Source organism: Pelmatolapia mariae, linkage group LG15 (assembly GCF_036321145.2).
Source record: "Pelmatolapia mariae isolate MD_Pm_ZW linkage group LG15, Pm_UMD_F_2, whole genome shotgun sequence".
NCBI classification, from domain to species: domain Eukaryota; kingdom Metazoa; phylum Chordata; class Actinopteri; order Cichliformes; family Cichlidae; genus Pelmatolapia; species Pelmatolapia mariae.
Genome location: NC_086240.1, coordinates 24,782,071 through 25,010,892, shown reverse-complemented (window position 1 = coordinate 25,010,892; position 228,822 = coordinate 24,782,071). Strand labels below are relative to the sequence as shown.

At 40.6% G+C, this 228,822-nt stretch overlaps 4 protein-coding genes across 9 annotated transcripts; 2 read left to right on the top strand and 2 right to left on the bottom strand.

Moving 5' to 3' along the window:
* Positions 1–32,733: 32,733 nt before the first annotated feature.
* hivep2a (HIVEP zinc finger 2a) lies at positions 32,734–154,159 on the bottom strand. Of its 5 annotated transcripts, XR_010096321.1 has the most exons (19): positions 153,736–154,159; positions 139,430–139,481; positions 124,991–125,110; positions 96,223–96,292; positions 56,991–57,065; positions 55,573–56,880; positions 53,389–55,268; positions 53,014–53,274; positions 52,223–52,388; positions 51,926–52,019; positions 49,752–51,474; positions 49,456–49,613; positions 43,313–43,488; positions 42,318–42,419; positions 38,579–39,461; positions 38,224–38,332; positions 36,680–36,787; positions 33,712–35,831; positions 32,734–33,422 (listed from the first exon to the last, which is right to left on the bottom strand). XR_010096321.1 is itself a non-coding variant. In XM_063494579.1 (18 exons), exons 6-18 carry the CDS (start codon positions 56,528–56,530, stop codon positions 35,112–35,114), a joined length of 7,338 nt encoding a protein of 2,445 aa, XP_063350649.1. In that variant the 5' UTR covers positions 56,531–56,880; positions 56,991–57,065; positions 96,223–96,292; positions 124,991–125,110; positions 139,430–139,481; positions 153,736–154,159; the 3' UTR covers positions 32,734–35,111. The 5 variants fall into 5 exon arrangements, 4 of the variants coding, with proteins under 4 accessions (XP_063350649.1, XP_063350651.1, XP_063350650.1 ...); XM_063494579.1 differs by having other exon boundaries at positions 32,734–35,831; XM_063494581.1 differs by lacking the exon at positions 124,991–125,110 and having other exon boundaries at positions 32,734–35,831.
* An 18,223-nt stretch (positions 154,160–172,382) lies between these two features.
* aig1 (androgen-induced 1 (H. sapiens)) lies at positions 172,383–201,085 on the top strand. The gene is made up of 6 exons (XM_063495321.1): positions 172,383–172,681; positions 180,589–180,744; positions 184,743–184,844; positions 196,995–197,110; positions 197,413–197,579; positions 200,502–201,085. The coding sequence occupies exons 1-6, from the start codon at positions 172,541–172,543 to the stop codon at positions 200,519–200,521; spliced, it is 702 nt and encodes a 233-aa protein (XP_063351391.1). The 5' UTR covers positions 172,383–172,540; the 3' UTR covers positions 200,522–201,085.
* Positions 201,086–207,158: 6,073 nt separating this feature from the next.
* Positions 207,159–210,930, bottom strand: adat2 (adenosine deaminase tRNA specific 2). 2 transcript variants are annotated; one of them, XM_063495658.1, is made up of 6 exons: positions 210,705–210,929; positions 209,338–209,442; positions 207,974–208,124; positions 207,781–207,887; positions 207,511–207,583; positions 207,159–207,338 (listed from the first exon to the last, which is right to left on the bottom strand). In XM_063495658.1, exons 1-6 carry the CDS (start codon positions 210,798–210,800, stop codon positions 207,310–207,312), a joined length of 561 nt encoding a protein of 186 aa, XP_063351728.1. In that variant the 5' UTR covers positions 210,801–210,929; the 3' UTR covers positions 207,159–207,309. The 2 variants fall into 2 exon arrangements, with proteins under 2 accessions (XP_063351728.1, XP_063351731.1); XM_063495661.1 differs by lacking the exon at positions 207,159–207,338 and having other exon boundaries at positions 207,690–207,887; positions 210,705–210,930.
* A 547-nt stretch (positions 210,931–211,477) lies between these two features.
* On the top strand, positions 211,478–223,285 carry pex3 (peroxisomal biogenesis factor 3). The gene is made up of 12 exons (XM_063496131.1): positions 211,478–211,668; positions 215,993–216,124; positions 216,219–216,300; positions 216,521–216,564; positions 216,710–216,831; positions 217,781–217,847; positions 217,949–218,003; positions 218,195–218,333; positions 218,421–218,491; positions 218,585–218,707; positions 219,724–219,820; positions 220,479–223,285. The coding sequence occupies exons 1-12, from the start codon at positions 211,596–211,598 to the stop codon at positions 220,560–220,562; spliced, it is 1,089 nt and encodes a 362-aa protein (XP_063352201.1). The 5' UTR covers positions 211,478–211,595; the 3' UTR covers positions 220,563–223,285.
* The last annotated feature ends 5,537 nt before the right edge of the window (positions 223,286–228,822 follow it).

Here is a 228,822-nt window from a genome sequence, read left to right as displayed (position 1 = left end):
TTTACAGCAAATAAAACAAAGCACAAATTAAGTTTTTTTTTTAATTAAAATTTTTATTTTATTTTGTTTTGTGGTTTGGTGCTGTTTCTGAACTCCAAATGTCCTGTTGTAATTGGACATTTTGATTTAAGAAACGGCACCAAATCCCAACACTTCCCTCATGGTGCTTTATATTGTAAGGTCAAGACCCTACAATAATGCACAAAAACTCCAACCCCCTAGAGCAAGCACTTTGGCGACAGTGGGAAGGAAAAACTCACTTTTAAAAGAGAAAAACCTCCGGCAGACCCAGGCTCTGGGATGGGGTGGCCATCTGCCTCGGCCAGTTGGTGATGAGGGAAGGAAGTTGGGACAAGAGTGTTTCTTTTTAACCACTCTGGTTTGAAAATTTAATTTAGATGCCCAATTTAAGAGTTTTGTCACATGCACGTGTCAGTTCAATTTTAGCGTGCACATGAGAAAGCCCTGAAGATGATGTTTCGTCTCCTCAGTTTGGCATGTTTTTTGAAGGTTGCCATGATTAGTTTGTCAACCAGTGAGTTGCTTGACCTCAGTATTGAAGGAGGCCACGTTTCTTGGAGTTCAGTGTATATTGTCAGGCTGAGTTGTTCAATGTTCTCCAAGGACATTTTGTAGTTTTTGGAGACAATTTTGTTCCACATCTTACCGTTAAGCCTCTGTATAGTAAACTCAACTATATCTGGATCTGCTGACTTATTTCTTTGGTTCATAGTGTGCATTACCACATCTTCAATGACATTTTTCACCACTTCCTTGTACTCTTCCCTGTTTTTAGAGACACTGAGTACTCTTCTTGGTAATGCAAACAGGTGTTTGGTGAAGGTTGGGACAGTAAAGTTATCAAGCTGTTCCCTCAGATTAAAAATCAAATACTTTTCCTTGCAGTTGTGTGCTATGCAAAGATCTTTGAGAATGGCCTTGTCTAGATTTTTCAGCCGTTTTGGGGACAGATCCAAATGTTTCATTGTTTCAATTTCAGGCCAGATTTTCTGAATCAGGCGATCACTGATGCAGTCAGGAGTGAGGCGCTCTGTGAAGAGCTTGTATTTAGAGGAGACTTTTTCTGTGGCCTGTGAAACCACCAACTGGATCAGTCTGTTCACACACAACTTATCCTCCATTTTCAGTGCTTTCTCCCATGGTGATATTTCAGCCTTTGTCTCCTGTATTTGGTTGATCTCATCTGCACTCAGATACATCTGGAGGATGTATCTCTCTGGGGTTACCGTTTCTACTGTCTCTGTCTTTGCCTCCACTAAATCTTTTGTCTGCTCGTCTGTTTTTTTCTGCATTTCTTTTGTGTCCGTCACCACTTTCTGCTCTTCCAGGACTTTCTTCTCCTGCTCCAGATTCTCTCTGTGTGTTTTCTCATTACACAAAGTTTCTTTCAGAGAGGCCTCATGTTTCTGAAGCTGTGCGAGCTCAGCAGACAGACTTTCCTTCTCCTGTTTGAGGATCAGGATTTCGCTGTCCCTCTGCTGAAGCTGCTGTTTCAGACGGTTCATCTCAAGGTCAAAGGTAATGATCTTTTCCTGATCTGAACAAGTCTGTTCCTCTTTTTCTTCTCCAGCTTGGATCTTATATTGTTCCAGCTTGGCACGCATCATTGAAATTTGGGCCATCAGCTGTTTGATTTGCTCTCTGGTTGTCTTTAAATCCTCTTTTAAAGGTTGATTTTCAGACAGAGCTTTTAGGAAGGCTTTTCTAACCTGAATAAGGTCGTCCAGTGTACTCTTTGGCAGAGTGCACACGAATGTTGGTTTCTCGCGTGTCTGAAGCTGTGCAAGTTCGGCAGACAGACTGTCCTTCTTCTGTTTGAGGATCAGGATTTCGCTGTCCCTCTGCTGAAGCTGCTGTTTCAGACAATTCATCTCAAGGTCAAAGGTAATGGTCTTTTCCTGACCTGAGATGAAAACACAAGTCTGAGCCCCTTTTTCGTTGGTGATGCTGCTCATTTTCACTTTGCATGACACTGATTCATCAGTGAGTTCTCCAGCTTGGCATGCATCAGTGAAATTTTGGCCATCAGCTGTTTGATTTGCTGTCTGGCTCTCTTTGTATCCTCTCTTAAAAGTTAATTTTAAGAGAGGATACAGAGAGCGTGTTTTGGAAGGCTTTCCTAACCTGAATAAGGTTGTCCAGTGCACTTTTTGGTAGAGTGCACACAAATGAATCAAATGTTGAGATAAGACTGAGGGTAGCAGAACAAAAGTTCATCCAATGAATCGCTCGTGACTGTAAGTAAGAAACGTGCTTGTCTAGTGTACGTTTCACCTGGCTATTTAAGGATTTGAGTTGACTGTGATGTCACGGCCTGATTCTCTTGCCTTTCGTCTTTGAAACTAACCCCGCCCACAACAACGCTCCCTATTGGGTGATTGAAAATAGGTAACGCCCACAAAGAACAGGCTGTCAGAGTTTCTGACGTCACGGCCCGATTCTCTTGCCTTTCATGTTTGAAACGGTGGGCGTTTATCAATATGCGTACTTGTGCGTACTTGCGTTCTCGTGTACTCGTGATACGTCATCAGTCGGAGACCAAGTACTGTTCCAATTCGAAGTACGATCGGGTTTCCGGTACGGATCGGGTAGCGACCATTGACTGTAGAAAACATGGACGACGCCACAGCTCCCCAAAAATGAAGCCAAAACGTCTCTATCGCCCCCTGGTGTCTGGCTCCAGTATAGGTCATAAACCCCGCCTCCTCCATGTTAGCGGATGGGACTGGGGTCAGACTAAAATAAATTTATTCTCCTTAGATAATTTTTTTCCAAAGATTCTTTCTTTTGTTATCAATAGTTCTCATCATGCTGATTGATGTCCAAGGGGTCTCCTTTCCCATAAGTTTGATTCTAATTCCTACCGCGGTGATGTTAAATTGGGGTGTAACGTCATCATAGCAGCTTTGACTGACAGCTGCAGTCACGGAGAAACTTGCGTATCTCTGTTCGGGAATAGCAGATAGAGCGTAGGCTCTGAGAGGCGGGCCAGCGTTTACGCTACGAAAACACGACCGAGTGTTTTAACCTGACAGTCTGAGGTGTTCTTCAGTAAACTGGACTACCCGACAGAAGGACCCGAGGCCCCGCTGCACTTTTTCGGTAAGTTAATCGTGTTTGTAAGCTAATCCGTAACTACCGTCCTTAGCTAGCTCCTGAGACCTAGCTAGCTAAGACGAGCACTCGGCTGTCAGGGTTCGTTTAGCTAATCTGTGCAGGTGAATGAATTTACTAAAGAAATCAAGAGAAACGTTCCGGGCTAATCAGTCACTAATTACTGTTACTGTACTTTTATTACAAGTATTATACTGTAAAAGCAACAGGCTGCACTCTGCTTCAGCTCCTGTGCAGAGCTGAATATTAAATATATGCAAACAACAGCATGTTTTCAGTCTCTTGCCACATCTGTAAAGACAGTAACATCTTTTTTAAAAGCTTGTACTTCAGTAACTCCTCATTAATCAGGAACTATGGATTAAAGTACTGTAGTGTACTGTAATACTGAAAAAATGTAAGAGAACTTCAGATCCTGAGTGTGTGAGGACAGAAGAATCAGCTTTATTTCAATTTTGAGGGATAAAATTTATATTTGAGTTTGTGATGGTTCTGTTCTCTTTGTGATTACAGGAGCTGCCCTCAGATTCAGACCTCAGCACCACCCAGTGACAGCAGACAGATCATCCAACATGTTCACATGTTAACTGCAAAATGAACTGATGAAAACAGTACAAAGGTTAAAGTACCACACGTGCTGTAGTGAAAGCTGCAGCTTTATTGATAAAGTTAAAGACAAAAAAACAAAAGGATTAATCACTCATGTAACTGTGTCACTATATATCAGCATTAACAGGACCTCAGTTTGGTGTTTCACAAAGCTGCTGATCTCAGACCTGCACACCTTCTGTTTTAAACACTTGATGTACTCAGCTGCATGAAGAGCACATGAGATTTTCTCTGACACAATTAAATAAAACCTGATGAAGGTCAAAGGTCGTCACTTGTATGTTGAACTACAAACTTGTCATCTGGAATTCTTTCACAGTTTTTTGCAGATAGTGTGTTATTTACCATAAAGTGATTCAGAGTTATTCATACCAGAGTAACCAGAGAGGATCATATATTTTTAAATATATAACTTTCTACAGGACTGAATATAATATCTTTATGTAAAAATCCAGAGCCTCTGGGGAGTACCCGAGTATTTATAACATTACACAAACCAAAGGTCTCCATCACAGTGTTCATGAAATGCTGGGTTTATCCATCTCCTGGATCGGGCCTACAGAGGAGTGCTGAAGATTTCCCTGTGAGGGAGCTGCTGGTGAAGATCGTGAGTCCTGCTTGATCAATGCGATGAGCTTCAGTCTTCCTGGTGTTTCTTAAATGAAGTCTCTCTCAGTCGGTCAACAGAACATCTGGCACAGGACAGCTGTGATGAAAGAAAAGGAAGAAGTTTCTCCAAACCTCTGCACCCAGGAAACCCAGCTTGGTCCTGATGGTCTCCCTCACTAGTTTCTCTCCAGGGTGAATGTAGCTGTTGATATAATATGGACTCTATTATTAAATGAAAAGAACAAATTAGACCACACTACTGAAACGTTCTGCTGATGTTTTTAAAATTTCCATGTTACCAGGCTGTAGAGGGCTCTGAAGATTTAAACAGTTTTAGATCCATTACACTCAGTCTTATGTTAAAATCTCAAAGGACAGCATTATATTTTTGATATTAACAGTAACTCTGGGCTTCTGTAGAGTGTGCAGCTGATCTCATCGCTGTCTAAAAATGGATAAAAACAAACATAAGAAGTGCTGAATCCTTCAATAACACAGACTATTAGAGTAGCAGGTGTGTAGCATCGCTAACTAGCTAGCAACAAGCCTCCAACACAGCGCGTATGCTAGCGGCTAATCTAACTAACGAATTAACAACAAAGTGATTTTAGAACTATAAGATGATGAGCTGTGTGTCTTTTTTTTTATAACAGTGACATGGTTGTATTTACCTTAATTAAACGAGTCGTCAGTCGCGGTAAACCAGCAAAAAACTCGAGCAGCCGGGCTACGTAAAAAGTGTAGGGGGGCGTGTTTGCGGTCACGTCCAGCGGGTGTGTGGGCGGGAGCGTTACACAGTCGCTCCACCTCAAGTCACTACTGCGCAGACTCTGGCTCCAAATTTGCAAGATGGCAGCCTCCACAAGCGGGGTATTTTGGCTTCATTTTTGCACAATGGGAGGAGGCGGAGTCGCGTCGTCCATGTTTTCTACAGTCAATGGTAGCGACAGTGACACGCATCAAGCCGAGAACGCGAAAAAGTCCCGGATGTGTTCTCGATCCGCCCGTTTTATCGAGCATGCATCGGTGTGGACTTGGGACAGCTATATATCCCAGAATGCATTTCGTCCAAAACTCAACAGCGGACTCCCGGCACATCGTTTTCAACACCCCCCCGCTCGCGGACTTCTCACTACTCAGGTTAAAGAAACCCCAGCAGCTGTCTATAGTATTGAGTGTCCACTAGAATAGAAATAAAAGCGTTCTAACATCTCACCTGCTTGTTTTTATTAAGGTATGTACACGTATGTACATGTACACTATTTTTATTAATAGAGGTTTCACTACTGAGGTTAAAAATGATATATAAGTCACTTAGATCACTTCTAAATGTTAATGTTTGGTTTATTTCAGTGTTTTATTTGTTCCTGAGTAAACCGGTTTGGCTGTGATTAAAGTTAAGCTTCATAACATATTATTCACAGTTAAATTAAGAGGGGACGGCAGTAAAAACTCCGGACCTGTGACATCATCACGTACGCAGGTGTTCCAATTGTACATATCGCGAGTCCGTGCTCGCGTTCTCGGCGGGTACGTACTCCCGTCCGCGTACTTGGGCATTGATAAACGGCCGGTGTTCTGGGAATCCATCCTACCTGAAAAAACATCCTACCCAATGTTTCTGTGCAGACGCGGCGCATGCGCGAATTAACTTATTTTTCTCTCGCCCATCCCGAATACTTCTTAAGGCTATGTTTATGGTTATGGTTAGGGGTAGGGTTAGGTTTAGTCGCAAGTCACCGTCAAATTATAATACGAGTAGGACGTTTTGTCAGAGTAGGATGGTTTCTCTGAAACGGGCTTTAATTTGCTTAAGCATTTGGGTCACTTCATTGAAAACAAACAAAAAAACAGTGTGATAAATTTTACTTAGGTACTAGAAACTTAGTGTTGCCTTTTGAGAGGATCTTCTCTAGGTGTAAGCCTCACAGCTTAAGTTTCTAGTTAATTTAACAGGCATCCAGTTCACTTTCTTCGTTCCCTTCTTCCCTTATGGCAGACTTGTATGGCGTTATTTTTGTGCCACTATTCTGAGCGCACGTAAAACATTTTTTTGCAAATGCAAGTGTTGCATTTTGAGAAGAAATTTACTTTGAGCGAAGAAAAGCTAAATTTGAGTGAACAAAATTCATTGCTGCGTGCAAAAAATGTATTTCAGTGTTTGCTATTATCCATATACACACACAATAGCAGCCCCTCTCGCTCAGTTTTTGCATTTGCGCTTGCTCGCAATGTGTTGCCTGCCCTCTCAACATTTCTGCCCATGTGCGTTCAACTCCTTCTGTACACCGTGCCACAAAACCAGCCAATCACAGACTTGGATGCAAAAAAATCGGATTGGCTGTTTTGGTCTCCAATCAGCTCGAAATGACGAAATGCAATTTTGAACAGGAAGGGAGCCACAGTGGAGTTTACCACGAAGGGAGAAGAAATAAACATCACAGATAAAAAATAAATAAATAAATAAATGTGAAAAGCACAGAAAATGGCTGCAGTTGTTTTAATACTCTGTTTCACATCATTGACAAAAAAAAAAATGTGGCAGAGGAGTTAAACTAAAAAACAGGCTAAACAAAGAGTCCACTTTTTTACACCTCTCTCTGGTGTCAGTACACAACTGCAAGTGCAAATTAACAACAAATGTCTGCAAAGCTCTGTTGGAACAACCATGCCGGTCAATGAAGACATCATGTATGCCCGACACACCCACGTAGTTATTGGATCTTATGTTGTAGTTAGAATATTTAAGTGAGAGGTGTGAGGCAGTTTGGGAAGTGTAGTGTGTGTGTGTGTGTGTGTGTGTGTGTGTGTGTGTGTGTTTTAATGCATCAGTATTTAGGATGTCTTGGAAAGAGTGATTTTATAAGATATGTCCATAATCAAGTACACGCATAAGACGTGATATTTTTAGAAACTGGAAGTGAAACAAAACGTCACTGATGAGAAAGTATTCTCATTATCTTCAGGCTAGGTGATTGTAACCTGTCAGAGAAAGGTTGTGAGCTCCCAGTCTTCTTTCTTCAGAGAGCTGGACCTGAATGATAATGATTTATAGGGGTCAGGAGCAATGTTCCCTCTAAGCCGCGCACTGCTGGCACGGTCTCTGCGCACAGAAAATCTGAAAAAATAAAAATCTAACCTGAATTGAAATTAAATTTAAAACTTCAACAATTCTGTTTTGCAGTGTTAGTCAGTAAGTGACTGGCTGCTCCCGTATGGGATTAGAACGATGCCACCTTATCCCATAGTCCAGCCAATGATGCGATTCACATTCGTATATACGCAGCTAATCAACGTCGTCGGCAGGCTATGACAGCGTCCTTATGTGCCGACACCGGTGTTTTAGCTAGCAAAGCGGCGTGGCTGATGTGGAGTGAAGCCACGTTAATGACAACGTGTACAGCCATTGGAGATGTGAGCAGGACAGACGGAACAATTGACGGAAAAAAGTGTGGACTTTATACCAGTTTTTAAATTGTGTTGATAGGCCACATAAAACCAGAGTTGTGATACAAAATATATGCAGTGTTTAGTTTTCTTCCTGAATACTATCGTTGTTTATATTTACTGCGGGAAGAAACGTTTTATAAGAAAAAAGGCACAAAAGCACTCTCCGCCTGTGAGCAAAACCAAAAACACCCCCGCCCTTTCCTATTGGTCAAAAAAGCGCCATGTCGACCAATCAAAAAATGATATGGCAAGTTGTTAAGAAACGGGGGGAAGTTTTAGGAGTGACGGCGGTGTTTTGAGATGTGAGAGATTTGCGACGTTTAGCGCAAATCTTGTGTACTTAGTGTAGTGTAGTCAATAGTTTTGTTGTGTGTGTCAGAACAATGAGGCGACTGCTGAATGTTACAGATGTTACAGGAGTGATACATCTCCTGCTGTCAGGCCTGCAGGTATCAGGCTGTTGTTCTCCTTTATCTCATAGTCGACAAAATTTTTTTTGAGTGGCACAAATAATTTGTGTGGCATCAAATTTGATGCAGAACACCTGATTGTTCTGTAAATAGTTTGAAATGTTTATTTAAAAAAAACAAACGACTTGGCTGCATTTAAAAAAATAGCTGCAAAAATCTTTGTCGTTTGCATAACTCAGTTACTTTTTTGAAGAAGTAACTATATAATTAATTGCCCAACATTGGTCATTATATACTGTATTTTGCAGACAGAGAGTTACAGGACTCTCTCCCAGACCACAGACTCATACTCATAATACAAGTCAGAGCTTTATAAAAAAAAAAAAAAAGAAGAAGAAGAAAAAGAAAGTTGTGTTTTCAAAATTGGAGTTCAAGTTATTTTTACTTCCAATAGTGTTAACATACTACACAGGTCAATGACTACATTTTTGTTTTACATTTTCATTGTAAGTGGGCTAAAGCAGTTAATTAAAAGTAGTCTAACATAAATGTAAATGCTGTAATTTGATTATCTTAATAAACCATGTAACTTGGATGGATTAGATGCTGGCATGACCACATTGCACACGTCTGATGTCGCTCACAGTGGTCCAAGGGATCGCTCAGAGAGTTTGTGTGTTTGCTCAGACACATGAAAAATTAGAGGGAACATTGGTCAGGAGTGCAGTAACAGTTGCAGTGTATGTGGACCTACAGCTGGCATTAAATCCTTCTGTATAGTCTCTCATACTAAATAGGTTTTACTCTATACCTTCTTCTCCTTGGCATCCCTGGAGCCCTCATTCCCTTATCACTTTATATATGTATATAACTCATCCGGTGTTGTAACTAAATCTCTGTTTGATTGCACAGCTCCGAGTCCTGCCTTATACAACGGGACACACACAAAAAACAGTGTTTATTCATCCGATCTTCTTATGTATGGTAAAGCAATCTAGAGGAGAATGTATTGATTACTTATTGCAAAGAAATAAATTACAAAACACAAAGCTGATCTGAATCCAAGCTCACATTTCTTTCATCCAAATCTTTTCTTCACATCTGTTTAGATGTGAAATATCAGATATTAAGTGATGAATAGGTGGGAAAAAAGCTATGAATGCATATGATTCCAGTATTATAATATTGTTGTTTTAAGCTATTCAAAAGGCCTGAAAGAACCTCCACCACCAGGAAAGGAAACCTTGGCTTCCTTCTGGACCTACTGTGCTAAGAGTGTGTCATGTTTATGGAGAATGTGGTCCTAAAATGGAGACTCTAAGGCAGGTTAAATGAACAAAAATGAACCTTTATGTCCAGGTGGCTGAAGAAAACAGGGTTCAAAAGTTATCCAAAACAGAAAACACATGAGCCAAAAACCTGAACACAATGCACACAGGAGCAGAGGCTATCACAATAAGACAGGACACAAACAATGAAAACGAAGACACAGACAAAAGGTAAACAACCACCAACTAAACATGGGACACCTAACAGAAACGCAGACTAGACACAGGGAGCATAGGACAGGAAAACCTTGAATGACTAAAAATGATAACTATGAATACAGAATATGAACAAACACATAATCTAAGCAAAACTCAAAACAGGTTAAAATCAAACACAGAATATTGAAGAGAAATTTAAAGTCAAAAACTGGAAACACGGAAACACTGGCTCTGAAACCCAGAATGTGCTACGATTCTGTACAAGTGGCAGATAATGACACAGACTGATGACAAAATAAAAGCTTCTGAGAAATGTATGTGCAGCATAAGATTATGCTTACACACAGCCAGTAATGAGGGATTTATTTATTCACTATTAAATTTTACAGTAGAATTAGCTTTATTATTTATTATTATTTATACTTGTTATGATGGAAAGCACAGATTAAATCTGCTGTGAGAAAATGTGTTACAATAAGCAGAGTATGTGGCTTGGCCTGATGGACCAATCTCCTCTTGAGCTGGTTTTACTCTGTACATTCAAGTCAGTGGCGGTCCTAGCCTGTTTGGCGCCCCGGGCGAACACTCCCTCTGGCGCCCCCCCCCCCCCCCCCCCCCCAGAGGGTGTGTGTGTGTGGGCCCACACACACACACATAAAACATATTAAGGATTGTACATTAACATAAAACTGTTGTCGAAATTCACCAGAGAAACACACACATATGAAGGGAGAGAGTATGCATATGCAAACGGCTACCATACAGCCATCATAATTCGTCATACAATAAGAACAGGACAAATCAACAATTGACAATGACTAATTAATATTAAAATCTGTAACATAATGTATTGTTTGGAGTTTAGTCTGTTGCTGTTAGTATTTTTACCATTTCTTCTTGGAGCAACTGTAACCCACATTATTTCCTTAGGGATTAATAAAGTATTCTGATTCTGATTGTTTCAGGATACATGACCTGCCATCATCCAGTGACACATCTGCTTACCTGTATCTTTTGCTCGTTTCTCTTCTTTTCTATTTTTTCTAAACTGAGCACCTGATAGCTTTGAACTTTTCTTGTCCATCTTCCATTGGTTTTAATTTTGGACTCCAGTATGAACACCCATCCCCCAGCTCGAGGATCACCACAACATAACTTAGTTCACAGATTCACTTTGTCTAAGGTGTATTTCTGGGATTTCACACAACCCAGGATTCAAATCATGAATACATATTGGGCTTGGATTTACAACATTATGAACCCCTTTCCACGGGTTGTGTGTGAGACATTAAATCATCAAGATATAAAATATAAATTTTAAATTGTTATTGATCCCTTTACCCCGAGTCCTAAAGTGTATATTTATTTTCTTACTCTTCTTATATTTATTGTTTGTTTACTTGCACTGCTGTAACTGGAGCCTCGTCGTCTCGTCTCTCTATATACGGGTTGATAGATGACAATAAAGTTTACTTTAGCCCGCACCGAGGGCTCTCGCGCTCACTTTTCTCGTATAGAATTTCGAAAAAACATCGGTGCAGATTATAAGTCTGTATTATAATGTCTGGTGTTTTCGTGTTTGTTGTTTTGTTTTTATTTTGTTTTATTTTGCCAGTTGGTTATTAGATGCTGCTCCAGTCAGCCAGAGAATCCCCCGCCGCCCTCTCCTCCCTGTGCCGCAAGCAGCAGGCGCACCTCGCAAACGGAGGGCGCCCTTACTCCCAGTAAAGACGATAGAAAACCGATCGGTACCTATGCCATTCCCAATATGCGCTGGCTGACGTCGGGGCAGCTTGAGTACGAGCAATTTTTATTTTTATTTTTTGCCGATGCCCGTGATGCCGCCCCCCACCACGATGCCGCCCCGGGCAATCGCCCGTGTCGCCCGTATCAAAAACCGCTACTGATTCAAGTCCATGTTCACTGAAACTCCTCCATGTCTCTGTGTAAGCTGTGAGCAAATCTAGTTTTTGATGAAATATGCAGCAGTTGTAAGATGATTGTTTGCCCTGAACATCACCACATACACATGGTGAAGAAGACCTGACTCAGTTATGATTTTTGAATACCCTGAAAACTCGGCTTCAAATATGAACAATTGCTCTGGAGTTAATGATACCAGCTCGTTTCTTATTTTACAACCATCTGATCCCTTTACAACACCACCACCCAGTGGACAGACATCATCACTGCATCATGATCAACAAAACCGTTCCAAGGTCAAATGTAAGCTTGTAATAGCTTTTAATTTCATTTATTTTATCTGTATAAGATAAGATCCAGCATAAACTATTCGTTACGTAGGTATCATGTACATTATATTATTGGATCATAATTATTAATTAACATGTAAATATTAATTAATGAAGACCAGAGTTCAGCATAACTGTTGCAGCTGGAGATGGTTTGAATCACTTATATACTGTCGGCTAGCTTCATCTATACAAATATAGAAGAAACACATCTATTTTCTCAGTTTAGAATAGCTAATTAACCCCACACATCTTTGGACTGTGGGAGAATGTGGAGGACAGGGAGAACATACAGGCACAGAACACAGGACCTTTTTACTGTGAGGCAGTGTGCTAACCACTGCACCACCATGCCACTGTGCTACCCAAGCCTAGCCTCTGTGACCCTGAATAGTTATGATCAGTGGTCCCCAAAAAAAGTTAAGTTAAGAGTTAGTTAGGATACAGCATTTTAGGAGCTTAGTGTAGACTAAAGATCCTACAGTTTAACAAGTTGCTGAAAGACCTTATTATATGACTAATGGGCTGAAGCCCTAAAACATCAGAGTATCGAGACTATTTTGTTTTTGGACTTTGAGCACTGACAGACTTTGTTCTGGGATCTTTCCAGTAAATCTTCTTTACTAACCAAACAGAAAGTACTTAGTGAATGGGTTAAAATAACACTATCAAGCATTGGACAATAACCAACAAAAATATTTTTCTCCCAATTATTATTTTTAATCATTAAATATCCTCAGACTATATAAAAATGGACTTGTAGCAGTTACAGTGTCTTGTTTCTGTATTTGTGTTGGTGACACTGGGAGTTCCTGCAGCCATGCTTCCAAGCATCAGAGGACGCACTGAAAACATGTTGAGACACACTTGGCTCTGAGATATCTGGCACTCAGTTCAGGGAAAATAGCCAATCTCCATGTAAAATGGAGACAGGTGGTTTCCTATTGGTTTTGGCATGACCAGTTTAACCTTTATGGGAGTTTGTTCTAGGACAAGGGAGGAGAGATGATATAACCAATGTTTTTTTGGTTTTTTTGTGGGGTTTTTTTTACACTAATAACTTTTAAATGACTTTTTTCCTACTGTGCTATTTTCCCCTTTTTTGAATGTAGTGTTATTATGTTATGTTGTGAATGTGTCAATAAGACTTTAGACTTGGCACAGAAGTTTGCTTGTTTAGTGCAAAAAAACCCAACAACAGCAAAATTATGACAAGCAAATGATAATAATGATGCATGCATGAATAGAAATTAATGGAAGTGACACTACAAAGGACAAATGAGACAAAAACATCATAACAATTGTATCAAAATGATAAAATTGCATGATTGTCCAAGTACTTATGGAACTCACTGTAACTCTGTGGTGAGTTAGATCTCAGAGGATAGATGGGACAAGGGACTACAGCAAGCAAAACCCGTTTAAGTGTTTCCCTGGGCACCTATAGCTAAGGTTTTAAAGTCAGATATTTGAAAGTCGGTAGGTTTGCTGTTAAACAGAATAAAGCTAAGAGTGTCACGGCTGTGGCAGCAGTTGTGTGGTGTAGTGAAGAAGGACCCAGAATGCAGGCACTTGCTGTGATGCGAGGGAGCTTTTATTGTAGAAGGTGAAAATAACAAAAGCAAGGACAGAATGAAACATATAACCCAAACTGCAGAAACTAATGACAAACAAAACCCAAAACCATAACTCACGGAATAACACTCAGGGAAAAACATATGGAGGTGACACAGGGGATGAAGAGTGGAGAATGGAGAGCAGAGAGATGCGGATATTCACCAAGTTACATAGACAGAGCGACGATGAGCAGAGGCAGACACACAATATAAATACACACCAGGTAATTAGGAAATGATACACAGGGAAGGACACAGCTGAAACTAATGGGCATGACGAGACACAGACCTTCAAAGTAAAACAGGAAATTCACAGACCGTTTACCAACACAAACTCAGGGACACGAACAGAGCACAAGGGGGAGAGCACAGGTAGGAATAGTAAAACACTAAATACAAGAACCAAAACCCTAGGAACTAAGAAAACAAGAATTAACCCGAAACATAAGATGACACCAATATTAAACACAAAACGCTGGGTCTAACGACCCAGGACCATGACAAGGAGGTGATGGGAATATGAGAAACATATTTAAATATCTCAGGAGACTGCATGTTAAAAAAAAGTCATATCTAGCCACATAGTTTTAGATTGTTATCTTAATTATTCCAATGGATTTGTATTGGTGGAAATATCAGGTTTGCAGAACAACACTTTTATTCACAAATTCAATTAGTTGTCTTCCACACACATATGTACAAACACACACATTTCTATCTTTATAAGGAACCTCAGTGACACATTGCATTTGCTAACCTCTTCCCTTAAGCAGACTTTTGAATTTCTTTCATAAAATTAGAACCAACAAAAATATCCTTACAATGTATAAACATCCTCAGTCCCGTGGTCTGAAACTTAAACTTGGTCCTCACAAAGATAGGCTGACACATACACACTGGCTCAGCTCGGTGTGTATTTGGGTGAGAGCCATGACGCTTGCTGCTGGTTGACATGTTGCATCGCAGCGTGACTTTCTGAAGCAGCAGTGGGTTGCTCAGAGCTGATGACGCCAATCAGGACTATGAATAACACACACATGCACACACAGACACACACAAAGACAGAGGGAAAGGAGTACACCTTGTGCGTCACTCGGATTATAAATGCCACCAGCTTTCCTCCCAAACATTTGTCTTTCCTTTTTTCCAGTTCGGTTAGTGCTGCAAAATCATCATATTTTCCCATTTTGTAAAAAGATTACTATAAAAAAACAACAACACACAAAATAAAACTACCAACCGGTTTTATTTTTAACTTTTGAAATGCACATCATCTTTAAGCTTACAGATAACGTCCCAATCATCCCTCAAATTACTGTATGTGGAATAAAACATTTCATGTTCATGTTTTTTTATGCTCAAGCCACAGTTTATTAAGTGCACGGTTTATTATTTGTTCTCGAAACCCAACTCTGTGTGTGTGTTTGCTATGTTTTCCATTTTCCAAACACTACAAGCAGACAGCAAATAATTTGCCTGCTTCAAACGTCACTCTGTTTTCTCAATCCTTTTATTGGTGTAACCTCTGAAACCAATTTCAGTAAAATGACAAATGAGTGAAGAAGATCATGTAAAAACAAGAGCATAAAATCCCCCAAAACAAACAAAAAAAATGTCACATATTATTAAATAACAATGATGAACATTATTTTACATAAAGATCTCACGGTATAAACAATTGTTGGAATTTTAGAGAAGTTTATTTTCAATAAAACAATTTCTTAGCTACAATAACGCCTTCAGATTTTCTCAGTTACGGAACCGGCAAATATGTGAGCCAAATGTGGTCTTACGGTAAGAATGGTCACTGCACACCTGACATCTGGGCCGTATACGTCATCAATGTAGTCAAGGCTAAATATGGCTCACAGAAAACTGCAGGGGTGGGCCACATATGGCCCAAATATTCATTCCAGTGTCAGTGCAATCATTAAAGCAAAACAATTCATTCTTTGATATCCGTGGGCTTCATCTCAAACTGACATATTTTCATTCAACATTGTTGTATTTTGCAGTATTAAACTTTTTGACTTCACTGTCTGTTGACAATAAATCCAAAATGTAAATCACATGATCCAATTTTTCTGTCCTCTCTAAGGAAACACACAGGAAAAACTCACGGGACTCGTAGGAGACTCAAATGTACAACAAGAGGAAGAAAAAAATGACTGAAAAACAATTCACACAGAAACAAGGAGCCAGGAAGAAAATGAAGGAAAAACAGGGCTGCACAACAAGGGAACATAATTAAAACCAAGGGGAACACAGGAGCACAAACACTGTGGACTGATTGGGGATAAGACACCAGTGCAAACAGGAGAAGATAATCAGACAGGGAGGAAGCAAAAAGTAAAAGAAGAAGCATAAGAAAACCAACAATCACAAAAGAGACCAGAAAACTAAACATGATGCAGAGAAAAGGGAAAACTTAGAAATGAAAAAAAAAAAAAAACCTCAACAATATCCCAAAAATCCAAAGTCGGAAATGAAAGTAAGGACCAGAGTTAAGCATAACTAAATTAGTACCCAAAATAACCAAAACAATCCAAAGAATCAAATTCTAACACTGCAGTCAGTATTTATGCTGACTTTACAGTTTTATACTGAATTTTAATTCTGTTAACAATGCCGGTGCACCGTCAAGTGCTGATCCTCCTAAAAGACTGGACCTGACCACACACACACACACACACACACACACACACACACACACACACACACACACACACACACACACACACAATCGGGTCTTGGCAGAGTTATCACTCCTGTCACAGTCTCTCTGGGAGCCTTGGCTCTCGGTATAACACCAGACAGTTTCAAGGTAAAAACGTGCAGGTAAGTATGTAGATGCAGGATGTTCCCATACGTGTGTTGTTTTGTGCTCCATACTTGTATGCGTGTGAATTTATTGGCTTTGTTCCTTCATAATATTGATGAGTGCAATAACTCTTCTGCAGGGCACGCACACACAAACACACAGAGGAGAACTATCAATTCAGCTGATGTCTCTAAGAAGGAAGAGGGTTTGTTGAATCACAAACAGGCTATTTTTATCATTTATGCGTACATGTGTAATTGAAATTGATGCCGTCTTTCCCCTGAATCTTCGATAATAAATTTTTCAGATCTACCCCCCCCACACACACAGACACACATACATGCACACACACAAACAGCTGTATTACAGCAGTTGAGGATCTACCCACAAGTCAGCTGGAGCTGACACAGCCTGCAGTGTGGGTAATGTCACCTAGGTGAAGGTGCAGTCTGCACATGCTCTGCCTGTCTGGCACAGAGGAGGATCAGAGGGCTGTAGTTATAGTCGGGATAATAAATCACAGACATACATCCACTCTGGAAAACACATTCGGCTGAATCAAATATTCAGTTTTTGCTTTAAATTCCCTTTTCCTTATTGCACAATGCGTGACAGCAACTTATTTAAAGCCTAAAATGTAATCACAATTGATGATGCAGTTCTTACAGTAACCATGACTGTAAGTTGCAAATAACTCTTACTTTATCAAGAATTGATAGATTAGTCCTACCTAAGGTTGATCAGCGGTAAACACATTTGTGCTACAGATGCAATTAGACATTTAATAAAGTTTGTCTATTAGGGCCAGGGGCTCTGTTAAAAAGAAAAAGAAGAGTGTTTATAGAAAATGAGGCAGTGATTTAGCTGGGAGACAGTTGGGAGACCAAAACAATCCAACTTTGCAGGGGCTAATTTTACATCAGAAAGAGGAAGTTGACTGACAAGCAGCCCTGAAGAATGTTTCACTTGTAATTTGTTTGAGGAACTTGTTTGCTCACGATATGCTCGGTAAACGTCTGAAAATCCCTTTGCGTGAAAGTCTGAATCAGAGTGGTGCTCCCGGTATTTTCTTAATCTCTCAAGCTGAAAACAGGACAGCGGGCAAGATCTAAGACCCCCTTTCAAGAATCTGTTTTTACTTTTTTCCACTCAACTTTTCCATCATCTTTTCTGTCCAAATATGTGGTGGACCTGAGAGGTCAAACTCAATGCAATTTAAGCAAACAAAAAAATGATGCAAAAGTAGGACCCGCCCTCAAATCTGTCCTGAGACGTCTCAGGGTCACCGCACAATAAAGTGGAGTGAAGCCTGTGTGAAAGTAAGCCCAGTCTCTCCTCATTCCCAGAGTGCTAATCACTGCCACTTTATGAAAGCTGGGGTGTTTGTGAGATCCTGTACATGCAAGGTGTACTAACTGTTATTGTCTTATTTAAACTGGCTAACCCTGAATGTAGTTTTTTACATACAGAGTTATGAAAAAGTGCATCTTTAAACCTCAAATCATTTTTTTACTAAATATATCCAAGTAGTTTTCATATGTAAATGTAACAAATCAGCAAGTGACACAATAACACTGCTCCGCAACCTTATATATTATGTATACATAAATACAAGCTACTTTATGAAAAGAGACATTTATAAGACTATGCAGTAACAAAGTGGATGATATCTCTGTATTTTCACTGCAGATAAAGAAAAAAAAAAAGCACAGGCAAAAATAGGAACGTCTGTTATATGATGATTAGATCAGAAGCCATATGCTACTTACAGCTTTAAATAAGGCAGGACCTTTGAGAGGATGAAGGGTGCATTTGGAAGAGACTTGGGACTGGAACCATCTACATCGGCTGTGAAGAACAGCCTGGATGTCTGAAAGCTGCCAACATGGGCACTTGGAGGACACCCAGATGGAGAGGATCCCAAGAGACTCTCTGGATCAGAAAACAGACTTCGTCATTTGTCCTGTAAACAAAAAACTCAGATCCAGGTAATGTGTGTGATTGTTGTGCAGAGATATTTTGGTTCAATCACTTCAATGACTTGTAGTTTTCACACATTGAGAGCTTTAAGCCATTTCACGTGAAATCAACAAAACAATTTAAACTCACAAAGAATTAAAAAAACAAGGTTAAAAAAAAATCTGAACATAAAGGGTGGAAAACTCTAGAAAAGGAAGTCAATAGAAATTCACAATCACAATGAAAATGTTAATATATTTGTGAAAGTTCAAAATTCAGTGGCTGTAAAGAAAGCCGTTTATTTTAAATCCTATAAATAAACTGTTATCCTTATATTTTATTCCTGAGTGCTGAAACCTTTTTAGTGGCACCAAAAAAAGCTGAATTTCAACATCTGACATTTACAGTTTGGCTGCAAAGTAGTGCTAAATTTACAAGCTGCACTTTCAGCCACAGTTTCACTCTGACTTTCTTTCAATCAAGTTATTACATTGCTTAAGTTTTTAGATTTCACTAGCTGAAACCGACAACACAGACAGCTGCAACTTTATCTGGAATTTCACTTTGACTTTTTTGTGGTAACTACAAAAATCCCTAAAAGCAAACATTCAGGCGTTCCTGCACCATCTGCACAAACCTACACAAACCCCCGAGGTCTACATGATGAAGACTAATGAGACGTGCAGGTCTGCTGGTACCGTCTGTCAACCCTCCACCATCTTCAGGTCTCCCACTCCGCCTTGGTTGACTTCAGCTCCTGATCTGTACTGTTGCTGATGGAGATAAGATTTGTTTTTAAAATCTGTTTTGTGTATTTTCATTAATGTTGCAGATTAGAATTGAACACCTTACAGGTGAGATATTTCAGGTACATCTTACTGGGAGGAGACAGGGGCAGGGGCAGACTCAGGGCATGCTGAGAGATTATGCCTCTCAGCTGGCCTGAGAAAACCTCAGTGTCCCTCGCTCGTGTTGAGCTGCAGGAGTTGATCTAGGTGCAGAAGGTCCGGGCATCTCTCCTTAGACTGTGATCTAAACCCAGATAAGCAACAATAAATGGATGGATGGATGCTACTCAAGCTTAATGCTCTAAATTCTGGTATATATTTGTGGTTTTATGGTGGTTAAAATTGAAAAAAAGAAAAAAAAACAACAACAACAAATAAACAACCCAGACAAACAAGAAAAGTAAAGTTAAAGTAGTTTTTGTTTCACTAGATTTCCACTTTGATTAGCAATCTCTTCTTCCATGAACAGCACCAAATGTAGAGCGTAGGTTAACTGTTAAGAATGTATAGAATGGAACCTGAGGTTTATAATAAACTGAGTTGCAGAGTTGCTTTCTAGGAGGGGGATTTGCACAGTAGCTGGTGAGGAATGGAGGCTGGAGCTGGCACATGGCTCTGGTGGTTGGGCTTTGGAGGGTATAACAAGGTTGTGGGCACATTGATGAGGAGATGACTGCATGAAATGTTGCATGATCTGGTGGAGAAAAGAGAGAAGAGTTGTGGTTTAAATGCTGCAAGCTTAGTGTGAAGATGAGCTTCAAGTGTGCCAGTTGATTTAGCATGATCTGCTATGCCCAGTGTAAACACCTACACCAGAGAGAGGGCTAAACAAACAGGAGACATGAGGAAGGAGAAAACAGAGGGAAACGAAGAGAAGAGGAAAAAAGCAAAGCGTTTTATTTCAAAGACAATAATATGTCCGCGTTTTTAGTTCTTATTTATTTTCTTGGCAAATTTCCTTTGCATTTATTTCGATTTTTTTTACACCATTTTACTTTTCAAGTGCAGCCCTGAGCATCAGTTTGTCATCTACTGCAACCTTATTTTGAGAATGGCCTGCAGTAATGTGGTATAGCCCTTCACGCTTGAGTGTGCAGTAACTATATCTTGCAGAATAGTTCAAAGCTGACAAGGTCCTTCGGTCAGCAAATTAAACCACATGCATAACTGCTGTTTAACCAAAGCGCTTTGGTCTCGTAAAAAGCAGTTTTTAATCAAAGAGACGCAGATAAGTAACAGGCATAATGTCCACAGAGGGGGTCGCTCTGCGGCTCTGCTCCGGCCTCTAACTTGCACCACAAACGAGAAGATGGGATGTTCCAGTAAACAGCCAACAAACAACTTATCTGCATCCACATCTGGCACTGGTTAGATACTCACCCACAAATGGGACAGATTCACCGATTACAGATACGCTGATTCACTAACGGCACCTGTTTTTTATGTAATTCAACTCAGAGCTGGGAGGGAAAAACAAGACAGTCAGCAGTTTTTCAGGCAGGCGGATGCCAGCTGCTACCTGGAAGTCCTTGGCTCGGTTAGAAAGTGAGCAAGATTTGGTCCTTTTGATGGAATAATGTTACTCTCTCTCTCTCCCTTTTTTTTATTAAATAAATCCCAGTATCCCTGTGACTCAGGGTGTTTTATGAGGTCTAGGTTTCTTGATTGACTTCCAGGAAACAGAAGAAAAACAACATTTGTCATTTCTTCCAAATGGCTAAATCTGTGCATGCAGTACCTCAGTGAGCCAAAAGGGGTCAGTGTGTAACTGTGGTTCTGCAAGCAACTCTTAATTTCCCTCCTTTCTTTCTCTTCTTGTCGCTTGTTTTTCTGTCCTGTTTTTGTTTTGTTTTAATCTTTTTTCTTTTCTCTGCTTGCCTTCTCAGATATGAAGATGTTCCATCCTTCCTATCTCATATCGTCTCTCCTCTTTTCCGCCTCTGCTCCTCTTTATAGGAAATTTACTCCTCTGCCCCCTCATCTAAATCTACCTTTGGCCCCCTCATGCATTTCTCTCTCTTCTTCTTTTGTTTTTTTTATCCATCTCAAACTCTCCCATCTGTTTAAATGTCTAGTTTTTCCCATCATCTTCTGGCATAGTTATCATTTCCTTCCCTCCCTTTCACTGCTTGTTCAGAATAACACTCTCCTCTCCCCTCTCGATCATCCTTTTGCAAATTTCCCAACTCCTTTAGTGTCGACTCTCCCCCCTTTTATAACTTCAGTTATTAAAGTTTCAGTTGTATCATTTCTGCACATTTTATCTCTCATGTGTCCTTTCTGTCCTCTGATCCCTAATTTTGTTTTCTTGTTGAAAGAGGGAGGATTTTCCACACCTTTCCTATCCTTCCTCTTCTGTCTGTGCCATTCTCCTCTTTTGTGTCTCCTTATGTATGTCTCCTCTACAGTTTTGTCCTCTCTCCCATCTCTGTTTCTCCCACCATATTAAAATCTTCCATTAACCTGTGTCTCGCTTCCCTTCTTCTTGCTATTTCTCCTTCTACTTCAGCTCGTCTAATCTTCTCATCTCTATATATTTTCTCTTTTTTTAATTGTTTTTGGAGATCATGGGAGAAAGCTTTTGTTGGGTTGCCCATTATATCTCATCCTTTTTCTCCTCTCATCTGACCGCGTTTGCTATTTTCTTCTTCTTCTATTTTTTTTTAACAAATTTTTTGTTAATAAGAGCAGTTGCCCTAATAAGTAAATTTGCATCTGTTTTTGTCCTCCTATCCACTCTCTCGTCTCCTTTGTCCAGTTTATTTAGGAAGCACAGCGAGGCTCCTCTCCCGTATTTCTCTGGGTTAATTTCACCTCCTCTTCTCTCCACTTAAAAGACAAAGGAATTAATTTTAGAATTCTTCATGCTGGCATCTCCCTTAGAGAAAAAAAGAGCTATCACTTCTTTCCATTTGGACACACACACACACACACACACACACACACACACACACACACACACACACACGCACACACACACATATAGTTGGGAAGGATTTTTTGCTAATTCCCTCTCTTTTTCCTGGCAGCTAAATATGGAAAGTTGTTTATTCCAATGAACAGATGCCTCTATGACACACAAACACATACACAGACCATCAAAGACACACATACACATATGCACACAGACCTGTAAAGTAGACATATCACATTCAAACACAGAGACCACCCGTGGCTCCGGGTGTGTGTGTGCGCGCGTGTGTGTGAGACACACGCTGAGATGTGTGTTTCCCACTAAACGAGGCAGTGATCAGCTGAAACATCACACTTTGCCGTTTGATGTGACGCTTCCTCCTCCCGCAGGGAATAAAACTCCAAATATTCTCATTCCTTCTTCTCCTGCGCAGGAGGAAAAATGTGATCTGAGCAGATTTTTTAGGCGGATATGTTGGATCGCTCAGGCGAGGACAGGCTAAAACCACACTCGGGCCAGATTTACCCTTTGTCAAGTCTCGCCTCTCTTCCGCGCTCCTTGGTTACGGTTGCTCGGTAGAACAAACAATAACCAAAGAGAGTCTGTTTCCATTGAAAACACCTGTTGATTTAATTGACCCGTATTTCTATTCAGCCTCATTCAGCCAGTGTGGTTTCTATCAGAGTAGCAGACGATGCAATGACTGTTCATTATGAATAGCCATAAAACCCAATAAAATTCATTATCAGCGCCATCTAGGGTGCTGATAATGTTCAGAATTAGTTCACAAACCTACAACCATATGTAACCAAATTTCACTGCTGACCCTGCAAGGGTTATCGCCAAGTCTTTGCATAGTCCAAAAACATGCGCATTGGGTGAACTGGTGATTGTAAATTGGGTGAGGTGTCAATGTATGTTCGTCTCCATGTGTTTGACCTGCAGCTTGGTGACCTTTTGCCCTATGACAGCTGATGGATGGATGAATGGATGGATGGATAGATAACACATGTCTATGTTAAATTATCCAATTTAATGACATTAAAAAGCATGTTTGCAGTTTGTGACTCACAACAGTTGTCGGCACCTTCACACTCTTTATTCACTGTCAGCTTGGCCTTGTGTGGCTGCAGCTTCAGTGCCACTTTTCAGTCACTTGTCAGTAAAGACAAATTAAACTTCCAATTCCATTTCCTCTCAGCACAAACACATTACAAAAAGAAAATGCCCGTCCCTCAGAGACTCTTGTCATATTACATCAGCGACGGCGAAGGCCAACCCGAGGATAAAGTCTGCTTAAAAGCTCAAACACCCAGAAGTACGACCTGTTAAAACTCAGAGATGAATTCATAAATCATTCACGTTGTGATTGGTATTATGCAGGAATAAACAGTGTAAATGGGAGTAATAGGAGATGTACGAGTCACTAATCTGCTGACTTTATACTCAACAAAATCGAAATCGACTCTCACATGATGAAGTGTCAGTGTGATTTATTTAAATTGGAATTACTTGATAATCTCTCAGAGCCTGACGGTGAAAAAGCCAGGGAATGAAAAGGGGTATTATCACTCTTTAAAACTTTATAAGGGCAGGTTTTCACATGTGAAGTTGGCCTGTAAGATCATATCGAGGTCTAAAACTATTTCCACAACCTTGGGAGCTGGATCATATGGAGTTGTTTGTACTTAACAGGGACCATGAATGGTCCATAGTGACTTTTTCTAATGGTGATAAATAAGAGGGAGGATATCGGATGGTCAAAGCAAAGTTTTAACTGTGGGAAAAAATCTGTGTCCACTTCTTTGCGCATATACAAATAGGAATGTATTTACAATGCAGGAGAGGACACTAAAGGATCATTCCAGGACACGTCACTCTGTTAACCCGAATTATTGTTACTAGTGTGACCTTATGGGTCATGTTAACTTTGTACACTTTAACGGTTTTGTTGAGCTTCGGGGGAAAGTCACACAAAAACAACGTGCAGACTGGTTTATCTGCACGATAGCACAAGATCTCTACACTCAGGTAGGTGATACAAAGATTATACACAGCTGTGGCACAAAAAAGGGCGGGAAACAGAATAGAGGCAGGAAGTAGAATAACTTGGTTATGTCAAAAGTGATTTCCAAATTAAACATGAAGTGACAAAACTGAAACCAAGCATACCTTACATAATAAAATATACTTTATATCATTTTGTGTTAGTTTAAACTTCTTAGCTTTTTTCAGCTTAGGTACAAAAAAGATCTTTTGCTTACTAGAGTTACAGGTTCATGATTCCCTATAAACAAACACCTGGTGATGGTGGGGAGGAACAACTTTTTTTCTCAGGTCTCAGATGAGGGCACTCATTTCCTGCATCTGGTTTAGGGGGTGAGAAGAAAGTCAAGGTGGAAAACAAGAGTACTGAGTGACCATTAAAAACAAACAGGACAAAATGCGACTACAGGAAAGGGGGAGGTAATGGTGAGGGGAGAAGAAATTCTTGGTGCATCATGGAAAGTCCCCCAGCAGCCTGAGCCTATAGAGGCATAAGTAAATGGTTCAGGGTCACCTGATTCAGTCTTATCTATGAGATTTATGAAAAAGGAAAGTTTGAAGGCTAACTGGGTTTGGGTTTTGAAATGTTTGCTCTCTGTTGGGGTAATATGATGCTACAAGGTCTTTAAGGTACAATTAGGCCTGATTGACTCATTCAAATCTCACTGTACGTGGGAAGAAGGATTTAAATTCAGTTCTGAATTCAACAAGCAGCTAATTAATAGAAGTCAGGTATGATCTCGCTCTTTTTTTAATGTCACTGGGGAATTCTGGTCATGGTCACTTGTTTTAAGGCTTGTTAGCATTGGCAGCAGAAATCAGGAGCATGGTTATCCGGGCCACAAATTCATGTTTCAAGCACTGGTCATTGTTTACAGTCAGATTATAAGTATATTTTTAAAAGATACAAAAAGAGAAATAACTGATAATAGGTGATGGGCTGCAAACAGAAACCAGAAGGCTTCCGGCAACCTAATTACTCACGTAGTTTTGTTAGATGGTGAACAATTACAATAATCACCACCTGGGGACTTTAAAATGACTGTAAGATGCCCAGTTCAAACAACAGTTAAATATGGCTGGGCTGTGAAAACGGCGTTGATAAAAATAGCCACATATTCGGTTTTAAATACTATATGTGTTGCTTTATCCGTAAGCTGACATTTTCAGCATGAGCCAGAGAAATCTCCTAAAATTTGGCAGCGGGAGAAAACCCTACTTTATCTTTAGAGTTAATTACAGCTAGGAAAAATGCTGCAGCTAAACGTGGTATTCCCTTTTACACACACACACACGTGGGCGTCCCACCACAGGCTGTTTGCTGCTAACCATTAAGGCATGTAAACAAGGCGATTTGGGTGACATACAACCAGAAATGAGAGCTTTCCCAGGGTGCGCTCACAGATCTATCCTGTGTTCGTTGGCTTGCGGCTCTGACAGAGCGGCGTCGATAGCGTGACTTTGCAAAATAACTCCCAGTTGGGAAATGACATGCTCAGCAACTTGCTTGGTGTAATTGGCTCTTAAGTACTTTCTGACAAATCATAATAGTCAGTGTTTGTGACAAGAAATGTGACTGCAGAGCCAGCAGAGGAGATATTTTTAAGATCGGGTGATCCCCTGAGTAGAAAAATGTTGGTTTTTCATTTTTATTTTTATTTTCTTCATTGCTGCCAACAACAAGGAAGAAAAAAAAATGTGAAACTGCAGCTTTGCTTTCATTATTTTAGATACACTGAATCATGACTGCACTTTGTTTAATGTTAATATGTTTCTCCATAAATATGACTGCAACTTTGGAGACGGGCGACCACTGTTTGGCCAGCCTTCAGGCCTGTCACAAGTGACTCTCTGAACTGGTGCCAGTTATCAGAGACAACCAAACATCCACAGGAATATGGTATCATTACTTCTAGGCAGGATTCAGACTTAGAGGTATTCAGAAATAATCCCATAGATGGTAGCTTAGCACCAATGGCTCATCACCCAAGCACATTCACCAAATCTTGAACTTGGAGTTCTGCGTACTGAACAGAATTCCTATTGCAACAACAGATCATCAGCAGGGTAAAACTAACCTCTCTTATGGAGGTCTAAATCCAGCTCACTTCCTGTGAGAGGAAAAGCGACAGAGAAGCAACGCTGCTATGACTGCTTGTTCGCCACAAATCAGTTATTCCTCTGGTAACTTTTCTGATATCTCCTGCCTAAAACATCAAAAGCCAGAAAAGTCATGAGACCTCACTTTTGGGTGTTGGTTAGCACTTTTGTTGTATTTAGTCCTCTTCTAGACAAAATAATGACAGCACTTTGTGTCAGGGTAGAGCCAACTAATTAGAGTGATGTTGCATGCGGCACCACAGTCAGTCTGGAATTTTATAATATTGTTGTCCACGAGCATGCTTGCAAAGAGCTGAGAATCATTCACTCTTTTAGTGTCCACTTCATTTACATTCTCTGTCACTACTTTGATACACAGAGAGTTTTTTCTCATTCTGCCTCCTTGTGTACAAGTTTCTTTTCCCTGTGTTCTGGGCATGCTTTACATTTAACTGTGAAGTGATTGTTTCTCCCACATTTTTTGTGTTTCTCACCATACACTGGACATCTGAGTTTGGTTTTTTCATGTGATTTCCCACAGTGCCTGCAGTCCACTGTGCTGCTTTGTCTCTGGCTAGCTGTTCCTTGGACAGCAATGAACCTGTCCTGAGATGGCTTTGTTGCTCTCCTGAGAGAACTCTGCTGCCCTGCAAAGCTGTATGCATGTGTCAATTATCAAGCTTTTCTCCCACAGTAGTCTCTCCGTCATGTTGGCATTATTAATCCCACATGCAAGCCGGTCACGAATGAGTGAGTCTCTCAATGTCCAGAAATTGCAAAATTTGTCAGCAACAGCTCAGTGACATAGGTGTTGATAGGTGTCAATCAACTGATTAAAACAGATTATTATTGATTTTTAAAATCTTTTTTGAGTTTCATGTGTACCTATTTTCAGTGATATCAGTAGTGGGAAATTAACAAGGCATATAATTCTCTCTTTTTGCCATGTTTTTCAAATAACCTGTATTTGACAACAGCATAATGAAACTAGTTTTGGTGTGGCGTCTTGACCGTCTCCAGTTAGTCCAGAATGCTGCTGCAAGGCTTTTAACTAAGACACGGAAAAGAGAGCACATTACACCAGTGTTACGTTCATTACACTGGCTTCCAGTACATTTTAGAATTCATTTTAAAATCTTGGTACTGACTTTTAAAGCTTTGAATTGTGATGCCCCTGCCTACATTTCTGATCTTTTAGAACCCCACGCTCCCTCTCGCAGCCTGAGATCATCTAATCAAAGGCTGTTGGTATTCCCACGAACTCGTTTTAAGACCAGAGGAGATAGATCTTTTAGAGCGGTGGTCCCCAGGTTGTGGAATGTTCACCCTCCATCATTACGTTGCCTTGATTGTATTTATTCTTTTAAAAAGCAGCTTAAGACTCATTTATTTAGATTGGCTTTTAATTAGATTTGTGCTGTATGTTTGATTATTGATGTATTTTATGTATTTCTGTTTTTATATTACTGTGAAGCACTTTGTGGTTTTTATCCTGTGAAATGTGCTATATAAATAAATTGATTTGATTTGATCCCTCTACATAGATTTTAACAAATTTTTTCACATAGAGGTGACAGATTCAAGTGCAGCCCGATTCAAATATCAGTCTCCAAGCAAGACAATTATTGTCCCATTTTCAGAATCTGTGCGATCTTTTATGACTCTGAACTCATACTGTACAAGCAACAAAGCCTACTGTCTGTCCGTGGTTCGTTAATTTACAGTTTCCATCTTAAGTTTGTTTATTTTGTGCCTCCATTCCCTCGTTGAGTCTTGGCCTGTCTCTTCCATCGTCAAACGCGAACACCAACACAACATATCCGTCTATATATATTTCCACAGAAGCAGAAGTGGACTGACACTTATAATGCACTGGTATTACTGACCACTTAAAGCACTTTAGACTACAAGCCACATTCACCCATGCATTCATGTCTTTGGACTGTGGGAGGAAACCCACACAGAAAGGCGCCGGCCTCCAAAGCCAAAGCCTTCATGCTGTGAGGCAACACCAGGGGGGCACAGAGCAAATGGCGTGGGGTGGATTTAAACTTGGGCCACCGCAGTAAGGATTTAATCGTACAGTACATGTGGAGCATGCTCTACCAGGAGAGCTGCTCCAGTGCTGCACCTTTGAAAGTCAAATGGTTCATTTTGGAGACCAATAACAAGAAATGCATCGTATCACGTGCCCACTCAGCAATTCACTGAAAGGTTAACCACATCGGGTCAACAGTATCCACCCCCATTACATCACTTAAATGTAAGTGACTGCATATTCATCCTCCAGTGGGCAGAAACAGATTTTAGGATTCAATCAGAAAGCAGTGGAAACCAGTGAGATAAAAGTGTTTATCCAAAAGCAGTCTTGCTAAACATAAGACCCAGGGGCCAGAATCGGCCTGGCAAAGACGCCAGCCTGGCCCACTGGACGGCTTTGGAAAATTTAATGCAGAGTGTAAATTTTAGCGCAAGTTTTACAGCTTTATTGTCCCCCTGATCCATTCATACTTTGCCAAAGTAATTAAGCAGTGGCTAAATACTTAAATGACAGGAAAGTTCCTGCTTTTTCACTGTCTACAATAGAAATTTCAGTTTTTAATAAGTGGATCAACAGTGGAAAAAATTCTGCAATTAAGAAAAACTTTTGCAATTTTGTTTTGCAATTACAAGTGAGTCTGGGCAATGAGCTACCAGAATGTATGTTTTCTGTAATTTTACACATTGATTTCTTATAATTTAGGCCCAAAGAGTCTGACAGATTTCTTTCATTTACTATGACAGCATCTTGTAGAAAAACTGAGCTGTAGTGTAGAAACTGTGCTTCTTTTTTTCTTCTATTAAGATATCCAAGGGATTAAGTATGTAGTTAAACTTCTTTACAATGGATGAGAGGTGAGTTTAACTACTCCAGCCACTTCAAAGATCAAAGTGGGCTGTATCTGGCCTGTGATATGAAACGAGTTTGACATCCTTGTCCTAAAGCCTCAACTACAGCTGGGTAACTGCTGACTCAGTCACTGGCTAATTGGACTTTGCTTGCTCAAAATGTAAAGAAGTCTTCATGCTTTAACATTGTTATTCACATGCATGCAAACAACAAAAACACATTCTTACAAACAAGAGAAACAAAAGCAGTCACACACACACACACACACACACACACACACACACACACACACACAGATGCTATAAAGCAACAACGCGCTGAAGTCTCAGGGGAGATTTCCATATGCTCGCAGCGCTGAACCATGAAAACTACACTCGCGCTCACACCCTACAAACTAGTGATGAAAGTGATTCCTCCAAACGCTAATCATGACTAAAATAACTCGCTTGATCATCCTCTATCAAAGGCCACGGGACTCACCGACATGTGGACAGACTGACAGAATAAATGTAAGTTGACACCAACCCAGTTGTGTCAACAAAAAAGAAAAAAAAAACATACAAAAAAAAGAGATGTAGACAGGTAGACATATGTGGGACATGGCTAACAACAGGGACTGTATTAAAATTAGAAAAATGAGTGAGACAGAAAAGAGGGTGAAGGCAGAATAAAGAAATTAATACTGTTGGAGTCGCATGTGCCAAAGACTTATTAGCTGACTTTGTTCAAAGACTGTTTTCCAATAGTGTTCATGTTAGACGGTTTGAATTAGTGCTCCTGCTTCTGGTGACATTAAAATCGTACCTATTATTATTATTTATTCTTTGTAAGTACTGCTTTTGGCATTACTACAGGTATAATCTATTAATAAGCACTGGGGGAATGAATCCCTTCCACAGTGCTTAATAATCACCATCTTGTGTTCTTTTGTTTGCAACACATGGACAAGACGTTGAACAGGGTACTTCCTAGAAAGTGTCCCTTATTTATTTATTTTTTTGCATTCTTCAAATGAGATGGAAATAAAGCAATGCTGGCTAAAACCGTCTTCAACAATAGTTTGTTTTCGAGGCTGAAAGACATCATCCTGACAACAGCTGGGCATGCTCTTTTGGTCTCTTATTTTTTTGCAGCGCCAACACAACACAAGCATCCATCAAAAATTTAAACATTCATTGTTCTTGCATTCAAGTTTTTATTTGCTGCTGTTGGGCTCAAAAACAATTGAAACATGTCAGAAATAATTTTTCAGCTTCTAAGCTTTTGAGGGAAAAAGGCATTGGACGTGTTTGATTGACGGTTGAGTCAGAGGAGGCACAAAACTGAATGTGAACAAATTTTCAAAGACATGCCAAGCAGCCAAGTGTCAGCTCCGAAGTGTGAAAATACACAAGACGCTGTGAACAATGTGTGTCTTTTACTGTGTATTTTGCTGTGGGTTGTTTTTTTTGTTTGTTTTTTTTATGTTTCTAGTTTTAGGATGACCACACGAGCACAGTGCAGTTCAATTTTATTTTTAAATATTCATATTGTAAGGTAGGGACTCTAAAATAGCAGAGAGAAAACCCCAACAATCAGACAAGCCCCAATGATCAAGCGCTTTGTAACAGTAGGAAAGAAAAACTTCCTTTCAACAGGAAGAAACATCCAGCCGAACCAGGCTCAGGGAGGGCCGGCCATCTGCCGCGACTGGTTGGGCGTGAAGAGAGGGAAACAAGACATAAGACACACTGTGAGGATGATCGTTACTGCTCACCACGAGGCAACAGGAAAGAGGACCATACAGTTAGAAGTCCAACATATATGTGATGATGAAGGTTTAAGTAGAGGTTACAGGATAGCAAGAATATTCTAAATATGAATGATGAACCACATTTGTTGAATGAACGGGGAGAAAAAAAGGCCTGGTACATATATTGAGGAATACTGAGAGAATGGGAAGTAGGTTTGGTAAATCCAGACATCACTGCAGGGAAGGAAAGTGGGAAACTGGATGGGAAAGAAAGTCAGCAGGCATGTGGTAGACGGATGGAAAATGGCAGGGAGGAGTTAATGCGACTGACAGCTGACTCCCAGTCGGCATTGATGTGGGGAGGCTCTGACACATGTGGATTTACAAGCTGCTTCTCCTCACCTGCCGCTGAGGGGATTGTCAGCATGTTCATGCCTTTCCCACACATCCACCCTTCGTGCTCTGCTGTCAGCCATTAGGAATCACCAGGGCAGCGACAAGGACATGATCCCTCACAGGCTTCCCACCTGCCAACACTGCCAACTGTGTTCGAGAGAGCACAGAGCCAAGACAGAAGCACCACTGTTGGGAATTACATATGGGTCTCAGCAGTTGTGGGTAAGTGGTTTTCTCAAACAGTATGGCGCCCCCTGCTGGGTGCCTGAAAAGAACATGATGATTTTTCCATATGGCAGCTTGGTGGGCTTAGTGACAGATGTCCATATTTGTGTTTCATAATACTTCACCAAAGACATAAATATGTCAACAACTAAATGATAAGGAATCCTAATACAATCATAAACCAAAACTAGCTCAAATACAAAGTCAACAATCTCTTAAATGGTTGAAAACAGATTATGTGATGTTATTATGTTGTAGGTTAAAAGCACGATGACACATGCCTGCGAGAAGGTCATTTTTCACATGTGCAGGTATTCACTGTTACACCAAATGACAACACTCTGGGCCTAAATTCAACTACTGCCCTCGTCAATCTACCTAGCACACAAAGCAGCAACCAGGCAGCTCACGCTCGTGCTGGAGGGCATTTACACTCTTGCAGGAAAATCTACTCAAGAGGCTGGATTCTCCTATATATATATATAACCCTGACAGTTTGGAGGGAAACTGAGGGAAAAACTGGCCCTCTTATAAATTATCATCTTTCAAAACAATGGCATGCAGATGACCTCCTTAATTAAAACCTTAAGTTACACCGTTCTTTTATAATACATTTGTTAGCAATTTAGAAAAGGAACTATGAACAGCGGATTTATTTTATGTGCACATTTGCATGTACTGACAGCTGTTACTGGGATATTGATCTTGAAGAAACACTGGAGGATTCTCAAGGACTTCCCGAGGGTCGATTGCTGATTGTACTAGTTGTTGTTGTTTAACTGTGTGCACTGACTTTTTGTACAGCATGCCTAGAAGCTTTTCTACTCAACCACTACCTTATTTCCCCTATGTAAGTGCTTCCTACTGAACATTTACAGTCCTTATCAGATAGCAACTTGGGGTGAAGGATCCAACTACCACCTTTCCGATTAGTGGGTGACCTGCTCTACCTCTTGAAATGACAGTTTCAAGACAACATGTTGTAAACTATTGTGGGTTGCAGCTTTACAACCCACTCTCATTAGCTTGTGTGCATATCTGATATCTGCTTTCTTTGGAGTTTTAGCTGCTCCTCTGCCTGCCCTTGGGTTTTCCATGTGTGCATATGGAAAGGCAAGTGGGTCCCAAACAAGCAAGTGAAAAAAAAGAGGCAAGAGAGGAAAAAGATGCTAAGAGGGAAAATATAAGTCCAGCAATAATTACCTCCTATATTTTTCTATAAGCAACACTTCGCAAAGTAGACACATTTATAAATATTTTATTAAAATTTTTTGTTAAAGACAAACTGAACACACACAAAAAAATTATACTATTCATATTTATTTGAAAACAACAATCCATTTCTTCCACTTCTACTGCGATTCCTTGTTGCAACTGGGGTCATACATGATATTTGTATTAATTCCACAGAACACCATCACAAAAGTTACCCTTTTATATGTATGTTTACCTCTTTTTTTTGTCCTTTTTATGTATTGTTGTCATTTCTATACAATGACTTGTGCTTTGATATCTTCGAAAGAGAGAAAGAGTTTTTAAAGACATCATTGTCATCAGGATAAGTGTACATAACAGAGGATCGAAATAGAAAAAACGTCGTAAGAAGAGGATATACTGGTCGAATACACACTGGTACAGAATACAGAGATACACACTCACATTGCAGCCTGCCCGACTCGGCCCGAAACTGTCAACAAGAGTAAAGAGTTGTTGTCCCAACTGCTCCCTTCTTCTCCTGATTTTAGGATTTTTAAGTATGCTGTTGTTGCCTTGCAACAAATACAATCCCTGCTGGTGAGCAGAGTTTTGGCTAAATATTGCTTAGCTACAAAAGGGATATCCAGGAGATGAAGAGGGACCACAGGCGGGCCAAAAAAGCAGTGCAGAAAGTCACGACTGTTGTATGTATTCTTAATATTCTCCGACAGTTTAGGGTTAAGAGCGCAGAGCAGTTCTCCCCCTAAACACTTCGTTCAAAGTTCGCTGCAAAAGAAAAGGAAAGAAAAACCGATGAATACCGGGACGTCCACAGAAGAAATATAAGGTGCATTTGTCAGAAAGTTTGATGCATGTGTTTGCATGTGTGTCCCCCTCGAAATAAATCCATTCAGTAAGAGTTTCAGTGGGTTGATTGCCATTGCCCAAAAAATGTGCATCAATAACAAAAAATGTGTGTATGTGTGAGTTTAGGGGGAGATGGCTGGGTATTTACATGGACTGGAATGTTTTTCCCGTTTACATATCTGGCATTCATTCAAGAATGTGGAGCTACCTTTGCCTCTGCCTGATGTTAATCTTGGTTGCAGATGGATGCATCGGTTGGGCGGGAGGAGTGCGGGGGTGTATGGAGAGAGGCGCGGCAGAGTTAAAACCAACATTTAAGCACAAAAAAAGAAGGAAAAAAAAAAGCCAAGGTGCAAGAAGGCATTCACTTAATGCTGAGCGCAAATCTGTGCCTTCTAAAAATCAAAAGAAAAACTAGACATAATACCACAAAAGTTAAGATAAAAAAGAGGAAAAATCACAAGCAGGGGGCAGGCAAAGAGCAGCAGAGAAAATGTACAAGCAAACTACCATAAGCTTAATGTGAATGTCATTCTACATGTTAAGTGCAGATAGATAGATAGATAGATAGATGATAGATAGATAGACAGACAGGTTGATAGATTCTATATACTGTATGTATTAATATGCTGGGTAAATATTCTGGTAAATCTTCTATGTGTATATACCTCCAAGTAGAGGGGGCTCACTTAGACGTATATAAATAGGTCTAACATAAAAAGCCATATTACAGTGTGCATATCCTCGCCCTAATGTAAGCGATAGCAAAAAACCCATGCTTTACATAGAAAAAGGCATCCACGACATTTAAGAAAAAATGTACAATTTATGAAACATGGTAACAATAATAATAAATAGTATTATAGGATTGCTGCTGTACACAAAAAAGCAATTTTTTAAATTTCACTCATATAAAAATATGTTTTAGTGCAACCATACGTAATAGTCATATCCATAACTTCACATCGCTTGTCGAGACTTTTAAGTTTAAGGTGTCCAAAAAAAAAGAGAGAGAGAGAAAGAAAAAACAGGGATGAAAGGGGGAGGAGGATGAGGGAGGGGGCTGCATTTATTACAAAGCTGATACGTGATAGTATTGTACTTTATTTACATTTACTTTCCTGCTTTGTTTGCTTATAAGAACATAAGCAAAAAAAAAGAGAGCGAGATAGAGAGATTAAAGAAAAGGCACACACGTAGCTGTCCGATGGTTTTTTGTTTTTCTTCGTCGTACCGTTTAGCTAGAGTCCTTTGTTTTGTTTTTAGCAGATTTTGGTCGGGCTCACGTTGGTGGGAGTTACCGTACATGTGTATGCTCTTAAAAGTCTTTAAATAAGAAAGTCTCTGAGAGCAGGCCCCGTTTAAAACAGGCATGCTGTACACGAACATTAAGAGGTCCGTTTGAGTCTTTTATTTTTCTTTGTATGCATTGTTTTTATGTGTGTAAGAGAGAGAAAATGGGAGAAGAAATTGTGTGTAAAGTGTGCAAAAGTCAGTTTTTCTCTCTCCTGTTGCACTTCATCCCTTCCTATTATCCGAAAACAAACAAACAAAAAAAAAGGAGACATCCATCGTTTCTCCTCCTCCCCTTGGTCCTCCTCTGCAGCACTACGACACGTCTTTGCTTCTCTTTGTGCTTTCTGCCTCTCTGTCTCTCTCCATCTTGAGAGGTTTGGATGCCATTGGAGGCTGCAGGCTGTCAGATCCAGGGCTCGGAGGGTAAGGGGATGAGGAGGAGGAAGAGGGCGAGTGAGGAGAGGCTGGGACTGATGAGTGGGGAGGCCTGAGTTCCAGGCTGCTAAAGTGCTGAATACCAGGACCTTGAGGAGGAGATGGTGATGGGTGGGGAGATGGCGAATGGTGTTGATGGGAGTCTGGGGACAAAGCTGAAGGAGAGGAAGAGGAGGAAGGTGCTCTGCTTCCGTCTTTCCCGTCATCCACTCTGCCTCCACCTCCACCTCCTCCTCTCTCAGCAAACTCCTTGGAGTCAATGCAGAGGGAGGCGATGGCCTTGGTGCACGTCTGGATTCCCTCTTCCTGCTCCTGCTCCTGCCTCACGCCTCCTCCTCCTTCCTTCTCCTGTGAGGAGCGGAGAGGTGATGCTGAATCCCTCACTGTTTCTCCCGCTACTGCTCCGTGCCCACCCCTCTCTGAAAAGGAGGTGAAATGTGCCTCGCTGGTGATGGAGTCCTCCGATATGCTCTTCTGCAGTGACATCCGAGCAGCTTGCAAAGCCCCCTGCTGGGCCAGAGGGGTGTTAACGGACGCAGGAACAGAGTGTACAATCTGGATTCCACCGATGGGGATCATTGGGTAAGGCGAGCGCACCTGAAAGAGAAACGTTTAATTCACTCACGTGTTAAATGTCTGATCCCATTTATACTGAACCAAATACTCCACTGGAGCACTTATGCCACTGAAAACAGTCCTTGTTTACTCTGAAGTGAGTAATGTTTATGCTCTTTTGCAGCTTTGGGGAAAAAAAATCTTTAAAAGAAGAAGAAAAGTTGTTTGTAAATGACAAAAACCTGTTTTCTTAGATAAGTAGATCGATTGTCGTCTTCTTATTTAACCTTTATTTATCACATAACAAAACTCTACTTAATTAGCAAAAGTAGCATTATTACATACAAACTTTTTGTATAAAATGGCTTTATAATTATGGGAATAATAATTTAACAATAGAGCACTTTTACAACATATCCTTTTTTTTCACAAATTAAGTCAAGTAATAAATGAAATATATAAAATATTACTTAACTAAGGACATCCAAAACATGAAAATGTCTTAAACTTTCATTCTTTCAAATCTCCAGCAGGGGGCAATTTTTCTGGTTGCAAACAAGAAAAAATTACCGTACATCTCACCACAGGAAATACTTTCCTGATGAGTTTATAGCCTCAGTAGCTAGTTTCATGTCTTTAATAGATCATGATGTTCATTTTGTAAGCGATCAAATGAACAGTAAAGCATAGTACGATTAATGCGTGGCTACTTTGCTATCCACCTCTTGCTCGTGACAGCTGGCTTTGGAGAAACAAAAAATGCTAAAGGTTCAAGCTGAGGCTTTAAAACAGGACGGGCTGACATCATGGTGGTTAGGTCCATCTTTTACATACAGTTTTTGCAAAACAATCAAAATCTGTATTAAAAGAAAAAAAAATAGAAAAAATACCTGTAGTTGAGAATGTAGGGGAAGGTGACTGAAGAGGACTTGGTGGGGTGGACTAGAATGGTTACCACGGCTACCCTGATCCCCTGATGACGGTGAACCCGGATGCTCCTGGAAGCCAAAGAGAAGATGAAGATGAAAACATGCTGCTGGATATAATCACAAACTGCTGAGTTTACTTGAAAATTTCTTCTACATTTTGACAGGCAGCACATGCCCTCAACATAAATACACATGATTATTGGACAATTATTCTTACAATAAACACACACGGGAGGTTTTTCAATGGAAATCCAAATCTTATGTAACAAAATAAACGAATGAACCCTGATGAAATGCGCGACGGTGCTGGACAACAGGTGTTGGTACGAGAACAAAGAAATCCAAAGAATGAAGGCTCGCTCAGATTTCTTGTGTATGAAAAATGGTTGTTAAAGCATTAATCAGTTATTTGAAGAGCAGTCAGTTATCCAAGCAGAGTCGCTCTCTGCTTCACGCTTTGTTTAAGTGGGACCAGCAGCAGGAGCTGGAGTTTGAAGTAGGGCTCTTAAGAAGAAAAACAGCCGCGCTATTAACCACACCAGCCAGCCAAGATCCCATTACCACCAAAACCCAGCAGCCCTATCTTCAATCATCCGTCTCTCCAACCCTCTCAGTCTATCTGACTCGCTCTTTATTCCCTCATCCTCTCTGAATGTTTCTTCTGTCTGCCAGACGGCTTCGTCTCTGTCAGGTTCTTTCTTTCTTGGCTCCCTCTTTCTGTCCTTTTCTTCTATATTCCTAAGTTGTGCTTCGGGTTTTTCACATCAAAACCACAGTCCGCATACTCAAAAGCTCTACCTCAGCGGTAGACTTTAGACAGGCAAATGTTTTTAACAAAACCACAAGCATGTATTTACTGAAAGTGAGGAGAAGTCCATTTCTGTGAACAAAACTGATCAAATTTTTTCTCCCAGACTAATAAAAATGATACTTTTTCATAAGCAAACTTACAGAGAAATCTGAGCCAAGGAACCTGTGAAACAAGCTAACCTTCTAGTTATGAACATTTATTGTTAAAAAGAGAGAGAAGATATCTTCTGACATGAGCAGCAACAAGAACAGTAGAGTACTACTGTTGACAACTGAGAGGAAAAGGAGGTAGATTTGGGTTGCAAATTGGCTTGCAGCAACACTTTAGAATTTCACATCTCACATCATGTTCATAACCTAGAGGTAATTTTTAATCAAAACTTACAGTATTACTCTCGAGATCCTGTTTGTTGTAATATAAATAAGTTAAATAAAGGATCCAGAATTTCAAAATATGTGCTAGAGATGCTCATGAATTCATCTGATATAATTCTTAACCCTGTTTCCAAAATATGCATTAGGTTCAAGCTCACAGTCTAACTATCAGACTGCTTATGTCCCTTTCCTGGCCAATTTCCCTCATGTGTCCATGTTATTCTTTAAAGTTAAACCATTGTCTGTCCCATACACCAATCAGCGTCAGTGTGAAACTAAAATATTTAAACATTGAAGCATAATCATGAACAAAATCTTACCGTCTCCATTTCTGTGCTGGCTGTGTGACGTCCCAGAGCACTGAACTCTCCCTGACCCAACGCACCAGTCTGATGACTCAGCCTCAGGCCCCGTGCCCCGCTTTGCTGGCTGGTGGTCACAAATACAGACAAATATTACATTATACCTTAATCAAGTGTAAAATGTGCATCTGTTTATCTGTTAATGATACTAAGTAGTTTTAAGTTGAACTGAGGTTTGCTGTTAAGCTATTTAAGTGAATCAGTTAGGGGTACTGGATTAAATGGAAAAGGTTCTTCTTCGGACCTGGAACTTGCTAAAACCATTAACCATTAAGTAACAAAGTGGCTGAAATCATTCAAAATTTGAGCTTACCTTTGGTGGTGAAGGTGTTGGTGAAGTCCTCTGCGAGGAGACACAGGCCGGATCATCCCCCTGTGGCGGCCTCGTGGTGAAAGGTCTCGCTTGTAATCTCTTCCCGATGGTGACGTGGGCCGAGACAAGGGAGAAAGCAGTGACAGGTGTCCCCTTCTTGGGGAAAGGTCTCGCCTGTATCCCCCTGCTGCTCCCAGGTCTCTCTTAGGGGAGATGTGACGCAGAGGAGAAATGTCCCGCCGGGGTGACAGGTGTCCTGCGCGGGGTGAGAGGTCACGACGTGGGGAGAGGTAACGGCGGGCTGAGGGTGAGGAGGATGGGGAAATGGGGGATGGGCAGCCAGAGTTGTCCAAACCGGGTGAGGAAAGTCGTGATGAGGGGGAGGAGAGATCTGGGGAGGGGACGGGAAGGTCTTCATCCATGGAGGAGGAGGGGGGTGGAACCAGCAACCTGCTACCCTGCGGCCGCTGCTGGCCTCTCTGGTACTCTGACTGACTGTGCTCCCGCCTGGCCAGGTCGGAAGGCGGAGCCTGTGGTGTGATCTGGATACTCGGCACGGTGGTGAAATAGCCAAACAGAGGCGGCCTGCTGGTGTTTCCCAGGAGGTCGGACGCTGAATGGTAAGAGAAGTGAGGAACAGGTTGGGAGGCGGCCACAGCTGTGACAGAAAGGGAGGGCAGGCCATAAGGCTGCGGGCTGGTGGAGCGCGAGCGAGTCTTTGGGGTGGAGTCACCATCATAGTCTTCTTCGTCGTCGTCTTCATCATCCACCTCATCACCATCTTCTTCACCACCCTCTGAGTCATCAGCATCTGAAAACTGGTGCTCTGCCATCTCACCTCTGGAATTCTTCTCTGAAGACCTCTGGCCTTCATCTCCGACATCTTGAAGAAGAGGAGAAAGCAGCAAGAGAGAGAAGGAAAAAGAGGAAGTGGAAGAAGATGTGAAAAATATTATAAGCAGGAGATGAAGAGTGAAAAACAGGAATGAAAAAGAGATAAGGAAAAATAATTGAAGGTGAAGTAGTAAGGCAAGAAGAAGAAGAATGGAAGGAAAGAAAAGAGACAGAATACAGACACAGGGATAAGGACGAAAGGACAGGAAGAGGAAGAAAAAAGGGGAAAATGGACGAGAAACAACAACAATAATGTATAAAGGAGATGAGGGAGAAAAAGCAGAAACAAAAAGAGTGGGAAGAAAAATACAGAGGAGGCAGAGGAAGAAGAAAAGAAAGCAGAAGGAGTAGAAAGAAGGAAGGAGAGAAACAGGAAGAAGACAAAGAAAGGAATTAGTAAAAGGAACAGGAGGGGAAAACAAGAAGGTAGAAGGAGACGAAAAGGACAATGAAGAACAGAAGAATGAGTGGAGAGAGAAATGGTTTGTATTAATAGGTGACAGAGTTTAGGTGTAAAACAAAACACCAATGAAACCTCATTCCCACCAGCTCAAAACAATAAAACACAATAAAAAGAAAGTTATTTAAACCCTCAACACTTTGGTTTTTCCCACAGGATGGACTGCAGCCAAATGTTGGCAGGGTCTTATTGTATAGTAGCAGCAAAGTTACTGCTGGCAGGTAACCAACGCTTTAAAATGCAGCCAGACGATTGGCTGAAAAACGTTAATTCTGGGAATTAAAAAGTTTGTTTGCTTTTTGTGACTTTCAAAAGAGTCCAAGTTGAAACAGAGGCATGTTTTTGTTGTTCAGAGCTTCTTATCTGTCCAGAGAGAGATCGAAAAATATGAAATTGATCTAAAAAAAAAAAAAAGAAGAAAAATAAAGAAATTCCATCAGCATTGTATTTTTCCCCCATATGCAGCACAAGGAAGAAGTAAATCGTATTTAAGCAACTATTTCAGTGGAAATCAGTTGCACTAACATTGGACTACTTTTCCAGTTAGTCTTATATACAACAGTTTCTCACAAACCACCAGTGTTTATGTCTCAGTGACTCACTCACTGGATTTCTGTAGCGCTCCCTTTCCCCCAAAACCCCCTGTGTATATGTGGGATCATATCCCAATTAAATGGCACGCCAAAACATAGTTACATTTAATTTGGTGGTCTACATGGTGGGGCATTACCACCAGCTACCAGTCCCATTCTGGTTAAATATGATGGTAAGGGCTCAGTTCATCCGCTTTTACAAAAATTATGCAAAGACAACCTACACTTTTTATTCGTAAAACATTTTTTCATAGAAATCTGAAGTGATTGGTTGAGAGATGCTCTCGCTGAGCACAAGAGTAAAACGTTTATTCAAAGCCGACTTCAGTACAGGCAAATGCTAGCTGGCTAGCAGGAAAAACACAGTGGGGTAGCCCATTCACAGCAGAAGAGATAAATACATGAGTAGATGAAAAAATCTAGATCAGATTCTAACTAACATCTCCATTTGAAAGATTCAAGCAATCAAGTGTTTATCCTGAATTCGTAAGTCATTATGTGGCGACACTAGATCAAAATTTTTAGATACTGAATTATCCGATGATGTATTTTACTTGGTCGTTATGGATTTTGACCAAAATTCCAACTGTGATACTTGGACATAATCATCTTCTGCCAAAGTCAAGGCTTCATTTTGTAATTTTAAAGGAAAAATTAAAAAATTAAACAGGTTCTCTCTCTTCTCTCCAAGAAGGTTTGTGAAATTTGGCTTTGTTATTTGCTGTTTGTGATCTTGCTGATAGACAAATGAATGGCGATGAAATCACATCTCTGACTGATCAAGAAGAAAATTAAGATTGGACCCATTTGTGTGGCACATTTAGGACACTTTAAGAGGATAAGTAATTACATTTGAATCTCCAAGCTTTTAATCAGGTAGCACAAAAATGAATTTACTCATGGTCAATTAAACTATTTGACCACATTTTGTCCAGTTAATTAAAAATTTACATTGAAAGAAAAATGCTGTTACTCCTCCACTAAGATGAGAGCCAACGTGGAGGTATGTCAGTTAGGTATGACAATAAATGCTTTATATTTTATTTTTTATTTGTTGTTTATTTGGTTGCTTAAATAATTAGTTAACGGCAATAGAGAGGTATAGAGAAACAGTGGATCCATTCTTTACAAGAGCAAACTAGATACCAAGATGCTGTCCATTCGGATGTTTAAAGAACAAAGTGTAGCAAAGATCAGCTGAAAGTAATAACTGCGACTGGTGAAAACTCCATAGATTATAAAAATAATCCCACTAATTTCCAGCTTCATTATCAAGTCATCAGGAGATTAACGGGAAATCGAGACCACAGCCCCGAGAGACAGCTGATGAATATTTCATGGAAAATCATATTCATTCGTCAATATCAGCCTACGACAGGTTCGCCAGTAATAATTTTCAGATTATTTCCACATCAGCAGATTAATAGCACGGCGTATTCCTTGGCGTATCCTCATGAACCTTGTCAACGAGGTTGACTGGCTAATATTTGTTTCTTTTTCTAAGCTGTAGCTTTAAATTGTTCCTGGAGTATTTTAAGGCCATAAGAGGTGTTTGTAAAATATTTTTTTTAGTCAGCTTGTGTGTCAGGTGTGGTTGTTTGACATGGATGCTGGCTGTCAGGATAAGCTCTGCTTTCCATTACACTAATTGTCTCTGCACAGCTACACCGAGCCAAGAGCTCTGCAGGCTGCACTCAATAAGACAGCAGGATGTAGTCCAGCTCAAGAAGTGCGTGTGTGTCTGTGTGTGTGTGTGTGTGTGTGTAAATGCATGAGTGTGTTTGTCTCCTACCTCCTTCGTCTGCCTCAGTGTCCTCAACGGAAGACATGGAGACTCCCAACTCCAGACACTTTTTCATATGAGCCTTAGACTTCATGTGCTTCGTCAGGTTTCCTGCAAAATGCGCACACACAAGCACAAACACCATTTAATGACCCTTCGACTAGTCTTACTGGAAACCACAGCTTGTTGGGCTGCATCAACACAAGACTGTAAAAGAAAGAGGATGAAATGGAAATAGAAGCGGATGAAAGAGTGAGACCGCAAGATTGCAATTTACAAATAATATATAATTTATAACAAATTTAATTTAATAACAAAATTACTCAACCTGTCTGGACTCTGCTTCAGTTGGCAGAATGTATAGAATCCAAAGATACGCATGCTTTACATGTGAATTTGAAAATCTATCCCGTGGATAATGGCTTTTTATTAAAGATCACATATCGGGTAGTCAGCATCTTTAACCTCTGATATGATGGAGGTTCCTGCTGACCACAGCTACAGAAAAACAGCCTTTCTGCATGTTTTATTCATTCATTTAACCACTTAGTGCAGCGCCTTAAGAGTTTTCCTACTAAAAGTCTGCCGTAAAAAGCTGCTAACACCTGGAAAAATGTTTACAAGGTTTACTGTGATGGTCAAGGAGAAAGTTTAGAAGATATTTATGGAGATCTACAATATCCAGTGGTTACTGCAGTTATAAAATAAATCAAACCCCGGCCTTAATAAGTCACTGCATTACTTGCATACAGAGATAAACATAGTTCAGTCAGTAGCGCTGTAGTCAAAAGAAGATTCATTTCCTCTCCACTAACTTATATTCGCCAGTATAAATGCAAAAGAAGCAAAACCCGAGCACGGATCGGAGCAGACATCAGCGACCACAGATACGAAAAAGCACCTAGGGCGGAGGCGGGTTGCAAGGAGGGTTGCAGTTGCACAGTGACTGTAGCCAGCCTTGCTCATAGCATGCTGCAAAACACACAATATAAAAGAAGCCCTACCTTTTGTCTTGAATGCAAAGTTGCAGAACTTGCAGACGTAGGGTCGGATGTCGGTGTGCGTTCGGATGTGTTTCTTCAGCATGCTGGGTTTCTTGCAGCGGATGCCACACTCTTCGCAGATGTATTTCCCTCGTCCGCGACCGCGGACGTAGACGTAGTCCTCATTGGATTTATAGCTGGAGGAAAGAAACAGTGCAGCGATTAGGTTTTTTACATTTTTGCAAAACAGGCACTTTGTTAACACAATAGCAGAAACAATTGTTAACAATGAAGCCATGAAAGTGAGTTTCGCTTGTAATATCATAATTTTGTCCTGCCACAGTTGTTATTTATGCTTATGTATACAGTATAAAGATAAATAATGTACTGCTATAATATAACTGCCAGACAGCCCTCTACGGTTGGCTGTGATTCAGTTCACTTCATCACAATTTATTTTTCCCAGCGGGACAATTAAAGGCTGGCGAAGCAGTAAACGGATACACACATACAGCACAATGCTAACACACACACAGAGGAAGACACCAATCCAGTTTTATATTAAAAAAATATATGAAACATGTATTCCAATCTTCATTGGACACTCTATTCATTGTTATTGAAAATCTTTGTCCTTCACCACAAAGAGGTCAGAGGTCAAAGTCAGAGACACAGATGCTTGCTGACACAGAGGTTCTGGTTAAATAAGACTGAAATGAGGTTTCCTCTGCTCAGATGCATCATAGGGCTCAGAGGCTGCAGTAACCATTCATTCATGTTTAAATCCCATCACCCCTGCTGGGATGGTTCATATAGTGCTATATTTTACACCTTGTCATATGTCACTCCGCGAAATTTTTAATTTCCATTTGCAGGCATTTCCAATTGCTTGCCTCAAAGCTGAGGTTAGTCCCATTCATTACCCAACCACTGCATGCCACCAATAACCCCTGGTGACACGATGGACACCAGAAGGACAATACACCCACACCCCTTAAAAAATGCTCAGGAATGACTCAAGGCACTGATTTGGCCTCTACACTCCCACAATCCCACAATCTGAGCATTCGCTCGAATGATTTCAGTGAAAAACACAATCCACAGAGGTCCCAGGGACGTCAAACAGATCTGATGGGTCAGAGGTGTTCTGGCAGCTTAGGGGCACCAACATATTGCCAGGTATTATCAGTTTTACTCTGAGGAATACACCAGGTGTTTGCCTGTGATGTTACATCTCTGATTGTTCATCTGTCTTTTGCACAATCTCAAGTCACACATTTGGCATAAACAAAGTCTTTTATTTTGAAAATAAATCTCATTGCCACGCCTGTCTCTGCTCATCAGCTCTGCACATCTTGACGCAGCTTCTGTCAAAAATGGAGAGCGGAGAGCCGCTTCTGGGATGCTTTCGAAGCACGCTGTGAAGCATCTGGTGGCGTATTCCACGGGGGTTATTGCCACAGCTGATCGTCGTGTGTTTGTAGTAAGCTGCAACAGATTACTTTGGGTCTCACGATGATTACCATGATTAATGTAAGCAGAAAACAAGCCTGCTGTCTTTTATTATCCCTGTGAATTCTGTTGACCTGGTCATAACCTCCATACAGATGCAACCTTTCTTTGTTTTAAACTAAAACGGGAACCACTGGAGCGTTCCACTTCTGGCTTTGTTGTTCATCATCTTTTCTAAAAAAAAGATAACCACAGTCCTTCAGCCAGTCCCACTTATTCTTTTACAAGATTTCTTTTTTTTAAGCGTCGCTGTCAGTCGTGATTTTCTATCCCACATGAGGCTTTGAGTGAAAGAGCGGACACTTGGCAGTGGGATCAGTGCATGTCTGCCTGAGTCTGTCAGTCATGGAGGGAAGTTACCACCAACCACCAGTCAAATTCTGGTAAATTCTGTCTGTTTTTGCTCTGCCGCAGAAGCATCGCATTTAGTTCAGTTTTTTTGTACTAAAGAAAAAAAAAGAATAAATCCTTGTGGAGGAGTAGCAAAAGCTGCTGGAGGATTGTATAGTTTCCTGTTCTGTCTGCAGTGGCTGGAGAAGTGGATAATGTGTAGTTCAGGGCCTCATGTGTTAAAGGAGGTCAAATATCAGGTACATCAAACAATCCATCTGCAGCAGCGAGGGGAAATTTGTCTTTCAACTGCACCGCGGACTGGGAAATACCTCTGAGTGCTCGTCTGAGCCGAGACGTTTGCACAGCTGTGTCCAGTTACCAAAAATGAATTATGATGATTATTTTGTTTTATTCTATTTTATTCAGGGCACACGGTAAGATCATAAAAGCAGATTCACTTTCAAAACTACTGAAACGTTCGACTGACGGCGAAACGTAAAGCCAGTAAAAGATCTGGTTCTTCGGCCAAAATTTGCACTTAATGGATTTCTGTCATAGAGAAAGATTTCACCTCAGGTTTCTTTCTTTTTTTTTAAGGTATAGTCTGTTTGAGTGTCTGTTTGTGTGAGTGTATGTGTGCATATGTTTGTCTTTCCTGTGCACTCTGTTTGTGTGCTTTTATCCACTTATTCCTCTTAAGTGTCCTTTGGGGACACCAGAGAATTACTTCACTGTCTGCTGCATTTAATAACTCCCCTCCCTGTATATATGTGTGTGTGTGTGTGTGTGTGTGCGTGTGTGTGTGTGTGTGTGTGTGTGTGTGTGTGTGTGTGAAAGCGAGCGAGAGAAGGGGTATATTTGAATGTTGTGTGTGTCTGCACCGTCTGTTCCATTCAGTAACCTTGGTCTTACTGGCTCTACTGTAGGCTATAAAACATTATGACACTGTGGGAATGTCTCTCTCTACAGGGGTTAGCTTAAACTCCCTCGTACAGGCTTTATTTGACCATTGAATGTACACTTGAAAAAAAAAAATCCCTTAGTTTTCTATGTGGAAAATAAGCCAGATGTGAGTTTAATGACAACACAATAATAAACAAAACATTTTCTCTGCTTCGTCGCTAGATTTGAGTAACTTTCAGGAATATAAATAGTCTATATAAACTTTGACTGCTCAGCAAAAGATGCCAGCCTTCTCAAATAGACACAGACATGCAAGCCAATTTATGATTTAAAGCCAGAGTAGATTAAAGATTTCATGATTCTGTGCATGCTTTGAGTATAAGTCAGTTAGTGCTATAGATACATTTTCTTTAACCAAAAGTTTCATGTGGCCATATTAACCTATTTAGGAGCCTCAAGGTGCTGTGGGCCCCTTTTCATCCTCTGTAAATAGATTCTACCTCCATACCAGGTTCCTGTAAATAGTGAGAATATATCTGCTGTACTGAAGCATTCTTAATATGTCTCTTTACTCAGCTTTTTCGTGAATCTATCTGGAAATATTCTGCCAACATGAGAACAATATAAAATAAAACAATTAAAAACTTTATGCACCCGACAAGACGGAGTCCTCTCACAGTATCAGATGCTGGAGGTGTCTCACATACATGCACACACACAAGCTAAGTATCCTTAATTGTTGGTGCAGCCATGGTGGTACTGGATGCTAAATGTCCATTTTTTATTCTTTTCCCCTTGAACGCCTGCTCAGGTTAACTCGTTTTTCCTTTCTGAACTGAGCGTTTACCCTTGTATTTCACGTCTGCTTCCTGCACCAAATGACAGGGTGTGCATCAGAAGTTAGTGAGGGTTAGCTTACCAGGGCTACCCTTGGAAAACCCCAGAGCCTATTATAATTCTTGTCAAATCACGTGTTTATTGATATGTAGTGAGGTGTCAAAACATGTCATTAAGAGCACAGGGAGGGTCATCAGATGTCTTTCTGGGGGAAACGGCCCAAAATTCTTACTAGAATAAAAGGAGCGTGACAGTCTTGAGCCAGAACACACCAAAAACTACACATATTGGTTAAAGGTTTAAGATTTGTCTCTTCTTATCATAACCCTGGATGGTGAAAAATGATGATCATCCAGTGTTTTTCATGTGACCCCCAGAGGTCTTTTCCAACCATTCATACGTGACTAGTTTGGAGTGACGGCCCTTAAATGCGGTTCATCACGGCACAATTGCCAACGAGTATGTGTATCTTTGAGCTGCCACTTTGACTGAACAACAGTATCTGACACTCTGAGACTAAGAAGGAGACATATTTTATTCAGTTTTTTAAAACACATTAGTTTGACATGGTTAGATTACCCCAGGCATAAACTTTAGTTAGTTTAGCTGGTGATTAATTTTGCACCTGCAACATCTGTTGTGCTGAAACAATACCTCATACACTCATTTTTTGGGGAACTGATAAATTTATTTGGGGAAATACTGAACACAAGAATGAAAAAGCTAAAGTAGGGTTTTAATAACAGTTAAATATTTATGTTAAAAGGAGGGGCAATGTTTGCTGTAACAATGTGATTAAGCAGTTCATCTGCTTTGAGTCAAAACCAGAAGATAATACTTAAAGTTATGACTTCTGCCAAAGATTTTCTGCTTCTTTCTTTTTTGGCTTCTGCTTTTATTCATCAGCTGACTCGTGTTCACAAAGATGGATGCAAAGTCGCTTAAAAGAGCTTTCTTATCTCATACAGAAAAAAAAACCCTTTTCTAAAGCTCTGGTGAATCTGAACTTCCATTTCCAAAGTGTCCTGCGTTTTGTCATCGCTGTATGATGGAAATCTTTTCAGTTGTGTGAGAGTAAATGAACTTTATGCAGTCAGAAAATGCTGAAACTGTTCTCTAAAAACAGAAATTGGCAAAAATGCACTGCTTTCAAAAAGGTGCTGCACATTGCAGTAATTTATTAGAACTGCAATCGCACATGAAGTCACAGACAAACAATAAACTTTGAAAAAAATCTATAAATAATTTGGAATAAAGGCGAAAAACTCGTAAAAATGTTAAAACTAAAATAAAACGTTGCGCCGAATAAATGAAGTAATCTAATAGGATTTTTAAAAAAGCATTTCTCCTCTCAGCAACTAACAAAAGAAATAAATACTGAAGTTGTTGGTGTCAGAAAAACTGCGTGAAAAAGGCTTTAAAGCACAACTAACGAGGGACAAATCCCACTTCACACCAGTCTATAAAACTCAGAGCAAGAATTATGAAAGTTGACGTCCAATTACAGCAATGCAGCCTGAGTCGTTAGCCCGTGATGGGTTTACCAGGCTCAGGCTCTTGGCCCGACTCTCGCAGGCACAAATTAAGCCCAAAGAATAGGCTGTAAAAGGATAAGTCTTCTTTTTTAATACCTAAGAAGATTTTTCTGACTAATCATGATGAGGCAGATGTCCTTACAGTTCATACAGAGGTCATCAGTGCTCATTTTTATTGAATACTCAGCTGTTAGGATTAAGAAAAAGACAAAAGGCAGCTCAGTATTTTGAATCACGTACTTGTAACAAATCACTTTTCTGTATGCAAGTTTTATGCCTTATTCCTTTCCTTATTCCTGAGTTTCTAAGGGAAAAGCATTAATACAAATAATATCATAAAAGTGGTTATTAGTTAGTATATGTTTACATTTTAAGTAAAGCCTGACCTTTTCCTTTGATGATTTAATTTTGCATATCTTTAGGGTTTTATCTGCTCTTTTCATTCACAGAAAAATGAACTGATTTTGACCATACAAGTTTTAATCTGCTTTTTAAATTTTTTTTTATCCCTCTAGTCTCTGAGGAAGTGTGAAACACGCTACAGAATGATCTCTTTATGTGATCTATGATGCCACAGCAGACAGCAGAAACAGCATTTAAATGCTTTTAAAGGAGCAGTTCACCTGAACATCAAATATTTAAATGTTTGCTACCCTGTACATGATTTCTGTTCATGTTGGAGTGAGAAGCTTCACAAAGGAATTATTTTATTTCTGTACCTCTACACCAGCCAAACATATTGCTGTGATAATGAGAGGCTCCTCCTACTGTGACAGGATGTAAACATTCGAGCATCTTCCTGAGCTGAGCTGTAACGTTAGTTAGCTGCATGCTTTATCCGTTAGAAAGAGGACACTTTCTACATGAAGATTTGTCCTTTTCTAGTCCACAATTTCTCCCAACAAGCTGATGCTGCGTGAATGACATCAACTGGCATGGCTTCAAGTACACAAAAGAAAGAGAGAGTAGTTTTCTGGGGGTTTGACAAGTCATGTTTAGAGGCTGTCCCTGTCCCTTTTAATTGTGTATTTTTATTAGACATACCCGCCTTCGAAGATCTTGATGCGTGTCGGTTCAGCAGCAGGCTGTTTGACTGAGACCTCCTTCTCCACCTGCTCCTCCTTTGAACGATCCCATGAAACCACTCCTTTCATCTTCCTCCCAAAATGACTGACATCCACTGGCATCAGCTCTGGCTTCAGCTAAAAAAAAAAAAAAAGGTAACATACAGGGCAGATTAAGATTCTTGCGGTTGTGTTTCTCTGTAGTTGCGTCCATGCGTGCATAATTCAATATTTCTCTTGGCAATCTTTTATCATTCTGATGACTGCAGCACATACCTGATCAAACCGCAGTTTCCAGGCTACAGAAGAGACCAGTTTTCCAGAGCTGGGTGGAGACATGGCTGCCGTTGTGTACATCAAATCAGTGTTCCTCTTCTGTTTGGACCGCAGCAGAGCCAGTGAAGCCTTGGTACTCAAGTTCAGAGGATTGGGATTGTATGAGCTGACACACCATGAACTGTAGACGGAGCTACGCAAAGCTGCCTGGGTGCTGTTGGGTTTGGTGTAGTTCAGGAAACACCAGCTGACTCTGCTCATCGTGCGTAAGCTAGGGAACTGGAAAAGCTGCTGGACATCCGCCACATCTGTCAGCAGCAGAGCCTGACCCGCTGCTCCGGGTAATCCTGGGCTTTGGTTGGCATCGAGCTGAACCAGCATGCTGACAGGCATTTTATTTGAAGTAGGTTGCTTTGTGCTGTCAGCGTCTTCTGCGTCGTTAGAGGAAACCATGGACTCTGGGCTGGAGCTCGGCTCTTCGGGTGAATCGTCCACGTCAAGCTCCTCTGGGGAGTCGCGGCCACCTGAAGCTGGAGAACGGTCTGTGACAATCTGGAGTGGAGGGGTGAAGCTCTGAGCCCGAGGGACGTCAGAGAGATGGGGGGCAGAGGAACGGACAGGAATGGCAATCTTGGTAGCAACTGGGAAGTCACTTAATGGAGGAGAAGAGGACATCCTTTCAGAATCATCCATGGAGCCTTCGCTCTTCAGACCTCTTCCTTGTCCCTTGTCAGGCTTGCTGCCACCTTCAGTTCCACTTAGCTCCACAGCACTCATCTCCTTGACAATCTGTCCATACATCCTCTCCTCCTTTACTCTTTTCTGTTGCTTAGTCTCGATGAAGAGCTCAAGTGAGCTGGCAGGAGAGAGCATGCGCTTGCCCCCTCCGATAGCAGACCCTGAGGCATCTGTGGTGGATATAGTGCCTGATGTTAGTGATAGGGGGATCCCTGTGTTTAGACGTTGCTCTGGTAGTGAATCTGGACCCTTCCAGAGTGGGTGCCGCAGCACTGCACCATCCGTCTGCCCTAGGAAATGTGCTAAGTTGAAACCTCCTCCAACTCCTCCATGTGGCTTCGTGACACTCACAACACCAACCGGAGGAGACATGCTGCTGTTGTCAGTACTGCCTGGCCTGGCTGAACCCAAACCTTGTGCTCCACTACCATGAGAAGCTATCAGCTGGCTAACACTGGTGTACATAACACTACCAAACGATGGCACATGGGTTTGGATCCGTACAGGAACCAGCAAACCAGGCAAAGAGGCCTGTGAGCCCAGGTTCTGGGTAGCAAATATGGGTTGGATCTGTTGCAGAAGCATGGAGGAGGTGGTGGACAGCGAGGCTGACAGAGGAGAGCTGCGATTTGAAAAAGAAGCAGAGTAAATCTGAGAGGTCGGATTTTCTGATTTTCCATCATATGGCTGTTGATCGTGGACTTGTTGCAGGGAGTGGAGTGGCTGCTGTTTGTGAAGTGGGAGACTGGGTACATTTCCAGGTGACCTGATGTGGAGTTTTTGGAGTTGCAGTTGGGCCTGCTGGGTCTGCTGCTGTCTTGGTGTCTGTTCAGGCTCCTGATTCCAGAAGAGGCCCGGTTGTGGGAAAGAAAGGAAAGGAGGGCCACTCTGGTACTGCTGCATCATATCTTTACTCATGACCTCATGACCTGGATGCTCTCCCTCTGATGACGAGCTTTGGGCCTGCAAGCGATGCTGCTGGGACCTATAGAGGACAAAAACATTATCAATTTTGCTGAAGGCTACAGCAATTTTTGACATAGTACTTGCAGTAATAAATGTGACCCTAAATACAACCATAAAAATGGAATGCAGTGATTTTCAAATAATGTAAAGCCTCTTAAGAGAAGTTACAACCAAAATAATAACATTTCAAATATTTATTTTACAGAAATGTGAGAAAAAACATTTTCTGGTCTAAACAATCAAAATCTTAAATCTCTTTTTAGAATTCTTGGGTGTTCTGTATTCAGGCTTTCTTATCACCACAGATTTAAAGGCCAGCATCCATGATACTACTTTCAACTTTAAATTCTATGCAATTTACTACATTCTGTTCTCACTGCGTTATTTTACACAGTTTCCCAGATGTTTTGGAAGCAGGGCTGTACTATTATTATTTTAGGTTATTTCTCTGTAAGGATATTTTGTCTGACCTGCTATAGAGAGGTTCCTCTGGAAGGCTGTCTTCGCTGACACTCTGTTGGAGAATATGCTGGTGGTGCTGTTGATGTTGGTGAGGTCCTATATCTGTGCATAAAATGCATACATTTGAAAAGATACTCATTTTACAAAAGTAAGCCATAATAGCAGAATGCAATCCATGCACGGTAGGATGTGGGTAGTTTATTGAGTCGAGAATTTTTTCAATAAAAGTTTGGGAAAGTATGATGAATAAAGTATAAGACAAAAAAAATGTATAGATAACATACTAAGATGAATGTAAAGCTTACCAGCACCAGTCCCAGTTCTCTTGGTTCTGCTGACTGCTTCGCTGCTGCTGTGAGGGGATCCTGCTGGGCCAGGCCATCCCCCATGATCCAAACTCTCCTGTTTGATTGACGTTTCTGCGCCCCCTGGCTCCTGGGTAACTGCCTCTGGATAAACACTCAGTGAAGCCTGCCAAATGCAGAGAAGTGTGGAGGGAAAGTGGGTTACCTTTAATAAAATTATATTTGGTTAGCTTGACTAAGGATACCATATAAACCTTAATATAGTGCATGATAACATTGTGATTGCATTGTATTGAGATGATAATGTCGGTATAGCATGGCATCATTAGGATGTCTTTGAATGAGGCTGATGGGGGTGCTAAAATACTAAATTATTTTGTAGTGCCTTCATCCTTAATAAGCTCCTAGTCCTCTTCTTCCATCTAGCTCAGAGTTTTTAAATGTTCAGTTGAAGAAGTTGCAAGGTTGTTTTGAATAACAAAGCAAGCACACTGTGGCCATTAAGTCAAGCTTAGCTACAATCTGGGTAGCCCAGCTAATCACAAGACTAGCTCACATTAGCTCACATTATTCTATGCATCCAATTTGCAATCCCAGAAAGGGTGAGCTATTTAAGTTCTTTTTAGCCAGCCCTCTGTTGCTCTGTATCTGCAAGCTTCTTTGAAACCACCTTTACTCCAGCTCTTTCATTCCATGCATTGTCACTGACAACTTCTGTGTTCTCTTTCTGAGGTATACAAATGACACATGGCCAAATTCATCTAAATATAAGTTAATCGTTTATACGTTACCTGTCTAACAAGATATCCACGCCGACGTTCCTTCATTGCAGAAGCACTGGAGTACAGTTCTCCCTGTCTTGAGGTTGACAAGCTTCCATAGTCAAAGGATTTACTGCGCATTTCAGGCAACTCCATAGGCAGCGTGCATGGTGCCTGTTCTGATGAAGACCTCCTCATTTCCCTCTGCTGGTGGTGGCTAGAATAACCACTGCCTGGCACAGTCAGGAACTCTGATTGCTTTGGTCCACCACCAGATACTGAAGAATCATCCTTTACAGAAACAAAGAGACAAAGTTTCTACTTTGTTCAGGATGCAAACCCCTCAGTGAAGACCTTACTATAAAAGAGACGTAAATGCACTTGAAATTACTAAAAATGGGGTACCTGTTTTGTTGGTGAGACAGACTTGAGGCCTTCATCTCTGTCAAATGACATGGAAAGGGAAGAGGAGTGGGACAAGTTACTCTCTTGACTGGGGCTACGAGAAAGGCTGGTGCAGGTCGATTCAAAGCTTGATTCTCCAGATGAGTGTTCCATGTCTGCTAGGCGGAGCCTCTTCTTCTTGGGTGGGAGCTTTTCTGATGGCATTTGGGATAGTGTGTCACTTCTCTGTGGCAACTGAAACTCCTCGACATGCTGCTGCTTCTCCAGCTCCTTGGTCATTGGAGCTTCTGTGTCCTTATCAGGCTTGTCTGGCTCCTCTGTCACCCTGATTTCAGGAACCTGGATGTTTGGTTGTCTGACTAGTTTGGGTGGGATATGATAAGGCTGTCCAGGTGAGGCTGCAGCTGATGATGATGAAAGGGAGGCCAAGTCACTGTCACTTTGTGGCTGCTGCTCCATGCTCTCTGTCCTTAGAAGGGTGGATTCAGGACTTAGAGCATCTTCAAAGATCTCTGTGTCAGACTGCTCAGAGTACTGAGTACATGGAGCTTTATCTGAAGGCTGATATGCTGGCTGTTCAAAAGACTCTGACTTGTCAAAGGAATTTGGACGGCTGAGAGAGTTGGTGTGCTGGATAACTGATATGACATTCCCAGCTGTTTTTCTGCCCTCAGAGTCAGTAAATAGTGCAATGTCCTCGGAGCACATGCTGGCACAGGTATCAAAGCTGTCAGACTGACTGTGTGCACTATGAAGGGAACCTTTACCTGTTGGGGTGGCTCTGGACCCATCAAAACTACCTTGTTTAAAGTCATAGTCCCCTATCATTTCCACTGAACCACTACAGCTACTGTCGCAGTGTCCAGGGCTGTCCTCATCATCCCCAACACTCTTTTCTTTCCTCCTTTTTCTTGTGGCTATTTCTGACATACTAACTTTAGTACCATAACTAAAGCCAACATGTTCTGGAACTCCTGGGCTGCGTTCACCAATCTTCATACCCAGAGATGAAGTTAAATTCTTAGGTATGTGTCCAAAGCCCTCGGCCTCTCCTACGTGGGCTTCATTGGTTGAATTTTCAAATGCACTCTGTCTTGTGAGCCTACGATGGCCTGGCGGGTAAAACACATCATCTGTCACAACATTGTCAAAGGATTGGCTACCCCGTATCCCTTGGGGAACACTGAGGTTAGGAGGGGTGGAAGTTGGCATGGAGTTACTCCTAATAAGATGCCCAGAATCTGATGGAGGCTCTAGAAGTCCTGTACTGCTTTGACATGGCCCAGTTGGATACTGCTTTGGATCTTCTGAGATTCCTACATCTCCTCTAAAAGAGATATGATCCTCAGCTATCTTCCCTATTTCCAGAATTGCACCAGGTTGCTTCAGGGTAGTCAAGCTAGTGGGGTCTGCCCCTGCCATGCCTACTGTTATAGAGTGTCTTGACCTGGAGCTTGGTCGGTAGTACCAAGTTCGACCGAACATAATCTCCTCGTACGTCTTGACGTTGGTATTTGGAGGGCTGATCTGCTGCTCTGCGCTCTCAGAGCGTGAAAAGTAGCCAGAGTCTGTGCTGCCTTTGCTGTGAGGACTGAGGAGGTTAAGTGACTGGGACATGGCAAGGTCAGTGTCCTGTCCTTTTTTGTCACTTAGCCTCAGGGCCAAACGTTGCTTGATGGTTGGGGAGTCATCCAGTGAACGTGCTCTTCCACCAGCCTTTGATGCTAACATGTGGTGTGACACTTTTATGTCATGAAAGGGGGGGCACTCCATCCCTGTGGAGGGGACTCCCCCAGGCTTGGGAACGATAAGAATAGGCACTTTCATAGATCCAATGGGTAGCTCTTCAGGTGAATCTGCATATGCTGGTTCGGCACCACCTTTATAGTGGGAAAAATGAAGATGATACAGATTACAACCATTCACAATAAACAAAATACATGCAGAGTTTAAATCACTGTAGCTGAACTGCGCAACAGCATTATTGTAAACCAATACATTATTATTTTGGATCATTGTAAACATACCCATAACAAATAGTATTTTAAGCATCAAAAGATGTTCATGTATGAAGTAGAAGATATAAAGAACTAGCTACGTGTTAAGAAGGGGTTTCTATGAACCAAAACTGTTTTGACTCTTTGAGAAAATTATATCTATAAGTGTCTTATAGAAGAAAATAACCTGTATTCTTGTCAGCTTCAAAGGAGATCTGCAGGGTTGGACTGTCTTTGTCTGTTAGCATGGTGGTGGGCTCCACGCCTTCCTCATCCGTATCGGTACTCTGCTCACCATCTGAATGGACCTCAGCCTCACCCACTGGGGATGCCTGGTCCATGTCCCCACTACGGGCCACAGCTAGCTCTGAAAACGGTACGAGTCCAGCTTTGATGGCATGAGCATGGGACTTGCGATGCTTGTAAAGGTTGCTCTTGGTTTTGAAAGAAAAGCCACAGGGTACACAAGGGTATGGCCTCTCTCCAGTATGTGAGCGGATGTGCTTCTTCAAGACGCTGGGCTTGGCGCACGCTCGACCACAGTAGTGGCAGATGTACTTGCCAGGCTTTTTTGGCTTTTGCTCTTTTTTGCCATAGGCCTCCTCTCCGGGCTCCGGGCCTGACTGAGAATACTGTCCAAAGGAGCTGGGTAAACTAGGAGATTTGTGCCGAGGGAACCTCCCTGCACCAGCCCCATGTGGGTGAGTGTGTCCTGGGTGTCCTGGGAATAGGTCATCCGAGGGTAACTGGCCAGCAAATGGCCAGGCATGAGGCTCTAGGCCTGGCTGTGGTTTGGCTCCTGAGAGAAACCGTTCAGATTGAGGATGTTGAGGGTATGGCTGGCCAAGTTGGTAAGGATATCCCCTGGGGAACCCCTGAGCAAAGGGGCCTTGTGGGTCTTGAGATGGCGGGCCTCCTATGGCCCCAACTGCAGATGGTCCAGATAGCAGCTTTCCAGAATTCCCTGTGATTGGGTACTTCTGCTGGGGTGCTGATCCTCCAGGAGCCTCCAGGTCAGCAAAAGTGCTTCGTTTGGTGTTTGCAGAAGGCTCTGACGCCCATTTTCTTTGTAGAGGTACCTTCTCCCTTGGTAGTTCCTTGTTTGGACATTTCTGCCCTGTCGCAGGTGATTCACGAGCCTCCATTTTCTTGAAGCTCTCCGTGGTTTAGAAGAGGGAGAGAAGAGGGGATGGCAGGGAATTTGGGAGGGTAGGTCTTTGAGGGTTACAAGGTCCCGAAACTACCAGGCATGATAGCGGAACCTTTGCTGGCTGCCAACAAGTTCACAGAAACATAAAATATCCATCCATTTCTCAGAAAGACTGATTATAGAGTCAAGCTGGAAACAGGAATTATCAAGTGGAGCAGAAAGAGGAGCTTCAGCGGATAACATCAGAGAGGTTTCTCTCCTTCTGCCATTTTGTAAAAACACGAACGCTGCTCTCTGTCGTTCTTCTGTCCAGTTCATCTAAGAGCAGAAGAAACCTTGAGTGACCTGCAGAGGGACAGAAAAAGAAAAGAAGAAGCACATGGAGAACATTTTAGGCAAATACTGTAGTCAACAATTGTAATAAACTGTGTTTAACAACATACTCAATTACTAACTTTTCTTGAGGGAAAGGTGCTTGTAGATCCTTTTTCTGTAGCTTCAAAAGTCCTTCAGTTTTCTCACCAAAAGACCTAAAGCAAAGCAAAAGAGAGAAAAGGCTAATTAGTGTTGTGTACAAAAATCATCCAATAATACAGTAATCAGATACACAGATGGTAAATAACCTTTCGTCTGACATCACCCTTGTAACATAAGTCGGATTGGTGTTGATGTGACATTTTTTGCTGCTAAATTCAACACGCTACCACATACTTTGTTGTGCAGAGACGACTTACTAAGTTGTCAAGTACATGCCTGATGTGCGAATATAAATGTCATTGATTGCTCAGTTAGTTTCTTCACACTGGATTCCATCTGTGCTTGTTGCCTTTTTTCACTCCTTTCTCCTCCCTCCCGCCCTCCCTCCTCCTTCCACTCAGTGAGTCACCGATGAAAAGCAAACCCACACTGTTCCTAAAGAGACACAAAGGCTTATAAATAGCGCTGTGGAAGTGACGTCGGAGTGTCATAATATGTGTAGGCGTCCAAAAAGGCCAAGTCGAAGAGCAGCAATCAGCACTAGCACCTTTCCTTCCTCTCTGGGTTACATCTAACTTGGTATGCACTTGGTTGAAAAGCAATCACGAGAATGCTCACAGATACGCAGAAACAAAAGAAGACACACACAGATGTAGATGTAGTGCTTGCAGGCACTGTAACTGCACTGCAAAACTGCAGTAGATAGTGTATATGTGTGTGTTTCCGTTGTTTAACGTTTCTTAACCACACCAACACCTGACAGCAGAAGGGGCACAGAGCCACAGAGCACACATAAACATGCATGCTGAAGTTGCATTTTTGCTTTGTATTTCCTCATCTCAGAGTTTAAACAACCTCCCTCGCACTCTGATTGCGACAGAAACACACACACACACACACACACTGTGGCCTCAGTGCTGGTAAGCAGGGCTCAGTGACGTTTGTGTCTGGGGGCCCAACGTGAGAGCTATAAATAGCACTGGAGGAAAACATGTTTTATTCTTAGCAGCAAGAACGTTAAATTTAAGCTAACTTGTGTTTTTCACATGTACTCCCCAAACCCCTACGCCCACTCAGAAAGACAGACAAACAAATACCAGAAACATTATCTCAACCTTGGGTCATATCTTTGTGTTTTCCATGGTGTTAAGAGTGAAAGAATGTGGAAGAAAACTCCAGTTGGGCAACAATGGGGATTCAGTTGAGTTTAGCTAGCATTATAATCCGGTGATGCTGATTGGTTAGCATTATGGTCAGCTGACACAAATGCAGCCAAAGGCATACGATCTTGGTGATTACTACAGGGGACGTATGGTACTAATAATAGTCAAGACAAGGCACAGCTTTTTTTTAGATCTTTCACAGTGTGAATCCAGTAATGTGCATGGCATAATTCCCCTATGGTGAAACACTCCAGTATCAATGAGTCATGGCTCATGTGTCCTTTGACGCCTGTAGCACACATCGGATGTGCCAGTGTGCACAGCAGCAGAGGATGTGCCAAAGAGGAAAGTGGATTAACGTCAGTTCTGGGTTAACCACGAGTCCAGAGTGAGTTGAGATTAAAAGTTTGATTTAGCTGTCAAACAGCTTGGTCACTGAATATACAGAATATAACTCTACACATGAGAATAATGGTCGAGATCCTGTTCAAAGTAACCAGAAAACCTTTGATTACTTAAACATTCATAAAAGCTGACATGACAAGAAATTCCCGGACCAGCTTTTATTTTATATAATTCATACGAGCTGCTGGCTTAACACTTCCTGTTCCATCCTGCGGTAATGTTTTATAAATGCACATACATTTTCAAGAGCAATACGAGGTAATTTCACCCTCAGACCATATCTGGTGATTTTGAGACAGCTTTTCAACAACTGTGATCTCTCTGTTTCTGGACCCATCCACACTTCTTTCCATTTTGGTTAACCAATAGGGCTTTAACTGAAAGCAACTTTGGTTAACAAAAAAGTTGCCCTTGTCTACAGATTCTTTAATATTCATATGCAAATATGTGGTTTGTAATTATCAGAGGTGTTTCCTGCCTTAGGCTTTCCACGTATGAGCAAGGAAGGGCACGGAGGTCACAGAACAGAGCTGCACCATCATTAAATATTGGAGAAAGACCATTTTTGACTGAAGGGATTCTGTGTTCCCTCTTAAGCCCATTGGGAACGATACTGATGTCCTTTATTATTCTTTTGACCTAGCAATATACCTTTACACAATTTCTACTTGGTGTGGCTTTTTGAAGAGATCTTTTAAAAGCACCCAAGATGACTTCAACTCAGTGAATGTTTCACAATCCTATCCTAAATAGCCACATATGGCTTCCTTAAAAATCATCGCCAATAAAAAAAAGAAAAAAATCACTTGACTTCTACTGTACCTCTTTTTGCCGTTTGGAGGTCTCATATGGATGAACCTGCCAGTTGCAGTTGTACTAGCTGCTATCACGCACACGTCAACATCCATCAGAATTCAACTCACACCCCACAAATAAACCAGCGGTGAAACTGACCTTTCAGCTTACATGGTTAACTTGGCTTAACTTCACTTCAACCTTATGCAAGGTGACTGGTTTTGTAATGAAAGTTTTGAATGGTCACAATCTGCTGTGTGAGTGGGAGCCTGTAGTGAATGGCTTACATAAAGCTTTATTCATACATTCACCGACACAACCTGCCCCAGTTCCTGTGCGTAGGAGAGACATAGCTACTGGCGCTGTTTGTGTGTGTATGAGCGTGGGAAGTATACGTGCCAGTTGTGCGTGTGTGTGTGTGTGTGTGTGGGCTGGCAAAGGGCATGACGAGACACCCAAGTTGTAGGTAGGTCAAAACTAGGTGCATTCAGAGGCTACACTCAGAGGTAAAAATAGTAGAAGTGATACACACTCAAACACTTGTAAAAAGTGATCTATCAAAATGCCCCAAATAAACACAGTTACTTAACATAAAGGAGCAGAGATCAGCTCTGCTTTCATAGACATGGAAATAGATCTAGGCAGTGTTTTATACCCACGGCATGCTTTACTTGGAAAAACACACTCGATCTAAGTTTTTACGTTTGTGTGTAGGCAAACTGAATGGTCCTCTTTTCAGTAAGCATGATAATGTGCCCTCAATCGTCCAACCAAAACACATTTCACACAACATTTAACACAACATTTAAGGACAGTTTTAAGAACATTACATGTGCTGTTTGTATGAATGCAGAAATATCTATATGAAGGTTAACACATGTATTGATGAAACCTGTTATATTTTTGCTTGTGTTATATAAGATCTATACAACCCACCTGCTGTTCAAATCTTTTGTTTGTGAAATGCAGCCAATCAGAAGCTATAGTAAAAGGAGAGGAGTTAACATGATAGTGGATGAGCTGAAGGGCTGCACCCAAACCCGGTATGATATAAATAAGGATTAAGTGAACTGCGTCAAATGGCATAACGCTGTACAATGCCATGAATAAGTGCATCCAGCTAAAACAACATAGTTGGATCCTCAGAGACATTTTCAAAGAGCAACATGGAAACATGAAGGGGGAAGGTCATTATTAGGAGGTATGAGGGGGTGTTGTTGGCTAGAGTCAATTTCAGATCATGGTCCGTGTTCAGTTTGTCCTTGTCTCACTTTGCTTCTTACTTTTGCTCTTCTTGATTTAAGGTACCTGGTTAGCTTGTGGTTCTGGAATTAGATTACTCTCCTTTCTCAGTGTCAGCTATGCGTCCTGAAGAATTAGGCTTAAAGGTACTCAGTGTGTTTAAAAGTGATGACAAGCAGTCTATAGAGTGTATGAGGAGCTGAAAGTGAAACTCCTCTCACCATTGCCTTCACCCAGACCTTGTTTGAACTGTCAGTTTTACCCTGGACATGAAACTTGGCAGCTTTTCAGCAGTTTGTTGAATCCATCCTCTAGCTTTGTCCTGCTGGGATCTTTCCAACACACCTGTCCTTTAAAACTTTGAGGAATTCAAAAGGATATTGCAACTACTTCTCAATATCCCAGTTTCCTTGTACAGGAATGCCCTCAGACCTCTTGACAGACTGCTTTACAAAATAGAAGTTCGATGGAAACTAATTAAATAAACATGTTGATATAAATGAAGCAACAAGAGATTCAAGAGAATTCATGTGCTTGCAGGTATGTACAAGTAGACTCATACACACATATGCCCAAACCCTGGAGGTATGAACACTGTGTGGGCATTAACCATGCAGTAAGAACAAAAGGCTGTGTGTGTGTGTGTGCGTGCGTGTCTGTATGTGTGTGTGCTGCTCTGTGAAGTGTGTGGGAGGCTGTTCAATCCTGAGGGCTGAAGGCACTCTCTCTCTCTCTCTCTCCCTTTCTCTTTCACTCGATTTCATCCGACTTCATTGGAATGACAGTTGGGAATAATGTTGCCAAAACGACAAGATAATAGATCAACATTTGTACAAATCCCTTCCCTCCTTGAATCATTATGAGAGTATGCATGCATCACTAACACACCCACACGCACGCTCACCAGTAATCCCTCTCCTACAGTGTCTTGTTCAGATATGCAGTAGATAAGCCTCTCATTTACTTTCAGTGAAAGAAACAGTTGAGGACAGAGCTCTGTGCGCGTGTGTCTGTGTGTTTGCGCGCGTGTACGTGTGGCTAGTTATTCTTAAATTGGCCCGCTAGGGTGCTGCATACCAACTCAAATGGTTGGAATTCCTGTGACAAAAAAACAGAGAGAAAGCATATTTGCGAGCGTTTGTCTTGCCCTGTCTGTCACTCATTGCATAATATATTTGTAAAAAAGACACGAGCAGAATACAAATTAGATCCCCGTTCCATATTTGATACTCTATGATTAAGACTAAAAGGATAAAGAGGAAGAACACATGACAAAGATGCAGGGAGGGATGAAACAGTGCAAGGAAACAGAAAGGGAACAATCATACAGGACACAAATGAGGAAACAGGTATGGATTATAGGATAAAGAAGGAACAAAGCCACTGATGAGGACTCAGATAAGGGAACAATAATACATAAGGAAATAAGAAAGTAGGGATCCAGTTGGAGAATGGATACTTATGGGTATTAACTTACAGGAGAGAGAACAGGAACACAAAAGATGGAACAATTAATGCTCGTTAAGAAAAGAAAGGGGAATTTATAAAGAAAAAAAAGATAAAGACGTGAACAATCACAAGGGATCCAAGGTAGAGGTAAAAGAGAAGGAACAAGGATGTAAAAGGCAGGTGGAGGATTTTGGGAAGAATACACAATGAACAGAAAGAGGACAAAGAAAAGGGAACACGCACCCAAGAATACAGATGGACGGAAAAAGCACATAATGTAGAGAGTAAATGAGGAGAGTTTAGGAGAGAAAAACAGTTTGAGAAGAGGAAAAAAGACCAAAAGAGCAGGAGAAAGGGCACAAATTATAGGAAGGTTAGACAAAGAGTGAGGACAAAGCTCAAGGACATCAAGGAGGGGGAAAAGCACTTGTCAAGAAAACCGAGACCTTGCTGAGATGTGGAAACCAAGAAAAGAGAAAAAGAACAAGGATGCAATGGGAACGGGACAAAGTGGAAAGACTAAGGACTCGCTTGCGGGAATAAAGATGAAGGAGAGGTGAGGAAACAAAAACGACAAGCACTCAGGTAAAGTTAAAGACTAAGAGTGAAGAAGACTAAATGAGGAGTCTACAGTAGAACAAAGGTGAGGAAACAAATCTAAAGAAAGGAGACAAGGCAAAAAAATCAGTAAAAGAGCACACAATCACAAGCCAAAAAAGGGGGATAGAGAAGGTATTTAAGGTTAAGGTTTAAATTGAAAGATTTAGGAGTTTAAGAATAAGTACTCACAAGAGTAATCAAGGAGAGTGCAACAGGACAGAGGTGAGGAAATAAACACTACAGAAAGGTAACAAGCATAGAAACTGGGGAACTAGGCCACAGCAGAGACGATTCAGGTGAGGTAATGGTATGTTTAGAAATGGAACGTAGCTGGTGAGGAAGAGGGTCATGCAAGCTGGTGTCAGATCCCTTTACTCTACTAACACACACACACACACACACAGTTATATGTATACCAAATAGATGCATGCATGGACTGATCACACACAAAGCCTGGGTTCGAGTTTCTGAGCAGCAGCCGAAGTGTTCTGGTGCTTTGGGTGGTCAGACGCTAAGTAAATTATTTAAACATGTTACTAATGGTTTCCATTCAGTGATTAACAACTTTATACAGCCAAAGAGAGAGAGAGAGAGGGGTGGGGTGGGGGGTGGAGGGAGAAGGGCCGGTTGAGGGCAGCTGGCAGTGTGTTTGTTTTTTGGCTCTGCTCTGTTTGGCCCCAACTGGACTGAAACCACACACACCTCCAATAAAACTCTACCTTTGTTTTACCTGGAGGGACACAGAAGTTACTGGAACAATAAGTTGGACTGCTGAGAGAGTGTGTGTACACCCATGCCTGTGTGTGTGTGTGTGTGTGTGTGTGTGTGCTATTAGAGTGCCCCAATAGCTGGTTCATTTACTGGCATAATAACTAGGTGTTTCATCTGCCCTTCAACCATCTGTAGATGTAAATTGTGCCAATAAGGGCTGAAATATCCACAACATCTACTACTACTTAAATCCATTCTAAAGTAAGCTGAATGAATATGATTTGTGCAGTGTGCCTATCTAATCCTAGCCCAGTATCCTAAGACTGTCATTCTCATTGGAAGAAGAAAAGACACACTTCAAGCATGAATGACAACACAGGGCTCTACCTTCGCCAAGCCCAGTGAGCTGTAATATACCTCTTCTTGGAATTAGATTCAGAGATAATGTGGTTGGATTCAGGAAAAGTCATCACTGTCATTGTGTTATAGTCATCAAGTGATAATTGAACCAGGCAGAAACAGGAAATGAACGCCTGCTGACCCATCCATCCACCCATATGACCACAGTGCCCAGGTCAGATTGGTGTAATCACCCACAACTCTCACCTGTCACCTGATTCCAATTCTCTCTTTTGGACTTTTAGGGTTTTTAGTTCCCTAAATGTATATCACCCTAAAAAATTGCCCCCCACAATATTCCCTTTTGCAAAGACATTTCCAAGAAAGCACAGTTTGATGCTAATTATGAGTCAAAAAAATGTGAAATTAAATTTTAAATCAATTCTTTACAAGAATTGAAGACAGCAGTGCAGTCCATAAAGATTAGTATAATCTGGACAAAATGTGAAGAAAGGGAGTTATGTCTGAGAGAAAACATCCTTTTATATTTCTTGGTGAAAACAAAAGTGGCGTATGTGTGAACCACAGCAGCGGGCTGACTGCAGGTTGCTGCAAAGTTAAATTTAAAGCACTTTAAGACTTCTCTGTGCCAGGCCAAATAAAATCTGTGGCCAATTTCACCCCCTGCCAAAAGTTTTATAAATAAAAAATTCACTTTCTCAGCAGTTATATTACAATACCTGCTTTCTTACATTAGGCCAGGTAAAAGTTTACACAACTCCGTGTTGAAAATTAAAAAGCCATGTGTGAATTATGATGTTTGCACAAGGCTTACGTCTTAATGGAAATTAGAAACATCACCTTCCTTCTACACACTTACTGTGCCCTTGAGCAAGGCTTTTGAGCTCAAGCTGGTCCAGTGAAGGCCAACAGCAGGAGTCTGTGGTTTCACCAGGATGTTCCCAGCATGAAATAAGTGAAATGAAGTTTAGCAGAAGAGGAACACATGCAGCTCTACCTACTGACAGAAAAATCCAGGTCTTAGGAAGGGAAATGTAACACTTTCTCCATCCCAACTACCCTTCAAAATGTCTCCTTCACTTCTATTTCTGTTTTTCACTTTCTACATTTCCCAAAGAGCTTTGACAGCCTCAAAAGAGAGTGCCTGAGCTGGTGCTGTCACCTCTGGGTTATACGTGTAGGTGGTCAGAGAGCTTTTCCAGGTAAAATACAGTCAGACTTTTTCATAACCCGTCCTGTCTTTTACTGCAGCTGCACCGAATTCTGGTCTATTTTCTGCTCTTGTGGGAGCAAAATTCAACCTTCCTGCCTCTTTAACAAAACATTTCTTCTTTTGAGAACGTTGAGTGGCACCACAAGAAGGTAACTCGAAAAAGAAGCCCTCGCTGTTCGATTCAGAGGGACTGACGCCAAAATGTGGGCAATAAGCTGCCAAAAGCAGGTCCTCATTCTTTAAAAGAAGGCAGATGGAATAATAAAAGAAGCAATAAAAAACAAGCATTTACATCGTCGCAAATAAAAATGTACAAGCGCATTGAGCGCGAGAAACGTTATAAACAGCAATGAGATTCAGTTTATAAGATCAACCGCAGATATCTAAACTGTATACGAAAGATATACACCACATAAACCTGCAATTCTTCTAATGGACAGCATTTGTTTGAAAAGTCAGACGCTATAAAGGCCTATGAGAAAATGCCCATGACCCCAGTCCCTGGTTTCATAATGTTCATTTAAATTATAGTTACATTTTGAGTGAAATAAATTAGGTTGTGGCTATATTGTGATTTACAGATCACTATGGTAGTGACAATCACAAGGAAGCCGTAGCGCTGACCCCTTTGACTCTAGATGGAGACCAATTAAATGAACCAAAAATTAACAACTGAGGCCATAAATGTATTTGAAAAAACTCGAGAGAGCTGAAAGGTCATTTTCCAAAAGACTTCTGCATAGTAAGTCTTCGTGGCGCGGGTGTGGTCTCTGGCCCGCTGCAGAGGAGGGGTGGCACGGTGAGCTCCTGGGGCGGTGCAGAGGCGGGGTTGAACAGGTGTTTGGGACGAGTGACTGATTGTGACTCTTCTTATGTTTCAGTGACAGTCGAGGAAGGGAGCGGAGTGACTACTGAGCGGGAGTGTCTGTGTCCCGTGCGCTTAAGCCGAAACCACGGCTATAATAAAATAAGTGTGTGTCACTATACCCACGGTGTGTGTGTGCGTGTGTTGGGGTCCGACGTCACAGTCTTCTTTTTGAAACCGTAGCCGTCACCCCCTGCTGGTCATTGAAGATTTAAGAGCATGTCTTTTGTCCTGTCTTCCTTCTCTCCCCCCAACCGGTCAGGGGAGATGGCCGCCCCTCCCTGAGCTTGGTTTTGCCGGAGGTTTCTTCCTGTTAAAAGGGGGGGTTTTACTTCCCACTGTCGCCAAAGTACTTGCTCATAAGGGGTCATATGATTGTTGGGTTTTTCTCTGTATGCATTATTGTAGGGTCTACAATAATATAAAGTGCCTTGAGGCGACTGTTGTAGTGATTTGGTGCTGCATAAATAAATTGAATTAAGGCGCTTCTGCACTGACCTTACTTTTCAGTGTGGACTGGCTGTGTTTAAATACCAAAAACTTGGCAGATACTTAATTTTTCGTAAAATCATTCAAGTTGCTTCATCCATACAGCAAATTACAACAGATACAACACATTTGGGAGCTTTGAAAGTTGGAAAAATGCTGCAATTTTATCTAAATAAAGCGTTGGCATGATAAACACTTGTTCATGTTCACTGTTGTCCAGTAATGCCATCAACGAAATCATCAACGAACACAGTCACTGTACCAACAAGGTTTCTGCGCAATTTCATGTAAAGTGATACAAAACATAATTTCCTTTGTCATTTCCTGGTCTGAATTCACACTTCCACCGAGACTTTTAGCATTACAAAGTAGATTTTTAGGGTTAAGACTGACTTGAAATGACTAAGAATGGGGTATTATGATTGGCCACAGAGGCAGATGAAGACATAGAATCATTTCTGACACAAAAATAATACCACCGAAAACTGATTATTTTATCTCCAGAGTGCAAAACTATCATCATTGTTTTGTCAGCCAAGCACTCATGTTGCCCACCGTTCATGTTGAGGCAGCCGTGTTTGGTTTTAATTTAGTGCTGTCAATCATCAGGTCGGCAGATGCACTGCTGGATTTGAACGAGAAAAACAGAGAGAAGAGGCTCTCCAGAAATGACTGAAATTAAATCTAAAAGAGTGTGAGAGAGATGAATCAAATGAACTCAATTTGAACTGTGATGCACAACAAACACGCACGCATGCACATGCACACACACACTTGAGCAGGCAGCTTGTAGACAGTGATTTACAGCAGGTAGGAAGTCATTATGCTACTGAATATTTCTCTCAGAAAAAAAATGTGAAAATATGTGTGTGTCTGTGTGTACAAGTGTGTGTGTGGGCCCAGAATAGAGTAAATGTGTGGGAGGTGGCAGCACAGGCAGGTTTGCAGAGACAGGATGAGGGTGTATGTGCGTGTGTGTGTGTGTGTGTGTGTGTGTGTGTGTGTGTGTGTGTGTGTGTGTGTGTGTGGGAGGAGGAAGTTTTTGGTGTGCCAAGGTTATAGTTTTGCTGCTGCTGAATTACAGTTATAAAAGCTTCTGTTACACAACGGAAAATACTCCAAACTTATCACTGCTCTGTGACGGAGAAGAAATCTAACTTTATCTTCTAATGCCAGATATAGATATAGATATAGATATATAAGGACTGGAATGAACAAAATGATGCATACATTTTTACGTACCCACATGATCTCTAAGAATATTACAGAAAGTACAGAGGATTTTTCTCATCATTATTATTATTTATGTCAGAAATTAGGACAAATCCTCTGAAAACTTGAATTCTCATTAAGTGAGAAAAACATCAACCTGTAACATCGGTAAAACGCTGCTGACATAATTGATGCATCATTACGGCCTTGATGCACATAATGATGCATCAAGGCTGAATCTGCGTGTTTTACTCTTTAGTCTTGATACCAGTAAGACTGAAGAATGCAAGACATTTACTCATAATGCAGTATTTTCTTACTTTGCTTTATGCTTCTTTAACTAACAAGTCTACAGTACCAGCAGTGTGGAAATGCTGAATGACTCAGGAATCTAAACTCAACCAACAAATGGGTTTAAAAAACAGACACGAGAAACATAAAATTTGGGCGACATGATAGGCGAGCAGTTGGGGTGCCCTGAGCATCTGATCCCTGCTTCCAGCTGGCTGGACAGTGTGCTGAATGTCATTCTCCTTTTCTCTAGCCTGCTTAACTGTCTTCATCGAACTGTTAAGGAACAGCTAAAAAGCCAGTGCAGTATAGAAATGCTGTTTAATTTACAAATTTAAGAAAATACACAAAAATTAAATGATGAAGAAGGAAATATGTTTTTTTAAAGAAAATATTTCTGGCGCTCAAATGAAAAGAAAGCTCCGCAAGCTCATAAAGTCCAAGGGGAAAACAATATGAGGGTATTTGTATGTTTTCCTACACACGGATTCTTCTTCCGGGCTCGCTGGTGGAGTAAATACATGTGAAAACTGTGTGTGAGCCTGCCAGTGTGAAATATGTGAATCAATGATTGCTTTATGGTGTTGTATATGTACACACGAAATTATATGTTTTCAGTCTGAAAGTCCTGAGCGGTGAGGTCACTCTCTGGTCTGCTTCAGCGCTGTCCAATGTCCACATGTGTGTATGTGGTTTCAGCTTTGAAAGACATGCACAGGGAGACCACTACCATATTAGTCCTGGAAAAGAACCTTCAGTGTCAAATCAAATGACATCAAGTTTGGCTTTTCTCTCACAAATTACATTTTCTTACTACTGTATAACCAAAGGCCGATCTACTTGACTTCTCAAATTGTTTTCTAATTTAGTCCCATTTGTTTGCCGTTACCTCTGTTTGCTCTTAACATCCACCATCTGTTTCAAATTAAAATGTTTCTGGCTGCTTACTGGGGATACTCCCCACCCTTCGCTGGGAAGCTTTAATTGTGAAACCCTTAAGGAAGTGTTGGGTTTTATTAAGAAAGCATGCTCAAAAGCATGGCAAACACTAACAGAAAGACAGGAGGTGGAGCTGGAGGTGGCAGAGCTGAAGATGTTAAGATTTTTATTGGGAGTGACGAGGATGGACAAAATTAGAAATGAGTACATCAGAGGGACAGCTCAGATTGAGCAGTGTGTGACAAAGGTAGAGAGGCAAGGCTGAAATGGTTTGGACATGTGGATAGGAGGAATTGTGGACAAAAGGTGTCGAATACAGAGCTACAACACAGGAGGAAAAGAGGAAGACCACAGAGAAGATTCGTGGATGCAGTGAAGAAGGACATATAGGGAATAATGCAAGGACTAGAGTGAGATGGAGGCAGATGATTTGCTTTGGTGACCTCTAAAGGGAGAAGAAGTCTGAAAGCATCAACGATCAGAGTTTATTAAAGTGCATTAATAAACATATGAGGACAGGGTTCTTGTTTAGAATTAAACACTGATTTGCAAGATGACTGTTTACACAGTGGGAGCTATGAAAATGTGTGTCATTGCGAAGACTGGGGTTTGGTAATTGGCAATTTTGGTTTTCCCCCAAATGCTGAACCCATCTGTTAAAATCATAAATTTTAGTCGAAACAGACTGTATATAAAAGATGTTCCAAAAAAAACAGCACCACACAAACACGGCTGACTGATCCAGTTCTGTGACTTGAACTAGCAGAGTTGACCGATATGAGCGCGTGTCAGTCAAATCAGTTAATTCTGCCAAACTTTGAGCCCTAATGAAATTTAAAAAGGGGCCTTACATGCAGTTTAGCAAGCTCAGTTATAACTGAAGGGGGAAATTAGCTATTGGGACCAAAACTGCATATCGGGATGCCAGGGTGTAAACTGTTAATTGCTGCCGTAAAGCAGAACATTTTAACATCGGGGTCTATGGGGACTGACTTGCTTTTGGAGCCAACCTCAAGAAACTTCTTTCTTGAATTGGCTTCATTTTTCAGGCCTGGAGGCTTTTTCTTGAGCGGAACTTTCTCTGTTAAATAATGTTCATTTCGAATTTGGAAACAGTGGGAGCCAAAACCACATGGCCCATTTAGTAACTGTCCTGCAGGTATCAGATGTATTAAGTTCGTTAGCGGATCAAGAATCCGCAGAGCTACATGAGAAGTACTCATGACAACTTGGCGAACTTCGTCTGTTAGGCTAGATTGTGTGATAAAATCAAAAGATCCCGAACAGCTACTAAGCAATGATTAAATTTTGTCAGCTCTTCAGTTTAGTATTTTTCTTTATTTATTCTGTTCTCATGCTGCTCAATATATTGCAGTGTACAATTACTGAGCCACAGCGATTCTGAAGAGGTAACAAGAGTTTATACACACACACACACACACACACACACACACACACACACACACACACACACACACACACACACACACACACCCTGTGGTTAACATGGGAAAGATAATGTGACACAGCACCAATTCAGGCTGTTAAAGAATTCCGTGTTCCATGTTCAGGCTCCTGGCTCACGCTCAAACATACAGTATATGCACTGTACCTACAGAGTTTTCTTTTCCAACACAGCGGTTCTTCCACAGCTGTGGCTGTTTGACCAACATGTTTCCATTTAACAGAGAAAGCAAAAAAGAGAGATGGCGAAAAAGATGGAGGAGAGAGAGGAGGGGGGGGGGGGGGGGGGGGGAGACAGAGGGGAGGGGGGTGAAGAGGTGAGGAGGGGAAAAACAGGCGTCCTGTTGGTGTAAATTGCCAGTGGAAAAGAGAAGGCAGTCATATTTTCCACAGGGCTGCTGGGCCAGCCTTGAAACTATTACTGAGTTAGCCACATGCATGTGTGTATGTGCGTGCACGTGTGCATGCATGTGTGTAGCTTCATTACATTTTCCACAACAGTTTGCAAAATGCACCAGGAAGCGAGATGGACAGAGGAAGAGGTAGTTGAGATTTTTTCAGGGATGGACATCTTCTCATGGTTTGTTAAAGGTTCTTCTGTAACCCGGCAACAGCCAATAAGGAGCGTAAAGTTACACAGAGAAATTATACCATGTTTGAGGTTGGTGGAAGCACTGCCATATTTCTTGAACATGACAGAAAATCCAGGGTTGTCATCTGGCCCCTGAGTTACCCGTCAGATGGGCAATGCTACCCGGTTTGTCTGAACCACTTTAAATCTCCTCCTGGAGAAATGCTTTAAGTGCACAGTCCACAGTCAAAAAGTTGTTGAGGATGACGGCACGTCTCTTCTTGCTCAACCACAAGTCCAGAAAGTGAGATTTTGGTGAGTCCAAGCTTGGCCAAAGCAGCATTAAAAATAAGTATGTCACATTAGCTTGATACTTGATTCTATTGTTTTGATGTTTAAATACAGCAAATCCTGTTTTCTCCTTTTGAACCAGCGCCTCTGCTTGAAAAACAAAACTGCATGGTCATCAAGTGACAAAAGTCTGACTCAGTCAGGAGGCTCCATCTGGGGCTGAAAAATGAACCCAATGTGGAAGTGCCCCAAACTGCAGTTCCTCAAGTAGCTGACACTGGCCACAGAAACACTCCTGTGTTAAAATGCGTATCAAACATGTTAAGAAAAAAAAAGCTCTGTTCTTGTTACAGCTTAAGGCCAGAGATATGGCCACTTTGACTGACTACGCAGAAAGCTGTGGCCGCTCGCTGTCTGCTATGCTAAAACCCTGTGAACTGGACCTCTTGACAGTGACTGTGGTGTTGGTGCCATTTGGGGCAATGGAGGAAATTATTTGATGTATATCATTATTATAAAAAGTAATACATCTATGCAGTTATTTATACTAACAGCCCGTTAGTATAAATCACTTTTGGGGAATTTGGTTTAATTTGATACTTTATACTTATTCTATACTTTACTTTCTATATAAAAGGACACCATACCCAATTAAATGGGAGCACTGAGGCAATGCTTAACCCTGCTGTTGCAGCAGTACAAAAAACCCCAAAAAACATAAGACTTCTGCACAGTCGCTATCGGTCTGAATCATGTGTGAGTTTGTGGCATGTTTCGAGGTTTAAGAGTCGCAGAATGCACAAAGAAGACACAAACTACAAACCACCAAAGCTACTGCAGGAGATGCAGGAAATGAAAATGTAACCCAAGTAACCAAAGAGCAAGAGCACTAGTGTATCTGAAGAAATGCAATCAGAGTTGAAATTAATGACTAATTGTTTAAAGTCTAAACAGTTCAAATGTTTAATGAGATGGATCATTCAAACAATTAGCTATCCTAAAGCCCGTTTTAACCAAAAGCTTGGCCTAAGTTCTTCTCCATGAGATGTAGTCTAATAGGATTTTTAAGCCTATTTTCCAGTTTAACCAAATTTACTTTTGGCTCACTTCGGTAACGTAGGTACAAGTAGGGATGGGTTCAATTCACGGTTTTGAGTTCAAATTCCAGTTTCAGATTTGGGTCAGTGTTTTTGTTTACAGGTTTCAGTTTCACACCCTTGTAGACCTCTATTGGAGACCAGGGCAGTGTGTCAGAGTAGCTAACACTCTGATCTCCTTGATCTGGAATTTCATTTATACTTGAATCATCTCCGAGCTGACCTGAAGCCATACCAAAACAATCGCTCCTCTTTCCTGGTTGATGTATATTTAGCCGCGATGCCTGCAGCTGCGGCCGCATAGACGTTTGTGACGCAAACTGCAGAACCACCGCACACTAGCAGCTATTGTAGGAGCCCTTCTTCATGCATTCATGTTGAATTAGCAGCGTGCAAAGTGGCAGCCGTTGTAGAAGTCGGTGTGTTTTATGTAACTTGCCTTTAGAGATTCGTGAGTCTTTGAATGAAAAGATGCATCGATGCTCTGCTGCTTCCAGAGTGGGAGCTTCCAGCCCACAACAACTCTGTAAATGTTTGACTCAAGACTATTCCTGGTGTGTGTTTGCGCATATGGGCATGATGCTCACACTTATGTAAGTGTCTTTCATCTGCATCCCTCTTCCCCACTCCACTCTCCTCCCCTTGTTGTTTTCAGTCCCCTCTTCTCTCCCAACTCAACGCTTCCTTCGATTTTCTGCTGCCTTGTTTACGCATCTCTCTCCTCTTTCAGCCTTCTTTTCCTTTTCATTCACCCCCCTCCTCTGCTCTCCTCTCGTTAAAAAAAGCCTGCAGGCAGGTTTTAGCAGCACCTATAATGCTGAGTTAGTTTTACTCTCAGGAACCAAGTGTCATCCTGGAGGCCATTTTTCACTGTGTTACATCAGAATCTGCAATCCAAAGCTTGCAACATCACCAATAATAGAACTCCTACTATGTAGGGCAGATAATTACCAAAACTTTCAGTCACACACTTCAGAAACCAAGCGGGATGCACTCAGGACTTTTGTTACCCTCATTTATGTCAGGAAGGCAGACAAAGAGTATTCCAGCGCAACTACTTTTCTGGCTCCGGGCATTGGGAGTTGCCCATTGTGGTGGGCAATAAAATATGTATATTATGGAAACAACACCTTGTACTTGAATGAAGGAACATGCAGTCCTGTAAGAACTGTTGTACTCTACAAAAAGAAGACTAGTATTACTCAGAATTGCAGCCTAGACTTAGAGTAAGTGCTTTTTGATAATCACAGTCTTTTTCTCAGGCATTCACTGTAAATGTTAACCTTTCATGCATTCATCTCAGTGCCCCTGCGGCATCAAAAGTGTCTTTGGACTATCTACTGGAGAATGTAATTTTAAAAAGAATGGGGTTAATTTCCTAAACTTGTGAGTTGCCAGTGATTTAGCAACAGATTATTTTAACAACCTCCAATTACAGGAGGTTCATGTGAAGGTTCAAGTTTTGTTTCTTAAAAAAAAAGAAGATATCTTGTAGGAGCTACAAAACAAGCACATTTTAACCTTTTACCACCCACCAGGGTCAACAGTGAACCACTTAGGGCTAAGGTTTGAGTTAGGCTGAATTTTTCATGAATGCCATAACAAACATACTTTCAGAAAGTTGAGGATGTCACCTTTCAAATTTGGACCCCAAAGATCTTCTGTAGCCAATAAGATTCCTTCATGGGTATCCCAAAAACGTGAAAATTCCATATGCTCCAGGCACAGATTTGAAGGTAACACTAACCTACCCGTTCTAATTGCAATACAGTAATGATAATAATATATCAATATTAGCTTGGGGACACATCTCTAGGCTTGATCAACACATTGGATGAGAGTGTCCAATGATAATGGAAGAAACTCAGAAAACTGATCTAATCTGCTAAACATCAAAGATACCAGTTGTTTCAACATTTCAGTATAAGCACATTTACATCATTTAACTTGCAATACGAACTTAAATACATTCCCTTGTTCTTCAAATGGCTTTTCCACTTTGCTTTGTGGTGATCTGAATGGTTAATCCTCAATCCTAACCACTTGGTTTTCTAACCCTAACTTCCTCTGCCATGCACTGCTTTTTGCATTTACACTTCAGCCTTCTGTCTACCATAACCCTAACCTCTCATCACCTCTGTGCCTAACCGTAAACTTGGGGATGTAACCCATGTGCCTGATGTAGATCTTTAATCGAGTTATAGGTTCCGCTAAACATGACAAATACTCATCCACTACAGAGGCCTTTGCTTGTGCAGCTACGGCACATTACTTCTGTCAAAAGAATGTTGGGTATGGAGCAAAACCCGCATCTTCAGTCCAACATTATATATTTACACGGTTCAGGTGTTTGTCACAAGGATCTCTGCATCCTCCAAAAACACTCAGGCGAAGTGAACCGTGAACACATCGAGCTGTGTTTGTTTGACTGCCAGAGCTGCTCAGCATCATCTGAATCATAGCTGGTGTTTCTGATATGAGCTTCCAGCACTTTCAGTAATGTGTCACAATGACATCATGGCATAAAATAAATCTTCAAGTGTTTACACAGCAGCGGTATCAACATGAGAAATTCTCTCCGCTCCCAACGCTTTCTTTTCACCTTAAAGGTGAGAGAATCATCATGGCTTCAGGGCTCGATGTGAGTTTTTCGTTTCTTGCTGTGTTTCCATATGAAACTACTTTTAAACTACTGTTAAAAGGAAACCTATTAAAAGGCATAGTTGGGGTACAAATCTACAGATTAAATCCGTAATTCCACTGTATGAACATGTCGGGATGGATCTGTGAAGACGTAAGTGCGACGAAAAGGGAGTAAAAACTGCTTCTAACATGATAGGTATTCCAAGAAAGCAGCAGCCATCACTGTCGCTCAAGCGGCCAATTCCCCCCTCTGCCAGTAACTTGATGTTTACAGAAGAATACAACTCCAGAAGGACCAAATGATGGTTGGTTAGCTGCAAAATTGGCCGACAGAGTAGAAAAACCCAGACTCTGCCAGAATGTATCCCAACATTTGGATGATAGCTGCCGGCAATTTCTGAGTCTGTTTGTAGCATCTTATCCTGTCCTGGCTGGTTATTTATAAGCAGCAAAATGTATGTGCTGTGCATGCTGTAGGTGTGTGTGAGTGCACTGCAGTTTATTCTTGACACAATGGGGGCGGGTGGTTGAATGACTACTGTCCCCAACGCCCGTTACTTGCACGCACGCGCGCACGTACGTACACACACACACACACACACACACACACACACACACACACTAGTGCTGACTGTCCACCCACGCACAGAGCTAATCTCTGTCCCTTCACATCCGCAGAGCAGCAGGTAGGTAGGAGGTGTGTGGTCTGAGTGTGTGTGTGTGTGTGTGTCTGTTCACCAGTATGACTAACATCTTACAGAATTAAAAACCCTCAGTAGCACAGATGGCTCGGTGAGCAAACTAGACGGACAAGAGTTGGCTAATTTCAACTGATTAATGCATGAAATTCTTCCTAGATGTTACCGCATTTCCAGGCCAGAAGCAGACACATCAGGTTGTTTGTGTGCACGCCACACCTGCATGTGAAACTCTTCCTGTTACATTTGCTGCTGCAGTTTTTGCTGCTGATTTGCATCTCTCTTCCTTCTTGCCCTCACACTTTTCAGCATGTAAGACAGAGAATGGCCAGAACTATGCGGACACCTAAACATGACATTGTAATTCCCAAGAAGGTCAACACTGACATTACAGCATGACCTTTTCTGTATTCTCGCGCTTCTTTTTTTAAGTCTGCCTGATATTTTTCACAAGGTGGTTGTTTAAGGGTTCCCTACATGTGATGAACTATCTTATTCTCTACATTGTGGACACAGGAAACATTTGACAAAATGGTAATAAATTGTGCTCCTATTGTGTTCAGGCACCTCAACAATGGTCAAAAATTGAAATAATAAAATTGTTCAGAGTTTTAACCTTTGCAGACCGAATGCTCTTGTAAGTAGGAAGTAGGTGATGCTGTGCCAGAAACCTATACATGTTGCTCTCTGACGCACCAGAAGGAAAATGTGTTGTAAGAGAACTTCCAGTTTAGAGTCTACATTTTTTTTGCACAACAGGATGAAAACATGTCTCTCACTTTAGGTGTCACTTTGTTCCATAAAAGACACCTTAACTTATTGCTATAGTATGATATACGGTGCTGTGCAAAAGTCTTGAGCCAACCCCATTTCTTTATATTTTTCTGGAAAATGTTAAATAGGTGTAGTGATGTATTGAGACATCTGACAATATAAAATATACACATAAAAGGCAAAAAAGAATTCTGTAAAAGTATGTGTGAGTGTTTGCATTTGGTATGACCACTCTTTGAAGGACATTTAAAACTTTTCTTTGGCTGCCTTTTCTCACACTGCCACAGTGATATTGAGGTCCAAGTTCTGGGGAGGACAATCCATGATTAATAGTTAATTATACTATAATAATAGTAGTCTATTCAGGCATGCTTTTACTGCAATGGCAGTGTGTCTGGCATCATTGTCAGGCTAAAAAATGGTGTTGCCAATCAAATACTTTCCATATCCCAACACCACTGCCAGAAATGCAACCATGTTTTCCAGACAACTGTAGAAACCCACTGTTGATCCTCTCTCTTGACCCCCTCTATACATATTGACAAATATTTTAACCAAAAATATCTAAATTGCATTCATCACATCATCAGACCTGTTACCACTGATTGTCAGTCCAGTTCTTCTGTAGTTTAGCGTACCTCACCCTTTTCATCCTGCTTCCTTTCCTTATGAATGGCTTCCTGACAACCATCTACTGAGACTTCCTGATGAAGCTCCAGTGAACAGTAGATGGATCAACAGGAGAGCCAAATGCATGGCTCAGGTCCTGTGTCCGGATACTGTTAAAAAATATTGTTTTATGCCTGTCAAACTGCGTTATCATTAAGATTTTTCATTGATTTTTCTTTCAACATTCAGTTCAGTGTTTTTGCAACAGACGGCTAGTAACAAAGTGTCAACATACAATTTAAAATTGGTTCTTTGCTAAGTTGTCTGCTATGTGTAAACACAACACTGGATCAACCCTCGAGGTAGGTGTCTTTTCTATGGTTGAATGATTCATAGGTCAGTGGCTTAACAAACAAACAAAGAAAAAAACATTCCTTTGAAATGGTAAGGTACAAGGACTGGACTGAAAATGAGTGAAAAAGCAGGACTGGAGAACTGTTGCTCAACAAAACAAAGTCTGGCTCCTTGGAAGCAAAATACAAAGAAATAAGGAGCGGCTCAACAAATATGCAGGAGAAATATCGAGATGTTTGCATGTGGATTAATATTTTAATCCAATCATAAATTTTACCGTTGTGACCCTATCACATGACTCCTACCATATGATTGATGATGGTGTTTTTTAATACATGATTGTCTGATGAGGAAGAGTAGTGCTCTAAACATCACTCTGTTTGAGATATTTCAGTACTGGCTTTTTAGGGTGTAGCAGCTGCCTGCTTTAGCTTGGATGTGCCTCTCTTCCTTTTAGTGTTGTATACACTTAATCATTACTTTCTACCTGAGCTTCAAACTCCATTGCTGGGATTTTCCTTTCATCGAGACACAACAAGACAGAACTTTGACATGCAGTCTGCTATGCTGACCGGGTCGTCTACATACCTTTGGTCACATCATATAAATCGACATCAAAGCATCAGTGAGAAAGTTATCAGATTTTCTAGATCTACACGGCTGCATTATACATGCCTGGGTGAGTATACTGTATGTGTACAGTGCTGTACTGTAGACAAATCCCCAAGTGTTGTAAAAATATCCCGCATGAAGGGCGCTGACATCCCGTCTCTGTGGAAACCAGATGGATGTTTACTGTCCAAACAGCACACCTGATAGAAGCACACTGCCACTTTCAGCTGTGGTGGGGGGGTTTTTCAGCAAGTGAATGAGAAAAAGAGACATCCAGAGGGACAGAAAGAGAAGCAGAGGGTTGAGTTAATTGGATGGAGGACAAGAAGCAGGGAGAGGAAACGTAGGAGAGAGATCGCACAAAGCCGGAAAGAACAAAAGGCTTTACAGCGGATGAAACAAAGACAGAGAGAGAGAATCATGTGCAGAGGTCAGGTGAATTTCAGCTTCCAGGAAACAGAAACTTCAGACTGATTAAAGATTCTTGCTTCCTGCTACTGTTCCTGCCTGCAAAGATAGAGGTTTCCATTCGCTCAGAGTCCTTAGAGGCAGAGCTCAACACAGAGTAGCCATCTTGGTCACACCTCCACTCCAGTATGTTAGTGCAGGCTAACTAAACTAGTCCTGACCATCATGAAAAGTGCTAGTAAATTTTCTAAAGTGTTCCCAAAATATCCTTTTAAATCAACTTCCTTCCCCACAGGACGGTACAACCACCATTGTGGTGGTGCATTATTTTTCTGTAAATTTCTATTCAGATTTGTCTTTAATTTAACACCTCCAACTCATATAGTACACAGTATAAATATACTCTTATTTACAATTCACATTAAAAAATATTTTCTAAAAAATGAAATACAAAATGTGAAGAAGAAAATGTGTGCTACTGGAACAAACAGAAGTAGTAGTTCACTTTTAAATTAGCACAAACCTGCAGCGACTGATCGGTAAACATGGCTTCGTTTAACTAGGACTTAAACCCTTCCCTAAATTTAACCAAGTAGCTTCTGTGCCTAGACTCTACCACATCTTAACCACAGTGCTGAAGGATCATGAGACACTCATATGCTCATTTTTGGAACAATCACATGGATGAGTTTTGAGATGCTGATAAACAAGTAAGTGTGGGAAATTTAAAACAGATGCAGAGACAGACTCTGTCTCTTTACACGGTATTGATTATTAGTGTTTGTGCTTAACTCTTAGTGAAATGTGCAATCCTTAGCTTTTTCCTGGGGTTTATCAGCAAAAAATATTACAAAAGTATCTGGTGAAGGCTCACTCACCTCAATAAAAAACAAACTAAGAATTAATTAAGGAGAAAAATGTAAAAAATAAATCAGATGACTGTCACTAAGAAAGACTAGTGTAAGCATTTTATGTCTAAGGAAGCTCTACCTAATCAAATATTTCCAGAAGTCCATCGATCCATCCATTTTCTTCCGCTTATCCGGGGCTGGGTCGCAGGGGCAGCAGCCCAAGCAGAGAAGCCCAGACCTCCCTCTCCCCAGCCACCTCCTCCAGCTTATCCAGGGGAACACCAAGGCGTTCCCAGGCCAGTCGAGAGATATAATCTCTCCAGCGTGGGGTCTGCCCCGGGGCCTCCTCCCAGTGGGACATGTCCGGAAAACCTCGCCCAGGAGGCGCCCAGGGGGCATCCTTGTCAGATGCCCGAACCACCTCAACTGGCTCCTTTCGATGCGGAGGAGCAGCGGCTCTACTCTGAGCGCCTCCCGAATGGCCGAACTTCTCACCCTATCTCTAAGGGAGAGGCCAGCCACCCTTCGGAGGAAGCCCATTTCTGCCACTTGTATTCATGATCTCGTTCTTTCGGTCACTACCCACAGCTCGTGACCATAGGTGAGGGTAGGGGGGTAGATCGACCGGTAAATTGAGAGCTTCGCTTTTACGCTCAGCTCTCTCTTCACCACAACAGACCGGTACAGCGTCCGCATCACTGCAGCCGCTGCACCAATCCGACTTTCGATCTCCCGCTCCCTTCTCCCATCACTCGTGAACAAGACCCCGAGATACTTAAAGTCCTCCACTTGGTACTCCACCCTTTTCTGGCTGAAAAGGGTGGAGTGCCTCATGGTGGAGTGCCTCTCATTTCCAGAAGTGAGAAACTATTTGGATTTTCTTTTGGATTTTGCCCTCACACTGAGGAGCTTATAAGGTCATTGTAGGCCACGCTGTGGGATATGGATCTCATAAACGTTGACTGCACACTGAATTGGCAGCAACTTTTTATTTTGCATGTTTTACTTCTGTCTTTTCCTTTTTTTCTTTAAACAGTGACTGTGTCACCGATCCACTTTTTTTTTTTCCATGTAAGACCATTACACCATCTGACATCACGACTCACATTATCACTATGACTCTTTTATTTGAGTTTCCTGGGATTTTGGTCACCTGGAATAGCGTCATTGGTAAATGCCCATTTTATGCTACTTAAACACATGAGGGCAAAACCACATGTGTGATCAATACCAGCCACACATGGGCTTGACACAGTTCTTGTTTTCTCCTGCAGTCTTTACTACTGTCTTGTCTCACACATGCACACACAGAAGGTGAGGAAACCAAAGGAACAGGTGAAGCTGCTGTCAGCAGCACCTGCTCCTCCTCCACAGCTCACAGTCCTCCCCTGATCCCTCTTGTTTCTCCCCCCTTTTTTTCTTCATATCTTTATCGCTGTTCTCCCTTCTCTGTTTTCTTTTTTAGTCTCCTCTCGACTCTCTTTCCAACTTCCTCCTCACTTCACCCAACCACCTCCCTCAACAGTCTTATTTCTTTACCGCCGCAGCCTCTTTAACCTCAACGCGGGGTTACAAAACATTAACAAAATCACACGAGGTGAACCATATAATTTGCTGGAAAAAAAGATTGGAAAAAAAAGCTGTTTTCATTCTACAACTACTTTTGCTTTTCCTTGCAATAACTTTTATGTTCTCTTACAATACTTTTGGTTTACCTCGCAATAAACTTTGCACTGCCTTGCATAAAACTTTGCATTTCTTCCCTGAGCCATACGAACAGCTGATATGTCACTTTAGTCCAGTTGCAACACACCACCAGTTCAGGGAAAGGCATGACCGATGATGTGACGCTCTACATAAAGCATTTGCTGCTCATTACTCTGTTAAACATGTGGATCCCTGACGCTACGCAGCCACTGGCTGTGAGGACAGCTGCGGCTGCTCAGCCTTTTTTGCACAGCAGCCACAACTTTGCATGGGGATGGATGGTTATACTGCTCAGACTGCAAATGTGCTTGAATTATTATATTAATTAGACCATGGTAGCTGTACTGTGGCTACATTTACTATTTTTTAATAATTTTGGCTGTTAGCATCAATCAGCAAAGGATTTGAATCAGCAGTGCTTCAATTCACCAAAAACACTACAGTACTACAGCCACGCATACAACTCCTTTATGTAATTGGTGCCGATTCCATAAATTAATGTTTCGCAACCCTGCCATTACTTTATAACACAGTATAGGAAGCTAGGAAACACATTAACATTTGACCTGTACACTTAGAGAGAGGGGTCAAGAGGCAACTGAAAATTATGTGAATTAACTAGTAGAACATTTGCAGGCACCACACATCAGACTACTTGAACATCTCAGAAGATTTTAAATGCATTAGTACACTATTAGTGTACGCAACTCAGACTATGATTGGATGGGCTACCCAGGTGTATAAATAACAAATGAAACATTTTTTTTGATATATATTTCAAGATTTTCATCCATGTTATTTTGTGGTTCTTGATATGAACACCTGTCTCAATAAACACTACGGAACAGACTCCAGCTCTACTATCTTGGATGGCAGATATTGAAAGAATAGTGCTCAGGTTGAGTCTTTTGGAGGCAAAGTTAGGGAGGCAAGAGTGAGATGGTTTGGACATGTGCAGAGGAAAGACAGTGGGTAAGTTGGGTAAAGGATGCTGAATATGGAGCAGCCATGCAGGAGGAAAATAAGGCGAAGGTGACAGAGGTATAGGGTGAGATGGAAGTACACAATTTACTGTAAGCGGTGTAGCCCGAAGAATAAGGAGACTTGGAGAAGCAATGCCAAGAAGTACTGAAGCTGTTGAGTGTCCCATCACATTTCCCATGACAGGTGCTTCATGTTCTTTTGGCTCATTGGATTTGGCACTGATCTGAAGCTCTATTCGTTATACATCTATTTGCACTGGCACAGACTTTCTGCTAAAGAGTGACACAGAAGAATGTTAAAAAAATAATATAATAATACAGTTTAGAGGAAGGATGGTGGAGATGGCTTGAATCAACCGGCCAACTGAGGTCTTTCTGTGTGGAGTGTGCATGTTCTTCCAATGCTAGGATGAAAAAAATCGATAGACATGATACGGTTTATTTTTCCTCTATGTGTGGAACTTAATTCAAAAAGAATTACAACCACAAACAAATTAAATTGAGTTGTTAGTCAATTTCTCAGTCATGAGGAATAAGAACAGGAAAACACAAAATAATCAGAGCATTATTTTGAAAGGAGAAAGAAGTATTTCTTTCTTCTCTTCCAGCGTGCTAAACATTTTGATCCCTTAGCTCTCGAGGTCAAATTGTTCGACCTCAGATGTCCAGCGAGGGGAGCCGTCACACGACTGGGTCTCGACTCGGCCAAACACAAAGAGGAGAGATTCAGGAATCTGCATTTGTGCGATTGTGTGTATTTATGAAAGAGAAAGAGAGGGAGTGAGAGCGTGAGAGGCTGTTGTATTAAGCCTTTGTTTTTCTCTCCACAGTCTTTCTTTGTTTTAATGTCTTGATGTCTTTTGACCTCCGCCACCCTCCCTCTTTCTCTCTTTCTCAATGACTTTCAGTCATTTCTGGTTGACAAAAGCAGGAACAGTTTCCATCTTTCCCTTTTGCGTCTCTCTCTCTCTATCTTTAAGTTGGAGAGAACCATGGGGGGAGACTTTCTCTCAGCTTTTCATCCTTCTCAGTCCTTCACTTTCTCACTCCTCTGCTCTCTTTTAATCTTTCTTCATTTTTCCATTTTCACATCTTTCCTTTTCCCACTCTTTCAATTTCTTCCTCGTACTCTATTTCTCTGTTTCATACTTCACTCCCTCCCTCTCCTCCATCATCTATCTCCTGTTTCTATTCATTCCTCTCTTCTTTTCCCCCTCCTTCCGTTGGTAGTAATCATCCCTCACCTTTTTCCCCATTTAAAGTTACACTTTCTGTCGTCTGTAGTTTTAATTAATCACGCGACTCGTTAGCGAACTCTCCCCCTCGACTGTTAATTAATCAGGTTTCTGGCTTAATGAACAGTCTAAACTCGTTAAACCTGTTTCGCTCTTAATTAGACCGTTAGCTCGGGGGTCTAACACTCCGACAAGACTATTATCCACTACTACGCCTTAATGGCAGCCGCCGTGAGTGTGTGCGTGAGCGTGTGTGTTAAGATTACCTCACTCTCTAATGGGGCTACTCAAATATTTATAGGGCAGGAAGCTGAATGGGAAGAATGATAGCGCTCAGGGAGACAGCAGACACTGAGGGAGTACATGAGAAGACTGATGCTGCCTTCAAGTGCTACACGTAAGTTCCAACTTCCGGCCTCGGAAGTTGTAAAGATATGAAAAGCCCGAAGGGTCACAACACACCTCTCCTCCTTCAAATGTAATGTGGACATCAGGTTGGACTGGTGAGTGTTTCGAAATTAACGATGGCGGTTATTAAGACCAACATCACCCCACTGTTGGCTCACAGAAATATATTTGCATGGCCGTTATCTGCCCACATATATCAATAAAAGATGGCAAACATGCGTGGCACAATTCTGCTACAGCAATAAAAAAAAATCAACAAGGGTAATGCTTTACTCTGTTGGACTGATGCTCATGTTCACGAGGTTATCTGCTGACCACAAAGGTGTTAATATAGCTGTGTACTGTGTGAACAGAGTGTCCAGTTATTTGTCCCATGATGTCTAATAGAAACTCATAAAGGCCTTTTGTATGTTATACCAAAGGGTAAACTGATAAATTAAGGTAGCAGGCAGTATTTACGTGCAAGGGAGATTGCAATTAAGGAATTATCTTAATTATCTGAGGTTGCTGGAGCAGTTTATATGAGAAAGTGTATAGAAAAGATGGATAATGCGACATCACTCAGTAGTTTGTGAAGTCCCATCTTGAAGCCTCAAGCACACTCCCTTTAATTTTACACACACACAAACTAAAATAAAGTATCAAAAAACATAAAACACCATTTTGAAACCTCACGCGATGACAGAGCTGGAAGTTACCCCAAAGTCCATGAGAGAGTGGAGTGCTAAGTTAGCAGCTAATGCCAAATGTTAAACGCTGGCCTAGTTAGTAAGCTTCACTCACCAAAACTGGAATGCCGACTTATTTAATGGGCTTTTAGTCCAATTAAACACGCAGCAAGCCATATTATTGGTCAGATAATTGCATTAAATATGCTCCAAAAGGTAGAAATAACCACAAGCAGTCACACTCCTAATAATACACAACTTTAAGTCTTAGTAATCAAACATGGTTTAAACTATAAGCCATAAAAAATACACCCAAGTAAACTCACGAAGAGACTGAAAAACGTTTTTCATGCAAGCCTGTTAACATGTTTATCTCTGCTATAAATTTCAGCACTTTAACATCAGAGTCTGCGAGGGCTGACTCACTTTTGAAGCCAGCATCACATGCAATTAATAAGAACGCCCTAACACCCTCCGTCTATTTTAATAAAATCATTACCTGAAAACTCTTTAAATGTAATAGTTTTCACCAGACTAGCATGCTTTAACTAGCAAGCTTGGGCAAGGAGAGGATGTTATCCATGAGTTTTCTACTGGGGATGTTTGGATAGCAGATTCAGTCTCAGTCTGAGAACTAGTCTTAATTCTAAAAGTCTTTGTTTCAAGTTTACAATGGGAAAAAATGTTTTCAGGAGTCTGAGTGTAACAGAAGCATTTTGCTAACACACCTATCAGGACATTGTGTGCATGTAGCCTTAAGGTCTGAGCTGCTGAAAGTTCTCACATTCCCTCTGTAATTTTAGACAAACACAGTAATATAAAGTGTCAAAACTTGTAAAAGACAACACAGAGTATGCTAAAGTATCACAGCAATAAGCACTGGAACATTCTGCTGAGGACCATTGGATGTTTTTCCGCTTGTTTGGCACGGGAAAGGTTGGGAAATTTACAAAAACACAAATCTCAGTGATTTAGAGCTGTAATTTAGATCAGATCTGAGTCCTGAATGGTTGCTTCGTCCTTCAGGCGAATCAAAACAGCTCTGCCAAGGGAATGAGGTAATTCCACTTGTTTCCAATTCAGTTCACTTGTTTCAAGAATTTTCTGGCAGCAAGTGTAAGGATCTTAATGGAAGAGGAAGACAAAGGCAGATTGCTACATGTAATTAAAGAGCCGAAATGTGTGTAAACTGGCACGTGATTGAAAGTAAGTCATGACACAAGTGGCACAACATTGGAGTGACCTCACCCCCATTCAGAGATTTCCCCCTTCGTGTAGAACAAATGGGACTTTAAGACCCTTAATTATGTTAAATGACTGGTTGACGGTTATCTTTAGCGACACAGGAGGCAGAATGACAGGCAGCAAATGAGAGAGATGGGAGATGACGGCATCTCTGTGGTATCTGGCTGGGGAAAGTTGGAGCGATGACATCACACTGTCAAACACTCACACACACACACAACACAAATCCACAACGGAGAAAAAGCATGAGGTCAAGGTGTTGTGTTACACTGATGAAAAGCAAGGGAAGACGAGGATAGGAAATGAGAGTTAGGGGAGAGGGAGAAATAACGTGAGGGAAAGCCGGCGAGAGAGAGAAAGAGAGAGAGGGAGAGATGTGCTCTGGCTGCTAAAGAAAGAACAAAACAATAAAACAAGAGAAAGAAGAAAGATGAGGGAAAAGAGGTCAGCATTAAGTCAGTGTTGAGGGACTGGGTGGAACCAGATGGGAAACACATGCTGTGAAGCACACAGAATTAGTGTGGGTGGAGCCTAATGATGATGACCTATTGACACCAGACACATGAATGACACCCTTCCTCTTTACTTCCTCTCCTCCTGTCATTCGCTCTTGAAAGAAATATCCATCTGAACTTTATCACTATCAAGCCTGTGGAATTCTGGGTATCTGAGTCCCTCAAGAATTTTGCAGCAAGCCCCTTCAATCAGTGCTGTAACTCCACAAGAATGCTGCATTCAAGTCACATGGGAGAGGGGGTAAATAAGAGCTACCTGTAAGAAAACAGTGATTGCCTAACTTTCAACCTGAGAATAAGATAAGGAAAGACTTCCCAGCCTATTTTTAAATTCTAAATTTCAATACTATTAAAATAATACCATAAAAACACATATTCCAACCAGAAATACTACTCAAATACGTCTATATAACTGCTCTGAATTATAAATAGTAAAGAAAGCACATAGTTTTAAGTCACGTGACTGGAGCTGAGGCCTGTTTGGAAGAAGTGACTGTTCAGAGCTGCTGGACACTTGCTACAAAGTGACAGAGACAAAGTGCTTAGGTATTGTAAAAAAAGCACTTGTATGAATGTGTGTGTGACTGAGTTGTAGTGAATAACAGTTACGAAAAACCTTGTTCAATTTTTGTTTTTGTTTCAAGCTACGAATGTTTAAAACATAAACCAAAGGTAAAAATGAAATCAAACTGCACGTTGTGGTCACTGAATAGCACATGCTGCAGCAATTTCAATTACTAACAACAGCAAAATTCCTGCCAGAGCTTAATTTTAGCAATGTTGGAAAACCCTTTCCTTTGTTACTGCTGTCTAGATGATCACATATGAAAATAAAGAGCATAATATATTTCAATCTGGAGTTGTAGATCGTTCTGCTGTTTGGGGTTTGCAGGGTAAAAGGGCCAGGGTCTGCTGTGAAGAAGGACAAATCGGTATGATTTAGTCCTGATGTTTGCACTGCAGGTATAAAGAAATGTTTTCACATTCAGGGCTCTACTCTTTGTAACAGTTGTGAACTAAGTAAATGGCTACTTACTGCACCCGATTGAAAAATTATTCAGCACTAGAAAAATCACCCATGAGTAGAGGAAAGCTCATCCTTTCCTGAACTTTCCTGTAATGATGTGATGTCACCTAAAACTCTACCTATCATGTCACTCCATGTTACGTTACTGGATAACAGAAACATTACAACTGCAGCTGACTTAGGACTTAGATCTTAATTTATTTCTATTATTTATTTAGACTGTTTATGTCAGTGTTGAATACCCAAAGGTAAAGAGATAACACTTCTATTTCACCAGTTTATTACCGTCATATCAATAAACTACACAGTTATAATTTTCAGCCTACTGGCTACAATAACTAGTATTAATTGTTAGTAATTGTTCATATGGCTGAAACCTGCTTATTTTTCAATTCATTGAACACTGAAACGACATGATTTGGTTTACCATTATTAAAAGTGTTCTATGAATTTAAACTTGAGAAACTCGGAGCTGCTGTTCTGGTCTCAGAGGTGAACTGACAAAGAAGAGGCCACAATAATAAACACCCTTTTACAGTTAGAGAAATCTAAATGGTTATGTCGGCTGGTGTGGTCTAGCTTAAAGCCACATTAAATATAAATTAAAAATATCAATGTATTTACCAAATATCTGGAAAACTGTTTACATGACATTAACATTTAACCCTATTTCGTAAAGAGGGTGCTCTGTGGAGATCTGATCAGGTCATTTCTGGATGTGTCAAAGACAAAACATCTGTAGAAAAGTTTTGCACGTCACAGTCAAAAAAATTAACTCACACCTGCTATTGAATGAACACCTTGTGGAATTCAGGTGTCCTGTCAGTGTTGGCGTTCACACATGGGAATGTGTGCGGGGTCTGTCTTTGTGGCGTGCTACTGGGCGTATGCATGTTTGTTTTCTTAATCTTTGCATGTTGTTACCAGTGTGCGTAAGTATGTCTGGGTGAGGATGAAAAAGCATGACACCTATGTTTTATTGTCTTTCGGAGCCGCTGAAGCGTGAATACCTGATTGTCTCCATCGTGTAAAGAAGCCAGCCCTCGACACCTGTGGCCGTCACACTGCGGTGAAGGTGCCAACGTGTGTGTACGTGCATTAAACAATACACACTCTCACACACCCACATAGATAGTATGTGAAGATGGGCACACATGGCAATTAAGGTACAGTTCATCCACAGCCTGTGCGATTAGTACTTTTTATAATAATATAACGTATTAGCATAAAATATCCAACCTTTGCAAGCGACTGCTGGGTTTACATTTCAAAGCCCGCAGCTTTTCACATTGATGACATATTGGTGCAAGATCCAAGAAATGAAACATATTACAGTACAAACTCCTGACCAACACTGAAACCTGAGTCTCACTAACAGTATGCACCAACGGTTCTTCATCCAGATGGTGTTAGCAGTTTGATAAAATAGACAAAGAGTAAATTTATCGATGCGCCTTGATTATTTTAAACTGACTGCATCTTTTCTAGCCTAGCTGACCATTCAAAGTATTACTACAAGCAGATTAACAGAAGCATTAGTTTCAGTTAGTTTTCATTTTAGCTTACGTTAAGGTTCACATGGACATTAATTACAACTTAACCTGAAATATACGCTTTACCCTGCATGATTTGGCAGGGTGACGTTTTGTCGTAGCTTACATAGCAGTGAAGAAAACAAAAATAGCCCTACTGATTTATGCTCACATGGCAATGACAGGGCTGACACTACTAATGTATAAATACATTTACTCCTTTTCAGCAAGAAAGCAAAGTAAATCAATCCTACTGACAGCTCAGTTTGTACAGAGACACTTGATTCCCGTCAAAGACAGAAAGAGCACCCTTCTCCTCACATATAAGGGCTTGAACAACCAGACCCCATCTTATCTTAAAGACCTCACAGTACTGCATCACCCCATTAGAGCTCTTTGCTCTCACACTGCAGGACTACTTGTGGTTTCTAGAGTATTTGTTGGAGGCAGAGCCTTCAGCTTTCAGGCCCCTCTTCTGTGGAACCAGCTTCCAGTTTGGATTCTCTACTTTTAATTAGGCATAAAACGTTCTATTTGAAGCTTATAGTTAGGGCTGGATCCTGAACCGTCTTTTAGTTACACTGTAAAAGACCACTCTGCATTTAATCATTTGTTGTTATTAATCTCTTGCTTGCCTTTTGTCTTGACCTGGTGCTCTGACCTGAGCCTGCTATATACATAAAATTGAATTGAAATGGAAGAAAGTACCAAATGAAGCAAAAATTAAAAATTAAACAAGCTTAAGTGTCCTCAGGTGATAGACAGTGATTTTTAAACTGCATTTTGAGCCTGCTCGAATACAAATATAAATATCACATCCTAATTTCGTAGTTTATCATATTTTCTTCCACGTGTAATGAAGTAGATCAGGTTTCAGAAGTGGAAAACTGTACTTGTGTAAAACTTGAGTAACTGTGATTTTTGTGATGCAAACAGCAGATTTCCAGCCAGCTTTCCCATTGTTTCCTGTCACCACACATCACAGCGAGCTATCGCCTGTTACATCACAAATCCGGATCCTTGTAGACATGTTTCCTTACAGCTCAAACATGTTATCAGGTACCACAAAATAACACATTAATTCAAGTTCCGTCTGATTCTGCTTGTCATGCCGAATCACAAACTCAGGACCACGATCCCATTAAAGTGCTTCAAACGCTCTCTGCCACTGCTGTGATCCCCTGCATCATAACATGTGAAGCTGTCCGTGTGGTATTTGCATGGGAATAATTTGGGATTTTCCACACGTGCCACTGATGTGGTCCCTCTGTAAACACACTGAAAGAACTAAGCAACAACCACTAATCATATCTGGTCGGAGAGACGCTGCCAGCTGCTTCCCTTGTCAGGTGTCGTCAAGGCCGTTTGTACGTCATCACATGTATGCTCACCCCAGAGAACCTCTTTTAAATCTTCCACAAACATTTTACATGTGGCAGGATTTTTTATTAAAGCATGACATTTTTTTCCCTCATTTAAGGAAACCTAAGCTGCTCCTACATTCAATTTTATTACAAACACATGAATTGCACAAAAAAACAAACAAACAAAAAAAACAGCTAAAAAACCAGCCGGTCCAGTTCTGCAGGATACAAATACCTCTACAGGTGTGACCAGTTGTGATCATACCGAACATCATGCACATTTAGACAGAATAACAGACGTCTCCTCTGTAAGCTTTAAGTCAAACAGCTGACTTGAGGTTTACTTCAAATGAGTCAGTGGTGGATTCTGGGAAAGGGTTGGGTAAGGATGACCATGACTGATGGGAAATACATGTACACACACCCAACACACACACACACACACACACACACACAGAGTCCCAGATTGTTATGTATTTTATTGCTTTGGCAACATAGTAGTGACAGCCGTGCCAATGATGGATGTTTGAATTTAACTGAACAGAGGGGGAGGAGAGGGTGAGAGAGACACACACACACAGAAAGATTAAACAAAAAGTGAAACACAAACAGAATTATATTCAAAAAAATAACCAAAGGTACTGAATACTTAGAGACCTGTTTTTTTTTTTTTTTATAGTTTCACATTTCAAAATACAACCACACGAACTGGGCGACAGTGGAGAAGAGGAAACAGATGCAGCTTTCTTTTCAGACCCTGTCACATGTGTTCTTCTATACCCACGAGGACCCTCAGTGACATGCCCAAGCTTCACCGTCTGACCTCTAACCCTTAACCTTAAAACTAAATCAGGGTTTTAAATGAAGACGAAAGAAGTGCAAGAGCACATACTCACATTGTTGCATGCAAACGAGAATAAATATCTTCTAGATTTACAAAATTATCCATTACCTCATGGAAAAAATGAAACACTTAAAAACTTAATTTTCTGCTGATGTGCAAACCCGAAGCTTAAGTGATTTTAGTGGCACTAAGCTATTATCATTACACGTTAACACAGAAACCAAACCAGCCTCTAGGCCCGCACCCAGTGCTGTGTTTCTGGGTCAGCTGCAAAATTATTAATTCCTTCTAAACCCTGGACCAGTCCCCAGTTGGTCAAAAGAAAACTCAAAGATGTATTTCTAACACATGTAGTTATTAGCAGCTTTTTCTGATTTTGAAGTTCTGATCGTTTTTAGAAAGTTCTGACCTGCAATGATAATCGCTCCTCGTGGAAACCACTTCAGTGTCGCCAACATCCAGTTACATATCCAGCAACTTCTTCTTATCACAAATTTCTGGATTTCAGAAAACTCCCTCATCGCCGCAGAATAAGGAAGTGGCTCAATGACATCATTTCTGATTGACCAATGACTGAAATGGTGTGATGTCATGTCCGCTTTGCTGTAAACCAGCTGATTTTCATGAAATGTGGCTGTGCTGCTTGACTAGTTACACATTTTTATTTACCACATATGTGCCAGCACCATTACTGTACCTTTCTGTTGTATGCTGATACAGTTTAATAGAGTACAACAAGGCTGCTGTACAGTACTGACCCTCGCCCATTATTCATCCCGTGCTACTGCGCGCTCAGCAAAATGCTGAAGGTTACAGCTGACTCAAGAAGGTGCTATAGTGGGAAATAGTCAAATTAAAGCATCCCACAGTTGTCTGCAGTGCACTCCGAGACTCAGTCTCTTGAGTCTCACTCAAAAAGGCACAAAATATTTTATTTTTATTTTGCACAATACTTGTGCAACAAAAGATCCGCAGCATTACAAAGTAATTACCCTGTACTGGTAACTGTAGCAGTGTACAATATTACAAGTACAATATTTTTCTTTGTATTAGAAGATGGTAGATATTAAAGTACATGGCTTTTGTAAGCTAGCATGCCTGGAAAGTCTTGCAAGGAAACAGAAAAATAGGCTGGAGCTTTAAAAATAATCCTCAGATAAGACTGGGCTGTCCTTTAAAGCCCACAACAGGCTAGCCAGTCAAATCAAGGAACAACGAGCCATAGTCAGCCAAAAAGGGTGATAAAGGTGCATTCTGAAAAGCTTTAAAACAGACAATTAGTGGCATCTTTGAAAGGAAAACGTTCCCTTCTTCCCACAGACACATAGATGAAAATATAGACACAATTTTATACAACCACAGCCAATCAGAGCAAAGTGAGAATTTAAGAAATATGAAATAAAACAACGTGTTTCAGACGGATAAAAATTGATTAATCAGATTTTGGGTTAATGCAAAACTACTTTTGTAAATTTGTCTAGTAGAGTCCAACAATAAAAATATTCATCCCAGGACCACTTTAAATACTTTCCACCGCTGGTATCTGTAATAGGTGTTTGGAGATGTGCCAACAGTGATCATGACAAAGAGGATGACTCAGGTCTCCGAGGCCTAGGTCCTCATCAATAGTAGGAAGTAACTCAAACCCTATGGCCTCAAAAATCTTTCCAAGTAACACATGAGACACTATTTATATTTTTCCAAAGAAGTCGTTTTTATTTTTCTCACAAATACATGGACAGGGGTTTGGCTTAGAATTACTCTTCATGAGACCTCAAAGGAATAATCAGTCAATCAATCATCATTTTAATATACTGCCCTGCATGTTTTTTCCCCTCGTCATTCTGGCTTGGCCAAAGTACATTTATAACCCTGCAGGGTTCCCAAGCAGGATCTAATTATCTAATTATGTCCGTTTTGACCTCGAGAGTGGCACGCATCTCCTCTGTCCTTGAAGTCGCCGTGCCCGGTCTCTCAATTTGGCATTTAACCAGCTGATATTTACATCCCTTAAAAAGGCCTGGACCTTTCAAGGAAACAGGACGCTTTGGTTGTTTTTCTTGCTCTCTGTAAACTCCTCTTTAGGGCTACTCAGCATGTTCGGCTGAGTAGCCTTAAACATTGTTGTCATCGCTGTCAAGTTTGCTCAGATCTTAATTGACAGCAGATGCTCGCTTGTTCTAAATCTAAAACAATCTGCTGCTTTTTACGAGTTAATATTTTCAATACTCACAGCTAGTTTAAAGTTACTATCCCAGATGTCTGCCACCTGTTTGCTTCGCGTGCATTTCCCCTCTCTGTCCGCATGCAAACATGTATTTCCATTTAGGTCGTTGCTGTGCATGGGGGCTGCGAAAACAAACTGGATTTATTCTGAAATGATATCAGCGCAGCGGGATGCCTGACTTGCCGCCTCTGGAGGTTGTCGGGGCAACTGCATCCTCACTCCCTGTCAATAAACCGAGCGTGGGTGAATTTACCCCTGAATTATTCTGCTGTTTAGTTCTATCTAAATACTGTGGTGACCCGTAATTTGAGCCAGTTCAAATTGTTTGTCATTGCCGTTTATTTTGCACTCTGGACCTCAAATTTGCAACAAAACTGCACCAAACAAACTCTCGCCTCACATTTTGCTGGTGAATCACTGTCTGTTGCGTCATTTGATCTCTTGTTTCTGTATGTTTGGATTATTGTGAGCGAGTACTGTGTTGATGAAAGCCACATTTCCCACTGGGGAGAGTAAAAAAAAAAAAATCCTCGAAGCCTCGACCCCGAACACCTCTTTTTGCTTTTGTTACAGTGCAAGCATTACCCAACTGGGGCAAAACAGCTGCAACAATATCAGAGCAGAGACAGAAAAGCGGGGAGGGAGTAAGGAGATAGAGGGACGGAGAGGGAGAGAAAGAGGAGGTCAGCGAGGTTCTATTTTTATCTTTCCAGAGTTGGGTCTCAGTTTGAATGGACGTAAAGAAGAATTGTGTTGAAAGGCGCGTGCATGCAAATTGTTTCATAACCTTGGCACGCAGCAGGCTGCTGAAAGCCTCTGAGTTTGTGTGTGTGTGTGTGTTTGAATTATCAGAAAACACTTCATCACATCTTCGCTGTGACATAACTATGGCACATCTTCTCATTGCAACATTTTCTGTGGTGCTGATTTGTTTTTTTTTTCATGGTGTCTTTTCATGTTTTGGCTTGTTAATCTTGTGCTGGCAATGTTTAGAATACTGTCTGTGTGTGTGTGTGTGTGTGTGTGTGTGTGTATGTGTGTGTGTGTGTGTGTGTGTGTTAGCATGTTGGGGCAGGTAACGTATTATTTTACACCTTCCTAAGATACTTTCTCTGTCTGCCAACCGCAGTGTCTGTGTCAAACCAAAATCATTTCAGCTACTTCGGGTGATGGTAATTTGGCTCCCTGGAATGTGTGTGTGTGTGTGATTGTGTGTTTTATATTTGACTTCTAGTTCCATTTCTGTTTGTGGTCACATTGTAATTCTGTCCTCTCCTGCAGCTCTAATGGTTCACATTAAAAGAATTTTCCTTTTTTTCACACGCTCATAAAAACATCAGAAACACTAGAAACAAGTGTAACCAGGGCAGGAGGGTATAAAACCTGAGAAAGCTAACGCTACATTATGATCCATAAAGACATTAAAAGGTTATCAATAAGATAAGAGAAATAATGTGTAATCAGAAAGAAAATAAAGTGTAACAATCACAAATAAAGTTTGAAAAGAAGACAAAAAATACTATAAATACCACAGAAACCAGTGTAACCAGGGCAACAAGAGCACAGAAACTCGAATAACTCGTTTTGCAATATTAACTGTAAAAACATGCTAACTTTCACAGAGATCCATCAACAAGTTCAGCACCACCCTGCATTGCTGTTTAACTGAAGAATCACGGATCCCAAACTAATCGGCGCATCGGCATCATGTCCACACAAGACACAGGACACGGCCCAAGCAGCATGCTGGATCGCGAAGCAGTCAGACAGGATGTAACCACCTCCGCTGCGCTCTGAAACACAGTATTTCCAGTGGCTTGCAATGAGCAGTGGTAGTCTGCTGCTGCGTCAAACACAGCCTGCAGCTCCAAAGATCTCATGTAAATTCTATTGAAAGTTGAAAGTTGATCGCTCTGTGACGAATGTTCGCTTGGCCAATAGAAACAAGGCAACTAGCCATCAACAGGCAGAGAAGGCAAACAGGAAACTGATCTGAACTGACTGAATACAATTCTGCATTTTCACTGAGACCACAGGAAAGCAGAACTGTATCTATTAGTTTTGTAAAGTGTGTCACAGCTTGGAAACCCAGGGTTGTAATCACATTTTAAGGCTTGCGGTTAGTTCTCACTGGCCAACTTATAGATTTGCATGTACTCCATGCTCAAGCCAGAGATGAGCCAGTCAGTATGAGATTCACAACAGTGTTGAGCTTCTACACTTGTGGTTGGATTTTACAACACAGCAGTAAAACAATCATCTTAACTCTCCCCCCCCTAAAGATGACATTTAACGACCTCACCAGTACCCTCAGTGACGAGTTCTGACACCTCAGCATATATAGGTTGTGCAATTTTCCAAGGGTAGCGCTAGTAAAATGTATAGGCAGAGATCAACCTCTCTAACAATTCTGAAATATGAAAGAAACTGCTGAGTTCAGAAAAGAGAAACAAGGGTTACCCCTAGTAGGCCTCCAAAGGGAAAGGGTTACATTTACAGATGAGGCACCCAAGGAGGAGGACGATTGCCCACACAGCTTCTGCTTAAGTTAGCTCCACGTCAAGGTCAAACCTCTGCATAAGCTCTAACAACAACTCAAAGCTCCAATATTCAGTCCCTTTGAGTCTTCTGGAGAATGACATGTGATTGGAAATGTTCTCAAAATAAGATCCTAAGTTTGAATTGTATGTATTACTCTTCTAATTCAGGGAGATTTGAGGCTGAATGCAAACCTGAAAGTTCATCAGTTGTTCAGAAACTATTCATATTTTTTTTCCTATACAATTCAGTGTCACATTGCTCCAAAACATATGGTCATGGTTGGGTGAGGAATAGTTATCACCAACGATTACCTAGACCTCAGAGGGTTAACGCAGTCATCGTCACTTCACATGCCAAAATAACAAAATAATGTTTTGCTATGGAAAGTCTTTGCAATGTCCCTCCAGTCTGACTGTATACAGGTGTTTACAGTGAAACTGAAAATTCTTTCCTCAAGGAAATTTCCTTTAAAGCGGATTTATGTTCTTTCTAAATGCAGCATTAAATGTTAAACATGCTGTGGAAAATCCAAAGGTTAAAGACACAAACCTGAATTACCCTGACTATTCAAATGTGTTTGTGTACGAACGGTTTGATAAGTGGATGGAAACAAAGCCTTTAAGGAACATTTTTGGCCCAAACACACTGCTCTGATTCACACTGGTGTTTATTAAAGGAAAAACTCATCATCGCATCTACAAAGCCCACATTATGCAACACAAACCGCACAGTCCACTGTCCAGAAAAAAAACCTTGGAACGTCTAAAAGTCCATCATGAAATCAGGATGAGATGCCGGCACGGCTTACCTTTCGGTCTGCGCTCTGTCAGACTGGTTTTAACGGGAGTCCAGACAGAAAGTGTCCTTATGTGGCCATCCTGTGAGAAAACACACATGACAGTGATCGTTAGTGTGAGATCATTCATTCAAAAAACAAACAAACAAACAAAAAATAGCTGTGACAAGATAACTGGCTATAAAAATATCAACAATATTTTTCCATGATGCATGGAACATGTTAGCCATGAAAATGTGTAATAAGTTTCAGTTATCAAATGCTGTACAAACATCCTGTAGCATCAGCAAAGGGCCCAAAAGGTTTGTCTGTCTGCCTTTTTTGCATTTCCAGGTGTGAAATCAAGGCTCTTTATACTGCTCGTGGCTGCTGTGCCGTTTTATTCAGAGTTTATTCATACTTGTACATTCAATGAGAGGCTGCTGTGTGTGTGTGTGTGTCTGTGTGTGTGTGTGTGTGTGGGGGGGGGGGGGGGGGGGGAGAGGGTGTCTGTGTATTTTTCTGAGAGAGTCCAGTCACAGGAGTAACAGGAAATAAACAGGATGCGGTGGAGGAAGTGGTCACAGGAGGTGCGAAGAAAAAAATCCTATCCCTTTTTAGTGTTGTAAACCCAGACAACAGGAAGACACACTAGAAAATAGAAGAGAGGAAGAAAAAAGAGTGTTGGATGGAGTGAGAGAGAGAGAGAGAGAGAGAGAGAGCCATGAAAGTCGGGGTGAGAGAGAGAGAGAGATTAAAAGTAAGAAGATGACAAGATAAGATGGGGTGAGAGAGAGGAAGAAAAAAATGGAGAAAGGCAGAGGAGCTGGAGAACAAAGGGGGAGGAGAGGAGACAGGCGGGGAGAAACCTTAGAAAAAGAGGAAGAGTAGAAAGAAAGAGAACAGTGAGAAAAAAGAAATGCGGAGTGGGATAAGAAGGTGAAACAAAAGGAAAGAGGAGGTTGAAACGTTGAGGTTGAGAAGATGAGGGGGAGAACAAGACTGAAAGAAAAGTACCAAAAATAATAAGAAGAGTAAGGACAACAACGACAGAGACGAAGGATGGGCGGGGTTAGGCAAACAGAGTGAAAGAAAGAGCTGCACATTTATAATTAAAGGATGAAAGAGTGAAAAGAAAAGGATGTGTGAGAGAGCACGAGAAAGGAGGAGAGGAAGAGCTGAAGAAGAAGAACAAGAGGAGGTGAAAGAGGCTGCTACACAAACATGGAGGAGACAGGTGGCAAAGGGAGGGCCAGACAGAGGAAGCAAGAGAGAATACTGAGAGGAGACGGGAGGATGGTGTAAAGACAGAGGGGGCAGTGGGTGAGAAAGAAAAAGAGGGAGAAAGAGAAGAAAGAGGAGGGGAAAGGCAGAGGAAAATAGAGATGTGTAAACAAGAAAGAAACACAAGGGTGTAGAGGAAAGAAAAGAAGGGAGACGAGAGAAAGAATGAGGCATGGTAAGAGGGGTAGTGGGGAGCAGGAAGTAGAGAACAGAAAGAGGAGGAAGGAGTGAGTAATAAAGGGGAAGAGAGGAGAGAAAGAAACCTCTCAGACAGGAAAGTTCCTTCTATTCATCTGATTTGTCGTCTCGGTGCCACATGGTTTCAAATATGGCTGAGAACGGAAACACACACACGCGCGCGCACGCATACACACACCACATATACTATTTACACACAAACAAGAGCGGAAAAGACCAAAAGAAATCCAAACACATACCAACAACGTAATAGATGGAAAACAACAAAACACATACACTGAGAGAAAAGTGTACAGTCATATGTGTCACTCACACACACACACACACACACACACACACACACACACACTGTGTTTGGAGATCAGATTTTTCCAAGTCGTCCTCTTGCTCCAGTCTGCCAGGAGCGAGGCAGGGAAAAAATTACGACGACGTTTTTTCTGTTTCATGTCTGTCAAAACACACGTGCAAACACACACCGCACACACATGGCGAGGCTGACTCGTGCGTTTCCATCGATGTGCATGCATCGAGCTTCTCCGCAGAGGAAAACAAAGTCAACCAGCTGTGCCGGGTCGAGTCTCTTTTATTGGACAATTCCTAACAAGATGATCACACTTAATCTACAACGCAGCCTCTCTGCGTGTTTTAGCCATAATCCTGTTAGGCTGAGTCCAGTGAATGATTCCATGACTCAGAGAGCCTAACATGAAACCGATCAGCTCCACTTATTGATTGTAAAACCATGCCTACTGCTACACCTGATGGGGAAATTCATTACGCTTCCAGACTCACAAAAATGCCAGAAAATAATATTTAAACCAGCTGCATCACTTCTAGAAATAATCATTTTGTGATTTTTTTCCTCTGTCGACCTTTGCCCCCCAAAAATATTATTATTACTGGTTAATCTGCATTTAATGATCTTGCCTGATCAGTCGTATTCTGTTTAAATTCTAAAATCATAGCAATTGATAATATACATTTTATCCTTAATAAATGACGAACTAACATTCAAATAAGTGTCAATCAGTTTATCATTAATCAGCTATAAATGGATTAATAATAGATAAAGTTAAGCAGATTTTAAGCACGTTATCATATAAACACAGATGTATAAACAGGATGAAGGAGGGCTGATATAAATTCCGTAGTCTTAATCAGGTTAACCTCATTAGTATGACTATAAACACACTTACGGGAGGCAAATGAAGCTGATGTAAGTTGTGTGACACTAGAGACATTAAAGGGAAAGCCCATGAATTATTGCTCTAGAGTCAGCAAGAAAAATATAGTTCAAGTAGCACGCAAGATTAAATTTTTAAGTGATACAAAAACACAATGAAGCAAGCAAGGATTTGAAATGCGTTTGCCATATTTCTCAGATTTTTACAAAGATATGTATTTCTGAGGCCTTACAAACCCAACAAATGTTCTTCAACAAACAAAGAGCCTCTTTTCTTAAGTGTGAAAGGTGGTCAGTGGGCATAGCGTTTAACACACATTAGCCATACAGAGGAGAACATTGGATTTGTTGAGGGATTGCGTTTAGCTGTGGACTGACTCCCAACTGGTTTCATAAACTTGATCGGAATGGCCATTGGATCAAAACAGTGACGCCAGTGCAGAAATGCCTTGCACACTCCCTGTTTTCTAACAGCCAGCAGGGGGCGAGTTATTAGAAAAGCAAGTCAAAATAGTTTCACTCTACTTCTCACTCAATATATGAACTCGGTAAACACCTTCCTGGGGTGTTTATAGCCTTGGTTGCTAGTTTTAAGTGTTATTTTATACAACCCGATGGTCATTTTGTACATTTTTGTGCCATTCAGCATAAAAATGATGATAAACTGGGTATGTTTACCACTCTGTAATCTGTGGTGTAATCTGTCTCTCAGTCAGAACCCCTTGTCTTGTTTCAAAACTAAGAGGTCAATGGTTGAACTGCTCCACTAAGGGATCAAAAAAGTACTTCACATACCAGCGAGTGATGTTAACTATCTTTCCTGGATAGAGTCCATGGATGCGCTGGTTCACATTTGAGGCAGCGGGATGTGGAAATCATAATACAAACATTGTGTGCGTGTGTGTTTACATTGTAATTAAGGATTATGTCACCCCGCACAACACTGTGACTCATTTCTTATTTATCAACTAACTTACAATGTGAAATTCTTCAAAAAAAGATCATATTTTTAAAGGTCCAAAATGATTCTATTTAAAAAACAGAACCTTGACTTGTTCTAAGGAAAGCCCAAAATACATGTTTCTTTAAAAATGTAATTAGTCATAGCCATTAACAAGAACTCATGTCAATGCCAACACCAAAGCTGCTTTGGGACAGGTGTCTATTTCAAGGTCATCTCAATAAGAGTTACCTTGAAAGAAGCTCTTCCCTCACTACTGGTAGGTTTTTCCAGGAATACAAGGAGTGTGAACCAAAAACAATGCAGTTTAAGGTGAACAAACTTCTCTTTTTCGGTCATCCAAGTATACTTTTTGTATTTCACAAACGAGATTATATTCAAATTGTTTCAATATTTTACTTACAGTACTGCTTGTTGAGTGTGGAAAGAATGAGGAAAGACTGATAAAGGAAAAAATTCAGGAGAGAGCGCGAGAGAGGGGATGACATGAAACAAGGTCACAAGTTGGATTTAAATCCACAACATCTGGAATACATGACTGGAGGGTGGGAAATTACCACCAGCCACCAGCCAAACTCTGGCAACTTGTGCCTGTGTCTGGTAGGCTTGGCTTCTGAACCAGCCAGTTTTGGCAGGTAACCAACTCTCATCTGGAGTTTGATTCTGCTCTAAGTAGCACATTCAGCTGCCAAAATGAGGAAAGAAGCAAGTGAATTTTGGAATCTTTTAACCACCCTAGGCTGGCAGATAAAAATCTTCAGCTTTCTTCCCATCATTCCCGATAGTCTGCTCAGTATGCTGCCCAATAAAACCAAGTTGATGTAAAAAACAATCCTTAAAACCATGTGACTTTGTGAAAGCAAGAGATTAAATCCAGCTAATCACATCCTTCTCATTCTGCTTCTTTTCCTACCTTCCTTCCAAACTGGAAGATGGAAAGATCAAGGTGGAGAGGGCAATGGAGAAACAAAGAGATGTGGAATATTCCTTTGTTGATTTTCCACTGAGCGCAGAATGGGAAGTTATAGGCCTGTGGGCTAGGAACAGTTTGGATTCTATTCTCATCTCTTCCCCATTCTCTTTATTCCTCTTCTCTGATATTATTCTTGTCTTTCCAGACGTGTCCTACTTTTATTATATTAATGTGACAAAACACCCATAAAAAACCCACACTAATCAATCCATCTCCCACAAATAAGGAATCTGAAACAGCCTGGCAGCAATAAGAAATTCCTTAAGTTTGCTTGCACATTCAAAACAAGTGTCCAATCAGCTGGCTAAATGCCTTCTACATATCATTCAGTTTTTCATATAATAATTAGAAGCTGTTAGAAACAACAACGAAAAGTTTGAATTTTTGTTTTACCAGCCCATCAACCAATTAGCTCTTGGCCTCTCGTGTCTGCTGAAGCTGTCCCGTCTGACTATTTCACCAAATATTTTTATTTTGTTTTTTGTTTTTTTAAATTGTGAGAGTCAACCACAGCTTCTCTCACTCGGTCAGAGCAGTAATTAGCAGTAACATAAGATTATCTTAAAGTCGCTACATTGTTGGTAGTTGTATCCACTTTTCATATCAATGACATCACAAGTGATTTTGAAGTTAGATTTTTGGCACCAAGCAAACCAAACCACTGAACAGGTAACCAGGCCTCTGGTTTAATTTTCCCCATTAGCGACGTTATGGGATTTGAAGCACTCTCAGTTAAATCATCGGTTCATTTCGCTGACTTTGGAATTCCAGGTGGATAAATGTGGAAACAATCATGTTATGCATACACGTGATGCTAATAGTGGTAGATACGCATTGGTATTCTACTTAGACTGATCCAATACACTGATGATATATTTTTTTATATTAAATTGGAAATCATATTTTATTTTATAGAGATGTTTTCCGCACTCAGTTTTTTTCTATTCTGTTCCTATAGGGGCAGCACAGTGTCTTGGTAGTTAGCCTTACTGCAACTAGTCCTTGGTTTGAATTTGAGCCAGAGCCCTTCTGTGTTCAGTTTGCATGCGTCTCCTGGCAACTACTGTCACTGTGTCCTTGACCCAGGCATGAGCTTACAGGTGCAGACGCTGCATGATAGTTGCCCACTGCTCCCAACCTTTAGGATAGGTTAAATGCAATAGATTTCCTTACAGTGATCCCTTAAGCGATCACTGTAAGGAGATTTATTCCATAAACTTAAATATTCACATTCAATTTGATTTTTTAGAAGGTGTTACATGCATATCACAGCTTGTATTAACCTAGAGAACACATGTATTTCATGTACACTCAGACAAGGAGCCACTAATAAGATAAATACCTACTTGCCCAGCCAAAAACAGTCTAATCCTTCCAATTTAAACTGACTGAGCAGCAAACCAAAGTTTCCGAAAAATGTCTAAACATCTTAGCAAAGCAACATTTTTTTTGTTTCTAATTCCCACCAGATTAAGAACATGCAGTTATAAGTTTTGAACATCAAATTTTCCAATCAAGTATCCACAAATTCTGTACGAGCCACTTTGAACCTGAATACTGATGCACTGTATGGCGCTGTATTTTAGGATTTTATTGTGGTCCTGCAGTACACAGAGAAGTATAGGGAGAAGCAAAAAGCCCACTTTTTATTCCTCTCTTAAGCTGCTCATTATAAAGGCAGACACTGCACACACACACACACACACACTGATACACACATACAGTAACCTCCAATCTGACAAAAACACATAAACACACATATGCAACATGCAGCTCTGCTCCTTGAGATTTAACGCACACACACACAGGCACACACACACACTGAGACCACAGAGGAATTTCCTAGTTTCATATAAAACTGATAATGGGATGTGTCCCAGCGGGAGTGGAAAATCAGAGGTGACTTACGAGCCTCCACATTCCAGCCGCACACACATACACAGCTCTTTTCCTTCATCACACACACTCACACACAAACACACTTACTTTAACACCTCTTGGAAGAAAAGTAGAAAGAAAGAGGGAGAGGTAGAGAGGGGAAGTTTGGCAGGGAGAAAACAGTTAAGTTTCCACGTCCTCGCTGGGCCTCTTTATCGTTTTTCTTTCGTTTTGACGGAGAAGGAAGGGGAGGCAGAAACATAAGGCCATTCCTTGGAAGGAGGGCCTTTTCGAACATGTTGCTGCAATGTGCAGCACAGTTACTGTAAAGAGGTGACAATGGAGAGTCCTGAAGAGACGCAATCTAGGCATGGGAAAGAAAAGGAAAGGACAAAGGAAAGATGGGGACAAAGCAAAAAATAAATGGAATGTAGATGAGGGAGAAACAAGAGAAGGAAGATCCAAAAGGAGAGAAAGATAAAGGAAAGAACATGAGTTCAAAGGAGAGATAAAGTAAGAAGAAAGGAGCAGGGGGAGGTGACAGGAACAGAGAGAAAACAAAAGGAGTATGGAGGAGTTGAGAACATTGAAACGATAAGTTAGGCAACAGAAAACATTTGATGACAAAGCATCTCCATCATCAACCATTAGCTTTTCTTCTTTCAGTTATCATTTCTTCACTTAAGTGGACTTTTAACCCCCCATCCTTCATTTCTCTGCCCTCTGCTCCATATCACTCTTTTCATCATGTTTCCTTTTCACTCCATTAACACCTTCTCCCACCTGTGTCTTGTCCTCTGTCAGTTCTTCTTTAATACTACTTCATCTTCTCTGTCATCTCTCCTTTTCCCCATTAATCAATCACTCTTTCCATCATCTGCTAACTCTCCATCACCTTTTTTTTTTACCTCTGTTACACACTCCTCCACCTCATTCATACCTCTCTACAGCTCCATTCTGCTTCTATTCTTCCCTCATCTCTCTTTCAATGTTTCCATCTCTCCCTCCATCAAGCTGGAATCCCTCAGTAATTATTTTCCTTCTTTTGTCACTCCATCAACATCCCTCCACCCCTCCCAGCATCCATGTATTATTTCTGTTTCATCTGTCCTTCGCTCTAACCCTTTTTCCTCCCTCCATCTGTGCAACCATCTTTCCTGTCATCCCTCCATCATGACGCTCTGTTCGCCAGGCGACCAGAGGCTATGATATGCTGCCACTACCTGCTGCGGGTGCGTGTGTGTGCATGTGTGTGTGTGTGCATGTGTGTGTGTGTGTGTGTGTGCATATGTGTGTGGTCCTGGCAGTGTTTGGAGCACAGAAGGTATAAGGGGCTTATACCTGCAGAGAGAGAGCAAGAGAGAGAGAGAGATGACTGTAGAGTGAGGTGTAAAACTGGACGTCAAGGTGATACAGCCACCTGTCCTGCTATGTGTGTGTGTGTGAGAGAGAGAGAGTGAGTATTAAGGATAATAGAAGGAAACATGAGTTTTGCAGTTGATTTGGGGTTGCTGGGGAAAGCACAGTTACAGTTACAGGTCTGAGCAATGTGCTAACCTCTTAAAAGTAGGGCCCCAATATTTATTAAAAGGCAGAATATTAAATGTAGTAACTTTATTGTACTCTTAATTAATCCTGTGAAGCATTAACCATCAGATTTAGTAGCAAAGTTCATTATTATTTACCTCTGAAAGGCTTAATGCTTTTTGTCTTTCTAATCATTTAACTTATTTTGATAGCAAGTTTTCCTGAAATATAAATTATGTATTTAACTTCACTGTACATATGAAGCTGAGATTATTCAAGCAAAGTAGGTCAGACCTCATGGGGTTAATTTGGTCTTATTGGCTGGAAATGCAGTTCCTTTAAACAAAACATTTAGTTACTCTGTTACATTTAGTTACTCTCAATGTTACTCTGAAAGAAAAATAAGATGTCAACTTTTCTTTTCTTGGGTTTTGAAATAAAAATATAATAAAAAATAAATGAATTTAAAAAATGCCACAAAGAGATTGCTTTTTAACCACCTGAGCTCTCGTTTGGGATAAATTTTTAATTTCTCCAAGCTTAGTTGGACCTGATAATAATATATAAAAATGAAGGTACCTCTTCTAACATTTCATTGCATATGTTACATAAAAAAGTATGTCCTCGTGACGACAGTGGGTTTATTTCACGACATAACGCCACAAAGTTAATGCGGCTTAACAAAGTATAAAACACTGTTGAGCAGAATGGATTACAAAGTGCTATATGAAGACGCAGGGTCTCAGGAGGATAAAACCAGGCACTGAGGGCCGACTATGAAACTTAACACAATCACATAGTGACTTAGCAGTCATGCACTACATCAAGATGTCAAACTCATCTTATATCTTGAGCCACATAAATGATATATTTTTGTTAATTCATAGAAAATGTTCTTTTTCTTCTGTGGACTCACAAAAACCCCCCAAAACAGACAATTTTGTAGTAGATAACAGAAAAACTGCAACGGCAACAGCACTAACGACCACGCCACCAATCCAGGGTTAACAAGGCTTATCAAGGCTTGATGCAGAATTTTTATGTTTTTGTCCTTGACAGGTTCAACCACAAAAAATAGTGACAGCATACGCGTGGAGTGTGTGTGTAGTTGTCTGCCTCTTATAACTCCAGTGATTTCCCTGCAGTTTGAAATCTCGTGTGATCTTGTGAATTTCAACTAACCACTCTTACTAGATTGTATCATGTCATCTCAATGAGATCAAATTAAGTTGTTGAATTTCATACATATACTACATGATTTAATTACGTTCACCATAGAAACATGAAATTATTTTGTTCAAATTACAAGTTAGACTTTTGTAAATGTAACAACCACCCATTTTCCTTTTTTTCGGTATTCCGAAAAAAAGTAGAGGCGACTGCTCAACCTGAATGAGATGGATGCCTTCCTCAAACCATGATCCAAAGTGCGCGAGCCAAAATCACAAGCAGTGTCGCAGGATTTAACATTGCTATATTATTAACTTACTTCACTGAACATGATATGAACAATTTAATATACCCTCTCTGCATATCATGTAGTTTCTACACTATATAGTTACACTTAGAGGCAATTGTGTTAAATACACACAAGATGCTTACATAAATCCAAGAGATGGGCAATCCCTTTTTTTCAGTGTGCAGGGCCTGGGAGTGCTCTATCAATAGGAAAGGCTGTAAATCTTATGAAAATAAGTATAAATAAAATTGAAATTTGAAATCTATTAACTTCGTCGCGTTTTCCAAAGCCATCCAGAAGGCTGGACTGCCTATGTTTAACACCCCTGCCTTATATCATCCACATAGACTGCCTGACCTTCCGTATTACTGCAAATAGAAGTATTAGTTACCAAGAAAAAAGTGCTGTATGAAAAAAGACTCGAAATTAGGTATTCATCAGGAAAGTATTTACTGCGGTCACAGATCCAGTGAGTAGTACTGTAATCATCTCATAGACATCAGTATGAGTCGCCCCCGCTGGTCATTAGAAGATAGCAGCTTTACCCCCCCCCCCTTACACACACACACACACACACTCACTTGCCTATACATAAAGATCTGCTACCCCAATATTTAATCAAAAGTGTTTCAGAGTTGCTCACTAGCAGTTACTCTTCAGCTTTGTGCCATAATCAACAGCTGTAATGGTCAACAGTAGGAAAAGTGAACTCAAACTGTAATAAAATGAAAATATATTTTAGTTGTTGAGTATGAACGTTGTTTCTTGACCCTGGAAATTTGATTTATTTTACATTTTTTTCAGCTATTTGCCATTTCTTTAATTACCATTTCATAAGTTACTAAGGACACCTGTGTTGCAAACTGCTGTTTCCTAACTTTGCATGCTGCCGATTCCATCACCGGCACTGTATGTGCATTCAAACTAGTCAAAGCCTAGTTTCCTGTAGAGAAGAGAATCTTTTTCAGAGAAGCAGCTCCGGTCCCAGACAGACTTTACCAAGCAACAGCCACACAACTCGGCCAAAAATAAAAGCACACAGTGTGTGAGGCTCGACATTCGCTCTGTGGACGAGCTGTTTCTGCGGGATGATTTTCATACCGTACGCAAATGAATAGAAGCCTACCTGGAAGGAGAGCAAAAACATTCAGAAATTTTAAACACTGCACTGTTCTCTGGGCAAATGTCAGCTCCAATATGAATTTGTGTTTTTAGTGGGAAATGAGTTTAAACAAATATGACTTTCCTCACTAACAGGCATTCATCATCAGTAATACGATGACTAAAAGTTTATAACCCCAGTGAGCTCTTCATGTGGGGAACGATGTGGTTAAAGTGAATAAACCGAGTTGTATAACGGCACATTTCTGGGAAGCAAGATCTTAGAAAATTCTCCTCTTCAGAGTCACAACTCGCAACAAAATGCATTTAAATGAACAGTGTTATCAGTGCTGAAGAAAAGCAATCGAATGTGGCCTTCACCCACTCACCCGCCTCCGGAGCATCACACCGCTCATGCACATAAACACACGCACACGTGCACTGCAAACACACACGTGCACATACCAGGGCAGAAGCAGCACACTTCACTGTCTGAGAATTTGTGAATGGAAAAATGGTTTAACACACTTGGCGGCAGAGCGGCAGGACTTCCTACGCTTTAGGACCGGAGGGACTGATCATCTCTTGGTCTGCCTGCCTGCTCTGTCTGTCACTCTGTCCATCAGTCAGTCCGGCTGTCTGTCAAATACATATTTGTATAGGAGCCTTATCGCTTGTGCTAAACGGCTGTCTCAGAATTTGCCTGCACGTCTGAGTGTCTGGCTGTTTTTGGCTGAGTTAGCAAGACAGTTCTTTTTCAACCTCTTCTGCCAGGCGTTCTGTCTGTGTGTCCTTGTGTATATTTGTTTACCTGTCTGTCTGTCCGTCTGTCTTTTTCAATGTGTTTACTTGTCCGTCTGACTGCCAGCTCGTCTGACTGCCTCTGTTTTCGAGTGACTTCCTATCTGTCTGCCAGTCTCCTTTTTTAGTTCCCAATCTCTGTCTGTCTGACAGCCCGTCTCATGTTTATGTCTGTCTGTCACTTTATTTGTCTTTTCAGCTACAGTATTTACCGGGCTGTCTTTCTAGAAAAAAACAAAAAAGTTAGACACACAACTGCATCCTTTTAACTGTCTTTGTCTGTCACTAAATTCAGACTGTGTAGGATGTAAATGGTGTAATAGAAACCTATTTTTTAAAGCATAAATGGGAGCTGTTATGCTCATTTTCTTGTCTCTATACTTTACGTGACTCACACTTCAAAATAATCCGTATGTATCTGCAAGTCCTCGGTTCCACTGTCTTAAACAAAGCTGTTTTAGCATCTCTTCCTTTAAGCCTAAGCCTTCTTCTGACGGGCTGTCCCTCATAAATAGAACGTGGAAATGACCATATTAGGGATCCCCCCCCCCCCCCTCTCTCTATGATGTCATACACAGCGAAGAACAGAAAAAAACTATTTGAAACTGAGCATTGAGAGCAGTTTGAATACTGAGCTTTTGCCTCACAGGGATTACTTGTGCACGTACTGACCTCATTATTCAAAACTTTAACTTGGGCAGCCACCCTTTTAACACACCTATACACAAATATGGAAAAGAGGCATGCTAAATTGGACTAGGCATACTTTAATATATTTTCCAAAGTACAAAAATCAGATGATGATAGAAAGACAGGACAACGATGTGAACCAGAGAAGAAGAAGGTCAAATAACATGTATGAAAATAAAACTCGTTCTAAGGTTATACTGTGATGCCACTTGTAGAAGCAAAAGGGAAGAAGCAAAAGAATAAGTAACGAGACAGTGAACACTGTCAAGAAGTATTAGTGGAAGAAAGAGGAAAATAAAAGAAAAAGAATGACATTAATAGAAAAGAACCAGAAGGAGAAAAAAAGCTCCAACAGGGGAGAGCAAGGTCACTGTAATCGCACCTCTTTGCTCTGACAGACAAATGGCAGTGTGTGTATACAAGTGTGTGTTTGTGCTGTGTGTACTAGAGTAACTTGTTATGCAAGGGACGTCCCAGCGGCAGCGAGGGAGACATGAAACATAAATACAAACACACGCACACGCACGCACACACACACACACACACACACAGAGTTCAGCCTGTTTTCTTGTAAATCACTGTGCTCAAGGCTCAAGAGGACAAGCACACTAGGTGTGTGTACGTGTGTGTTTGTGTGTGTTGTGGTGGCACCCCTCGGTTAATGGAGGGAACTGACACCGCTGTGTGAGACAGTCAGCTGTCTAGTGTATATGTGTGTGTGTGTCCATTAACAGCATTCTGGGAGGGAGAGGAAGAGCGAGGGAGAGAGAGAGAGAGAGAGGGGGGGGGGGGGGCAGATAAATAGATAGATAGATGGATAGATAGATAGATATTTATGATGAACTACTTTATGTCATAGTCACCCTTCTTGCACACATATTACAACACACTGTCATTCACAGCCGCGGACGAGGACATCCCCCCTGCTTGGTTGCTACACACACACAATCTCACACAAACACACACACACACACTCACAGGAAAGCACCCACTTGACTGAAAAAGAAAGCAAGGCAAAGCAGACGAGAGAAGAGAAAGGAAGAAGAAGCCTGGATATGGACAGACAGACTTTGAACCAACCTGGCCGGCTCTCCTTTTCTATCACCGAAAGCATTCCTCTGTTTTCGCTCTCCCTCCTTCCATCGCCACGGAAACAGACACACCGACCAACCGGCCGACCGTCTCCTTCTCTCTCTCACGCATACACACACTTTCTCTCACATGCACACACAAGTTCAAACCCCCAATATGAAGTCCAGTTTGTCAGCAGCCACCCATTCATCCATGCCTCCATCCGCTGCTCTGTCCGTCTGCCACTGTGTGTGTTTACATCTGAGTGCGCTCACTCGTTCACCAGGCAGGCATGTGAGCGTGTCTCAGTCGGGAGGTGTATGTGAGTCTCTCTCTCTCTCTCTCTCTCTCTCTCTCGCTCTTTTTCTCTCTCTCTCTGTGTGTATGTGTGTATGTGTGTGTGTACAGCAGAGTGGGAGCCCTAGAGAAACACTCCTCTTGCCACAGGAGTAAAGCCCAGGCATGACGCAGAGCCAGAAATAGATGGAGGGGCCCCAGCAGGGGGGGAGGAGGCGCCAGGCCAACGCATATGGCACTTTTGCAAGGACATGAAGAGTGTGTTGTAATATGTAATACACAGTATTTACTACATATATATGAAGGCAACTTAAATGCAGGCTTACATTTAGACTTGAAAGGGGTGGCCAGCATATGCACTGTTAACAATGACAGTATTAGTGCAGAAAATCAATTTTATAGCAGTAGAATAACGTTTCTGAGCAAAGGAACTACAAAAAGTGCAACTGGCTGTAGTGCACGCAGAAGACCAGATGCATCAAATCTGACACCAAACAGCTCATCCAACTTCCTGTCCCTACATATAGAAGACTTATTTTGAGGATGCAAAATAAGGCATAAATTACCACTTTCTCATCATTGCCACATTTTAATTTCCAAAAAGCCAGACTTCGGAAAATCTCAGTGCAGACTGCACTGTAAGCACAATGTATAAACGCAAAAACGTGAAACTGATCAGAAGAAAGAAAAAACTAACACTGCCGTCATTATAACTGCTTTACAAAAGTAACTCATTTCATTTCATTTCATTTATTCATTTATATAGCACATTTAATAACAACAGGGCGTTGACCAAAGTGCTGTACAACATAACAATTAAACAGTGACATTAACAACAACAACAGATAAAAATTAAAAGCAGATTAGGATAAAAGAATTGGTAACTCTCCTACAGTTTCGAAAGCCAGAGTAAAAAAATATGTTTTAAGATGCACTCTGTAGCATCATCGATCACACCTGACTTAGTGGCAAGAACTGTTATTCCACCCAACTATTCCCACTCAGGATTATGCGAGTACCAGAATCCAAAGTGATGTGCACCTCTGTGGTTTTTTAATCCAACCAACAGCCACTGAGTATTCCCTTGAAGCATGCATTTTCTTTTTTCACCAAAACCAAGATGTTTAGATATTTACTCACACACTGTATCATGATATAATACATAATAAGACACACACAAACTTTTACAGCTTCCTTACTGAGCATTTCCTTATTTTCTGTTACACACATACAGTTACAACTTTAGATGTTCACATTAAACAAAGTTTCAAATAATGTGGTCAATGTACAAGTGATCCCTGTAAAGCATTAATGCACAGTTTCAAACTCTGTTTTCCTACTTTTGGCTCTGAATAAATCCACAAAGAGGTGATATTGCAAATTTCAAGCACTGAGATCTGTGCTGTTCAAACCTTCTGTTTATGAGAGGCAGCCAATCAGAAGAAAGACAGCTTTAAGGGATAAGAAAAAAAGAGGCTTGTTTCAGTCAGAAAATAAACTACTTTGCTTTAAACAGTCAGCTTACAATGTTTTTTTTTCTATTTCAGCATGGTTGATGTCAGCTAGAGGGAATTTCCTTATATGATCATCTCCAGTGCTGCCCGTGTTGCAGCTCAGAACACCGCAAACCAGTCAGTCTAACTCAGAAAGCAGCCATGGATGCTTCCTTTCAATGGAAAATACATTATTAGACGTTTTAGTGTGTATAAAGGCTGTTTTTGAAACCTCCACAAAGGCAAGAGAAGGAAGCCCACAAGCATTGGGTTCGGTTTGTGGAAGAGACGTGAGGGGCAACCAATCAGAAAAAAATGTGACTTTTAAGGAGAGAGAGGCTTTAAAGAGACAGGAGCTAAAACGGCTCGATTCAGACAAAGAATTAACAGAGGGCCTGCATAAAAAACACAGTATAAAAGGTACTCCAGAGGAGTCCAAGAACAAAAATAGGGAGCTAGAAATTAGCATAAGTGGAGGTGTGAGAATATAAAGACGGGAAGCATAATAATCCACATAAAAGCAAAAGAACACATTACATGTGAAAAGAGATTTTGAAAAACCCCACACAAACACATATGCAAATACTGGATACAAGCACACAGGAACTGAAGAATCTACATGCACAAACGGGTAAATACACAGAAAACATCTGACTATACTCTATATGTGTGTCTCACTGGAACCACAATCCATGCTGGTGTGCACTGGGAATACTAAACTTCAATGCATTTGGTATTATTCATGCACAATGGGCTAGCCTCCGCTCGCTGTATGTACATACTGCCTTTGTGTGTGTACTGTATGTGTGTATGTGCCTCACGCAGTGCAGTATATTTGTAAATCCCGGCACTTTGCAGCCTGCGCCTGGTTTAACACTGATGTATACACTATGTATTATGTATTGCTACACACACATATACACACACATAAAGATTTATGAATTATGCACATGTGCAGCCTGCCCTGCTCTCTATAAATAGTCCTTGTTCGGTTTAACTCAGCACAAGTCGCTGAGTGTTTTTCTTTTAATTAATACAGTTACATAGTCTGCTGGATTAGCAGTTACATTTCAATTAAGCGGCAAACAATTAGTGTTTTTTTCATATTTAAGGAACAGAAAGTGCAAAAATATGGCCACGCACACATACACACACACTTCCTCTAACGAGGCCAGATAGATGTCTGTTCTCTCCTAAGCATTAACTGCACATTTATAATTCAGTGCTTTATTGTTGACTATCAGCTATCACACCACACAGACTTGTTAACGTGCACACACATGCATACAGTAACACACAGAGACACACACACAGTGAGTAGCGACTGCTGGTTATGAAACAGCTGTTGAGTCGAGAGAGCTCTGTATGTATTTGAGCAGTGAGAGTGCAGCTTACATAAATACTTGATCATATCTGGATTGCTCTCAGTCTGAAAATGTATAATCCGCCTTGTTAGGATCACTCGCCAAGAAGATAGAGCAAGAGAAAAGGAGCAGAAAGGCAGGGGAAGAGTAGGAAAACAAAAAAGAAGCATCAACTGTCAGAGCGGGGTGGATACACAGCTCAAAGCGCATCACTTGAACATGTCGTTCATCACAAAACACCTTTTGCATTCAACAACTACAGTTCCCAGCAGGCTTTGACACCCCTCATTTTCCAGCATTGTCATGCCACATCATGTTCGTACTGTGGGAGTTTGGAACATTCATGCATTATTCCAGTATATAATCCCCCAAGAGCCACACCGCAGCAGTGCTGTCTAAGTTGTCCGTGTTTGTCCTGAAGTATATTTGGAGCAGCCCCGTATCAAGTTAAAATAAAAAAGAATTAAAGTGAAGAGGTGAATCGTTTTAAATTAGATTCAACAGTCAAATTAGTGATAATATCAGATTTGAGGACATTTTTCATTTTCATGTGCCAACATTAAACTATTATCATTAAAATCACATGCACAATGTTTCATTTTCAGTATGCAGGGTTACTGTCGTTAAAGGATGCAAAACACAAGCCACCCAAGCATATGTGGCCATTTGTTTTTATTTTTTTCCAGACAGTAACTCGGATCATTTACTACCGGACAATCCCCTCAGTCTTATTTTATTCTGCTAACCAGCTAGGTCTGGTCCTTACTGCGTTTTCCTAGAGGTAGGGTGGTCAGGTGGGCAGCACTGTGGTGCAACGGTTTGCCCTTCTGCCTCACAGCAAGAAACTCACCAATTCAAACTTTCTGCTCAGCTGGGTCTTTCTTTGTGGAGTTTGGATGCTTTCCCTGCGCTCCTGTACCTGTGTGGGTTTCCTCTGGGTGCTTTGGTTTCCTCCCAGTCCAAAGACATGTTTGTTAGGTGATTCCAAGTTGGCTGTAGGTGTGGATGCTAGAGTGTTTGGTGGTCTGTCTCCCTGTGTTAGCCCTGTTAGGGACTGGTGACCAGTCCAGAATGTACTCCGCCTTTTGACTAGTGACAGCTAGGCTGAGCTGACATAGATCTCCTACAAGTCTTAGTTAAGATGTTAAGAAAATGAATGGATGGATGGATCTAATAGGGATTACCATCACCAGCTGAAATCTGTCTTCTGGAGAGCTAGTTGATTTATGACTCTATATTAGTGAGGTGGCTGTGGCTTAAGAGGTAGAGTACTGGAAAGTCAGTGGTTCAATTCTCCCACGTCTTTGTGTCAAAATGACATTAAAAGATAACAAATTAGCAAGTAAAAAAAGTGTAAAATACAAATCTCCCACATGAGTCATGAAAGAAACTCAGGATTTATGACAGGACTACCTCTGGGCACTTAGTTTTCCTGCATCAAGACACCAACATATATCTCTGTGACTCTGCTTCAGAGTGCTTGTACTCCATGCTCTGGCATGGGAACCAGTTACTTATTCTTGACGTCACCCAAAAAGCACTGATTTATATTCTGTTTACTCAGTAGGTAGAAGCAGTCATCAAAGCGACACTGCCACACCTTTTTCTCTCATCAAAGATGTGGATGTTGATTCAGAGGTATGGAAACACGTTAAAAACGGCTGATACTGAAAACTAGACAGTCCAGTTAAAATGAAACACATGAAACAACAAAAACTTGCCCGGTGACAATACAGTACGCCCGTTCCTTTTTTTAACTTTCAGTAGCCGGCAGCTGAAGTGGACCATTTTCTACCCACTGGATACATTTGACTTTACTGCCTAAGCCGTCCATCATCTTGAACTGTCACTGAAATCAGCGTCATTACCATTTGAACTGTTGAAAGGAGTCGACTTTCATGTGCAACAGGAAGTGATGTGTCTTATTTACAGTGTTTTTAGAGTGAACTAAGGAAGAGAAACTGGGTCAGTAAGACAGTTAGATACCAGTAAGAGAAGTACGTACGCAAACTCAAATTTAAGACCGTCCAGTCCACGTTTGACCGGCAGGTGGATCTTGGGAAGTTTGTTATGGAAACATGGCTACAACGTGCACTTAGCAGCAAGGGGAAAAAAACACTTTGAGGAAGTAATAGATGATTCATTTAAACAGCATAAAATAAAGAGTGAAGGGGAAGTAAGCATGATAAATGTGAGGTGGAACAGATGAGTGTTCAGATTATCATATAGGATGTAGACCGTGACCTGATTTGGATCCCATAATCAGGGAAAGTAAGAACAGAACGTAAACCTCTGGACGGAGGCCGTTTGTCTTTCGTGGCCATTACAAGCCGCTGCTCACTCTTCTTCTTTGTTAATGGGGAATATTAATTTCCTGTATTCCATCTTTACTGCATTAATATTTGATGATTAAATATGGCCGGGAGCGTCTCAGGCTCATTGCCAGCAAGGCTCTGTCTCGGTCTTGGTTTACATTCAGTCTCCCAAAAAGTATTTTATTTGTCTCTTTTATTGTAGCATTTGTCTTTTGCTTTGTGTCTTCCTCTGTGTGTTTTCTTTGGTCAGTTAATCAAGATAAACCCTTGAAATGTCTTCTGTTCCAATCTCTCACTTGCTCCCTTGGAATTATTCTCTATCATGGGTTTCTTCCTCTCGGCTCCATCCGTCGGTCTTAAGCCTGTTTCAGGCTGACTGTTGCCAACAGGATCCCAGGGCTTTACTTCCTTTTCTTCCCATGAGTGACGAGGCATGATTTGGATCCAGCCAAAAACTCTAAAACTGGGAGTTGTCAACCCAGCAACAGTTGTTCAAACAAGTGATATCCCACAGCCAGTTGTGGGTGGATTTAGCCAAAGAGAGCTCAGCTCTGAAGTGGAATTATTTGTGTATGTTGCTTTTCGTCTGTCCACAATAGTCACCATTTCCAAACAAGTTATTACTTTCTTTGATTTATAATGCTATCTTAGACCACATTTACAAACATATGTCGAATCCATATGCTATTAACACATATATTTTACACTCAATCACATATTTGTGCCTTTGTTTGTCTTTTCGCAAATTCGTGTTGGTTTTTCGGGTGCAGGAAAACCAGAAGCTGTATGGTAACTGTCAAAGATACCACAATGAAAAATAGAGCAAAGCATGAGTGCAGACAGGCCAGGAGGTCAAGCTAAGCCACAATCCTGCCAGATTAGTTCATCTCAGTGTCAGCCCTCATGCGCTGGTAGCTTAGCTCATGCCCTTCTACGTATCTGATTGGCTTATACAGAGTACTGCCTTCAGTTGTTGTGCCCCTGCAAGCCACTTTTCAACCCACCTCCTCTTATTGCTTTTCATTTCCTCCGTGTCTGACTAAGTCACTGTCATGCCCGTTGTCCCTGATGCCTCCTCTGGAATGTGTGGAGGACACGCTGCTGCTTTCTCTGCCCATCGTTCCATGTTTGCACCCGACAAGGTGAGCAGGCCCAAAAACAGGGCCGTACTACTACAACTACTGTTATGCAGACTACTTTAACAGTTTCACTACAAATATAATGCATTTGCTATCTCACATTTATGAATTCCAATATTCCAATAAAGTTGCGCTCAGGGCGCTCTCTCGCTCGTATAGATTGCTGCTGTTTCATGCCGTTTTCACACTTCCAATGAAGAATCAATGGCTACACGTCTTTTTCAGTGAAGCAACTTGTCGATGAATGATGGGCATGACGCACTACAAATGGAATGTGAGCAGACCAATGATGCATTAAGTGACTTGTAGCTGGCAGTGTAGCTTCTGATGGCTGTTTTTTTTTTTCAACTTTGTGGCTCGTACGTGGATTACTCCATCCATCCATCCATCCATCCATCCATCCATCCATCCATCCATCCATCATCCTCTGCTTATCCAATTCAGTTTTACTGGGTGAACTGAGAGGTGCGATAAACCCTGGACAGGCCACCAATTTGTCACAGGGCTAACACATAGAGATGAACAACCAATCACTCACATTCACACTTATGACCAATGTAACACACTTGACTTTGGATTATGGAAGCAAGGAGAGAACCCAGGGTTGGTGGATTTGGACCTTAACAGTTACAGAGATTACTGTTGCATCATTTCTGTAATTTTGTACTGGACATTGTGTGTGGTTGTGCCTTCTGGCTTTTGGAAGAATTAAAGGTGTCTAATATCCAATCATTCGCTTTTGCACAAACACTTCTTTTGGCTAATGTCTAAAAAGGTCAGGGCTGCAGTGCAAACAGCTCATAATATGTGTACGCAGTGCAAATTACTCACTTGGATCATTTACCACGCCATCAGCTGTCTACTGTACGCACGCCCTCACCTCCTTCTCCACTTTCCACAGCTTTAAACATCGACCAAAACAAAAGATATCCTGAAGCAGCATTTAACACACATTAATGTGCACAGACACGCACACACACAAATACCGGCATGCAAACAATTAAGACTGCCTGCAAGTGCCCACATGCGGAGTACACACACACACACATACATACGTGTATAGACAACAAAGAGCAGCCAGCATCTTAGGAAGTAGAGCAGAGAAAATGCAGGGCTGTTCTTTCCACAGCAGAGCTTCCCCACAGCAAAGCACCATGGGAAATATGGCATGGTCACAACAACAGGGTGCTTCCCTTCCCGACACTCGGGAGACCCGCATGAGCGAGCGTCTTCTCCATACTTTCTACCTTTAATTTGGATTCTTAAATGTTGCATTTGACATGTTTTTTCCACAAAGATTTTCAATATTTGATAAATTATCAATATTGTTTTTCACTTTGATTTTGTTAATAATATTTTCTTCTATAAAAATGCCACGCAGATAAAACCTCTCTCAGCTCAGCACAGAGGAAGAGGGAGCGAGAGAGGCACCACTTTAGCCTCTAAGCCATGGGGGACCCAGTAGAGTGTTATGCAACTCAGCCATGCCAACACACACACACACACACACACACACACACACACACACACACACACACACACACACACACACACACACACACAGGCCAGCTGTCCCTGATTCCAGCAGTGAAAACTATCTCTATGTCTATTTGTCTATCTCTGCTTCCCTGTCTTTCCATCCCTTCCTCTCACTATCTCTCCATCCATCTCTCTCTGTCAATTTGTCAATCCCTTCTCTAGTACACTGCCAAAAGTAGGTGGACACCCCTTTCAAGCTTGGATCAAGTCTCTTAGTTTAGTAAACCTCAATGCCACGGCATACAGAGGTATTTTAGACTATTTGATTTGGTTGGTTGGATGTTTTTTCTCCTGCCCTGCCATAACATCAAAATTCCTGCAGCCAGGATAAAAAACCCCAAAAGGTGACGTCACAGTTCCTATGTCCATCTGTCATATACAGTCTATTTTCTTGACTGGAAAGCACTTTAGGCTAATTCCCGTTGTGATTTAACTTGATATAGGATTAACATTTGTGTGTCCGCATACTTTTGGCCCCGAATCCCTTTGTCTAACCTTTCCGTCTCCCTTCAGTACTTCTCTCATCTCTTTAGTCCCATTTCTTCCATCACTTCACACGGTCTCTCTTTCTCTCTCTCACCATGTCGGTCTACAGAGTTTCATGTTGCCTGTGGCACCTGTCGCCCCGTGGGGGTGACACAATGTGCGCACACTCACACAGACACACACACACGGGGTTCGACTTACTCGAAAAGGTGGTATTCATTATTAGAAGTCTTGCAGTGTGTATAGGGAGCTTCCCAAGCATAACAAGGGCAACACACACACACACACACACACACACACACACACACACACACACACACACACACACACACACATACAGACAGACAAGTACCCATTGCCAGCAACCTTCCCAGCAGGGCAAATGAAGACTAAGCACAACCCTTCGAGTTCACCCTCATTAAAGAGACTGTTGCCTGCGTCTCAAACACACACACACACACACAGCAGTGGCCGGCTGCACAGGTACAGCGGACAAAAGCGACTGACGTCAGCTCTTAAAGGTTACCATAAACCTCCCTTGGTGAAAAACACAGCAGATCCAGCCCGATTCCAAAAAAACACAGTATTTACCCCAAACTTCTGTTCATTAAAGCCAAACCTCAAAACACAAAGGTTATCCCTGACTTTAATTACAGTAAATCAACACAAAACTCAAATCACCCCACATACCCGCATTTCAGAGGTCACACCTGTGACGCAGTGCCTTGATGGAAACAGTATGACAGATATAAAGATGAAAAGGAAGACTTCACCACTACGCAAGCAAATTTTTCCTTACAATGCAGTCAACAACCAGTTGTTGGAGAATAGTAAATCTGGTAAAACTACTTGATTTTCAGATAAAAGGCCAGACCTTTCTTTAGCTCTTACATTAGTTTCTGTAGCTCTAAAAAAATGCCTGTCTTCTTAGAAAGAACATGGTTTAATGTTCCCATCTAACAATAAACGTGATAGCTGAACTTCTTAACAGTTCTGCTGGCATTTAACATAATTTCCAACAAGCTCTCACCATTGCTATGTTTTCAGAGTCTCATGGGAGCTGTATGTGGTTTATACAGTTATTCTTTAGGTAACAATTCAGGCTCTTGAGAACATGTCTAATTGTATTCATTATTGTGAGAGTAATCGCTCAGTTATCTGCGTCACTATGTAGAATAGATAGGTAAGCAATACGATTTTTAATAAGGAAAACTGGTCCCAGTGGTGAGCAAAGGAGGGACTGCATTCACAGAAATGCAATTTGGAAACCAGCAGCCATCATGTGATAGAGATTTAGCTTCAGATTGAACAGAAAATCTTGCTCTGGCTACAAAAAATAACCATTGCTCCAACTCACTAATAGGTCCCCAAATTGTAATAATAATGACATGTAAATCTGGACCATAAATCTGGTAACTGTAATAATCCAGGATTGGATAAAGTCTGCCCAGAATTATGTGTGAAGGTGCCAGTATAGTGTGCAGTATAGCATAGTATATGAGGGGATCACCGATATGCTGAAAGGCTACTGCGACGGCCTGGGTTTAAGTTTCCCCCGGGCCATTCCTGCTAGTAACTTTTGTGTGTTTTTGACATATTTTGATAATGTGAATTGTAATTACACAAAAAAAAATCTACAATATGATTTAAGATTTTAAATCACCTTTTCAGGATGGTTTAGCGTGGAAAAGTCTGGGAACTTTAGTTCAATGAACCAGAGTTTGCCCACTTGCAGAATAGCTTCCTGAATTGCAAATATGGTTTCTCACAAATGACCCCGAGTTAGCCTAAATGCTATTGGTATGAGTCCCTTAACACACAGACAACCTGGCTTTCACAAACAGGTCAAAGGAGGCTAACATCTGAAACCTCTTTTTAAAATGCATCCAGAATATTCTGCACAATTTTAGCTGAACCTTAGTGACAGCCATCTGTCTGTCTGTTTGTATTTCTGTCTGTTCAGCTATTTGTCTCTCTGCATGTCATCCGGCCCAGGCTTGCCCCACGATGCTAAAATTATTCGGGCTGTCCCCGTGGACGCTCCAGATATGTGCTTGTTTCACAGAAGCCTCTTTGAGACATCAGGGGTATCCAGTTTAGTGTTACACAAGTAAACCATGCCAAAGCACACACATGCACAGTCACATAAAAAGTCTGTGATAAATAGCAGTATGACAGGACCAGGAGGGCAGAGCTGTCCATCACGGCTGACTGAGTCAGAATAACTGACAGGCTTCAATACGCAGGTCACTTTCACATGGAAAGACAAAAAAAATCAGACCGCATGTGGCAGTTGGGGTCTTAAGAGGAATGTAATCAAGGTTTTAAATAAGGAGTCTTTCCAAGACAAGATGAATTTTCAAATTAGTTCCCCAATTCTTAGTTAATTTCAGTCCAATTTGAGTAAAGTCTTTTTCTGCATCGTGCCAATTCCCCGATGCCTTTTATAGCATTGATAAAACAGCTCTTGTTCTTTTTCCAGATGAGTTTCATCTGTGTGTGTTTACCCATGAGTTTCATTGTGTACCTGTGAGTTGTCATGAAAATGTGGGGGGAACATTTTGTAATGAGATCCTGTGAGATGGGACACACTTATCAGCAACAGTCCAAGCTAAAGAAGTGAAATGTTCAGCTTGTTTATTTAGAGCCACACCACCTTCTGACTTCCTGCATCACAAAACAAAAAAAAAAGCAAAAATGCATAGTAATCAAAAACAACCAAAGGTAATGCTACCATGAAACCATTAAGCTTGAATAAGGTAAATTTCTAGCTCAGTTACTGGCATAGGAAGTGCTTTTCAGATTTAAATGACCCAATTTGGCTGCATTTTGGATCAATTGTTGTTAAATAATGAAACAGTATATGTCATGTGCTTTAATTCATTTGAGGTTATATTTGATAGATCTGCTAAGGACCAAATTATCTTTATTATGTCCTGATATGGACAACCTTTGATTTTAAATAGGGTGTACTTTCTTTTTACTATGATTGAACAATTAATATGATGTTTTTAATGTGTCTGCAGTATAAAGAATTGTGTTGTGGTCACTGTGATAAAGACACGTAACAGTGGACTAAAAAAACTTCCATTAAAAGCAAGTATTGAAAAGTCTTATGTGTGTATTATAAGTTAAGTGGAGAAGATTCAGTTTGATACCTTCTAAAACATGAAAGTTATGGCACTTTCAGCTTAGAGGGTATTTCAATTTTTTACACTTCTACAGATTCAAATGGATCTACTGAGAAGTAGTTCGTTAAGAAACTCTTACCTTCTCTTCCCCTGTGCTGACAAGAGGAGAAGCTGCCAGGCTGACTCTGTGTGTGCTTGTGTCAGTCAGTCAGCCAGTGGTTCGTTAACTAATTAGTGAGCTCGTTTATCTCATTAGGCTCTGATTGATCTGCCAGCTGATGGACTGGCAACTGAGCACCCCTGTGTGTGTCTGTTGTACGTCAGACGGAGCGTGCTAATCGATATTAACAACACTGGGAAGAGTTTAATTGTTACGCAACCTCATTATCTGGCAGCGACTGCACAGAGGGGGGGAGGAAGGATTCCTGTGTTACACCAATGTCAGCAGAAGGGCAGACTTCCTGTTACTGGCAGGAAATTAGCTCAGGTAGCACGACTAGCTGGCTGCCGGATGATATCTGAATGCCAGGATGCACACCAACACACATTTACATGGGCAGTTGGTGTTAGTGTGTTCCACTGGAAGAGTGGAGGCAATGTGTAGGACTTTTGCTTAGTATAAATCATTTAAAGAACAAGCTAGTCACCATGAAACTTTATCAAACAAAAACTGAACATCCTTTGAATCTCACTCCTCAAAAGTGGGTCCTTACCGTACAATATAGAGCACCCACAGGCAACTATTGTTGCTTTTTGGTGCTATATATTAAAAAAAAGAATTAAACTGGATTTAATGTAATTGAATTATTGATGAGTAATCCCAGTCCCATGAAAATGAAAATAAAAAAGTAAATAGTTTCTCATGTACTTCAGTATCCCCGATTGCCAAAACCTGGGAGAACAAGGGCATCAAAGGGTTAACTTTCATATTGTTGTTACATTTGTAGCTAAAACAATACGTCTCACGTCATTTTCACTTTACTATTACTCCTTTTTTTATACCTTTTACACTTTCAAATGTGCGCTCAACAACAAAGCGATTTTCTTTTCTGTCTTTGTGACTTCCTTTGTACCCTTTCCGTCATGTATGTCGATTCTCCTAACACAACATTCATTTCTGTCTCAGTTTTTTCTGAATTTATTTTTGGCTTTTGCCTTTTTTAAATAGCAACAATTATAGAGAAGACAGGAAGGTGGGGAGAGAGAGTGGGAGGCTGACATCCAGGAAAGGGTTCAGCCTACGGGTCCTGCGCTACACCAAGTGAGCTATGTGGCACCTGGTTGTCTCAGAATTTGATAGATTTTCTTTGTGTAGAGATTAGATGTTATGAACGAGTTTGTTTTTCCATTTTAGCTGCTTCTGTTTGCCAGCCTCACTATGACTTACTTCCTCCCAGAAGTTAAAGAATGGAAACAAACAAATAAATGTGCAGCATAGCCAGCTGACGAGTCACTGGCTACTTCCCGACAAATACAAAATTAAAACAAGTTGTTTACCACCAAAGTACAGATTCTGGCAACCCGGAAAACTTAAAGCATGTCAGTTTTTATGTTGTTGTTTTTCCTATAAGAGGGAATGCCGCACATTCCCACCTGGGAGCTGCCAGTATAACCACAGCTTTGCTCAACTAGGAGCTCTAGCGGGGCAGGCTTTTGACCTTAGAGTGTAAAGCTTGATTGGCTGCTGCTGCTGCTGGTCTTTACAGAACTGAAAATAGAGTCAAATGAAATAGCTAAGTGTGGCCTGATCTATGGTATGTTAGCAGCAGTGCTGGGATCTTAATAAATCAGTCTGCACCACATTTCCTGTTTAACGCCATTTCTTAAGTCTGTACATGTCAACCACAGTTTACGTATTCACTACTTCCAAGAAAAATAAACCTACAACATTGGTTTTACGCTGATGCAATGTAGAGGAAAAGCAGTCATACTTTCATGCGTTTGTCAACTTGACAGTTATTACAATGCTGCAGTCACAGAAAAAAAAGTAGAGCTCTACACGAATATTACAGGCAAAAAAAGAAAATCAAAAGCCCTGAAAGTGAACTTACACCCATCCACCGAATCAATAATCATTAGTGACTTTCTTTCTTTTGCATTCTGTTTATTTTGTAGCCTTTTTTAGCTTGCTCGTGTGAACTCTGCTCCAAAGCCTTAAAATTCCCACAAGACTTGAAGGCAGCATGAGGCAAGCGAGTTCATGCTTTTGAGGAAACAAATAAAAATGTGGTGAAAGGGGCAGTTTTAACATCAGATTCCGTTTAATTGTCACAGACAGTAAACCTCAGTTCTGAACTGCATTATGGGAAAAGTAGGGCATTGCAGGACAAAATAAAAGGCCAGATATCTCGGACCCTTCTAGATTAAATTATGGCAGTTCCTTTCTTGATCTGTCCCTCATGAATCAGTCAAGCTTTAGTTTTCAAGTTTTCCTTTCATGAGGTTAATCTGAACAATATTCTTGAGCAACCGTTCAAGACAAATCTTTGGTAGTAAAGCACCTGAAGCAGTACAAGTCAGCAAAAAAGCTGACCTTGTTTGACAGCGACAACTAATGAACTGTCTGCAGTCCTTCCCTCCGTTATTTTCTGTATCCTGAGTGTGCAGCCAGCAGGGGCATTCCTGATGAAGTGCATCGATGAGGTGAACCCAGGTAGAAAGCCATTAACCTTCATTGATCCTCTTATTCTACTTAGATCAGTGGCAGAGGAGGAAATGGAGAAGAGAGAGAAGTACACGAGTCACAGGACCAGCTTTCAAACTCTACTCTGGTAAGATGACACTGATAAAAAAAAATATATAAGCAGCTCAGTATCAAAACAGTCCTTTCATACTGAGCTGTAATATACTTTGGAGATTCACACACACACACACACACACACACACAGACTGACACACACACTCTTTTAGTTGTGACTGCCCGTTCACCTTTAGCTTTCCCTCTGACGTAACAACTCAGGGAGGGCAAGGGGAGGCCACATTGCAAAAATCTGGCTTACCTTACGTACACACCCACTCACACATACACAGACACACAAAGACACACGCTCACAGCTTTCTGCATTGCCATTGCACCATTCAGCATCAAATATGCATCAAATTATATAAGACAGCCTCTTATGTAACAGACTCTATCCCCTTCTCTACCCCAGCATGTGTGTGTGTGTGTGTCTGTGTGTGTTTTCACGCTGAGGTCTATGGCTAATGAAGCCATCTTTGCAGGGGCAAAACACAGAAACGGAGGGCAGAAAGGAGGAGGAGGAGGAGGAGAGCAGAGCTAAATATAACTCTTCTGGCCCTGAGCAGCATCTGAGAAACAGGAAGAAAGGAGCGGAGGGAAGATGTAGAGACGAAAAATGATCGCAGTGGAGATAAGAGACGAGAAAAGACAAATTCTACATAAAGTTGAAGATTTAAAGATACAGAACAAAATAACTGTTTTCCAACAATCTTCCAATATTTTTCCATATTTTGTCATATACGTGCACCTGACTGCTTTCCAGTAATTTCCCAACCTACTGTTCTAGACCCAACCTGCTTCTCTAAACAAAACTCTGTCCAAACAAAGTCTATTCTTTCGTTGTGACCACATGCCATCAGAGGGGGTTATTTTGTACGTTTCCACTTGCCCTCAAGTGCAGGTCAGGACAAACCTGGAGACTCACTCAAAGTGGACAAACTACACGTAAACACTTGGTTGTTTTTGACTCTCGGGCAAGAGCAGGAACCGTGGAGTCATGAGACAAAACACAACTTAGGTGTTGTTGATATGCCCAAAGTCAACAGGGCAGGTGGGAAACCTTCAGTTTCTCTAGAATTCTTCAGCTCAGATCATCAAGCAGCCTTCCTTTCATCACATACTCACACTGCCTAAGAAAAGCATCACCACACACACAGACAGAAACACTTACAGAATCGCAGTCTCCCGCCACATACTGTAGCAGCCTCTCTGCCCGCCGCTGGAATCCACAGCTCTGACATTTCTGCCCGCCACAAGCCCAACTGAAAACCTTTAACGGCCTGAGGTCGGCCTGAGAGAGAGATGGAGATAAATTACAGTGTTTGGTTTGGTGAGGAGGCCAGAAACAGTGACTGGGAGTGTGACTGGGTTCATGAGCAGCAACCTCGTCCCTGTATGTGCCTTTATATGTACATGTTCATGTGCAAATGCGTGTCAGGGTGTATGCATGTATTTATGTAGAAATACATGATGTGTTGATTTTATTTAATGTGCATGTTTTTTTCAGTTATTTCCCTAAATCCTCCACAAATAATGCAGCCAAATAAAGACACACTCACAGGCAACTATGTTAGGTACATAGGCTCCCCCATTTGTTAACGTAAGTGTCTATAACCTGCCAATAAAATGGCAGCAGCTCAATACCTTTGGGCATGTAGACACGGTCAAGTAGAACTGCAGAAGTCCAAACCGAGCATGGGAATGAGGAAGAAACGGTGACTTAAGTGACTTTGGAAGTGGAATGGCTGTTGGTAGCAGACCTGCTGGTCTGAGTATTTTACAAACTGCTGAACTACTCGATTTCCCTGCAGAACCTTCTCTAGTGTTCACAGAGAACGTCCCGAAAAAGTGAAAATAATCAGTGAGCTGCTTCGTGCTGATAGGAAGGCAAATCAATTTCTGCCACAATATTCGGATGGTAGGGTCAGAATTTGGTGTAAACAACATGAAAGCATCGATCCATCCTGTATTGTATCAACAAATCAGAGTGGTGGTGGCGGTGGTGTAATGATGTGGAGAATATTTGGTTTGAATATAGTTGGGTGTCCTTTAAATGCCACAGCCTGAGTATTGTTCCCGACCATATCCGTCCATTTATAGCCACATCGTACCCGTCTTCTGATGCCACAAAGCTCAAATCATCTCAAACTGGTTTTTGAACATGAGAATGAGCTCGCTGGACTCAAACAGCCTCCGCAGTAACTAGATCTCAATCCAATAGAGCAACTTTGGGATGAGATGGAACGGGAAATTGGCGTCATGGACACAGACGACAAATCTGTGATGATATCATTTTGGACCAAATCCTTATTAAGTCACAAAGCATTAAGGTGGATCTGACGGCAAAAGGGGGTTCAACCAGGTGAGTATAGTAGTAGTAATGTGAATTTACATTATGGCACCTTCCCACATTAGTACATGACATCGTTTCCTTGTCTTGTGCTGCTAATTAACATGTTCTAAGTGAGCACCAACCACACAAAAATGTACTGTGTATTGTGAATGTGGGCCTCCATTTAAATTAGATTCACTATTCTAGGATTTCAGATTATACTATTAGTCTTAGTTAATTATTCATAGCTTTGTGTTGTTTTTCCTCAACAGACTACCTCACTGTTGTTTGTCCAGCATTCTGTTTAAGGCTCTAGAGTTACAGGATCAGCAGGATGTGCTGGTATCCATGACTTAAATGTTCACTCTTTGGTGAAGTTTATTCACATTTACTGCATTCTTTCATTTTTGATTTTAAGTGTGTCGCACTTTCTTGTTCTTACTTACATTTTTAACTAACCTAACCAGGAGAAATATTAAGATATCAAACTGACTTAATGGTCCTAAATGCAGATAAATCACTTCTTCGTCTTCACTGAATTAAAAATTGACACAGCTTAGCTTATACTTATATATTCACAAATGTGAAACACCTTAAAATATCCCCTAACTCTAATACTTCCCCATAATGTGCTTTACGTTCATGCCAACAATCACACTTTCTGTAGGAACGTCACCATATTTACATTTTTTTGAAAAACAGGACTTATCTGAACATATTTGCATAGATATTTCTGGCCCTCAGTTGAATGTCTCTGTGTTTAATATCCAGTGGGAATTAAAGAGATGAAGGACAAATTTTACTGATGACACTAAGGTAGTCCAACGCGAAATCGCACGCATGCACACACAAGACGCCTGACAGCTGCTTCTGATCATCCTATGTAGTTTAAGTTCAGAGAGAGGTCTAATATCACCCAGCTGTCAGACAAATCCTGTCACTGACACCGTTTGTGCGTCTGAGTGTGGAAAACACATTAGGCACAGATACGTTCAAAACTAACAGTGGAGATATCTGAGCGTCTTTTAATTTCGCCTCGTGCCTCGTCACTTGAAAGCCTAAAACTGAAAAGAGAGCCTGGAGAGAGACCTTACCACTGACAGCCGAAAAGAAAAAGGAGGATCTGTTTTGGATTTTTGGGTTTCTGTCGGTGCATTAGGATGAAAGAGGAGCCGAGGGAAAAGAGGAAAAGAAAGGACAAGGGAGGAAAAGTTAGTCAGAGAATGAGGGAAAACAAGAGGAGAAGCGAGGGAAAAGAGAGCAGATTAAAGGGAAAGGAGCTGGAAGGAAGAAGTTGAAAAGAGAGAAGGAAGGGGGGAAACAGGAGATGGGGGGAGAAAAGGAGAAATAAATAGAGGAGGAGGAAAGGAGGAAGAAAAGAGAGAGGAGCACATCACAGGGGAGACAAACAGGAGACCAACGAGTTGAGACAGGACAAGAACAGAGGAGAGGAGATGAGAAGAGAGTGGGGAGGAGAGGAGAGGGAGGAGAGGAAAGGGTGATGAAAGGGAGGAGAGGACTGCATCCAGAGACAGATAGACAGAGCTTTGAAGAGGCGGAGGAGGAGGCGGCAGAGGAGGAGGGGGGATAGACTGGGATCAGAGTGAGTGATGGATGAAACAGAAGGCAAAAGGACTGAGTGGTTGAAAGAAGGGAGACGCCTGGATGGAGGGATGGACGGGTTGTGGAAAAACAGTGAGCGAACCACTCAGAGTGATAAAAGGAGAAAAGGAGCTGGACAACAAGAGGGGAGAAGCTGAAATGTGAAGGGAGAGAGAAAAGAAGAAGTTCTGTTTTTTCAAGAAGTCTGACGCGTTTTAGTTACATTTTCTGTAAAAATCTGCACAAAACTTTAGTCGGAAAAGGGAAATTTGCAGTACCGGAGGATCATTTATAAAGGCAGGCGGACAAAAACACAGTCTGGGAGTTTGTGGTAAAGTGGAGGGCTCTGTACTGCATTGGCGGTAATAGGATGTGACAATTTTGCATAAACATATGCAAAATATTCAGACTTTTTTTAGAACTTAAACCTTAGTGAGGAAAAGTTAGACACAGACCATGTGGATTTATCGTCAAACAGTAATGAGTAGCGTGCACACTAGAGGGAACATTTAAATTTAGCTGTCGTGCCATGTCCATCTATCCATCCATTCCCATAACCGCTTATCTAACTTAAGGCGACCGACAGGGTGGATTTCTCCCAGCTGGACAGGTCACGAGTCCAACACTGGGCTCAGCAGCCCGTTCTCACTCCCGAGGCGTAACATCCCGACGTTTTGTCACGTCCTGCGGCGTTCCTGAGGAACGCGAAAGGTGACCTTCCACGTTGTTATGGTACGCGGCGGTTTCCAGCCCTGTACTGCAGCCCTAAACTTAACCTTATCACTAAGCCTAACCATAACCTTATGCCTAACCTTAACCATAACCTTATGCCTAACCATAACCTTATTCCTAACCTTAACCATAACCGTATCCCTACGCCTAAACCTAACCTTATCCCTAAACCTAACCATAACCGTATACCTAAGCCTAAACCTAACCTTATCGCTAAACCTAACCATAACCTTATTCCTAACCTTAACCAGCACTTTAATGAGGTGAAATAGTGTTTTCTAAAGCGATTTTAAGGGAAAAAGCGAAGATGTGTAGATTGAGTCCAAACGGTTCTCATGTGTCCGCAGTTTTCCGATGTCGTGACGTAGGAACGCCTTGGGTGCCCGAAAACGTAATATGTTGACGATTTGTCACCTAGCGTAAAATGTTACGATTTGGGAGTGAGAACGGGTTGGGCTCAGACAATGCCCGGTTTCAACACAGGGTCTGCTTTGGCATGATAAAAAAAAATGTCGCACTTTGCTCTGAAATGAAACACAGCTGTCGTCAGAAATGCATCTGAGAAAGTCATCGCCATACATGTGAGAAAGAGTTAATCAGTTATTCCTGAGCATCATGGCAACAAACTCCACCTGTTTACTGACAACATTTTACTCTAATGCTGATGCTGTGGTGTGTTCAGGGTAAAGAGAGAGTGAGGGTGGAGAGTGCTGGGAGAGCAGCTGACATGGAGGTGAGTAACACATAAGAGCAAATATTGATAGTTAAAGGGGTAAAACAGCAATATATTACAAAACACTATTAGAAATTATTGTCTTACACAATATTTTGGAATTGGATTTCATATTTTGACTTATTACTGCACTCAGACCCACTGCAGTCTGATTAGTAAGATGTGTGTAAGTCACTAAATTCCATCTTTTATTATCTCAATAATCTACTGATTGTCTAAAACATAGCAACACACAGGAAGTGCTAGCTAGACTTGAGAAAATCTCCGCATGGCAGTGTTAACTGTGACATTGTGTTATAAATACTAATACTAATGTCAAAATGTATATATCTATTGACACATGGGTCTAGAATCTATTAACATGTGTGGCTATTCTTCATGCACTGTATGCATGTGAATATAATCTGAATAAAGACCAATTAACACTTTTGCCTCCACAGTAACTCATGATTTACTAATCAGTCAAGACCTTGCATTATGTCAAACACTGATTGCTGGAATATTTCATCTTTAGTGGGGATAGTGTTAAAGGCCAATACGGATTATCATTTTACACATGTAAAGACATATAGATATCCACATATATCTTTCATTTGTACATGGAGATGATAAATAAATCCACCAGGATTAAGCTGTTTTCTTAACTCAGTAGTTTCTGTCATATTTCAGGCCTGTTCATAGAACAAAATGATTAGCTTTGGATCTGATTTTAATGAGGGTGGTCTCTCCCTATGCAGCTACTCTCAAAAAAGCCAGAAATGATTTTGAAGGTTGTCAAACTACGTCTTTATTGATATATACCTAGTTTGTCATTAAGGGTAGAGGGGAGGTCGTCAGATGTTGTTTTCATGGGGGAAGATAAAGAAGGTAGTCGGAAATGCACAAAAGAAATTAACAGTATTAAACAGGCCAATCTCAATAGTAGGTTCAGTGTGTTACATTTCTAGGGAAGCAGACGTCAGGTTTCAGTGTATGATTTCAGAGAGGTTTGTGGTTATGACTTAGCTACGGTGTAACTTTCCTGCTGAATCATAAATCCCCTGTAAGCAGGCCATGTGTGGTAGCTCTGCTACTATTAGTGTGAATGTGCATGCAAATGCATTTTTGTTAACATTATATCTAGCCTGTTTAGTCTTTGCAAATAAATAGCCATGCTACATTTAAACTTGGTACCAGGAATATTGATAATATTCTATGGCACTGCAGGAAACCACAGTAACTGTTGCTATAAACTGCTGCTCAACTTTAGTCCTCTATGAGTGACTTTTGGGGATTGTTGGATAGTCTTTATATAACATCCAGAGAAAGTTTGAATTTTTTAAATGCCTGAAGACTAATGTTCTTGATTTTAGTTTTACAATGATGGAAGTTTATCCCATGAAGGTTTGAAAGGGTTTTAAGAGATAAAAAAAAAGGGGTAGTTTTTTTGTGAACCTGAAGAGGAAGTTTTAATCTGTTTACTGGAATTAAATTGTGAAGAAAGAACTTATTTGAGCCTCTTCTTGGTTTGTTTTTTCTCTTTGTTAGTACTTCAAATGGTGCCTTGCGCGCAGGCATTTTAAGATGTGAAAAACGGACACTTGTTTTACCAAGACTTAACCAGTAATTATACATAGAAACATACATATCTCCATAGTTAAACACTTATGTCTGCTTTGAAGACATCAAAAACATTCAGCTGGAGCATATTTTCAGGTCGTGCCAGATTTACTTCGTCTTTGAAGCACTAATTCTTAGCCTGCCAGAGAGCTAACCATCGTTAGCATGTGCTAATCCCCTATCGCTTGACGTGCGAGAGGTGCGAGAGGTGCTAGCCAGCTGTGCTAGCTTTTAAGCTTTAATACTCTGAGAGTGAGTGAGTGAGCTAGCGTTGAGCTAATCGGTCTTAATGCCATGCATATGGAGATGGCTAGCTACTATAGCAGCAGCTAATCCTAGCGGCTACAGGAACAACCTCAATCCCTTCACTTTTACAGAATATGTCAATTTTAGCAACTGCGGCATAAGATTAAGATTAAAGCAGGGGAATAAAAAATAGTGCAAAGGAAAGACAAGAGATAGTAGGAGAGAAGATTGGGCATGTTATTTTGAAAGCATGCACTTGCTCATGTTCATTTCTAAGGTTAATTTATAATAATTATGCCTGAACAAAAATAAATATAATTTTATACAAAGGAAGCTTAAAGACAAAAGATGGAGATGCAAAAGAAATAAGGACTCAAAAGGAAAACAAATGAGGAAGTGAGAGAGACGACCTATTCTGAGCTTTTCTCTAATCTTTCTGGGTTAAAGAGCAGCTAAATTACCAGTTTGAGACAAACACCAGAGGGTCTTTAGTGTGCCGAGTTACAGTGTGAGGACAGGAAATGATGTCATGCTGGTGTGGGCACAGAAGTATCTCAGTAGCTCTTATCTTTAAGTGCATGTGTGCGCCTCTACAAGTGCTTCACACTGAAGCACCTGCTGCTCGCTTTCTCTCCCTCAGTCTCCGAAATCACAGCCTTCAGACGGACCCCTCCTCCTCCTCCTCTTCCATTTCCTCCCGCTCCTCCTCCTTCCGTCCGTCACATGTTATAAGCCGGAGAGGCAGTGCACTGACATGGGCCACAATCTCTCTATTGCTCTCTGTGTTTCAGGCAGGAAGCCACCAAGTGGCACAGCAGAGGCGAGCCACCTGTTCCTCCCTGGCAGAGGAGATCATGGAGGGATGAAAAGATGAAGGGAGGGGGGAGAGAAGCAAAGAGGAAGAGCAGAGGGATGGAGGAAAGGGGTGCAAGAGCAGAGGAAGATGGAAGGGAGGAGTAACAAATGTGGGAATTGCAGATCATTATAAACAATTTAGAACACAGGAGCAAAAAAGGAAAAAAAGAAACCAGGCAGAGAGGTAAAGAAAGGCAAAGGTAGAGAAAATGCTAAGAAGATAGAAGGGCAGCATAGTGAGGAACTGAAGGAGAAGGGATGAGGCGAAAGGGGAAACTGAGGACAGAGCAAGGGAAAGATGGAGCCATCAGGATAAGAGAAACTGGATGGATAGTAGGAGAAAAAGAAATTGGCTGAAGGTAAGAAAGCAGAGAGATTGATGGTAAGGCAAAGGGATGAAAGGAGTTAAAAGGGAAAATGAAAGATTACTAAAAATCAACTGGAAGCAGAGACGGAGCGAAAGGATGTTGGAAGTGACAGGAGGCAACTCGAGGTGGAGAAAGCAGGGGACGCCTAATTACAATCCCTCCTCCCTCTCTCTTGACCTTGTCTTCTCTCCATTCATCACTCCAGCTCTTCCTCCCACAAACATCCTGTTATTTTTCTGAACACCTCTTGAGCAGAGCAGTCGCCACGTCACTCTGCAGGCCACGAGTGATGCTCCGACTCGATGGCAAAAGAAAAGGAATCGTCCCTGACAGGGTTTAAACTGCACTCTGAAGGTCACCTTTGTGAATGAACAAATGACTTGTGTTGTGTTTACAGGAAGTTTAAAGATGCTTTCAGATTATAAACATGGCCATATGTATTAGCACATATTCATAACACGATTTGATTGGTTAGCGGCAGCACGGGTGCGATAAAGCAGAACTTTTTTCAATTCTTCAGCGCGTACAAAGTGGAGCAGCAGGCATCATCCCATTCAAAGGATGAGTGGCAAGAAGGCGAAAGCCTGAAACCAGTATCTCTGAATAAATGTGAAGAAAAATGCAAAACCTGTGCAGTGCTGGCAACCGCCTGTCCAAACTGGCAACGGAGGTGAAGTGAAGACTGAAAGAAGGTGAAATAGTGTAAAACCACATGGATAGATTAATATATGCAGATATGCATGAACTAAATTTGATGGGTATAGTTTCTCTTTCTCTGACTCACACACTCACACACGCACACACACACACATATATAGAGCATGTACAGGAAATGTGCAGGCTGCAAGCGCAACAAAGCTGTCATTTGCATGAGGAACGATGCGGAAGCGAAACTGAGGCTCTTTATTGTACCGCACTTTACTCAGACACACCACTATTACTCTCCCTGTCTCTATTTTTCTCTCTCTCTCCCTCACACACACACACACACACACACACACACACGCATACACTGCTTTCCATGCCATTTGAATGCACAAACAAAGAGGCCAGTGGACTTCTGGTTACATGGAGGAAATGGGAACCAAACTAACTGCTGTTGTCTCGGCAATATTCATATCCCACTAATGCTATTCAAATTCATCACTCTGTTATCTCACTCATGACCTGCACATACACACACATACACACACGCACATGGATGAATGCACACACACACACACACACACACACACACACATCAGGAGGGCGACCACTCATTCTGACACAGTACACATGATCGTCAGTCTGCCCTCCACAAGTGTGTGCGTGTGTATCAGACTCACTCTCCAATGCGATGCTGTCAAGGGCACAGCTTGCATCCGCTGTACCAAGCTGTGGTCACCATGGTTACAGAACATACACTTCTTCCTCTTCACCTCCTTCTCCGCCTTTTTTTTTACAGTCTTTATGAGAGCACACTATTTTGTCGGAGTGGACGGGTGTGTTTCTCTCACTTCCTCGTCAGCTTTAACCAATGACTCAACAGATGTGAAGCTTTCACTGGTTTGCTGTCCATTACTGGTTTATCTGCTTACTTCCCAACTCACTGTTTACCACGGTGTCTATTTGGTTCTCTGTTTTTTAAATTAAAATTTTCCTTTTATTATTTCACCTCACTTTTGTGGACTTTTTGTAACCTGTTTATGTGGTCTTGTCAGACTAGGTAGCAAAGTGTGGCTAATATTAGCAGCACTGGTATCAGCGACCTTCATTTTTCGCATTTTACCGTCCTCACATCTGTGCAGAAGTTCATTGATTCATTGTACAACATAAAATCTTTACTTTCTGAACTGCTTGTCTGCCACTTTCCACCACAGAGAAATGGAGCAGGTTGCAGCCTTCTGTCAGGCCTGGAGTCCAGGCTAGTGGTAAGTAGTATCATGAAAGGTCAGGAACAAAAGTTTATTTCTGTTGTAGATTAATAAAGCTAGCACGGAATCAACAGCTGTTTAATTTGAAAACTGCTGCTCCAGTTTTGACTACATTACCATCAACTTGTGTCAAGCAAACAATGACCCACTTTTAGTAATATGTGCATAGAAATGTTCTCAACCTGCGCAAAAAATGAATGAGCACATAAAATCACCACCAGATTTATGACATATACATACCAGCCGGTTTTGCTCTTGCCACTGTGTTTATGTTGATATATCGGAGTCATCCTAAATCAACGGGCTTGTGCTCACTGTCTGCAGTCAGCAGGATAAACTCCAACTGAAGAAAATTAAATAATAATGTCTGAGGTGCAAGGGGGAAAGGAGGCAGCTTTCCAAAGTGTTTCCATGGAAGTGATGACCTTTATAAAACTAAAAACTGATGCTCAGGCTAAAAAGCCGGGAATATTGTCTACCCTGAGACTTACACACAGGTTTGTGAATATGCACATGTGAGTATGTTAGTAAATGAGGCCGACTCCCCTTATACCATGTAGGGTCCTCTGTTACTCCCTAAATGAATTTTATTTCCTCATTCATTTGTTTTTATCGTTTTTATCACCAAAAATGTGTATTTGCAGATGCTGGACATTAAAATAGGAAGAAAAAACAAAGAAGGTAGAGACAACATAGATCACACAGCCTAACATACAAAAAAGGCCATGTGTAAAAGCCATATAGCTACAAAATGGACACGCCTGGTGGATATTAAGAGGTTAACTTGTTAATTGCATCAACATTATGCCTCCAAAATCTAAGAAATACTTTATAATTTGTGCTTTGTGCCACTTGCATTCAGTTTCCTTCACAGAAATTTGTGCACACAAGAAAACGGACATGCACGAAGACGCTGTCAGAACAGCTTGTAACTGTCTAGTGCAGCCGTTGACATTTGTCACCTTCGATATCCTCAAAAACCACCTGACACGCACAGGCACACGCAGACATCATATGCATTTTTGAGTGCACCCTGTGCAAGCACTGACGCACATCCTGTGCATGTCTTCTGCTCTGTGTTTGTGTGCATGAGTGCGTAACCTCGTGTGTGCAGAAATGACACAGTATGAAGTTTAAAGGCCCACACGTTTATGCTTTGAGGTGCAGATAGTAATCTCTGCTTTACATGATCTATTTCTGTGCACGGTCCGCCTCAACCACACACACACACACAGAAACAAAGACTCGTGGGTGACAACACATACAGTTATAGAAGAAAGCATGATGTGAGAGCCAGCGGGAGATAGAAGAAGAGAAAGACGGAGGATTTTTGGATTACATAGTTCATCTCATCCTTGATACCAAGCCGCCTGTTTCACAGGAAGAGGAAGTGACACCGCTGACTCTCTCTCTCTCACACAAACACACACACACACACACACACACACACACACACACACACACACACACACACACACACACACACACACACAGTTTCTTCTGCTATCCATCATATTTGCAACCAACACACATTTGAAAAGCAAAGAACGCAAAAGCCCAGTCCCTAATCTTCAGCCTCCAGTACACACTTCTTCCATCCATCATTTTTAGTGTAATCTTCACCGCAGCAGTCACTTCACGAGTCCTCCTTCATGAATTATCCTCCATCTGTTTATAGTCACTGCTGCATCAGTATTTTTCTTCCAGCACAAGCACTATTCTTGCACAGCTCCTTTCCTCTACTACTCTGCTGCTTTGAACTCAAATGCAAAACATTTGTCCTTGGTGATCATTGTCAGGGGATGCTGATGCTTACAACTGTTTTCTGCGTCTTGACCTTTGACTTTCCCATTATTACTGGAAAAGGGGCTTATATCAACTACATTAAAACATTAATGGCCCACAAAAAAAATCTTTTTCTACCTGACTTGCATATTAATTTTAATACAAAGCAGCTGTACAAGGTCAGGAATAAGATCTGCATTCAGTCTTTTGATGCTACAAAGCACATCATCTTGTTTTTTTCACACAGTAGTAGTGCGTTGAGGGAATGAATGCATTGTTCATCTGTGTTTTTCTAGTTTCTTGTACTATATGAGGCCGTGGAGGATGTTTTTTAGAGGGTAAGCCAAGAATATCGCATAAAAAATTATGTCAAGATTTCTATTTGATTAAGAGAAAATCATAAGATTACTCACTCGCTTTAAGAGTTTTAAAAACTCAGCATCATGTTTCTTTGTGATCGTGGCATCAACTAGCAGAAAACTAATGTGTCATGTTCAGCATTGGGAAGTTATGTGTAGTACTTGTACTTTCCCTTTTTTAAAAAACCCCAACATGCTAAGTTTATGCTTCCTACGTCAGTGTCTTACAAGACAGATTAAGAATCTCTTTTGTTAGCATGTTCTGGTTTCACTTCCTGACATAATAAAAGATCATTGACAAGGACAATACAACCTCAAACGGGTTATACAATGCTTACTGATAGGGAATGGTAGATGGATTTTAGGCCTCAGTTAAAGCCTTACACTGAGGTTTGGGGAAGGCGTCGCAGAGGATCAGTGGTGCTTCCCAAGCCAGGCAGATCCCTGTGGTACCAATGACGACAATAAACAGGCACACGGAGCAGGAAGGCGTTTATAGACATACGACTGGAAGAGGGGTTTACGAGATCTTGCTCCTGAATTTTGGATAAATTTTCCCCAATTGAAAAGAAATAAGTAACGTGAACGAACGATCTGACAGTTTCCAATAACACTGAATTACCGGAGACATTAGCATGACGGTTGTTGTCCCACTGCTTCACCTAAACAGCCAGTCATCTGCTTTAGCTGCTGCAGGAAATATATTGCCAGGGGAGCATAATTACTCATTATCATAGTAAACTTATAGAGCACCTCATTTTCCTCTTATTTGGTGTTCACAACACCATCTATTCAGCACAATGGTGGGATAAACCAGAAACACTGACCACGTCGATAAAACCTGAAAATTTAACGACTGTGCTCTTAACCTCGCTGGGCCTTAGTCTGTTTAACTCGTTTCCAGGATGGTTGCTGAGTGGGCAAGACTGCTATTATTATTATCATTATTATTATTATTATTATTATCTTAACAACACGTGTGCTGACTTATTTTTCTTCTTTACTTTGAATTTAGGAGACTCAAAGTGATAATTACTGTCAGCTGAAAACTATTGAAAAATTGTGTAATATTGAGAATTTTTTGGCTTTGCAAATATGACATTTTCAAAATTAAACAAGAAGGATAAAATTAATGCCAAAGTTTTTTTTTCTTGCATTCAAAATTTGTGATTATATTTATTGAGTAGTAATAATTTGTTATAGTAGTAATAATAATTCTGTACAACAATTAATTCTCAAGATCCTTGCAAAATGTTACCGTATTAAACCGTATAAGAAGCCATGCAAAAGACATACGTTACTTTCTTGTGTTTAGTCTTAGAAAAAGTATATTTGTCCTCAACACCTGGCATGAACAATTTTCTGGTACATACATATATATAAATAATATATCTATCTATCTATCTATCTATATACACATATATATATATATATGTATGATGTAAGTTTCTTTTTCTTTTTTTTTTTTTTTACATAAGCCTCATTTGTTTTTTTATTTTTTTTGTATATCAACAGAAAAAGCCACACCTTCTGCCAGCTGATGTCTGTTAATGACAGTTCCAGTAAAATGCGATGAGGTGATGTCATCATGAACTCAGAAACTCAAACAGAGACATGAAGATAAGCTGTAACTTGACTTGTTTGGCAAAGGTATAAAACCTCATGGCAGTAATTCCAGTTTGAGATGACAAAATCTGAGAATCAGTGACATGCATATGATGTCTGGCAATTCTGCACTTCTTGCTATGATACAAACCCCTGCTGCCAGCCTGGGGTATATGTTTGCTTTTATTATCCCAAATTTTATTTTATTTCATTTTTCATGCAAATTGGCCATCATTGTGAAAGCAGAGTTAGAGGAGATGGGTATACATTTCCGTTGGATTTCCATTGGATTTGGATCCTTACACAGCGGCTGCTTCTGCCTTTACGCTTCATAATCAGCTCAGCTCACAAAACTTTGGTCTTGGCAAACAAAAGCTCGACCTGATTATTGTGCGTGCGAGGAGGAAAATTAGATCATTTACCAAACAGTACAAAGCATGTTAATGAAAGAGAGTCACAGAAATGTGATTGCAGGCAGCGGGAACGTTAAAGTGAGCTCTATCATTTGCACTCCCAGCTGAGGTCGCACCTCCAATAACGAAGCTGGCCAGTTTCCCCGGCAACCAGCCGGGAGGAAACAGTTGAGAGTAATTCTGGTTAAATGAAAACAGCTCAAATGGCTCCTTGTCTTACCGTCTGTTTTTTCTTTATGAGCCTCCCTCTCTCTCTCATCACAGAAGAATCAGCCATTTTAAAAGACGGTTATTATTGCAGAGAAGCACGACTTCTTAAATGAAAACTCTACTCTTGCACAGATAGTTGAAATATTTTCAACTATTTTCAACATTTTTTCTACACAAACTGCATTTTTAAACAGTTTTCTTGACTTTTTTTTTTAAATTAAAGTGACCTACTGTACTTTTCCTTATTATCTGCGATATAGAGTCTGTTAAAGTTGTGGATGCTCATATTAAACATGGCCAAAGTTTCAAATAATGAAGTCAGTGTAAGTTCAAATAATCCATGTGGCAGAAGTTTTGGCTTCAGACTGGTCGAAATGCTCCTTTTATACTGAGTGATTTAATGACAAAGAGAGGATGTCCTTATATGGACATCTCTGACTATCTTCTTACTGGGGAGTTTTTCCTTTCCGCTGTTGCCAAGTCTTTGCTCATAAGAGGTTGTGTAATTGTTGGGTTTTCTCTGTATTATTATAGGGTTCTTACCGTAGAATATAAAGCATGTTGTGGTGACTGCTACTACTTTTGATAGTGCGATAGGCAACCAGTCACTAGAAGCTGGCTTAAAGGGCAAAATGTCACCTGAGCTATAAATTGATTTATATTACTGAGTTTTAAATATCTTCATAGATAATCACTGACTTGTCAAATTTGACCTCTATTCATTGCACCCGAAATGTTTTACCTAAACTAGCTCATAAATTACTCTATTTGGTGCGCAATGACTGGATGTCATATATTATTTTACACTATAGTCGCGACATACAAGTACACAGCGGTTATTAGGTTTGTGGATCCTACCTGGTGCAACCGTTTGCTTTCTGGTCCAGTTTATCAAGTCCACAAAGTGCCCCTAGAGGAGAAAGACAGATGACAGAATTAGAGCATAATGGCACTCTTATTCAAAACTGCCAGTTTTAAACACACTCTGTGTGCTACATGCATACAAATGGCTGCCTCCTGCACTGGAGTCATGCTGATTTCTGACATATTGCCAAATGCCCATGCAGTCTGTAGCGCAGTATGGTGGTGAAAAAAACCCCACTGGACCGATGATATGAACATGGCTGGGGGATGTTTAACCCACCCATATCCCAAAGCCACATTATCACCAAGATGTGACCCGCAGTATTTGCATAGTTTTGGTTTAGTGCTGCTTGTCCTGTAGTTCAAAACAGGAGCATCTTCAAAAAGCATGCAAATTTCCTTTTTGGCAGAGAGTTAGACATAACGATCAATATTTTTGTTCATCTTTGTCGATTAGGCTACACCCAGCAAAACCAAACATGTTAAAAAAATCATATATAATCAAAAATAATCAAAATCTATGGGGGGGCTTTAGAAATACTAAAAACGGCATTTGTATCACACTTGTCCTAAAAGGCCGGTCATCTGCGTTTGAGCAGTTAAAGCAATATTACTCTCTTTTTTTTTCATTAGATTTGGCAATTTTATATATGCAGCTTTTCCTTTCCGAACGGCTTCTTGGTCCACAAAAAACTGCCCAGGGGTTTTTTCAAAGATGGCTGACAAGTGGTGAGAAAAAAGAGTAGAAATAATAATATTTCCCTTACAGTTCACTAATCTACAGCTCACCAATTAAAGCAGTTACACTGAGTCTATTTCATGCCTTTTAAACTGATGTGTAAAAATGATAAAATGCTGTTTTAATTGGAGTATTGCTGAAGAGTACTTGGTAACCTTCAGTTGGTCGCCTAACAAACATCCAATGAAAATTATTTCCCTACAGCAAATAAGATTTTTAGTTTAGATGGATTAACTTTGTGGCAACAGTTTGGGGAAGGCCCTTTCCTGTTTCAGCATTACAATGGCTGCAGACATGAAGCCAGGTTCAAGAGGAAATGGTTTTCAAGTTTGGTGTGAAAACACTTGGCTGACCTCAAGGCCATAAAACACTTTTGGGATGAACTGGAATCCGTGTTGTCAACCAGGTCTTTCATCCGGCAGCAGCGTTGTACTGAACCAGATTAAATCCCCAACTGAGGTGGGGATAAGTTTATCCCAGGAGACCGACACCACACCTACCGCCAATTTAGAAACACCAGTTAACCTAACAAGCATGTCTTTGGACTGTAACAGGAAACTGGAGCACCCAGAGGAAACCCAGGCAGGCACATGCAAACTCCAAACAGAAATTTCCCAGCCATCTAGAAGGACAATTAATCTTCAGAAACAGTGGCCCCACATGAAACACAAGCCCCACTCTCCTTGATGAAAGTTCAGTGTTGCAGGGAATTATTACTTTCTGGCCGTATCACCCTCAAAACACTCGGCAGCCTTGCTTTGGTATAGGATCATAACCAAAATACAACTAGTTGGCAACCAACTGAGTCAAGTGTCCAATTCCAAAGAGAGACATCACAGACCAGACTCATCAGCACAGACTGACTCAGTCTGACTCCAACGTGTTAACAGTTCTTCTGCATTTAGAAACTAGACAGCAGTAATTTTCAAAGATTTGCCAAACTCTTGCCCTGAAGACTGACTGCAGTCCATCCGAGTTACACAAGGCACCCTTTGCAACTGCCTTGCGATCCATATGCAATCCAAAGATTCAAGGGAATCAGCAACAACTGATTATTTCCTAGTTCTAAGGGGGTTTCTGTCATATATTTCTTAATATCACTGAGCCAAGAGAGCAAAGGGTCTGCGCACTAATAAATTAATAAAAATGAGAAACAAGTCATTAAATATACTAAGGTGTCGTTTACCATAATTGGCAAGCCTGCCCAGTGAGTGCGTGGGAAACAAAAGTGCATTTGTGTTATTTCAGCAGTTACTGACAATTGACACAACACACTGTTCAGGTTTGAGGACGTCTCACATTTTCAGTTGTTTTTAAAGGTGAGAAAGTGATAAGACACTCTCGGCGTACGAATATAAGCGTAGAATTTAAATGGGTGTCAGCTAAAAACACACAGCAGCAATGCTTCTGTAATATCTTCAGAACAGCAGAGGTGACATGCTGATCCTGTGGTTTGTAATCATAAATTCCTAAAAACACGTCTTCAGTAGCTGAAGTCTCTGCTGCCATCTTAGAGGATTGGGAACATTTGACACTGCCATATCAAACCCCACAATGAATCCAGCAATAAGCAAATAAAAACACACGACATCCTGTCTTAGAGCTTCAGATCACTCATGTCATCCGTTTGTCATCTTGATTTTCGCTTTTCTTTTGTCACTTTTTTCTTTGGATGTGATGTTTTTCCATTGTTTTATTTTTTTTAAGCCCACTGGGGTTTCTGTTTAGTCTCACCTGCTGAGATTGGATTTTTTTTTCATCCCCAGATATTTTCTGAAGTGTTTTTATCTTTTGTATGGATATGCAAATACCTCACCCTAAACCTACAGTAGCAGCTGTCTCTGTGTTTTCACTGTGATAATATCAGACTGGGCAAACAAAGCCTGGGAACGGCACACCGATACCAGCTAGAGTGTTTAACGAAGTTTGTTCTTACAGATTTGCATTAACTTTTGATGAAAAACACAGGTTAGATTAAGCTGTAAAAGTAAATATCAATGCATAGTTCAATTATTATGATTTTAAAAAATCCAGACATTTGTGGTAGATCTTTTGTAATGAGCTTTAGGGAGGAAAAACCCTCATATGGATTACACATAATCAGATATAATCAGTTTGCAATGTTTATCTCATTTGATTAATCATTTTTTAATCATTTTCATCATAATTTACCATTTAAAGTTTATCTGCTTACCCTAAATCTGTCCAACCTTCGTCACTTGGATTGACTACATTTCCCAAAATGCCTCTGGACATCCCCCAGAGAAAATGCCAGGGTTCAACAGGGTTTTACCTACACTTGGACTCATCAGTGAAGTATGAAAGTGAGAGTTTCCCAGTGAGAGAAAGTGAGAAGTTTTTAATTGTGCAAACACTCATTGCAACGTATTCTGGTTTGGGTTTCGTTTCTGTGGGTGCAGATATTTAAATACTCCCGGTATGACTGCAGAGCGTCGGCACAAAATAGCGGCAGTAAATTCTGAGTGACTAACATCAAAAAGGGATGTATGTTGGTGTTTGAGATCACAGATTTTTAATCATTTTAAATTATATTATCATACTTAGACATCTAAGATTAAAAGAAAAATCAATACAAGCGAGCGTCTGGGTGTTCATGAAAGCAGGAGTTTGACTGTGTCATCTTACCTGTGAAGTAAGAAATAATTCCTACTATACTCATGATATGAAAGACTTGTATTTACTATTTACTGTTCACTGACCACTTTATTAGGTACACGTTGCTAGTACTGGATTACACGCCCCTCTTGCCCCCTTTTGCTTTTCAAAGTCTTTTCCCTTTTTTGGTGAGCTGGTGTGAACTGTAACCTCAATTTCCTGTTCTTAGCTGACAAGAGTGGCAGACAGTGTGATCTTCTGCTGCTGTAGCCCATCTACAGTACTTCAAGCTTCAATTTGTAATGCATTCAGAGATGCTCTTGGTTATAACAAGTGGTTATTGTGGCCTTCTTGTCTGACCTCTGACATCTACGAGGCATTTACGACTGCTGCTCACTGGAGATAGTTGTGTGGGAAAATCCCAGTAAATCTGCAGTTTGATAGCAACAAAAAGTCACTTAAATCACCTTTCTTCCTTATTCTGATGCTTAGATTGAAGCTTGCAGGTTGTCTGGACCATGTCTACATGCCTAAGTACATTGAAAAGGGAGATGGCCTCAGAAAGGAGCTGAAACTGGTTGGGATGAAGTAAAAGGCTGCAGCAAGACTCGGTATAAACAGAGTCCAAGAATAAGAAGAAAGAGCAGCGTATGGATCACCTTTAAATCTTTCCAAATGTCTCCAAAACTGAGAAAATATGCCAGTAAAACTGCATATACTGTAAATGTAAGGTGATCAGATTCTGTCTGATCACCAGTCCAAAGGCATCCAGTTTACAGTTATAGAAGACATGTTGGCAGAGAAGGTGTTGTATTTGATTTCAGGCCCTTATAGCATACAGTGTCATGACAGAAAACAGCAGCTTTTACAATGATATTCAAAATTATTCAACTATAGTTTAAGCTGTCAAATTGGCAGTGTAGAGTACAGTAAAGGAGAACAGGATGACAGCGGTGTCATCTGGGATTTCCTGATTACAAAACACTGATTTAGCTCCACTGTCTGATGCATAAATGCATGAAGTGAGACTAATTACAAGCTGCTGAGAAAGTAGGCCAGTTTGAGTAAAGGTCTCTCTTTCTCCCTCTCTCCATTTATTTCTGTAGCATCGCTATGTCCATTTGAAAAGCCGCAAACACACACACAAAAACACGCACAGCCCACCTGACAGCATGTTCAGCGCCTGACTTTGCGTAAAAAGAGATTAGATTTCAATATCAGCCTCTTTTCTCCTCCACTCCTCCACGTGTATAACGGTATGAAACTAAACCACTGTGGAACAATTTATCTGGTACACCCAGTCAACCACCTCATTAGGCTTTGTGTGTGCATATGTGTGGATGTGTCTTAATAATTCACCCGTCGCTGTCAGGACCTCGGTCACCAGAGCGCTCTCAGGTTCCTTTACAGCTCTCAGGTGATCGCGCACACTCACACACACACACACGGGAAAAATTGTGCAATTGCATTCAAAAGCGGCACAATGCAATGAGATAAACTTTATATGAGTTCAGTGTGCCGTTTGCTGAGCGCAGTGTTAGCGTGCTGTGGGTGCATTATGTTGCAAAGCAGATTGTGCACTTCTTTGTTGGTAATAATCCACTCTGAGGTGTCTCATACAATGGTGGTACAACAACAGAGTGAGTGAGGCAAAGGATAACAATATACAGAGTGGAACAAAGTTCCTATTGTCAAATCTTTTCTCATGGAGTGAAATCCAGCAAGGTTAAATGATATAATCTGAATATCAGCGGCTATTTTTTCACTGAACTATGACATGTGGAATGTATTTTTTGGCAGTAAAATATGAAATATGAGAACGATATATTTGAATATTTCAACTTTTCCAACTGTTTATCAGTCAAAAACACAATATTTACTCTTTATATTAGGGTCTATAGGTTCATGTGCACGTGCATGCTTTTACCAGCGAATCAGTACCGAATGAACACCCTGCACACCAGTGAGCCGGAGCTGCAATGAAAGCTGTGTGCATCTGTATGTGTGAAGGGGATATGTCTTCACACCATGCCATACATCTGCAGTCATTTCAAATTCTCCAGCTATGATGTGTGCACTGTGATAATTGACAGCAAATGCTAACCTAACACGTCTGCAGCGAACCGGCTGCAGCACAGTCAGCGGTGAGACAGACGAAGAGACAGGAGGAGAGGCAGAGCGCTGCAATAAGAAGTATGTGAAAAGAAAAATGGAGGTTGTCGAACAGACATTTGGAATTGAATTCTCTGGATTCTTGTGTTGAATTCCAACTATTCAAAGTAATTTAACCCTCTACTGCATGACTTTTTAATTTTTTGGGAAAAAATTATTTCTCCCTATTTTGGGGGAGCTTTAGGGTCCCTAATAATATATCAATCATAAAATTTGACACCCTGCCCCCCCCCAAACAGATATTGGTTTGTTGCTTCAAGGCAACACTGTGCGACAAGGGTAGTAAAATGCCAAGTTATTCTATAATAAGTTGTATTAGTACAACAAGGATGAACAAATAAATAAACAACAAATAAACAATGTAAACATTTCACAAACCAATAAAACACCAAAATGCATCCAACATTTGACCCTAACCCTATGCACGCGCGTGCGCGCGCACACACACACACACACACACACACGCACGTTGTGTTTCCATCACTTTTGTGGACATTACATTAACTTACATTAATTTCCTGGAGACTTATCCTGACTCTACCCATCATAAGTCCCTGCCTGAACCTTATCCTAACCCTGACTCAAGCCTTCACCCTAAAATTGAATGATTTACCTTGCAATTTGTCCCCATAAAGTAGGCGAGACCTCACAATGTGAGTGTGTAAACAAATTTGTGTCCCCACAACAATAAGTAATACACGACCACACACACACACACAGCAATATTGGTATGGCAGGGATCAGGCCCACACAATGTGCTTACACATGGCCCACATACCGCAAAGAATGATGGCCCTTTGGTGGCCCAGACCTGGTTTGCCAGAGGTGGTCCACACATGGGCCAGCACAAGGCCAGTTTCAGACACCCTAGTCGTCCTGTGCTGGCCCATGTGTGGATTACCTCTGGCAAACCTGATCTGGGCCACCAAAGGGCCGTTATTCATTGCGGTATGTGGGCCATCTGTAGGTGGTATGCAGCCACGGGCCAGTTGTAGACACACTGCTGGCCCTGTGCTGGCCCAGAACAGTTTCAGCTCTGGCCTCAGATTTCAGCATAATGTGTACCTTAATCAAGCCATGCAATAACAACATGTGCCAGAACATGCAAAACAGTGCAAAAGTAACATACCGAAACTGTTCAGACAGTGAATGGACTGATTTTTATATAGCGCTTTTCTACTCTCCCAGAAGTGCCGACTTGATACCAGATCCTGGCCAGACCTGCTTGCTATGTGGGCACTAACACACACACAGACACAGTTACTTTACCAACTGACCCCTGACCCCTGAGCTCCTAAGTGTCCCTCAAACCTCATTCAGGCATCCACTCCTCTACTTCACTGTCACTCCCTGAAAGCTCACTGTCCTTACTTTCTGAGGACAGAAAGTGCACATTCCCTTGGTTTCCTTGCATAAAAGGTATTTACATCCATGTCCTGTAATTATGAGTAGATTGTAAAGTAAAAAGCATTGACTATGATCATATAAATGCACACAAACACATCTCTACACACATATGCAAATGCACTATAGTGCCTGAAAAAAATTGGGCTAACTGCGCAGTGTTGCCTTGAGGCAACGAATGAAAATTAACAGTTTTACTATATAAATAAATTTAAAAAAGTAGAAAAAACAATCAAATATGCTTCTTAACATATTCATGCACATACAAGTATTTTTTAATATACATTTATTTCACTATAAACATGTAAAATAGTGATCTTTATCTTGCCTCTGAATGGAGACATCTCTCATGTACTGCAGCTTGCAGAAAGGGGTCCTGCCCCCCCCAAATATAAGTCACACCACCTTCAACTCATCATTTTATTGTAAAGAGATGTGCCTGGTAGCATTATTTGAAAAAAAAAAAGTTTTTTTTTTTTGAAGGGCCAGTGTAAGGCATAAAAATGTGGTTTGTTGCCTCAGGGCAACGCTATGCAGTAGAGGGTTAAGCCTTGCTATTGTTTTTTGAGCCAAAACGGACACCGTGAGTCCAAAGTTCCTGCTGCATGCATAAGACTTTCTGGACAGTGGCATCCAGAAAGATAAATGTAATGTAATCAGATGAGGATTCTGGTCACAGCATGAACCTGTCCCACATATATGTGTGGCCACATGACAGATAAGAAATATTTATTACATCTATGGCAAATCCAACAAGGAGACATGTTTGAAAGCCTTGAAGAAAACTGGACATTGAGTTTTTCAATTTGAATTTTGAAATAATGGTTAAGAGATCCTTTATTATTAAGCAAAATTCTCCCACTATTTAAATTTAAAGCTGTAAAGAAGCTGTTGTGTAAGATTAACAGTCTAAACGCTGTATTTTTAAACTCAGTATAAGCCCAACTTTTTGAGGTGTGGAGGTTTTTCAGGGGACTTTGACTTCTGTCTGCTAAACATTTGGTTTTCAGACTTTTTGTTCTCCAGGCACAACAACAGAAAAGCCTATGTGAATAATAAAGTAGCCCCTAGCTTATCTGATCTGGTCTTCTTTGATTGCAGCCACTTTTGACAGCCCTTCAGTGGAATCTGGACCTATATCTTCTTATCAGACACTTCCACACATTGTTCTTCTGGTTCATATCCAGTGCTCTTTTGAAGCAGTTGAAGGGATGTTTAGTTTCACAAGTGCCTTTTAAGCTACATGCCATATGTTATCATTCAAGAGCCTCCACAATAGCTTTTGCAATACTGTCTATAGGTAATTTCTCCTTTAGGTGGTGGGTCACACTTGTGGTTAGTTGTAATTTGCCCCACAAAAGAAACAAGCTGTTCGCTGTGTTTGCAAAGGCCTTTGATGAGCCATGCCATCACCTGGAAACTGCACAAGCAGCCTGGGGTTTTTCTGTGACAGAGGCTTTTTAGGGGAAATGAGTTAAAACAAAGGAGAGACACAGTGAATTCGCAAGTCATTAATGTTTTTCGCAGTTATATTTCAACAATAATGTATGGATTTCACAAAATCCCACAACACCTCACAGAACACCAGTCATCCAGGAACCACGGCATGACGAAAAGTAGCACAATCAACTGCTTCACTGAGTCTGACTCAAATTCCCACATCAGGCACTGGTGACAACAGCCGAGCGGTTGAACCCGTTCGGTGCAGGTCTACTCCAAGCTGCTTTCACAGCTCTGAACTCTTCTGTTCATTATCCAGTGAAAGTGTCGAGCGTGCACGATGGCTGATTGTCAGCGTGTGAGGATGGCATGGGTAAATCTCCAGAGAATTCACAGTGAGCGCGTGTCATTTGTCCAACCTCCCGGACCTTCTAACCAGGCACCCCACTGCTGTAGTGAAAGAGTGTCTGAAGTGGACTACTTCCTGCTGTGTGCTGCACGTGAGAAACGGCATCTTTGATAGTAGTCCTGTGCTGATTCTAACAACGAAGGGTCAGCAGTTTAGAGGCACTTCCCAGTCACATAGCAACAAGTGAGTTGGCAAAAACTGAAGAACGGTATCCAACTTTTCCTCTCTCTTTCATTACTTGGTGGGAACATTGGACGGCACTTACACTACTGTTATCTTCACTTTACTTTCGCTTGTCTGCTAAAATTAAAGGAGTGAAGAATAAATACATTATACAGTTTAAGTTTTCTTATCTTGTTTCTGTTACGTGTTATTTCATTAATAAATGTATTGATTTCTTCGTTACAATTTTTTCTCTGTTTTAGTCAAACTTTCTGTTAAACAAGATATATATTACCGTCTCTTTTTCTTGAAGTTAGAGACAAAGAAGACTCAATATCAGTATCAGGCCTGAGAAGGTCAGAACACTACATCACCAGACGTAATTTTAATGTCCTTGAATTTATACAGTGCTTTTCTAGTCTTACTGACCACTCAGAGCACTTTAAACAATTACATTTTTAGCCGTACATTCATACAGCACTTTATTCTACACACTTAAAGCACTTGATCTTATTCATCATCATCTTTGACCAACATCCAGGTCGGTTGTAACAACCTTGTTACAACTAAAGAAAGTTGCACTGAATTTTTTCGTTTTTGGTGACTGATTGTGAATCGTTCACAATCATGACAAACTGGTCGACCTGAAGTTGAACAAGCAACACCCTCAAACTCAAGTTGGGAGGCAACTTTCAATCTGAAGGCAATCGTGCAGGTCGCCTGGTGGAAAGCAACTTGTCGCCAAACATTCGCGGTCTGATTCAGACAGACTGTGATCCCAATGTTCCCTCTAAGCTGCGCACGTGTGCAATTGCGCACTGCTGGCATGGTCTCTGCGCACAGAAAATCTGTGTTGCGCACAAAAAAAATCTAACCTGATTTGAAATTAAAATTAATACTTTAACAATTCTGTTTTGCAGTGTTAGTCAGTAAGTGACTGGCTGCTCCTGTATGGGATTAGAACGATTCCACCTTATCCCACAGTCCAGCCAATGATGCGATTTACATTCGTATATACGCAGCTAATCAACGTGGTTGACAGGCTATGACAGCGTACTTATGTGCCGAGCAAAGCGGCGTGGCTGATGTGGAGTGAAGCCACATTAATGACAACGTGTACAACCATTGGAGATGTGAGCAGGACAGACGGAACAATTACGGAAAAAGTGTGGACTTTATACCAGTTTTTAAATTGTTTTGATAGGCCACGTAAAACCAGAGTTATGATAAAAATATCTGCAATGTTTGGTTTTCTTCCTGAATACTATCGTTGTTTATATTTACTGCGGGAACAAACGGTAAAACAGCGTTTTATAAGGAAAAAGGCTCGAAAGCACTCTCCGCCTGTGAGCAAAAACAAACTCCACCCACCTTTCCTATTCGTCCAAAAAAGTACTATGTCGACCAATCAAAAAATGATATGGCAACGTGACATCTAGTTGTTACGAAACTGGGGGAAGTTTTAGGACTTGATGCGGTGCTTTGAGATGTGAGTGATTTGAGACGTTTAGCGCAAATCTTGTGTAGTTAGTGTGTAGTGTAGTCAATAGTTTTGTTGTGTGTGTCAGAACAATGAGACGACTGCTGAATGTTACAGGTGTTACAGGAGTGATTCATCTCCTGTTGTCAGGCCTGCAGGTATCAGGCTGTTGTTCTCCTTTATCTCATAGTGGACAGAAATTATTTTTTGGAGTGGCACAAATAATTTGTGTGGCATCAGATTTGATGCAGAACAGCTGATTGTTCTGTAAATAGTTTGAAATGTTTATTTAAAAATGCCTTGGCTGCATTTAAAAAAAATAGCTGCAAAAAAACTTTGTTGTTTGCCAAACTGAGTTACTTTTTTAAAGAAGTAACTATATAATTAATTGCCCAGCATTGGTCATTATATACTGTATTTTGCAGACAGAGAGCTACAGACTCTCTCCCAGACCACAGACTCATAATACATGTCAGAGCTTTTTTTTTAAAAGAAAGAAAGTTGTGTTTTCAAAATTGGAGTTCAAGTTATTTTTACTTCCAATAGTGTTAACATACTACACAGGTCATGAACAAGATTTTTTTTTTACATTTTCATTGTAAGTGGGCTAAAGCAGTTAATTAAAAGTAGTCTAACATAAATGTAAATGCTGTAATTTGATTATCTTAATAAACCATGTAACTTGGATGGATTAGATGCTGGCATGACCACATTGCACACGTCTGATGTCGCTCACAGTGGTCCAAGGGATCGCTCAGGGAGTTTGTGTGTTCGCTCAGACACGTGAAAAATTAGAGGGAACATTGGTGATCACTCTTAGGCAGCTGGTTGTCACCACCATCCTGCAGCATTTGCATCACTATTTATGATATGATATATTTTATAATCTCCTTTGGGAAATTTGCTGTGGACTTAACTGATTCCACAGGAAACACCTTTGTAAAGAGTCAATAAACATTAAAATAAACTGTTATTTAAAAGCTTTATTGAAGCTAAATGATTTTTTTAAACTCTTGGGTTGGAATTCCAGGACTCTATTTTGGGATTTATGGAGGAATTTCATAATTTCATTTTCTAATCTTTGAGGTCCTGGAAGTAGTTATCGTCAATTTCTGTTCAATGTGTATTTCTGTGTATGTCAACACCAACAGTGAATTGCTGTATCAACACAACCAGACTGCATGTAATTGACAACTTGACCCCAGTCAATTGCAAACTGATAGCAGATGAACTCTGTCTTATTTCCATGTTAACACATTAAAATTGCGTTGAAGAAGGCAACTGACTACAAGTGGTCACATACCCAGTCTTCTTCGGAGCAACCGTTTCAAAGGCAATGAGATTACAAGTTCATTGCACACGGTTGCCATAATTTTTGTTAGTGTCACCAACCACTGGTTGCCCTAGGGTGACTATAGCATAATGTACATCTCTTCAGGAAGGAACCAGAGTACCCAGAGGGAGCCCACGCAGTCACAGGGAGAATAACACTCCGAAGGCCCCAGATGGGGTTCGAACTAGCAACTTTCTTGGAGTGAGGTGACTGTGCTACCCGCTGTTATTGTAGGTTGTTACATATGTAGGTTGTTGTTACATAAGATCACACTGCTTCATCAACATAAATGACTTTTCAGACAGCTGCTGCTTAAATCTGGCATACTGATTCATGCAGGCAGCTGCCCTTGAGCTAACACCGCTGTTGCGGCCAAGCCACTAGGCTATCCATAGGCTTAAGAATGGTGTGTCCCAAATGCTAACACAGCAACTTCTAAATTAAAATGCTCCTGAAACTGTGCCAGCCCTGGCACAAGCGTGATATATGTCAAAAAAAATCTCCAAGACATTAACCCAAGGACTGTTAGCACTTTATGAACCTTTTCAACCCCGCTGCGTGCTGCTTGTACAAGGGTAGTTTGCTGTATGTTGGGAAGACATAAGAGTTCCCACAAGGCCTAAGTAATAAATTAATTGAATGTTTAGTGCTGAAAATCTTCTCACACCTCATGCATGTTCTCCATACGCCCGTCCTCCCTGGTAACAGTGCACTTGTGTGTGTGCGTGCCTGGATGCTTGCTCCTACGCAGTAGCTACACCGCAATGGCCATCTGAGGTGGCAGTAGGACAGATGGTACGTAGGTCGGCCTTCCCCCGTGCACGCTCTCAAACATCCATCCATCACTGACACGTGCACGCACAGAGTCAGCAGCATGTTCCCTGACAGCAGAATACATACTGTAATCATCTCTTCAGCTGCAGGCTACGAATGCCACCAACACCACGAGCACATTCAGGACTCATTTCTGTGGCTGCTTTTTCCTTCTGCAGCTTTGACCAGCAGAAAAGAGGCATTCATCTGCAGTTATTCTTGCCATATTTCTCATTATTTCACAGTCTCCAAAGCTTTTTGCTGTTTCTATAAATAGCATGCGCATGGTGTCCATTGTAGTCTAAAATTAGCCACCATCCCTGAACAAAAAGATAATAAAAACACACAAATGCATTATTTAAATAAAATTGTTATTGATTCCACTTTTGCAATTTTACTTTTACTATTCATTAATTATGAATCTATAATTTCTTTCACTTTTGTTTTATACTTTTTTTATCTTTCTTACAATTTATCATAAAATGTTACTTATTTGATAACTGCATGCTTTTGTAGAGAAGCTCTTTGTTTGAACTTTCTGTCACACATTAAACATCAAACAAATGCTCTGAGATCCAGAAAGTCATGTTGTCTGCAGCTTGGCTGCATGCTGCCCTTCAGCTGTTTCAAACCTGCACTTCAGACCTCACCCTGCCAATCATGTGCACTGCTGTGAGTGTCCTTGAGCAGGATCTTACCACCTGTTGCATGCAGTTGCGTTTGACCCTGATCTTTGACCTCTGACCTAATGGAACCCAGCCTGCAGAGATGACCACTACGAGATGATAATATAAATCTTCTTTGGAAATGAAGACAGGCTGACATATTTTCCAGGAGAGTACAGAGGGAGAGGGAGAGAGGGAGTGAGAGCAGGAAGAGCGGCAGGGCCGAGCCGTTAGTCGCAGTCTCCCCGGCTGGGGCCCCTCTCTAGACGGCAACACGTCATGGAACATTCCCGGAACCAGCCAGCGCACCACCCACCATCTCTCTCTCCCTCTCATACACAGACACATACACAGAGGAAACAAACGATGAGCATATGAGATAAAGTCACCCCCATCCGAAAAAGAAATGGCCAGTGTTCCCCTGTTCGTTTTCGGCACGCACAGTGTAAACCAGCGCTTAGGTACTGTAGCAACAAGAGTCGTTTGTGACTCTCGGAGGAGTGTCACACTGATCATACTGTAGCAGCAACAAGGAAATACCAAAGAGTGCGCGGAGGTCACAGCTTCAACTCACTTTTGAACATTCCACGCGCGCTGTAGAGTGATTAAAGGAGTCCCACATGAACGTCAGAAGGAACTGCAGGTAAAGGTCTATTAATCAAACCAACCTGCCGTGGGTTTGTGCTAAATAAAAATCAACCTTCGGACGCAAAAATCACACCAATCACACACCATCCGAGTTTCCACTTTCATCGCTTCCTATCCACCAACATGTACCCTCCCTCTCTCCCTCACTGTCTATCTCTTCCCCGGCCTTGCAACCAGCCTGGCCGTGCAGGCTACTGCAAATTCCTCAGGATATTACGCAACCTGGGTAATCTGCATGCAATGCAATGCGTGCCCGGGGTATTCCCCCAGCATAGCCTTGTCTTTATAAGCTAAGCAAAAGCTCAAGTGCCTTGAAAAGATGCCATAAATGTCCACCATGGCGCATAAAATCCCACTGTCAGTGTGATATGTGTAAGAATATGATCCGTAAGCTTTCGTTTTCCCCTCTCCGCTCTTACCTTCTGTCTGCGCTCCGGCTGTGCGTCTCCGTGCGAAAATGACAACAAGCAGCCCGGTGACAGCAGATCCGATTCCGGGCGAGCTTCGCTCGTCGCTCCGCTACAAACAGCCAGGGGGTGGTTGTTAGAAATCCACAACAGTCGAGGGGGGAGCGCTGGAAACGTCGCAGAGAAGAAGCCGACGAGGAAAAGTTGCGCGTAAAATTGGAAGGAATCCTCTGCGAGCGGATTTCTGCTGCCAGAGCTCCACTCCTGCAGTCAGACAGACAGTAAATGTGTGCGTCTGACTGTGTTGTGAGTGTGTATGTGTGCGTGTGTCAGGGTGAAATCAGGAGACACATACACACGCACACACACACTCATACGCACACGGGGGTTATTCCAAGCGCCACTTCCCAGAATAGCAGCATAGAGGAGAGTGAGAGTGAGAGAGACGGAACGGCAGAGAGCGAGGAGAGAGGGCGTGTGTGTGTGTGTCCGCTTGTACGCGCGCGTCCGTGCAAATGTGTGTGCCGCTGTGACGTCGTCGGATCCCCCAACGCGCAACCAGGGCAGAGGGAGGGGAGGGGAGGAGGAGCAGTGGCCGAGGAGGAGGCTCTGTCTGCCGGCAGAGAGAGAGCAGGATTCCCCGGTCACCTCTGGAGCGACCTGTCTGTCTGACTGCCTGCCTGTCTCCGTGCCTTCTTTTTGCTTGCACATCCATAGATATACAGTAAAACGGAACACATTCAAAAGCATTATTTGCGAATTGGACTTCAAAATCTAGCACGTCGTCGTATTAAAAAAAAATCAAATATTTCTATTGTTTACAGATGACACGACCTTATTGAATTATAGATGTCCACAGATATTATTAATATTATATATGTGTTTGTTTTATTTCATTTTCTTACCTTTTCTTACGGGCTTACTACACTGCTGGATACAGGGAACATGTCTTAATTCCCCATGGCAGAAAATTAACCCGTTCACCTCATTTCTCTCTTTCTCTAATACAGTGTGTGCATGCAGTCACTGCTGGAATATTTTGGCTCTCGCATGTGCAGTATATTGATTTGATTAAACGGATTAATTGAGAATTATCGCTGGTAGCAGACACATATGGGCCTACCATGGGCTGTTTTTGACGCATTAACGGGCAGGTATGGGATTAGCATGGATCAGATGTGGCCCAAATGTCTCACCAGACTTGACACCTGGCTGGACCCAGAACTAAGAGCATGAATGGGGGGCTGCATGTTTTGCCACTCCTCTACTTTCATTATTATGCATGTACCTTCTGGGTGAGGAAAAGGAATGAAACCCTTAGTTTGAAGTTTTCACCTGCAGAACATGAAGCTTGTTTTCTCATTCAATCTCTTTTCCCACTACAGAAACATTTGGAGCTGCTCGATGCTGGCTCCACCACTAAACAGAGCAGTGGAGAGATAAACAGAACATCTCATTATTGCTCAGCCTTGTTTGCTTTTGGTAGCATGAGCACAAAGCCTGAAAAATGATTTTCTTTTTGCTTAATGGCACAGATGCTAGTGTTTTTTGTTATTTTAGCTGTGACTGGTTAGCATGGTTTATAAAGTGCATTCTTTTTCTTCTACAAGACCTACATCATGAGTAATTGATCCCTAAATCACACACTTTAACTGAGTATTGCCTTCACCACTTCTGCGCAATTAGAGTGTTTGATTTTAAGACAGGGGACTTAAAATCTTAGTCTTTCAGAGAAAATAGTTTTTATCCAAGCAAAATAATGGTTACAATTGTAAAAGCAAGCTTCCACACAGGCTTCAGCATGAGAGCTACAGGCAGACCGGGGCATGTGATTAAACAAAATATATGCTAATGTAAATGTAATGATATTTTTTAAACATTTCTTGATGCACACATTTCTACAGGTCTCACAGAGCCTGTTCTAAAGCCACTGGTCAAGACTATGTGGGACGTGTTAAAAAATTAACAGGAGAAACTCTTTGGTTGTGTGGTTTACATGAACAACAGTAGCCATCTGCCATGACATTGACTGCACAGAAAATAAACTTTATATCTGACAGGTCCATTTCCTGTGCTGCTGTTCATCTTTAAAGCTCCATCATTTTGAGATTTAGCTGGCAGGAACATATTTGGGTGTGGTCACGTGCTTCTTTCAGTAATTTTCTGTGGTCTCTGTTTGCTGTCGATGTCTCTTGTATTATCTTGAAGAAAGATGGATGCACAGCCCTCTCTTGGTAAAGAAGCTCTCAGTCCTCCACTCTTTTCACATTGTCTTCCCTCAGCATCGGCTTTCTCATCTGGGCATTCAGTGTTACCTTCATACTGACCATTAAGCTGTTAAACATGTGACTCAGGCATTCATCAGTGCTGACTATAGACCAAAAAGTAGGTGGGCCAAGAGTTATGCAGTTGCAGTTGCAACATGGAATTACAACTGAGTCTGTTTTGACCTACGTGACCTATTTTATGTACGCAGTGTTCTCTCTATCACTTTATACTCTATCTTTAATTGTTCGTGAATGAGTGTTGTGTTTTTTTCATTATTATATGAGTTTGTATTGTTTTACTGTGCTTGTATTTGATTGAGGAAGCAGAGGGTGTGTGACCTTCCCACCTGTGTGGAAAAGAAAATCTTCATCAGAATTGTTCACGACTTTTAATTATGCTGCATCCGTTGTACCAAAGTGATTTATGTGCTCAGTGTATACATATTAGCAGCAGTCCTTACTGCTTCACCGTAGTCTCCTCAGCAGAGCGTGGCAGTAAAAGAGTTAAGGAAGGCCAATCACCTGGTTAAGAGAGCACGGGGCAAACCATTTTAACAGGCTGGAGGGGTACAGATAGATGATATGTAGTGCCAGAAATTTGTATAACTGGACTTTTATATATAAATACATATGTTTGTATTCTATTTTTTTAGGTGCTGTTTTTATGTAGATGTTTATTTTCATGTATGGTCTTCGTAAGCTTGTTCATGCCTTGTCTGGGTATGAGACAGGCAGGATATAAAAGGCAGCTACTTGCTTTCAGGATTGGTTGGTGTAAATGTGCGTTTTACTGAGTCCTGCTTTATGCCAATAAATGTCACAAGTTGATGCTTGAATTTGATTTGAGCATAATACTTATTTGTCAAAAATCTGAAGCTACACCAGTCAAACTGGTAGCACTAAAAAGTTAAAGTAGAGAATCATTCACACTGATGCCTGATTTAGACTTCAGAGGGAAATCCACATTGGAAATCTGATGTAAGTGGAAACCCCTTTTAAACCTATAGCATAACTAAGTAATTACATTTCTGGTGAGGTGCACGTGGAAGGTTAAAAGGGGTTTCTGGTTCGATTTCCCACAGACGTCACAGAAGGCACAAGTCTAAACGTGGCTGGCAGGATGAAAACTTATTGTTTAAACAATAAAAATAAAAGATTTTTCCTCACTGTCATTTTTGACTACACTCTAACTCACAGTGGCTGCAGTGGGCACTTTTCATTGTTTTAAATGCTCGGTTTCGATTCAGCTCTTTGTGTGTTATAACGTCGCTCTTCTCCACAGCTGACTGATGGACCAACAACAGTAGAAGCAAGAGTAACCCACAAACTGCTTGTACCACATACTTTGGGCCCTGCCCAGAGCTCCCTACTGGTCTGCTTACGGAGAACCATGTTGAGCCCTTAAGGTGGGCCTGTGACTGAGTTGTGGCCTCTAGACTTACTTAGAGCTATTGTCCTCAGTTGAGGCCAAATGTGGCCCACAAGAGAGCTGCATTCATTCCTATCTGGGATGTGCCATAATACAGTGAAATCTGTGTCTACACTATGGACAGGTCACAGGAGACAGTAGTCAATAGCAGCAGCAAGTTTCCCAGCCACTTTAGCCTAGTGTAGCATGACAAAGGCATGGTTTAGGCTCATCTGATTCACTGCAGACTCCATAAGGAAAAGGAAAATTTGAATTGTAACCTTTAAGATAGAGAGCGTGTCTCTCCTTAAGCCACGCGAGGAGCTTGATGCTTCCACAGGAAAGGGACCTGAAGGCTGAAGACTCTGCCTCCCATTCTTCTTTTGGAAACTGCAGGAACCACAAGTAAGCCTGCAGTCTGAGAGCAAAGTGCTCTGATAGAATAATATGTCACTATGACGTGTTTAGGATTTTTGTGTGTGAACAGCAAAGGTGTTGGTTGTTTGACTTTATGTACTTCAGGACTGAGGGAAGCCAGCCAATCCTGCTGCACAATACTTATGCTCAGCTAAGCTGACTGGATCTTGGCTAAAGCGCCATATGAAGTGACATTAATCGTATCGTATTCCTAATAATGTTGAACTGTTTTAGGGTTTGATTATGTCAGTTGATTTTGAAGTTCAGAGTTACATATTGCCAAGAGCCAACATCACATGAAACTAAAACTGTAGCTACTATATTCTAGTTTTAGTTCAGAACACTCTGCCGGTGTTGAATAGTTTGGAAAATAACCATAATGACACCAAAAGATGACTGTCTGCTAATGGTTATAATCACGTTTCTTACCACTGAAAATCCAAGAAAGTGAGTGCAGCAACTGTGCTTCAATCTGGTGGGTTGCACTATATTTTTAGGTGGACCCTTAGGTGGACACAATACCTACTCTGGCTCCTTTCATGTGTAAAACACATTTGGAAATACAGCAGAGCTCATTTAGGCAGCCCTCCTGCTAATAAATTAGGCTTGTTAAAGCCTCTTTTTTTGAATGTGGCTATCTCTTTGTGCTATTAAGTTACATTAGGCTGTGCAAGTGCCTTTCAGTAGCAGGTGGCAGGTTTTATAAATGACTGGACCTTGTACCTGCAGCTTCACAGGTTTGATGCCTCTGACAGGTACAGCATTAGCCAAAGACACGGGCTCTGACGTAACCATTCACTCTGACAATAAACAGGTCAGGCCTTTTGCACAGCCCTCAGACATCTTCAAATAGCTCCCATTTTACCCGGGAACACATAATGACACATAATGGTCTGATAATTGTCTCGATGGCATCCGTCCTTTTAGAGAAGTTACCCAAGGTGAGAGTGAAAGAGAAAGAGGAAAAGATCTTGTTCGGCAAAGATGGAGCCATCAGTGAAGGGACTATAAACACTGTGGGGGGTTTTTCTTGTCGAGGCTTCGCTGGTGACCACAGCCTATAACACCGTGAAAGTTTTATCTCAAAGGGTTGTATTTGTGGCATTATTATTTCAAGGCCTACAGTGAAGAAACCAACATAAGACTATCCTGAGTCACATTTCAAGCACTTTTCCTGTGGTAATAGAGCCACCAGAAGAAGCAAGTGATTTATTTCTAATTTGTTTTTCAGTGTTCCAGGACATAGTGTTTGTCTGGAGTGGTGTGAATTTTGCAGAGTGTGAATCCCACCTTCCGCTCACAGTTGTGATGCCAGTTGCTTCCCTGCAATTCCAGCTATTCAAAGAACACTTGAGTTCTAAACAAACAATCGGCAGTCTGAGATGCCGAGAAGTCATCAGAGACTGATTTGGTACTGACTAAAAAATCAGTTAGTCAAATTTGGCTTGCTTTATCATCCGCTTTGATGCTTATGGGGAATATAATGTAATACTACATTCAGTAAGACTTGATATAAACAACTGAGACCTCGTAAGGAATGTGTTTACAAAGGTCAGAAATAAAAAGAGACAAGGATTATTTTCTCATAGACTTCAAAAAGAAATCCTTACAAAACTGGAAGAACTGGTTTGAGGAACTCCTGAATTGTCTTTGCTTTTTAGGCCCAGTAGCTATGATCATCTTTTATATACAGTCTATAATATGACTGATCATTTATAAGCTAAAACTAGCAAAACTGTTTAGTAAATTGAACCCAAAGATGATTTAAAGGGAACATTTTCCATTCATCTGCATTAGACTGGTGAGAAGTCCATGGTGTACCCCGCCTTTCTCCCTATGGTAGCTGGGATAGGCTCCTGGATGGATAGATATCCACAAATCTTTTAACTTCATGTATTTTTTCATGCGCTCTACTAAAGCAGCTTTGCATAATTCACTTCTGCTCCCTTTAAGGCCACCTTCCTTTTAAGCTAACTCTCTTCTGATTGGCAGCCCCTCACAAGCAAAACATTTTGAGTAATGGGTGGGGCTTCTGTGCTCACCAGTAGAGCTGTGTTTCTACGATGACCATATAACAGAGCAGTGAAACGCCTGAGCTTTTAGTTTACATACGCTGACTTCATTTTAAAACTTGTTTAATATCAACATTGACCTTTCCAACATATATTTAAGACAGAAAATAAGAAAAAGTATAGCAGAAGGTTCTGCTATCATGAATTATTCAATTTTTCATTTGATTTGTTTCATCATTTTTTTAGTCATGCTACTGGTGAGAGACCTGGAAGGGGAAAAAAAACATTGCTACATAGGACAGTCGGTGGAGCTACTTGACAAGCTGGTCAACTTTCCATCTGTATAAAACTATAAACATTTATGGCACCTCTTCACAAAAGGAAAATATAAATAAATCAGATCTGAAAAAGCTTCAAGGTTTGGGCAGTTGCAAGCAATCGTGAAAAAATCTGTTCTCTTATGATGCTGCAAAAAAAATAAATAAATAAAACTACATTGATAAATATATAAATACATATGTTTTTGATATGGCTAGATAAGAATTTGCTGTTGTTAATTAGCTGAAAGGAAAACAAATATTTTTAAAGCAAAGGTGAGTGCTTCAGTCTTTTGGTTGTTAGTTTCAGTGGGTCCTGTGCTCAGTGCTCAGTAGGTGTCATGACATGCAGTGATGTGTAAATGTCCAGGCCTTTCTCGTCATTTTTTAGTGATTTGGATGAAGTTTTTCTTTGAACATTTTTCATCTATTTTCACTGACATTTCAATCATTCAAGCATTATAAAGGAGCCTAACACAGTATGTTTGTACTAACACGGTGCCAAAGAGCTATTAGCTGAAAACTTATATATCTCAGCATGGTGTGCAGTGTGGTCTTAAAAATTTTGAGAAAACTGGACAAGTGGAAGAGAAAAGTTGTAGGCCTAAATATCCACAGCAGAAGAACAGTATCTGAAAGTCATACCATTAAGAAACTGGAAAAAAAAAATCCACGAGCTGGACATGAGAGATGCATTTGGCTCTTCAGCTGATTCATCTAATGCTTCATCAGAAATGGTCTCAGTGAAAGGATGTCTGTTAAAAAGCCATTCTAAATGAAGGGAAAAGGAAGAAGTGGCTGAGGTATGCTAAATTACTGGAATGAAAATCAGCCCAGTTCTTATAACTTGAAAATCAGGCCCAATGGAGAGAATTAAACATTTTTGGTTCAAATTGTTGTCAGTATAGACAACGTCAAGAGGGACATACAAAAGTAAATGTCTACATCCATGTGTAAAACATGGTGGAGGCTCTGTCATGGTTTGGGACTGCATTTTACCCAGTGTTGTTGGACATTTTATCAAAATTGATTACATTTGAACACATATAAAAGCACCATCAGAATAGCTTCACTTTTCAGCATGACAATGATCCCAAACACACTCCCAATGCAGTAAAAACATACCCAGATAGAAGAACACAGAAATTCAATTCATGGACTGGCCTCCCCACAGCCTAGAGCCTAACTTCATTGAAGCAGAGTGGGATCATCAAAAGGCAGAAACATCCAAAAACAGCTTTGAATGTCCTTCAACAATCCTGGAGAACCGTTCCTGAAGACTACTCCAAGAAATTACAAGAAAGCTGCTAAGAGAGTTCTGGCTGTATTGAAGAAGGTGGTCAGACTGAATATTGTCGTTTAATTGTATAGACTCTCTTATTGCTTTATATACTTAATTTCCATATCTATTTACACATGTTTCAAGTGTATTCATACATGCTACACATGCTCTACACTACACTTCGCAAGGGTTACTCATTGTTATTGCGTCTGATTTAAGAACTAGCCAGCATTTGGCTGAACATCATGTACCCTGTGATAATAGCTGGCTTGCCTCGTCTTGTTCTCCATGTGGGTGTTTCTAACGTGTTGCCTATAATGATGTGATGTCACAGGGAAACAATGAATTGTTTACTGCCACACTAGACAGACAGACAGATTTCTCTCTTTGTGTTCCTGTTCATGTGTATTTGTATTTGTGTGTGTGTTTGTGCCGGTTACAGATAAGTGGATTAACGTCTGCCATCTCCCATAAGAGGCTCATCTGGATATGACCTCATCACCACTGACCCCGGAGTCCCCATGGCGACACCGTGGTAACACAGCACCATGGCGACAGGGAGCTGGAGCAGCTTCTGATGTGACAATTTGCATCTGCTTTTCATACGAAGCCCAGCGGGAAGGTGAATGCAGTCTTGGAGACCATGCAGTGTTTTTCACTGTACGTATACTGTACAAATACTGTATACGTACAGAAATGTTTGCAGGATTTCAGGCCACGATGCCATACATGAACAAAAACACATGGAAAACACTTGAATGCCATTAGTCGATCTCTAGCAAATGTCTTCGTATGACTCACAGCTTTAACAATTTGTTTTTCTTTCAAGCCAGCTGCCGTTTTCATGTGGTGGATATGTCATTCTACTTTAATGAAACACATCAACATCTTTTGATTATACAATGTTCTTCTGCCATGCAGAAAGATAATTTAAAAATAAGAGTAAAAAAATAGGCATCACCTGCGATATAAAAAGGAATAACATTTACTAACCCTAGAGCTTTTTAGACGTGGATTTTAGTATTATTATTATTATTTTTATTTATTTTTTTTTTGCTCTTTGAAAATGTAATTTTAGGGTAATCGAATGGATTAAAATTGGAATGTCTCCATACACAATAATACAAAAGCATTTGTCACACATGGCTCATACTTTTTTCTTAAATTATGTGAGATGTTAAAGAAAAAACTGCTTTTCACGTATGTTACTGGTGGAGTAGTCTGGGTCAGTATTATTTTTAATTATCATCATCGTTCTAGCTTCAGCTTGTTTCCACATCCTGCTGAATATAAAAATACTTACCAAAGAGTTAGAGCAACACACAGCGAAATGTCTGTAGTACACAGTAGACGCTTCTTTTCTGTCATGAAAATCATTTAAGTGTTTTATTAAAAAGTAACAGAAAATCTTTGCACTAACATTTCACAGCAAACTGACACAGCTGAAGTTTTGTTATGAAATTCTGAGGTCAGTCAACGGAGAACTTCCAGTTTTACTTTATCTTTGTTTTGGTTTCCATCAGTTCCTGAGAAAAATATCATGTTTTTGTATTACCAGTTTTATCACTGTTTTGCATTAGCGTATATTTGCGTAATATAATTTCTGTTTCAAAACAAAGACTGTAGCCCTCAAAGATTTGAGGAGAGGAAATAGAGCTGCGACTCATTCATCAGACAGAACGTTTTGTGATCCCGGTGACTAAACGAGTCTCAGAGGATTCTAGCAAAAGTCTTTCACAACAGCTACACATTATTTTAAATGACCTTCTGATGATTACAACTTAACTTTTAGAGACCATTTAGTGTCAAGCATGACATCAGTTCAGGTACAAAAGCACAGAGTCAATTTCAGCCCACTGTTACTGTAAAGAAGTTGTGTTTGCTTGGCTCTGCAAGCCACTTTACAACCCACCTCATTTTTGGCTCCGCCTTTCCATGGTGTATCTGACTTAATCTAAATGATATCTGTGGTCACTGAGAAGCTCAGAAGCTCTCTTCCAGCTCATCAAGGGGAACATGGAGTTGTCCCCAAGCCAGCAAAGATATATAATCTCTCAAGCATCTTCTGGGTTTCTGCCAGGGCTTCCTTCCAATAGGAAATGATAATTGGACTGATTCATAAACAGCGCTTTATACAACATGACTCATTCACCCATTTACACCCATTCACACAAGCACTTATCTCTATGATTTGTCCCACTGAAGTGCCTTCTATCTAACATTCACACACATTCACATTCCAATGGATGCGTCAGACAGCAACGTGGGGTTAGTTTCATACCCAAAGATATTTGGCATGCAGACTGGAGCAGCCAGAGATCAAACCACCAATCTTTGGATTAGGAGATGATCGGCTCTAGCTCCTGAGCTACAGACACCACAAAGCACCTTACCTACGAGGCATTTAGGAGGTGTCCTGGTCAGATGTCAACTGCTTTGCTTTCATGCTCAGCTCTCTCTTCACCACAATAGATCGACACTTGTCTGCCTGTCTATCTCCAGCTCCCCCCAATCTATCTCCCCCAATCATGAACAAGAATCTGAGATACTTGAACTTACCGACTTGGGGCAGCAAGTCTTTCTGGACATGAACTGAGCATTCCTTCCTTTTCCAAATGAGAACCATGGCTTTGGAGGTGACAATTCTCACTTAGCAGCTTCACACTCAGCTGCAAACCACCCCAGGCCCAGTTGGAGACCACAGCCTGATGAAGCCCGAAGAACCAAATCATGCACAAAAAGACAATTTTACTCACTAAAACTCATGCAGACACTTTTTGACCGCCTGTCCCACACAGTAAGCCATCTTCTTTGTCAGATAATTACATCAATATGCTGCAAAACACACCGAACGTCCAAACGTGTGTTGGCACTTACACACTGACTTTATTTTTCGGCCCCTGAGGTTGCTGCTTGGTCATAATTCTCTATGGATTTCAAGATTCTTCTTACACACAGGTTATTTGGTTTTTCTGATTAAAGCTGATATAAGAAGTACTGAGTGGCAATTCATGAAAAATGAGATCATTGCACATGACTCAAATTAAATCAGCCGTTTACAACTACTTAGCATTAGTATTCACAGAACCTTCTATGACACAGAGATGGTTTTGGTGCCAATTCTCTCATCACATTGAGTATCGGCTAAAATAATAAGCATGGCCACAATCCCATCAAGCGAGTCATTTATCAAGCTTTAATGTACTGGTTGTAGTCCCAGACTGGAACTCTTAATCCTCTCTATTCATGGTCTGTATGCTCTGCTCAGTGTAAAGAAAAACAACCGTGAACAAGGAACCTGCTGAGTATTTATGGGAAGTTGTGAATAATCCATTACATAAGAGAATTGAATACACACACACACACACACACACACACACACACACACACACACACACACACACACACGCACATAACACATGCAGACAGTCAAGTAGTTGCCTTCAGCTTTGTGCTTGAGTTGAACTGTAACGCTTTGCAAGACAAAGCACTTCTATGACAGCTGAGTGATTACTAATGCTTACTCATACAAGGATACGCATATTCAACACACACACACACACACAAACACACAGAGCGAGACCGCTCCCCGTACTACCACACCTAGTTTCTCACAGAGTGACACACACACACACACACACACACACACACACACACACACACACACACACACACACACACACACACACATACTGTACTCTCTATCTTACCATCTTCTGTTCCTTGCTGGTGGACACAGACACTTGCACATGCTCACATTTTACTAAGGTGTGGACTAAGGGTTACGTAAAAGCTTGGGAGGGCAAAGGTCAAACCACATGCGAAATATCGTTCAAAGGGGCATCTTCATAGGTGGTGTGATACTTCCAACAGTAATGCCACCATACCAGAGATTTTAGGGCTAAACAGCGCCCCTTGCTGGTCTGTGATACACAGACACACAACAAGGAGTTAAAAATCAGTGTGATTATTAATAATAATGTTCATGATGTGGATAATGTTCTCAACTAGTATTCTGTTGACATCTATTTATATTCTTTACTGTTGCTGTCATTATAACATGACATTGTTCACCTATTGCTTCCACTTTTTAAGCCAATCAGAAGATATCTAATTGTACCCCACTTTAGTTTTTTTCTATCCCAGAATTTTGTTTTCATTTACTGTCTTGTGGTGGATCATAGCTAGTATTTCAAAATAAAATAAAGCAAGACAGAGAGTATCTGCGAAATCACCTGGACCTGTGTTTATTCTTCTGCAGACAGACCTTGTTTGGTCAAAATGTTATATACTTTGACTTGAATAATTGAATAATGATGTATTATTTAATTTAAAAATATTTGGAATTAAATAACTTTATTTTTTTTATAACTCATCACACCTACTGGCTTCATCGAGCTTTAAAGATAACATAAAGTTACCAAACCTACATAAAATGACATTTTTAGGAAAGCCTACAGAGGCCACTAAAGTGATGTTATTGCAGTCATTATTATACCATATACTCTAAAGAGTCGTGTGAATAACTAAGTGCACCCTTGTACCTGCTTGTAGCTAGGTGATGCTGATCAAATGCACTTCATTAACTGATCACCAGTAAGTGTGAGCACCTATATAAAAAAAGGAGATTTTGTGCTGGTCCAGATGAACAAAATGTCAGAGAGGAAAGATATCAACTGTAAGCTTAGAGAAGTTGCCTATCAATCTGGGAAGAGTTATGAGACCATTTCCAAACAATTTCAAGTTCATCATTCTACAATGAAAAGGTACAAGTGGAAACAGTCAAGACATTCGCATATCTTCACATGAGTGGATGTCTCAGTTACTACTTCACCACAAGGTCAGACTGTGCAATTCTGAGAGAAACTTAAAAAAAACAGGAGATACATCTCAGACCCTACAGGAATCTAGTGTCAGCATGTTAAAAGTTAACGTTCATGGCTGTATAACCATAAAAAGACTTAACAAGTATGACTTATTTGAATGCATGACTTCTTAACAACAACAACAACAACAAAAACAACCTTCTGTAAGAATGTCCTTTGGACAGACAAAACCACAACAGTGTGTCTGTGTTTGGTGAAAACCCAACACAGCATATCAGAACAAATACCTCATGCCAACTGTCAGCACGGTGATGGATGGGTGATTGTTTAGGCTTGTTTTGCAGCCACGGGACCTGGGCACCCTGCAGTCGACAAGTCGACCGTGAACTCCTCTGTATACCAAAGTATTCTGGAGTCAAATGTGAGGTCACCTGTGTGACATCTAAAGCTTAGGTCAGATTGGTTCATTCAAAAGGATAATAATGCCTAGCACACGAGCAGATAGAAAGAAGACAACAGTCAAGGTGCTGCAATGGACCAACCAAAGTCCAGACCTGAACCTGATTGAAGTGCTGTAGCAGGACCTTAAGAGAGCTGTGGGTAAATGAATCGCCTTAAACCTCAATGAAGGTAGAGAGGACCAATATTCCTCCACAACAATTCAAGTAAAGTAATTTTTTATATGTATAACTCCTTTCTAGATGGACATCACAAAGAGCCTCAGAGCAAAACACCAAAACAAATGTGAGAGCTGGATAAAGTCATTCAGATCTTACTGCTGTTAAAGGTGGTTCTACAAGTTATTTCAGGAAGTGTGGTTAGTTTTTAGCCTCTGGAATATGTTGACTTGTTCTTACTTTCTCCCTCTTATTCCCCGACAGTCACAATAACACACTGGAATATTTTGGAGAGGAAAAGAGGAAGACAACAAGAATGAGAAAAGGGGAAAGAGGAAGCATGTTTCTGCCAGCTCTATGCAGACCCTCCATAGAATTAAAAGTCTCCACAAGGCTGGAAACTGGCATCCTGGTACAACTGACTTATTTCCACAATGGGAAACTCACATGCCCCTAACACACTGACAGAAACAGAGCTATCTTTGTGAGGTCATATACTAACATAGTTTCCTAGCCCCTTACTTTACCTTAACCAGCGCAACTAAATGCCACAGTCTACCCAAGCAACTACCCCATTAATCTGACCTAAATTCAAACCTGAACCCTTCAACAGTGGGACCTATTATTCCAAAATGTTATACTTTTTTAGCTTTTTATGATTTGCTATTCAAAATAATCCTTACTTATCTTTTACTGGGCACAGATACAGCCCAGCAGTTCATTCACAAGCCTTATACATACAGCCACACACTGACACACATGCACACACACTCTCTCACACACACAGAAGCACCAGCTTTTTCCAGGATTCTCAGGGATCTGTGAGGGTCAAAGTATTCCATCCAATCATTCTGGCATTTTCCACAAAACTCTTCCAAACCCCAAAACAAGCGGTATTAAGAGCTTTCTCCCATGGCAGCCATGGTTACTGCTTTGAGTTGCCAGTCGGAATAAGACACTGTTTTCAGTCACTCAGCAACGACGACTGAGGTGCCCTTTAGCAAGACACTCAATCCTTAAATATCTCAAGTGGAGTTGTTCTGTTAGCTCTGTTGTTGGGAATCTTTTGTGTTTACAAAAGATACTATGAAAGCAACAGTGGCAGTTGACAACAGATTTGACCCATTCACACTTTGTTACTGAATCTCAAAGTAATCACACATATTACTTGCATTTTAAATGGAACTGACTACTTGGATTTGGACACGTCTATCACTATGTTACGGTAATTTAACAGCGGAAATCCCAAATCTTCCCAAATCTGGATCATCACCAAAACATATTCAGTATTTCTTGTTCCAAGCCTTGCAGGCAGGCAGCTGGATAAAGTCATAATGTCTCTGGCACGACTAAATAAATGACTCAGTATTTTAAGAGGGGGCTTTACCAGTTTGACTTCAAGCTCAGGCCCCTCCAATTTATAACAAGAAGCTTGCAACGTAAACTGGGGGTGCAGAGATCGACAGTTTTACCAGGTGTGAATGGTTTTACAGTGTAAACTACTGTGTTGAGTCATACTTTTTTATGGAAAAGAAACTAATTGCTTTGGGCTCGACCTATATTAGGAAGTATGGATGTATTGATTTTGACCTGTTTCTTATGAGTTCCCAAACTTGATAGATACGCAAAATTAAATCACTCGTCACTACTCTTATAAACAAAGATGTCACAAACTGAGTCAAATCAATTCATTACTCTTGCTGGGTCCATGGAAAGCATCTAGCAGCTAAAAGGGACTGGGTTTTACAAAACCGTCAGTGCAGGCAGACAGTCCAAACAAGGTAAGAGGGGAAAGCTAACCATAATCTCAATGTCTATTCTGAACAAGGAGGAATGCTGAATGTTCTGGAACAGGAAGTGGACTTAGATCCACTTCCTGAGTTTTGGCGTTCCTTCATGGAAAACACAACCTCATGGGTGGCTGTAGCTCTGGAGGTAGAGCAGATCATTTGCTAACTGGAAGGTTCATAGTTTAAACCCCGGCTGCTCCAGTCTGCCTGCCGAATATCCTTAGGCAAAAAACTAACCCCAAATTGCTCTCGGATCCACCCATCGGAGTTTAGGTGTGTGTGAATGTTAACTAGAAAGCACTTAAGCATAGAATAAAGTGCTTGCATGAATGGGTGAATGAGGCAAGTTGTACAAAGCGAGATCTTTGAGTACTAAGGTAGAGTAGAAAAGTGCTTTACTGTATAAGAACCAGTCATTCTGTGGTAAATGGACCACATTTACCACAGAATGACAGGTATTATTTCCATGCATAGCAACTGCCCCTGTTTTTTTTCCTCCTAACCACACTGTGGTGGAGAAGTACATATTTCTGAAAAGGTGAAAACATTTGGTGACAAAATTGGGTTTCAGCTGAAGTTTTTATTAGGTGGACCAAACTGAGAACAAACCCCTATAACCTGTTTTTTTGTTTTTGGTCTTTTCCCTCATGCATCTAGTACAGTATGTGACACTTTTGTCTCTTTAACTTGTGCTTTGTCGTCTTTGTGGCTTATGTGTTCTCTGTGCACCTCGTTTCTTACTCTAGCCAACTCCCAGCCAATCACGGCTGATGACCATCCTTCTATGAGCCTGTTTCTGAAAGGGAATTGGGGGAGTTCTTCCTTCCTACCATCACCAAGTGTTATTTAGATCACATGATCACTGAGGCTCTCTCTGTATTCTCTCTAGATCTTTACTCTTGAAGGTACGTTGTGACAAGTGCTGCTGTGAACTGGGGCTTTGCAAATAAAACTAAATAGAACGTAACTCTAGGTCTATAACATGTAGCTTAGCCACTTAACCACCACTGGTTGTGTGGTGTAACCAGATGGGCGGCTATGGTGGGATAGATGTACTGTCACCTCTTGTGGTCACCCCTTGGCTAGTCAGGCTGACTGAAGTTTCCTATTCCATCATTAATTTATTTTCTTGCTGTGAGGTGACAGTAATAACCTCTGTACTGCTGTGCCTACTTATGTTATCCAAAGGAATAGAAATTTTCAATATATGAAATATATGAGCTAAAATACTAGAATGGAGCTGCACATCCTGTTGACAAATCTCTGTAGGTTCATCATTAGCACTGAGTTCTTCACATTGTAATTAGACTTGAAAAGTGGATCTTCATCCAAAGCATGTTATTTTTACTCGAAAGGATGACTATTGACACTAAAATAATAAAATGATGGACCCTTTGCAGATGTGTCACCAAGCCACTAAGTTCCTATATTCAGTTTGGTAGTTTTTGTGTTGTCTTGCTGGCAGACAAAAAAATGAACAGACAAACAGATGGCTCTGTAAACAGAGCTTCACCACAACATTTGGCCTGGCAAAGGAACCCAAAAAGGGAGACTTTTTTAGGCATAAGTGTGTGGTCTTTACAGTATTTTGGCAGGTGGAACAGGCTGCTCAGTCACAGGCGTGACTTATGTTGCACTAAACACACTGAAACACATTGGATGACAGTCACAAGAGACTTGTGTAAGGTCTATCTGTTCGTGTGCCCATCCATCCATAAAGCTGTAAGTGCAGAGATGGCACAGCACTTCTGCCTGAGTAGCTGCTCAGCGTCACCATAGCAACAACATCACCTCTCTGCTCGCCTGCAGAGCCTCCTTAGATATTCTACATAGCTTAAATCAGTTGATTTTTATTTCAGCAACTGAAATTATTAAAAACACACAGGTTTACCCTCCATCATCAAATTAGGTGACACACATTTACATTCATTCTTTTCATTAAAGCTTAAGTATAGTTTTAAAAAAAAAGAACAATATTTGAAGGGTATGACAAACAAATGAACCAAGTCCACCATCAGGCTGGTGGACACTCTTGAAAACCAGAAGGAGCCGTTACAGTGTAACTGGTAATGACTCTTTCACATCACTGTTGAAGATATTTGGTCCAATCTTAAGATTCGTATCACTACCAAATTTAACTGTTGGCTTGACGTTCTTTGTATAGATAGTTTTATGCCAGATGTAACAGGGACTCAAACCTTCTAAAAAGTTCCGCTATTGTCTCGTCAGTCCACAGAATATTTTCCCAAAAGTCTTGAGAATCCTCAAAATGTTTTTTTGGCAATTGTGAGAAGAGCCTTTGTGTTCTTTTTGGTCAGCAGTGGTTTTCACCTGGGAACTCTCCCAAGGATGTCATTTTTGCCCAGTCGCTTTTATATTGTTGAATCATGAACTCTGACCTTAACTGAGAGAAGTAAGGCCTGCAGGTCTTTAGATGTTTTTCTGGTTTCTTTTGCGACCACCTGGATGAGTCACTGATGTGCTCTTGGAGTAATTTTTTGTAGGCTGGCCACTCCTGGGAAGGCACACCACTGTTCCAAGTTTTCTCTATTTATGGGTGGCGGTTATGGATGGACATGGTGGTTTCACTGGAATCCAAAATCCTTAGAAATGGCTTTATAACGCTTTCCAGACTAACAGATGCTTCTCAGATGTTGTTGCTTCTTTAGATGATGTCAGTGAAAAAGAATAATTCTAAATCAAACAGAAAATACTGTCTGACCATGAAGCCAGAAAAGGCCACACCTTTCAAAACTATTTCCCTGGCAGTGACAAAGTGCAAGGCGAAATTATGGGGATGCTGAACATAATTTCTCCAGAGACACTTGGTATGGCTCAGGTTTAAAAAAAAAAAAGTATGTTAAACAATGCCATGCTTTCGTTAGCTGGCCCTTATAAAACCTAAAACCCCAGTCTAAGATAACGGGCATCACTACAGCAGCTATCAGCTTTTCACTTCAGCCTCTGTGTGATTTTTGTTTCACGTGTCGTATGATTTTTCATATGTGCATATAGAATCGATGGGTGCTGCCTGTTTCAATCAGCTGTTATTAGATGATAAAATTGCGATAAAAAAACTATTAAAAAAAGCCCAAAATGTAACAGCAACATGCAATACTGTTGCAAATAAGAGACTAATGCTGCAGAAAGCCATAAATCTGATGATTTATTACACACAGTGGTGAAACAAACATTTTAATTTGTTTTTTATTAGTTATTTTATGAGTGCGCTGTCACTGCTTACTCTTATTTTTAATATGTTGGCTGGCTGCACATTACAGCTCTGACACATAATAGGGCTACCATGACATAGTCCTGTGAAGGAGATGATGTGCCAGTTTGTTGGTATATCAAAGTGAAATTATTCATTCACTTATTGATTAAACAGGTATTCTTGGTATGCGTTTACCGTTCTACTGGCTTTATTCCCACTAGTTTCATCAACATTTTCTGCACCACCAGCTGAATGAATGCACAGTACCCGAACCTTTGGGTCATTTGTATCTCTAAGTGCAGATTGATTTTTATTTCATTGCAATTTTATGTTGGATTTAAACTAAACCAAGTTTTGATGTGTATTTTACTTATTTATTTATTGTCCCAGTGTGCTTTATTCTAATATTCTTCAAGCTATGTGTTCCTTAAGAAAACAGCAACATACTGTAAGTCCCGCTATAACTGCACGGACTGTGGAGATTACACTCCTCCCCCTTTCATCATCACCATAACACGGAAGCAGTACACAGACAGTAGGGGGGCAGGAAAAGCACGGACAGGCAGGTTAAGCCAAGTAAAATTACGGACACACAGAGACATTAGGGAGGTGAAAAAAAGCGCAGGCAGGTAGACGGACAAACAGATACAGGTGCAAAGCGAGCATCATGGCGTTGATCCCCTCGCAGGTTCTCCGGGTCGCCATCCTGCTGTCTTATTTCTCCATCCTGTGCCACTACAAAGCCTTAGACATGCCGGCACACCAGACCTACGGAGGCAGCTGGAAGTTTCTCACCTTCATCGACCTGGTGAGATTTCACGTCTAATCTGATCTCAACCCTAAACACCCTGGTGAAGTTACCGCGCAGCTCGAGGCGATGCACGCGCTGGAGAGAGTGCGCGCGTGGCGCTGCGATCACATTTAAATTCCGCCTCCTTGCGCTCTTTGTTTGGCTCGTTGATTCGTCGGCAGTGGCAGAGGGAGGGGTAAATTACACGGAGTTTCACTAAACGGGGTCTGCAGTCGCGTTTGAAGCTCGCAACGTGGTTAGGTGCTGAGGTGAACCGGAACAGGTGCGTTGTGGGGCAGAAAGCTCTCCCGTCATAAAGGCTTCCCCTTGCGGGAGCGCGCCGCGGGTGCACCGAACCTTGTGAAAGCTTGCAGTTGGGAAGAATCAGAAAAATGATGACGAAGGACTGAGAGGCTCAGAAATGACAGGGATGTGGGATTTTTAGTGCTCGCTGATTGTAGGACAAGAAAAAAAAAAGGGTAATAAACTGTCAATCAATTTCTCAGTTATTTCTTATGTGTTTTAAAGAAGTTTGAAACAAGCTCCAGCCCAGAACATATCTGTACTAAGAAAGTGGGATTTACACTTAAGTCCTTTTTAGACCATAGACTGTATATATAAAAGATGGACATAGCCACTGGGATGCTTGCACTGTTGGGCTAGATCAGACTCTAATCACCTTCTCAAGAACATGTTCTGGAAAATTCTCTTTTCTGACTTGCAGAATGAAATGATTTCTATAAAATAGACTTGATGTTTTATTCAGTGAAACTTGAAGCTAGCTGCCAAACTGCTTACCGAGGTCATGGAGCAAGGACACAGAGGGATGCTTTCACATAGACTTCCCATAATCTCGGAGTTGATTTGCACAGCATTAGGGTCAACTCCTGGTTAAGGCAGTGCCAGTTAAGGCATTTCGGGTTGATGATGTTGATCATCGTGCACACTCACGCTAATAGCATAAGGGAATAAAAATATGGTGGTGAAAATATGCATAAGTTACCTGTAGGTCCTGCTTGTGAACAAATTTTGCTTGTTTTAATTTATAAATTTGTTCTCCAATTTACAGACATCATACAAGACAGATGTAGTTTGGAGAAAGTGGCTTAAACCAGCAGAAGGTGTCTGTTGTTGTTGCACAAAGTCTTCTGGTTGCATAGAAGTCTACAGGAAAACGTTTAGATTTCTGTGTGACCCCAGTAAACAGTAATGATGTAACCTGGATTTAGGTAGTAATCGTTGTGACCGGACTCAAAAGCCACAACATAAAGACTGATACCTTTATCCACACCTCATCAGGTGTAGATCATCACACAGGATCAGGCCCAGACAAAACACAAAAACTCTTGTACAGTGTCTGAATAGAAGATAAGTGCCTGCAATCACCTGCAAAGTTGGCAGCTCAATGCACAGAATTTTTTCAGTTTTCTCAGTGGCCAATCAAAATCAAGAAGAGGCTTGACCCAGTGATATAAATTCTGTGTTAACAGCAAAGGAAAAATGTTTAAGTGCTTGAGAGTGACCTCTCAAGTGCTAAAGACACATAATGTTGAAACAACACTGAAAGCCGATATTAGCAGAAGCTTGTGATTGACAAGGTGTGGACCAATGAGAGCGCAGTGTCTGTCAGTTTGAAAGTCAAAATATGGTGTTAGTGAAAATGCGCAGCTTCCCCTAACCTTGAATAATAAAGCGTTTGAATGTTGCGGCTGCAACCCTGAGTGAGATCAGTGGTCAGCGTTCTTTGAAGATTGTGCCTGTGTAGATTTTATTCTTGTACACTTACATGGTGTATCATAATGTCTCACTGTCCATTCAGTGCATTTGCTCTTTTTGCATCCATTTGTGCAGTTGTTGTCTCGTCACATTGCTAAACATATTTGTATTTTATTTGCTAAAAATGTGCAGAACACACATTAACAAACACACAGATATAAACAAAAAAAGTAAGATCTAATTAAAAAGTTTTTTTTAGATCGTGCAATAATGTCATTGAAGTGAATTCTGTGGTTTATTCTTGTAGTGAAAGCCTGATGTAATAACAGCCCTAATTCTTTTTTCTTTTTTTTTTGCATTAAAATCTTTTGTTTTCTTCTCACTCACTTTAGTTTCCAAGTTTTTGTGATTCATCAACAAGGAAGCGCTCATGCTTCTTTTTGCTGCCTTTATGCTTTCTAAGCAGGGCTGTTCTGCGCTGCACATGTATGATATGATATTTACCTGTGATTACCTTGTGCCTAAATTTCTAGAAAGATCAGTTTTATGATACAAAGCGCAGCATTGCGTTGGTAGCCAGACGTCATGAGAGTTGCCAGAGGTTAATCATCAGCCATTATTTACTTACGGTAGCGACACTAATAAAATCAGTTCTCCCATAGAGATCAGTAAATCGTGTCAGCTGAGTTTTCATTTGTGTGGTGACTGCTGACAGAGCGATAGTGTTTGTTTTCTTGTGCTTTAAAATTGTCTCTGTCTCTGTTAGATGAGTTTATTGTTATCAGACTTCTTATTCTGAATATATTGTTAATTACTGATAACATACTTTATATTATTATAGTTGCTGCCAGTCGAACAAAGCAATTGATTACTAAAACCTGAAGCTGCAATAACAGAAGCTGAAGTTTTTGCACTGGTAATATTTACTTTGTGCTGCAACACAAAATGAAGTGCTTGAGCTAAAGTACACCGCGCATTTCCTTCAATTTTTGCAGCACATGTGTCCCTGTGAGGCCATAAAATGTGCACAACGAGCATTTTGTCTCGGCACTCTTTACTGTACTTGTAAAAGCTGCTTAACATATCAGCTGAGAGGCAGCAACAGGCCAAACATTAGTGTTCATAATCAGTTTTCTTGATTCTCAAGTGTTATTAAATTAAAGGAAATTATGCTGCAACGAGAGGCACAAAACTGCAGACACACACAGCTCCCATTCATCCCGAACAATGCGCGCACACATGCACTCACAAAGAGGGACTTCTGTTAGAGGCCGGTTCTGTTAGGCAGTCATTCACAAGCACGGTATTTCAGCTTTAAAGTTGGTGTGAAGTCGCTATAAAAAGCGAACCAATTTTAGAGAAATATTCAGCCAGAGGTTGCCTTCTTTCTGCAATGTTTGTGTTTGAAGAGGAAGCTAGCTGACATTTCTTAAGCAGATTTTTTCCTGTTTTGCGTGCACTGTTTGAGTTCTTGCTGTCGTTATCTAAATGCGGCAGGGATGTCGATGCGTTTTTTAATCCACTGGTTGACATCCATTGTTAAAGAAAACTAAAACAACAACACGTATCATATATAAAAATGCTCAGATTCCACTGATTGTGCTTCACAGTTTTTACAAATGTAATTGATTTTGGCCACTAGCCATGTTCTCATGCCTGGCTGGGATGGCTCATTAATGCACAAGGTGAGGTGAAAAAAAGAAGCAAAGTGCAAAAGACAAAGGTGTGTCCTGGGTGATAACTCGGGGGAAAAATGTCACCTCCACCCCTCCAACCTACTAATGCAGACTTTGGACATTTCTAAAATAGGCACATTATCTCTCGGAAGCCAATATAAGGACACCTTGCAGGCTCTACAACATGTCAGGATTAGAATACATTAGACTTTCTTTTTGAAAGTATACAATAATTTTTTTTATATAAAACTTCTCTTTAAATATTCATTATAAAAAACTTGTTACAGTTATCAGCAGGTTAGGGGACCTTTTATCGTTCTCATTCAAGGAAGTTTCCTAACAGAATATTCAACATTTCTTTAAATTAACTAATAGCTACAGTATATCCAACTTCATGTGACTTGTTAGACATGTTACGTGCCTACAGAGCTCTGCAGTTTAGCCTCTAAAATACTAGTCAGTGGTAAGGTTTCTATAATGCATGGCGTCTCTTTCTGTACTTCAAATAGAGGCAAGTGAGCTGATCACATGTTGGGGGGAAAAAAAGTTCAGAAGTGTACCTTCAAATTGCTGCAACACAATTTGCCCGCACCATCTGAGTGTACGCATGGATCAGCAGAGCTATAAAAACAAAAACAGCAGATGGCTGCGCTCGCTGATTACCAGTTAGTGCATTAGCATTATGAAGATGCCAGATGTAATCATGACCTGTTGCATATCACATGTTGTTTCTCTGAAGAAATATCTTGCACAAATCAGCATGCCACGTTTCTATAGCTACGTTTTTGATAAGGTGCGCGTCAGGCAGCAGCACAGGCTAATTAAATTGGCTCAGAACTGAATATGTCTGTGACTGATTGGCCTGTCACCAGTTATAGCCTATCAGCTGAAACAGGTTTGTCTGGCCTATCGGTAAGTGGATTTCAAATTTTTTACTTGTAGTAGTAATAATAACAATAATAATAATCCTTAGATATTTATAAATCTCTGGGATTGATCAATTTGGCATGTATAAACTTTAGTTTAGGCCCTTTTAAAGGCAAAATAATCTCTGAAGAGCATACCTGTGTCTTTGTAAGCATGGGAAATAGCTGTGTCATATTTTCCACATTAGACCTCTCCCCCAGTTAACAGTACCATTAAAGACCTGTACACACCAGCAGCCAGGAAACACACTGCGCTGCAACATCTGGCTCCAGCGTTTGTGTGTATCAGTTTCTCACGAGGAACACAAAAGCCTCAAAATTGATGCAGTATTGATACGGAAACGAGCGCTTGAGTTTTAGGTCCATTTCAGAATTTCTTGTGTGCGTGCCTGTGAGTGTGCTGTTGCTGCTCATAGTTCTCATGGAAACCTATTATTTATGTAGCAGGCATGCTACTTTAGACATGCTAGCTGTCTAAGATTTCTATTTGCTGTCCACACATATTTCAGTGAGTAGACACACACATTTATTTAGGCTGCCCGCTGTAAAACACCAGTATTCACCAGCAGAATCGTGTATATACCGAAGCACCCATAACTATGCTTTAAAGCCAAAATGCCTCTAATGACCAGCCGTCATCACACCGGGCGATACCTAATACTCTCAGAGGGAGGTTTGAGGAGAGGAGAGGTAGTCTGTGCCTCCTCTCCATCTTCCTCTGGAAGCGAAGGTCACATCCATCATTGCGAACATGTTGATGGAAGTGTTTCCTTGCGCAGAGATGGGTAAAATATACAGAGCTGGTTTTCTCCTTCACCACAGCCCACTTAATGGAGATTCTATTGAAATCGAGCATTTGAAGTGTGAAGTATTTTTGGTGCATGTTGAAAGAAGCCACGTGTGGTTTTATTGAAATATTGTGCGTCTCATGAGGAATAGTTTTTGCATGCAGGTCACAGTGTTTCCTGCTGGTGGATGATTCTTCCATGTTGGACAAACACTCCAGAAGTCAGTTTGAGAGCTGTTAAGCTCATTTTTGCTCACGGGGATTCATGCAACAGTGCCCTTAGAGATTGTTCCAACTGTTTTCTATATGTTTTAGGTAATCAGTGACAATAATAGCCAGTTATAGCTGCTAGTTTCTTCATTGTACCTGCTTAAAGGGAAAGCTTTTCAGGGTCTTTGCATCTTATTATGGCATGACCTATTGTCATGTATATTTCACCATTTTCTTTGCTCGATATACAGTAACTACACTATAATGCCTTTTAAGTAAGGTTCTGTTCAACACAGGAACTGTGCAGGATGTCTTTGGCATTTAAGTGTTTCAAGTCTGAGAGCACTGTTGCTAAGTGATGGGCATGAATTGGAAATATCCCTCCTCCCTTTTGAAGGCAGCAAATGATTTTTGTTCACTGGATTTCTGAATTAAGTTTAGAAAGAAAAGAGCAAAACCCACTGAAACTTTAAGTTATTTAAAGTGGACCTATAATGCTGGATTCCAGCTCCATGTTTTTATTCTTGGACACAAAAGTAGGTTTGATTCAAAATGACCCTTAGTTGTCCTAGCTGTTTTAGCTCCTCCCCCTTTGCCTGTTTCTCTGCAAACACTCTTGTGATTGGCTGTCCCTCACAATTAGAAGGTTTGAGCAGCAGGTGGATGGAGCTTCTGTGCTCACAGCCAGAGCTGTGCACCTATGATAGAGACTGACCAATGTAGGATTTTTAAAAAACAATAATGATATTTAGTAATTTTTTTTCTCAGACTCATATCGAAACATTTTTTATAACAGTTTTTTTTAATGTACTTCTATATCAGTCCTTGTTAGGATGATATCACAGTGCAGTTTTTTTAAAAAAATACTTCATTAATCTTAATAATCTTCACTTTCACAACAAGTCACGGATTCTTCATTTACGCTCAGCGCGACTCTACTTGGATCAGCGGCTTGTTGTGTTTGTGGTTTTCCAAACACGAGTAACGCCAACAGTGAAGTTACAGAGTGCCCTCTGAAGTTGTACTATGAAACAAAATTAATGGCTTTGCGAGCTTTGTTGAGCTTAAAGGCAGAGTTTCGTGTGTGTTTTTAACTGTGTAAATCACCATGGCGACCTCTGCTGAACAAACTGGTTAGGCTTGTTCTGAGTTTCAATTTAAAATCAGTCGGTTTTTAAGTACATTACAGATTCTGTGCTTTACACTTGCAAGCTGTTAAACCGTACCACACTGAAACGACTAAATGAAGCGCAAACTGTGCGTCACGTTGGTAGGGGAATGTGCATGTGTTCATTTAGTGTTGCAGAAAATGTATATAAGTTATAACTGATTTTAATCAGCTGCTAAGTTGCTTTTACGCTGCTGGAAATGCAGCTACTAGAGCACAGCGCACACACCAAGAATGTCTGTTCAGTCAATAAAATTCATTTCACTTTTTGATCTGCCAACAAACTCAAGTGATTTCCACATTTTTGGCAGATAAATGCTACCCACTGTGGTGACCCCTTTTAAAGGAACTTTGTACAAAGTTTTTAACACCGTGTCAGTTTCTTGGAACTAGTTAATACCAACAGCTGGCCTTTACTAAACCCAATCCTAACTGCTAAGAGAATATTTGTGGGCTTTTGTTGGTTGCTGGAAGCAAACTTAAGCCAGAACTACTAAAATGATAGAGATACAGCACTCAAATAACTCTGAATAGACGTCTATGGGAAAAACTGTTACACTGAACATGGTAGCTGTCGTTCTAACTGAAGAGCTAATCGGCAGCTGAACTGGTAAACACGCATTATGTGTTTATACGCCTCTCTGCATTTAATCATTAGTTATTATTCATCTCTGGCTCTCTTCCACAGTGTGTCTTTATCCTGTCTTCTTCCCCTCATCCACAATCAGTTGTGGCAGATGGCCAACCTGAGCCTGGTTCTGCTGGAGGTTTCTTCCTGTTAAAAGGGAGTTTTTCTTTCCCACTGTTACCAAGTGCTTGCTCACAGGGGGTGATCTGATCTGTTGGAGTGTTCTCTGTATTATTGCAGGGTCTTTACCTTATAATAGAAAGTGCCTTGAAGCAACTGTTGTTGTGATTTGTATAAATAAAATTGAATTGATTTGAAACATAAATGATAAGGACAAAAACACAGGCCCGCCCGCACATTACCCCTACAGGCATAGAAAAAAATGCCAAGAAGCTCCCAGCATACAGCGTTTGTACTGATGTTAATGCCAGAGGAGGTTTGAAACTCTGTAGTTATAGCAGATAACGATTGTGTTGTTGCTCTGGTTCATGACAGTTTCAGGTGAGTGGTGGCAGATATAAATATATATTGAATTAGCATAACATTGGTCATTTATTAAATCATAAGACTTCGTAACTCTGTGCCTGGGCACAGCCTGTTTTTTTCTTTCAACCACTTTTATTGAATTTGACTGGAGAAGTGAGCAGTGAAAGAGTTAACGATTGTCTGCAGTCTGTTCTCTTTGGCTCTTCTTCTTTCTTCTGAAAAATCTACCGTCTAAGCTCTTTTTCTCCTCCTCTCTTCATCTCTTTGTTGTGAGAAAGTGTTTATGCTGCCAAAGAGCTTGCTGAACTCCCCCTGTTCCTCTCTGCAGGTGATCCAGGCGGTGTTTTTCGGATTGTGTGTCCTGATCGATGTGTCCAGTCTGCTGACTAAGGGAGGCGACAGCAGGGAGCAGGAGCGGCAGCTGAGAAAGCTGATTGGCCTGCGAGACTGGATGATGGCCGTCCTGGCCTTCCCTGTCGGAGCGGTGAGAGGATTAATGCACATAGGCGAGCACGTACACAGGCAAACACACAATAGCCCGGGAATGGATGGGCTTGCCTTGCAGGAATTGAAGGCCGGAGTAATCCATTTTTAGTATAATCAACTCTCCGCCATGCTCCCCTTTTCTTAACGCCTCTCTTGCCCTTATTTTTTTTTCCACTCCTGAGGGTGGTGGCAGTGTCCTACCAACCTGTAATCATGGAAATTGTTAATGTCAACCGCATAAAAATTGTCTGACATTTTCAGTCTCACCTCATGGGGTGATTAATGTCAGGGAATAGTGCTTTAAATTGAGCTTTTTTTCTGATTTGGTGCATGGTTGGGTTAGCCCGAGAGCCTTTGACCTTGATGGTTCACATAACAACAACAATAAACTATTTAAAAACATCAGAACTATAAAATCTCATTACACCGTGTATCTGCAAACGATCACACTGCAAAGCACAAAGGTCTACAGTTTACAACGTGATATCTAAACACTGTCTGGTGCCAACAATTATTGTTTTTAACCTTTTTTTATTTAATTTGTTTATTTGTAACAGGGACAATGTTCATTATTAAACATTGTTGTAAATGCACCAGTGTTAGCCATAGGCTAATTTTTCATTCATAATCCCTGGCTAGACCTTAAAAGCAACCTAAAAACAAAACAAAATATATAATATCGACATTATAAAAAGAAATAAAAGGTAAAAAGATAAAAAAAAAAAAAAAGGCAAACGAGAATAAGCCATACTAAAGGGAAACAACTAGGAAATAGGAGAATAAAATCAATTTCCCCCTTCTTGATTTTTTTGTATTTTTAATATTTGTTTTTCATGTTTCAAATCATTAAAAAAATGTTAGTATTAGACCAAGATCCATCCAAATAAATACAAAATGCAGTTTTTAAATGATGATTTTATTTATTAAGGGAAAAATACAAACACACCTGATCCTGTGTAGAAAAACTAATTACATCTGGGATAAAACTAACGCTGTATTTCACAGAAAAAATATTGTACCAACTGTCAAACATGGTGATTATAGTGTTGTGGTCTGAGGCTGCTTTGCTACCAGAAAAATCCTGAAGGAGAATGTCCAGCCATCAGTTCATGCCTGAGGCTCAAGCTCAGTTGGGTTGTGCAGCACAACAATGACCTGAAAAAACACCAGCACGTCCACTTGTGAATGGTTCGATAAAAGGTTTTGGAGTGCCCTAGTTAAAGTATTAATTTAAGTTATCTTAAATGGCATGCTTGAAAACCCTCCAATGTGGCTGAATTAAAAGAATTCTGCAAAGAAGAGGGGGCTGATATCAGTCCACAGCAATGTGAAAGACTCATTTCCAATTATCACAAATGCTTGATTGCAGTTCTTGCTACCAAAGCTGGCACGATCACTTATTAGGTTTAGAGGGGAATTATTTTTTCACTCAGAGTCAGGCAGGTTTAGATGGCTTTTTTCTCTTAATAAATAAAATCATCTCTTAAAAAGCTAATTTTTGCTCTGCCACAACTATGGATGGTCAGCATGTTAGTAGGGAAACATGAGATGAAAAGGGTCCTGGCTGGTTAGCAGCAACTTAAACTTAAAAGTAAAAGTGAAAGAAGATCAACAGCTGTGATTGCTCACTCAGTTAGATAGGAAAAAAATGCTGAAAAGAGTCACCAGATATACTTTGGCTACATTCATATACATGGGTGAACTCCTTTTGTGAGAGTTTGTGTAAAGAGAAAAACCACAGATTAACTGGATGCGAAAATTTATTGAGGTTAAAAAATGGGTGTAATGGTATGATGTGCTTCATCTTTTTCAATCCTGCTGTGAATGAACAGAACAGAGAAAGCACTGACGGGTCATCCAGACAGCCAGACTTTGACCTCTGTCTAATCCATTTTTTGCAAGGCTGGCAATCTTTTGCTTTTATTCAAGATTTTAGTAGGCAACGTGCCCCACAGCTGGCATACTGGAGAATTTGTGTGGCTACCTGACTATTACTGTGTCCTGGGGTTAGAGCACTGGCACAAGATCATAAATATTCATGCTATAGACTACCAGACACTAGTCAAACACAGTTGATCTCTAAACGTAAATAACCCAATAGTTCCTGGCTCTACTGGCGCGCGCGCGCGCACACACACACACACACAGACACACACACACACACACACACACACACACACACACACACACACACACACACACACACACACACACACACACACCTGTAGAAGCTGTTAACTGGTGTGTGTGAATTGGCCTCACAGTTTAGGTTACATACAGCACAACAGGTGCAGCTACTACATTACCACAGGTAATGTCTGAAACTTTGCCCGTCTGGTAAAGGAAGTGTGTGCGTTCCTGCATATGTTGCTATAGCTCCATTTGTGCATTGCATATATGCATGAGTGTGGAGTGTGCACATATTGCAGGCATTTCCACGTGGTATGGTGTGGTGGAAAATTGTGGGTGCCCCACAGGGGACAAAGTGCATGCATTGTTTCCTGCCACCACTGGCCTGTTGAAACAGAGAACACGCCAGTCACGGTATAAAAAGAGGTGGGTTGGTTCAGATGCCTCGAAGTGGAACGCAGATGCCTGTCAGGTAATTCCACCCTCGTCTTACAGAGGAGGCCTGGACTGGCCTTGATCCAAACCGTGAAGATACATTAGACTGGAAGATGGTCAGCTTATGGTGCATTCAGGTCATGTGGGAAATCTGATTGCTGCAATAGCTGCATGTATCATTGGGAAGTTTTTGGTTTAGAGAAGACATGCAGAAGGTATCACAGATGACCCTCATGTGTCTCCCTCCAATGTCCTTCTTTACCCAATGGATAAATGAGGACAGTGTATATGTATCTCTAACAGTAGGTAAAAAGTAGAGTGTAGCCTAATGCATGTGCCAGGGGCCAGGTTTTCACTGCCTAAGAACTAAAAGATGTAAGTAGTCAACATGCATGCACATGTTAAATTATTACATGCACATGTTAAATTAAAAATTAGATAAACAACATACATATCTTAAGCACATTATATTTTAACAGACTGTATCCAAAAGATGGATGCTGTCACCTATTGGTTCCCAGACTCAGTTCCAGACTCCCAGACTGCTGCCATTTTAGTTTTTGAAGCCAGAAAAGATCAAATTGGGTTGAGAGGGTTACAAGCTGAATCATAAACTGTTCAGGTGCAGCACACATATTTGCTAGTTAGTGCTAGCAAGTACTAAATTTTCACTCACCAAAAATACAGCACACAATCCTTCGATAGTCTGTACCTCACAACAAGCAATAATATTTGTTAAAATAATTTAATTTAAAATGCTGCAAGAGGCACCGAGACCACAAACATGGTCAAGAGGTCCAAGTCAGTGTCTTGAAGTAGTGGAGGAAAAGCTTTAAGTCTTACAGTTTAACTCTAGGATGACGTGGATAATATTCACCCCCCGTGTAGTTCATAGGATTAAGGAAAAACTGTTATTTGAACCAAGAGGTTCTTGGTCATTGACTTGCTGCTGCCTCAAGTGGCCATTAGAGGAACTGCATTTGCACATTGATTTCATTTGTTAGTGCTGGAGCTTGCCTCTTGAACGATTCTCTATTGTCTGTTTTTATTAAATTATACTGAGATTTCACTTTCTGCTGACTTTTTTACTCATGTAGCACGTCAAAAACATTGAATTGGCTGTCTCTGTAACACTTAACTGCATTTTCCAAGGTAAATAGTCCCAGTGGGGTACCTTCAACATATTAAATAACCACTGATAGAGTGTAATAAAATGTAAGTGGTGGATATGAGGAATGTTTCTCATCACTGACCTGACAACAGAGCAGACGTTGTGTAGGCAGGAGTAGTTCAGAAACGTTGTGCTGCATGCTAAAACTCACTGTTTTTTGTCCACTTATCTGGCACTGATGTCTTTTCAATAAGGCATGTTGCACTTTAGTTGCTAACTTTTTGTTTTTTTTCTGTGTGTGTGTCTCTCTCTCTCTCCAGTTTGTGGTGTTTACTTTCTGGAGCCTCTACCTGTATGACAGAGAACTGGTCTACCCCAAATTACTGGACAACTTCATTCCTCAGTGGCTCAACCACGGCATGGTGAGTTGGATTTTCTCTACAGATGTTGTGGTTCAACTGATCATATGACTTACTGAGATTACAACACATAAGGCAGAGTTGTAGAGGTAGATGCTGAAGGAAAGTGATGAGATGCAGTAAATGTATTTAAATTCATTGGATTAATATAAAGCGATCATCAAGGTCTGAAAGAAATGGAAAGAAGGAAATTTTCCTCTTCTTCTCAACTTTAGATAAATAATAATGAACACTGAATGATTAAAGAAACAAAGAATCGCTCAAATTAATAATTACAAAAAGTCACTGAAGACATCGTATTTAAAAAATACATTTAAAATGCACTTTGCTGCTTGAGAGTCACTAGCAGACGTTTCCTCGTGCTTTTAAATTCTGCTGCTATCCCTCTGATGATATAAGTTAGTTTCACCAGTGTAATACAAGAAGCCATTCCTTTCATCCACACATGAATTGAAGGAAATGTATTTCCATATTTTTCCATGATAAGAATCATTCTCCTAGCCTGGAGTAGTCCAAATTAGAGTTGAGTGCTTCAAATTAACTGTAAAATTATTTGGATACATACCCATAGAAACACATTTTTTTCTTTGTAGCTTCTTCTGTATGAAGGGTATTTCCTCAGTCTTGGGCACATCAACATGCAGTTAGCCAGAGCAGCTTTTCCTCACAAACTTTTTCAACATGTGTCTGGGATGTTGGGACCAATTATTCAGCTTTTCTGGGGTTCATATGAGTTCTCATTAACCATTTGTATTGTAACGGCTTTATCTAACCTCATAATCATAATATGTCAAAGAAGAAGGCGAGGAACATATAAGTTTAATCTTTCCTTTTTAAGTTTTCAGGTGTAAGATTTTCAGATGATAGTGGGAGTTCAAAGTTGGATGAAATAAAAGACCTCAAAATGTGCATTTTAGGAATGTAATTTATTTTGACACAGCTCACCGAGTGAAAGATAATTACCATTCAAACAAAGGTTTCCTGTCTTCTTTACACTTTTGTCAGCACATATTTTGAAACCACCATCTGCCCGCCCTGCTCTGAAATAGGTGTTTTCCCTTGTGAGGGAGAAGTGAGAAATGAGAAGGGTATCCCCAATATGCTGATAGGCTTTATATAACTTTAATGGAAGGTTTGATACTGATGCATACTCAGTATTCACCCAAGCTGGTGATACATCTGTTGAGTAGAAAAGATTGTGGAACATATCTGAGCAGACCAGTAAAACCATTTTATGTTTGGGAACTAGAGTCCTCCCCTACTCTAGGGCTGAAATAATAGCCTAAAGCTTAGCCATTAGCATCCTGGAGCCAGAATTAACCATGAGCAGTTGAGATATCAGCGAGTGGTAGAAGCCTGATCAGCAAGCTGTGTCTATAAACTGTATGGATGCACTGTGTAGACTAACCGTAAACTGCACATCAAAGTTATAACTTCATAAAGGGGTCCAATTGAGTTACTAGAAGTAGCTGATGCAGCTGGTGAACCACGTCGCTAATAATCCAAACGTTTTAAATGAGTGAGTGGGTACAACGTCTGCCCAATCTCTTAAGACCAAAACCATTAAACATGTTTATTTCTGCAGTTACATTAGCTTTTTTAACATGAGTGTCTGTGGGGATTAACATACATTTTTGAGCCAGCCTCTAGTGGTCATTAGAGGTACTGCAGCTTTTGGGACTTAATTTGAACCATTAAGGTTTCTTTCAGTCCAGGTTGTTCATAGGGGTCACTGAAGCCTATGGCAGCTCTCATAGAGTGAAAGGTGGGGTGTACACCCTGGACACGTGGTTTGGTGGTCACAGGGCTAACACAGAGAGACAGCTACATGCTTACATCCACACATGTGGCTGATTTACATTCACAAATTAACCTAACAAGCTTGTCTTTGGACTGTGGAAGCCTGAGAACCCAAACAGACTTCAGGAAAGTGTGTAAACTCCACACCGACAGGCTGTGTCTCTGTCTAGTATTGTGCACTTTTACAAAAATACATTACAAGTTCTAGACTCATCTGATTTGAAACTGAGAGGGAGAATTTGTCCCCAAGCTAAGAAAATAAAATGGTTAAAAATGTGATCCCATTTGTCTCAAGTCAGAGCTAAAGAACTTTTAACTAAATTGAGGACCTCTGTGTAGAATAATAGATGTTCAAAGACGTAAAATGTAAAGCAGAGACAGGCAATGTCTAAAAGTTTTTATCTTTTTTGCACAGTATCAGGCACTTTGGGTGAGCACATCAAGTGCAGGACTCATACATCTTTCCCCTGGCATGCATTTGCCTCAGGACCATCATGGGAACCTGGAGGATGTTTGAGAAACCCTCTCCTCAGCCTGCTGTGGAAGAAGTGGCACTAAACAGTTTTATTGATTGATGAATCGCCATATTAGGTTTCTGTATGGCAGGACATGTAAAGCTGGTCCTCCTTGGGTTATTAGTCATGTCAGTGGATCATAACTCCATAAACCTTGATAAATCTTATCAGTGGAGAACACTGGTGCTGGTGAACCTCTAAATTTGAATAGAACGAGCGGCGGGTCGCTTTGATTTGTCATCTAGAGGAAGCAGGTTTAATCTCATGTTTAGACAACGACCAGCACACCATACCTCCTGGTTGATAGTGCTGTCAGCTGTGTGTGTTGTGAGTGATAATCGGAAAATTTTCCAGAACTCTGTCTGTGATATGCAAAACCTCATGAAACTTCCTGCAGCCAGAAAGTGATCCACAGAGGCGTGTGAGGTGATCGTTCCCGTTAATGCTTGCTGAAATGAAAAAGACAAAGATGGCGTGTGTGTGTGTGTGTGTGTGTGTAGCTTGATGTATCATACTCCAGGAGTTGATGTAATAGAATTGTTGCTATGGTGCCATCACCAAAACCCAAAACAACCAGAGCACTACCAAAGCCTTCGTGCATGCGTGTCCCTTAGACAGAGAAAACGTGAGGAGTCTTTTGTATGTGTGTGTGTGTGTGTGTGCCTGAGTCCAGTCTGGTTGTAAATATTTTGCGGTATTCCATGGTATCGCTGTTGTTTGTTTATCTGGGCTACCACGGCAACCGTATGGCCGTTCCCATTGGAGGAGGGAAGGGTTGAGTGATGTTGATCGAGGGAGAAAGAGGAGACATGATATTTTAATAATGTGTCTGACTCTCACAGCTAGAAGCTAATTGAAAGTTAACAAAAAGAAGATTGCCTGCAGGCTTGTAACTGAACTGTCGTGATTTATCCGCTGTTTTCTAATGCTCATTATGCAATGAGTTTATACACACAGATTGCAGATTGCTTTCTTTTGTCATTTGCAGGCTTGGGTTTGGGATTAAAGTTAAGTATGTTTCCCCTCAGTTGACTGCACAAGGGGGATGGGTGGGGTACAGAAATGAGAAAGAGACTTATTTTGCCCTGTTGTTTGATTCAGATTAACCGTGCTTGGGATGCTTTTGCTAAACTTGCAGTAATAGAATAACTAATGTTACTGATTTCTCTGCTATTTTAGCAGTGCTGTGCAAAGTGGGGTGGATGATTGGTGGCAGTATCAGGGACAGGTTTATCAGCCAGGAGACCACAGTTTATTTCCTGTTTCGAATGTGGTGCTCTTTTTTTCTTTAACTCGTAGATTCATTTTCTTTTCATCTTAGTTTTACTTTTTCTCATCCCGTGATGGGGCCTGGAGACTGTGGTACGCCACCCTTTTGGACCTTGGTGTTTTGCAGCTTGTCCTCCTTTTTACTTTTGCTTCCACTCGTTAATTTAGTTAAGGCACAGTTTGTGTAACTTAAATATTGTTTTAATGTCAATCTTGACCCATTTACAAGTGCAGCTCAAACTCACATTTTTCCATTTTTAAGACGCAAGAAAAGAAAAGCAACTGCATGAGAGGGAATCAAAAAGAAAAGAAAAAAAACTCTTGCTTTTAAAAACAGATTTATCAGCTCACTGATATTATCGCCTGATATTAGCTGTTTGTTGATCTGTCAGTTTCTGTATTTACACCCTTCAGCCATGCTTAGAGTGTTGACATTGCAACGTTGTATGAAAGTAAAAAAATATCACCCGATATATCAGAATCACTGAATATTAGCATCAGTATCAGTCTTGAGTATCCTACATTAGGTGGGCTCTAATAAATCATTCCTTTTACTAAAGGGATGTTCATGTATTTTATGTAAAACCAGCATCTTAGATACATTTTTTAAGCCCTAGTAGTGGACTAGCTTGGTTCTGCATTATGTGTAAGAGGAGGTAAGAATTAACTTCATATACCAGAGAAGCTGATAAACAATTAACTGCAAAAAATTTGTTTGTTTTATTGTTAATATTCAATTTAATAAAAGAAAAGTTCCTTCTTACTCGCCATTTACAACAGAGGTTTGCTTCTTTATAATGTTGAGAAACTGAGAGGTATTATTGAAAATTGCCTCTTTTTTTTTCTTAAGACATTTCAGGGATTAAATGTGTAGACTGTGTCTAGTTTTTTTTATTATTGTCTTACTGTGCATTCCTTAACAATAGAAGACAAAGTGAAACAAGCAAAACAACTTTGGAAACTAAAGGAAAATAAAATAAAATGAAATGAAATAAAGATAAATAAGAACTCTTAAAACATATACAACTCTAATAACTCTGTGAGAAGCGCACACTGTGAAACATGGTAGTCAAGAGTGAAGAGAGAAAGACTTCCAACTAGCATGACTGTAAATGACAGCAGCACACAGCAGAGACTCGCACGCTGAAGCTGAAATAAATTCAGGAAATGTGGAGAATATAAGTACAAAAAAGCACTAAATCTTGATGATATGATTCAGGGATGGGATCCTGTTCCATCATTGTGCTTAGTGTTGGTTTCTAGGAAAACTACACAAATAACAACAAAAAAACTGACCATCATTTATTTATTTAATCATTCATCCCTTGTATACTTAAAACAGAATTTTCCCAGCCCCACAGAGGGTCAGGCTTCTCCATGGTGCCCAAAGCAGTGTGTTCATAAGTGTAGCAAAACCAGCAGATTAATAGTGTGTGTGTTTTCTTTTTCTGTTAATCTTGCAGTTTATAAAGGCAAACACACACACACACACACACCACAAGGTTTCTCCTAGCAACAGGGGATTATAGCCTCACACTGGGTCTGACACCATTGACCTATGGCACGCGCACACGCGCACACACACACACACACACACACACACACACACACACACACACACACACACACACACACACACACACTGTCATTGCTTTGTTATTAATGCTCTTCTGGTTGAAGATCAGCTGTTTTTTTACATCTGAGAAATCATTGTGGAGTTTCAGTATAGACACACACACACACACACACATGGACAGAAGCCTCATTCAGCATCCACACTTAACCTTCATCTCTTGTCTGCTCAGCCTGCATCGTTATCACTCCATGTGTGCTCGTCAGACTCATTTGCTGTGCCAATGTGAAAACCTATTTTTACCTTTTACATATCATGTGGAGCTGCAGTGATGTCAAATGAGAGGAAATTATCAGAAATTGCTTCTCCACAGTGAGAAGGTGAGCTGCTGCTGTTTTATTATCCAAGACTGACTAATTTTGGAGGCTAGAATTGTGGGTTGATTAAAACAAGCAAACTGAAAGCATCATTTTTGATTTGGGGAAATTGAAAATGCTACTTAGGCTGCAGGCTTTTGCCAATTTTACTATTACAGTTATTTAAGGTGCAGTACTGTGCAAATGTCTTGAGATACTGTATTTTTTTAGGGCTTTCACTTCTTCTTTTGTCTTACCTACCTTTAGTTGATGCAATAAAGCAGCAAGTTAAGTTTATCAAAACATTTTGGGCATTTGGCTTCATTAAAGATCAGTACTGTGGAGTAGGCTTCAGAGGAAGAAGATAGCTAAACGAAACTTTAATATTGGTGTTAAATATGCAACTTATTCCAAGAAAAACATCATGCTAAATACTGGCAGTGTTGCCGCAGGATCATTCAAGTTCACACACGTTTTCAGTGAGTGATAGAAAGTGTAACTGGATTGTCCCTCTGTGACATGATAAGCTCCTTTAGTTGGAAAGCTGAGAAAAATGTCAACAGGAGACTTATCTTTTGATTTTCAGAGTTCAGCTGGAGTTCATTTAAAAACCTTTATCAGTGCAGGGTTAAAAGACTAAGCAATGAGCTCTGCATCAGCTGCTTCACTCTGACTACTTAAACTCTAAAGCTGTAACTATAGGGAGCGAAATATTTCCCCCTAAACCCACTAAAGTTTATTTTGAATTCTCTTCAGGTTACAAAAGTTTGCAAAGATATGAAAAGTGTCAGTTTAACTTAATAAAAGAGTCAGTTTGATGTTATTGTGGAGAGTTAAGAAGTTGTGTTGGTCTAGAATGGCACTCACTCAATATTTTTATACACCATTTATATATTTCTCATAAATTTAAATAAACACATGGGAAAATTAAACTGATTAAAGTGGACACGGCTAGTAAAACGAGCTGTAACCAGTTAATACTTTCATCATCAGTTACTCTGAGGGAATAATGCCCACCACCGTATCCCTGGATACAATGAATGCAATCATGAATTTTATTTTTTCAAGGTTACCCAAAGATATTTATTTCAGAATTCATCCGGCTCCTTCTGTCAGCAGTCACATCATCAATAAACCGTTACTGGGTTTATACTAAGATTTTTTTCTCTGTACTTTGCAGGCTCTTTAAGTGTTTTCTGGCAAAGTCTAATCTGACCTTGTTGTTTTGGGTGTAGCCAGTGGTTTGCACCTTGTTGTAAAACCTCTGTATTTCCATTCATGAAAGCATGTCTTGATTGTAAACTTGGAGAATGATACCTCCACTGAGGTAGGTGCACCGTATTCTTGAATTGTTCAGATGTTGGGAAGCGGGTTTTCCTTAACCATGGAAAGAATTCTGCGATCATCCACATTTTCTAGGCATTCGCTGTTGCTTAGCTGACATTCCTTCTTTGGATCTAATATTTCCAGTTCCTGTGAAATGCTTCCAAGTGCAAGTTTACCTCAAGATCTCTTGTCTGCTTAATTTGTCTTGGAATAACAAGGGAACAGGCCTCAACTGGTCATGATACTGGTTGTCAATCAATTGTTCAGTTACCTTTGAGCTTCTGAAAACAGAGAACTACTCTGACTAAAAAAAGGCTGTAATTTGTAATCAGTCAATGTAATACTTTTTTAAGCCTTTGAATTAAAACTGAAAATCTGCACTTCAGTCACATCTTGATCGTTTAATTTAAAACCCACTGATGATGGCAGTGATGCAAAAATTACTAAAGTTGCCTACTTGTTATACTAACTACCACTTGAGTGTCAATATTTCAGCTGTAGCACCTTTCTCAAGAGCCAGTCGATAGCATGGTTAGTGTTTCTGGAATAAAATGTTTTCTTTTGATTTTGGAGGTGAATTTCTAACTTGTAAGTCAGATGGTTTCCTTTTAAATCCTTTCCCACAGTAAAGCTTTTTTTCTGATGCGTCAGTTTCAGCGGTTCGTTGCCGCTGGAAGATGTTTGACCTCGTGAAGCTGCCCTCAGTCATGTGACCCCACCCGGCCCCCAGCTGTGTATTTCTGTGTGAGATGGTTTGTCCCATTTTTAGCCCCAGACCACAGGATCGCACCACTGCTGTTTGCCGGCGAGGGGGGATTTTCCACGGAGGCAGAAAGCTGGCTGCTGGAGTGAAACCGCAAACCTCCTGGGGGGAGATGGACATAGAGAGGGTGAGAGAGAGGACAACAAAGGAAGAGACCCAGGAGCAAAAATAGAGAGCGAGAGGGACAGAGGGAATAAAGGGAGTATTATTTACGCGTCCTCTCAGCAGATACTAAACTTATACTTGACCGGGAGACTGGAATTCCTCTGAGGCGCACGGGGGAAAAATGCAGCGTCAGGACATTTGCTTGTGTGTCTGTGTGTACAGTATAATGAAGGAGGAGAAACCTAGAATTTAAGACCCTAGGAAAGAGAGCTATATTGTTACTCAGTTTGTGCATTCTTGGCATCTCCACTCTGACCTTTCCGAGTGCTTCAAGGGAAGCCTGAAAAGGAGTCAAGGTCAGGCTTTGACACCGCGGTCAGTGTACAGATCAGTGCTGCTTTTAAAAATAGACACTCAGAAATTTTTAATTTGCTGTGAAAACCACTTAGAATGTTTGAGAATTGCGAAACTGTAACTGAATGTCAAAATTTTCTGATTCCCTACAGACACAGAAACTAAAGCCATTTTCAGACATGCACAGCAGCCTTGAACTTTTCTGAACCTCTTTGAAGAAGGTGCATGTGTGATATTTGTGGATATATACAGCAGATAGATTGGGAATAATCTGTTGTTTTTTCCTGCTAATTCTCAAGTGCAAAGACTTTGTGATGTCCAACTGCACACATAAGAGAATGGTGCGGTCATTGTCCGGTGAATTCACAGCCAGTGAGTGGGCCTCATGCGTCCTGCTTAAATTCACTTTTAAACATGATATTTAGTAAATGAAAGAATTAGTCACATGGATTAAAATTTTAAATATTTTAATTTAATGGTAAGCTTGTGAAAACTAACAATGACATATGTAGGAGTTATTTTTCGATTTTCTTTTTATTATTTGCCAACGTCCCTCGTTTCGCTCCACTTGATGTGCGACTTTGATTAGAAATGAATCCGGTTTCATTGTTCGTGCACCACATGTTAGCTAGCAAGAGACCTTGAAACGGCTTAATAGCACTGTGGCCAGACTGGACAATTTTCTCCAGTTTCATTCAGAAGCATTGACTGAGATAAACTTGAAAAGTCTACATGTTTGTATTGCACCGTAGTGTAAATATATAATCACCCCAGATTAATCGTGATCAGCTCATTAGTCCAAATGCACTTTGTGGTTCTTCAGAAGGCTGTAAGCTGCAGTGAGTATGGGTATGTCACTTGTTTGTAGCCTGTGTAGCTTTCAGGGACTTTAGGAATTATGCATATTGGCTGCATTATTATATAATCATTTGGTGTTATGCAAGCGTCTGATTAAAGCCTGGCAAGCTACAAAAGTCATGCTACCGTTGATGTTGAAGGAAAGATTACCACTTACGGATTTCCTTGCTGTTTTTTCTTTTTAGATTCATTCGTTTATTTGTAAGGTGGTTGTTTTGAAATGTATTTATGAACTGTAAAAAGGAAAAAAAAATTCAGCACCAGCCATCACTTAGCTCTGTCTGCTCTTCAGTCTGGCTGTAAAGCCACAAGATCAGCTAATCAGGCTGGGAAAAACAAAAGTGATGCTAATCAGTGTGGGCCACTCCACTTATTGATCTGTTAATGATTCTTTTCTGTAAATGATGCAGTGTTGTTACTTACTGGCATGCATGCTGCATACACATCCTGTTTCTCAGACAATGAGAAGTTTAATACTGAACACATAACACTGAAATTCTGCTGTAATCTGAAGGTCAGTTATTGTTTTCCTTTGTCGAAATTTATATACTGATTTATTTGAGACATTTGCAGCTCAGAAGGTAGAGCAGAGGGCTAAACTACAAAAAACTCAGCCGATCTTTCTGTCTTAGCTGAAACCCATCTGAGATAATGGCAGAAGTTATCAACTTCCTCTGTTAAACCAATCTTTCCGCTTCAGGTTCTTACATAAAAATGGCATTTCATATGACTGTTTCTGCACAAAATGATCCCTATGAGTACCACCTACAAAGCCAAAGATGTTGTCGAATGTTGATGATAAAATGGTGATAAAGACAAAAGAACTGGACTTGTTGTGGCCTTCTCTTGAATTTTATTCCAGGAAAAAAAGCCCTGCATCAGTGTTGATAAAGGAGAGGAAAAAGCTGAACCAGGAAGTGAACATTTTGTACATCTGTGTCTTAAACCCGATTACAGATATGAAGAGATGCATGATGAACGTGGCGCGCATTAGCATTCGTAACTTCTGGCCCACGCTGGCATGTGAATATAAAGAGGAAACCATAAATGGCAGAAATTATTTACATTTTAAGGCTACTTATTTTTATCCATATGCTTCCTTCATAATTTACTGCTTATCTGAACTTTATTCATGAGTAAACTAAGGTGGCACCTGAAAGCGTTCAGTTTCTGTCACTGCAGCGACTTTTCTCACACACCAGCAGAGATCATCTCCTACAATGAACCTGCTGAGATATGCTTAGTCACTCGCACAGGAGCCGCTAATCTGTTACTTTGTTGAGTGAAGCGTGGATACTGTTGCATAATTGTGTAGTTAATTAATTGAATTACAGTTTTGTTGTCTTTTGCGCCCCTGTTACAGCTGTTTCTTCAGTTTGTGGCTGAGTACTCCATTTTTAGCTGTTCACACTGATTGAGGCATTTATCGTTTATGAATTTCCTTATAAAGAATTGTTATAGGAGAAACTTGAATTAAATGCACCAGCGTTTACAGCCACTGTAGCCCACAGCATCGTACAAACAGCATCACTCCCAGCTGTCCGTCTGGGAACATCATCCCATTGTAACATAACAAATCCGACTAGCTCAACTGCTGGAGACTAAAAGGCTCAACTGTTTGACTCTTCTCAGGTTAGGCGCGCGTGCACACGCACACACACACACACACACACACACACACACCGATCGACAGCTGTGCTCCTATGAGAGCAAATGAAGTAAGAGGTTTAAACTCTACTGAGACAATTATGCTTGATTTTTGGTTTGTAGGCATGTGTGTGAGTGCCCCCTGCTGGATAGTAGTGCACACTAGTGGACTTTAATAGTGGGATGAAATGATTGAATTACTGATGTTTGGTGGATTATGAATAAGACAGATGTTACAAGCATGCAGGAAGTGTGTGTTTGTGCGTGTGTAAACAGCTGCGAGTGTGTCACATTAATGACAATTCTCATGTGTTTTTGTGACAAATGGCTTCAGAGAAAATAGCACCACATGTCGTGACCTCCATTAAATGGCACTTTTGTGTTTAGATGGATAACTCTGTTGCCTGAACACAAACACACACACACGCACGCGCACACATATTCTGTATTTAGAGATGAATGAATAATTAAAAACACACCAAACCAGTGACAATTGGGGTTACATGTAATGTAAAAAGAGTACAGGGATCTTATTTTATTTTTTCTCTCTTATTTTCCTTACTAAATATACCTGTATATTGTTTACATGTTTGAAATAAATTAACAAAAAAAAAATTCTTTCCAGTTTTCTGGACTTCTGGGACTGCAGAAATGAATCAATTAAAGAAAATTAAATGCTGGTTTTATGTAGTGGATAGTGTATTATTTCCTTGTTTGTTTTGCTAGTTGGATAAAGGAATACAGAGCAGAATAGAGTCATGGCTCTGTCCTCATAATCGAGATTTTTCCAATAGTGATGATGACAATAATAATAAAGTGTTAGCTGTTTATAGCTTGCCTACTTTCATGTGCAGTACCACAAATGGCCACTGGGTGGTTGTCTCTAAATAAAGGAACTTAAGCTTCAATCAAAAAGCGTTTTAAAATCCTTTCTTTTTTTCTTATCCACCTCATTATGATCTTCAACATTATCAAGCTGGTAAAAAATTTAAATTACAGTACAAACAAAAAATAATAATAAAGTAGTTTTCAGTTAAACAAACCTTTAGGATATCATCTCAGTCTCAAAAATCTTCAGTCTCACCAATCTACTCAAGCCATGTTAATTACCATGCTAGTGTTTCCGTGGCCTTCAACACCACATGGTTAAAACTAAGCCGTAACCTTCTTGTCCTGTAAAGATTGTAAGATTTGTGAACTTTTTTTCCTGAAGTTTTGTGTAACTGTGACTCTTTGAAACTGGAAGTCTTTGGTTTAGTAATATAAAATAATCTTTTAAAAGGAAGGCACATCTTTTTCAAAGATTTAACTAGTTTCAGCAGTCACTTTACCATCTTTCGATTAAAGTCTGCACTGAGCCTTGTTCCATGATGTAGCTGCGATGAATATTGTACCTACCCTACATTTGTAGGGTAGATACAATATGCCAAAAATGGCAATTAGTTCCCTAATTGCCATTTTTGCTTTTGTCGGTTTTGGGTAGTTCAAGAGAAACCTCTCAATGAATGCCAGAAAGATGTTTACTGTTTTGAAGCTATCCTTACCTTCATCTGTTCCCCTCTCTTTCGCTCTGTCTTACTCTCTCAGCACACCACTGTTCTTCCCTTCATCATCATCGAGATGCGGACCACCCACCATCGGTATCCCAGCAGGTCGTGGGGTCTGGCGGCGGTGTGCTGCTTCGGTGTGGGATATATCCTCTGGTAATGAATGTTTACTCTTCTCAGCACTCAATAAATGCCGCGTACACCACACGTCCTAAATAAGTAACGAGTGAAGTGCCTTGACATTTAGCAGTATGGGAGAATTAAAGGTGCAGTATGTAATCAAACAACAATTTCCGTATGTTTAGCTTTGCGGTGATATCTACTGATTTTATTATGCCATAGAATACAGTAATAGTCAGTGTAGCATCCACTCTACCACTAGTTCAACTTAAGCCAAAAGAGTACAGTATAGTAACTGATGTGTAAAATAAAGCCCATCAATATCTCTGCCTGCCCAGGACATGCTGGGTGCACCAGGTGACGGGCGTGTGGGTGTACCCGGTGCTGGAGCGCATCGCACCCGTAGCTCGAGTCGCCTTCTTCAGTGCAATGATGGCAGTAATTGGTGTCTTCTATGTCCTCGGAGAAATCCTCAACAGCTACATCTGGGAGAAACCACACACAGGTATACACACGCACGCACACACACACACGTTGGGTTTTTATATCTTGTGAGGACATCTAATTGACATAATGCTTTCCATAGCCACTTACCCTAACCCTAAGCATCAAAAATGAATGCCTAATGCTTACCCTAAACCTACCATAACCATAACCCAATTGTAACCCTGACACTAAAACCACATTTTGAGTCTCAAAAATCCCTTCAAACTCATGGGGACCGGGAGTTTGGACCCCACAAGGGCTGTTGGTCCCCACAAGTATAGTAAACTTCCAATTTTTGGTCCCCACAAAGCTATGAACACATGCACACACACACCAGCTGTCACACATCGAGGCTAAATTCTCATGTCACAAAACATCTTTTTGAAATAATAATGTCAGTGCGCCCCAGGGTGGCTGTGGCTACAATGTAGCTTGCCTTCACCAGTGTGTGAATGTGTGTGTGAATGGGTGGATGACTGAATGTGTAAAGCGCTTTGGGGTCCTTAGGGACTAGTAAAGCGCTATAAAAATACAGGCCATTTTTACAGGCCATAATAAGAAATTATTTTGTTATTTTCAAGTTGAATAAAATGTGATTCAGAACCAATCGAACGTTGTAAAATAACGGTCACTAGATACAAGCTTCTCAGAGACCACAGAGTCAAAATCAGGCTCCAAGCAGAGATCTGAAAACACACAAGGACGGACGCTTAAGAGCAGAAAACCTTTTTATTGTTGCCGTAAGACAGAACCTGCGACGCTGTAGCTGCACGCTGCTCTTTAGCAATAAAACAAGTGTCATATTCACTTATCATTGCTGTAAGTGATTCTTTCCATTCTCTACAGTGCATCCGTAAGGATTGAGCGCACTTCACTTGGTCCACATTTGACTGTGTTACAGCCCTAATGCAAAAAGTACCCCATAATGACAAAATTTAAAAAGTTAACTCGAAATTCTTGCAAATTTATTTAAACACAAACAAAACTAGGCGCCATTTATCACCTGGTGAAGCATGGTAGTGGCTCCATGATGCCGTGGGGAAGTTTGCTATCATCAAGAACTGGGAGGCTAGCTGGGGTCGAGGGACAGGTGAATACAGCAAAAAGAAAGACATCCTTGATGGTAACCTGCTCCAGAGCACTCTGGACTTTGGACTGGGGCGAAAATTCACCTTCCAACAACAACTCTAAGCAAACGACCAAAATAAGGAAGGAGTGGCTTCAGGATCCTCTCTGAGTGCTATTGTGCGCCCCAGCCAGAGCCCAGACTTGAACCAACACACCCCATCCAACCTGGTGGAGCTTGTGAGGTTCTGCAAGGAAGTATGAGAGAAACTGCCCATAAATATGTGTTTCAAGCTTTTAGCATCATACTTAAAAAGAGCATGCTTCAACAAAGTATTAAGCAAAGACTCTAAATACTTATGTCCATGTTATGTTTTTGTTTTTAATACATTTGCAAAACTTTCAAGCTACCTTTTTTCACTTTCAAATTATGGGGTGTTGTGTGCAGAATTTTTAAGGTGAATATGAAGGCTGTAACATAACAAAATATGGAACAAGTGAAGCGCTGTGAATACTTTCCAGATGCACTGAAAGTGCAAAAACTATGCAACAAATACACAGAATTTTACAAAAAAGTTAATGTTTTGACAACTAAAATGCAGGTCACAGTCTGTGTCTATGACCTGGTGCATTATCCTCTTAGTTTATCTGAAGCTCAGTTGTGGTGTTTAGTATTTAAAAGGTTAGTTTTGAGTCCCCCTAGCTTTGGACTCTAAATCCAAACAGCGGTGGACAGATTTGCTTACTTTCACCACCAACACTGCTGGCTTAGCGGCATGCCTGGTCTGTGGGTGGACCTGAGTCAAAATTATATTGAAAGTGTCCTAATAACTGACCAGAGGCAATTTCCTAGAAACCTGTGCAATTTTTTCTGTCAACGTCTCTGTTTCAATCAGTGTATCAAAAGTCCTGTCCGGCCTCGCTGTGTGCAGATTAGAAATGCAAAGGTCAAACCAGTTCTTCCAAATAATGCAATCGAACATCTTATCCATATCCTCATTTCCTCCTGATTAGATTATTGCAACTCATTGTAAACATGCCTCAGTGATGCAGCAGTTTCCTGTCTACAGTTAGTAGAAAACACAGCAGAAATATCGCTCACAAGCACTCGCAGAATTACTCTGGCTTCCCATCCGCTACAGAATCCAATTTAAAATTTCACTGATTACTTTAAAATCACTGCATGTCGCCCCCGAGTCCCTCAGATCAGAAAATCAATTCCTGTTATAGATTCCAGGTCTGGGCTGGAATCTGGCTGCTTTTTGCCGTTTTAGCCCAAACTGTGGAACAATTTTCCTCTTACGATCAGCACAATCAGTTCCCCTCAGTAAATAAACAAAACAAAATGTGTAGGCTGGCTTTTGTTTAATGTTTATAATAATTTTGTTCAAGCCTCATGTTTACTCATTTCGTGTACTTTGTAATGTTTTAATACTGCTATTTATTGTGGAGCACCTTGTGAGTGCTTTGCTATAGAAATGAAGCTTGTCACTGTTATTTTTGTAGTATTTTCAAAGCTATTCTGTTTTATTTATTATTAAATTAGGTCACTTAGTTTGATTAATTTGGACAAAAACGTGTATCTTTATAGTAACTGTGTGTTCACAGCGTGCCTATACATGAGCATTTTTTCTTAAATGCAACAAAAACATAATATTATTTAAAATGCACAGTTAAAAGGACTGCGAATGTGCTCTGAAGAGTAGCCGCACGCCTGCTTATTAACCTGTGTCACCTACACTCTAAGGACCAAAGGTGGCTCTGTGTGGGCTCATGTTTTTTCTCAAAAAATGCTCAGATTTCTCTTTTTTTTGTAACATAAAGGTCACCTCCCATCTTTTCACTAAATCTGGCCCCTTTTGTCTCTGTCTCAAAGAAAAGGTCAAAGGTGAGTGATCTTCAAAATCGTTTCAGAGGACTTCTCCTGCCCCGCGCTCCCAGGACAGCACCAGAACACAAACAAGCGACCTCTCTGGACGTGGAAAAGACACGTACTTTTTGAACTCTATCCATAACATTACGCAGTAAAAAGAAGAAGACAGATGCATCATCGATTAAATGTAAATAAGGAAGAAAAAAAGGTAATGAATGAGAGCTCATCTTTTTGTTTGCTTTCTTTCGTTTCCTCAGAAGCGAAAGCTAAGCATCTATCCTGCAGATCGAGGACAAAACATGGACAAAATATGCACATACATGCATCTTCATAAAACATAGGACATAAACTCTGACATACAGTAAACACATGTATGTAACACATGTATGCAGGGAAAGGAAACACACATTAATGGGACTTGTTTTTCTGGAATGAGCACATTCAAGTGAACAAATTTCTTTATTAGCTTCTTCATAATGATTGAAAACCAGTGCTGTGTTGAAGATTATTATTATTATTACTATTCATCCTGCGCTCTCACTACATGTGTGAAAGAAACTAGAGGTCGGTAAATTATCAATAAAGTCTGAGTGAAAAATATTTTCTTTCTTCATGTGAATCCTGAGTTGCACTTGATGCTGCAAAAAACCAAAGAAATTTACGAGAACAGGTTCGTCTTGACTGCGAGTTACAGCGAGTTATAACCGCAGCAGCTCTATGCAGAGGCTGACTGTCGATTTAACAAACTGTTCAAAGTTCAAAACATATTAATAGCAAGTCACAAGACAGGAAATACAGCCACACTTTACATGATGACCTGCTTGATTGATGCTGTTGGAGGCCACTGAAAATAATCAGGACAGCTGTAATATGGTGTTTACAGGTATGTCAGGAAGGGTGAAACTCACTGGGGTGACCACTGGTGACAAAGGGGGCAACAGAAAGTAGCTTTTTCCTGGCAGTTATATTGAAGTAGTGGATTTAACAGAGTAGTTAGTGCTCTCTGCTCAGCTGTGATGCTTAGACTTGTTTACCATACTCTGTCCTTTTTAGTGTGCCAATCAGAATTATGTCAGTACTACCGAATACTATAGACCAGAGTCCATCTGATTTGGAGTAAGAAACACAGCGAGACCATGTCACGGGAGACGAGGCTTTCTGCAACAACATCAGCAAAGCTGGCCATGGCGACACATCTAATCAAAGAAACACCTGGAAAAAAAGCAAACACAAAATCTACAAGTGTCTGAAAGCTGAATATTGTACTTGAGACTGAAAGACAAATCAAAGGTCCTCCAATGTGTGTACTTCAGTACATCTGTCGCCAACAGAGATGGGCAGTAATCCAATTACCTTTTTTAAGTAATGAGTAAAGTAAGGGATTACTATTGCAAAAAAGGTTATTAGATTACTGTTACTTTCCTGTAAGCACGCTGCGTTACTGCGTTACGAAACCGTGATTTCGTTTGCAAGAGTGTCTCATTAAAATGACATAAGCGAGTGCGACGTTCGTGGCAACAGCTGTGTGCAGATCAAAAATGGATAATATAGCGAGTGCGGGAGAGAGTATGACTGTGCAGCGTTCAAAGTGTGGAAGCACTGACCTTACTTTGAGTTTGATTCCGTAAAAAGTGACAAAAACATTAGTGTCCGCTGTTCACTGTGTGGGAAGAAAATTTCTTTTAACAGCGAAACAACCCCTAAACACAAAAAACTATTTTATTTTATATGCTGGAATGTGCAGAAAATAGGTTTAAATGTTAAACAAATTTCTTCCAGTCAGAGAACGTTGCATATAATTTCATTTTTGCTTGATGCATAAAGTTAAAAGATTTAAACTAATAAAACAAGTTTTCAAAAGAGGCTTTTTCAATTGATTACATTTTATATGATGGATTATGCAGAAAAGGTAGAAATGGGCTGAAAGATCTATTGCTATATTACCTATTCAGGTTGTAAATCATGTTTTTAAAAAGTAACTAAGTAACTAATTACTTTTGAAAATAAGTAATCAGTAAAGTAACGGGATTACTTTGGGGGGGAGTAATCAGTAATTAGTTACTGATTACTTTTTTCAAGTAACTTGACCAACACTGGTCGCCAACATATAAGAAGTTGAACCCATGGATGATGGTGAGATTCATCGACATCTTCTTCAATAAATTAGGTAGTTTGATAGGAAATAAGGTTTATTTTGAATTTGATATCTGCAACATATCAGATTCATTGTCATTTAAGATTCAAGACACACCCCCTTTTTCACTTTATGTGCCTTTTCTGCAAAAATGAATGATAAATTTCTCCTACTGTGTCACTTACCACGTTTTTTTAAATTGAGTCACAAGGTTTTGGTCGAACTGAACTTCAATTGGTACAAAGCAGTGTTCATATAATCACTCACACACCAGGTAGAATTCAGTCATCCAATTAGAGAATAATAATCAGATAATGAGACTAATAAAAACATCGGTTTAGTCATAAAACCTTCATAAGGCCTCTAAAACAAAGGATAGAAATATAAATTCATCCTTAATTACACCCACACACATTAGAAGACGGTAACAGTCTACACACTACTTTGATTTATAAAGTCTATAATATTTGGCTTCGGTGTCCATGCTGGTCGCACACACAAGCAGAGGTTGGGTTAAAGCAGTGAGCAAAGAGAGAAAGAATTCACCATGCCTGAGTTTTCCAGCTCTCTGTCACAACAGAAACTTCAAGCAACAATAAGACACGATGTGAATGACACTCATGACACCCCGTTAGCTGTAAATTGCCAAGGCCTCCTCTGAATAAACCAGAACAAAATAAATTGAGATCTGTCGCCCAGATGTGCGAGGCTGAAAGCAAATATGTCAAGAATGAAAGAAGGAACCGAAGCAGTTGGACCCACAATGAAAGAGGAACTAATTAAATAAGGAGACGAAAATAAAACTGATGTGTGCAGAAAATTACCAAAGCAGAAAAAAATAATAAAGAAGGAACAAACAGAAAATAAGTAATGCGGTGGGTTTCTCAATGTTGGACAGATGTGACAAAGAAAACAGACATGCAGGAAGGATGAAAGAGAAGTTAGGACCATAAAGTAAATATATGCAGACTGATTGAAACATAATTGACTTAAAAGAATTTGCAAAACAAAGCACAGGCAGAAGCTAAGATGCCTCCCCCTCTGTGCTGAGCAGAAAGGTGGAGCACGACCCTTTTAGTTCGATTTCTTTAGACTGCAAAGGTTAAAATTGTGAACCCACAAAACACATCAATGCAACACGTCCTGTCAGCAGCTAAGCTCCCCCCGCGTCTGCTTCCTCCTTGAACACAAACACACCTCTTCTCTTGTGACAGTAATATAATAAAAACACCTTTACACAACGTGACATCTCGTATTACACAGCTTTTTCTTTTTTTTGGTGTTCTCCAGTGTGTGTGTGTGTGTGTTTGTAGAAGTGTGGTTGTGTGAGACTCCTCTCGCTGTCGTTTTGGAAAGGAGAGTTTGACACAACACACTCTGTTCATTAGCGCCTCGCAGCCAACCCTGCACTGCTCTGTGTGTGTGTGTGTGCGCTGTCTCTTCATTAACACATCAACTCCTCCACTCTGAGGTGACACATTAAAACATTCTCGAATATTCTGCTCTGCATGTATTAGCATATATTTACATGCTAACGAGAAGAGAGGAGCTGGACTGAGGCACGTGTTTCACATGAATACAAAGAACTGTGTATCTGATATATCTGATGTATCTGTGAGCTCAGTGTCCTCAGGAAAACGGGTTCATGAGAAAACCAACGCGGCTTTAAATTCTCAGCTGCTTCTCGTGATGATTTTAGTAAACAAATAATATCGTGGGAACGTGTGCATGTATTTTACAAGTTTGTAATAAAAGGAACGAAAAAGTGGAAGTAGAAAAGAAAAAAAACCCCTGTATGATAGATGAGATAGTAAGGGGGAATGAAGGGGAAAGTGAACAAGGTCATAAAAGGAAGTGGAAAAACTCTGAAGTAAATTAACTGGTGAGGAACGGCTAACACAAGAAAGAAAAAGGAGGAAGGCAGTTTAAAACATCACACCAGCTAAGATCACAGACTGTATATGAAAGACAAAACGTGAATGTGCCAGAAACCTGTATTCTTTCTAACGACCAGCAGGAGGCGACGCCAACATTTGCACAAAATTAGATTGTATAGAACAGCCGTTTGGAATTTAACAAACTTTAGTTGTGACTCTTGATGAGAACTTCATTCTCCATTAACAGCTTTAATTTTCAAGTTAAGTTCAATTCCAACTAATGACAAGCTCAGCAATAAAAACAGGTGAGAAGAAGAATGACAATGACACATTAGTATTTTCAAATCCCACTGCCGTGTCTCATTAGTTTGACATTTAAGTCAATTTTAAGCTGAAATACAGAAAGTATTGGGATTAGTTCCCATACTGATATGGGAACTAATCCCAATGGATCTGATCCTGTAGAAAACCGAAAGCATTTTATTCACCCTATAAAAGGCATCTTATCACAGAAGTGTATCCTACAGGATTCATCTGTAGGTCAGCAGCAAAGCTTCTAAAGCTGTAACTTCATTCATATATAAATATAAATACAGTTTTTTGTGCAGCCTAGCCTACCTGGATTACGTGTTGAATTCCCACAACTGGGGAATCACTGGTCGAAGTGTAGGAGGGAAAAATGAAGCCAATGTGGAAGTGCACCACCAGGTGGCGATAGCTGTGAATGCAAAAAAACAAAAACAAAACAAAACTTCCAGTCCTGTAGAAGTCTGTAGAAAAAAAGCTTTCTGACTTGACCCCCGTAAATACTTTCCTGCTGAGTTTATAACATAAGTATCATTTTCTAAACACCTTTAATTTTTTTAGTCTATATGACTAAAAATAAGTGACTGAGCCATTAAAATGAAGGATTGGCTGTAGTATCAAAATGATATACTCATTGGCTAACGAGATGTCAGTAATTAGCCAATTAGCGTCCAGTTTAACAATCAGGGCCTCCTTCGTCACGTCTAAGAAATCTTAAAGTTTCAAAACAGCACATCAGAAAGCCATGTATAGAAGTATATGGGAAAAAAAACAAACTAACAAACAAAACTAGAAAAATTGAAAAAGTGACGTAATCCCCACAGACTCCAATGTTAAAATGTCCAGACCTGCAGGAGTAATAAATCTAATAAATACAGCCTGATACAAAATACAGTTATTGTTTCTAGAGCTAATTTCACTCTTGATGCCAAGTGAGAACTTTTTTTTATTTTTTTTTATTAAAGCTTAAGGTTAAGAGACATGGCTGCCAACAGACAAGTATTACATATATTTATACATTCAATACACAATCATATTTATTGTATTGTATAATTATATATATTATACAATATATATAATGGTTATGGAATATTAGATTATTGATGTGTGATAGCTGTCTGCTAAGCCTCACTGCTAAGGCTTATAACTCTTATTATCTAAAGAGAGTCGCTGATCTGGACGTCACATTTATGCTTTTGGTGCATTTTTAATGGAATTACTATGTGACAAATAACATGTCCTGCTTGGAGCTTCAATAAGTTTGTGCTTCAGTTTTGGTGATTAAAATGTAGCACTTAGTCTATTACATAGTGCTAATTAGCAGGTGTATTATATGCAGCTTGGTCGTGTTAGCACAATGTTATTCTGTTTCATCATTATTATTATTTTATTATGCAGTGACATAAAATAACTTTCTACTTTAAGATAGGAAAAAATGAGAGTAGCAAATTAAAAAAGTAAAAAGCAGTAAAAGGACGGTAAGCAGAAGAAAGTTTTAAGACAAAAAACTACTTTCACAAAATTATGGAAAAGAAGGGGAGTGGGAAATTAACAAATAAAAGGACGGAAATGGAGAAGGAAGGAAGGAAGTTATCAGCCACAAAAAGGAAGGAAGGAGACAGGAAGGAAGTGGTGACAACCTTGAAAAGACAAAGAGTAAAAGAAAGTGCAAAAAAGTTTAAATTCCATCAATCCCTTTGTTGGAGCCAGGGGGAGGAATAAAAACAGCAGGACACATGAAACAGACACACATACCCAGCAACGCACACGCAGACACTGTCAATACAACCTAACTGCTAATGCTACCAACTGACACACCACAGAGTGTGTGTGTGTGTGTGTGTCTGAGAGGAAGTGAAACGAGCTGAATTGTGTCAGCATGTGTGTTTCTCTTATACGAGCAGCTGTGAAGGTCACTCCCGTTGAGAAGCGCTCTCAGGCACACGCACACTTCCTTAGTTTCTCACACTGCCTGACTCGTTCTCGGAAAAATATCACAGGAAGTGGTATGCATCACATTTAGAGATAAAGCAGGCCAAGAGTGTGCTTCTAAACTATACAAATCAATACGCAAGACGGAGAAAAGAGCGTGTAAAGTTCACCCACACAACATCCAGTGAAGATTTGCCTCCTCCTTTCTATAAGTGATTTCTTATCGTCATTCTTGTGGAAAATATCATAAATTTCTTTTAAATATAGTATTTATTACTCCAAAGACTAAAGTTTTATTTCTTCTATGTGGAGGTTCAGTGACAGGAAGACCGTTGGTCTATAGCGCCCTCTGGTGGCAGTCTGCATGAACAGAAACACTAATGCTAAATTATAACTGTAAATAAGATGTCCTTTATTAATGTCATATTAATAGGTAAAAAAAGGTTAGACAAACAGTAAAAAAATCAATACACAAAAATGTATGTAAAATATAATTTAATTAATAATATTATAAAAAATCCACACAACTATTAAAAACTTGTAATAGGATGTTTCTTGGAGATCACTCCTTCCTTGTTTTGGGTTTGGGGGCTGAAACAGACAGAAAGTTTAACACTGTGAGAAAAAAAAGAGAAGGAATAATAGTGTAAAAAAAGAAACAATGGTGCAAAAAAGCAACAGTAAAGTATGAAAATATAAAACATTTTGATAATGGAGCATGAGGAGGAGAAAAAAAAACATGCAGAGTGGTTTTGTTTTTCACCATTTGGATTCTCCTGTTTGTAGAAAGTCTTCAGCATGTCTACGGCTTCCTCTGCTCTGTGACCTGAAATACACTGAACACACACACATATTATACACACTACACACTGCACCACACAAGGACTTTACATTCATGTAACTCTTGAGCATCCCATTCAGAAAAGGAGCTGATCTGCTTGCCTAAAGATTTCTGAACTCAGCTGCAGGAAGCACAAACTACTCCACAAACATGCAGGCGGAATCCAGAAAGACACCAGGAGCAAACACGGACCTTGAACTGGGTCCCAGTGTGAGGCAGGTCTGCAGAGGAAACATCCAGGACTGAGCCGCAGCCTCCGAAGCGCTCGTTCCTGCAGCCGTACACGACCACGGGGATGTCTGACAGCTGGTAAAGGAACAACAACTGAATCCAAACACACATACACACATGCACACACACTAGCAGAGAGGTGAGGTGAGGATACTGAGGAGGCGCAGCGCTGCAGCACACATTATGCACGGCTCCACGGTGACGTACAGCGCCATCCGCTCGCACACGCTCTTCGCGTCCAAGCTGCTACGCCAACACCAGTCCAGGACCTGATCCAGAGCGACCATCTCAGCGTGCCGAGTGGCCTGAAAAAACCACCACGCACAAAGAAACGTATGCAAACCTCAGGTATCATGTTGATGCTCAGGTATTTGTTCCTCTACTTCATTAAACATTAAACAGCTGATTGAAACTCTGATATATCCCATCATACTGATGCTCAAAAGCCAATGGCGAGTGTGACCCTTGGAGTGGCTTTAAATTGATTTGGTTGCAGTTTTTAAACAGAGGTTCAGCCCTGAAACTTTCAAAATTTACAAAAGACTCTTTGTAATTTAATGAGATGGGCTGAAATCATTAAACAAAAAAGCACAGCTGATTCTGTGGAGGTCAGGTGGGAACTTTTTGCACTTCAGTCCAGATAAGGTGACGCTTTAACTCCGAATTTCTTCAGCAGTAAAAACACTTTTTGATACCATCTCTCTTTGCACTTAAATGTAAAGCTGAAAGGATTTCCTGTACCTGTATGGACTTTAAAAATAAAGCTACTCAGACTTTAAGACAAAAATGACCCAAGCAACCAAATAAAAGGAGCAAAGTGTTTTCTTCTTTATATATATATATATATATATATATATATATATATATATATATATATATATATATGTATAGCGTCTATATTTAAATCCAAAATCTACTTTCTCATCAAGAACAGTGCCCAGATGTATCTCTGCACTGTTCACGGCCTTTTGCTCATCTTTCATCAGACATGATGCAGGGACAGCGGGGACTTTTCCTTAGTTTGAGCCACATTTATTTGGAAGGAAAACTGTTCACACCATGAAAGAATTTTCTCAGTTATGGGCTCTCACTCCACACGCCACAGAGGACTCACTATTGCAGAATCACCGGCTTACTTAAGGACAAATATTGATCAGTGATTGATCTGACACTCGCAGATTACAGAAACTAATTAGGTCGGTCAAAGCAAACTACACAGTGGGGGATTACTGTACAGAGTACCATTAACCCAGACCCTCTGGGACCTGTTTGTTCAATAGTTTGAACAGATAATTGTTCAAACTATTGAACTTGTTACATTTTAATATACCAATATATTATTTCTTCTTCTCCTCTTTTCTTTTCTCCACACCAATAGTTAGTGTATCAGTTTTATAATTTATTCATTTTGCTTTGTCTTAGTTGTTGACTTACAAGTTCTGAAAGAAGACCATTCATACATACATCTGCATTTGCAGAGACAAATAACTTCAGTCATGTGCGGCACATTTTGCCTACATTTTTAGTCTCATTGACTTCATTCCTTCCCTTCCCCACAACTTCGTCTTTGTAGACCATGAGACATCCGACAGGCACCTCTCCATTCTCCAGAGCTTCTTTGGCCTGCAGCAACACATTTAAAAAGGCAGTCAACAGGAAGCAACTAAAGATGGAAAATTGGTTAGTGTTAAGAAGGACTTCAGAAGAGAAAAATCCCCGATACGCCCGTGCACAGATCTCTGGCTGCAGCTCACAGCTTTGAGAGTGTGGTGTCTTTAGGGTTCTCTAGATTAAACTTTAAGACATTTCTTAATATCATAAAAGAGGCACATGAAATTATTTTTAACATTATACACTAATTATTAAGGATTTAGGGGTTATTACAGTGGATCATCTGCCTCCTGCCATCTCTATCATCCTCCTCTGCCATACTAACCCTTCTTTCACTACATCCATGAACCTCCTCTGTGGCCTTGCCTGGCAACTCTGCATTCAACACCCTTTATCCAGTACATGTTCTGCACATGTCCAAACCACCTCAGCCTTGCCTCTTTATCTCCAAATACTTAAGCTTTCCCTCTGATTTCTAATCTTGTGCATCCTGCTCACTGCAACTGAAAATCTGAGCATCTTCAGCTCGGCCTCCTGTATTTTTCTCAGTGCCACATCTCCAAACCATCACAGCAGGTCTCACTACCATCACCTTCACTTTTACTCTTGCTGCTGACCTTCTGTCAACAATCACCCCTGACACTCGTCTCCACCTGCTCCATCCTGGCTGTACTCTCTTCTTCATCTCTCTTGTGCACTGTCTGTTGCTTGGGATGGTTGACCTCAGGTATTTAAACTCGTCTACCTTGACTATTACACTTATCTCTTTCTCATTCACACACAGATTTTCTATCTGAAATTCATTACACTCTCTTCCACCTGTTTACTACAGATCACAGTGCTATCTACAAACATCCACGAGGTTCACGCAGACACCTGTGTGACCACATCTGACAAATGTTTACATTATTTATTATTTACTATTATAAAGAAACTTTTTTCCAGCTGTATATAATATCACTACTTAATCCCTAAACATGATCAGAGCCTGGATAAACAGCAGAAAAGGGGCATCAGAGGTCTATAACAGAAAAACTGAAATACAAATAAAGACATCTAAGTAGCATTACTATATAAAATTAGCTAGAAAAATAACCAATACCTCAATCAATACAATAAGGCAAATAAAAAATAGAACCTTCGTAGTTCACACACCGAGTAGTTTAAATGAAAATTAAATAATTACTTTAAAACCGCAAATTTTACAAAACAAACAACAAAGTCGCCGTGACTCGGCTGAAGAGTTAACGGAGTGATTAAAAACACGAGCTCACCATGTCAAAAGCTCTGGCCATCCACCTCTCAATTTCCTCTTCACTCGGACAGAACAGCTCCACAGACTCTTCTTTACTACCCTCCTCTGTTCCCATTTCAACTGCTGTGACCAAAACTCAATATAAAAAAAACATTTTTTAGAGTTCTGGTTTTTTAATTCCTGTTTTTCCCGTTGCCGCGCCGATGTAACGAACTCACACCGATGGGGGGAAGATAATATTGGACGGACCACTCGCTGCACCTGCGCTCCACGCTCGTTCGGGTCTAATGACGTCAAGTTGATGACTATTGTGGAGGGATCTAAACCGGATGTTATCGATTTTACCCCCAAAAATAAAAGAACAATTTCATGGTATAGTGATACAGGGATAAACTAAATTTTTAGGGCTTGCTACGATTCGTTTATAAGATTAAAAAAATCTATTGTGTTTTACTTCAGAGACCAGTCTGACGATGGTGACAAACTAGTGTCTCAAAACTATCTATATATTAGATATTCATTTTTGTTTTCGTCAAATTTTGAAATATTTTATTTTAAAATTTGTGGCTCAGTTTTGCAAAGCTTGTATGTGATTGGTATAATGCATTGTATTGTATATTTTATATGCATTTAAAAAAATTACGTGTTTCTTCCTTGCCTAAATAAATAAGAATGTTTCCAGGAGCCTTGTTGCAGACACAAAGTCACTTTATGATTACTGTAGTTCGACTTGTGGTTTTATTTTGACATAGATAACCGGAAGTCATTACAATAGTTACCATGACCAAAGTACTTTGGCACTTTTGAGAGTTAGCAAGCTGCTACCCGAAACATGTCCGTAAAATAGTAAGAAAGAATTTAGAAATAGAGTTTTTGTTGTTTTAGTTGGTGGCCCTCTCTCTGTCCGAGGATGTTTTCGTCTACGTGGAATTTTATAAAACGCCATAAAAAGAAATTTATTTTCACCGGAGCTCTAATTGGAGGTAAGTCATGTTCCTGTTAGCCGCCGTGCTAATGCAAGACTGCAGCAACACGCCAGACTCCGCAGAACAGCCTTTAGATTGGGCTTTTTATCCCCCTGTAAAATAAAGACAGAAGAAATGCACGCTAACCCATATTTCAAAAGCATAAAAAAAGAATGGTATTTGGTTTATTCGGAATTTGTTTTCTCCATCGTGCCGCAGAATATTTAGTGAAACTACCCTGTTTTTTTAACAACCCACAAGGTGTGTTTGCATTGAAAAGACCTTTTTAGGAAACCAGTTAGTTTCACCGAAATTAACACTGCTTTATGTGGTAGTTGATTACTAAGTTAAATACGATTCATTGGAGTTCTTACCGTGTATTTTATTTGGGGCTCTTTAAATAGCCAACAAATGAATGAAATTTGGTGTAGCTGTTCATTATTCGTGTTTAAAATTAATTAAGTGTACGCTGACCTCCACATAACTGCTGGCCTTTTATCTCACGTGGCTTTATGGAAACTTCAGTCTCACTTACCATATTAATTGATAAGCTATAGCATCTGCAGCAAGTCGTAACATAGGCACACATTTATAAGTGGGATCCGGTGGCTATTTGACTTTACTGGTTTAATACTGAGAGTAGTAAATGTGGGGGGGTGGTTCAGAGATAGTAGGCAGCGGCACCAGGAGGCAAGAGTCCCTGCAGTGCAAGTTTTTCTGAATGACCACCTTTTTTTGTTTCAACATTTTTATTTTTAAACTTTAAATATAAACAAAACAAGAAAAATTACATTTATTACACTCTATTTTCACGCACCAGACCCCACACCCACCACTCCCTCATCCCAATGCACCTCAAGTTGCAGAAAGCCAGCTAGTAAAAGGAGACCAAATACAGTTATACTGATAAAGTTTGTCTAATAAACCATAAGTCATTTTTTCGTAGGATGCCAATTTAACCATTGTCGTCAACCATTCTTCCTGGGGAGGGGGGCGCTTTTCCCGCCAGTGTCAGACCTGCTTAGCCGTAGTAAGGGCCAGGATGATCCATTTTTTATTATCGGGGGAGAAGTCGCAGTTAGAAAGTTCTGTGGTTATACCAAGCATGGACAGTTTGGTGAGACGCGAAATCTTCTTTTCAGAACACTAAAAATGACCTCCATGATATTTTCCCACCAGTCCCAAAGTATATATAGAATATAGAATATGTAGAGTCGAGGCATCCTGGCCATCACATTTCCAGCAATTGTCCATTGAATCAAATTCCATTTGTGCAATTGTTGCGGTGTTCAATGCCACCTGTGGATTATCTCTAACTGGATAAATCTGCTGCCTATTTCCTTATACATGGTATTAACGTTATGAAGACATGACTCCCATTCAGCTGGAGATCTGTCCACCAGTGTTGGGCAAGTTACTTTGAAAAAGTAATTCAATTATAGTTACTAGTTACTTCTTCAAAAAAGTAACTGAGTTAGTAACTGAGTTACAATATTCTAAAAGTAATTAATTACTTGAAAAGTAACTATTGCGTTACTTTTAAAAAAAAAAGTTTAACCCTCTGGGGTCCAGGGTATAATTGGCCATTTTAACTACTTTTGATTTTCCCTCCACATTTTACCTTTAAAAACTGTTTACTTTGCCTTGTTTGGTATCATCCTTTTCAGCACAACCTCACGTGTCTGAATTTACGGTTATGTTTTAATTTTGACATACTGTATTAACACAATTGATCTAAAATCAGACAAAAACCATAAAATCCGAGTAGAAAAAGTTATATTCTTTACTGTAACAACCACAAACATCTTTAATGAATCATATTTCATAACTTTAAATGCAAATATAAATTGTCAATTTTAAAATCCTATGCACAAGTTTACTTTTACCCTTTTTTTAAATAACCATTTCAAACTATTTAAAGAACAATCAGCTGTTCTTCAATAAGATGCCACACAAATCATTTGTGCCACTCCAAAAAAATAATTTCTGTCCACTATAAAGGAGAACATCACAGCCTGATACCTGCAGGTCTGACAGCAGCAGGTGTATCACTCCTTTTTCTACCTGGAGACAGCAGTCACCTTATTGTTCTGACACACAACACAAAACTATCCACAACACTACACACTAACTACACAAGACAACACATTAACTACACACTCCAAACACGCTAAACGTCACAAATCTCTCACATCTCAAAACTCGCTCTCTCTCTTTTTCTGCTCTCTCTCTCTCTCTCTCTCGCCGTCACTCCTAAAACTTCCGCTGTTTTTTTTTTTGTTTTGGTCATAAGCGGAGAGTGCTTGCTAGTGCTGTCCTTAGACAGTAAACGTGACGAAACTATTGAGGAAAAAACGCCGCGTATATATTGTTTATCATGACTCTGGTTTTACGTGGCCTATCAACATAATTTATAAACTGGTATATGTCACCTTGTTGCTTTGTCTTTAAGTGGTCGTGTGATTGGCTTACCACGACTACTTTATTCTTCCTCAGTCAAACAGCAGCACTCATGCGATTGTTTTGCCCCTTTAGCTCCAGGTGTTGTGCTAGACAGTGATCGTGATTTTCGCGTCCGCGGGAGCGCGCAGCTGCTTAAAGCTGTAGCGTCCAGATTACTTACGTAGTCAGCTACTTCCGTGCAACTGATATAAGATGCGGTAAGCTGAACACAGCTTCAACAGTCTGTTTGTTGAAAAATAGTAACGGACCGCGTTTCCTTGTTAGCAACTGTAACGGCGTTGTAACGATAGGAATAGTAATTAGTTAGATTACTCGTTACTGAAAAAAGTAACGCCGCTAGTAACGCCGTTACTTGTAACGCCGTTATTCCCATCACTGCTGTCCACTGCCAGATCTTGGGCCCAACAACCTTTAACTTTGGAAAGAGGGTCAGCTAACTGATCTTGCAGTAAATGGTACATCTTAGGCTATGTTCACACTGCAGGTCTTAATGCTCAATTCCGATTTTTTGATCAAATCCAATTTTTTTTGTCTGGTTGTTCACACTACAAATAAAATGCGACAGCAAACGCGCTCTAGTGTGAACCCTCAAAGTGGCCCGCATGCGCAAAAGAAGACGTCACACACAACGTGCTCTGTTTAGACCCAGAGCAAACAGTATTGTTTGACTGATGGCCCTTAATATAAAGACTTGTTTCGGACTTTACGTTTCCCAATTTTTGCTTTAAGTTATTTTGTTATTTACATAATAATGTAAATAACCTAATAATGATCCTTATTGCTGTTTTAAAGAGTAGCAGTGCTTCAAAGGATAGTTGCAGATTTCTGTCAGAATCTGCAGATTATACAGTACAAATAAAATGTTCACGTTTCTCCAACATTGTCTTCCCAACAGTTTCACTGACATCTACGCTGGATGGCCAGGAAGCGTTCGCGATGTCTTATCGGGTGCTTCTCCGGAGCTGATAATTGGCGTCTGTCTTGTGTCAGTGACGTAAAAGACGGATTTAATGCGACTTGACCATTCAAACAGCAGTCGCTTTCTAAAACATCGGATATGTATCGGATTCAGTACCACATACGAAAGTGACCCAGATCGGATTTGAAAATATCAGATTTGTGCCGTTCACACTGTCATACCGTGATTGGATATGGGTCGCATAGGGTCAAAAAAATCGGATTTGATGCGCTTTCGCCTGCAGTGTGAACGTAGCCTTAGAGGTAATACCTTTACCAAAGGGTGATCTTGAAAGCAGTGCTTCCACAGGGCTGCCTGCAGGACAACTCATGGGGCTTTCCAGCCATTTTGATAAAGAACTGCGCGTTTGGACATATCTCCAGAATTGATTGCACTGCAAATTATATAGCTTAACAATCTGATCAAAGCTCAGGAAACCTTTGGTTCTGCAATCAAATAAATGTGATACATAGAGGATGCCTGCCTTACGCCACTGTAGCCAGTCAACCTGTGCCCCACCAATTAAAATTCTTTCCCCATAAAGGTGCTAAAGGTGATTTAATGAAGTCCCAATGGCCCGTCCTGTGTAATTTGCACCATAATGTTTTCACAGTTACAATTATTGGATGGTTAGGTTTAGGAAATATACTTTTGAAAAACAGTGGTTTATCCTTGCACTGGAGAAACTTGGAGAATCCATTTCAAGGCTCATTTCAGCTGTTACATTTTACACAGTGATTCAACACCTTTAATTTGTCACAAGTCCGTTTAACTGCTACTGAAAGTACAGCCCTCTGGTATTATTCCATGTCATAAATATCTGCAGGGCAAATCCTGGTTAGCTTTTTGCATCGTACCAAAGCCAAGGATAGTTTTCTGCATTTAATATGACCTCATTGTGCTGTCTGCGTCCCTCCTCAGGCGTGTACCTTTTAGGTAAATATGCCCAGAAAAAGTTCCGTGAGATCCAAGAGAGGGAGGCTACAGAGTACATTGCTCAGGCCAGAAGACAGTTCCACTTCGAGAGCAACCAGAGGACCTGCAACATGACTGGTAATTATTTTACACTTTACCTTGTTATGACTAACAGTTGACAGAAAAAGGTGAGGACCAACACTACAGTAAAAGATTTAAATGTGTGTTGCAGTGCTGTCCATGCTCCCAGCGCTCAAAGAAGCCATCGTCACGCAACTCAACTCAGAAAGTCTCACAACACTACTCAAGTCCAAGTGAGGAAAAAGCTTCTTTAACTCGGTCAAACAGTAGTAGTATACACAAGTTTATTATTTAAGGCTACATTTTTCTTTTGTTCGTTATTTTATGTTGATTATTGCAGTTGTTGATTTTATTCTTGAGGAAAACATTTAATTTTGAAATTAGCACAAGTTCATGTAGTGAAATAAATGTGTACAGTGGCTGACGACCATTTCATTCACATCTACTTTACAGACCGGCTAATAAACTGGAGATCTGGGAAGATTTAAAGATCATCAGTAAGTGTTTTTCAGTTCAGATGTCACAGAGTGTATCTGAGTAAAATCTAAATGCCTCTAAATAATCTAATAAATGACTTATTGGATTTAAAAACAAACATAAGGAAACTTAAAATATGATAACAGAACTTGTCGTTTCGTTCAGGTTTTACACGCACAGTTGTGGCGGTGTACAGCACCTGTATGCTGGTGGTTTTACTGAGAGTCCAGCTGAACATCATTGGAGGATACCTGTACCTGGATAACTCAGTGGGAAAGAGCACAACGGTGAGGAGCACAGTGATTCCTAGAACTGATTGACTATGTGTAAAATGATCAGCTGCAGCTCACTGTGTCAGGAGTTTTGGGAACTTTGGAAACTGTTTCGAAAGAGAGAGACATATTAGACATGTTAAATATCTGTCTGATAATATTTATCCGTGATCATAAAAATACACCTTTAAAACATTACCTGGTTTCCCCAAAAAAGCCCTGACCTGTTGTGAACCTCTCGGGCTGTCCTGCAGTTTCTGCCACACTGAGGTGATGAATTGTGGGGTGGTTTGTCTGTTGGAGAGTTTGGACCCCAGGGCAAAGCCTTGGGTTCTTTGTCATGCTCCATACACGTCCACTGGCAGGGTGGACATTGTTTGGGTGGGTGGTAGGTACATGTCAGAAAATATTTCCCACATCTGTCAGTGATATGAGAATGCGAGAATGCCCATTTCTGACCTGCTAGTTCCCAGTTTGTGTCCAGTTATGCTGATTTGTGTCATTCTGAGAGTAAGACGGGTAATATTTTGGTGTACCCACAGCTAGGAAATAGTCATCCTGTGTACTGACTCCTGCACCAGAAACCTGTTTTCTGTTGTAAAATGAAAGATTTTCTAAGGTTTGTGTGAAAAAGTTTGAATCAATATCCAGATATGCCAGGACCCAAGGTTTCCCTGACGAACACTGTTAACAGGTTAAAAAAAAAAAAAAGGTTGAGTTTTATTTGATTCCCCAGTAAAACTGGTGAAGCTTTTCGGTGCAGTGTAACACATGGCTGTGATTAAAGAGAGCAGCACAGCAGTGCTTTTTGCCTGAACTGAATAACATAGAAGAGAATACGTTAAAGATTTAATTAATGACCTGTTGATTAAAATAAGCTTAGATTGGCTCAAAAAATCTCTGCCTGTTAAAGCTGAGGTGAATATTATTCAGGAGTGTGTCTGTGTTGTGTGTCTGCTTGCAGACCCCTCTTGCCCCCCCAGACGTCCAGCAGCAGTACTTGTCAAGTATCCAGCACCTACTGGGAGACGGTATAGCACTGACACAAAAGCAGAAAACTGTAAAATCCTTGTTTCCATCTGTCAGTGCAGGACTCTTGTAGTAACAGACTTCTGTCTCTGTCTCACACTAGGTTTGACAGAGCTGATAACCGTAGTGAAGAAGGCGGTACAGAGCTCACTGGGAAGGTGAGTCTGCAACAATTATTCTCTTCATTATCCATCAGTGACCTATAAAGCAACAGAACAAGTTATTAACAACTTAGCTTAGGCTGGTAAAACAATGTGGAACAAATTATTTGTATTGATCTTTATTGTGCATCTTTTAAATTAAAAAATCAATCATCAAAACATCAACGTGGTTTATTTCTCATCTCCAGCGTGTCTCTGAAGGAGACCTGGTCTCTGCTGGAGTTGGAGCAGCAGCTGAACTGGATCAGAGCGGAGGTGGAGGCCAGCTCGAGGCGGTCTCTGTCCTGGTACCTGCTTGCAGATGACGAGAACGTGCTGGCCGACCAGGTGACTGCTCAAAGCAGATTTACACTGCCGTTCACGGGAAAACCCCATTACAGAGTCTTACAGATCTCTTTTCTTCTGCTTCTGTAGGCGTGCGGGCTCACAGAGAATGACATTATGACCATAAAGCTGCTTAACGAGACTAGAGACATGCTGGATAGGTAAATGACACACCTGTTTGTAGGTATGCTTTAACAAGATTGTGTTTGTGCTCCTGTGAAAGGTGAATTTCTGCTTTTTGTGTCTGACTTCAGTCCAGACTTCACCACTGTCCTCAAAGCCTGTCTGAACCGAGGTTTCTCCCGTCTCTGTGACAACCTGGCCGAGTTCTTCCGCCCGCCTCCAAGTGACTCTGCCCCCAGCTGTGCACCTGATAGGTAAGCCATTGACACCTGTTTTATTTATTTGTTTTACTGCTATCATTTGCATTTGAAACATGGAGAAATCTTATTAAATCCCTACATATGTGATAGCAGCTGGAGATATTATTATTCTGTCACTGGAGTTTGGTGACCTGAGGGTTACACTAGAAACAAATTTCAATAACGCCGGGCTTTCTTTGGCTTCGTTGGCTTGACAACTGCTTCATTCTGCTCACATAAAATGGGCCACTTCATATTCTTCCACACAAAATAATCCCTATGTGTCCTGCATTCGAGTAGCTGCAGTTACAGCGGTGTTAAACAGACCAAGCAGCAGATTACCATCAAATATAAAGACATTTATACATTTTCATTCCTGTGACATTACAGCGTTCAATTTGTACTTCATTCAGTGGTTTTAGTAAAGTATGGCTTAACAGCTTGCACTTAAAAAAATGTCCCTCCAGCAGAGAATCGATATTGCATTTAAAATGTGCTGCAAATATAAGAATAAGAAAATGTGGGCCCTCCTGGCGATTTTAAACTAAACCTCTAAACATAACCTGCTCCTCACCAGGGCATATACTAAGTATGGGTTGACGCAGTGATTTAGACAGGTAACCAGAGAGCCAGTTTCACAAGCTGAAACTGAAAATGCACATAATGATTTAGAAGATGTTAACATTCAAATCAGGTACTTTGATAGTTCTTTTTAAGCTTTTCCTTTTGGAATGCCAAAATGGACATTAATATAGTCCTACCTGTTCAGGAGGACTATATTAACACCTAATGTTCTTCAGTTGTTTGGGGTTGTCAGATCTGATTCTGTTTAGGTCGTGGTCACTCCTCGGTTTTGTCTGAACATAAATACCGGCCATGTGTAATGTAATGTAAAAGACACTCCTTATACACATATTAAGTGTTATAAGGTGGGTAGGCTTTTTTGTCCTTGTTCTTATTTCCCAGCAAACATTAGCATCAAGTGGGCATTACCTTAACTTTGCTGTCTTTTTCTGTGTTTGTGTGTTCAGTCTGTCTGCAGTCAGTCTGCCGCTGGCAAAGATCATCCCCATCATCAACGGTCAGATCAACACCATCTGCAGTGAGACCCCCAGTCACTTTGTTCAGGTAACATCGAACACCATTTTTTTGGTTCAGATGAACAAACGGTGGAGTGAACTGTATCAGAGCGATGTGCAGTATTTCAGAATGGCAAACAGCCAGATTCAGGGTGAAACAGTTGGAACAGGCAGCTGCTGTAGCTGTTAGTTATCTGTCAATCGGTCATTGTCCACACCGTTTGCTTTTTGATTTTCTTTACTGTTGGGAGCGTAATGTTCAAACATGTTCCAATCTGCTGACAGGTGCAGCTCTCATTTCAGAGTACACATGTTAATGAGTTCTAGAGAATCACTGTCAGATTGATTATGAAATCTTTAATCTTGCACAATCCGTTTCACTTTCTTTAATGTGTTTCAAACAGTCTTAGATTATTTTATTCTTATTCATCTGCACTTTTGGGCCCTTTATCAAACCTTTATTTTGATTGAAATTATTTAAGAGGATTGTCTGACTATATATTATTTTTTTTTATTTCCAAAAAAGTTAGGATTTGTGTAACATGTAAATAAAACCAAATCATTTATATCCTTTACTTAATAAAAAATTGTACAAAGACAACATATCGCATTGTTTAACTGAGAGATTTGTTTATTTTCACTTTTATTTTCTTACAAACTTGGTTGTATGTTAATCAAACATGTTTAAATCTGTGCGATCTCTGCAGGAGCTGCTGATGAATGACCAGGTGAAGGAGTTTGCAGCCAATGTCTACGAGACCTTCAGCACGCCGCAGGAGCTGCAGAAGTAATCGTTTGGATTGGACGAGATGAGGAGGAGAAGGAGAGGGAGGATTCGAGAGGAAGAGGAGTGGGATGAAAATGGAGATTATTAAAGTCCTGGATTGTCAGCTCCTCCTGAGACACTTTTCCTCCTCAGCATCTCGCAAACTTCTCACTCCGTGATTTGTGGCCACGGCAGGACAGCAGGGGTGTTCAAGCTCAGCGCCGTGGTGAATTACCAAACGGGAGGAGGAAGATGAGACCTCCACTGAGTCTGTAGTCAGAGCAGAGCCTGCAGTCAACTTTAGGACCATTGCTGCTTGGGAACTGGAATCCCATTTAACCCAGTAAGGTGGTTTTTGTTTGCTCTGCACCTCAGCTGTGTGTTTGAAGATCAGAAGAGTTTACAGTGTGTTTCTCTTTTTCTGTTCAAACTTCTGTAGTGGCCTGTTTGTAAGATAGGTCAGGTGTGGACACATTTCTATTATTGTTATTAATCAGTATTTTTACTGTGGGGGTGCTGAAGCAGATGGCGTTTTCAGAATATTTCAACTTAAACTTGGATGAAGAAGCTAATGAAAATGTCATGGATAGTTAAATCTGTATGTTTGTTTTCATTCTGGGAGTGTCACATGGTGATGGAACGAGAGTAAATGACCCATTTTTAGAGCTCTACAAACATTGGGAGGTTTGATGGGTGCTGATGGCGTAAGGTCTCTGGTCACAGGTTGATCAGTCAGTTGACGGTGGTTTGTGTCACCTTTGGACCTTTTTCACATGTTTTCACTCTTATTTACTGGTTGAGTTTGGGCACTAAAATTTATTCAGCTGGTCTTAGGAAAAGACGTGGTGGTTTGGGTTAAAATGGGGCGCTCCACAACGGGATATGTGTGAAGCATGACAGGCCTGGAGTGACAGTCGTATGTCACCAATGCTGTAATCCAGTGTATATAGCTACGGAAAGAGACCGTGTGCATAGCTGAGACATGCCAATGGCGTTGTCTTTCATCCTGGAAACACCCAGTGTAGTTAACTGTTTTGTTTTTTTTTAATATGGAGCTATAAATTACATGAAGACTTCCTTGAATTTTAATCTGATTTCATGCTACGAATCTGTTTTGGAGGCTCTTTTAACTCTAACTTCTGCAGTTCCTTTGTTGTCCAGAAGGTGTCACACTTCAACTGTTTATATGCTTATTTCCAACCTTTAGCTTCACATTAAGTTGCTACCCCTGTTTTGAAGTCCCTCGTCTTTCGATTCTTTATATTATTGGTATAATATTCTGGTCTTTGTGAAAATGCAGCATCATTTTACTTAAATGGCACAGATATTTTTCTCATTAATTTCAAGTTAATGTTATATTTGGTGCAAAATCTTTCTAATCTTTCCCATTTTTCTTATGCTCATATGTATTTGACCACTTGGCTTTAGACTCATCTGTATAGACACAACAGGACTGTTATTCAAAGCCCAATCTTTCTCCTGTCGTCCTGCTGTGCTACATATTTTCACTCTCTGCCTACACATGCTACATCAGGCCCTTTTCTGAGACATGGGCGCGTATCACTGTTTCATCAGTCTGGTAAAGTGACACTTTTACATCAAAGTACCTCACTGCTTTATTTGTGCATACCTCTCACAGTGATGGAAAGAGCAGCAGTGTGTGCATTTGCAACAAGGGCAGACGAACCTTTGCACTCTTTGTGTGTTGTTTGCATTGTTTCTAGAAAAGTGTAACCACACCTTTGAATGTTGGACAGGTGTACCTACCCCTGGGCTGTCCTCTGAGAAAGAAATGTCTTTTGAATTTTTGAAACAGTAAAAATTCATCCTGTAAATCAGAAACGGAGTTTGTGAGATGAATTGTTTTATGAAGTTCAACTCACAAGCAACTCAGAAGGATGCACAAGAGATCTTGTATATGCCTTTCCGTTAGTATGGCAGCGTGTATGCAGTCTTGTTAAAATGAATACTAGTTAGGAGCTGGTATGATTGCAGTTTTACAAAGGAGCAGCCACTGTTTGCTTTTAGATGTGAAGCTAACACTGAGATGCCATCAGGTTGAGGGGAGGAAGAAGTGCATGTGCAAAAGAGAGTTTAAAAGAAATAGTCACACCTGATCAGCTGATCGTGTAGGTAGAACAGTGAGAAATACTGCACTTTGAGCCCCTATGAGTCACTATTTTCACTGAGAGAAATGAGATCGCTGATAGTTGAAGGTGTTTGATTTAATCAGTATCAAAACTCCCGGCTTCAAGAATTCTTCCTGAGAAGTCAGTGCCAGGTTTCAGTTTTGAATTCTGTCTCCATCACAGTTTTCATATGATGTGTGATATGTTATGTCTCATCTGGCTTTGATTGCAAGAATTTACAACATCCAGCCAGTATTCACTCTCATATCTGCTGCATAAAAATCTCTCCTCCTAAAAGTCTTAATTTAAGCAAAGTTGTGGATCACTTTTGATGACCTGAAATGCTCCTGCAGCTGTAATGGAGAAAAACCCTGAGTCTGACTTTCCACTAATTGTTTGTCAAGGCAGATTTTTCACTTAGTTTCCTTCTCAGAAGATGAGGAAACATCAGGTGACAGTCCGACTAACTTAGTTCCTGGTTCCCGAGTTGCATAATAAACCCAGCAGGGTGAGAATGTAAAACTCTGTATTTAATCACAGATGTTATGCCTTTTTGAAGCATAATGTCCTGAATGACAGCTGAAATGTATGTTTGTATCAATTTATTAAAGAGATAATACATATGACACGTGATTTCATATACTGTCTTTCTTTTGTGTATTTTTAAAGGTTCAAACTGGAAATTGTCATGGAGTTTTTGTGCCACTAGGGGGCACTCTACTGTTCTCTACTGTGGGCTCTTATCATCCTAAGATAAGATCCCACATGTTGGAAAATGCTGGTATTGGAAAATGATCATTGTGGCTGTTAAAAATTGTGTGACTCTTGTGACGTATGAAAGGATGAAATAATCTTTTAATTACTTACTTTAGTGGAAAGATTTTCCTAAAATAGAAATAAAACATTTCGTAATCACAGTCACATTATTTTGTTTCCACTGTAGTCTTATGGATAGATTGAGACAGCCTCCTCATGTGTGCTATTAAAAGCCCAGCTCATTGCTTTCTTGCATTGCAAACCACGATAAGGCTGGCTGAACTTGCATTATGATGTGAAAAAAGTTGGTCACACTGAAAATTAACACAAAAAGAGAAAGCAGATTAAATATTGTCATTATTATTATTCAGATGTAGTTTGTGGATTAACTTTATCATCAGAGTTTGAATTTTTCTATTTGCCAACTTGATGTAATGTTGTCTGTATTTAGTTTGATAGAAGTGTAAGTTTACTCACAGATCTGATACAGTTTATTATGACCTGAAGGTTAAATCTGATCAGAGAAAGTTGAAGGGAATAACCACAGCTCACATGCCCTCGAACATATCAAACCCATCATAAATGCTCCAGTTAAGCTTTGGAGTTTTGGAAAATCAGAGTGTGGTTATAATGTGCAACTATTCCAATCAAAACGGAAAACACAAGACTAAAACCCTTTTCCACTAGTGCTCAATTTAGAACCAGTTCAATCGACTTCATCGACCACATTTTATACCACTGATTTGGTCTACCGACCACTCAAAGTGACTTTATGGTTAGAATTTGATTTTTAATCTAGAGTCACACAGCACGTTATCTACTCCATAGTCAATTTAGAATAATTGGTTAACCTAACATGCACATGTTTGGCGTAAATCTATTCGGGTACAAGGGCAACATGCAAACTCCGCATAGAAAGCAGAAAGGAACATCACTAATTAGTGTCTAATAAGATTCGGACAGTTTAAATAGTGTTGCCACCTTGATCACCCAGTGATTTTTGCAGTTCCTCTAGCTGACCACTTTTTGCTGTTCCTATTTTGGAGTTTTGCACAGACAGCATAAAAGATTGACACAGCCAGCGCTATGCTCCAGCACACTGCCAAGTCTTTTGTTTTTTGTTTTTGGTGGAAGCCAACAATTTTTAGACAAGGGTAAGCTAAAGTGACTTTCCATCAAAGCAAGCAGTGCTTATCTAGTGAGATGTAAAAATAAACATCAATTAAAACAAAACGATATCTCTCGTTTCATCTCAAGCATCATCGCAAAGCTTCGCTATTGCATATTTACCACCTTTTTCATTACTGCCATCTTGTGGCCACAGTCGGCCATTGTCTCTGCAAGCAAAATTAATTCCGCTTGATTACAGAGCTTCTGAAATCTGATTGAGGTAGGCGTTCCCATGGGCATGTCTGTATCCCATTAAAAATAAATGAAGCTTCTCAAGATGAGAGGCCAGCTTCTTTTTCTGGTTGTTTGTCCATGTGCATGTGTGGATAAGCCTCTGGTGTTTGACAGGAAACTGATAGGAGACTATCGTGCTAGGCAAGCTGCTGCTGGCTCTGCTTTCACGGTTCTGAGATCAGTTACTATGTAGACTTTGTGTAGAAACAGCTAGCATTACCAAGTAGATCAGCACTCGCATTCAGTTATAACAGATACTTTTGTCTTGTTAATCACCTCGGCCAACATGTAAGACATATGAAAGTTTCCATAACTCATTTTAATAATTAATCACTAATGAAAGCGTTGATGATTGAGGGGGGACCTCCTGCCGCGTCCAGTTTAATAAAACTGTAATGCTGAACAGATGCATGTTCCATCAGCACCAGATTAGTATCTCTGAGAAATCACTTGATTGATTAAATCTACAAAGTTGAACCATCTGTCTTGCTAATTTCCCACCTTTATTTTTCATTAATATTTGATCTGCCTGTAGATATTGATAAATACCCACCTTCAGCAGTAATAATAACACTGATGGGAACATTTTGCTAGAGAATAAGTACTTTTACTTTTGTTATTATTAAGGATCTTTCTTTGTCTGTGAATATGGTGTCGGTGCCAGAACTAGTTTAAGGTATTTCCACAGAAAAATCATTAGTGACAAAGGAAAATGTTGGGCTTGGATCTCAAAAGGCAACAAACCTTTAAGCTTTTTGTTCTGGCTGGCTCCACTTTACAAAGAAAATTCAAACAGCTTGTGGGCGGGGCTTCCACATTCACAGCCAGAGCTGACCTTATTAGGGATATATCCTCTAACTCTGACATGACAGAGCACAAAGAGTAGAAAAAAATGGCTGAAACTGGGCATTTACAGCAGCCTGAAGGCCGTGCATTTTGCTCACAGCGATTACTTGTTGACCTCATTATTTGAAACTTTTCCATGTTCAAAAAGAGCATCCATCTTTTTAACAGTATGGCAGAAAATACAGAAAATGTCCCATTTGAGTGCCATTTTCAGCTTTTTCAGAAAACTAAAAAGTCTATTTAGTCAGAATGCTGTTATTGGACTGTCTCATTGAAAACACCATAGTATTTGCAATGACACCAGTCATAGCACGATGACAATGATGCTTGTTTAAAGAGATTCATTTAAAGAAAGTGAAAGGTTAGCGCTCAAAAATAGTTCAAAAAAATTTGGATTCACTTAGAAGCGTATACTAAAGGTTGTGAGGCAAGTTAATGTAATTACAGTACAAACATTATGTAGACATATTTCCCCGATACTCATTTCCGCTTATGCATCATGTTTTGAATTTAAATGTCAAACTACAGACAGAAAAGATTACTCTTAAACTAAACCAGACACTAACAGAAAACTTCCTGCGAAGAAACTCAGTAACTTCTAGGCTGTCTGCTTTCTGGGTGGAGGAAGTGTTTCGGTCTCACCCGGTGTAGGTCAACTGAGGGACAGATCTTAACTGATTCACGTTTCCCAAGTTCGAGCTTTTAAATTAAAGTTTCACATATCTAACCTCAGTCTCTGTTCCAGACTTGACAGACAACTGGAGAGAAAAGCTCCGGAGTCAGCTAAATTCGTAAATGTTTACCTGCCTCTATGTGTCACCACAGTTCCAGATAACTCAAGGTCCGTGTGGGGGGTTATTTTTGTATATCGTCTATCAAAATAATCGATGAATCAGCTGTTGCACAAGTCTTGAGATCACTAGCTGGCAGAAGACTTGAATACTGTTGTGAGCACTCTTCTTATCTAAATAAAAGTGCAAGAAGTGCAAACAGTGGAAAAAAACCAGCAGACTAAACATCAGCAGCAGGGAAGACAAAAGAGGCACGGCTGCACACAAGTACAAGGGTCAGCTGTGAGGAAGCAGGAACAATCAAAACACCAATCAATCATCAACCTCACTCGGATTGATTTCTAATATTCCAGTGCTGTGGTGTCCTTTTGGGATTTTAATCGAAAATCTGTTTAAAGGCGTGTGTCTGTGTGTGTGTGTGTGTGTGTGTGTGTGTGTGTGTGTGTAACTGACACACATAATGACATTCATTTTCTTCCTGGTGGAGTGTGAGTCAACATGACTTCATCTTCTCCTCTGACCTGAACATTTTCCCTTATATGGAGGAGAGAATATGAGCCCTTTTTGTCCTTTGGGTGTGGGTGGATTAAATGGTTAAAATAATAAAATGTTACATTACAACAAACCGAGCAACTCGGTTAATTTACAGTAAATGGGAACAAAGGAATTAGGCTAAGTAGGAGTAACCACTGGACCTCGAGGTAACTGTGTACTCTTTTAGGGATCTAATGTATGCATAAACGCATAAAATTAGATTGAATTAATCTAAATACGAAAAAACTTTTACTGTTTCACTGTTTATTTAAGTGAAATTGTTCAGGACATAGGTTAGCACTGTTCCCTCATAGAGGGAGGTGAGGGAACAGTGTTTTTGTTCGGCGGCTTTTACACGTTGGGGTAACTGCTCACACTTTGGAGACCACATTCAAAAATGAAAATATAAATAAATGAACGGGCACCCCAATTTTCAAAAGATGTACTTTGAAGTATCAAATTAGGATAAAAAAAATGTCGGAAGAGGTTTTTTGTAAGATAGAGATAAAGACTTTTACAGATAATTTTATCTAGCAACTGAAGTCAGACAATTGCACAGACAGAAGCAATTTTCTCTGTTCCTCGATTTAAGTGTGGCAGAATTTCCACATAACCTTGCAGCATGCATTTTCAGAGGAACTACCTGTTCCTCTGTTGCAATGAGGGTTGAGAGTTCAGGCATGACTATCATCATGCAGAAACATGAACCGGGTCAGACTTTAACTCAACAACAAGGGGATTTCCATTTCTGTACCACAAGCAGGACAAAGACAGTCAGTGTGGAGCAGGAACAAACAGCGCCGCTACAAGAGTACAAACTGTGACAAACAGTCATGTGGCCATATTGAGCTGAACCTGTTTTGCTGTGTTGAACGTGCCTCTGCCCAGCAGTCCTTTCATGGAAAAGTGCCTCACCACACACAGTTACTCAGCATATAAAGGCCTTTTTTCATAAAACAAAGCCTCCATTCTCTTGCGCTCCATGATTCGGCTTGTTTATGTTGAGCTTGGGCATTATTTAGCATGCAGCAAATTACGTCAGCGCAACTGGCCGACTGGCACATTTAATAGTTGGATAATAGACATTCGTCAGAGGAATGTTGCCAGTTTTGTATCTGTTGTCCAGAGTAGATCACAAGACATGACACTGTGTTGAAAGTCTGAAAACCACTGGGGGTCAAACTCATCCCTTATAGTCACAGTGTGTCAAAGCACATGGCATTTCTTCTCATGTGGCTGTTTCTTCACCATCAGCCCCACAAACTGTGCGCGTATAAGTGTGTGTGCAGAGGGAAAAACAGCATTTTGCTATGATTGTTACACATTTTTGGGCAACTAATATTAACTCAAAGTTAAAATGCTATTTTCCTCCTCAATAACTGGTGAAGGTGAGGAAAACAGTTTTTTTTCCAAATGTGTCAAAGATCAAGTAATATCTCTTGTTCAGCCACTAAATTTAGGGCTTTGCGGAAGTTCCTTTGAATGTCGTTGCAGGTTTATTTGTATAAAAACCTTCAAACTGGATGGGAAGTATGCACAGATGTTGAGTGGACCAGGCATTGGCTGGTCAGAAACTTGCGAGGTCTTAACCAAGAACTCGCAGAGGTTTAAAAGTCTTCATCATAGATGCAAGAACTCTCCAAAGGACAAACAGCGGTGCTTTTTGAGTTCTTAACCAAGAACTTGCTGGATTTTTGTCTTGTCATGCAAAGTTGCAAATACAGACAAACCCAGTGTTTGGTTCTTGTACTTTCCCAGTTTTTCCTATGTTAGTGAACGCACAATGCATACTCAAAAAAAGATACATGAACTCTTACATTGCAAA

Coding starts and splice junctions, on each gene's coding strand:
- hivep2a (XM_063494579.1), bottom strand. CDS start 56,530: ATGGAGGCTCGTGAATCACCTGCGACAGGGCAGAAATGTCCAAACAAG. Junction 49,614..49,751: donor GGAAACTGCGGTTTGATCAG/GTATGTGCTGCA, acceptor TTTTTTTTTTAG/CTGAAGCCAGAGCTGATGCC. Junction 43,489..49,455: donor ATCAAGATCTTCGAAGGCGG/GTATGTCTAATA, acceptor TCTTTCCTCCAG/CTATAAATCCAATGAGGACT.
- aig1 (XM_063495321.1), top strand. CDS start 172,541: ATGGCGTTGATCCCCTCGCAGGTTCTCCGGGTCGCCATCCTGCTGTCT. Junction 180,745..184,742: donor TGGCCTTCCCTGTCGGAGCG/GTGAGAGGATTA, acceptor CTCTCTCTCCAG/TTTGTGGTGTTTACTTTCTG. Junction 184,845..196,994: donor AGTGGCTCAACCACGGCATG/GTGAGTTGGATT, acceptor TTACTCTCTCAG/CACACCACTGTTCTTCCCTT.
- adat2 (XM_063495658.1), bottom strand. CDS start 210,800: ATGGGAACAGAGGAGGGTAGTAAAGAAGAGTCTGTGGAGCTGTTCTGT. Junction 208,125..209,337: donor AAGTCAATGAGACTAAAAAT/GTAGGCAAAATG, acceptor TGGTTTTTTCAG/GCCACTCGGCACGCTGAGAT. Junction 207,339..207,510: donor CAAACAGGAGAATCCAAATG/GTGAAAAACAAA, acceptor TGTCTGTTTCAG/CCCCCAAACCCAAAACAAGG.
- pex3 (XM_063496131.1), top strand. CDS start 211,596: ATGTTTTCGTCTACGTGGAATTTTATAAAACGCCATAAAAAGAAATTT. Junction 216,565..216,709: donor GGAAGATTTAAAGATCATCA/GTAAGTGTTTTT, acceptor CGTTTCGTTCAG/GTTTTACACGCACAGTTGTG. Junction 216,832..217,780: donor CAGTGGGAAAGAGCACAACG/GTGAGGAGCACA, acceptor GTCTGCTTGCAG/ACCCCTCTTGCCCCCCCAGA.